The 228401-nt window shown below is 43.5% G+C and overlaps 2 protein-coding genes across 6 annotated transcripts; one reads left to right on the plus strand and one right to left on the minus strand.

The window, feature by feature from the left end:
• The first annotated feature begins 12412 nt into the window (after nucleotides 1-12412).
• LOC127573325 (testis-expressed protein 47-like) lies at nucleotides 12413-31630 on the plus strand. Its single transcript, XM_052021401.1, has 6 exons — nucleotides 12413-12463; nucleotides 15566-15689; nucleotides 21036-21139; nucleotides 22169-22230; nucleotides 25059-25260; nucleotides 31427-31630. The coding sequence occupies exons 1-6, from the start codon at nucleotides 12413-12415 to the stop codon at nucleotides 31628-31630; spliced, it is 747 nt and encodes a 248-aa protein (XP_051877361.1).
• Nucleotides 31631-74054: 42424 nt separating this feature from the next.
• On the minus strand, nucleotides 74055-200850 carry arhgap17a (Rho GTPase activating protein 17a). 5 transcript variants are annotated; one of them, XM_052022367.1, is made up of 22 exons: nucleotides 200249-200445; nucleotides 137427-137466; nucleotides 130814-130918; nucleotides 124738-124814; nucleotides 122097-122208; nucleotides 119816-119892; nucleotides 119205-119322; nucleotides 114063-114131; nucleotides 113835-113916; nucleotides 113341-113468; nucleotides 110600-110711; nucleotides 109790-109871; nucleotides 109547-109627; nucleotides 106331-106444; nucleotides 104771-104862; nucleotides 104409-104565; nucleotides 102293-102517; nucleotides 89877-90037; nucleotides 81903-82547; nucleotides 81477-81501; nucleotides 75608-75649; nucleotides 74879-75026 (listed from the first exon to the last, which is right to left on the minus strand). In XM_052022367.1, exons 1-21 carry the CDS (start codon nucleotides 200299-200301, stop codon nucleotides 75628-75630), a joined length of 2577 nt encoding a protein of 858 aa, XP_051878327.1. In that variant the 5' UTR covers nucleotides 200302-200445; the 3' UTR covers nucleotides 74879-75026; nucleotides 75608-75627. The 5 variants fall into 5 exon arrangements, with proteins under 5 accessions (XP_051878326.1, XP_051878325.1, XP_051878329.1 ...); XM_052022366.1 differs by lacking the exon at nucleotides 75608-75649 and having other exon boundaries at nucleotides 74055-75026; XM_052022368.1 differs by lacking the exon at nucleotides 81477-81501 and having other exon boundaries at nucleotides 74928-75026.
• Nucleotides 200851-228401: the final 27551 nt, after the last annotated feature.

Genomic DNA, 228401 nt, shown 5'->3' on the forward strand with positions numbered 1-228401 from the left:
GGCTTGGGTCCCAATAGCTCGCCAATAACCATGACCTGCATGCATGCCGTCAAAACCTTCTACAGCCCAAACACCCAGGGGCCCACTCTGCTGGAGAACAGAGTTGGAATTTTTAAGGGCCATCAGCACCTGCTGAAAGGAATGCCAAGAAGAACTCTTGTACCGGGATGGCCTTGTTCTTGACATGAGTACCCCTTTCTCTATTCACAGCAAACCATCTGGTCCATCCTCACCACCATCCCCGACCAGCCATTTGCCAAGAATACCAAGGACATGGTTGGATAGTACCCCTGACGAAAATTGGCAGAGAAGAACCAATCACAAATTCACAACCACATCTCCTGCATCTGGGATGAGAAGGATGCAGAATGCTTTCTCATTTAGGCATTTGTTCAGTGAGTAATCTGAAACATGGAGGAAGGGGCTGAGGGGACGAGACTGCAGAGAGGAGGGTGAAAGATAAGAGTGAGGTTGAGGGGAGGAGGGTAGAGATGAGGGTGGGGGGGTGACAGAGGGGTTAAGGGGAGGAGAGTGCAGAAATGAGGATAAGGGGATGAGGGAGAGGTTGAGGAGAGGAGGGTGCGGAGAGGAGGGTGAGGGGTGAGAGAGGGGTTGAGGGGAAGAGAGTGTGGAGATGAGGGTGAAGAGAATGTCATAGAGTCATAGAGTTTTACATGGAAACAGACCCTTCAGCCCAACGTGTCCATCTCAACTGTGTTGCCCAGCGAGCTAGTCCCATCTAGCTGCATTTGGCCTAAAGCCCTCCAAACCACTCCTATGCATGTATTTATCTAGATGGCTTTTAAACGTTGCTAATGTGCCTGCCTCAACCACTATTTCTGGCAGCTCATTCCAAATACGCAACAGACTTTGTGTGAAGAAGCTTCCCCTGATATCCTTCTTGAACTCTTGACCTCACAATCTACCTCTTTATGGCCTTGCAACTTATTGTCTGCCTGCACTGTACTTTCTCTGTAACTGTAACACTTTATTCTGCATTTTGTTATTCTTTTACCTTGTACTACCTCAATGCACTGTTGTAATGAAATTATATTGTATGGATGGTATGTAAGACAATTCTTTTACTGTACCTTGGTACATGAGACAATAATAAACCAATTTACCAATTTACCAAATTTCTCGCCTCTGATCTTAAACCTATGCCCTCTCGTTTTTAGCACCTCCTCCTTGGGTAAAAGACAATGGACTTTTGCTCTGTCTATGCCCCTCATGATCTTATATACCTCTATCAGGTCACCCCTCAATCTCCTGTGTTCCAACGAATAAAGTCCTAGTTACGCAACCTCTCCTTGTAACTCAGGCCCCCAAGTCTAGGCAACATCCTCATAAATCTTTTTTGCACTCTTTCTAGTTTAGTAACATCTTTGCTATAAAAGGGTGACCAAATCTGTACACAATACTCCAAGCGAGGCTACTCCTAACACTCCCCTGTCCCTACCAGTCACTGTATAAGTCCTACCCTGGTTTGATCTCCCAAAATGCAATACCTCACATTTATCTGGATTGAAAGCCATTTGCCCACATAACTAGCTGATCAAGATCCCCCTGTATTTTTTTATATAACCTTCTACACTATCTACAACTCCACCTATTTCACTATCATCTGCAAACTAACTAAACATGCCTTGTACATTTACATCCAAATTACTTATATAAATTACAAACAATAAAGGTCCCAGCACTGACCCATGTAGCACACCATAGACATAGGCCCGCAGTCCAAAAAACAACCCTTGACCATCATCCTCTGCTTCATAACACTGAGCTAATTATGAATCCAATCAGCTATCTCCCTCTGGATCCCATGTGATCTAGCCTTCAAGACTAGCCTGCCATGAAGGACCTTGTCAAAGGCCTTGCTGAAGTCCATATAGACAATATATACCACCCTACCCTCATCTGCCCTCTTGGCTACCTCCTCAAAGAACTCCAAGAGATTTGTCAGACAAGACTTCCCATACATGAAGCTGTGCTGATTGTCCTGAACTAGACCCTGTCTCTCCAAATGTTGGTAGATCTTGTCCCTCAGAATCCCCTCCAGCAATTTACCCACCACCGATGTCAGACTCACCGGCCAGTAGTTTCCTGGCTCGTTTTTGCCACCTTTTTTAAACAATGTTACCACATTACCTCACTAAAAGGTATACTTCTTTGGAAACTGTTGAGGGCGATGATCTTTCAGGGGCTAGCAGCAGTAGTCAGATCTCTGGCATTATGACCAGCTTTGAGGCTCAGAGGGTTAAAGGTGCAGTCAGACAGGTCGATAGCAATAGGAGACTCGATAGTGAGGGGGACAGGCAGGAGATTCTGTGGCTGCAGAAGAGATGCCAGGATGGTGTGTTGCTTTCCGGGTGCCAGGGTCAAGGATGTCTCTGAGTGGCTGCAGAGAATACTCGGGGAGGGAAAACAGCAAGAAGTCGTTGTGCATGTTCGTACAAATGACGTGGGTAGAACAAGGGGTGAGGTCCTGTAGAATGAGTATAGGGAGTTAGGTAAGAAGTCTAGAAGCAGGACTTTCAGGGTGGTGATCTCTGGATTAATCGCCGGTGCCACGTGCTAGCAAGGACAGAAATAGAACGACAGGCCTGATGAATTTGTGGCTCAGGAGCTGGGGCAGTGATTCAGCTTCTTGGACTATTAGAATCTCTTCTGGGGTAGGGGTGACCTCTATAAGAGGGATGGGTTGCATTTGAACCAGAGAGGGATAGATATCCTTGCTGGGAAATTTGCTAGTGCTACATGGGAGGGTTTAAATTAGATTGGCAGGGAGGTGGGTCTCTGAGCAGGAGTGTGGTGGAATAAAGCAGTAGCCAGTGAAAGCAAGGGTTTAGTAATCAGGATTGCCAGGGGCACAGTAAAGTTAGGGAAAGGAATACCCAGTTAAACTGCATTTATTTCAATGCACTAGGTTTAACAGGTAAGGTGGACAAACTCAGAGCGGGATGAATGAATCCTTTGATGACTATAAAAAGATTAGGAATACTCTTAAGAGGGAAATCAGGAGGGCAATGAGACATATGAGATGGATCTGGCAGGTGAGGTTAAGGAAAATCCCAAGAAGTTCTACAGCTACATAAAGAGTAAAAGCAACACACAAAATGTTAGAGGTACATAGCAGGTCAGGCAGCATTTATGGAGAGAAATAAAGAGTAAAAGAGTGGCCAGGGAGAGAGTAGGTCCCCTTAGAGATCAGCAGGGCTGCCTATGCCTTGAGCCGCAGGAGATGTGTGGGACTTTTAATAAATATTTCTCCTTGGGGTTCACTGAGGAGAAAATCATGGTTGCGCAAGTGAGAAGGCAAACTAGTGGAGATGTTTTGGAGGACATTCATATTACCAGGGAAGAGGTATTTTCAGCCTTACAGAGCAATAACGTGGATAAATCCCCTGGGCCTGACTGAATACATCCTCGGACTTTGTGGGAGACGAGAGAAGAAATTGCGGAGGCTCTTGCGGAGATTTTTACTTCATTGCTTGCCTCTGGCGAAGTTCCCAAAGACTGGAAGGAGGTTAATGTTGTTCTGCTGTTTAAGAGGGGTAGCAATGCAAGGCAGGGAACTACAGGCCGGTCAGCCTGACATTGGTAGTGGGGAAGTCACTGGAGGAAATTCTGAGGGACAGGACCAACCAGCATTTGTTTAGAGTCTGATTAGGAGGAGTCAGCATGGCTTTGTGCGTGGAAAGTCATGCTTGATGAATCTTTTAGAATTTTTTGAAGAGGTAACCAAAAAGGTGGATGAGGGTAGGGCAATTGATGTTGTCTATTTGGACTTTAGCAAGGCTTTTGATAAGGTCCTGCATAGTAGACTGTTCTGGAAAGTTATGTCCCAGGGAATTCAGAGAAAGCTAGTTAGGTAGATTCAAAATTGGCTCAGAGGTAGAAAGCAGAGGGTGGTGGTTGAAGGTTGTTTCCTGAAATGGGGTCCAGAGACTAGTGGTGTGCCACAGGAGTTGGTGTTGGGACCCTTGTTATTCATTGTTTATATAAATGATTTGGATGTGAATGCACAAGGCTTGATCAGTAAGCTTGCAGATGGTGTTCTTTGGAGGTGTTGTTTATAGTGAAGAAGGTTATCATAGATTACAGGGTGATTTTGATCAGTTAGGGAAGTGGGCTGAGGAGTGGCAAATGGATTTCAATACAGATCAGTGTGAGGTGATGCATTTTGGAAAGTCAAACCAGGGTATGAATGGTAGGGCACTAGGGAGTGTAATGGAACAGAAAGACCTAGGTGTACAAGTTCGTTGATAGCAGTGGCACAGGTAGACGACAGTGACAGGCCGACTAGAGGGAATGCCATATTAGACCTAGTATTAGGTAATGAACCGGGTCAGGTGACAGATCTATCAGTGGGTGAGCATTTGGGGGACAGTGACCACTGCTCCATAACCTTCAGCATTGTCATGGACAGGGACAGGGATAGGAGCAAAGAGGACGGGAAGATATTTAATTGGGGAAAGACGAATTATGAGGCTATAAGGCTAGAACTTGAGAGTGTAAATTGGGGTGACGTTTTTGAAGGGAATATACTATGGAGATGTGTCGATGTTCAGGGATCTCTTGTAGGATGTTAGGGATAAATTTGTCCCAGTGAGGCAGAGAAAGAATGGCAGGGTGAAGGAACCATGGGTGACAAGAGAGGTGGAAAAACTAGTTAGGAAGAAGGAGGCAGCATACATAAGGTGTAAGCAGCAAGGATCAGACAGGGCTCGTGAGGAATATAGGGTAGCAAGGAAGGAACTTAAGAAGGGGCTGAGGAGAGCAAGAAGGGGACATGAAAAGGCTTTGGCGATTAGGGTTAAGGAAAATCCCAAGGCTTTATTCTCCTACATGAAAAGCAGAAGGATGGCTAGAGTAAAGGTAGGTCCGATTAGAAACAAAGGTGGGAAGATGTGCCTGGAAGCTATAGAAGTGGGTGAGGTTCTCAATGAATACTTCTCTTCAGTATTCACCAAAGAGAGGGGTCTTGATGACACTGAGGACAGTGTTGCTAAGGATAATGTTCTAGAGTATGTAGATATCAAGAGAGATGATGTGTTGGAGTTGTTAGAAAATATTAGGACAGATAAGTCCCCAGGGCCTGATGGAATATTCCCCAGGCTGCTTCACGAGGTGAGGGAGAAGATTGCTGAACCGTTGGTTAGGATCTTTGAGTTCTCATTGTCCACGGGAATGGTTCCAGAGGATTGGAGGGTGGCAAATGTTGTCCCCTTATTCAAAAAAGGTAGTAGAGATAGTCCAGGGAATTACAGACCAGTGAGTCTTACATCTGTGGTGGGCAAGCTGTTAGAAAGGATTCTAAGAGATAGGATCTACGGGCATTTAGAGAATCATGGTTTGATCAGGGACAGCCAGCATAGCTTTGTGAAGGGAAGATCTTGTCTCACTAGCCTGATAGGGTTCTTTGAGGAGGTGACCAGGAAGATTGATGAAGGTAGTGCAGTAGATGTGGTCTACATGGATTTTAGTAAGGCGTTTGATAAGGTTCCACAGGTAGGCTTCTTCAGAAGGTCAGAGGCCAAGGGATCCAGTGAGGCTTGGCCATGTGGATTCAGAATTGGCTTGCCTGAAGAAAGCAGAGGGTTGTGGTTGGGGGAGTGCATTCGGATTGGAGGGCTGTGACAAGTGGTGTCCCACAGGGATCGGTTCTGGGACCTCTACTTTTTATGATATTTATTAATGACTTAGATGATAGATGAGGGGGTGGAAGGCTGGGTTAGCAAGTTTGCAGATGACACAAAGATCGGTGGTGTTGTGAATAGTGTGGAGGGCTGTTGAAGCTCACAGAGGGATATTGATAGGATGCAGAGCTGGGCTGACAAGTGGCAGATGGAGTTCAATCTGGAGAAGTGTGAGGTGGTACACTTTGGAAGGACTAACTCCAAGATGGAGTACAAGGTTAATGGCAGGATTCTGGGCAGTGTGGAGGAGCAGAGGGATCTGGGGGTTCATGTCCACAGATAACTGCAAGTTGCCGCATAGGTGGATAGGATAGTTAAGAAAGCTTATGGGATGTTAGCTTTCAGAAGTCATGGGATCGAGTTTAAGAGCTGTGAAGTAATGATGCAGCTTTACAAAACTCTGATTAGACCACACTTAAAGTACTGTGTCCAATTCTGGTTGCCTCATTATAGGAAGGATGTGGAGGTGTTGGAGAGGGTACAGAGGAGATTTACCAGGATGCTGCCTGGATTAGAGAGCATGGATTATGAGGAGAGACTAAAGGAGCTAGGGCTGTTCTCACTGGAGAGAAGGAGGATGAGTGGAGACATGATATCAACAGCCCTCCACACTATCCACAGCACCACCGATCTTTGTGTCATCTGCAAACTTGCTAACCCAGCCTTCCACCCCCTCATCCATCATCTAAGTCATTAATAAATATCACAAAAAGTAGAGGTCCCAGAACCGATCCCTGTGGGACACCACTAGTCTCCGCCCTCCAATCTGAATGCACTCCCTCCACCACAACCCTCTGCTTTCTACAAGTAAGCCAATTTTGAATCCACACAGCCAAGCCTCCCTGGATCCCTTGGCATCTGACCTTCTGAAGAAGCCTACCATGCCAAATGCTTTACTATCCTGATGACTAAATTTGCTCTCATCAGCTACAGTATTGTCCCCTGAGTTCTCATCAACAAATCTATTGCTCAGGGCCCCACCCCCTTACCACTCTAGTTTAAACCTTCCTGAGTTGCACTAAAAAATCTCCCTGAAGGATATTGGCCTCTCTCCAGTTCAGGTGCAACCCATCTCTCTTGTACAGGTCACCCCTACCCCAGAAGGGATCCCAATGATCCAAGAACTTGAATCCTTGCCTCCTGCACCAGCTCCTCAGCCACGTATTCTTCTGAGCTATCCTGAGCTTTCTTTTTATTTCTACCCTCACTAGCACATGGCACTGGAAGTAATCCAGAGATTCTTACCATTGAGGTGTTGCTTTTTGGGTTCTCTCCTGTACTCACTGCACAAGACCTCATCCCTCTTTCTACCTTTGTCATTGGTACCAACATGCACCATGACCTCTGGCTGCTTCCCCTCCCCCTTGAGAATGTTCTGCAGCCATTCCAAAATGTTCTTGGACATCTGAGAGGGATGAAGAAGGAGAGGTTGAGAGGAGGAGGGTGAGGTTGGGTGAGGGGAGGGTTTGCGGAGGCATTGAGGGGAGGAGGCTGAGAGAGGGGCTGAAGGAGGGGATGATGGAGGTGGTGAGGGGATGAAGGGCACGGTGACGGTAGGGCATGATGGATGGAGTGGAGGAGGGGGTGAGGGAAGAGGTGAGAGAGGAATGTGGAAGGGGTTGAGTGAGCGGGTAGGGAGGGATTGAGGAAGATGGGGGAGGGGGTGACGGAAGGTTTGAGAAGAGTGAAGGAGGGGTAAGGTGTGATCAATTTGCTTGTTTTAGTCATTTTTCACCTGCCACTTATTCAGGTGAGTAGGGAATTCAAATGTTCCTTATTGGCAAGTTTCTAGCACAAGCATTGCTTGAGTTAGTTCTGAGAAAAGAAGGACAATGATGTGAATATAATGAATATACTGACATGCAAAAGGTGGAATCCAACAATAGTATGTACTGAACAGAGCAAAATAGGCAGTAAACTATGTGATGAATCAGTGATGGGAATCTTCAAATGTGAACTTATAGAGTGCGAAGAAAAAATACTCCTAGAAGAATGAAACGAATTGAAGCAGTAAATTCTGTGGATAAGTTGAGACACTAAAGGTTAACAAAAACTTAAAACTTTCAGCAGAGTGTACATTGGAACCTTTCATTATGATGACCAGCTGCTGTTCACTTTTGAATGTGACAGTTATAGAACTCTGAAGTCCAGCTCAGTGGCACCGTACACTTCCTCACTCTACACTGGGATTACCCAGGGACAAGGGCAAACCTTACAGTGACTGATACATCTCTCCAAGATTGACAACTGAAATCCATTCGGCAACTGAATGGCTTCAACAGTGTTCACTGCCAGCCATATGACCACCATCTTCGGGCAGAGCGATAAGTTGGCATCTGTGGAGAGGAACTCACTCTACCTGACCCTACATGAACTGCAGCGCTTCCTCAACAAGGTAGACATGCCCAGCACCATGTTTGCTGCCTTTTGTAAGGGTTCCATCAATCAGAGAAGGTTGCTGCCTGAAACAAGGCAAGGGTTTCTGGGATGCTCCAGTGGAAAGGATCAAATGAGGACTGCCCAGTCTGTCATTCATTTCACAATGAGTTGGCAATGGTTCTCTTCAACGTGAAGCTGCCCAGTCAACACGATCAGGAAATGGAGAAACTGCCACAGTAACCAGAATGGCAACCTTAGTCTTTCAGAACATTAATTTGTTTTCATTTTGTTCTTTGCTTCAGAACAAAGCAGAGAAAAACTATAGAATAAGATCAGGGAACATAAGTACATCAACAGGGGAAAGGTCGGCCAAATTATGTCCCAGGGCATTGTGTGATATCTTGAAAGACATACAGGTTAGGAGTTGTGGGTATGCTGTGTTGGCACCGGAAGAGTGACAACACTTGCGGGCTGCCCCCAGAACATTCTCAGTAACGCAAAAAAGATGGATTTCACTGTGTGTTTCAATGTACATGTGACTAATAGATAAACATCTTGACATCTCTGGGCTATTCAACACTCAGGTTAAAAATAGCCAGCACCTCAAAATGTTGCATCACCTAAAACTCCATGGGTGAGATAGCTTTTAATGAAGACTATGGATACTAGGACGTGGCTGACCCTGGAGGCCAGATGACTGACAGAATGTTTTCCAGGGATTTAGTTACACAAAGGGCATGCTGACAGTTCTGGTTGCTCTTTCACAGGCGGGTCACCTGCATGATGAGATTGATAATGGGCTTGCCTTACAGCAGCAGCCCTTGGGGAAGTCCCAGAGATGCATAGTGGAGAGGTAACAAAGGCAGAGGGGAGATTGTGATTCCTACTCCAGAATGGCCACAGGGAACACTTCAAGAATAATTTCAGGAGGAAGGCCTCCTTTGATGTACCTAACAAGGACAGCACAGTGGTGCCGCTAGTAGAGCTGCTGCCTCAAGCTCTAGAGACCCAGGTTCAAATCTGACGTTGGGTGCTGTCTGTGTGGAGTTTGGATGTTCTCCCTGTGATCATGTGTATTTCCTCTGGGTGCTCCAGTTTCCCCCTACATCCTAGAGACATGTGGGTTGGTAGGTTAAATGGCCGCTGTAAATTGCCCCTAGTATGTAGGTGAGTGGTAAAATCTGGGGGAATTACTGAGAATATGGAGAGAATAAAATGAGTTAGGATATGATTTGTGAGAAACTGGGTGGTTGATGGTCAATGTGGACTCGGTGGGCCAAAGGGCCTGTTTCCATGATATATCTCTCTATGATTCTGTAACCATCACTCTATAACAAAAGGACCCCAAAAATTTACTTAGGGATCAATGTGTGCACAGATCACCAGCACACAGATGAAGGGTTCCAGACCTAAATCATTAATAGATTCTCTCTCCACAGATGCTGCTTAACCTATTGAGTGTTTCCAGCATTTTCTGGGTTTTTTTATTGTAGATTTCCAGCATTTGCAGTTTTTGTTTTAATTTTCAGAGGTAAAATACAACACTGGAGCAGTGAGATGCAGGACACAGCTGTTGCTGGAAATCTGAAATAACCTGGAATGCCAGGAATTCTCAGCAGATCGGGCAGCATCTGCAGAGAGAGAACATCTCCGAGGTCAGAGCAAGTGGCTGAGGTACTAAGTGAGTACTTTGTGTCAGTATTTACTGAGAAGAAGAAATTGGAAGATAGTGAAAACAGAGTGGGGCATTCTAATGTGCTGGGACATTTTCAAATTAAGGAGAAGGTGGTGCTGGGTCTTCTGAAAAGCACTAAGGTTAGTAAGTCCCCAGGACCTGATGGCATATTAAGAAAAACAAGTGAGGAGATTGCTGGGACTTTGACAAGGATCTTTGTGTCCTCACTAGCAACAGGCGAGGTCCCAGAGGACTGGAGAGCAGCAAATGTTGTGCCTTTGTTCAAGAAGGGAAATAGGAATATTCCAGGTAATTATAGGCCATTGACAAAGGTGCTCAATGAGGGTAAGGCAGTGGATGCTATCCACGTGGACTTTAGTAAGGCTTTTGATAAGGTCCCTCATGATAGGTTGATTTAGAAGCTAAAGATGAATGGGATCCAGGGTAAATTGCAAGTTTGGATTCAGAACTGGCTTCACCATAGAAGACAGAGAGTAGGGGTGGAAGGCTGTTATTCTGCCTGGAGGTCCGTGACCAGTGGTGTTTCGCAAGGATTGATACTGGGACCTCTGTTGTTTGTGATATGTATCAATGACTTGGATGAAAATGTAGATGTGTGGATTAGCAAGTTTGGGGATGACACCAAGATCGGTGGAGTTGTGGACAGTGTAAAGGACTAACAAAGAATACAGCAGGATATAGATCAGTTACAGATATGGGCAGAGAAGTGACAGATGGAGTTTAATCCGGGTAAGTGTGAGGTGTTGCACTTTGGGAGGTCAAATGAAAGGAGAAATTATACAGTTAATGGTAGCATTGAGGGACAGAGGGATCTTGGGGCCGAAGTCCATAGTTACTACGCAAGTGGATAAGGTGGTAAAGAGGGTGTTTGGAATGCTTGCCTTCATTGGTAGGGGTGTCGAGTATAAGAGAAAAAAAGTCATGCTGCAGCTATATAAACTTTAAATCAGACCACACTTGGAGTATTTTGTGAAGTCCTGGTGGCTCCATTATAGGAAGGATGTGGAGATTGTGGAAAAGGTGCAGAAGAGGTTTACCAGGGAGCTGCCTGGATTAGAGGGTATGAGCTATAAGGACAAGTTGGACAAACATGAGTTGTTCTCCTCAGAGTGTCGAAGGCTGAGGGGAGACCTGACAGAGGTTTTTAAAATTACGAGAGGCATTGATAGGGTAAGCAGTCAGAATCTGTTACCCAGGGTAGCAATGTCAGACACTAGAGGACATGCTTTTAAGGTTAGAGGAAGGAAGTTTTTTACACAGAGAGTGGTAGGTGCCTGGAATGGGTTACCAGGGGTAGTAGTGGAATCAGGCAGCTTGGGGGAGTTTAAGAGGCTTTTAGATAGACACATGAAAATGAATGGAATGGAGGGATATGTGTGATACACAGGAGGTGGACAATTAGTATAAATCAGCATCAAGATCGGCACAACATCGTGGGCTGAATGGCCTGTCCAGTGCCGTACTGTTCCACTTTCTATGTCCTTTGTCCTATCTGAACTAATTTTTTGTGTCCTTGACCTTGCATCAAAACTGGCCGGTTCTGTTTGGAATAGGAAGGACTGGTTATCCAAAGTTGCCGAAGTCAGTGTTGGGTTCTGAGGATGCAATGCACAGAGGCTGTTCCCCAAACCTATGCTGGAACATTTAGGAAGCCAAACACAGAACTGAGAGTGGGAGTGGAATGGAGATTTAACTGGAAGTTGAGGATCACCCTTATCGATTGAACAGCGGTTCTCTGCAAAATGATCACCCAATCTGCATTTACTGTCTCCAGTGATTAGGAGACCACACAGGTGCTTCATCTGGAAAGAGTGCTTAGACCTCTGGATAGTGGGAAGTGCCATGAAAAGGGGTGGCTGAATGTAATGATGTTGCTTCATGCGACAGCATTTATGTCACCTGGATCCCCCAGTCAAGGCATCCTCTCTGTCCCCTCCTCTCCTCACACTCTCTGTGACTGAAACCACATGAAGAGTCATTGACCTGTAAAGTTAACTCTACTTCTCTCTTTACAGATGCTGTCTGACTTGCTGAATGTTTCCAACACTTTCTGTTTTATTACCTCAAAGTGTTGGCATGAAATTCATGCCTGCATAGTTTCAGAAGAGCTATTAGAATTGGCTTAAAGGCTGGGCTAAAATGTTGGGCAGAGAGGAACTTGAGATAATCCATAAACACCCTTGCACTACATTTGCACAACATAAATTTTAGGCTGAGAGTTCTGACAGAAAATCTGACAATGAATTCATGGCTTTCTCTGTGTGTGGAACTTCTCCTACTTGTCCCTCTTCAAATGTTTTGATGTGATTTTAATTTGCAGTTTTCCATTTTAACAGAAATTTATTCTGCACAGATTAGTCTACATCAGTGCATTTGATCCGGAGAGAACAACTCGGAAACAAATTGCAGGTTTGGCAAGTTATTGTGTTAATGCACATTTTATTCCACTACTGATTAGAAGCCATTCCTGACAGTGGTGGGAACATAGATTTCTGGATTGATTAGCAGAGCAAGATCAGGAATTCTTTGAGTGTTCTAGTAAGGGGTGTGCCCAGTTGGGACTTTGGTACCTCAAGAGTTTAAATGTAGGAAGTAAGATGAAGAAGTTAGCAGATGACACTCAAAAAATGACAATATGGTTGAGAGTGAGGAGAGCTTCAGACTGGAGGAGGACATCGCTGGTCTGGTCAGCTGAGCAGAAATGTGGCGACTCAAACTTAATCCAGAAAAGTGTGAGGTGATGTATTTGGGGAAGTGCAATGAGGCAAGGGAATGGACAATGAATAGGAGGATATTGGGTGGTGTGAAGGAACAGAGGAATCTCGGGGATGTAGATTCATGGATTCTCACAGATATCTGGACCAGTGAAGGAAGTAATTAACAAGACATGGCAACATTCAAGTTAGTCATAGGATAGGCCACTCACCCCTCAAACCTGCTCCACCAGCTGCTAAGATCAAGGCTGATCTGTTTGTAACCACAATTCTGCATTCCCCCTACCACAGTAACCTTTCCCTCCCTTGCTTATCCTTGCAGGGATCTATCTACCTCTGCCTTATAAAAATTTAAAGACTGTTTCCACCACCATTTAAAGAGAGTCCCAGGGGCATGTGACCCTGCAAGAGAAAGAAATATTGCTTCATTTCTGTCTTAAATGGGTGACCCCTTATTTTTAAATAGAAGCCCCAGTTCTAGATTTCTCCCAAAAGAGCAAATTTACTCTTCATATCTCCCTTCCAAAACCCCTCAAGATTCTGTGAATTTTATAGAAGGCATACAGAATGCCTTCCATCATGAGCTAAGGCATAGAGTAGTTCTATTACAATGCTTGCTATGAAGCAGCTAGAGTTTGTGACTGCACAAAGAAGATGGAGGGGAAGTTGACGAGAATGTCACCAGGAACGTAATATCCTGGTTATGAGGAAAGATCGGATAGACTGGAGTTATTTTCTTTGGAACCAGGGACGACTGGGGAGCCCCATTTGAAATATATACTTTACAGTGGGGAACTTTAATTATCTCATTGTAAACTGGGATGGTAATCATGTTGGGGATTCAGGTTTGGTAGGGGAACATTCAGGAGATAGTGATCATAACATCAAAAGGTTTAGGTTAACTATGGAAAAGGAGACGGAGCAATCCAAAGTAAAAGTAATTAATTGGAGGAAGGATGACCTCAATGATGAGAGTGGAACTGTCCCAGGGAATTTGCAACCAAAGCAAACCTGTGACAGGACAATGAGGGAAAGGCAGTGGACATTGTCTACATGGACTTTAGCAAGGCCTTTGACAAAGTCTCACATGGGAGGCTGCTCCAGAAGGTTAAGTCACTTGGCATTCAGGATGCAGCAGCCAAATGGATTCAACATTGGCTTAACAGGAGAAGCCAGAGAGTGGTAGTGGATGGTTGTCTCTCTGACTGAAATCCTGTGACTAGTGGTGTGCCACAGGGATTGGTGCTGGGTCCATTCATGTTTATCATATTAATGATTTAGATGATAATGTGATAAACTGGGTCAGCAAATTTGTAGATGACACCAAGACTGGGGGTGTAGTGCACAACGAGGAAGGCTATCAAAGCTTGCAGTTGACCAGCTAGGAAAATGGGCTGAAAAATGGCAGATGGAATTTAATGCAGACAAGTGTGAGGTGTTGCACTTTGGGAGGACAAAACACAGTAGGACTTGCACAATGAATGGCAGGGCTCTGAGGTGTGCGGTAGAACAGAGGGACCTGGGAAGACAGATCCATAGTTCCTTGAAAGTGGAATCAAGAGTAGATAGGGTCACAAACAGAGCTTTTGGCACTTTGGCCTTCATAAATCAGGGCACTGAGTACAGGAGTTGGGATGTTATGTTGAAGAAAAAAACAAGATACTGGAGAAACTCAGCAGGTCAGGCAGCATCTGTGGAGAAAAGCGGATGGTCAACATTTCAGGTCAGGACCCTTCTTCAGGTCCTGCTGAGTTCTTCCAGCATCTTGTTGTTTTTTTCATTTAGATTCCAGCATCTGCAGTCTTTTGTTTCTCTATATTATATTGAAGTTGTACAAGACCTTGGTGAGGTTGGATTTAGAGTATTGTGTGCAGTTCTGGTCACCTACCTACAGGGAAGATATCAAAAAGCTTGAAAGAGTGCAGAGCAAATTTACAAGGATGTTGCTGGGACTTGAGGACCCGAGTTATAAGGAAAGGTTGAATAGGTTAGGACTTTATTCCCTGGAGTGCAGGAGAATGAGGGGAGATCTTATAAAGGTATACAAAATTATGAGGGGTATAGATAGGATGAATGCATACAGGGTTTTTCCCCTAAGGTTGGGTGAGAACAGAACTAGAGGACATAGGTTTAGAGTGAAAAGTAAAGTATATAAGGGAAATCTGAGGGGGAACTTCTTCACTCAGAGGGTGGTGCAAGTGTGGAACAAGCTGCCAGAGGAAGTGGTGGATGCAGGTTCAACTGTAACATTTAAGAGAAGTTTGGATAGATACATGGATGGGAGGGGTTTGGAGGGATATGGTCTGGGTGTAGGTAAATGGGACTTGTCAGAAGATCGGGTCACCATGGACTAGACGGGCTGAAGGGCCTGTTTCTGTGCTGTAGTACTCTATGACTCTGTTTAACCAAAAAATCTTCAAGGAAGAGATGGTTTGAATGTAGCTGAGGTATAATTCCATGGGGAAAACAAAGGACAAACTCCTCAAGGGCTCCCCAGAGAATGAAAGAGATACAGAAAAAGATACAGAGGAAGAGAAGGCTCCTTATGTCAAGTGTCAGGTTGTAAACACCAGTGAGAACCAGGGTGATTACAAAGGGTGATTCACATAGTGTATGAGAAAAGATTCCTGGCACGGTAGTGTAGGTAGGGCGTGACTATAGCGTAGCAGTTAGGGTAAAGCCATTGCAGCGCCAGGGACTTGGGTTTAATTCTGGTGGAAGAAGGCATTAGAAAAGTTGGCTTAATTTAAAGTAGGTAAGTCACCAGGATAGGATAGGAAACATCCTAGATTTTGAGGGAAGGACAGGAGGAAATTGTGGGAGAACCGACCATAATCTTTCAATGTTCTTTGGATATGGGGCTGGTGACAGATGACTGGGGGAGGAGTAAATTTTACTCCCTTGTTCAAAAAAGGGGTAAGGATAACCCCAGAACTACAGACCTGCCAGTTTAACCTCAGCAGTGGGAAATTCAGGACAGGATTAACAGTCACCTACTGAAAATGGATTAATTAAGGCAGGGCCAGCATGGATTTGTTAAGTGCAAATTGTGTTCAACTTATTTGATCGAATAGTTTGATGAGGTAACAGACACAGTTGATGAGGTCAATCCAGTCGACGTATACATGGACTTCCATAAAGCTTTTGATGAAGTGCCAAGTAGCACGGATAAGAAGCTGGCTATGTCACAGACAACAGGTAATGAAACTGGTGGATTGCTCTGGTGGAGAGCTGGAACAAGCATGATAGGCCAAGTAGCCTCCTCATTACTGTAACTGCCCTGTGATTGTATATAAACATTAGGGATCTAGAGAAACTAGGAAGGACATATTTTCTTGGAGAAGGGTTCAAAATCAGGTGGCAGAAATTTAAAGTAATTGGGAGAAGAATGAGAAGGGAGATGAGGATGTTTTTCAGGCGAGAGTACTGGGAGTTTGAACTCACTGTCTGACAGGGAGGTAGTGACAGAAACATTCACTATACTCAGTACGTGCCTGGACCTGCTGGAGCTGGGAGGTGGAATTAGTCTGGGGAGCTCTTTTACAACAACCAAATGGCCGTCTTCTTTGTCATAAATTTTCTTTGACTCTAACTTAGGATAGCATAAGACTACAATTGAATTGGTATTTGCTCCTTGTCTAACCAGGATAGAGCCACTGGTTGGGCCAGTCCTTGGACTGCAACTTTCTCTGGAGCCAAGTGAGAAGATCGTGGCTTCCAGTCCCGGGGCAAGTCCTCCTTGTTACAGTGTGGTTGGTCAATCATCAACAGTGATCAGAGTTATCGAATCACCGAGAGACACAGCACGGAAATAGGCCCACCAAGTCAGTTCCGGCCATCAACCACCTATTTACACTAATCTTACATTAATCCCATTTTATTCGCTCCATGTTCTCATCAACTCCACCCTGATTCTACCACTCACCTACTCAAGGGCCAATTCATGTACCATTCTGTATGCTTTGATTTTTTCTCTGTGACAAAGACCCCTGTACTGCATTATTGTGCTAAAGAACCAACTGCTGGAGGAACTCAGTGGGTCAAGACCCTGCACCTGGACTGAGAAGTGGAGCTAGGAGATGACCAATAGAAAGAAGAGACGGGGAGTGGTGAGGCAGGGCCTGTGGTGATAGGTGGACCGAGGAGTGGTGAAAGATGATGGGCAGATGAACCATGGTGGGGGGGGGGGGGGGGAAGAGAGGCTGAAGGTGGAGACAACTGGGAGGATGATAAGCAGGAACACAAAGGGCTACCAGTGCTACCAGTAAAGGAGGTGTTCATGGGAACTGTTAGGGGAAAGGTGAAGGATAATACTGTATTATGAAGTCTCTTCCAGAAGGTGAACTTGGTCCTGAGCTTCCATTACTGCAATTGGCATCTTGGAGGCTTGTGGCCCTCAAAAAATGTCAGACCATCTGAACACCCCTTCTCCCCTCAGGAGAAATGTTTGCTTCATCTTCTGTTTAAATAATGGCAGGTTCACTTCCATATACGGGCTGTTCCAATGTGCATGGGTGGGAGCCCAGAATCCTGAACACGGGCTGGAATAGTGATGTTTGTAAACCTCCGCCACACTGACGCACTCCCCTCGCAGTCCGCCCAGCTCAGAGTGAATCATACATCATAGAACAGTGATGAAAGTTAATTTCATTATTATTTGATTAAACTCCATTAATTTAAATGCATGAATTGTTTCTATGTTTGTGCATGTGTTTTTTTCAAAGTTACAATTTGTAATCATTTTGAAAAGTAATTTTTTGTTACTTTTATTTTTGAATAGTTCTTAAGTATTTTGAATGTCTGGTAGATGTAGAGCGTCTTCAAGCTGAGTGAGTGGGCAAGAATTTGGCAGATGGAGTATGATGTGGGGTGCACCTAACATAAAAGTAAAGTGTTTGTTAAATGGTGAGAGATTGGGTAGTGCTGATGTTCACAGGGATCTGGGTGTGCTTGTACACAAGTCACTGAGGCCCAACAATGCAAGTGCAGCAAGCGATTAGGAGGGCAAATGTTATGGTGGTCTTTATTACCAGAGGATTTATTAGAGGAGTGAGGAAGTATGATTGCAATTGAGTAAGGCCTCAGTGAGAATGAACCTGGGACTGCATGCATTTGTGGTCTGCTTACCTATGAAAGGGTACACCTGGCCTGGAGAGAGTTCATTGAAGATTCACTCAACTGGTTCCAGGGATGGCAAAAAGGAACATGTTCCAAGGCAGATACCCAGTGATCTTGGGCATGGGCCAGTCAAGTGAAAGTCCACCAATGCAAAGTAATGTAGTAAGATGCACAGATAAAGGTTACAGTGAGGAAATCAGAGGGAGTATATCAACCTGTATAACAGAGAAAGAACGTGGACTATATCAAAGAAATAAAGTGTTTCAATGAAGAGCGTGCGGAGTGTGGAATGGTGTTGAAATGAGGAGGGATGTTTCAAAGCTACTGTCAGGACCGTGGTCTATGTCTGAGTGTGTCATAGTGAAAGGTGCAGAATGTGTTGCTGTGTGTCAGCAAAGAATGGAACAGTATTCAACAAGGGCATGTATAGGCTGGTGAGTCTAAAATCAGTGGTAGGGAAATTACTGGAAAAAGTTCAGAGCAACAGGATTAATCAAAGACAGCCTAGCTTCAAGGGGAGACCTTGTATGAATTCAGTTTGACTGAATTTATTTTGAAAAGGTAACTAAAGTGTGTTAATGAGGCTAGTGCAGTTGATGTGGTTTATTTGGTTTTCAGTAAGGCCCTTGACAAGATTCTACATTGGAAACTGGTCCAAAAGGTTAGAGCCCATAGGATCCAAGGCAATCTGATAAATTGGTTCCAAAACTGGCTTGGTGATAGGAGGTAGCAGATGATGGTGAGGGTTGTTTTAGTGACTGGAGAGTGACCAGTGGTCTACCACAGTGATCTGTGCTGGGACCCTTGCTGTTTGTTGTATTCATTAAGGATTTGTAAATGAATGTAAAATGCAGGTTCTAAGTTTGTCGGTGACATGGAAATTGTTGCTGTTGTTGATAGTGAGGACGATAGTGTTAGATTATAGAATAATATTGATTAGCTGATAAATTGGACAGAGCAAGGATAGATGAAATTTAATTCTAATAAGCATGAAGTGATGCAGTTTGAGAGAACTAATAAGGGTAGGACACATACGGTGAATGGTAGGGCTGTAAGGAATATTAAGGAACAGAGGGACTTTGGTCTTGAGACAACCGCAAGACATACATCAGGCTACTGTTTATTGATTACAGTTTGGCGTTCATCACCATCATTCCCTTAGTAATAATAACCAAGCTTCAAAACCTGGTCCTCTGTGCCTCCCCCTGCAACTGGATCCTCGACTTCCTTATAGGAAGACCACAGTCAGTGTGGATCAGTAATAACATCTCCTCCTCACTGACTATCAACACAGGTGAAAGGATATATGCTAAGCCCACTGTTCTACTCTCTCTACACTCATGACTGTGTGGCTAAGCACAGGTCAAACGCCATCTATAAGTTCACCGATGACACCACTGTTGTTGGTAGAATCTCTGATGGCGACAAGGATTCATACAGGACTGAGATCAGCTGGTTGAGTGGTGTCGCAACAACAACCTCGCACTCAACATCAGCGAGACCAAGGAACTGATTGTGGACTTCAGGAAGGGGAAGTCAGGAGAACACGCAGCAGTCCTCATTGAGGGGTCAACGGTGGAAAGGTTGAGCAGCTTCAAGTTCCTGGGTGTCAACATCTCAAAGGATCTATCCCGGACCAAACACATTGATGCAATCATGAAGAAGGCAAGCCAACAGCTCTACTTTGTTAGGAGTTTGAGGATATTTGGTATATAACCAAAGACTCTTGCAAATTTCTATAGATGTATGGTGGAGAGCATTTTGACTGGTTGCATCACAGCCTGGATGGAGCCTCTAATGCACAGGATTGCAAGAGGCTGCAGAGGGCTGTAGACTCAGCCAGCTCCATCATGGACACAACCCTCCCCACCATCAAGGACATCTCCAATAGGCGGTGCTTCAAGAAGGTGGTATCCATCATTAAGGAACCTCACCATCTGGGACATGCCCTCTTCTCACTACTACCATCAGGGAGGAGGTACAGGAGCCTGAAGACCCACACTCAATGATTCAGGAGCTGCTTCTTCCCCTCTGCCATCAGACTTCGGAATGATCCATGAAGCCATGAACACTACCTCATTACTCTTTTATTCGCACTATTTATGTATTTTTGTAATTTATAGATTTTTAGGTCTTTGCACTGCACTGCTGCCTCAAAACAACAAATTTCATGTCATATGTCGGAGATAATAAACCCGATTCTGATTCTTGGTGTACAAGTCCATGGATTCCTGAAGGTGGCAGCACAGGTAGATAAGATGATAAGATAGACAAGATAAGCATTCAGTGATACTTGCTTTCATTGGCTGGGGTACAGAATATTAAAACCAGGGGAGGTGTGTGTGTTATGATACAATTTTACAAAACACTGTTTAGGCCGCACTTGGGGTACTGTGTACAATTCTGGTCTCCACATGATAGGGAGGATGTGGTTGTATTAAAGAGGTTACAGAGGATACTTACAGGATCTCGCTTGCAATGAAACATTTCAGTTAAGAGGATGGAGTGGATAGGTTAGGTTTGTCTTCCTTAGAACAGAGGAGGCTGAGGGGAGAGCTGATAGAGGTGTATAAAATTATGAGAGGGCGGGCATGGTAGTGTGGTGGTTAGCATAACACTATTACAGCGCCAGCAACCCAGGTTCAATTCCTGCCACTGTCTGTACGTTCTCCCCGTGTCTGCGTGGGTTTCCTCTGGGTGCTCCGGTTTCCTCCCACATTCCAAAAGAAGTACGGGTTAGGAAGTTCTGGGCATGTTATGTTGGCACCAGAAGCGTGGCGACACTTACGGGCTGCCCCAGAACACTCTACGCAAACATGTATTTCGCCGTGTGTGTGTGTGTGTGTGTGTGTGTGTGTGTGTGTGTGTGTGTGTGTATGTGTGTGTGTGTGTGTGTGTGTGTGTGTGTATGTCGATGTACATGTGACTAATAAAGAAATCTTATCTAGGATAGATAGAGAGAAACGTTTCCCCATGGGAGAGGTGTCTGAGACCAGAGGGCATAATGTTAATGTAATGGGTTGGAGATTTAAAGGGAATCTGAGGAAGAATTTTTCCCCAGAGGATGGTTAGAATTTGGGACGCAGCTGGGTGGTGAAGACTCACAACATCTCAGTGTTCAGATGACCACTTTCAAATGCTGACGAAGAAGTTTATGGCTGAGTGGTGAGAGATGGGATTAGTGGCCAGCACAGATACTGTGGGCTAAAGGGCCTGTTCCTGTGCTCTATAAGTCTCTGCAGTACTAAGTAATGTTGCAGTGAGTGTTAGGCCTATCAAAGGGAATTTTCCTGGAAGGTAGGGAGTGTCACACCAGAACATTATGGGAATAAGTGGACAGGAGGGAGATCAGGTGAGTGGATGCCTTTTATCCTTCAGGTTATGAAGTACATTTGATGTCTAACCTGAGTACTTACTGCTCTACAGATTACTATGAGGCATTATTTCACAGATTACACACGCAGTACCAGGAGATGCCTGTAATGGGATTGCTGCTGATGTATTCAAACCACTACATCCACCTGCTTGAGGTAAGTACACCAGGATCAGACAAGGCATGGTCAGTCCTAGCCCAGGACATTCAGAAAACATCTGGGAGCTGGTGTCGAGACTGGGAGAACTGTCTTGTCGACAGGTCAAGACGCTTCCTGACGTAGCCATAGTCAATGAGACTGCCCTGACAGACAATTCACCAGACACCTCAAACACGGTTCCAGGGTACATCCTGAACCACACAAAGGACAGACCTACTAGTGACGTTATGTCATGTTGGAGGGAACACCTCTGGTGTACATGTGGGGGGGAACACCACTGGTGTACATGTGGGGGGAACACCTCTGGTGTACATGTGGGAGGGAACACCACTGGTGTACATGTGGGTGGGTACATGTGGGGGGAAAACCACTGGTGTACATGTGGGGGGGAGCTCCTCTGGTATACATGTGGGGGGAACCCCAGTAGTGTAAATGTGGGGGGAACACTTCTGGTGTACATGTGGGGGGAACACCAGAGGTGTAAATGTGGGGAGGAACACCTCTGTTGTTCATGTGGGGGTAGACACCAGTGGTGTAAATGTGGGGGGGACACGTCTGGTGTACATGTGGGGGGAACCCCAGTAGTGTAAATGTGGGAGGGGAACACCACTGGTGTACATGTGGGGGTTAACACCACTGGTGTGCATGTGGGGGGAACACCACTGGTGTACATGTGGGAGGAACTCCTCTGATGTACATGTGGGAGATTCACATGAGGGTCAATGACACTTTCCTCAATGAGTCCCCCACCCTTAACATCCTGGGGCTCACCATTTACGAGGAAGTCCACTAGACCAGAGTAGGTCAGAGATTGGGTAACCAGCAGTAAGGATGATTTACTTACTAACACCCTAAGGTCTTGCCACCATCCATCAGGCACATGTCAGGGCTGAGATGGATTACTCACCACGTGCCTGGATGTGCAGCTCCAACAAGCTCAAGAAGCTCAAGATAATCAGCTTGATTGGCAGCCCACCCACCTCCCTCTCCATGTACTGACAACTGTCTTTCTCTGGTTACTTCCAGTCTTCCATTGATATGCTTTATTCTATTATCCGGGATCTTGCCAACCCATTGCCTGAAGAAAGGTGAGTGTTCCTTGTCCCCATCTCTTTCTGTGTAATATTGAGTTGAATGAACTGCTGATGAATATTTATATTCAGGTATTGAAACAGCCCTGAGTAACGCCTGGATGTTTCAAATACAACAACTCAAAGCTGGGCTACATGTTTCCCAGCACTCCATTTTGTCCCACCAAACCCCAAACCCCAAGCCCACAATGCTCAATGGAGGGGTCCACTCTCACCAACCCAACTCCCTACCACCCCCTACCACACCCAATCCAATACCCTGCCCCCCGATCCCATGCCTTACCCCAGCTCTAACCACTGCTGTGTCTTAACCATCTCCCCGACCTCCCCTTCTCTGAGCATTCTGTCCCCAGCAGTGGTCTCACCTTCGTGCCCCTCCACCCACACCTCAATGAGATCTGGCCCTAATGTGATGTCAAGCTCTTATTCTGTTATCTCTGCAGGAATCCTTACCCCTCACTGATAATCCTTTCTCCTGTTTCAACACTCCCCTACCACTGGCTACTCCTTCTGGCCTCTTACCCTCATTTTCATTTCCAATTGCCAATGTGACATCAACCACCTAGACTTCTCCACTCCCCTCACCTACTCCAACATCACTCCCTCTAAACACATAGCTCTCTGCTCACTTTCCAATCCCAGCCTTGTCATTAAACCCGCAGACATGGGGACTGCTGTTGTGTTCTGGCAGACTGACCTCTACCTTGCAGACCACAACGACACCTCTTCATACCTTCTTCTGGAAAATGACCTCACTAATGAACACCAGCCACCATCTCCTGGACCATTACAGCTCTCATCACATCAGGGGATCTCCCGTCCACATCCTGATAGTGCCCCAACCCTGCAATGCCCACTTCTGTCTCTTCCCTAAGATCCATAAACAAATCTGCCCTGGTAAATCCATTGTTTCTGCCTGCCCTTGATCATTTCTTTATAACTTGACTCCTCCTGTCTCCCCTTGTCCAGTCCCTGCCCTCCACCATTTCACTAACTTCTCATTTCCCACTGCCTCACCTTCACCATGGGACAAGATAGGTCACCAGTCCCGATACACCTCCATCCCCCATCAAGAAGGCCATCCATTTCTTTCTTAAACAAAGACGCAAACAACTCCTCTCCCTGCCCCCACCAACGCCCTCATCCACTTGGCAGAACCTCAACAATTTCACTTACGATTCCTCACACTTTCTTCAGACCAAAGAGGTAGGCATGGACATTCTCATGGGCCCTCTCTATGCCTGCCTATTTGTTTCCTACATGGAGTAGTCCTTGTTCCAAGCCTATTCCAGCAAAATTCCCCACCCCCACTAACTCTTTCTTTGCTACATCTACGACTGCATTGGTGCTGCCTTCTGCACATGTGTAGAACTCATCAATTTCATCATTTTCACAGCCAGCTTCCTCCCCCTCCTCAAATTCACCTTGACCATCTCTGACACTTCTCTCTCTTTTCTGGATCTCTCTGTCTTCACCTCAGGAGACAGACCTGCCACTGACATCTTCTGTAAGCCCACTGACTCCTCCTCCTACCCTGCTTCCTGTAAGGACACTATCCATTTCCCTCATTTTCTCCATTTCCACCACATCTGTTCCCAGGATGAAGCCTTCTGCTATCGAGCTTCTGAAATGTCCTTCGTCTGTAAAAGTGTAGCTTCCCCTCTACCATAGTTGATGGACCCCTCACATGTACTTCCTCCATTTCCCACATGTCAGCTCTGATCCCTCCCCAGACAGCACAGAGATGGAGTTCCTTGGACCTTACTTTTCACTCCATCAGCCTCCATATACAGCATATCATCCTTCGCCGTTTCCATCAGCTCCAACTCAACCCCACCACCAGTCACAACCTCCCCCTACACACACCCTCCCCCCCCCAATTTTCTGCTTTCCACAGGGACTGCTCTGTCCGTGACTCCCTGGTCTGCTCATCCCTTCCCACCCACCCTTCCCTGTCTCTTGGCACTTTCTGCTGCAACCATAGGAGGTGTAACACCTGCCCCTTCACCTCCTCCCTCGTCACTATCCAGGGACCTAAACAGTCCCTCCAGGTGAGGCAGAGATTCACCTGCACCTCTTCCAACCTGGTCTACTGCATTCGGTGCTCACAGTGTGGCCTGCTCTACATCAGTGAGACCCAGCGCAGACTAGGCGACTTGTTGACAGAGCACCTGTGCTCTGTCCCCAACAGACATCTCGAGCTTCCAGTTACATGTCATTTTATCTGTCCTCCCCACTCCCACATTGACCTATCTATCCTCGGCCTTCTCCGTTTCTAGGTAGAGGCAAAATACAAATTGGAAAAGCAACGTCTCATATTCTGCAGTTTCTGATATCGTTTCTCCAGTTCTCACCTCCCCCGTCACTCAGACAGCATGCTGAGGCTCCTCACTCTGAGTTTCCTGTCACTCTGTAATGCCCTGAGCTTGGGGCCCTTACTTCCACCCTCAGCATTCTTTCCAGAGAATGGCAAGAACCCACAGACCAAGAAGAATGGTTCAGAAGGAGAGTGACTCTCCCGTCGATCTACTTTGGATGGGTTCTGAATCCAAACATACAACCCTCTGTTACACACAATCCTGTCACACACAATCCCTGTTACACATAGACCCACTCCCTGCCACACACAGGCCGACCCTGTCACACAGAGACCCCTGGGTTTAACACTGCTCCTGCCCTGAGCTCCATTACAGCAAGTGTTGATTTGGATAGATGACCCGATCTGTGGGATGACTTTGGGCATGGTTGCCTTTGGCCTTCCAGCCTTAAGCTGATATATATTATTGCTGTTCATCTGAAGGGACCTCCTCCTTTTCTACCTGTAGGCTGGCTCAGTCAGACATCAAGATCCTTGTACTGTCTCACAACATCCCAGACCGCCTGTATCGCCAGTGGCTGCAGCGACCAATAAACATGCCTGTCACATTGATGATGGATACTTCTGAGATGGAACCGGTGGAGAAGCTGGTCCCTGAGTGCCTGGCTCTTCTGCTAAAGCTTGGAAATTTTATCCTGCAAAATCCAAAGGTCAGTTTCAATCCAGCGTCCTGATACTGAATTAGTCCCATTGTCCAAAGGATGGCTCTATTCTTGTGAAATTACAGCCATCTCCACTGGAAGTCCACTCTTAAACCTTCTATTGATCAATACACAAGGAGCAGGGATTGTACTTGTGGGTCACTGACTGCGGACACTGCCATTCTCCATATGGGGGAAACACTGCATAGAAGTAGACCTCATGTACAGAGTACTACCTTGTCATATACAACAGCCAACCAGGTTCCAGGACTGGGAATGGTACTGTTGCATTATCTCTCTCACGTACCAATAAATTCACCCAAGTGGAATCAGGAACAGCAATCACAGAGTCACAGAGTATTACAGCATGGAAACAGGCCCCCGAGAGCAGGGGATAGACTCAGGAGATGAGGGGAGGGCACTAGTGGTCCACACAGAAGGGAACGTGATCTTATTGGCATAGAAGGAGGTTGTTCAGTCCATGAAATCCATGCTGGACCTGTGTACAGCAGTCCAATCAATCCCAGTGCCTTACAGCCCAGCAACAATTCTCTCTTGACCTTGTTTCCACCACCTTTACCGCAGCGAACTCCAGAATACTGCATACATTCTCCGTGTATCTTTTTCCTCTCACGTTGAATTCTTGCCCCATGGTCCTTGGTCCCTCTGTTCTTCAAAACAATCTCTCTCTAGTTACCCCCAAAAGAATGTGGGAGTCACAAAATGCAGCAGGAAAAACTCGCATTCATTTGCCTAGATTCTTCACACTTTTTTCCATGCTCTTTTGTCTATATTCTCACCCTCCAACTGCTCCCATTTACTCATTTACCAGGTAACCTTATTTATAACTTATCTCCGTGGTCACCCCAGTGTTACTCTATCAGAGACATTCCTGTCCTTCACTTCTTTACTAGGCTTTGATGAAGGGTCTTTTACCTGAAATATTAACTCTGTTTCTCTTCCCATAGATCTACCTGACCTGCTGAGTATTTCCAGTATCTGAGCTGTTTTGATATTCATGGTCTCCTTCTGTGTCATATAAGAAATTCAAATCCAGGCTGATTTGCTTAAGAGGTCCATTTTCCTCCAGGCGACTACTAATCCTGTGCCAGGTCAAAGTTTCTAAACTGACCCATCTGTAGATCTGGGCTTATCCTTACCCATTTTTTGAACAACAGTCACATCCCTTCAATAATCTGTCACCACCCCCATATCCAAAGAACATTGAAAGATTATGGTCGGTTCTCCTGCCATTTCCTCCTGTCCTTCCCTCAAAATCTAGGATGTTTTCTACCCGATCCTGGTGACTTACCTACTTTAAGTTAAGCCAACTTTTCTAATACCTCCCCCCTTCCCGCCCCCATGCATCAGTACTTAATGTATTGAGTGTCTCAATTCTCTCCTTCACAATTACTTTGGAAGCCCCCTCTTCCCTGGGGAAGACAGACACAAAGTTCTCATTTAGTACCTTACACTACCTTCAGCATCTATGTGCAAGTTCCCATTTTTGTCTTTAACCATCCCCACTCCTCCTCTATGTTCACCTTTTACTGTGCATATTTGCACGGTTGTGGATTCCCATTTATTTATGTTGGCAGGGAATCTTTTCTCATACACTGTGCATCTCTCCTTTGTAATCAGCCTAGTTCTCACTGGTGTTTACAACTTGACATTTGTCACAAGCAGCTTCTCTTGCTTTATCTTCCTCTGTATCTCTTTCATTCTCCAGGGAGCCCTGATATGTTTGTCCTTCATTTGCTACTCATTGGATGTGCCTCAGCTGCACTCAAACCATCTCTTCCTTGAAGATTATTTGGTTAAATATTGTTCTGTTATAGTTTTGATTTGGTTGTAATTCCCTGGGCCAGATCCACTCTCGTCCATTCAGATCATTCTTCCTCCAATTCATTACTTTTACTTTGGATTGCTCCATCTCCTTTTCTATAGTTAATCTAAACCTTCTGATGTTATGATCATGATCTCCTGAATGTTCCCCTACCAAAACCTAGTGCACTTGTCCCATCTCGTTGGTGCTGGATGTCTTAAAAGGTATGAAGCTAGACAAATCTCCAGGGGACCAGCCTAACCATGTACATCCAAGAACACTATAGAAGGCTAGAAAAGAAATTGCAAGAGCCCTGGCTGAGATATTTGCATCAACGTTAGCCATGGGTAAGGTACCAGTAAACTGGAGGGTAGTGAATGTTGTGCCTTTATTTAAGAAGGGGGCAAAGAAAAAGCTGGGAATATAGACCAATAAGTCTAACAACTGTGGTAGGTAAGTTACCTGAGAGAGTTCTGAGGGATAAGACATATGTATATCTGGAAAGACAGGGGTTTATTAGGGATAGTCAATATAGCTTTGTGTATGAATGTACGAGCTTGATTGAGTTTTTTGATGATGTGACCAAAAAGTCAATGAGGGCAGGGCGGTAGACATGGTTTATATGGACTTCAGTAAGGCCTTTGATAAGGTTCAACATGGGAGGCTGCTCTGGAAGGTCAGATTGCATGGGATCCAGGGAGAGATGGTTAATTGGATACACACTTGGCTTGATATAAAGTGCAGAGGGTGATGGTGGAAGATTGTTTCTCGGACTGGAGGCCCGTGACTCAGGGGTCCATTGTTGTTTGTCATCTATATCAATGATTTGGATAAGAATATACAAAACATGGTTAGTAAGTTTGCAGATGACACTAAAACATGTTGTGTAGTGGACAATGAAGAAGGTTATCAAAAATTACAGAGAGATCTTGATCAACTGAGTAAGTGAGCCACGGAATGACAAATAGAGTTTAATTCAGATAAGTGCGACTTTCACAGTAAACGGCAAGGCCCTGGGGAGTGTTACAGAACAGAGGGACCTTGGAATGCAAGTACATGGTTCCCTGAAAGTGGAGTGACAGGTAGACAGGGTGTTGAAGAAGGCTTTTGGCACACTTGTCTTCATCTGTCAGGGCACTGAATATAAAAGTTGGGAGGTCATGGTGCACTTGTACAGGACATTGGTAAGGCTGCACTTGGAGTATTGTGTTCAGTTTTGGTTGCCCTGCTATAGGAAGGATGTTATTAAACTGGAAAGTGTGCAGAAAAAATTTACAAGGATGTTGTCAGGACTTGAGGGACTAAGTTATAGGAAGAGGTTGGACAGGCTAAGACTTTATTCCTTGGAGCGTAGGAGACCTAGAGGTGATCTTATAGAGGTGTATAAAATCATGATGTTCATAGATAGGGTGAATGCACTCAGTCTTTTTCCCAGGGTTGGGGAATCAAAAAGTCATTGGTTTAAGGTGAGAGGGGAAAGGTTTAATAGGAACTTGAAAGGTCACTTTTTTACATAGGTGTTGGTGTGTATGTGGAATGAGCTGCCACAGGAAGTGGTTGAGGCAGGTACAAGAACAACTTTCAAAAGACAGTTGGACAGGTACATGGACGGGAAAGGTCTAGAAGGTTATGAGCCAAACACTGGCAAAGGAGACTAGCTTGGATGGGGCATCTCAGTTGACATGGACCAGTTGGGCTGTTCCCATGCTGTATAAATCTGTGACTTATGAACTCATCCCCAGGACCAGGTCCAGCAATGGCTCCTTCCTCACCAACTGCTCTGGAAAATTATCCTGGACACATTTTAGAAACTCTTCATCTCTCTGCTCCCAACGTTTACATCTTGGTTTTATACTGGGTTAATTAAAGTCCCCCATTACAGCTAATCTCTGGTGCTTGTAGGTCTCCGCAATCTCCCTGCACATTTGCTGCTGTCTATCTCTCCCACTGGCCGGTGACTTATGGAACACTCCCAGCAGGATAGTGCAGTGGTTTTCAAAATGGGGCTCGTGAACTTTGGGCATGTCACGGATCGCTCGAGAATGGGTCACCAAAAGTGATTTTACTGCTGGCTCAACCCTGTGCAGGAGAGATCGGCCTTCACCATTTCCTTTTGCATTTTCACCTTTAATTTTACTTTATCATTTCCCTTTCTGTGAAGGAGATCCCGTTCTCTCTGAGGGTTGTGACTCCATCCCAGAGGCTGTGGAGGTGGAGTTACTGAAGGCAGAGTCAGGCAGATAGTTGAATGACAAGGGAGTCAAGGGGTATGTGCAGAGTGGGAAAATGATGCCAAGGTTGCACCAGCCAACTCCAACTTCTGTTTCTTGTCTTACCCTAGTGCACAGAATATTTCATGAAATCAGGTGAAATCACTGTAAACCCAGCACCACAATGGGTTCATGCACTAAAACAGGACCTGGTTGTCTTGAACAGACCCTCACCCAGTTTACCTCAGCCTGGAATACTGCTGCTCACCAACGACTAATGGGCATCATCCCGTAAAGGCGCCCTCCCCATGACAGTGATGTCAGCCCCTGAGGGGCTCTCGGATTTTCACTGAGGGACATCAAAGTCCCGGTGTGGGGAACAGAAGACCTGTCTGAGCAACCGGAAGATCCTGGTAGTTCAGGAGTGAGAATCATTGTACAATGGAGCAAAATGAAAGGAATTTCATGGTCTCAAAGGACAGGCCAGTGCTATATGGACCTTCAGCCCACCAAGTCCCTGCTGACCATTTACACTAATCCCATTTTATTCTCCCCACTGTCCCATCACCTCCTCCAGGCCTCAGACATCCCTCCCCACCCACACTCAGAGTAAGTTATAGCAGCCAACTAACCTTCCAACCCACACATATTTTAGGGAACTGGAGAATCTGGAGGAAGCCCACATTGTCACAGGGGGAACAGTGTAAACTCCACACATACCTTGGTCAGGATTGAACCAGGGTCTCTGGAACTGTGAGGCAGTGGCTCTACCAGCTGCACCAGTGTACTCATCAGTAAGACTAGGGGTGTCACTAGGGGGGGGATGATGATTTCAATGGAGCACACTTCTGCCTGGGCTCATTGCCCACCTCCCTTCCCCTGAAATTACCTTCACTGAGACCAGAAGTGAACTTGTTTGGTCAGACAGTCCAGGAGTTGAATGGTGAAGTCCTGAGTGGTGGCCCAGATGGTGAACGAGTCCTCACTGAGACCCCCCCTTTGTTTTCCCATATCCCTCTGGCCCCATTACCCCTTCTCTTTCCCCTCCCCTGTCCTCACGACCTGCCCATCACCCACACCTTCCTCCCTTTGGTTCCCTATCTCCTTCCCATTATTCCATGGTCTACTGTCTTCTCCTATCAGATTCCATCTTCTTCAGCCCTTTGCCTCTTCCACCTATCAACTTCCAGCTTCTCACATCAATCCCACTCCCCCCCCATCTACCTACTTTCCCCCTCTCACCTGAATTCACCTATCACCTGCCAGCTCATTCTCCTCCCCCTCCCCCCACCCCTTTTATTCTGGCTTCTGCCTCTGTTCTTTCCAGTCCTGATGAAAGTCTCGGCCCAAAACACCGACTGTTCATTTCCCTCCAAAGATGCTGCCTGACCTGCTGAGTTGTGTGTGTTGCTCCTCACTGAGACAGGTTGCAACTAGTAGTGTCCCGATTGTCTGACGTTAGGGATGCAATTATTCAGGGTGTTTTCACTTAGCTGGTGGATGGAACATACCCAATCCTGGGAATGACACAGAGGCATTACCTTGAAGAGATAGCAACAGATCTGGTGAGTGTGTAGAACTGTGGTAAATGGATTTCATTATGACTAAATACAAAGTCATTCCCTTTTATTGTATAAAGAACAGAACATTGAATTTTGTAAATGGTGAAAATCCAGAAGTAGTTGAGGTCCAGAAGGGGTTGGGGGAAGGCAGGGCAGGAAGTCAAGAAAGCCTAGGACATTGGATGTTCCCTGTGGGGTTTGGGAACATAAGGAACAGGAGAAAGACCAGACTAGGTGGCTCATCGAGCCTGCTCCACCACTTAATAAGTTCATGGCTGATCCAATCTTGGCCTTAACACCACTCCCACACCCTCACTTCTAACCTCTTGACTCCCTGATAGTTCGAGTATCTGTCAATCTCTGCCTTGGGAACCTGATCCACAGCCCTCTGGGAATGAGAACTCCAAAGACACTTGACTCTCTGAGTGAAGATATTCTTCCCCATCACTGTTTCCTTTTATACCTCTTTCTTGTCAGTCCTTTCAACTGAGACATCAATTTCTTTATCATGTTCCTTAAAGTTTATGTAAAAAGCCAGTGTACAGTTAACAATGGCCATTCTCTGCTTCATCATATAGAAGACCATCACCAAACCAAATCTCTCTGTGTCTGATGAAGTCCGCCACTTGATCATCAAGGAGAACACCATCAAGTCTCTTTGTGGCAGCTCTGAGCTCATGACTCCACAGAAGTTCCTCGAGTATTATGAGAAATCTATGCATGTTGTCCTAGATTCAGGTAGAGTTTACCTTGGCCGTGGCTGTGAACTTGGAGATGAATGAAACAGCAGAAAAAGCTCTGCTATCAATTGATGGAAGGCATTGTAGAACAGAACATTTAGAATTGGGGAAGGAGGGGAGAGGATTATTTGATCAATAAATTACCAGTTCATAAAAGATAAACAAAGGGTCAAGGCAGTGAGCCTTGTTAGAAGCCACAGACGGACTATTGAGATAAATAGTCACACAATGCAGTATTAAATGAAATGTCCTTGTTAGCCAGAGCCCTAAGATCAAGGATGACTTACTTGCCCTCTGTGGGTTCTGAGGTGTCTGATACAGTCAATGTGGGAATTACTGACTTGTCCAATTTAGGGGCAGGTGGTCGTTGATTGGCCTGGTAGTCGGATAGTTCATGAGGTGGTGCGCTGCTTACGTAGGGCTGCTGTGTCTTCGATGCATGGCCTTCCCAATCCCACCCTGAACAGTCCTCTTATACTTTGAATGGTCATGTGCCAGAGATTCAGAGGAGTCAGAAAGGATGGTGCAACTCTTCAAGTGAGGGGAGAAGGTTTAAAGAGATGTGTGAGGCAAGTTTTTTTACACAGAGTTGGGGGGTACCTGGAACGTGCTGCCAGGGGAGGTGGTGGAAGCAGATAGGATAATAATGTTTCAGAAGCCTTTAGACAGACACATGAACAGGCAAGAATGGAGGGCTACAGACCATGTGCAGACAGATAAGATTAGTTTGGATTCTTTTGGCTGAGGGGTATGTTCCTGTGCTGCACTATTCTATGCTCTAAGAAAGACTTGAGCAACCCTTTAATCTCTTCCTGTGACAGCGGGGATTGAACATTTTGGGAGTCTGGTATTGGGCCTGTGATTGATGTAGCCTGACCAATGTGTAATCAGGGTCTCAGTGCTGTGGACATTGGCCTGGGAGTGCCACCTCTGTTATAATGTGGGAGTTATGGCAGATTGTGCACAGTAAACTCCCCAAAACAGCAATGTGATAATGACCAGGATTGAGGGTATATGTGGGCTGGGATCCTCTCGATAATTCATTTGTTCTTCTTGGAAATAGTGCATGAGATACTTATGTCCATCTGATAAAGCAGACAGGAGCTCAGTTTAGAATTTTATCCAAATGACAGCCACTCCAACTAATCAACATTCATTCAACACTGGAGCATCAAACGGTGCTCAAATCTCTGGGGTGGGACTTGAACCTGGAACCTGTGATTCACAAGCAAGTGTACTACAGCTAACACTAAATCCTTGTATCTTTTACTGGAGTATGAAAGAGCAAGTAACAAAGCTCAGGTGAACAGTCTTAACTGTTGCAGTGAAAGAAGATGTTCAATGTAAAAGAGATAAACAGTTTCTCTTCTTGAGTTAAATAAAGGTTCCCTGGAACTGAAGCAAGGCAAAGAGACCGTGCAGTGATCTGATAAGACTGAATTTCTCAGGGCCAATAAAGATAGTGTTTATTGATCACAGCTCAGCATTCAACACAATCATCCCCTCAGTATTAATCACCAAGATTCAAAAACTGGGCTGCCGTACCTCCCTTTGCAACTGGATCCTCGACTTCCTTATTGGGAGACTACAGTCAGTGCAGATCGGTAATAACATCTCTTCCTTGCTGACAATCAACACAGGTGCACCTCAAGGATGCGTGCTTAGCCCACTGCTCTACTCTCTCTACACTCATGACTGTGTGTCTAAGCGTGGCTCAAACGCCATAAATTCGTCGATGACTCTATTGTTGTTGGTAGAATCTTCAAGGGGTCCAATATCCTGGTGGGAATGTTTAATATAGCTGTTGGGGAGAGTTTAAACTAATTTGGCAGGGGGAAGGAAACCAGGATGTTAGGATAGAGGAAGAGGTATATAGGAACAAGTCCAAGATAGTGTGCAGTGAAGATGGAAAGAAGGACAGGCAGGTGAAAAGACAGGATAATTTGCTGAACAGTAGAAATACAGCAAAATCGGCAGCAGATACTGGCCTAAATGTACTATATTTAAATGCATGTAGCATTAGAAATAAGGTGGATGACCTAGTGGCACAGCTACAGATTAAAAAATATGACATTGTGGCAATCACTGAGTCATGGCTGTGAGTGGGAACTAAATGTCCAGGGGTACACAGTGTATAGGAAAGATAGGCAGGTAGGCAAAGGGGGTGGTGTGGCCCTGATGGTTAGTAATGATATAAAATCAATAGAGAAGGGACATAGGGTCAGAAGAAGTGGAATCATTATAGGTGGAGCTAAGAAATGGCAAGGGTAAAAGGACAATAATAGCAGTGATATATAGGCCCCCTAACAGCAGCCAGGATGTGGACTATACAGTTAGAAATAGAAAAAGCGTGTCAGAGAGAAAATGTCAAGATAATTATGGGGGATTTTAACATGAAGGTGGATTGGGAAAGCCAGGAAGGCTGTGATCTCAGGAGATCGAGTTTGTAGAATGTCTACGGGATGGCTTTTTGGAGCAACTTGTTGATGAGCCCACCATGGGATCGGCTGTTTTGGATTGGGTGCTGTGTAACGAACTGGAGGTGATTAGGGATCTAAAGGTAAAGGAACCATTGGGAACTAGCAATCACAATATGATTGAGTTCAGTTTCAAATTTGAAAAGGAGAAGCTGATAACTGGTGTATTGATATTTCAGTGGAACAAAGGAAATTACAGTGGCATGAGAGAGGAGCTGGCCCAAATTGATTGGAAAAGTAAGCTAATTGGAGGGACAGCAGAGCAGAAATGGATGGAATTTCTACAAGAAATAAGGAAAATGCAGGACAGATATATTCCGAGAAAAAAGAAGGTTATGAATGGAAAAATGGCACAAATGTGAATAACAAGAGAGGTGCAGGCTAAAATAAAAGCCAAAAGGAGGGCATAAAAGGAAGCAAAAATTAGTGGGAAAACAAAAGACTGGGAAACTTTTAAAAACTTACAGAAAGAAACTAAGAAGGTCATTAGGAAAGAAAAGATGAATTATGAAAGGAAGTTGGCAGATAACATTCAAAAATATAGCAAGAGTTTTTTTAAATATATGAAGAGTAAAAGAGAGACACGGGTTGATATAGGACCAATTGAAAACAGTGTGGGAGAGATTATAATGGATGATAAAGAGATGGCAGAGGAACTAAATGCGTATTTTGCATCAGTCTTCACTGTGGAGGACATCAGCAATATACTGGATAGTCAGGGGTCTCAGGGGATAGAAATGAATTCAGTTAAGATTACTAGAGAGAAGGTTCTCAGGAAGCTAAATGGACTAAAGGCAGATAAGTCTCCCGGACCAGATGAGATGCACCCCCAGGTTCTGAAGGAGGTGGCTGCAGAGATTGCGGAGGCATTGGTGATAATTTTCCGGGAATCAATAGACTCCAGCATGGTTTCAGAGGACTAGAAGGTCTCAAATGTAGTTCCGTTGTATAAGAAGGGTGGGAGGCATCATAAAGGAAATTACAGGCCTATTAGTCTGACATCGATGGTGGGTAAGTTATTGGAATCGATCCTCAAGGATGGGATTGTGGAATACCTAGAGGTGCAAGGCAAGATAGGCCCAAGCCAGCATGGTTTTGTGAAGGGAAGATCCTGCCTGACCAACCATTTGGAGTTTTTTGAAGAAATCTGAGGTAGAGTGGATAAGGGAGAGGCTGTAGATGTTGTGTATTTAGACTTTCAGAAGTCCTTGGACAAGGTGCCACTCAAGAGGCTGATTAATAAGATGAGAGCTCATGGAATTACAGGTAGGATATTAGAATGGGTGGAGCATTGGCTGATAGGCAGAAAGCAAAGGGTGGGAATAAAGGGATCCTGTTCTGGTTGGCTACTGGTTACTAGTGGTGTTCCGCAGGGGTCGGTGTTGGGGCCGCTTCTTTTTTTCTTTGTACATTAATGATTTGGATGATGGAGTAAATGGTTTTGTGACTAAGTTTGCAGACGACACCAAGATAGATGGAGGAGTAGGCAGTATTGAAGAAATAGGAAGGTTGCAGAGAGACTTAGATAGTTTAGGAGAATGGGCAAAGAAATGGCAGATGAGATTCAATGTTGAGAAATGTGCCGTTGTACACTTTGGAAAGAGAAATAAACGGGCAGATTATTATGTAGATGGGGAGATAATACAAAGTACAGAAGTACAAAGGGACTTGGGGGTACTTGTGCAGGATACCCTAAAGGTTAACCACCAGGTTGGATCGACGGTAAAGAAAACGAATGCTGTATTAGTATTCATCTCGAGAGGTATAAAGTATAAAAGAAAAGAAGTGTTGATGAGGCTCTATGGGGCACTGGTGAGGTCTCATTTGGAGTACTGTGCACAGTTTTGGGCCCCTTATCTTAGGAAGGATGTACTGATGTTGGAGAGGGTTCAGAAAAGATTTACAAGGATGATTCCTGGAATGAAAGGGCTTACTTATGATGAGCGTTTGTCGGCTCTTGGACTGTATTCATTGGAGTACAGGAGAATGAGAGGGGACCTCATAAAAACATTTAAAATGTTGAAAGGACTGGACAGAGTAGATATGGTTAGGCTGTTTCCCCTGATGAGTGAGTCCAGGACTAGAGGGCACAATCTTAAAATTAGAGGGTACCAGTTAAAAAAAAGAAATGAGGAGAAATTTCTTTAGCCAGAGGGTGGTGATATTATGGAATTCTTTGCCACATACAGCTGTGGAGGCCCAATCATTGGGGACGTTTAAGGAGGAGATTGATAGGTATCTAATTAGTCAAGGTATCAATGGATATGGGGATAAGGCCAGAAATTGGGGCTAGATAGGAATAGTATTAGTTTAGCTCATGGAGCAGACTCGATGGGCCAAATGGCATACTTCTGCTCCCTTGTCTTGTGATTTTGTGATGGCGATGAGGAAGCTTACAGGAGTGAGATAGATGGGCTGGTTGAGTGGTGTTGCAACAACAACCTCAAACTCAACATCAGCAAGACCAAGGAATTTATTGTGGACTTCAGGAAGGGTGCGGCAGGAGAACATACACCAGTCCTCATTGAGAGGTCAGCAGTGGAAAGGGTGAGCAGCTTCAAGTTCCTGGGTGTGAACATCTTGGAAGATCTATCCCGGACCGAACACTTGATGCAATCACGAAGAAGGCTCGCCAGTGGCTCTATGTCACTAGAAGTTTGAGGAGATTTGGTATGTCATCAAGCGCTCTTACAAATTTCTGTAATGTATGGTGGAAAGCATTCTGACTGGTTGTATGGAGGCTCCAATGCAGCTTCTTGGAATCCTGTGCATTGGAGCCTCCATACCAGGTATAGAGGCTCCAATGCACAGGATTGCAAGAGGCTGCAGAAGGTTGTAGATCAGTCAGCTCCATCACAGGCACAACCCTTCCCATCATCGAGGATGTTGTCAAGAGGTGGTGCCTCAAGAAGGCGGCATCCATCACTAAGGACCCTCACCATCTGGGACATGCTCTCTTCTCGTTACTACCATCGGAGAGGAGGTACAGGAGCCTGAAGACCCACACCCAATGATTTAGGAACAGCTTCTTCCCCTCCGTCATCAGATTTCTGAATGGTCCATGAACCTATGAACTCTACTTTGTTATTCCATTATTCTCATCTTTATTGCACTATTTATTTATTTTTTAGTTTATAGTAGTTTTTATGTCTTTGCACTGTACTGCTGCTGCAAAACAACTTTCATGCCATATGTCAGTGATAATAAATCTGATTCTGATTCTAACTCTGGATATTTAGAATGTGGTGGAGCTTCAACCCCAGGTGGAGGGTCAGGTCAAGGTTGATGGATACCAATAGTATCTGTTCAGCGGATCAGACTGACAGAGATAACTGCACGTAAAAATGTGGTTGCATATTGGGTCAACTCTGGTTTGAACCTTCACTAAGCTCCCAAATGAACGCAGTCAGTTGTTGCCGGGACTGGGTCAATGCAGACCAGACTGAAGAGAAAGGAAACCAAGTTTAAAATGAAAGCAGAGGTTAGGGAGCTGACCCATCATTCAGCAACTGACTCAGGGGACGTGCCGAGTAATTAGATATGAAGAGGGTGCTACAAAGGACTTTAACCACTGCATCCATGTGAATGGTGTAACTGGTCCTTGTTTGGCACTTCAGGAGACCCTCCACAGAGGACAGGGAGCACTCTCCCAGTGACAGGTGATGATCAAGTTCAGTGTAAATCTGGGAGGGCGAGCAGTAGAATCTAACGTAGTGCCACTTATTGAACAGACACAACCGGCTGTTCCTTTGCTGCTAACCCCGTGCCAAGCTGTTTGTGGCTGCAACAACTGAACTCCTCCATTGATCTGACCCAGAGTCAAATCACCCCTCATGCCTCTCCCTCCCCATTCCAATTCCTCTTTGATATTCTCTCCCTACATGCCTCCAATGCTCCATTGTAAATGCATTGTTTGGGGCTTTGATTAAAGCGTGATGTCTGTTTGCTTCCAATGCAGGAGGAAGGGATGGTAATGGTGCCAGGAGCCACAAAGTCACCTTGCATCCACCCTTTAGAAATTCATGAAAATTCTTCTGCTTCAAGGACACACAAATAGGATGCAGAGCTGGGCTGACAAGTGGCAGATGGATAGGATGCAGAGCTGGGCTGACAAGTGGCAGATGGAGTTCAATCCGGAGAAGTGTGAGGTGGTACACTTTGGAAGGACAAACTCCAGGGCAGAGTACAGGGTAAACGGCAAGGTACTTGGCAGTGTGGAGGAGCAGAGGGATCTGGGGGTTCATATTCACAGTTCGTTGAAAGTTGCCTCACAGGTGGAAAGAGCAGTTAAGAAGGCCAATGGGATGTTGGCTTTCATAAATCGTGGGATTGAGTTTAAGAGCCGTGAGGTTATGATGCAGTTTTACAAAACTCTAGTTAGGCCACATTTAGAGTACTGTGTTCAGTTCTGGTCGCCTCATTATAGGAAGGATGTGGAGGCATTGGACAGGGTGCAGAGGAGATTTACCAGGATGCTGCCTGGATTGGAGGGTATTGAATATGAGGAAAGGCTTAAGGTGCTAGGGCTTTATTCACTGGAAAGGAGGAGGATGAGAGGAGACATGATAGAGGTATATAAAATATTGAGAGGAATAGATAGAGTAGACAGTCAGCGCCTCCTTCCCAGGGCACCAATGCTCAAGCCGAGAGGTCATGGCTTTAAGGTTATGGGTGGGAGGTTCAGGGGAGATGTCAGAGGGAGGTTTTTCACCCAGAGGGTGGTTGGTGCATGGAATGCACTGCCTGGGGTGGTGGTGGAGGCAGATACATTGAACAGGTTCAAGAGCTTGTTGGATAGGCATATGGAGGAACGTGAGATAGAGGGATATGTGAGAGGAAGGGGTTAGGTAGTGTGAGGGTGGTCTGATGGACGGCACGACACGGTGGGCTGAAGGGCCTGTTTTGTGCTGTATGGTTCTTTGGTTCTATGGTTTAAACTTCATTATGAGCAGAAAGCCTGAAAATTACAAATGACCTTGGTGACGAAAATGGTTGTTACAGTGAACCTTTGAGTTGAGGCGCCTCTTGCTGGAGATACATGGGTCTGAATTCAGTTCTGACAATAAACAAATGGAGCAAGCTGTAGTATTGTTTAAGTCTGAAGATTATTACATGGTTCAAAGCAAGCAAACTTCCATTGTTTCTATTCATTTTATAAACAAGGGCTGCATGCAGCACTAATGAAGAAATGCAAATCTGGAATCACATACTGGAGCCTGGATTTTATACATCTGCAAATCAATGTAAGGGCAAAGGAGGGATTTATTGTAGCCAACTTTCTAGCTTAAATGTCAACAAATGAAAAACAGTTCGATGCCATCAATTGGATATTTGGGAATTTCAAATATTTGACCTATCAAATATCACCAAAGGGCTGTATTGCAGCAAAGGTTAAACAAAATCTCAGTGAACCTGGACCAGGATATAAGTACCAGCACAAAACAACCGTTTACTTGTTTGTCACTGCTAACCCACATGGCACCAGTTAGACCATTCACATCATGTACAATTGTCAAAGACACATGCAGCACCAGTAATCAGGCATCCATGTGACTGCACCCTATGGTGCCATTCATCTGAATGTCATCCCACCACCTTGTGACCCAGCAGATGACAATATATTGTATGTTGAGATCCCATGTCCAGACGTCCCATCGTTCTGCTGCAATAGATTTGATTGACAATGTGAGCTTTGTTAATTCTTTGTTTTTGATTTCCAGAACTTCTTTGGCCAACTCCTCTCCATCTGTTTCTTGGTGGTTAGCAAATTCCTTTTGGCTCTCTACGTCGATACACAAGTCTCACTGCATCACATGAAACGCCACAGTTAAATACTACTTGTTTTTTTCTTAAATTTATCAGCTTGTTATCAAATAAAAGAACTTCCCTTAAAAATATACATTGTCATGCTTCAGGTTGTGAGTAAGAGTTGAATTCCACTCATAATTGTCCACGTCCACTATCCGTGGGTAGGGAAATTGTTAATTTCACTCTGGTACCTAAGAGCGGTAAGTATCTTGTATTCAGTACCTTATGGCTGGTCCATTATTCCTGGTTCATAGAGAGGTACAGCATAGAAATAGGCACTTCAACCCACCAAGTCTGTGCTGACTATCAACCACCAACTTTTACACTAATCCTACCCTAACCCATTTTATTCTCCCAGATTCCCATCAACTCCCCCCCAGACTCTACCACTAACCCCTGGGGTAATTTACAGCACCCAATTAACCCACCAGCCTGCATGTCTTGGGGATGTGGGAGGATACCCTTGTGGTCACAGGGAGAACATGTAAACTGGTAGACAGTCAGGAAACAGTCCAATATCTGGGATTCCAGCTCAGTAAAGGCAGATGAAAACTGGGGGAAGACCGAATAAAAGCGATCAACCATGTCCCAATCCCCAGGACAAAAAAGGACGTTCTCTCCTTTCTGGGAATGATAGGATATTGCAGGCAGTGGATCCCTGAGTGCCGGGAAAAAGATACAGTGCTGCGGTCGGCAAAATTGCAGACTGAACCGCCTATCGTTGAATGGACACCCGAAAGGGAGATGGCCTTTCATGATTTAAAACAGGCTCTGATCACAGCACCAGCATTGGGGTTGCCTAACTATAACAAGCCTTCTCAATTATACGTAAATGAGTGGAGCGGTTTCGCAACGGGCATCTTGTGCAAGGAGCATGGAGGGGGTAAGAGACCTGTAGCCTATTATCAGCAGCGTTGCCAGCCGTCATAAAAGGAATGCCAGCTTGTCTGCATGTGGTAGCTGCCACTGCTGTAATTGTGGAAAAATCTATCCCTATTGTGCTGGATCACCCATGTACAGTATGTGTGCCACATGCCGTAATATTATTGCTGAACTCAGCCACAACTCTGCACTTTACCACAGCCAGACAAACAGGATATAAAGTGATACTTCTGTCCCGATCTAATTATACCTACAAGCGTTCGCCGGCCATTTACCCAGCTATGTTCGTCCCGCTACCCTCCTCACAGCACGATATGGATGATCACAACTGCCTGCTGGCAGTGGAGACCACTACCACACCCCAGCCCGATCTGAGGAGCGCACCCATCGACAACCCTGATCTAATCCTTTTTCACTGATGGTTCCTCGCACGACCACGTTGATAATTTACTGTTAGCTGGATATGCTGTAGTTACACCATATAAAATAATAGAAGCCTATGCACTCCCAACTGGGACTTGCGCTCAGGCAGCGGAAATCTGTGCGGTTACCCGTGCCTGTATCTTGGCAGCAGGAAAGACCGCCAATATCTATACTGACTCTCGCTATGCCTTTGGGGTGGTCCATGACTTTGGTCAGTTATGGAAAAATAGAGGTTTTATTACTTCCTCTGGGATCCATTAAGCGTACTTCTCTGATTCTGAATTATTAGATGCCATTCAACCTCCCACAGGCTTGACGTCATCAAATGTGATGCTCATACCTCAGCTGATGATAAAGTATCAAAAGGCAACAGATTTACTGACAAGGTAGCTAGGAGCGTTTGCAGCCGAACAAACTCCCATGTTGCAGGCAGCTCGCACCGAATCGGGGGGCAGGGTCCCCCTGAATGTATCAGTAACGAGCAGTTGCAAACAGCCCAAAATCAGGCTACCCAGCAGGAAAAATGTTACTGGCAGGAAAAATGGTTGACCAACTGTTTGGCGTCACCCTGATGGACGGATAGGTCAGGCTCACATGGGCAAAGGACAGATGCATCATGGCGTCACACAACAGTGGGATGTTCCGGGGATAACGGTCACAATAGAAAAGTCGCTCGAACTCATCTTGTTTGTCAACAAAACAATAAAGGAAAAACACCGGCTAAATTTGACCACTTGCCCCAACCTGAGATGCTGTTCAAAAATCTGCAAATACACTTTATGCATATGCCCCCAGAAAAAGGATTTAAGTATATACTTGTCTTAGTAGATATATCCTCCAGATGGGTAGAAGCATACCCCACAAGGAGGGACGACGCCTAGAACTGTGGTAAATGCAATAATGAAGGAAATTATCCCTAGATTTGGAATTCCCTGGAATGAATAGTGATGGGGAACCCATTTTGTAAACAAATTGGTAACAGGACTAACAGAGGTCTTAGGGTTCCAGTGGAAATTACACATCCCCTACCGACCCCAATCGTCAGGAATAGTAGAGCGAGTAAATGGCGAGGTAAAAGCAGCCTTGGAAAAGATTTGCCAACAAAATGGGTTGGGATGGCCTGAGGCGCTACCTCTTGTAATGTATACCTTGCGCAACCGAACGAATAGAAATACTGGGTTGACCCCTCATGAGGTTTTAATGGGAAGGCCTATGACAAAAGGTACAAAACCCCCTTTGACCCCAGAAAAAGTAGCCTTAATCTGGAACGACGAAAAAACATTGAGATATGCTCAAGCCCTGTGCAGGGAAGTAGGTAAGCTACACGAGGGAGTACAACAGGACCAGGCCCCACTGACGGAAGGTAATATGCATCCGTTTAAGCCGGGAGACAAAATATATGTAAAAAATTATGAACAAAAATTCTTTTTCTCCTAGGTGGAAGGGCCCCTACCTCGTGCTGCTAACGACTCGAACAGTTGTCAAAGTGAAAGGGAAGCCTGACTGGATACATGCTATGTGGTGCAAACCACACTACGAGTCAGATGAATGACTGAAGTGGGATCAACCCAGAAAGTTATTACTATATTGGTCCTTTCGCCAGCTACAGTTGCTCCACGGTGCTTGGCTATGAATACGTTTCTGCGAATGGTTTATGCTGACAGAAGTAGTGTGTCTAGCTGTTGGGTATGTATGCTTATACCAATGCATGGAGGGGGAGAAGAGGGTATCCCACTGATCTCTATACCTCTGAACGAGACAGAGATGGAGGCATTCAGTTCAATAATGACCCGCTTCCGCAGCTGGTTCTTTGGCCAAACCTTGAATTTGACAAGTGGTATAGTTAAAATGGGACCATACAGTCCGAGCAGCTTGAGGCCAGATAACGGCACAGCCCATCACCGTTCCTCTGTGGATGGAGGACTCTCCATGAAAGGGTGTTTCGAGGGATGGTGGTTTCCAGAGTATAATTTAAGTAAGAGTAATCCTCCTGTACTGCATGTGATCCCACCATCAGTGAACACGTGCTGGTGTAAGGAGCAGAGGGAAGGAAAAGCAGTAGGGAGAGCAAAGTGCAGGAATCAGAGTACAGAATGGGTACATGGAGAAAGTACAGTGAAGGGAGTCCCCTGGACTTTAAATGGGACCTATTGGATATGTGGTAATAGGGCATATCCCTGGTTGCCATGGAATTGGAAAGGTTGCTGCTACTTGGGGTATGTAGCGCCTCTCATGTATCATGTGATTCAGTTGGGTGAAAAACCAAAATGCCCAAGAGATAGGAGAGTAATTATGGAACTAGAGCGATTTGGGATGATAGCTTTTCCTTGGTATGGAACTGGAAAAGCGGCCAATGAGTTGACCAATATGGTATCTGCACTAGAAAAACTAGCTAACGATACTGCTGAGGGGTTTGAAGAAACACAGCAGGCCTTATCTGCCATAACAGCTGAATTGGTTGCTACTAGGACAGTGGCCCTGAAGAATAGGATGGCCTTAGATTTTATCTTGGCCGAGAGAGGAGGCACTTGCGCCATTGTGGGCCAGGAATGCTGCACCTATGTGCCTGATGAGTCAGAAAACATTACACACCTGACAGATTATATCAAGGATTCAGCAGAGAAAATTAAGAAAATTGGAAAGCAGTTTCACAACTATAATCCCCCTGGTAGTAGCTGGTGGCCCTTTGGAAGTTGGTGGCAGACTCTGACGCAATATGGAATAATCCTGATTATCGTAGTTATCTGCATAGTGGCTGTGCGATTTCTATGTATTCTTTTGCCTTCGGCAGGAAGGAATTGTCAAGGTTAGAAGCCCATGAGAGAGATGATGATAGTTACGATGAGGAGGAATGTTTGAAGACGCGACCGTACCCCATAGGGTATGAACCTCCTTTTTTCAGCAAGAGGAGGAAGAGTGTTGATCCAGAGGATCAACAAGGAGGGATTGTAGAAGAATAAATAGTGTCTTTTGACTATACTGAGGCTGATGCAATATTTGACTTTGTACAAGAGAACTATGTTTGCAGTCAACAGTAAATCTTGGCTTGGAGCCAGAAGGTCTGCAGAAGACTGCTGAAACCAGACTTTGAAATAAAACAGGGTGCAAGGTCAGCCTTGAAAGGTCAGCCTTGAGTGTACTGATAAGGAAAACTGAATGGTGTTGTTCTTTGTCTTATCTTGATCCATGTGATACATTGATTAAGTTCTTAAGTGTGTAACAACTGTAACTGGAATAGTCACGTGATATAGCTGTTGTTTTAACATATAAAATAAGCTTGTAACCTTCTGTATGTTAGTCTGGGTGACAGTGGAGATTGCTGCCCACTCTCCATTGTACCATGTAAAATAAAGCCTTGGAACGAAACTCGGAGTTATCATCTCTTATTGTAGATTAAATTAGAGTTTTTACGACAGTCATCAAGACCAAGGAACTGATTGTGGACTTTAAGGAAGGGGAAGTCAGATGAACTTGCACCAGTCCTCATTGAAGGGTCCATGGTGTAAAGGGTGAGCAGCTTCAAGCTCCTATGCGTCAACATCTTGGAGGATCTGTCCTGGGCCCAGCAAAAAGATGCAACCATGAAGACGGTGAGACAGCATCTCTACTTTCTTAGAAGTTTAAGGAAATTCAGTATGTCGTCAAAGATTCTGTCGAACTTTTACAAATGCACAGTGGAAATCATTCTGACGGGTTGCATCACGGCCTGGTATGGAAATTCCAATGCACAGGAATGCAAGGGGCTACAGAGAGTGGTGGACTCAGCCAGTTTCACCACGGGTACAGCTCTCCCCACCATCGAGGGCTTTTGTATTCACATGGAGAGCTGCCCTAGATTTAAAAGTGACAACATTCATGAAACCTGCTCTTGAAACATGGCAGCACTGGAAAGCTTTGACTAATCATTAGATGAGGGACAGTTTCCTCTGTCTGGACCTTGCTGCTTCAGCTGCTCAACATGCATGTTGTCAGTATTATGACTTCACTGGGCTAACCTCTCACTTGGTGCTGCCATGCATGTTCTGATCTCATTGAACCAGGGTAGGTTCCTTGGATGGAATCTGATGGAATTCTGTTCTGCTGCTAGTCTACCAGACAACCTGGTGGATGGCCTATTTTGAGGCGCTGGATCAGACTGAATCTATCCTACTTATGACTATGGAGGGTACCCTTGGTGTGGGCTTTGTCTCTCCTGGGGATGTGAGGTGATGCTCCTACCAATACTGAGATTGTCAGATGTATCTCCAGTAAGTACATTAGTGAGGACAGGATTACACGTTTCCCTCGTATTTGTTCTCTCACCACCACCAGCAAGCCGAGTTCAACAGTGATGTCCTTAGGACTTGGGCAGTTTGGTCAGTGACACTGCTACTTGGTCACGGACAACAGCGTCTCCAACCCACAGTACATTCCTTGCCCTTCCAGCATTCCTCATCACATTCCTGTACCCCTGTCACATTCAGGTTCTCAGGCCTGGGTTCTACCATCAGTTGGTACTGAGGTTAGCTTGGATAGTCGACAAGCTGTGATTACAGGAGGGGACACCAACACTGTGTGCCTTTTGATCCGTGTATACATGAGAGGATGAGTGATTCATGGATCCATGATGAAATTTGCACCAAGACAACATGCCTTTTGAAATGCCGGAGGTGTTGTGGAGATCAATTCAGCCCACAGCTTAATCTGATGATGGATCCAGCAACTCCAGAGTCAGGCATCCTATCTTTCAAATTACTTTCAGAAGTATTAAAGTTTTACTTGCAATGAACGCCAATCTCTCGTCATTGCACATAATGTTGTGTTCTGACTGGTCCTCAGAGTTTCTACACACCTGCTTGCCACCAGAGGTAGGTGTTCACACAGTTAAAGAGCTACAGATTGCACATGATTAGGGACTGCCTAAAGTAACAAAGTTCCCTTTGACTCATTACTGTACCAGTGCTGGTCTCAAGGTACACAGTACGATCCTTCAACCCCGTGAACTACACAGAACCATGCAGAACCAGTATACATGGTAAATGTACAGAGAAAGTACAGGGTCAGAGGAGTTATCCCAGCTCCCAGGTCAAGCACACTGAGCCCTTTGTACTGATATTTTTATGCCTGTAAATAGAACGGTCCTGCACAGGAACAGACCTTCGGCCCACAATGTCTATGCCGAGCACGATGCCAAATTAAGCACGATCCATATCCCTCCATTCCCTGCATATTCATGTGTCTGTCTAACAGCCTCTTAAGTGTCCCTATTATATCTGCTTCCACCACTGGTCCTGGCAGCCCATTCCAGGCATCCACCCACTCTGTGTAAAAAAACACCTGCCCTTCACATCTCCTTTAAATTTATCCCTCTCACCTTAAATGGATGCCCTCTAGTGTTTGCCATTTCCACCCTCAAAGAACTGTATCTTTTCCAATGACACATGATGACCTCGCTTCGCCAGATGTTCTAACAGTGTTAAAGAGTCTGTGAAACACTGGGGCCCTGTTGTTGAAGCTATTAGAATATCATCGGCGTATTGTATCAGAGTGGATCCTTCAGGGAGCTGGCACTCGTCTAGGTCATTTTTTACAGCAGCTTTCCATATAACCTTGAGGCAGGCAGGTCCAGGTATATTGCAGGTCTTTGTATGTAAAAGCAAAGAGATACTGACTATCTTCATGCAAAGGTATAGAAAAGAAAGCCAAACATAGATCCACTACTGTAAATGTGCTCACGTCTGCCGGGATGGAAGTAAGTATTACTTTGGTATCAGGGACCAATGGAGCTATTGGAACGACGATTTTATTGCTAGCTCACAGATCTTGCACAAACCGCCACTCATTTTCTCGGCCCATCTTGGGAATAGGTAGAATGGGAGTATTGCACGGACTCTATGTCAGAATAAGCACACCCTGTTGCAATAGGGAGTCAATCACAGGAGCGATACCTTTTTACACCTCTGGTGTCGTGCGGTATTATCTAATGCACGGGAGTGGGGCACCTTTCTTAAGGGTCACTTTGTGTTCAGGGGCGGTGCAGACTTTTCCGACGTGATTCTTATGTTGTGCCCATAAGTTCTCAAGTATCCTTGTTAATACCCCTGGGAGGAGAAAAGAATCTTCCCTGGGCGGGTGTTGTCTTTCAAACTTTGTAGGCCAGAGTTGAGGCTCCAGTATCACTCTCCCCTCTTTTTGGTTAAAGAACTCAACCCTCACCTTTTGTCCCAATAGATGTGCTGTAAAACTATACACAGGGAGGGTCTCAGACAACAGTCTGGCTATCATGGTTCCAACTTCCTTGGGCTTTGCTGGGGGTTTAACTGCCACTGTTAAGTGAGGCACTGAATCCTGCACCTGGAACTGATTCTCCTGCTGTGACGTTAGCTGGACTTTAATTCCTAGTCCCTGGGGTCCAAAATACAGACACCTTCCTTCAATCTCTTCTTGTTTTTCTAAGTATGGGCACACCCTCTTTTCATACTCTTAGTCTGAAAGTCTTGCATAGTATGCTGTACAATGAAGGATCTTCTTTTCTTTGCTGGTATCAATAAGATACCGGAGATTATTTAATGAATGGCAATCCCAATGCATGAATAGTGCAACAGTTGCATGAAAATTTGAAAAAGGGCAGAAACCCCTTACTGCCAACGGTATAAAGTGGGCGTCAATGTTTCTTCTTCTAAATTCCCCATTTGCTTCAACATTTGTGGCACTCTAATTTGAGGGAGCACCTTCAGCCGTGCAGTGCAAAAATAGCGCCCAATTTACATAGTGTTTGTCTACCCAAAAGAGGTAGGGGAGCCGTTTTGGATATGATAAACGTATCAGCTAGTTTCTGATTTTCCATTTGTACGGGGGACGGAACAGAAACTGGCTCGGCCATGGAGATACTGGCTTTTCCAATGGTCTCAACTGTTAGATTGCTGGTGGGGATATCCGCGGAAGGGGGAACAGAGGACATAGTGGCGCCAGTATCGATCAGGCAATCCAGGTAACTGTTACCTATCCTTACTGTAGTCATGGGCTCCTCCCTCACATCACTGGACAGCCTGATCAGTGCCGCCTGCACCACCTTTTCTCTGTGGCACCCCTAATCAGATGGATTGGGGTGACTAAATGAGAAGGTTGGGCCATTTTGGTGGACCCTTCTTACACTGGGGTCCCCTCTTCCTCTACCTGGTCGCTGCCAATCCCAGCTTCGCTCGGGAGAACATACAAATCGGCAGTCTCTGGCCCAATGCCCTCTCTCCCCACAATTCCTGCACTGATCCTGTGAATGGTCCCTATACAGGTACTGGCCCTGTCCTCAGCCTCTACCTCCCCTTTTGGAGAGTCCCCCTCTCTTTTGGTAGAACTGTCCTGCCTCTTTTGGCCTACTATCACCCTGAGAGGCGAACAAACCCTCCCCATCTATATTCATCAGAGTGATGACAAGATCCACCCAGCCTTGCTGCTGCCAGGTTAAATTTGCCAATTTAAACGCCTGTGCCTGCTGAGACAACATATAGTTAAGCAATGTCTGTATTGCTAATGGTTCGTTCTCCTCTAGAGGTATTCTTGCGTGTTCTTCCCATTTACTTTTATAAAATGCAATATAATCTGGTACAGACTCCCCTTTCTTTTGCAGGCATCGTGTAACCTCCCCTATATCACTATGTTTTCGGGCTCCCTTTAGGATAGCCTCTTTTCCTCTATTTCCCAACCAATGAGCTAAGGATTCATTTCCTTGGAGCTGTTGTTCATCATCTTGCCTCCAATCCCCATTTTCCCCGGGGGGAACTGCAAACCCATCTTTTAAAGAGGGCCAGGAGGACCCATATGCATATTTTAATAACATCTGCACATCCCTGGGAAGAAGCGAGTAAATGGCGCATATTTGTACCAGCGAATTATGGAAGGCCATCGGTTTCTTTAGAGGGTCAGGTGCCTCGGCAACCATAGCCTGAGCTTCAGTGGGCGTCCAGGGTTTTAACACTGGGATTTCTCCAATCATTATACGGGGCAGTTGTTTTTTAGGTCCTTCAAGATTTTCAGGATCCATGGTGCTATCAGGATCCTCCCCTCTTTTTGCTCTTTCTCTTAGATTATACCTGTCTCCTCCTCTTCTTACTGCTCCTTGCTGGCCTCCAGCTTCTTCTGCTTCCCCCCAAAGTCCTGGCGGACCAGATTGTTGCTGATACGGAAGGGGCTGCCTGTTCAGATCTGGTTGTGGTGGGATAATCCCTGGTGTGGGGTGTGGCAGAGCAGCAGTCATTAATATCAAAATCTCACTATCAGGGCCCGAAGGGGTGCTTGCTGGGGTAGGGAGTCTAGGATAAGAGCCCATTTTTGGTCGCTCCTTTTCGGGTTATTTCTTGGGAGATTGGTGGCGCTTGGTTACTTCAGTTCACTTTTGGAAACATCTTAACATGTAGTCTTTATCCCAGGTGGGGTCCCCAGCCCCGCCTCTTACACTGTCCTCCCAATCGGCAATTAACTTTAAATTAAAGCTCTCCTCATATGGCCATTTACCATGGGACCATCCGTATACGTCACTACTAAATGTTACTGCATACCGATCATCTCCAGTTTCCCTGATAACAGTGTCCGCTGGGGATCTGGGTGGAACAAGCAGATCTCTCGCTTTTTATCTTGATCTTATAATTCTTTTTATTTGCTTATCTACTTTTTACTCACATGCAGTGGCCATCCTCTACCAGTCTACTTTTTACCTTGCAACAAGTTTCTCACCTGGTCGACTGCTTCAGGTTTTCATCTTGGTTTCTGTAATCGTAAGTTATTATACAACAGGAAAATCATCTGCAGCTTAACTCTACCTTATATACAATGAGCGCTCACCGGTGTTGCCTCTTCGCGACTCTCGGAGTTAGGTCTCGTTTCTCTTACTTATCTCTGTTCTATTCTATTTTTGGCACCTTTTTTACTCTTCCCAGTCCTCACTATTTGGCCTCAGCTTCTCCAATACTGGCGTCTTGGCCTTTCGCCTTCCCTCTCTGAGGGAAGGAAGCGTCTTGCTTTCTTGGACTGAGTCACCGGTTGGGTTACTCAGGCTGCCGTATTTGCCTCAGCCTTCCTGGCATCTTGGCTTTCGGATTATCCCCATTTCAGCTAGAACAACCTCCGTTTTCACTCTTTCTTACTTCTAATAATTGTTTGGATCCCGTTTTTAAACTAGGGATCCTGCTGACTATGCCAATCTGTCGTAAAAACTCTAATCTACAATAAGAGACGATAACTCCAAGTTTCGTTCCAAGGCTTTATTTTACATGGTACAATGGAGAGTGGGCAGCAATCTCCACTGTCACCCAGACTAACATACAGAAGGTTACAAGCTTATTTTATACGTTAAAACAACAGCTATATCACATGACTATTCCAGTTACGGTTGTTACACACTTAAGAACTTAATCAATGTATCACATAGATCAAGATAAGACAAAGAACAACACCAACCAGTTCCCCTTATCAGTACGCTCAAGGCTGACCTTCCAAGGCTGACCTCGCACCCTGTTTTATTTCAAAGTCTGGTTTCAGCAGTCTTCTGCAGACCTTCTGGCTCCAAGCCAAGATTTACTGTTGACTGCAAACATAGTTCTCTTATACAAAGTCAAATCTCGCTTCATCTTCAGTATAGTCAAAAGACACCATTTATTCTTCTACAACGATGTTGACCGTGAAATTGTTGTTGCTCATCTCTTGACTCTTACAAAGCTTGTTCTCCATCGACAAAGCACACAGGACCGTAATGGAAAACCATTCACCCAACTGCATCAGTGCAGCTGCGACAAACATCAAGAAATGTGACACATCCAGGAAAGGCAAGCTGCCTGATCAGCAGTCCACCCTCCACCGGAACCTTTCCTTCCTTCCACCAATGGCGGGTTATGCCTGCAGTTACACCACCCACAGGGGACACTACAGCCACTCACAGAGACTCCTTCCAGAACCTCCGACCCCTACCACAAAAGGCAGCAGTTGCACAGGAGCACCATCCACTCCATTTTGCAGAGGGCACATTGATGCCTCTGATAGTGTGGAGGATAGCTAGAGGCAACAGGATGATATTGATGAATGCTAAGATGTGCAGAGCAATGGTAGGTGAAACTTAATCCTGATCAGTGTGACATGATGCACTTTGGGAGGACAAATATCAGTCAAACACACACAATGAATGGTAGGGTCTAAGGGAATATTGAGGGACAGAGGGACATTGGGGTAAAAGTCCAAGGATCCCTGAAGGTGGCAAAACAGGTAGATAAGGTGATGAAAAAGACATGAGGGATAATTTCCTGCATTAGCCAGACATAGAATAAGAGCAGGGATGTTATGGTACAAGTTTATAAAACATTGGTTAGGCCAAAACTGCAACATTGTGTGCAGTTCTGGTCACTAAATACAGGAAGGACGTGATTGCACTGGAGAGGGTGCAGAGCAGATTCATCAGGATGCTTCCTGGGATGGGATATTTCAATTTGAAGAGCAATGAGTTTGTCCTCCCTGGAGCAGGAGCCCGAGGGGTGACCTGCTGGAGGTATATAAAATTATGAGAGTCATAGATTGGTAGATAGTAGGAAACTTGTATCCTTAGCAGAAATATCAAAAAGCAGATGGTCTGGGTTTAAGATGAGGGGTGAGAGATCTAGTGAAATGGCCTCTACCTCACAGAAGCCAAACCCCAGCTCTAAGACACATCCTCATATCTCCCTCTGGACCATGACTCCACCCCTGACCATCAGGCCATTGTCTCCCACATGGTCACGAACTTTATTTCCTCGGGAGATCTTCCCTCTACAGCTTCTGCCTTGTAGTATCCCAGCTTCACACAGCCCACTTCTACATCCTGCCCAAGATCTACAAGCAGAACAGTCCATTGTTTCAGCTGCTCTTGTCCCACTGAACTTATTTTTTCCTGCCTTGACTTTCCATTCGTCCTGGTCCAGTCCCTTCCCACTCACATCTGTTACACTTCAGATCCCTTCCATCAGAAACAGATTCTGGTCCCCTGCACCTACTGGTTCATTTTCACTATGGACATCCTGCATCCACTCCCCCTATATTCAAGATGGTCTGATGCTCTTCGCTTATCCCTTGAACAGAGTCACAACCAGTCGCCTTTGAGCACAACCGTCCTGTGCCTGACTGAACTTATTCTCACATTGAACAACTTCAGAGAATCATAGAATGATACATCACAGAAATAGACTCTTCCTGCCCACTTTGTCCATGCTGACTGTGATGCCTATCTATGCTCATCTAGTTTGACTGCATTAGGCCCGTATCCCTCTACACCTTTCCTATCCAAATACATGTCCAAATGCCTTTTAAATATCTGCTTCTGCCACCTCCTCTGGCAGCTTGTTCTAGGTAACAACCACCCTCTGTAGGAAAAACTACCCCTCAGATCTCCTTTAAATTTCTCCCCTCTCACCTTAAACCTGTGCCCTCTGGTTCTAGACTCCCTTGCCCTGGGCAAAAGACTCCGACTATCTATCCTATCTATGGCCCTCATAATTTTATAAACCTCTATAAGATCATCCCTCAGCTTCCTACATTCCAGTGAGAATAAACCCAGCCTATCCAACCTCTCCTTATAACCACAGCCCTCCATTCGGGCCATGTCCTGGGGAATCTCTTCTGCGCTCTCTCCATTATTACCACATCCTTCCTCTAGTCTGGTGACCAGAACTGTACATGGTACTCTAAGTGAGGTCTAAACAATGTTTTGTACAGCTGCAACATGACATCCCAACAATGCCGAGCCAAGCATAACAAATGCCTTCATTTACCCTGTCCATCTGTGTCGCCATTTTCACTTGCTATTCACTTGCACTCCAAGGTCCCTCTGTACATCAATGTTCCTAATGTCCCTGCCATTTACTCTAGATGTCCTACCAGAACTTGACTTCCCAAAGTGCCTCATTTCACACTTGTCTGGACTAAATTCCATCTGCCACCGCTGTCCCAACTCTCCACTGTATCCATAGACACCTTCTTCGTTATCTATGACTCCACCACTTTTTGTGTTGTCTGCAAATTTCCAAGCCTTCTTTATATATTGAAACAACAGTGGTTCCAGCATCGATCCTTGTGGTACACCACTTGCTACCAGTCAGAAAAACATCCATCCACCACTTCCCTTGGCCTCCTATTGTCAAGCCGATTTTGAGATCAACTTTACCAGTTCACCTTGGATAGAACATAGAAAAGTGCAGCATGGAACAACCCATTCAGCCCATGATGTTGTGCTGATCTTGATGCCAATTTATATTAAGTGTCCTCTTCCTATTTATTAAACTCGTGCCTTAATCTTCTGGACCAGGCTACCAAGTGGGGCCTGTCAAAAGCCTTCCTCAAGATCATGTAAATCATGTCTATGATGTTGCCTTCATCAATTTTCAGATTTGTGAGACATAATCTCCTTACACAAAACCATGTTGACTCCTCCAAATCAGTCCCTGCCTTTCCAAATGAACATAAGTTGCCTTTCCAACAACTTCCCTACCACTGACATAAGGCTCACCGGCTTGTGATTTCCAGGCTTATCCTTACTGGCCTATTTGAACAAAGGGACAACATTAACTATCCTCCAGTTTTCTGGTTCATCACCCATGGCTAATGAAGAGCTTCAGCAATCTCCTCCCTTTCTCCTCGCTTGCTTCCCTCAGCATCTTGGGATTCACCCACCCTCATGAGCTCCACTATTTCTAGCATTTTCTCGTTCTTCTTTCTCCAATGTCCACTTCCTTCTCCCATGTGAATACTGATGAGAAGTATTCATTGAGGACCTTGCTGGTATCCCCTGTCTCCACACATAGATTACCCCCCGGTCCCTGAGGGCACCTACTCATTCTTTAGTTATCCTTTTTCTTCTAAATTACTTATGAAGGGTTGTAGGATTCTCTTTGAGTACACTTGCCGAAGTTTTTTCATGGCCTCTTTTTACCCTCCTAAAAGTTCTCACCTATAAACTTACTCAACCCCCAGTCCAGATGAAGGGCCTCAACCTAAAACATCGACTGCCCATTTCCCTCTATAGACGCTGCCTGACCCTTTGAGTTCCTCCAGCACTTTGTGTGTTCTCATTTTCCATGACCAACTTGAAGCTCACTGAATTATGGTCACTGTTCCAAAGGGTTCCTGCACAGACACTTCTATCACTTGCCCATCCTCGTTCCCTAAGATAAGGTGGAGTACAGCCCCCTCCCTAGTAGGACTTTCTACATACTGCTTCAGAAAACCCTCGGATGAAATTTCCAAATTCCACCCCATCTAAGCTCTGTGCACTAAGGCAATCGCAGTCAACACGCTTTTCCTTCAACTCCACTCACTTTCCGCAGATCAGAGGTGTAACTGTGGGAACTCACAGATCCATCTCTGGATTGGATACATGGAACAGGCTTAACTTCAGTCAGGCCATTTCCCTGTTACAGGGTTTCGACCCGAATTGTCGACAATTCCTTTCCTCCCACAGATGCTGTTCGACCTGCTGAGTTCTTCAAGCAGATTGTTTGTTGCTCCAGATTCCAGCATCTGCAGTCTCTCATATCTCTGTTTCCCATAACATTGAGACTTTTTTTGCACTTGTAGAGAACTCAAATATTTCCCCACTTTTTCTGCCAATTTCCATTGTTCTCTCACTCTCACATGGTCCACCGCTGACTTTGTTCTGCCTCTCTCTCAAGTGATGGGTTAGTAACAAATATTCATTATAATCTTGCAGACTCCCACAACTATATAGACTACACCTCCTCCCACCTGCTTCCCACGGGACTCCATTCCATTCTCCCAGTTTTTCCAACTCCCTCTTATCCATTCTGATGAAAAGACTTTCCACACCAGTGCTTCTGAGCTGCCTACCTTTTCTCTCAGCCTTTTGTTTCCCTCCACAATAATTGACAAAGGTCTCAGCTGTGTCTGCTCTATTTCACACGTGCTCTCAATTCCTCTCTTCCCAGTCACAGAAGGATGGGATTTTCTCTGTACTCACCTTCCACCAGCTTATCCTCCGTAAGTTCTATCACCTTCACTGATACCCCACCTCCAGACACATCGTTTTCTCCCCATTGCTCTGTGACGCTTTCGTCCCTCTCCCTTCTCCACCAGCCACTCTCCTTCTCACAGGACCGACCCATGCAACTGCAGGAAACGCAACATTTGCCCTTTCACCTCCTCCTTTCCCACAGTCAAGAGACACAAACAGTTTTGCGGGTAAAGCAGCAATTCACTTGCACTTCTTCCAATCTAGTGTACTGATTCAGTGCTTCCCATGTGGTGTCTTCTACACTGGACAAAACAGACACAGACTGGGTCTGACAACACAGTCTGAGAACACCTCTATTCAGTCCATATGTGTCACACTGACTTTCCAGATCCTGTCACTTTAATTCTCCATCTCACTCTGACCTCTTTGTCTTTGTCCCAACAAAGCCCAACGCACTGATGCATAGTAGCAGCAGTTTGTACCATCTACAGGATGCACTGCAGCAACCCATCATCATAAACATAAACATAACATAAGAACATAAGAAATAGGAGCAGGAGTAGGACATTTGGCCCATCGAGCCTGCTCCGCCATTCAATAAGATCAAGGCTGATCTGGCCATGGACTCAGATCGACCTACCTGCCTTAATTCCCCTACTATGCAAAAATCTATCTAACTGTATCTTAATCTAATCAGGTAGCCTCTACTGACTCAAGACTCTTTAAACAGCACCTTCCAAACCCATGACCTCTACCAGCTAGAAGGACAAGGGCAGCATGGGGACACCACCCCCCCCCCCCCCCCCCCAGAAGCTTTCCTTCAAGCCACACACCACCCTAACTTGGAAGTTTATCGCTATTCCTCCACTGTTGCTGGGTCAGAATCCTGGAACTCCCTCCCTAACAGCATTGTGGGTATACTCACACCTCGAGGACTGCAGCGGTTCAAGAAGGCCACCGCCTTCTCAAGGGCAACTCAGGATGGGCAATTAAATTCTGGCTCAGCCTGTGAAGCCCACACCCCTTAAAATGAATATATAAAAAGATTCATCTTCTGTCTCAGCACATTGCATCTCTTGGGACTTGATACAGTTTCAGATAAACAGCCTTCCTGTTCCTATCAGAATTGACCAGTCCTGGTGTGAGTTCATCCACCTGCAATGTGAACTCAGGTTTTCCTTCTCCATTGACGTTGCCTAATTTATCTCATTTCAGATTTCCTGCAACTGGTGACTTTTGTATCACTTAGTTCCAGCATTGTAGTTTGTTACCCTCCCTACTGCCCTTGTTCATCTCCCCCTACTTACACCTCTACCAGACACACCAGCTATGATTAACAAGTGTTCTCCACTCTCTCCTAGATGGCATATGTGTTACCCACCCAACCATGCTCTCCACCCTATCACAGACATCCCTTCCATATCTCCCCCTCTCTTACTTCTCCAGTTCTGATGAAAAGACTTCTCTCCCCACAGGTACCACCTGACCTTCTGAGTATTTCCAGCATTTTCTCCTTTTGAATTCCGATATCCAACATTTGCAGCCTTTTGCTTTTAAAAAAAAAGGATAAACTTGCCCCAGAGGAAGTGCAGTGAAGATTCACTGGTCTTGTGGTGGAGGGTCTCTAACATGAGGAGAGATCAGGTGTGTTAGGCCTGTAGTCTCTGCAGTTTAGAACAATGAGAAGTGACCTTATTGAAACACTGAGGAACCTGGATGTAGGAATCAGTCTCGAGATGGGAGGACTGAGAACTGTTGTGAGGAGAAATTTCTTCCCTTGGAGTGTGGTGAATCCAAGGGTTGTGGGGGCTAAGTCACTGAGTTCATTGCAAACAGAGATGGATGGGTTTCTGGATATTGGAGGACTTGAGGAGTGTGGGGATAGGGCACGTCAACCATGTGCCCTAGTGGAGCAGTTCTGGGGTTGAATGTCCTTCACCTGCTTCCAGTTACATGGTTATGCTATGATATTATTGAGATTCCAGGGCAGGGCATAAAACAGAAACACAAGAAGAGGAAGTTGGTATTGTTGCAGGTGGTGGAGCTGGACCTGAGTCAGTAACTTCACTGGCACCATAAACTGCAGACCGGGACTCACAGGAGGACAATGAAAACCTTGAAGGGACATTTTAATCCAGCACCAAAGGTCTGAAACCAGGGACCTAAGGAAATGATGTCAGGCTGAAAAGGTGCCAAGCCTGACCTCCATCAACCTGTTGGGGAATTGTATGGTGTGTGGGTTAGCAAATGAGAGAACTCAGGTGAAACCATTTGATTTGTTGGACAATGCTCAAGGGTACATGTAGAAAAGCCACCGGTATAGAGTCATTGAGAGATACAGAAGATACAGCATGGAAACAGCCCCTTTGGCCCACCGAGTCCATGCTAACATCTACTAACCACTTACACTAGTCCTGTACTACTCCCATTTTATTCTACATTCCAGTCAACTCCTCCCTGAGTCTACCCTTCACTTACACACTAGGGGCAATTAACCTACCGACCCTCACGTCTTTGAGATGTGGGAGGAAGCCGGAGCACCCTGGGGAAACCCACACAGTCACAGGGAGAATGTGCAAACTCCACACAGACAGCACCCGACAGTCAGGATTGAACCCGGGTCTCTTACGCTATGAGACAGCAGCTCTACCAGCTGTGCCACTGTGCCTTGGGGATGTGTGAAGAGTGATCCCGAGGCACGAGTGGGGAACGCACCGACAGAAATGGTAATGTCGGCAGTGTCTTCCTCATGTCATCACATGGATGCAGGTGGCAAGAGGTTTGCCAAGGATGTTGTGGGATCACTCGGTCTCTGAATGTCCATTCTATAACGTCCACAGGATGAATCGTGGTCTGAGGTCCGAGGTACAAGTGTGTGAAGAAAACAACTGCTACTAAGGTGGATCCCCTGCGTGGTTTTGACACAAGGAATGAAGTACAGACAGCCCAGCTCAAACACCATACACAGCAGGACTGGTTAACGGGGAGGTGGAGAAGTGGGTTTAAACAGTATCTGTGGCTCACCCAGGGAAGGTTAGGTCCACACCTGTAAGGTCACCTTGCTGTTTAATGATGCGGCGATAGACATGAGCACTGATTCTGTAATGTCACTCCATAGACTGTGGGTTACCTGAAGCCCAGTGTAACCATGGACCAGAAGCAAGTCTGGCATCCACTGCACAGAGTCACTCAGCTGGATGACACAAGAGAGACTACAGATGCTGGAAATCTGGAGCAACTCAGTTGGACGAACTGCACTTGTGGAGGATCGTACCAGCGGGCAGTGCAGAGATCTGGAAACCACTCACCTCAGGCTCACTGGCCCTGCCACAACTGGTGGGTCAGCTGGGGTTGGGAGGTACTGAGGATTCTCCAACTCACAGACACCACAGACCAGGGTCACAGGCTGTAGCTCAGACAAGAGAGTCCTGGGAAACATTAGCACGATATCTCTGATACAACTAGCTGGGACAGTGAGAGAAGGTATAACCCAGAATGAGAATGCAGTGAATACAGGGAGATCTCTCCATGAGGACAGGCCTGGTGTGGGTAGCAATGCATTGGTACCATTGCAGATGGTACATTATTTAATCTGAGGAGGATTGGGAATCTTGGACTGGAAGGAGAGATAAACAAAGGTGAGACCTCCCTGGTTGAAGTTCTGAATCTGGAGCCAGCGGGAGACAGTCCATTATGGGTAGTCCAGGTCAATGGCATCATCTGGGCAGTGAGTTGGCCTTCTCAGAACACTGAGACAATTCACTGACCTCAACAGGAGGAGGTTCAGAGGAAGAGTCTGCAATGTGTTTACACAGTACAAGAGAACCATTTCATAGAAATTTCAAGACAAGAATTCACAGACAAGGGGAGAGGCAGAAGGCTCACCACGTGCACTGTGGTGAGGAGATAAAGACTGAATCTGACACTGGTGGAGAGGATGAGACCACGGGAGTTCTGATGAAGGGCTCTCTGTTGTCAAGTCTTGTATTTACAGAATTGCTGAATGGTCTGAATCAAATGCGGAATGAGTTGGACACTTTAAGAGGGAACTGCATTCCAGTGTGGAGTTCAACAGATCTGCACATCCCTTACAGCAGGTCACAACAGCTGTGGACTTGCTGATGTCAGCCGAGGACAGTGCAGCCAAAGTGCGGCAAAAAGACTGACAACTGCTAGGGCAGAGGTGAAAGCCTTTGGCATGATCCAGGAAGGGAGAATCATAGGAGGGGACGTTGTGACTTTATAAGGGATGGTAGGAAAGTGGAAAGGTCCAGGTCGACAGTAAATCATAGTGGAAGTCAGGGTACAAGGCAGTGTGAAAGCAGGGGAACAATAATGGGGAGCCTTAAATGGTGACTAAAGTAGACTGTTGTATCTGAGTTCACAGTATCTGGGAACAGATCAAATGCAGCACAGAACTCCAACCTCCACAGTTGTTAATGAGGCTTATTATCTCTGCATTAACTTTTATTTAGACCTCCTGTTGTATACAGCTGATACCAGGAAGATGGTGTTCAAGAATATATAATGCAACATTTTCATTATGACAAAGACAATTATGTTGAAGCAAAAAAAGTAGTTTGGTGTTGGTATTGGTTTATTATTGTCACTTGTACCAAAGCAATTGAAGAACAGGATGTGAGAATGGATGTGTATGAGATCTGCCTGGAGATATAATCCTATGCCTGGAATGAGTATTGCAGAGAAGGCAAATTACAGATTGCAGGAAAAAATTCAATCAACAGAGAGAACAAGTAATTGAGTGAATTAATAGTTAGCTGAATTTACAACTGAAAGTTGATGCAAATAAGTAACTGTTGTATAATTTGATGTACGTGAACAGTTTTGGATTTTTTGGGTCTAATACATTTTTAAAGGGGAAGAGGAAGGTGCACAGAAGTGTACCTTTAAGACTTGAGTGTATGCTGTGGTCTGACCTTTGACGCACGACTTTACCAGACATTGCCGTAAGCTCAGAGTTACTGCCTTCACTGTATCAATGCTTTACCTCTGCCATTTAACTTCAGCAAGCAGCGATACCAGAGAGCCTACAAACAACATCATGCATACATTTCTGAAAGTGGATGTTGATGAAAGCATGTTTCACGAAGCATAAGATCTGGTGTCGACGCATTGAAGTACAACAGCGAGGAGGTCACATTGGCACCGGCTCAGCCACAACTGGAGTTTGCACTCAGGTCTGGTTGCTGTACTTTAGGAAGGACCTGAAGATACTAAAGAGGGTTCAGGGAAGGTTCACCAGAATGGTTCCAGTGATGAGGAATTTCAGCTGTAGCATTAGACTGGAGAAGTTGGGGAGTTCTCCTTGGAGCAACTAACTTTGTGAGGGGCCTGAATAGAGAGGTATAAGATCACGTCTGGTTTAGACAGGGTAAAGAAATGGAAGCTGCTCTATGAGTGGATGGTTCAAAGACCAAGATTCAGAGATTTGAAACTCTGGCAAAAGATTGTAGGGGCAATGTGAGAACAAGTTTTTGTTCTGAGGTGATGGAAACATGCACTATTGGAACCTTCACACGGACCTGTAACTGAGAGAGAGTAATTTGTTGGGCTGTGGGAAAGAGCCGGGAGTTTGGGCTGAAGGTTTGTCAGGAGCTGGCAGTCTCGATGTACCAATTGTCCTTTATGCTGTAACAATTTGATAATTCTATTCAATATTTTACCTTTTCAAGTAACTACCTGCTTCAACAATGTTTTTGCAGCGGTGAATCCAATATTCTACACACCCTTTGTATGAAGACATTTTTCTAAATTCCCCTTGATAATTTTCTGTGATTATCTCACATGTGGGTTATTTTGTTTTAATGCTTTAGCAGGAGGACTCAGTTATGCTTCTATTTTGGGACTGTTTAGTGATACCATCTATTTTAGTCAGTGAGATGTACCGTTACTGAGAGGAAGTGGTCTGCAGAACATAATAAGATAACACAGCTGAGAGGGGCTGTGTGTGACCAACTCTGCAACCCAGAACTGGAGCAACAACCTGCTGGAGGAGCTCAGCAGGTCGAGCAGCATCTACAGGGGGAAAGGAATTGTCGATGTTTTGGTTGAAACACTGCATCAGGACTAAGAGTGGAGATGCAAGGTAAAGAGGAGGGGGGGTGGGGGAGAGGGAGACAGGAGCCAGGAGGTGATTGGTGGACTGAGGAGGGGGAAGGATAATGTGCAGATGGAGCCAGGTTGGGGAGGGAAGGGGTGAAGTTGGGAGACAGGCGGGTGGGTGATAGGTGGAAGCAAGCAAAAAAAGGAAGTTGGAGCCAGGTGGGGGAGGGAAGGTTGAGGATGGACACAGCTGGGAAGGAGAGGACCAGTCCATCCTTGGCCTTCACCACTGCAAGTGGAGTTTAATCCGGGCAAGTGTGAGATGTTGCACTTTGGGAGATCAAATGTAGGGGGACAGCACACAGTTAATGGCAGAACCCTTTGGAGCATTAATGTATAGAAGGGTCTTGGGGTACAAGTCCATAGCTCCCTGAAAGTGGGAACACAAGTAGACAGGGTGGTAAAGAAGGTGTACGGCATGTTTGCCTTCACTGGTTGGGGCATTGAGTATGGTAGTCAGGTTCAGCTCTATAAAACTTTGGTTAGGCCACACTAGGAGTATTGTGTGCAGTTCTGGTCACCCAATTATAGGAAGAATGTGGAGGCTTTGGAAAGGGTGCAGAAGAGGTACACCAGGATGCTGCTTGGATTGGAGATTATTAGTTATAAGGAGAGATTGTTTTCACTGGAGAAGTGGAGGCTGAGGGGAGAGCTGATAGAAGATTATAAAATTATGAGAGGCATGGATAATGTAGGTAGTCAGAGTATTTTTTCCAGGGTAGAAATGTCAGACACTAGAGGACATGAATTTAAGGTGAGAGGGGGAAAGTTTAAAGAAGAGTTGCAGGACAAGTATTTTACACAGAGCATGGTTGGTGCCTGGAAAGGGCTGCTGGGTTGGTAGTGGAAGCAGATACAACATATAGGAGACATTTAGACAGGCACGTGAATGTGCAGGGAATGGAGGGAATGGAGACCATGCAGATAGTTTTAGTTTAACCTGGCATCAGGGTTAGTACAGACATCGTGGGCCAAAGGGCCTGTTCCTGTTCCACCACTACCCACACATTTCACCCACTGGATCCCCTCCCCCATCTTGTTCCAGCTGTCATTCACCTCTCCCCTAATGTGTCCCCTTATCCCCTCCTTTACTTATCTGAATCCAGCACTGGCAGCCCTTCGCGTTCCTGCTTATCTCCCTCCAGCAGCTGTCTCCACCTTCACCCTCCCCCCCCTTGCTCCAGCTGCACCTTTCTCCAGTCTGCTTCCATCTATCACCCACCTGCCTCTGTCTCCCAGCTCCACCCTCCCCCTCCTCTACCTGGCACAACCTGCCCGTCATCCCTCACCCCTCCTCAGCCCACCAATTGTCTTCAGTTCCTGTTTCACCACTCATCCCCTCCTCTTTATACTGGCCATCTTGCCTCTCCACTCAAGTCCTGTTGCAGGGTTCCGACCTGAAACATTGAAAATCCCTTCCCCCCCCACCCCTCCACAGGTGCTGCTCAAGCCGCTCAGTTCATCCAGCAGATCGTTTGTGCCCCCGGATCTGAATGTCCAGGATGGATAGCAGGAACCCCTGAGGATAACCTCAATACAATACTGTCGGACAATGGCTGAGTTTGAAGAGCTCGTTAGGAGTGATTACAAATTAGGGGCTGTGTTTAGTTACAAGGACTGTTAATAAGATGGAAGGAGGAATTTGATACAGTTAAGGTGCAGGTTAATTAGCAGCTGTAAATTATGCTGCAGTGTAGGAAAGCAGCAAAAGGATCAAAGGGCAGTTGACAGGCATGTGGGAAAGTATAAATTACAGGGCCACAGGATAATAATGGGATGGAAATAGGAGAAGGGATGCTCTGCTGGAAGTTAGCATGGACTTCATGGGCCAAATGGCCTTCTTGTAATAAGTAGACTGTCAGTTCTGCACTGAGGAGTTGCTTCCAAAGCTAAGTGTAGAGTTCTTCAGCAACATCACGTCATGCACATCATCCTGTTTAAAGGGAAGGTTTTGTAGCTCTGCTCAGCACAGTGGCCGGAGCAGCGTCCCCAACCTCAGTTCTACAAACAGTAAGTACAAGAAGTAAGTTATGATCATCAGATAAGTAATTTGAACTTATCAGAGGGAAAGGCAAGGCTGAAGCAACTGCGCCTGAAATATACAACAACAGCAAAAAAACCATCTCCAAATAATTAATAAAGCTGAGTTTCACCAGGAGAGAAAATAAAACAAAATGTACAACATTCTGCTGAAGTTTTCATTGCACCTTTTGTGCAAAAGGCAAAGAGAGGAAGTTATCAAAGGATCCCACAACTAATGTGCCTGGGTATGGAAACCAGGAGTGGATCAACATTTAAATAATGTATGGATTTGAATTAATGACAAGGGTTAAGTAAGATTTTCCGTAATCCCAGAAAATATTGAAAGTACCTGAGAGATTGGCAGCATCAGTAGAGAGATCGAGAGTGAGATATCCTTTCGGATCAAGGACCAGAACCAGGAAAGGTTAGAAATCAAACAGGTTTTAAGATGCCGAGGAGTGGAGAGAACAAAGGGAATGTCTGTGATAGGATGGAGACCAGGTGAATCGGAATGACACAAGTGGTGGTGGTGCTGGTTGAGAGAGGGTGGGGGAGGTTTGTTACTCACAGCTGATCTGTGTGGAGGAGATAAACAAAAACAACAGAGAGGGAAGAAAGACAAGGTTGGAACCATGAGCAACAGCACACTGCAGTTTCTGGTAACGTTCAGTTCTGATGTAAGGTCATCACCCTGTAACACCACTGGTGTTTCTCCTTCCACTGATGCTGCCTGACCTCCAGAGTATCTCCAGTATTCTCCTTCTCTCAGTGAAGGCAGAAGTTAATGATGAGATTCGTGTAGCGGTAGTATTCCAACACTGGGAACTTCATCTGCTCCAGAAGCTTTGTTCCTATCCAAAAGACCAATGACCTTTTCAACTTAGTGCCAGACTGCAGCAGTGCACCGTGGGATGGAACTGGGGTCACATACATCAAAGACAGGGTTCTGGTTGAGGAGTTGTTCAAGGTACTCCTTCCAACGGGTGCTGTCTGCCTCTCTGTCCTTGATAAACTCGCCTTGGTCTTTGGCTTTCAGTGAAGTGTTTGGACCACAGGTAGTCCTGACAGTGTTGAAGAATCCACATGTGCCATGGTTACCAGCACATTGCTGGATTGCCTGTGTTCCGTCAACCCTCCAGTAGTTCATTGGTTTGACAGTTTTCTGTTGGATCGCACCCTGTGGATCTGTTTATTTCCCGAGTCCCATTTCTCTGACAGTCCACAACTTGTTCTCCCTCACATGCCAACAACTCCATGATTCTTTCACCATTAACCTACATCAGGAGCAGCTTACAGTAGCCAATTAACCTGGTAGCCCATCTCTAGGACATGGGAGGACACAGGGGTAGCCACGGAAACCCAAGTAGTCATGGGGGGAGTGTGCAAACCATTAGTGAAGCAGTCATGGGTCTGTTCACAGGCGCTGATTATGGTGGACGTCAGGGTAAACAAGAGTCTGTTTGGTATTCATGGGTCCAGGTTTCAGAACACTCGCTACTCAAAGTACTTAGTATTCACAGCTACATAATGGCATATTAACAGTTAATATTCTCAAAGGGGACATGTGGATCATTTGTTGTTCAATATGCTCCCCTTCCCTTCTGCTTGGGGCAATAACACAGGATACACAACTACTGGTCATTGTGGCCAACCATCCAGCCACAGGGTACTCAGATTCAGGAGAGCATGGTTTCACATCACTAATCCCGCAGAACAGTGGAAGGGTGCAGTGAATATTGAGGGGGCTCTCAGCGGGCAACCACCGTGATTTGGGGTAACCATGCCATAGTTATATCTTTCAACGCTGAAGCTGATCTTGGCAGCACAGATTTTACAGAGTTATAGAGTTACACAGCACCGAAACAAGACATTCAGCCCAACTCATCCGTGATGACCAAGTTGCCTTCCTGAGCTGGTATCATTTGCCTGCATTTGGCCCATGTCCCTTTCCTTTTCCTATTCAAGGTAGAAAAAGAGAAGAGGTCCTGAAGGAGGAATACAAGGCATTGGGGAGAAGGTTGAGAAGTAGGACCTCAAGGGTAGTAATCTCAGGATTACTACCTGTGCCACGTGTCAATGATAGGAAGAATAGAAAGCTCTGGCAGATGAATGCGTGGCTGAGTGACTGGTGTAGGGGGCAGGGCTTCAGATTTTTGGATAATTGGGACCTTTTATGGGGGAGGCATGACCTATTCGCTAAGGATGGGTTGCACCTAAACTCCAAAGGTTCCAATATTTTGGCGGGAATGTTTGATTTAGTTGTAGGGGAGGGTTTAAACTGATCTGGCAGGGGGATGGAAACCAGGATGTTAGGTTACAAGATGCTAAGGTAAAGGAGGGAGTTTATAGAAACAAGTCCAATGAGGATGGCAAGAAGGACAAGCAGGTGAGAAGTCAGGATAATTTGCTGAATAATAGAAGTACAACAAGTCAGGATGTTAGGATACAGAATGTTAGGATAGGGGATGAAGTATATAGGAACATGTCTAAGATAGTATGTAGTGAAGATGGTAAGAAGGATAGACAGGTGGAAAGCCAGGATAATCTGCTGAACAATAGAAGTACAACAAAATTAATAGCAGATACCGGACTAAACGTACTATATTTAAATGCACGTAGCATTAGGAATAAAGTAGATGACCTAGTGGCACAACTACAGGTTAATAAATACGACATTGTGGCAATCACTGAGTCATGGCTTTATGATGGATGTGATTGGGAACTGAATGTCCAGGGGTACACAGTGTATAGGAAGGATAGGCGGGTAGGCAGAGGGGGAGGTGTGGCCATGATGGTTAGTAGTGATATAAAATCAATAGAAAGGAAGGATATTGGGTCAGAGGAGGTGGAATCCTTGTGGGTGGAGCTAAGGAATAGCAAGGGTAAAAGGACAATAGTAGCAGTCATATATAGGCCCCCTAATAGCAGTCAGCAAGTGGACGATAAGTTGCAGTTTGAGATAGAAAAAGCATGCCAGAGTGACAATTTGAAGATAATTATGGGGGATTTTAACATGAAGGTGGACTGGGAAATCCAGAATGGCGGTAGTACTCAGGAGAGGGAGTTTGTGGAATGTCTAAGGGACGTTTTTCTAGAGCAACTTGTTGATGAGCCCACCAGGGGATCGGCTGTTTTGGATTGGGTGCTGTGTAATGAACCGGAGGTGATTAGGGAACTAAAAGTAAAGGAACCACTGGGAACCAGTGATCACAATATGATTCAGTTTCAAGTTTGAGAAGGAGAAACTGATAACTGGTGTATCGATATTTCAGTGGAACAAAGGCAATTACAATGGTATGAGAGAGGAGTTGGCCCTAATTGATTGGAAGAGTAAACTGGCTGGAGGGACGACAGAGGAGAAATGGAAGGAATTTCTACAGGAAATAAGGAAATTGCAGGATAGATATATTCCAAGAAAAAAGGTTTTAAATGGAAAAAAGGCACAAATGTGGATAACGAGAGAGGTGAAGGCTAAAATAAAAGCAAAAGGGGCAGCGTACAAAGAAGTAAAAATTAGTGGGAAAACAGAAGACTGGGAAGCTTTTAAAAACCTGCAGAGAGAAATTAAGAAGGTCATTAGGAAAGAAAAGATGAATTATGAAAGGAAGTTGGTGGATAACATTCAAAAGGATACTAAGAGTTTTTTTTAAATACATAAGGTGTAAAAGAGAGACACGGGTTGATATAGGACCAATTGATAATGGTGCAGGAGCTATTATAATGGACGAAAGAGAGATGGCAGAGGAATTGAATGAATATTTTGCATCGGTCTTCACCGTGGAGGACATCAGCAATGTGCCGGTTAGTCAGGAGTCTCACAAAATGGAATTGAGTTCAGTTAAGATTACTAGGGAGAAGGTGCTAGGAAAACTAAATGGACTAAAGACTGATAAGTCTCCCGGACCGGATGAGGTGCATCCCCGGGTTCTGAAGGAGGTGGCTTTAGAGATAGCGGAGGCATTGGAGATAATTTTCCAGAAATCGATAGATTCCGGCATGGTTCTGGAGGACTGAAGGGTCACAAATGTGGTTCCGTTGTATAAGAAAGGTGGGAGGCAGCATAAAGGAAATTACAGACCTATTAGTATGACGTCAGTGGTGGGAAAGTTATTGGAATCTATCCTCAAAGACGGGGTTACGGAATACCTAGAGGCGCAAGGCAGGATAGGTCCTAGCCAACATGGTTTTGTGAAGGGAAGATCCTGCCTGACCAACCTATTGGAGTTTTTTGAAGAAATCACAGGTAAGGTGGATAAGGGAGAGGCGGTAGATGTTGTGTATTTAGACTTTCAAAAGGCCTTTGATAAGGTGCCTCACAACAGACTGATTAATAAGATGAGAGGTCATGGAATTACGGGTAGGATAACAGAATGGGTGGAGCATTGGCTGGTTGACAGGAAGCAAAGAGTGGAAATAAAAGGATCTCGTTCTGGTTGGTTACCGGTTACTAGTGGTGTGCCGCAGGGGTCGGTGTTGGGACCGCTCCTTTTTACCTTGTACATTAACGATTTGGATGATGGAATAAATGGTTTCATGGCTAAGTTTGCGGATGACACCAAGATAGGGGGAGGAGTAGGGAGTATTGAAGAGATGGGAAGGTTGCAGAGGGACCTAGACAGTTTAGGAGAATGGGCAAGGAAATGGCAGATGAGATTCAATGTAGGGAAATGTGCAGTTGTACACTTTGGAAGCAGAAATAAGCGGGCAGATTATTATCTAGGAGGAGAGAAAATCCAAAGCACGGAAGTACAAAGGGACTTGGGGGTACTCGTGCAGGATACCTTAAAGGTTAACCACCAGGTCGGATCGGTGGTAAAGAAAGCGAATGCTATGTTGGCATTCATTTCGAGAGGTATAGTGTATAAAAGTACGGAAGTGTTGATGAGGCTCTACGGGGCACTAGTGAGGCCTCATTTGGAATATTGTGCGCAGTTTTGGGCCCCAAATCTTAGGAAGGATGTGTTGACGTTGGAGAGGGTTCAGAGGAGATTTACGAGGATGATTCCAGGAATGAAAGGGCTTACGTATGAGGAGCGTTTGTCGGCTCTTGGACTGTACTCACTGGAGTACAGAAGAATGAGAGGGGACCTCATAGCGACATTTAAAATATTGATAGGAAAGGACAGAGTAAATGTGGCTAGGCTGTTTCCCTTGGTGGGTGAGTCCAGGACCAGAGGGCACAATCTTAGAATTAGAGGGTACAGTTTCAAAACAGAGATGAGGAAAAATTTCTTTAGCCAGAGGGTGGTGAATTTGTGGAACTCCTTGCCACGTACAGCAGTGGAGGCCAGATCAGTGGGGGCATTCAAGGAGGAGATAGATAGATATCTAAATAGTCAGGATATCAAGGGATATGGGGATAAGGCTGGTAATTGGGATTAGAATAGTTTTTTTTCTTCTTCTTCCCACATTCCCCATTTCTCATTTCTATTTCCCTTTCCTTGGAGCAGACTTGATGGGCCGAATGGCCTGCTTCTGCTCCCTTGTCTTGTGATCTTGTGACCTTCTAAATGTCTTTTAAACATTGCAGTTATACCCGCCTCTAACACTCTCTCTGGCAGCTCGTTCCACATACCCACCACCCTCTGTGTGAAAACCTTGCCCCTCAGGTGCCCTTTAAATCTTTCCCCTCTTACCTTAAATCTACGCCCTCTAGTGTTAGAACCCCATATCCTGGGAAAAAAGACTTCCGAATTATATTATGGAATGAGCCACACAAAACCAGAATTAGTAGAAGGAAGTTGTTTTGTGTGGGAGGCCCATGCAAAGCTAGTCTGAGGCACCTCTGTCTCGGAGATCCCGCAGAATGTGTGACCTGAGTGTACACAGTAAACTCATCTCTATTTTATGTTTGCTTCATGACGACACTCAAGTTGGGATCATAACCAACAGGTCCACAACACAGCTAATCTCAGTGAAGTCCCATATCAAACATAGAGCAGTACAACACAGGAACAGGCCCTTCAGCCCACCATGTCTGCAATGAACATGATGCCAATCCAAACTAATCCCATCTACCTACACTTGATCCTTAACCCTCCATTTTCTGCCTGTTCATGTGTCTGTCTAAGTGCCTCTTAAATACCAATATCATATCTGTTTCCACCATTTCCTCAGCAGTGCATTCCAGGCACCACCACTCTCTATGCAATAATCCTGTCTCATAAATCTCCCCTCAATTTTCCCCCTCTCACCTTAAAGCTATGTTCTCTAGTATTTGACATTTCCAGCCTGGGATGAAGACTCTTATCTACCCTATTTTGAGGCTTTTAATCTCAATCCTTCTCATGGCAACATTGCACCTCACCTCCAATACACTTCCCGCAGAAATTATTCAATCAGCAGTGACCACACTCCAAAACCAAGGTCACCCCAACTTCTGTAATCGAATGGCAGTGTGCAGACAATGCATGCATTACACACACGAGAAGGCCAAGTTCCAAGAGTCATTAACTCAACCGTACCAGGAAGCTGGGGCTTAAACTCAACATCTGCTGGGAGAAAGGGATAGCATCCTTACAAGAGACAGGGTGGGAAGAGGTGTCACCTAGGTACTCTCAGTCCTGATGCAGGGTATTGACTGAAACACTGACAGTTCCTCTCCCTCCACAGATGCTGCTTGACCCGCTGAGTTCCTCCAGCAATTTGTTTTTTGCTCCAGTTCCCAGCATCTGCAGTCTTATGTCTCCTGAGCTGGAGGTAAATCATGTTCAGCAGAATCATCAAGTGAACGAGCTGTCCTTGCTTCCTCCTGAGGTCCTTGCTATCACAGGACAAAGTGTCCACATGGTATCAACAGTAGAGAGAACTCAATACAGCAGAGGCCATTGGATCAGATAACATCCCAACCTCAGTACTGAGGAACCAGCACTGGCAGCACCTTTTGCCAAAATGTTCAGTACAATTACGACAGTGGCATCTATCTAACCACGTGGAAAATTGTCCAATTTAGTCCTTCTCTCAAAACATTGTACAAATTATTCTGGCTAACTACTGGCCAATCAGCAACACGATGGACGGAAACACTGAAAATGCCATGAAACAACACCTACTCACCAATAATCTGCCTCCAAACTTAGTTATCATTGCAATGTTGATCCAGTCATCACACAAAAGTGGCAAGTTCCAAAGGTGCAGTGAGAATGATTGCCCTTGACATCGAGAAAGCATTTAACTGCTGCATCAAGGAGCCCTGGTAGAATTGAAGTTAATGGGCATCATGGAGAAAGTACTCCAATGGTTGGAGTCATACCATGCACAAAGATGGGTGGAGGACAATCTTCACCACAGGGCAGGGACTGAGGCTTAACCATCCTCAGCTACTTCAATAATCTCCCTTCTATCATAGGTCAGAAGCTGGGATGTTTACTGATGATGGCACAATGTTCAATTCCATTTGCAACTGTGAAGTAAATGCAGCAGCCCATGCCTATATGCACCGCGATTGTCTGAGGCTACAGCAGGATACAAGTCACCTGGAAAGTTGGGTGGATCACTGGCAGGAATTAAATCACAACAAGTGGGAGGTGATGCATTCTGGGAAGTCAAATGGGAGCAGGACAGATATAGTAGCCACTAAGGATATATTGACCTAGGAGTCCAAGTCCGTAGTTCCCTGAAATGGCAACACAGTCAATAGGGTGGTGAAGAAGGGATATGGCATAATTGCCTTCATAGGTCAGGGCATAGAATACAAGAGTTGGTGCATTACGCTGCAAATTCACAAAGCACTGGTCAGGCACACTTGTGTATGCATTTCTGGTCGCCACACTGCAGAAAGGATGTGGTATGTTGAAGTGATTGAGCTGAAGCAGCAGTTCACAAGGACTGTCAGACTCCCTGGTTGGTGTGAAGTAGTAAAAGGGCAGGCTTTGCATCTCTTGTATTTACGTGGAAAAGTGTCACAAGAATGGGAGTGGCTGGTGGTGAAGGAAGAGTGGCCACTGTGACATAGCTAAGGAATGCTGAAAGGGGAGGGGAGATCTATGTGATGATGGAATCTTGGTGAAGGTGGCAGAAATTGTGAAGGATGGTCTATTGAATGTGAGACTGGTGGGGAGGAAGGTAAGGACCAGGGGACCTCATCCTTTCTATGCCCAGAAAAGGGAAGGGGGGTGGGTGAGAGCAGAGGTGCAAGAACAGATTGAAAATGGTGTCGACAGCTCCATCAACTCTATAGTAGAGGACTCGTAATGGATGTTTGCAGCTTGCCAATCCCCAAGTTGGACGTGGAGAGATCCAGAAAGGGAGAGCAAGGGATGGAGCACGCGAAGGTGAGAACAGGGTGGAAACTGGTAACAAAGTAATGAAATGTTCAAGTTGTGTATGAATACAGGAAGCAGCATCAATGCAGTTGTCAATCTATCAGTAAAAAGAAGTTGAGGGAAGGTGCCTTGGTTGGACTGAAAGATTATTCCTTGAATCAAAAAGATCACTTGAGAGCTCAAAGCTACACAAGCTACACAGACAAATCTCCACATTACAGAAAATTTGCCCTTACAGAATTCACAAATCATTGCCCAAAAATTTGAGACACAGAATAAAATTTATTCTCAGCACAACAAAGTGCTGGAGGAACTCAGCGGGTCAAGCAGCATCTATGGGGGGTGGAGTGGGGGAAGGAAATGGACAGTCAACATTTCAAGTTGAGACCCCTCACCTGGGACTCAAAGTTTGCTCTCACGGAATGTGTGGGGAAAAAAATAAACAAAACTTTTTTTTCCCCAACTTGCATTCTTTGGTGCATTACGTGGATGATGCAGTTTCATGCTATATCATAATATGGACCATTTTCTAGGAACGCAAACTCCGCCCCCCGCCCCCCACCCACCCCAGTAACATAAGGGTCACCTGTACCTTTGATCTGGAGAAAGTGGGAGCAGATGATGTTCAACGTGAGAACATGTTCAGCCAGGTGAATGAGTGTGTCGGTGGAGGGGAACTGGTCAGGCCTCCACTCCTGGAAGAAGCAGAGGGCCCTCAGAGCCTCCTGATGTGGGATGTGGGATGGAGGTGCAGAGAGGCCCTACATCTCTAGTGGATCTTGAGCAGGAGGTAAAAGTGGGCAGAGCGAGGCTGGGGCACAAGTACGGAAGTGAAGTAGGAAGATCTCACAAGGGAACGAGGTCTATTACTGTGTGAGAGACAATGGCCTGATGTTGTGGTGCAGCTGTGATCCACATGGAGGTATGGAGATGTGCCCAAGGGCTGATGTTTGACCTCTGCGAGATAGAGGTCACTTCATCAGACCACACCAGCACCTCCCTGGTCAGTGGGTTTGATGACGATACAGGGGTTGGTCCACAGTGAACAGGATGCTGCAAGTTCAGAAAGTGGTGGTGGAGTGGTATACAGTAAGATGTGGAGACTTCCACTGGTGCAAGCTGTACACTACATTACTAGCAAAATAAAGAAAGCAGCAAGCTTAGGAGGGTGATGATGGATATGAGGGAAAGTCCCTAATCAGCCTCACCTCCCGACTGAGCAGAGGCAAGTCACGTCATCACAGGCTGTAAAGAACTCTCTCTGTTAGACACTTCCTGAAGGAGTTGGCAAATTTATGGTGCTTAACTTTCTCCAATCCTTCCCACCAACATGGTACACCAGGATTGGTGGGGAGCCCAGATCACTCAAAAAATCCCCTCATGTGTACACTGCTGGTCCACCTGCATGAATAGCTGAACCCTGATCCAATTATTGAAACAGTTTACTACTACATCTCTATTTTATGATACTTTGCACAGGAGCCAGATCTCCACACTGTCAGTAGAGATGTACAGATCACTGTGTCAGATCTTCCAAGGTCACAGTTTATCTCTGCAGTGGTCCATTGACCGGGCATTATTCCTCCTGGAGACTATCATTACCACCTCCTGCTTAGCCTTTCTTATGGTGAGCCTGGGGGTGGGGATTGCCTAGTGTACCACCCTCCCTCCTGGTATATTGACCAGGCCTTGCATTTTCCTTTATGAGAACGATGTCTCTTCCCTGTAAGCCAGTCTCCTCCACTACAGCCATAATGTACATTGTTGGTGTGTGACTGTCACAGGGAAAGAGGCTTAAAGGGCCGAGGCTCTCCAGACTGCTGTGCGGACAAGCATCAGGGCCTGTGCAGAATTTAATAAGGCCTTTCTGATAATTGTGCAGGCCAGCACTGCTACCTCACAGCTCCAGCGACCCGAGTTCAATCCTGACCTTCAGGGATGTGTGTGGAGTTTGCATTTCTCTGTGATGTGTGGGGCTCCTCCCACATCCCAGAGACATGGGGGTTAAGTAGGTTGATTGGCTGCTTTAGATTACCCTGAATGTAGGTGGGTGGTAGAATCTGGAGGGGGATGGGAGGTGCTTGATGGGGATGCTAGCGGAAGAGAATGGGACTATTGAGGATGGGTGCTTGACAGTCAGCATGGATTGGTGGGCTGGAGGTCCTGTTTATGTTGTAGGACTCCATGACTGTTTAACATTCATTTCTAGGTATAAGGCTGTTTTGATGCTTTGCTGGGTTTAGTGTGAAGCACCATGTTTAAATGCACCAAAAATGGGTGCAATTCATTGTCAAGGCAAATCCATTTTCAATATTTTTTTGAGAAACTCAAAACTTCATACTTCCAATGATGTTTGGAATCTATAAATCAAAGTTGGGCATCAATTACTCACCATGACTCCATTTACCTGCATCCTCTGTTTTGTTCTGATTTTTAGGTACCTGTAAGTTCAGCCATGGCCGTTCAATGAATTTGTCAGTTTAATAAAACATGCCATGAACATTGAGTCCATGTCCACAGGCAACTTGCCTAGTGGCTGATTTTATTTCTTTTTTAATACACGAATGTCACTTGCGTGCATTTTCCAGAATGCATTTATGCTTATAATTCAAAACAAATTTTCAAACTGATGAAAATAGTATTGCTTAATTATTTGTTCAATTTTAATCAGTTATAAAATTGCCTTGTATGCAAAACAAGACTTTTAAGGCAGGAAGTGCACTTTTGTTAAACAGAAGGAAAAAAGCTTCAAGGTGAACACCAACCTAGTATAGTTGGTTTAAGCATTAATCATACCAACAATCTGCATTAAGGATAAATACAAATGTACAGATTGAGCAGACTAAATCTCAGCACAGTACCATTCTCATGTATGTGTCAAACTCAACACAATAATAATCTTGTACAAAATCTGGACACTGCTTAAGGTACAATTTAAAAAAAGAAAATAAGACCACTGCAAGTTTCCATCAAGAAACTTGAAGAAAATTGCACAAGGCACTGTTAATACGACTGCAACCTATGAGTGGCTATTAATCCACAGTCAAATTCCCACAGGGCCATTACTTTTCATGCAACCTCAGTTTCCGGCAAGGAGAGAATGTCTGTCAGAACCGTCTCCTGAATACCAAGGTATTCGAGTAGTACAGGAACCGTAGTAGTGGTATTGATGAGCCCTTTAAATCAGATTCCATGCAATACAAGCACGTCTAGTTGACAATAACCGAGTTTACTTTGCTGGGTATTGCATTTTGGAGGTGCAGCAACTTAGGACAGCAGCAGAATCAAGCCTTGAAGAATACAGTTTAGTGGTGCAAATGGTGCAAGTGTGGCGACCTTTCACAAAGCAGTGCTCTCTGAGTCATTATCAACGTCCTGCTGTTCACACTTCCTTATTTCCACGTTTCCTGCTGCAGATGTCAACTCAACAGGTGGTTTAGAGTGTTTCCAGTCCTGCTCTTTCACAGTTGAATCGGAATCTAGCAGCAAACACAAAGTATTAGTGAGTTTTTATGAAACACTATGTACATAAGGTGTCAGAGGATAATTTCTTCCTGTAATCTGATTATCTGATGCCTCCACCACCACAGCAGAGGTGAAGACTGTAAAGATAGGCATCAACAACTGATTTAGAAAACTGCATTTCCAGCCTAATACCTCGTGGATGATACGTCAGCAGTCTTCTACGACCTGTACTGCAGAATCTCTTGCCCTTCTGTAAGTGCAGCTCTGTACTCTCCTAGTGCACAGCTCATGACTCTAACAGAAACTTCAGAAAAGCGAGGTTCACCATACAAGTACCTCATATGGTGTACCTCACTGCAGATGGCTGCAATCATTTGTGCATAGAACAGCAAGATTGTCCGTAATGACTTATAATGTAATGACTTCAATGTATGTTTAAGCATATTTACTGATGTTCAGGGAAATGTTCTATACTCATGCATTAGTAGTGCAGGCAAGCAGTGTGATGCAGAGTTAGTATTGGCTGGAAAACATGCATTAAATCACCACTGCGGATTAGCAGGATTAATTGGCCAATCAGTTGCCTAAGTCTTACCATAACTTTCCCAATTCTGCTCATACTTTGCTGGTCAGACATCTGCATTTTTTAATAGAACAGTTTACAATTAGAAACCATATGTTGAAAAGGTTTTTCACATTGGTGGACAGTCTGTGCAGTGGCAAAAGTGTAACACCAGTGCATATCATACCCACCATATGCTTAAAGGCTCTGTACCAGCTATAGGGCTGCCAGTTCCATTACACAGAGTTCATCTGCTGGGACATGAACCTGCTTTCTACTGTTGAAGGGTTGGAATGGCCCACCAGTTTACAAGGTATAACTATGTGCATTTTTAACTTTTTATCTCAGTAGCACAGGTCTTTGAATTGTTTATCTCAGGCTCTACATTACAACACCACAACTATATCACCATACTCATTACCCAATTAAGGTAATTTAAAATTGACCAATACCATCTGAAAGTCAGATGCAAAGTTAGCATTCATGTCAAGTCAGTTTATTTAATTCTCATAACATTTAAAATACAACTGCTTTTCCTGTTAAATGCACAAAGTGCTCCATCACCCCATCAGAACAATGACTGGGTGACTAATTAGAGCTTCATTGGGCAAGAGACTGTGAGAATCTCATTTATCATAACTCCTAACTTTTTTTGAGAAAAAAACATTCTTTGTGGAAAAATGCAAACATATATAATTCCTAGGATTTTATTTGCTTCAAGGTATGGTTTTATTTTTGGCCCCAGAAGGCACACATTTGCTAAGTAATCATTTTGCCTAATTGACTGACCCAAATTCAGAAAAAAGGCAAAAGATGGGAATTAGCAATTTTAATCCCAAAAGAGAACATGGAACTGTACAGCACAGGAACAGGCCCTTTGGCCCACCATGTCTGCACCAGTCAACAATTTGGTTTTAGTTTTATAAATTTTTAAATTTTATTTACAGCGTGGTAGCAGGCCCTTCCGGCCCAACGAGTCCGCGCCGCCCATTTTAAACCCATATTAACCTACTCGTACGTCTTTGGAATGTGGGAGGAAACAGGAGCACCCGGAGGAAACCCACGCAGACACGGGGAGAACATACAAACTCCTCACAGACAGCGACGGGAATCGAACCCCAATCGCTGGTGCTGTAATAGCGTCGTGCTAACCGCTACGCTACCGTGCCGCCCCTAAACGTTACATTCCCCATTCCAAAACGTTTCTTTTACTAAACGTTTCTTCCCCATTCATTTACTTTTTCTATTTGGTAGTTTTACTTACTTTTACCTGTGTAATATTGCATTTCTATTATAATCTATTTAATTACTTTCTTTACTGAGCTGTGCACATCCTACAATGAGGTAACAGGACCTGCAGCAACACCTGAATGCATTGCTTGAAGCTGGGTTTCACTGAATTGTGGCATTACACACATTAGAAACACAAACAGTTTGGTTCCTGCTGCGATTTAGTTTCTAAATAAGCTCCTCACTGCAGGATAAATTTACCCAATACATTTGTATCTTGCTAAAAAATTATTGTACTTGGTGCAGAAGTTAATGTGCCAAATACAGAACTAACTCTCAGAGTTGATGCATTGAAGAGGAATGCCAGTGGGAATCTGTTGACCAAGTCATACTTAGAAGGTCTCTTAGTTACTGGACAATGCCAGAGCTTTGAGACATTTGTAATTCTTTGATCTATTATCCTCTCTCACTGGATAATTAATCTAACCAAATATTAGGATTTTAAAAAAAATTTGACGAAAGCATTTCTAAAGTCAAACAGCAAATCTAACAGCATCTGGGTACAGAGACGCGAGGAAACCTATTCAGTTGTGACTAAAACTCACACAGCACATACGCAAGGTCACATAACCGAGAAAGCAAAGGAAGTGCTCAATTATTCTAGGTCAGGAGTGTGGGGTGCCAATTAACATTAGAACATGCTCTAAAATTCTCATGCAACCTGGAAATATATTGAACATTGCCATAACTACAAACAGCATAAAATGCACTGCAACTATACTCAAGCCGTTATTACTGTCCATTCCATCAATAATTCAGACAAGCATTGCTCTGGTTAAGGCAGGGAAGGAATTAACCTAGATGAATTCAATGCATGAATATAGACACAATGCATATAAATTCTGGTGGAAGCAGCTGAGATTTCATGTTCACTTTGAACTGGAATTCACCACCATTATACCACCCTACAACGAAGACATTTCAAAAGAAGTTCTTTGGCTTTTAGAGCAAAGTGCTGAAGTTATTGAGTGCTGTGTGGATGTTGAGGATGAGTAATGGGGAGATTTTGCATTAAATATTTCTTCAATACAGCCTTGCTGTTAATTTCCTTATCATTCTGGATTTCATTTGCAGAAAAATTTGCCTTCCTGTCACTCAATTAGTTGGATAATCAGGTAGAACTTGTTAACTGAAATTACCATCAAATAAGTCAGAACTTGCAGAACCTGAAAATATAAGTCTGTGGTCTCTACTGAAGTGTAGCATGCTTTAGGCAGTGCACAGTGCTCACTGAGTGCAGTGTGCTGAGTAAAGGACTTGGGCAATTGAATGAGGGGGAAAGAATCTCGTGAAAGGAAATTAGAAAATTAAGAAGAAAGTGTTTCTGCGGGACAACAAAACAAAAATACAAGTTCTCCCCAGGTTACGACGGGGTTCTGTAACCTGCACAGTTTGCAAGTCGGAAATGCAGCCTCCTGGCAATGTATTTACATAAAACACAGGCCAACCAATGGCAACGTTCAGTTAACCCAGGCCATTCACATGTTGCTGTGAACCAAGTTCCAACCATGCAGAAGACGCCTGCAGCCCCTCAGCAGCCAGAAAATCCATCCCGCCGGTCTCCCAAATATCCATCCTGCCGGTCTCCCAAATGCTCCCAAAGTCGGGTGTTTGTAAACTGGGGAGGAGCTGTTGTGATAATCAGAGTACATTTGGTGGCGGGGGGGGGGGGGGGGGGGGGGGGGGGGGGAGGGGAGGCGGGGCTGCAACAATCAAACATGGAAGTATACTTCCAATTATAGTTAGAGGAGGAAGAATGGCTAAAAGAGTAAACTGAAGATTTTCTTTATCTGAGTGCACGTAGCATTATCAGATTAATACATGGTAAAAATAAAAATAAACTGGTATACTTGTTTTGGAGCAGCTAGTATGGAGTCATGGTTGCAAAGTAATGAAGGTTGAGGATTAAATATTCCACAACAGCTTTCAGGAGATGACAAAATTGAAAATTTTCTAGTTAATAAAGGGGAACCTGTAGCTGTAGTACATTGAGATTTCCAAAAGACATTTGTCAAGGGCCACGTAAGAGGCTGCTGCATGGCATTGGATGAAATGTGTTAGCACTGATTAAAAACTGCCACATCACAGAGGTGGAATAAAAGAGTCCTTTCCAGGCTGGAGGGATGCAACTAGTGGAGACCGCAGGGATATGCTCCTGGTCCTTGATTGTTTACTGTACACATTAATGACCTGGAGGATGGAACAAAAAGTAAGATTTCCAAGTTTGCTGATTATACAAAAATAGGTGGAAGAGTATGTTGCAATTCTACAATGGGATATGGATACACTGAGTGAGTCGGCAAAAGGCTGGTAAATGGAGTTTAATGTAGGGAAGTCTGAGGTCATGCGCTTTGGTAAGGAAAATCAAAAGGCAGATTATCTAAATGGCAAGAAAGAGTTCAGAGGTATTCTAGTGCATGAAACACAAAAAGTTAGCTGGTAGGTCCAACAAGTAGTTAAAAAGGCAAACAGCATGTTGGCCTTCAGTACAAAGGGGCTGGAGTTTAAAAATGGAGGTTTTGTTGCAATGGTACAGGGTGTTGGTGAGCCCTCACCTGGAGTACTGTGTACAGTTTTGGTCTCCTTACCTACAAACAAAGAGTAACTAAACACACACAGCACAGGAAAAGGCCCCATGACGTCTGTGCCATCAATTGGAAGCAGTTCAAAAGGAGTTCACCCAGCTAATTCCTGGGATGAGAGGGTTGTTCTACCAAGAGAGACTAAATAGTTTAGATCTGTATTCCTTGAAGTTCAAAAGAATGAGGGGTGACCTTAAATCCTAAGGGAGCTTGAAAGGGTAGATGTTGGGATATTTTCACTCCTGGGAGAATCATGAACTACAAGGTAAGGGCCAATCATTTAAAACTGAGATGCAGAGAAATCTCTTCTCACAGAGGGTGGTAAATCTCTGGTATTCTCTGTTCCAGTGGGTGGTGGAAGCTGGATCATTGGAAGTATTTAAAGTGGAGGTAGATAAATATTTGATAGATCAAGGGTATGGAGAATTGGCACAGGAGAGGAGTTGAGGCCATCCTAGATCAGCCATGATCATATTAAATGATGGGGCAGGCTTGAAGGGTCTGATGGCCTACTCCTGCTCCTGTTTTCACATCATATGCCTTTCCTCTACGAAAGATATTTGTCACCCCTCCTATTTTCTCCTCACATGGCAGTGTATTTCCTCATGCTTTGGAACATTCTCTGTATGAAAATCACAGTACAAATGAAAGGTGTTTCCTTTCCCTTTACACTGTAAGCATTGCTAAAGGAGCATTCCCCAGTCAGTACTGCCACATTGTCCATGTAGCTACTCTTCAGTTACAGGGTTTTAATGACTGACCCTTCTGAAGCAACATCCAAATTGCTAACATGACCTGCAGGATGAACAGTGGTGCAGTAGTTAGAGCTGTTGCCTTACAGCTAGGGCAGCACAGTGTTACAGCTAGTAAAGCCACTGCCTCACAGTGCCAGTGACCCTGGTTCAATCGTGACCTCGGGTGCTGTCTGCGTGGAGCTTGCTTGTTCTCCCTGTGAATGTGTGGTTCTCCCCTGGATGCTGTGGTTTCCTCCCATATCCCAAAGATGTGCTATTAGGTTAAGCATACACTGTTAATTGTTCCGAGTGTATATGAGAGGCTGGAAAGTTGAAAGGGGAACAAGACATCTGGGAATATCCTGAGAGCTAGCATAGAGACCATATGCTGAATGGTCTCCTACATTATATGAAAACATTACACTCTCAAGAAAAAAAACCCTTACAAACTATGGGAACATGGACTGGAAGTAAATGTGAGATTTTCTAGGCTCACGTATTTAACCAATTCTAATACCGAGTTGACTGGCAGTTTGGGACTTGGTATGGGGTAGAAAAAGAGATGTGTTAGTTATGATAACACAGGACCATAAGAAACACTATCATAAAATTCCAGGAACCATGAATCATTTCTCATTCACTTAACCTTCTGCTAACTGATGCTCCAAAGGGATGAAAAATCTTCAGACTGCCAGATTAAAACGTAATGCTTTTTTTTAATGCAGGCTCTAATGTTTTGGGGTAAATAACAGTGAAATATGGGCTGCATGCCGTTGGATGCCATTGCACATGTCTGGGCAACCTTTGCAAATTTCAGCATATTCAGAGTAAATTCAAGTCCACCAGCTTTCTGTTAAATTTCTATCTGGGAATGTACACTACACAAAACAACTTCTTGGGCCCACTTTCCTTCTACTCCATGTGGTGGATGGTTTATTCTACTTCAGAGTGTTATTCCTGCATAGTAGTGCTATAAAGTAAATCAGAATTAAACACAGTCATTGTTGCCAAGACTCACTAAAGTAAGCTTTTCACTGCTCATCTCATGAGAAGTTTTCTAAAGGAAGTGACAGTACCAAAATGGAGATTTAAAGATCACGCTGCAGTTACATCTACAAGGATTCTCAAACCCTTAACACTTCATCTCCAAGTGCTGAGCTTTACATTGTACAGATGCAGCAAAAAGTCAGGTGCTAACTTTAGCATAGTATCAAAAGCAGTCACAACTTTACAAGCAATGCTGAGCGAGCAGCAGCAAGACTAACTGCTAGCATAAAAGTGCTGAAATCTACCAACCTCACTGCAGAATCTTCTGCCAAACCTGTGGAGGCATTTGCCAGTTAAAGGAATTAGTCACAAAATAATTGTTAATGTCAACCCCATCATATCTGGGAAAGAACTTTCACGAAGAACAGACGCTTGAAATGATTATAAAACAATCTGAGTACCCATTTTGATTTTTGAATATAAAAATCTCTTTAATTGTCAGAAAATTCTCTTCAGGGACAGTTACTCTCAGCCATCCACCCTTCCCCCTCCTCTGAAAGAATATGAACAATTACATCCTTCACATCCACTGGAGATTGAAAGATCACCTTGCAGTTACATCTACAAGGATTCTCAAACCCTTAACACCTCCCTCTGGCTTGAACTCTAGCCCCTTCCCATTTCTGTGTATAAAACAGACATAGTGTAAACTTCTGGCTATTTAAGAACACTCACCAGTAACTATTTTTGAAGCTGTAGCAGCGGTGTTAGAAAATGCATGCTCTGCAGGAGTAGAAGAACTTGTTGCACCCGCTGTTACTGGTGGCTGTGGAGGTGGCGGAACATTGGGACGATTTCTCGGTTTTGGTACTGGCCGTGCCCTTGGTAAAGTGGCAAATTGAGTAAGAGAAGGTTGGGACTGCAGGTCCTGGTTTGCTGGGAAGCCCTGGGCATGTGTAAAGTGCTGAGTTAGCTGGAAGCCCGCACCATGTGTCCCTAATGGAGGTGTGCTCGGGGGAGTTGGTGTGCCTGGGGGGCTATTGGAGGGCTGATCTGCTGCTTGCTCAGAAGACAACTTACAAGGATATGGATTGATAGGTTGTGCTGGAGGTTGAGGAGGGGGGTGATTTGGAGCCTGAATAACCATTTGGTTACTAGAATGTCTACGAGACTGAATTGCAGACTGGGAAGAGGACTGGCTGTGGGATTGCACAGGACTCTGGTTTCCAGGTTGACCTGGAGATGTACTGGCAACTTGGCTGGGCTGTTTTGGTGAATGTGAAGAGGCTTGGTTAACAGGTGGGCTTGCTCCATGACCCACAGGCTGTCCAGGAGGTGGATTTGAAGGCTTTGGAGGAGCAGGTGCAGGCTTTTTTGTTGCTTAAAAGGAAGAAAACAAATGTGGTTAGTTAGAACATAGGTGTCACGAGATCATTAACTAATTCCTATACAGGAGGCCATTCACCAGAAACACCCCTGGGTTTCTCAGTCTTGCACCCCCCTTAACATTTTCCCATTCACTTTGTATTCACTTCATTGTTCTTACCAAAAGACATTTTTTTTGTTTAATTTTATCTGCTGTGTTCCATTCCATAACCGGTTTTTGTCCTCAATGTTCCATTGCTATTTTCGTCACTGTTCACTGCACTTCCATGTTCTACGTCATATGCATAACTTAGTTTGTTTCCTGTTTCCCTGTGTCCAAATCATTAATTGAAAAACAGTAGTGCTTTGAGCACAGAACCCTGGAGAAGATGACCGTTGCATTCCTCTTTGCAGTCTGCAAAACATCCATTCGCCCCAGCAGATTTTATGTTAAAAGATATTTGGACAGGTACATGAACAGGAAAGGTTCAGAGGGTTTTGGGCCAAATGCAGGCAATTTGGCATGGACAAGTTCAGCCAAAGGGCCTGTTTCTGTGCTGTGTAACTCTATGACTCTATCATACTCCTGGCTCCTTTTGTCCCAAAGCATTGAGTTTTGCTGAAAAGCCTAATGTGTGCTTTTTGACAATTGATCCGACCAAGAAATTGGTTGAGTGGCAGTATTCAAAAATACAAATCTGATGAAAGATCATCGGCATGAAATGTTAATTCTGTTGTCTCTCTACAGATGCTGACCAACCTGCTGAGTATTTACAGCATTCTACACAGGTTCTCAAACTGGCAGCAGGTGGCTGGTTGTGTCCTGCGCTGGGTTTCAAATATCCACCGTATTTATAGATGACTTGGAACTGCAGTTTTCTGTCCCATCCTCTGAGATTTCCAATGAGAAAGCTGGCTATCACTGAGAATAGTCACCCCATTGTATGAAGGATGTGGAGGCTATGGAGAGGGCGCAGGTGAGGTTCGCCAAGATGCTTCCTGGATTAGAGGACATGTGCTACAAGGAGAGGTTGGACAAACTTGGGTTGTTTTCTCTGGAGCAGTGGAGGCTAAGGGGAGACCTGATAGAAGTTTATAAAATTGGCTGCAGAAAATTCTTGAGTGAGAGGGCGAACAGCCAGAGGCTGTTGTACATGTTGGTACAAATGACATAGGTAGAACAAGGGATGAGGTTCTGTAGAATGCGTACAGGGAGTTAATAAGTTCAGAAGCAAAACTGAGTATAGTGATCTCCAGATTACTCCTGGTGCCACGCGCCAGTGAGGTCAGAAATAGAAAGATAGGCCAGATGAATTTGTGGCTGAGGAGCTGGTGCAGAGGTCAGGGATTCAGGTTCTTGGACCATTGGGATCTCTTCTGGGGTAGAGGTGACCTGCACAAGAGGGACAGGATGCATGTGAACCAGAGAGGGACCAATATCCTTGCAGGGAAATTTGCTGGTACTACACGGGGGGGTTGAACCAGATTGGCAGGGGGTGGGACTCTGAGCAGAAGCAAGTCATGGGATAAAGCAGTAGCCAGCGCAAGCAAGTTTAGTAAAGGCAGGGAAAGGAATACCCAGTTAAACTGCATTTATTTAAATGCATGAGGTCTAACAGGTAAGGTAGACGAACTCACAGCGTGGATTGGCTCTGAGGACTGGGATGTTATAGCCATAACAGAAACATGGCTGAGAGAAGGGCAGGACTGGCAGCTCAATTTTCCAGGATACAGACGCTACAGGTGTGACAGAGGTACAGGTAAGCAGGGAAGGGGTGTTGCCATTTTGACAAGGGAGCACATAACAGCAGTACTTTGAGATGAAATTCTTGGGGGATCGTCCAGTGAAGCCAAATGGGTAGAACTTAGAAATAAGAAGGGGATGGTCACTCTAGTGGGGCTGTATTATAGACCCCCCCAATTGTCAGTGGGAACTTGAGGAGCAGGTGGGTAGAGAAATTGCTCATAGTTGTAAAAATAATAGGGTAGTATTAGTGGGAGATTTTAATTTTCCCCATGTTAACTGGGCCACCCAGAGTGTTAAGGGCCTGGACAGGGTGGAATTTGTGAAACACGTCCAGGAAAGTTTCCTGAGTCAATATATAGAGGACCCTACATGGGAGGGTGCAATACTGGGCCTTCTCTTAGGGAACGAGGTAAGGCAGGTAAACTGAACTGGCAGTCAGGGAGCACTTTGGCTCTAGTGACCACAATTCTATTAGTTTTAAGACAGTGATGGAAAAGGATAGGACAGGTCCACAGGTTAGGGGTCCTAAACTGGAGCAGGGCTAATTTTGGGGCAATTGGGCAGGACCTAGCAGAGGTCGATTGGATGAGCCTGTTTGAAGGGAAAGGAATGAATAGCAAGTGGGAGGCTTTTAAGAGAGTGATATCAAGAGTCCACAAGAAGCACGTTCCTGTTAGGGTGAAGAGTAAACCTGGCAAGTTTAGGGAACCTTGGCTGACGAGGGATATTGAGGCTCTGGTCAAGAAAAAGGAAGCATACATAGTGTTTAGGAGGTGAGGGATGAGTGAATCCCTTGATAACTATAAAAAGATTAAGAATATTCTTAAGAGCGAAATAAGGAAAGCAAAGAGAGAGTATGAGATGGATCTGGCAGGTAAGATTAAGGAAAATCCCAAGAGGTTCCATAGCTATATTAAGGGTGAAAAGGGTGGCTAAGGAGAGAGTAGGTCCCCTGAGAGATCAGCAGAGACTGTGTCTTGAACTACAGGAGATGGGTGGGATTTTTAATCAATATTTCTCCCCGGCATTTAACTGAGAAAATCATGGTTGCTCAAGAGATAAGGGAAACTACTGGAGATGTTTTGGAGAACATTCATATTACCAGGGAGGAGGTATTTGCAGCCTTACAGTGCATTAAGGTGGATAAATCCCCTGGACCTGACCGAATACATCCTCGGACTTTGTGGGACACTAGAAAAGAAAATGCAGGGCCCTCATGGAGATTTTTTCTTCATCATTAGCCACTGGTGAAGTTCCTGAACACCGAAAGGTGGCTAATATCGTTCCATTGTTTAAGAGGGGTAGCAAGGACAAGCCAGGGAACTATAGGCCATTCAGCCTGACATCAGTAGTGGGGAAGTTACTGGAGGGAATTCAGAGGGACAGGACCTACCAGCATTTGGATAGACAGAGTCTGATTAGGAGTCAGCATGGCTTTGTGCATGCTTAGAGTTTTTTTTGAAGAGGTAACATGGCCTCACTGGTTGATGTGGATGTTTTCTATTTGGACTTTAGCAAGGCCTTTGACAAGGTCCAGCATGGTGGGCTGGTCTGGAATGTTAGGTCCCATGGAATCCAGGGAGAGCTAGTTAGGTGAATTCAAAATTGGCTCAGAGGTAGGAAGTAGATGGCGGTGGTTGAAGGTTGCTTCTCTGAATGGAGGCTGGTGACTAGTGGTGTGCTGCAGGGGTCAGTGTTGGGACCCTTGTTATTCATTATTGATACAAATGATTTGGATGTGAATGCACAAGGCTTGATCAGTAAGTTTGTGGATGACACAAAATTAGGAGGTGTTGTTGATAGTGAAGAAGGTTATTGTAGATTACAGGGGGATTTTGATCAGTTAGGAAAGTGGGCTGAAGTGGCAAATGGATTTCAATACAGATATGAGATGACGCATTTTGGAAAGTTAAATCAGCGTAGGACTTATACTATGAATGGTAGGGCATTAGGGAGTGTAATGGAACAAAAGGTCCCAGGAGTACAAGTGCACAGTTCGTTGAAAGTGGTGTCACAGGTAGACAGCGTGGTGAAAAAGGCACTTAGCATGCTGGCCTTCATTGGTCAGGGCATTGAGTATAGGAGTTGGGACATTATGTTGCAGTTGTACAAGTCATTGGTGAGGCCGCATTTGGAGTACTGTGTACAGTTTTGGTCACCCTGTTATGGGAAAGACTTGGTTAAACTGGGAAGAGTGCAGAAAAGATTTATGAGAATGCTGCCAGGACGAGAGGGCCTGAGTTATAGGGAAAGTTGGCCAGGTTAGGTCTTTATTCCTTGGAGTGCTGGAAAATGAGGGAAGATCTTATAGAGGTTTACAAAATCATAAGGTGCACAGATAAGGTGGATGGTAGCAGTCTTTTCCCGAGAGTAGTGGAGTCCCAAACTAGGGGACATAGATTTAGGGTGAGAGGGGAAAGATTTAAAAGGGACCTGAGGGACAACTTTTTCATGCAGAGGGTGGTGGGTATATGGAATGAGCTGCCAGAGCAAGTGACTGAGGCAGGTACAAATGTATCATTTAAGAAGCACTTGGATAGGTACACGCAAGGGCAGGGCTTAATGGGATATGGGCCAAATGCAGGAAATTGGGACTAGATGGGTGGGCACCATGATCAGCATGGACTCATTGGGCCGAAGGGCCTGTATCCATGTTGTATTACTTTATGACTCTATTACGAGGAGGCATAGACAGCCCGTATCTTTTTACCAGGGTCGAAATATCTAAAGTGCATGCATTTAAGGTTGGAGGGGGAAAGTTCAAAGGAGATGTGCGGGACAAGTCTTTTTATTACCCGGAGAGTGGTGGGTGCCTGGAATGCACTGCCAGGGGTGATTGTGCAGACAGATACAACAGAGGTGTTTAAGAGGTTCTTAGATAGACACATGAATATGCAGAAAATGAAGGGATATGGACCATGTGCAGGCAGAAGGGATTGGTTGTCATTAGCTTAACTAGTTTTGCACAACATCATGGGGGTGGAGGGGGGAGGACTTGTTCCTCTACTGTACTGTTCTATGTTCTAGTAACAGTATTGGATGCATTAACTTGCAGAGATAGATTAACTGAATAAGCAAAAGTTTGGCAAATGAACTTTAACCAAGCACATCCAATCTGGCTAAGAATACTGGAAGAGTACTTTAGAACTGGTGAAAGACCGGACCGAAAGATTTGGGAACTCAGTTATATAGATCAATAAATTGTCATAGATACATACAAATTATCGCCAAAGGCAGTTAATGGAATGTTGGTCTTTATATCTGGAGCACTAGAGTATGAGATGATGAAAATTACACTGCCGTCCCTGGCCAGGCCACACATGGAGAACCAGCTACACTTACTGAGGATATACTTGCACTGAGGGGAGTGCAGCATGGATTTACCATACTGATAATGTGACTCCAAAGTTAAATTACAGGAGAAACTACTGGAGCTAGGGTTGCATTTCCTGAAATTTAGATGATTTAGGATCAAATTGATTGATCTTTTCAAAAAAAATTAAGGGGAACTAATAGGGTCAATAGAACAAAACTATTTCCATTGAATGGAATATAGAGGATGAGAAAACAATCTTAAAATTAGAGTTAGGCTTTTCAGGACTGAAGTTAGGAAACACTTCTACATACAGGGGAATGTTTCAGGTTCAAGATCTTTCATCAATTCAATCATCAATCTAAAATGCTCTCTCTAAAGGTGCTACCCGGAACACTAGAACATTACAAAATAGCAGGAGTCGGCCACTTGGCCCCTCAAGTCTACCTACCATTCACTGTGATCGTGGCTGATCTATGTTCGACTCAACTCCTCTTCTGTGCCAGTTCCCCAGAACCCTCGATCTTTCTATCTATTTATATTTACCTCTCTCTGCCTTGAAATACATCTAAAGATCTCATCTCCACCTTTGTGGCAGAGAACACAGATTCACCACTCTGTAACTCAGTTCACCAGCATGCATCTCAGTTTTAAATAACTGGAATCATTGAAATGGACAGCAGAGAAGCTGGCCCTCTTGGCCCACCTCGTCCATGCCAACCATGATGCCCTCTAACCTAATTCCATTTACCTGCAATTGGTCCGTATCCCTCACACCTTTCCTATCCAAGTACCTGTCCAAATGCCCTTTAAACATTGTAATTGTATGCACCTTTATTGGCTTCCCTGGCAGCTCATTCCAGATATCTATGACCTCTGTATGGAAAAACTTTTCCATTAGATCTCCTTTACATTTCTCCCCCTCACCTTTAACTTGTGCCCTCTAGTTCCAGACCCTGCTACCTTAAGGAAAAGATTCTATCTATCTATGCTCCTCTAATTTTTTTTCTTTTCAATCTTTTTATTAATTTTCAAATTAGTACAAATTAATATATATAACATTAACAATTATATATATGGTGCAAAGAGATCAGGATAACAATCATAACAGTTAATATATATAATCACAAGGAGTAAATAAAAAAGTAATCTAGACCTCCCGCTCTCTTATTAAGTGAACATAATACAAAAGGAAAATTGAAAAGATTTAATATGAGAAAAGAATGCCCAAATCAAAAACATTAATTAATAAACCAAAAGAAACCAAAAACTTCAAAATAAAACTGGACTGATATTTCTTCAATTAAAAAAAACATTATGTCGTTAACTCCGCTCCTCTGTATTCAAAGGTTATTGAAAGGGATCTGAAAAAGGTCAGCTTATATCATATGGAAATATTGAATAAATGGACTCCAAACTTCCTCAAATTTAAGCGAAGGATCAACAGTACCACTCCTAATTTTTTCTAAGTTTAAACATGCTATAGTTTGAGAGAACCACTGAAAAGTGGTAGGAGGTATTGGATCCTTCCATTTGAACAAAATGGATCGCTTGGCCATCAATGTAACATATGCCCCTCTAATTTTTATAAACCTCTATAAGGTCACCCCTCAGCCTCCTACTTTCCAGTAAGAATAAACCCAGCTCATCTTGCAACTGTGTCCCTTCACCAGATATTCTCCCACGAGGGAAAACACAATATCTATCCTGTTTAGCCCCCTTAGAATCGCATATGTTTGAATAAAGTCACCTCTTATTCTTCTAACCTCCAAGGAATACACCTAAGTTGTCTAGCCTCTCTGTCGTGCTGCCCGACTTGCTGAGCACTTAGCGCATTTTCTGTTTATATTTCACATTTCCAGCATCTGCACTATTTTGCTTTTGGGTAGATATTACACTGACTGGCAAATAATACTTCATTTACTGGCCAATCAGGTGTAGTATTTGAAAATCTCCAGGTTCTCTGGGACCAGCCTATATCTGAAGAGGACTGGAAGACTGTGGTCAATATTTTCTCAATCTCTACTCTTACTTCCCACAGTTATCTTGCAGTGGGTGGCATCTCCTTTAAATTACCACCAGTCTTTCTAGTACCTCTCATTTATCTAGTATTGATCACCTTCAGCATCTGGGTGCTGTTGTGGAAAATATTCCACTCTGCAACAGTGATGTCCTTTAATAACAACTTCCACATTTCCCCAACTCACAAATAGGATATGCTCCTACCCATGTAATTCTGGATGCCACTCAACTATCAAAACTAAACTCTGTGGAGAGAACTCACCTCTTCTGATTACGTGTGGGCTTGGACCAGTTGCAACTGGCCCTGCAGCAGCAGTGAGCTGACCAAGTCCTGTGCCAGTTGGTTGTGATGGACTTTGTATAACACTAGCACCATTCCTCGAAGATGGCAAGGTGGTTGCAGGGTCTTTGGGCTTTGAAAGGCTGAAAGATGTGAGAAGTCTTCATAAGATTGGGTCAGGAACTAAATAGATTTCACAAAGAGCACACTTCATCCAGACAGTTGTACAGTTTACATCTCCAGATACCAATCAAGATGGTAGAGACATAGTGGACCCCACAAATGTTTGGGCCAAAAATTATGTTGGTATTTTGTGAGGGTGGGGAAAAAAGATCAAAACAAGTTAGCATCAGAAACAGTCCTGAGATTACTCATTAGATTATGTGCCACTTAACAAATGACATCCTCTCTGCAAGGTAGTGATTCCCTCAAATCCTTTCCTACTTATCACCAACATGCAGTAACACATATTCTACCTCTACAACAAGCCCTGCCATACAAGTTCCTTGCTACAATACATGGGGCAACATTGAGTGAAACCAGAAGAAAAAGATTAGAATCAGAGTCCATACTGACCATTAAGCACCCATTTAACCCAATTCCAACATTAATAGCTCTGACCTTATTTTGAACTCCTGCTATTGCTAGAGCACTCTCTCTTTGACATCCATATCCTTCAGCATATTTAGTAACACTGGTAAAGCCACTCCCTGTAAATCTGCACCAAGAACTTGAACAGGGTATAGCATGCAGAGCTCAGTGGGAACAGCAGGCAAACCAAGCCACGTACAACTCCAAAATATGGTGGGCTTGCAGAATGAAACATGAGGGCTTGGCTTGGACTCTTCAGGAACACACATCACACCAAATGCACATGCATTAAGCCATGGGAGATTTGATTCAGCTGTTAGCAGGGAGATTTACAGCTTTAAAACAGGATAGTTTAGATGAGGAATCAATCATGTGGCTACTATAACTACATTGCTGACAATTTCACATTCAGATGACTTCTTTTAACTGTTTAAAAAGTTCCTATAGATTTCCTGCATGCAACACAAAAAAAAAAGGTAAATTCCTGTAACTGCATGAACTAGGTCTCCAGTAACCAGCAATTCGTTAGAAAACACGTCCTTATGCTGGAACACGAGGACTTTAAACTGAAACACTACCTCAACAATTCTGTTGCTCAACTCTGGTTTGAGTGTGGGGTAATTGTGCATCAGCCAAATATTTGTAAGTGCAACACAAATAAAAACTTCTGAAATGCTGACACAAATGCTTTTAAAGGCACAGGTCCTGAACCTGCTATGGGCACACACTGAACAATCGGTGCAAGGGGATCAGGAAATGGCAGTAGGTCTTTGTGTGCCAGACTCTGCCTCAAAGAAATAGCCTCAACAATTCCATTTGGGAATGCTGTAGCTGCTCCCAGAGTTTAACATTTCCTTAGTCTAAGGATTAGTAGGTGTTGGCATCTGCTGGGCTCAATGCATCCTCCCATAATATAATGGCAGTTAGACACTATTAAGGCAAGAGGTCACATTGAGGCTTACAGAAATGCCCCAGACTGAGCTCATGTTTAAGGCACTCCACTGATAAGAGTTCTGGCTGAAATGAAATTAGTCCTTGAGAAAGGAGTCAATTTCATATGTGCCTAGAAATTCTGATCAGACCTAACAGGTATACTCACCTGGGTTGTCTGGTACTGCTTTTTTCTCCCTATCCTAAAACAGATGCCCACATGCCAATACTGGTGTAAGTGCCAACCATGTTGGTCTTCAATTGGTCAGGTAGTTGGGTCAGCAGCAGCGATACAATGGTGAAGTGGCATTTTTTAGGGGATGGTACCTATAATATTGTGGCTTATTGATAAATAACAACAAACTCCAGGTTCTTATTCTTTGCCCAACAATTTCTCAACTTAGTGTCCTCTCCCAGTGGACTGAGACCAAGCAAAGCCGATACTGATCGTGGTTTTTAACCAGAGAGCAATTCTTTTCTGCTTCAACTCTATTACATCACTGTCATGTACAACAGATTAGTTGCAACAACTCTACAAAATAATTTCCTATATAAACTAGCCATTACCTACATAATTCTTTGGATTGATCATTAACTTCAGAACCCTTGATTAGATTTCAGATAACCAGCATCATAAAGAACCTGATCAGAATGTATTACAGGATGGTTACTTTGGGATCTTCAATCATGTTCACTTCACACTATTCATGACTCTTGCAAATAACAAGAATTCACAAGGAGAGACCCAAGAATTTCTTTCTAAGAATACTGCTTCTGATGTTACCAAATAATCTCAATGAATGGAGCAGAATTTAGTGATGAACATAAATATTTGACTCTATTTAAAAAATGAGCCTACAAATTCTAAACTGTTTATTTTTTTGTTACCACATAACTGAAAACCAATTTTACCCAGACAATAATGGTCAACCCCAAGTTGATCTCATTATTCCACCCCTCTGCTGGCCTTGATCTGTTAAGGCAACCCCTCCCGAGCTACTTACCACGTCCCAACTATCTGTTCACAACTGCCAGCCTTCTCTGCTCACTCAACCTGAGACCTAGGTAGCACATCTTCCAATGTACAAATGTGTATTCCATGTTCAGTAGCAAGACTTGACACGGCTGAAATCTGCAGCAATGGGCCCATTCAGGGATGCCAGAGTTTCTAATATCGGATGTTGCCTCAGAGATCAGTTCTCTGCAATGGAGGGTGGAGTGCTCATGTGTACAGGAAGACTGGGAGAACATGTCTCTAAAATGCTCTGTACAATTTAACTACAGGGTTCCCTTAAATGGGGTTTCCAAAGACAACTTAGTAACAGGATAGGCAATTTGCTTCACATACCCAAAATTCACGACAGCAGGTGGGTAGGAAGAAAGGATGGAGAAAAGATGTGGGGATAGCTTTACTTCTCAGCCTTGAGGTAAGAGGATAAATCTGGCTAGCTGCAGGAAGTGCTGCAAAGGCATTTACCTCAGGGATTCAGAACATCTTATTTTTTTTTAAATACATTTTGGGATCTCGGCACTGCTGACACAGCCAGCATTTACTGCCCACCCCTTATTGTCCTTGAGAAGGTGGTGGTGAGCCACCTTCTTGAACCACTGCAGTCTTTCTGGTGTTGTGCTCCTACAATGCTGTTGGGAAGGAGTTCCTGGATTTAGACCCAGCAATGGTGAAGGTATGGTGATACATTTGGGAGATACTGACATGGAAAGTCCTAAATACTTGCAGTGAACGGCAGCTACGTGTGCAAGAAGTGTCTCCTGCTGCAGCAACTTGATCTGGAGCAGCGGCTGCAGCCACTGTGATACTTTTGAGGGCTGAGTAGGCAGAGGGGCCATGGGTGACCACCTGACACACCCAGGGATGCAGGAAGGTAGTGCAGTCACTGAATGGCTATGGACCATCCCAAAAGGTCCTGCTCCATATCAATACTAACAACATGGGTAGAAAGAGAGCTGCAGTCCCTGCAGGCATACTTTAGGGAGCTGGGCACAAGGATAAAAAGGAGGACTTCAAAAATTGTAATCTTAGGGGATGGGAACCTCAAAGCAAAGTCAGGAAGGAGAGTGAGAGAAAGAAAGCAGGAAGGGAAAATTATGAAAGTAGGTACTGAAATAAATAGATGTTAAAATCAAAGTCTAGCAGCAAAGGGGGTTGAATGACAGAAAAAGGTTAAAATGATAACATTGAAGTCAGTTTACCTTAATGATCACAGCAGTAGAATGTTGGGATCTAAATGCCATTACAGAAACATAGATGGAGGATGACCAAAGCTGGGCACTAAATATTCCAGGGTTGGAACATTTAGGAAGGACAGGCAAAAATTAAAGCACTATTAATAAGGAAGATCAGTGCAGTGGTGAGAAAGGATTGTGGCTTGACAAATTATGATATAGAACTGGAATCGATTTGGGTTGGACTAAGAAATAGCAAATGGCAGAAAACATCAATAGGTGCAATTTATAGGTGGCCAAACAATAGTTGTTATATTGGGAGCATCATTAATATTTATTTATTTCACTCTCAGCACAATACAGGCCCTTCGGCCCACAATGTTGTGCCGACCTTTAAACCTCGCCTAAGACTATCTAACCCCTTCATCCCACAAATTCCTCCGTATGCTTATTTAGTAATCTCTTGAATCTGACCAATGTACCTGCCTCCACCACCACTCCAGGCAGCGCATTCCATGTCCCAACCACTCTCTGGGTAAAAAATCTCCCTCTGACATCTCCCTTGAACTTCCCACCCATTACTTTAAAGCCATGCCCTCTTGTATTGATCATTAGTGCCCTGGGAAAGAGGCGCTGGCTGTCCACACTATCCATTCCTTCTAATATTTTGTATACCTCTATCATGTCTCCTCTCATCCTCCTTCTCTCCAAAGAGTAAAGCCCTAGCTCCCTTAGTCTCTCCTCATAATGCAGTCTCTAAACCAGGCAGCATCCTGGTAAATCTCCTCTGCACCCTTTCCAATGCTTCCACATCCTTCCTATAATGAGGCGACCAGAATTGAGCACCGTACTCCAAGTGTGGTCTAACCAGAGTTTTGTAGAGCTGCATCATTACTTCGCGTATCTTAAACTTGATCCCACGACTTATGCTAACATCCCATAAGTTTTATTAACTACCCTATCCACCTGTGAGGCAACTTTCAGGGATCTGTGGATATGAACCCCCAGATCCCTCTGCTCCTCCACACTATCCAGAATCCTGCCATTAACTTTGTACTCCGCCTTGGAGTTTGTCCTTCCATAGTGTACCACCTCACACTTCTCCGGATTGAACTCCATCTGCCACTTCTCAGCCCAGCTCTGCATCCTATCAATATCCCTCTGCAACCTTCGACAGTCCTCCACACTATCCACAACACCACCAACCTTTGTGTTGTCTGCAAACTTGCCAACCCACCTTTCTACCCCCTCATCCAAGTCACTAATAAAAATCACGAAAAGCAGAGGTCCCAGAACCGATCCTTGTGGGACACCACTAGTCACAGCCCTCCAATCTGAATGCACTCGCTCCACCACAACCCTCTGCTTTCTACAGGCAAGCCATTTCTGAATCCACACGGCCAAGCCTCCCTGGATCCCATGCCCTCTGACCTTCTGAAGAAGCCTACCATGTGGAAACTCGTCAAATGCCTTACGAAAAGCCACGTAGACCACATCTACTGCACTACCCTCATCAATCTGCCTGGTCACCTCCTCAAAGAACGCCAGCAGGCTTGTGAGACATGATCTGCCCTTCACGAATCCAGGCTGGCCCTGATCAGACCATGATTCTCCAAATGCCCATAGATCCTATCTCTAAGAATCCTTTCCAACAGCTTGCCCACCACAGATGTAAGGCTCACTGGTCTGTAATTCCCTGGACTATCCCTACTACCTTTTTTGAATAAGGGGACAATATTTGCCACCCTCCAATCCTTCGGTACCATTCCCGTGGACAACGAGGAATCAAAGATCCTAGCTAATGGTTCAGCAATCTCCTCCCTCGCCTCGCGGAATATTCTGTCAGGGCCCAGGGACTTATCTGTCCTAATATTTTCTAACAGCTCCAAAACATCCTCCCTCTTGATATCTACATGCTCTGGAACATTAACCTTATCAACACTGTCCTCAGCATCATCAAGGCCCCTCTCCTTGGTGAATACTGAAGAGAAGTATTCATTGAGAACCTCACCCACTTCCACAGCTTCCAGACACATTTTCCCACCTTTGTCTCTAATCGGTCCTACCTTTACTCTCATCATCCTTCTGCTCTTCACATAAGTGAAAAAAGCCTTAGGATTTTCCTTAACCCTACTCGCCAAGGCCTTTTCATGTCCCCTTCTTGCTCTCCTCCGCCCCTTCTTAAGTTTCTTCCCTGCTACCCTATATTCCTCAAGAGACCCATCTGATCCTTGCTTCCTAAACCTTATGGTATGCTGCCTTCTTCGTCCTAACTAGTTGTTCCACCTCTCGTCACCCATGGTCCCTTCACCCTGCCATTCCTTCTCTGGCTCACCAGGACAAATTTATCCCTAACATCCTGCAAGAGATCCCTGAACAACGACCACGTCTCCATAGTACATTTCCCTTCAAAAATGTCATTCCAATTCAGGAAATTAGAGGTGTGTGTCACAGTTTTATGCAGTAATCATGTGAGACTTTAACCTACATATACACTAGACGATCAAATTTACCACGATGAGGAAGAAGAATTCATGGAGCATGCTTTTCTAGATCAATATATTGAGTAACAACTGGGGAAAGGGTACTTTGGATCACATTTTATGCAATGAGAAGGGGTTGTTTGACAAGCTCTGGGAGATCCTGACCATAATAGAATTTTACATTTGGCTTGAAAGTGATGTCATTCAATGTGAAACTATGAAGGTATGACAGGAGAGCTTACTGTGGCTGATAGGGAGCATACATTGAGAGGTGTGACAGTAGACACCAATGGTTAGCATCTAAAAGAAAAAAATCCACAAGCTGCAAGAAAAATATACTTTAAGGCACAAAAACCCAAAACGAAAAGGCAGTCGTCTGTGGATGAGTTGAGAAATTAAAGATGGAATGAAATCAAGAAGCTTATAAAGCTGCCAGAAGCAGCAGTGGGCCTGAGGATTGGGAGCATGTTAGAACTCAGCAAAGGTGGATCAAGAATTTTTTTTAATAAAGGAAGGGAAGATGGAACGAAAATAGACTGGTGAGATGCATAAAAACAAGAGCATAATGCAAGATCTTTTATAGGCAAGTTAAAAGAAATAGAACTGGCAAAGGCAAATGTGGGTCCCTCACAGAGAGTGAGGGGAAAATTTATAACGGGGAATAAGGAAATAGCAGAGAAATTAAACAATTACTTGGCGTATAATGAAAGACACATAAAACTTGGTGGATATTTAAGACAATTAAGGGTCCACTGAGAATGTGGAACTGAAAGAAATAAATATTGTAAATAAGCAGTACAAGAGAACTTGGTGCGTTTGAAGGCTGATAATTCCCATGGATTTGATAATCTACTTCCCAGATTATTGTAAAATGTGGTTCTAGATATTGTGGAAACCCTAGTTATCTTCCAAGATTCTATAAATTCTGGAATTGTTCCGTGGATTGCAGGGTTGCATATGTGATGCCATGATTTAATAAAGAGGGAAACAGAAAACAGGAAACTACCAACCTGTTCAGTTAACAACAGTGATAGGGAAAATGTTGGAATCGAAAACAAAGACTGCAATAACAGAATACTTTAAAAGAAATTTTAGGGTTGTGCAATGGTAATATGGTTTTGTTCAGGTAAGTCATGTTTGGTTAATGCACTGGAGTTCTTTGAGGATGTGACTAGTAGAATAAGGAGGAATCCATGGATGTGATACTTCTGAATTTTCAGAGTTTTGATAAGACCCCTCACACAGGAGGTTGGTCATCAAGGAGGATTGGAGGTAATGCACTGACATGGATTGAGAATTGTTATTAAACAGATGTGACTGAACAGATGGCTCTCAGGTTGGCAGCCTGTGAATAGTAGGGTGCCGTTAGGATTGGTGTTTGGGCCTCAATCATTCTCTGTATCAGCAATTTGGCTGAGGAGATGAAATGTCATATTTCCAAGTTTGTTGTCAACACTAAAGAAGACAGGATGTAAATACAGAGGATATAGAAGCTACAGGGGAACATGGACAAGCTAAGTCAGTGGGTGAGAATATGCCAAATCCTGTTGCACAATGTGGAAAAAATGTGCAAAGCTGAATATTTGTTAAATGGTGAGAGATTGGGTAGCATTGATGGTCAAAGGGACCAGGGTGTGCTTACACACAAGTCACTGAAGGCCAACATGCAGATGCAGCAAGTTATGGGAAGGTATGTTGGCCATTATTACAAAAGGGTTTCATTACAGGAGTAAGGAACTGAAATTGTATAATGTCTTGATGAGACATTGAGTACTGTTCATAGCTTTGGTCTCCTTACCTCAGAAAGGAAGTACCTGCCATAGAGGAAATAATTCAACACACTGATTTCAGGAATGACAGGTTTGTTGTACGAGGAGATTGCACAGATTGGACTGTCCATGCAATCTCATATTGACATGGAATTGAAATTCATAGAATGAAACAGCATGGTAACAGGACCATTGGCCCAAATTGTCCATGCCAAGATGCCTATCTATGCTAATCCCATTTGCCTGCATTTGGCCCATATTCCTCTAAACATGTCCTATCCAAGTACCTGTCCAAATGTCTTTTGAATGTTGTAATTGTATCCACCTCTACCACTTCCTCTGGCAGCTTCTTCCATATACCCACCATCCTCTGTGTGAAAAACCTGCCCTTCAAGCCCCTTTAATCCTTTCCCCTCATCATAAGCCTATGCCCTCTAGTTTATGACTCCCTTACCCTGGGAAAAAGATTGTGACCATCTACTTTATCAATGCCCCTCAATTTTATGAACCCATCATTTAAGTAACCCATCAGCCTCCAACACTCCAGGGTATTCTTTATAGAGTTCAAAAGGAGAGGGAATCAAAACAGAGCTTATAAAATTCTTAAAGGGCCTGACAGGCTGGATGGAGGGAGGATATTTGCCGTCTAGTACAAAGAGCACAGAATGAAAATAAGATGCTGTCCATTTAGGATTGAGATGAAGACTGCTATTTCTGGCAGCTTTATAAACTTCTTGATTTCGTACTATCTTTAATTTTTCAAGTCATCCTCAGATTTCCTTTTGGGTTTTTGTGCCCTAAAGAAATAAATTTTTCTTGCAACTTGTGCATTCTTTTAGATGTTAAGCATTGGTGTCAACTGTCACACCTTTCTATGTATTCTCCCTATCAGCCACAGCCAACTCTCCTGTCATACCTTCATAGTTTCGCATTGAATAATATCACTTCCAAGCCACATGTAAAATCCTATTTTGGTCAGGATTTCCCAGAGCTCATCAATCAACCACTTCTCATTGCACAGAATGAGATCCAAAATACCTTTTTCCCCAGTTGGTTACTCAGCATATTGATCTAGAAAAGTATCTTGTATATATTCAATGAATTCATCTTCCTCCTTATTACAGTAAGTTTGATTGCCTAGTGTACATGTAGGTTAAAGTCTATCTTAACTCAGAGGGTGGTGAACCATTGGGATTCTCTGCCATGGCCGGCTATGGAAGCTCAGTGGTTCTGTTCATTCAAAGCAGTGAACTGATAGATTTCGGGGCATTAAGGGAATCAAGGGATATGTGGATGAAGTAGGAAAATGACCTTGAGGTGGAAGATCAGCCATGATATTGATGAATGATGGAGCAGACTCAGAAGGCCACATGCTCTTTTTTCTTATGTTATTTCCAGATTGGGATGATGTAGGACTTGAGGGGAACCTGCAGGTAGTACTGCTCCCATGTGCTTGCTGCCTTTGTTCTACTGTGCAGGAGAGGTGGTGGGTTTATGAGGTGCTGTTGGAGTACCCTGGCCGAGTAACTGCATTTTATAGATGGTGCACACACTGCAGCCACTGTGCACCAGTGGTGGACGTTAAGGGTGGTGAACGCGGTGCCAATCAGGTTGGCATCTTTGCCATGGATAGTGTCGAGCTTCTTGAGTGCTGTTGGAGCTGCATTCACCCAGGCAAGTGGGCAATGTTCTATCACACTTGTGCCTTGTAGATGACAAAAAGACCTTGGGGTGCCAAGGAATGCCAAGCCACTACAGTTGAACATCCAAACTCTGACCTGCTCTTGTAGATGTGGTATTTATATGAATGGTCCAACTGAGTTTCTGGTTAATGGTGACCCCAGGATATCGATGGTGGACGACTCAGTGATGGTAACATCATTGAATGATGGTTATTCTCTCTCTGGTGAGAGATAGTAATTGTCTGGCATTTTCTGTGGCATGAACGTCACATGTTGTCTAGACCTTGCTGCATGCTGGCAGCGGCTGCTTCATTTGGTAAGTTGCCGCCAATGGAATTCAACAATCCATCATTAACAAACGCCCTCACTTCTGACCCTATGACAAAGGTCAATAATGAGGCAGCCATTGAGAGTTGAGCCCAACTCACTGCTCTGCGGAACTCCTGCAGTGAAGTTCCAGGACTGGGATGATTACATGCCTTCTTACAATTTCAGATGCCAGGGGTCTCCTAGGCCTGAGATACCTGACTGTCAGTGTTTAAAAATAGAATGAGCATTGAAATAAAGGCAGTAACCTCATTATCACATAAAACTTCCCACTGATGGCCTGAATATCTTCCACTGCTAGTCAGTTAGTTACAGTCACTGTTGTTTTTTGCGGTTTAACCCCTGAAAGGTTCCAATCCAAGTTAAGATTTAGTGCTTATCTGCAAACAAAAATTTAATAAACTGCAGTCCAGGTAAAGTCCAAAATGGTTTACACTGGATTCTACGTCACAAGTTAATCGTATAATTTTTCAATCTATCTAAACCCCAGACCTTTCATCAGGAATGAGGTTGATTCACCTCATTCCATCTCATATGCTTGCCAGGTGTCAAGTCTAGAATTCAACAATCACTCATAGATCAGATTAAACTTAGAGTAAGCAAAAACCAGAATATTACACTGTCATAAATTTCCAGGTAAAGGTACATTACCAGGTAAACAAAAGCAGAATAGACTTAATAGACAACAAGCCACCTATTGCTATGATTTGAACAAAGTGTACAAAGCAGATGTTGAAGGAATGTAATTAAACTTTATGACGTTAGATGTGACAAACAGATAAAGTAATTTCCTGTTTATCTAAAATTAGGACTTGGGAATTGAAACCAAAGATAGTGAAAGTACATTTAAAACAGATCAGACAAGGAGCAGAGAGAAACAAGAGACTACAGATGTTGGAATCGGGAGCAAAAGATAAACTGATGGAGAAACTCAGTGGGTCAAGCAGCATCTGTGGAGATAAAAGCAATGTGTCGATGTTTTGGGGGTCAAAACCTTACATCGGACTGGGGAGAGAAGAGGAAAGGTGGCCAGTACAGTACACCTGTGTTATGGAGCGGCTGTGTTCCTAGAAAACTGTCCATATCACGACTTTCCATAATGCAAGGCCTTGACAAAAATTTGCAAGATTTGTTTCTTTTGCATTTTGTGTTTATTTAATTTTTCCCTCAAATTTGTAAGAACAAATTTTTATTCTGTATCTTAATTTTTTGGGTAGTCATTTGTGAATTCTGAGAGGGTGAATTTCCATTACCCAGAATGCCATAACACGGGGGTACACTGAACATGTTAGCACTTTTGAAATGTCCTCCTTTTCCCAGGAACATGGCTTCCCTTCTGCTGTAGCTGATGGAGCTCTCATACCCATTTCCTCAATTTCTCCCATATCAGCTCTCAACACCATCTCTCCCCCCACCCCACCGCCCAATACACCTATCAGATAGAGTTCCTATGGTCTTCAACTTTCACCCCACTTGCCTGCACATCTGGCATATCATCCTTCGCCACTTCTGCCAATCACATCTTCCCCCTACCCTCCCCTTCTACTGCCTGCAGTGACCACTCTCTGTGTAACTCCCTGATTCACTCATCTTCCCACCCAACACTCCCTGTGGCCTCCTTTACATTGGCATGATCTAGCACAGAATAGGTGATCATTTGTTGGGCACCTGAGCTCTGTCCCAACAGCCACCTTGAGCTTCTGACTGCATGCCATTTCAACTCCCCATCCCATTCCCACGCCAGCCTGTCTGTCCTTGGCCTTCTCCATTGCCACAGTGAGGCCAAATACAAACTAGAAGAACAACTCATATTCCACCTGGATAATCTACAACTAAATAGTATGAACATCAAATTTTTTCCAGTTTCAGGTACCCACACCTCCTGTGTTCCTTACCATGCCAACCAGGTCTCTGTCCACCTTTTCCATCCCATCCGCACCCCCCCCCCCCCCCCCCCCCACCAAGATGTCTTTGTTCAAATAATAATAAATATTTGAAATAATCCGCTAGATATGATATTGGAGGCAAAAAGACCAGTGCCATTCAAAACAGTGAGGATCTATGGCATGAATGGGAGAGCCTTCTATGCACAGTCTTTTCTGATTAAGGTTAAAGCATTATTGGGTTTTAGCTGCAATTACATGTAGACAGTTCACTCACCAGCTACAACATGCAACATGGATCATTGTCAAGAGCAACAAAGTACATACAAATTGGGTGATCCATGCAATCCTTCAAGGCTATTTTACATGTTCCTTCAGAAATAATGTTTATTCTGTTGTTTCTGCTGTGGGCAAGGATTCATCCTCAATTCTGCCAAAATATCTATATGCCTGACCTTCAATGGGAATCGTCTATTGAAGAGAGTGATTTGAAGGTTCCAGATTTTCCCGTATCTGCAGTACAACTCTTTGCAGGTTGCAGTTTCTTACCTGTTTTCATCAGCTTCCTGAGGGTGAGGCTCTGTCACACTAGCAGCAGGAGGTAGCACAGCGGCTGGGCAAGGGTCAAGGCCCAAGCCTGATTGCTGCTGCTCGCTGATAGGTATAGCCTCGATGGGAGGGGGAGGCGGCTGGACAGTTGGGGATGTGTGCTTCCTAGTCAGAGTGCCAGATCTGCGAGGATTCAACTGAGGCTCAATAACCTTTACACCAAGGCTACAGAGAGAACAGAAAATGAACACAGTCCATGCAAATCACACATAACATACATATGTAACATACACATGTAAACTATAAACAAAGAGCATCACAATCAAGTGCAAAACAGGGGAAGAATGCACAACAAAAGGAAAGCTGGAGCTTACACAGACGCATAAATGCACGAAAGCTTTTAGTCATGACCTCAAGGTACACAAGTTAATCCATGCAGTCCACAGACTAGATGCTTTGATTTGAGCATGACAACTTCAAACATAGCACAAGCATAAGGAGGGAGTGGAGAATTACCAGGGCTTTAAATAAGTTACACTTGCAGACTGTCCTTTCTAACCAGGATGAATTCAATACATCACGAGCTAAGGAAACATGTTATACTGTACATTAAATACTGAAAGGGTTCATTCCCTTGGAAGCATTCTACATGCCCTCTGCACATCATTTCCAAGCACAGTCATTCAAATAGTGGCCTGCTGTCTGCATGTCTAAGGTCTGGCGGACTACTAATTTCAACAACAAATTGTATTTACTATTAGCCACAGAGCAGGGAGACATTTTGTAAAACATTTAAAAATGGGGAAAACTCAAATTTTAATACCTTGATACCTTCCTTATGCTGCAAAGAGGCGAGTTGTTTTTAGTAGGTGAGGAGCACGTAAAGAGAACAATTATTAATTATATGCTTTCAAACAACTTTATTCAATCATGTTGGTGAAATCACTCAAAAATTGATCATAGAACATTCAGTTGAAACAATTCTCCAGTTTCATCTGATGGGAGTCACTAGACTATGCACAGAGTACATGCAGTGGTACCTTAATGAGTAATTTATACAAATAAAACAGTGATGGTGGCCAAAGTCTTCACAAACCTTCTGCAAATTGCAGAGGGCATTTATTTCCATATCAGTACTCAATAGCAGTGCCTACCTTTCTCACAACTCAGTGAAGGCTGTGACACAAAGAAAGCCACTCATCAACATACAGTATCTGCCAATATAGACTGTATTTAGTCCAAGCAGTCATATCACATTGAATAATATTTACAGAAATCAGAACTTCCTGATTTATTGCTTAATTTCCTGTATAAACAACAGAAAAACACTGCATGTAAACAGGCATGTATCTTCTCTATAATTTCAATGCGAATCATTGGTAATGCTTTATCAAAGTGTTTATATACATTGCTGATGGGCAAACACATCCATTGGAGAGTGGTGAAAAATCCTTTTGAAATAACTTATGCCGCTCCTGTAAACAGTATGCAGAGCTAGTAAATTTTTTTTGGCATAAAAATGTACATAAATAACAGCTTCCCTGGTTCTGTTCAATGTCTGTAGGATTCTATCAACTTAGTGTGTTGTGTAGTTGAAACAATCGTATCAAAAAGCAAGTCAAGTTGTTCTGAGAATAAGTATAGCTTTTTTTTAACTGCAGCCCGAGCTGAACAGGGGATGCTACAGTCTGCGGACAGCCACATTTCATTGCCTCAGATGCTGCTATATGTGCATCCTACGTGCATTGAAAGCCCATAAATATGCACCAAATGATGGTCACAATGGTCATCCTTACCCTCGAGGTTAGAGTCCAACCCAATAGAGATTTCAACACAAAGTCCAGTCCAGGACTGACTGCTGCATTAATGAAGATGCTCTTTCAGAACACTAAATCAAGACCTTGTAGTCTGCGGAAGAGAACTGAAGAATGCCATGGCACTATTCGGAGAAAAGCTGGAGATGCCCTTTGTGCATCAAGGTAGCTTTATTAATTTGATTTTTATACAAAGTTACACAAATTGGCTGCTGTATTAAAATTACTGGTGCTTCAAATAAAAACATTATAAAGCCATTACATATTTCTACATAAACTCTTGCTCTTTCACATGAACATACCTGTCTTTTTTCGATAGATCTTCAACAGCTGCCACACTGACAGGCCTCTTTCTCTCCAGTGTGCTACTGTCAGAGTCACTACCAAACACAGGCACATTATTAAGGTGATTGGAAGGAGTCATTGGTGTAAACATGCCTGACACATTGAAATCCAACTCTGTTACAAACAAGAACAAAATAATGATTATTATTTTCCTAGGAATTTAGCACAAAGACTTCCATGCAAAGCAATGCAATCACCAATGCAATTGTGTCAGAATAAATTAATGTGATAGCAAAGATACAAACTGTGAATAGCTAAGCAGCAAAATGGAGTGCCACAAGTTACATTACTGATAACTCCAATGCCAAGCTGTACTTACCATCTGGGAAGAACCAGTCAGCATGCTGAATAATTGGCTCAATGATCGTAACCATATGGACAGAGGTCGCTGCAGCTAGGTCTGCAAGCATCCTTAAAGGTAAGAAAATGTACAATTTAACAGATGTTCTTAATCATATAATTTATTCACGATGCCTACCCAAAACTGGAAATTGCCACAAATCTGACAGTCAGAATCTTTTCCCCATGGTAGAAATGTCAAATACCAGAGCACAAGCTCTTAAGGTTAGAGGAGGGGGAGTTTAAAGGCGATGTGAGAGGCAAGTTTCTTTTACACAGAGTGGTAGGTTCCTGGAATAGGTTACCAGGGATAGTAGTGGAAGCAGGCAGTTTGGAGGAGTTTAAGAGGCTTTTAGATTGACACATGAATATGAAGGGAATGGAGGGATATGGATGATATACAGGAGGAGGACATTTAGTATAAATTGGCATCAAGAAAGCCACAACATCATGGGACGAATGGCTTGTCCAGTGCTGTACTGTTCTACGTTCTATTTCCACAACAAATTTTAAGAAATGTGAAATTCTGTTGGGGGTGCAAACCAGAAATTCAGAAATATACATACACTGAGTGGGATTTGCAGTTTTCTCAAAATATTATATTTACTTTTTCTGCAGATTCAAAACTTAAGCATTAAAACTTCAACCAGCTTCAACAAATTGCATCTTAATGAAGGAGTTGCACTATCAATATTGAGTTGTGCCAATGCAGCATTGCCAATTTAAGCAAAGTAAATTAAAAGAAAAGAAGCCAGAAGGGTTGCTGAATGTCTGCCATGCCTGACCTCAGGTGTGCAAATTTCCAATCTATGCCCACACAAGTACTGTGTTTAGAAACCTACTCGCATTTCTGATACAATATAACAGCAGGAAGGTCCTTACCCAGTGGGTATCAGGTCTGTACAGATTACTTGAAGGCACTGATCATACTGTTTTTTCCTTAAGTGATAAAAGATACAGCAGATATTCCCCTGATAAGATGGTCAAGACAAAATGCAGCTAAGCACATAGACTCAAAAATTCACAGGTCAGACCCCCGACTTGTGTTATGCAAGTTAATCTCAGTTGAAGTGGGAAGAACAATCCTAAATTTCAACTTCATTCTCTTTAAGACTTTTAATAAAGAGTTCAATCTAGCTACTTTTCAGTGCTTTTTGATGGTCATGTATGTGTCCAGATGAGATCAAGATCTGATCTGGCCACATCCAAACCCTCTCTAGGCTCACACATCAAGAATGGTCTTTTGGGCAAATCAGCAATCTATGCCCATGGAAAGAATCGTTGTAGGGTCCTGGACCTCAAACATTAACTGTCCCTCTTTCCACAGATGCTGCCTGACCTGAGTGTTTCCAGCATTCTCTGTTATTATTTCAGGAACAAAGTGAGCTTGATCAACATAGCCATGGATGTCTGTAATCTTGTTTCTCAGGATTCCACAAGTTTCATTCTAAAGTCTTCTAAGGAAACTGGTTTTATTTTTGGCTACATTAGCACAACAAATTCAGTTAGCACCCTACTATAAAAGCAGCAACACACTTACCCTTCATTCTTAGCCCACAACAGGTTAGGTCCCAGCACAATTGCAATGTTGCTGGGAGTCATTTTGTTCATCTCACTATATTGTGCAAGTTTTGAGAGAAATTTTATAAGATACCTGTTCAAAGATAACAACTTCAGTTACAATTCTGGAAACATTTTGCAGTGAATGTTAAAATTTGCAAACTTAAGCACTCTCTTCAACTCATTTATATCACAACATTTTTTTTACGTTTTGCAAAGGAGGGTCCTGACTCCTCTTTCATTTCCTTACATTTACTGATCATCACTATAATAACCAGGTTGGGTCTCCTAAAGATGACAGTGTTCAACCAGCAGCTGCTATAGAACCCAATGGAGAGCCCTCATCTCCCAAACCAAACCTTGCTCCAAGATGGGCAGTTTCCAGAGGGAATCCCCTACTGCCTCAACCTGCACAATAGGGTGCGCAGAGCATCTCATGCACTTTATCCATGCGAGGCCCTTCCCAGAACTGCACAGAATATGCAGGCAATTCACACACAGAGGATACACTATCAACAGGATAACCTCAAGCACAGTACAATGTCCTCAATCAAGCCATCCAGGTACTTCACGAGAGACTCAAACAGAAGGAATAATTAACCAGCTCTTTCTCTGGATGAGTATAACTGATCAACTTTTGCAGTGTAACTGAAGTTCAAGCTATTTATTTTACTGGACAATTGAATCTGGGATTGATGCCCAGACCCTCCTGTGGCGATCACTTTACCCTTATTTCAACAGGAATTGCACTGTACAACTAACCTCAATTTCAATGGAAATAACAGAGTCGCTGAGTCAAACAGCATCGAAATAGGCCCTTTGGCCTGAGTCCACGCCAAATATCACCATCCATCGACACTAATCCTAGTTTATTCTCCTCACATTCCCATTAACTCCCTCCAGATTCTCCAACTCACCAAGACACCAGAGGCAATTTACAGTGAACATTAAACTATAAACGTGATGAGGGCAAGTTCCTTCGCCACTTCTTCAATTCAGTTTAAGTGAAGCTGATTGTTAAATATGTGGCATAATGGAGAGTGGTAGTCATTTCTCTTCCCAAGAAGACCCTTGTGAACATATCTAGTTTGCACAATAATATAGTTTTTATACCCACAAGCTGCCACAGTGGGACTTAAGAGAAAAAGAGGTGAAAATACACACCTTTATATTAGTGCCCTCCAATTTCACAACCCCAGTTTCAGAGCACCTTCAAGCCAAAGTAGTACTGCTGAACATTTTGTAATGAGGAGACCCACCATCCCTAGGTTACCAAGCCACTCTGTTACCATTTGACTTTTATCCCTGCTATTTATGAGATCTGACCTCAGAATTATACTATTGAGGGAAACAGTATCGTGAAGAATTATGCCCAGAAATTCAATCCAAAGACAAAATCCATTTTTCCAGAAATGAAATTATCACTGCAGACATTCAAAAGGACATTCCCTGGCTCAAAGTGTGATTCTGGTGTCAGACACACACACACAGGATGATGAAATGTCCCCATGCAATGTACCTATTCCTGTGGGGAAACTTGGACTAAGCTGTCTCAAGATTGACCATCGTCAGTGACAACTCAGCCAACACACAGCAGGCTGGATTGGGTCCCTTATAAACTGAGTTACTTATTTTCCTTTCACCCTCTGATCACTCCCCCACCACCACCACCACCCATCCTCATCCTCAACCTCCAAGCCCCTCCATCGAGGATCTTTGGGCACTCTTGAAGCCCCCTTCAAGAGTCCCCAAGGTCCCTGATCTCCAGTCACCAAGTCCCTCCACTCACCCTCACTGACCCTAGGCACTAATCTTTTCAGACACCACCCCACCCTCCAACCACACAACAGACCCCTGATCAGACTAGGCTTCCAGCCCTGACCACACCACAGTCATTGCAGTTTCCTGACCTCCTTTGCTCCTAAACCCAGGCACAAACCAATCCAGAGGGTTAAAAACAACCACACCAAAAGTGTAGACAGTGGTGCCAGTTGGACTTTCCACATTTAACAATAGTTGATGGTATTTGACATTCTCTGAGAATATCAAGAAAACATAATTGCAGGAGTGAATCTAGTCTAACATGAGACAAGGGACAATAGCCCACAGTAACACTGTTTCACCTTCACGGTACAGCAACCATAAATTGACAAGTTAACTCACTTTACTAAGTCTCAAGGTCTGAGGCTTAATTAATTAGGAAGTGGCCATCTGGCTAGAATGAAAGAAGAAACAATGGGTCTACTCTAGGACATCTGCAATGGCATCCAAGGCCCCCAGCAGGCAGATGAGCTGGCAGGTTCTATGGTAATAAGCAATTACTAGAGGCCCTGGTTAAGAAGCAAAATACCCATGTGGTGAGATGTGGTCATGAGACCCTCATGGGGAGTGAGGTCCTTACATGAACTGTAAGGAGCAATCAGTCCCTCATGCCCTGTACCTGATTGGCTCAGTACTTGTAACTAGGATGCTGCACAATTGAAGTTGAAAGTGGAAGTGATAGCATTCAACTATGATGGGACAAAGATTGCTGCAATGGACAGGACTATTAATGTGCTACTGTCTCACTGAAGAACAAAAGGAGCAGGAGGGATATAGGTTTTGGAAATGGGATTCAACTCCTTCCTGAATCCTGATACAAAATGAGAACCTGGAAATCACAGAGCGACTTGCAAGGAGAGACTCAGAATTTGCAATTCAGAGAACAAAGGGAAGCCACAGGTCTGACCCAGGTAGAATACGATGCAAGCTGTGAATGCTTGCATGTTTTTCTTTGCAATTTAACGTCTGAATAAAGTACAACCTTCACCAGTTGTCAGTTGTGGAACTCTAATACAAATCAGTACCCCAATTGGTTTAAGCTATTCCACTATCAATCTTTCTTGACTCCCCTCCACCAAATTCCAAGGCCTACAGCCTCCTCTCCCCACTAAACCTGACCTCAAATATGAAAACATGCAACAGACGCTCAGTTTCACCCGAGGCCAGTGAAATTTGCAGGGGCTGGAGGTTGTGATGGGGACGTGAAGCTTCAGCAGTCAGTGCTGCCATGATGCAACGTCAGTCTAGCACAGGTATTTGGGTGAAGCAGTATTTTTTTTTTACAGGAATGACTAATTTTTCTCATTGTTGACAATATTCATCTTAAATCCGGTACCATCTTCACTAATTCTATTTTGTGATTGAGAAAATATACCTGAAGTTGGAACTGTGGGACTTTGGCATTTTGCTGCAGGTTAACCAGAGGGCTTGCAGTTTCTTGTCTGGTTCTGGCACACTGCGACATGATAGAATCAAAGTTAGTGAGTGTTCATTGAAAAATTGTCAGTTTAGCAGTCTGTAGGGGTCCACCATTTTAACCATGTCCACACTTTATGTTCCAAAAACATCGTACAAAACACAAGCGTAACACAGTGCAGAATGAGTTGTTAGCTCTCACCTCGCGGCCTGAACCCACTCATCGTAAAGCTGGAATGTCATTAAAGGCTCTGGAAGTTCTCTCAGATATGATTTTAAGGCACCTGAAGGCAAAGAGACACCAAGACTATTAGTAACTAACAATCTATCAGGTGCATTACCTAAACAAGCATCTTTTCCTGTTTAGAAGATGCTTCTCCATATTCACAATGCATACTATAATTAATAATGGCAGTCAACATAAAGTGGCTCAGATAATAAATTGTAAACGGAATTATCACTGTTCCAATGCTACCCTATATCTAGAGTTTGATTTATGGTGCCACCAACTATCATTGTATCTGTCATGTAAATATCAAGTGAATATTGTCAGAACACTGTTCAAAGCAGACTGCTGTCTGAGGGTACACCATTCCAAACATTCCACTTTCTAATTTGTCACTTAGATTGACCTCCCAATTAATGGGAGTTCTTAAAAGCTAAGGAACACTCTCACTAATGTTAACTCTTCCAAATTATTGCAATTATTCTCATCATTAATATCCAGAGTCTAACACTGTTGAAATGTGTGAACATATAAAATGTAATGAAAATTAAATAACTGTAGCTGCTGGAAACCTGAAATTAAAACAGAAAATGCTGGAAACACTCAGCAAGTCAGACAGCAACTCTGGAGAAACAGCTAACGTCTCAGGTGGAAGACTCTGGCTGCTAAGTGCAAACCATTCATTTCATCTCCAAAAATACATCTTTGAGAACCACAACATTTTTCAGATGTATAAGCTGATTAATTTACTTCCAAAATGTTTTGGCCTTTATGTTGTGTACCCACCTGCAACAGCATGTGGGTCAGAATAGAATTCCTCAAGCTGGGAAGTAGAGCAATCCAGTGCGGCTTTTAGCTTTTTTAGTTTGGAGGCTCCAGCAGCAATCCGGAAAAGGCCCTGCATTAGAACAAGGGATTGTTATTGCACACAAAAAAACTCAAGCTCTTTATAGACTGTACCAAAGTGTGATCACAGTAATAACTAATAACCAGTAGCTGATTATAAAGGTGAAACATATAGCAGAAAGATAGCAGGTATCTCTGGCTCTACTTTTCTCTTCTGGTGAGGATTATTGGTAGGAGGAATGAGGAACAGAGGGCCTTATTCCAACTGTCAGTTCATGGCTACGGATGCTGCCATTGGGAGAAGAAGTTCTGCATAAACTTATAGCTGCACCTTAAACCTGACATGTACCAGGATTAACAATAGTCCTTTCATTGAGGTATCACCTATCATGTTCTCCTGTGCTTTTGAAAGGCACAAGGTACCAAAATATCAGATTTATTCAGAAAGATAAGTTGTTATTTAAAGAAAATACAGAAATTACTAAATCAAGATTTTATTTTTGAAATCCACTTCTTTAACAGCCTTCAAATGAAAATGAGTCATAGAACAGGACTCATTCTAGGGGAAAAGAATTTGGGTGCAGACTGCCACAGGATCACTGCCAACTACATGATTTGGAATAATCATTTATAAATGATTGGATTTGGAAGAAAAACATAAACAACACAGAAGGATCATGGAAGGTTGGGAAAGCCGGTTTGTGAATACAAAATGGCTTTTAATCTGGATACATTCTGTCCCTGGTACAGCACAGAGGGAGAGGTCTGAAGAAACGGGAGCAGGACAGACAATCCAGCTCACTGTGGCAAGGTTCTGATTTTTCAGACATGTAATATAACCAATGTATGGCCTTACTTCTGAGAAATGGTGTATTTTGATGATAGAATTTGCGGATCTGTTGAACAGGTTGGGGAGAGAGAAGAAATATGGATAATTGCCTGAGAAACTGGAGAATAATAGTATTAGGCTTTCAGGATGGACAAACATCCAGTGATGTAGTCCAATGCCCTCTAATCTCCAAATTACTTCAGATTCAACAAATGAGATAGAACTGAAGCACTGTTTGTGAAAGCTGTAGTGTCTACCTGGACTCGTGGGAAGATGCTACCATTCTCTACAAAGACTAACGTGAAAAACTTTTGCTTGACTAGTAATTAGACCCAGATTATTAAAAGAAAATGTTTTTGTTTTAATGATCTGGGTCTTCTTTGTGTCCTAGACTGAATGCCACTTGATCAGTAAATGAAAGTATTGCAAGTGTATTCAAACAATTCTTTAAGCAATAGCGTGCTTCAGCATTATAGTGCTTAATTGTAACAAATGACTGAAAGGGAAATAGAAACAATTTCTTGCTAGTATTGACTACAGTTTGAGTTCTGAAAGCAGGATCATTAGATCATCAGAGAGCAAGTGTGGATTAGTTATCACTGTGCTCTACACCTTTGATTGATGTACAGTTGTATAACGTCAGTATAGATTCTACATTCAGATAAGTTCACCTTCAGGCAGCAGCTAAGCAATTACAAAATGAAAAAGGACAGAACCACACTTGTTTCCAAAGAGCACAGGAAAGGAAAAAAAATCAAAAAAACTGCACATGCTGGAAATCTGAAATAAAAGCAGAAAATGGTAGACACACTCAGCAGGTCAGGCAGCATGGTGCAGAGATACAGTTATTGTTTCAGGCCCAAGACCCTCCCATCAGAACTGAGGAAAGTTCATTTTAAGCTGCTGAGAGAGTTGGGGAAAGATGGAAAGGTCAGAGATATTTCCCTTTGCCAGGTGAGACTGGGGTGCCATGGTGTTAAGCTGCTGGTGAAGCCATCTGGTTGATAGGTTAATGAGGAGAGTTGGAGAGAGAAAACATGTAAAATCATGTGAAATGCAGGTCAGAACTGTGGGGAATGCCTGGCAGATTACTGACACTGCCTGTCATGCAAGCAAAAATGTACTAAAATCCATTATTTCCCCCTCTCTTCTGACCTCTTTCATCTTCTATTTGCATCTTCTCCAGACAGATCAGCAGCAATTAACAATCAACCTTCCTCATCCCCTCTCGGCCTTTTGTCATCCATTCTCTCCTGGTGTCCAGCCTATCACAGACATCTCCTTTATTCTCTCCATGTTTTTATGCAACTTAAAACAAGTTGGAATTCTAAGTTCTGATGAAAAGGTTATTGAAATGTTAACTTTGTTTCTCTCCACAGATGCTGCCTGACCCGAGCATTTTCAGCACTTTTTGTTTTGATTACAGATTTCCAGCAGCTACAGTTTTTTTGATTTTCAATGAAAATGTCATCGTTGGGGGAAGGGGGAGAAAATCTATGCCTACTTGCTTCTGGAAAGGTTTCTATTTGCTCAAACGATGCAAGGTTCCATGCATGTAAACAGCATGATTTGCAATATTGTGCATATGTACATCAACAGAACAAGATTTCAGAAGATTTTATATCACAGTGTACGAACCTGTGCCATGGCTGAAAACTCTCAAAGTGATACTGCTCACCTGCATCTGCTGGTGTAAGACACTGCTGGATGGCTAGGGGTGAACTGTTCAGAAGAGCAGTAGGATGGATGATAAGAGAGAAAGATGGAGCGAGAGATGGCAAATTTCTAAGCATGAAAATGAGAAATTTGATTAATGATGCATGTGGGTACGTTCTAATCAATCAGCACTCACCTCCTCTTTCATACCAGTTTCTAATAGCATCATTACACAAGCCTCAATTGGGAGAGCTATCTCACGACCACTACGCTTGAGGTGTTCTTCCAGTGCAGTTCCAAATGCAGGCTTCTCAGTCCATGTATCTGGCAGAAATTAAAGAGAGGTAAATTAACCAATCAACAAATCAAGGCATTCATCTCCATAAATATCTGTTTGCTGTAATGATTCACTGATGTTTAACTTGGTCGCTAATTTTTAAAATATTTGTTAAGTATGCAGATTACTTGAATAAATAACTTATACAAAGCATTTTCAATGGACTGTTCAAAGCCTATCAACGTCTGCCAGTGTTTCAGTTAATCCACCATTAAATCAAAATGGAAAACATTATAAATCAGCAAAAAAAAAGCTCAGATGGAAAACGCAGCTAAGAAAATTATAAAATAGGTACTTATCCAAAGAATTGAAGAACAAAAAAAACAAGCTGATGAAATGCTGCTATACTGCACCTTGCTGAGTCTGGATCGTTGGGAGGACTCTGTCTAAGACTGCTAGTGATTTTCTATGGTAATCTGCTTGTGCTTCTAGTAACTGAGAACAAAAACCACATTGTCAACAAAAATTGCATTAGCTTCAGTGCTTACAGAAGTAGTAACCTCAAGTCTATCAAATGTAACTCTATCTTAACAAAAAAGTAAAGAATTTAATACTTGTAATGAGTCGGTGCCAATGCTTACCGTTACAAAATATCTTGCATAATCACCTTCTTTAGAAATAAAGTTGTACATATCAGCTGCAAGTTGATCCTGTGGACAGAGAGACTTCTTTATTGCATTCAAATCACAGCTTCCAAGACAAAATAGAACAATAGAAAGGAAAATAGATTAGCAACACTAAACCACCGGTTGATGAAATACAAAGTTAGAATATTGAGGTTAGCCTGACTGTTGCAAAGTTAACTGCTTTACATTTGAGAACAATTGTCTGTAATACTCAAACAAAAATCAATACACTGAGCCCACTTGCCCTTTTTTGCTAGATTTTTACAACTGCCCTCACTGCTGTGCCACCAGATAAGGGGTGCAAGGGTTTTAAAACCTCAAACCCAAATGGAACTTGTCTTGAACATTTCTGTTTTGATGAGGATGGAGTTGAGGTAGACAAGCCGCTCCCAGCAGGTGAGCTATTTAAATCCCTCATTTTGTCGACATTTCAGGTTGTCCTCAGATCAGCTGGGTTTTCTGCATGTTAAATTGAGCAATTAAGGAAGAAATGACAACTGGCACAGACAAAAGTTGATTGGCTTTCCAGCACCTTGAACGAGGAGGAGTTTGAGCACTCCCAGTGACTCTGCGACTGGATTCCTCTACATCCTCCATTATTACCATCTTCATCCATACCCTATGTGTCCAGCCCTTCCTCTGACCAGTCTCCAATCTCTCTGCAATCACCCCTGGCTCTGCAAGCTATCCTTTATGAACCCTACCCCAGCAGGACAACTTTACCTGTTTCCTCGACTGCAACATTTCCTGTTAGATAGCCTATCAGGCTTGCATCTGGTTGACATCCTATACAAAACCTGCATAAAACTGGAGTCTAAACTGGTTTTCTTCCTCATTTCCCAACCAGAAAGCTCCACCCATCTACCCACACACTCCAACAGCCTCTACTTGGAAAGCCCACCTCAGTAATTCTTGGACATTTGTCTCTGATACTCCTATCAGGTTAAAGATTTCTCAGGCTCAGGCAGAATCCATTTGCTCCCAACAATAGCTAAAGGGAAGTTGGCTCAGACATGAAAGGAGCATACGAGTGAGCTGGCAGCTTTGGAAACTGCATTAAAAAGTCTGATGTTGGACAGGCAGGAGCTAACATTTAAAGAAACAATAATCTGCAAAAAAAAACAACTTTAAGGCACAGAAACCCAACAGGAAAAGTGGTTCCTCCATGGCTGGCAGGAGAGATTGAAGAAGGTAGTAAATCAAACTAAATGGCTTACAAAATTGCGAGATAGCAATAGGCCTGATGATTAGGAGCTCAGTAAAGGAGGACCAAGAAATTGATAAAGAGAGGGAAGGTAGAATGAGAGTAAACTGGCAAGAAACAAAGACAAATTGCAAGAGGTTTTATACAAAAAGGAAAAGGCTAGCAGGCAGGGACAGAAGAATTTATGATACAAAATAAGGAAACGGCAAAGAAATTAAAATACTTTGTGTATGTCCACAAGATGTCTCCCAGAAATAGAGAAAGGTCTGGCAGGAATGAGGAACTGAAGGAATCACTACTAATACAAGTACCAGAGAAATAGTCAGCACAGTGCTGCTGCCTCAGTTATCTGGGTTTGATCCCAACCTCCGATGCTGTCTGTGTAGAGTTTGCACATTCTTTATGTGATCATGTGGGTCTCCCACAGGTGCTTCAGTTTCCTGTCACCTGCCAAAGACGTGCTGGTCAACAAGCTAACTGACTGCTTGAAATTACCCCTCGTGTAGGTGGGTGGCAGGAGAACTGTTGAGAGTTGACAAGAGCGCAAGGGGAAAAAAATGGCATTAGTGTGGGATGACACTGTATTGGTGGGCTGAAGGGTCTGTTTCTGTGCTCTGTACCTTCAAGTTGGTGAAACTAGAAACCGATAAAGGAACCAATAGATGTATTTTAATTTTCTAAAGGGTTTCAATAAGGTGCCACACAGGAAGTTGGTAAACATGGTTAGAGCACATCGAATTAGAGGATTAATTAACAGACAGAAAGCAAAATGTGGGAATAAGCAGGTGCTCCCAGGTTGGCAGACCATGACTAGTGGGTTAATGCAGGCACTGGACCCCAGTTAGTCACAATCTATATCAATAAGTTGGCCGAGGAGACCAAGGTGGGCTTCAAGGGGATATAGACAAGCTAAGTGAATGAGTGGGCCTCAAGGTGATATCTTTGGTGAACCTTTGGAATTCTCTATTCAGGAAGGCTGTGAAGGATCAGTCACTGTTTGCATTGAAAACTGAGGTTTCTGGATATTAGGGGAACAAAGAGAGAGGGAAAAGTACAGGAAATGGAGCCAAGTAGAGTAGAACTGACAAGCAGGCTCAAAGGGATGGATGGCCAACTCTTATGTTCTCATGTCTCACCCAATATCCAGTCCTTTCTTGAATCAAACTCATTTTATTACAAACATTGATGAAGATATTATTTTGGGAAGCATTTAACTTCACTCTAAACATTTTTAAAAGCTCAGCAAGCTCACTAAATTCCTCAGACCTTTCTCATAATGTGTGGCATCTACTGAAGAACTTTGGGGAGAAAAGGGATTATTTCTAAAAGATACTTCATGAACACTTGGACCTTTAAGATGTAACTGCAACATATAGACTGGTACAAAGACAATCCATTTGGTTAAGACTTTCACAAGGCAGTGACAGTAACTGAATTGAATTCCACTTGCTCATCACTGTCCTTAGTGAATCACAATGGCCAAATCTCTTGAACATTCTCACTAATCTCTGAAGTGGTGACAGGGCACTTAAGGGAGAAATAAATAGGACTGGCCAGGGTCCACTTTGATTTATGAAAGAAAAATTGTGTTTCTTTACACAAAAAAAAAGAATCTTGGCATTTTGCTTGTAAATGGCAGGCAGATAAAGGTGGACTACTTGATGTACTGTGTTTGGACTTTCAGAATGCTTTTAATAAGGTGCCACAGTTGAGATTTTTAAACAACATTAGAATGCGCAGTTTTTGAGGTAAAATACTGGTGTGCACTGCTGGAGAGACAGTGGTGGAAGCAGAGTATCTAACAGCATTTAGGAGGTGTCTAGATGAGCACTTGAAATTGCCTGAGAATTGAAGACTATGAGCCAAGTGCTGGAAGATGGAATTAATACAGATGGGTGTCAATTGGTTGGTGTGGACATGGTGGGCCGAATGGCCTGTTTCTATGCTGTATACAATTCTGTGACTCTAAATTACCCAGAGTCTCACTCTGCCTCATTTGTACAACTATTTTCAGTCTTAATGGTACATACCTCATTCTTCCGATGCAACTGGTAGCAGATGTCACACCTTTATATCTGACCTTTAACTTCCACATAATGCACAACTTTCTACTGATTTTACAATTGCAGCCAAAATTCCATGTTCTTTGCAAGTTGTTGTCGGGCTCCACAACTAATAGTACTTTTAAGAGGCATCATCTCTTTCCTGGTATTTTTGGACTCTGGACTTGGGTTTCAAGTAAACTTAGAACTTGTCTGAACCAAACTGTATCTGAACTTGGTACTTAAAGCTAGCAAGATGTGGGTTGAATGAAGCAATGAAGCTGCTGACACGGTCTAGATTTCCATATTCACAAATAATATTGTAGGTGAAGCATGAAAGATGCCACAGGGACCACAAGTCAGAAGACAAAGGAGAAAATAGGAGAGCCAGGGGAAAAAAGTATGCAATTATTTCACCATCCAAATTTGTAACCTCTAGATGTATATCACATTGTTATATTATAGTTGATCAATGAACATCTGAACACTGCAATCCATTATAATACTTAGAGCATTTGTAAAAGCAGAACTTATGGGGGAAGATCATTCATAGTATTCTTCCTCATTCTAGCTATTATACATCTCCAGCAGTTGCTCAGGGCAGTGGCCTAGGCTCAACTACCTTCAGCTACGCCACCAGGGACCTTTCTTCCATCACAAGGTCAGAAGTGCTCATGTTCACTTTGTCTTTGTTTCTTTTATTTGCACAGCAGTCTTGCTTCTTTTGCAGTTCCCCCCCCCCCCCACTCCATGGTATAATTTTATGTATAATTTATATTCCTTGTTGCTGTCTAAACCTGTGATGCTGTTGCAATTTTTTCATTGCATTTTTCTTGTGCACATGACAATAAACTTGACTTGACTGTCCAATGTTTAATTCCATCCACAATGATCCAGAAAATGAAGCAATGCATGACTACACACAGAAAGCAAAATTCACACGAGTAGAAAGTTAACATTTGTGGCACATGGCTGCCGGGCAATGACCAATGACAAGATAATCTGGGGACCTATCTTTGATGTTCAACATTCTGTGGAATCACCACTGACTGGATGCATCAGATAAACACCACAGATACTACAGCAGTTTAGCAGTGGGGATCCATGATGATTGCTCATTTTCTGATCCCCCAAAGCCTTCCTACTATCTACAAGATACATCATGAGTATGATAGAATAATTATTGCTTGATTGAATGTAGCTCCAGCACTATTCCAGAACATAGCAACCAGCTTCACGGTACCCAATCTACCAGCCTCAACATTCAGATTAAGCTGCAGTTACTCATCAAGTCTATTTCTCAAACCTGCGACCTCTACCACCGTGATACAGGCAACAGGTGCATAGGAGCACCATCACTTGTAGGTTCCATTTGAAGCCATACACTATCTTGGATTAAAAGTGTATTGTTGTTACTTTGTAGTTACTGAGTCCCTATCCAACAGCACTGTGAGAGTACCTGTATCAGAAGGCGTAAGTACTCCATTTTAAAGTGGTGGTTCACCGTTGTCTTCTCAAAGTATTAGGCAACAAATGCTGACCAGTAAGGCCCAAATCTCAGAAATGTATAAAATAAAATGCCCTCAAATACTTCTTGATAATCATCACCGACTCCCTAAGAATATGCAAGAAAGAAAAGATCACGCAATAACCAAGTTTTTTCTGTAATGGAAGTAACTTAAAACCTTGGAACTGGGTTGTTAATCAGAAAGAACTAAATAGATTGGATGTGAGCATCAAATAATCAAAGGTAAGCAGTTACATCCAAAGCCAAACAGGACTTGGACAGCAGGCAGTGATTATCCAAATGCACACTTTGGTTTCCACATTTAGACTGCCACACAAACCTACCTTGCATAGTTCCACTTTATTTCCAGCTTCATCCATTTCTTCTCTGAGGGAGTCAACCTTTGCTGCTACTGCCTGGAAATTAGCTCCTGAAAATGCGGTTTTGTGTGCTTGATTATACCTGAAATAAACCAGGCCATGCATTTAAATTCCAAATCGTTGACTTCAAGTTCCAACCCAAACCTGGCCCCATATTGAGCAAGTCACAACAGTTCTTTTGCTAAATTCAAACCACTACATGCCTTTCTTCATCCCTGGATGCAAACTTATATCCAGATCCCTAAAGCCCAAATAAAATTATCCTGACCACACTTTGGAACCAATTGAAACAGTGTCATTAAAACTAAGTTTCTCAGCATTTACAAATCCCCTCAAAGATCATCTTTCATTGAAATAAACCTCCTTTTGGTTTGAATAATAATATATTAACAGTGATATTGAGCTTAAGTTAATAATGGACATATTCACTAATGTCAAAGATGAAAACACACACCGCACCTGGCTACTTGCACATTTCAGGATCTGGGTTCACCAAAAATTTTACTCCTGTTCATAGATATGGAAGTGATATGGAAGTTGTATTTTCTTCCAAATACAACTCTAAAAACTCTCACCGCATTTTTGCTGAGTCCCAGTCCAGTACTAGTTTAGCCAACTGTTTCCTCTGCTTTTGAATGTTGGGAATCTCCATCTTTAAAAAGATTTAAAGAGTAGTATTAAAAACAGATAATTGCAATAAGCCAGGCTTCTGATACAACTCCAGATCATGTTTGACTTTGACCTGCTATAAGCAGCTGAAGAATATAGGTGGCTCTTGATCTGAAAGTTTAGGGTTCAAGTGTCAAGGCAGCACATGGATACAACCCAAGAGCTGCAGCATCACTCACAGGTCATAGAGCAATACAACATGGATACCGGATCTTCCGCCCAACAGGTCCATGTCGACTATGGTGCCATATCCCTCCAAGCCCTGCCCCTACACGTACCCATCCAAGTGTTTCTTAAATTGTACTTGCCTCAACCACTTCCTCTGGCAGCTCGTTCTACATACTCACCTCCCTCTATGTGAAAAGGTTGCCCGAGGTCTTTTTTAAATCATTCCCCTCTCACCTTAAACCTTTCCCCCCTAGTTTTGGACTTCCCTATCTTGGGGAAAAGATTATTACCATCCACCTTATCTATGTCTCTCATAATTTTAAATATTTCTATAAGGTCACCCCTCATTCTTCTACATTCCAAGAAGTAAAGATCTACACTGGCCCACCTCTCCCTATAACTCAGGCCTTCTGGTCCTGGCAACATCCTCGTAAATCTTTTCTGCACTCTTTCCAGTTTAACCATGTCTTTTCTCATAGTAGCGTAACCAAAACTGTACACAGTACTCCAACTGTGGCCTCACCAATGGCTTGTACAACTGCCACATAATGTCCCAACTCCTATACTCAATGTCCTGACTGATGAAGGCCAGCATGCTAAATGTCTTTTTCACCACCTTGTCTACCTGTTACGCCGCTTTCAACGTACTATGCACTTGTACTCCAAGGTGCCTCTGTTCCATTACACTCCCTAGTGCCCTACCATTCATTGCATAAGTCCTATGCTGGTTTGACTTTCCAATATGCAGCACTTCACACTAATTTGTATTGAAATCCACTTGCCACTCCTTGGCCCACTTCCCTAACTGATCAAGATCCCCTTGTAATCCATGATAACCTTCTTCACTATCACCACCTCCGAATTTCGTGTCATCTGCAAACCTCGAGCATCAGCATCCAAATCATTTATATAACAAATAACAAGGGTCCCAACACCAATCCTGCAGTACACCACCAGTCATGGGCCTCCATTCCAAGAAATAACCTTCAGCCAGTACCCTCTGCTTCCTACCTCCGAGCCAATTTTGAATCCACCTAACTAGCTCTTCTTGGATTCCGTGGTACCTAACCTTCCAGACCAGTCTACCATACAGGAACTTGTCGAAGGCCTTGCTAAAGTCCAAATAGACAACATCCACTGCCCTACACTCATCTATCCTTTTGTTTACCTCTTCAAAAACCTCTGAAAGATTCATCAAGCACGACTATCCACGCACAAAGCCATGCTAATCAGACTTCATCTATCCAACTGCTGGTAGATCTTGTCTCTCAAAATTCCTGAGTAACTTCCCACTACTGATGTCAGGCCGACCGGCCTGTAGTTTCCTGGCTTGTTCTTGCTGACCCTCTTAAATAACAGAATGACATTAGCCACCTTTCAGTCTTTGGGAACTTCACCAGTGGCTAAATATGAAGCAAATATCTCCACAAGGGCCTCCGCAATTTCTTCTCTAGCCTCCCACAAAGTCTGAGGATGCACTTGATCAGGACCTGGGGATTTATACACCTTAATGCACTGTAAGGCTGCAAATAACTCCTCCCTAGTAATATGAATGTTCTCCAAAACATCTCCGTTTGTTTCCTTTATCTCTTGAGCAACCATTAAAAATCCCACCCATCTCCCATGGCTCAAGACATAGGTGGCCCTGCTGATCTCTAAGGGAACTTACTCTCTCCCTGGCCACCCTTCTACTCTTTATATAGCTATAGAACCTCTTGGGATTTTCCTTAACCTTACCTGCCAGATCCAACTCATACCTTTTCTTTGCCCTCCTGACTTCCCTCAAGTGTATTCTTAATCCTTCTACAGTCATCAAGGGATTCACTTTTCCCTAACCTCCTAAACCCAGTGTATGCTTCCTTCCATTTCCTGTCCAGAGCCACAATATCTCTCTCTATAAAAGTTACAAGAATATTCTGAAGCTGAGTGACTCACAAAGAGAAAACTGGAACTAAACTTTAACACTTCTACAGTGCAAAGGAGAGAAAAAGGGCAACACACAGTCATGTCCTCACTCACCTCTGATAAGTTGCTGAATGGATCAAGGATATCTTTCTCAATTTGTGACTCAAAACAGGCAAGTTCATGTGCCAGTTTATTCTCTGCTTCACTGCATGTTTCCAGCAATTTCCTGAAACCAAGCACATTTATAAATGATTGCAAAGTATTACTGTGGAACCCCATTAGAAAAGGCTCAGTTGCTAGGTTCACTTTCTTCTTACTCTTTCTCCTTTCAGTGAGAAAGCTCCAGCTTTTTGGTGTTGGGAAGTAAAAGGAATGAGGGTTGGGTTGTAATGAGGCAAGTACGAAAGAAGTATGAGCTTATGATTTCTGCAGATTCCAAACAAGAAATTATTGAAGCAGAAAGGAGAAGTGGAATGAGAAAGGAAGGCCCAATTTTTTTGCTGTACTACCAGTGACAAGTTTACTTATGACTGTTCAGCTGACAGGCAAGATCATCACTTCAATAGAACACTAATGCATTTGTTTTTCTCCAGCCTATTAATGTTGCCCACAATAATGCAACGTCTTTTTGCCATACAAGTGTAACAATTCAGTGTAGTCGGGTTTTGTGAATGTTCTGGTCAAATGGCTCTAAGTGCATGAGAACTTGGATGCAAAGTGGGGAAGGGGAGATAAAGCATATAAATACAGGAGTTTATTACTGATTGAGAGAGCTTTTGTTATTTGGGTGATGAGGTGTAGTGAAATGAGCACTGGTGCAGTTGGTAGGATTTAATATTTGAACATGACCTCATTCACTATTCACAGCTCGATTATCACATTCCTCTCTGTATGGCATCAATATTCTCGGAGCAACACTCTTAGCTGAGTTCCACCACTACCAGTTCCTGCTGCCCCACTGAGGATGAAAGATGTCTCTCTTTTCCTCCCATCCATCAAGACCCTCAATATCAGACTCTCTCATGCAATCAACCATTCCTTGAAGTGTCACAGATCACTTTTCTATTGCAGCTCCCTCTCAGAGCTGTCACTGTCTTTGACACTAACCACTTGTTTCAGCTGTGAGCCTGATGCACATATGATCTATGAAAATTCAAGCTACCTCATAAAATTGAAACAACAAGTAGCACAGTTTAATGTGCCTGCAACCCAATGAATGGACCTTGGATAACTGTGCGACATGATCCCCTCCATTTATCATCGAGACCCCCAGAGATAAATCAGCTGTTTAAGCACCAACATAACTGATTCCTTGCAAATTAATTCCATTGATGAGTATCACTGGTAACAAGAGATCCTTGCTTGCATTAAGGCAAACAATACCAGTTGTCTACTGTTCTAATTCTCTGGCAATGCCATTCTGACCTCTCCTCCTCTGGCCTCCTCCACTGCTCCAACAGTATAAACTTGAAGAACACCCCAGCTTCCAGCCGTGCACATTCAGGACACAATGAATTTAACAGGTTCAAATAATCAGCTATTTCAGTCATGCAACAGATACTGGAAAACTGAAATAGAAAATACTAGAAAGGATCAGCAGGTCAGGTAATATCTGTGGACTCTGTTTCTCTTCACCAATGCTGCCTGGCCTGCTGAGTATCTCCAACATTTTACGTTTATTCATTTTATCCCTTTTTTGCTGATTTCCAAAATATTACTGATCTTCCGGCCTGTCAGCAATCCTCAAAATATATACATTTTCTTTCAATTTGATTATCACTGAACTTTGAAACACAGATTCATCATCCTCAATCAACTCTTTTTTGAGCATTATGAAATTTCTTAAATATCTGCCACTGCTCATTGTAGTATCTTTCTTGCAAGCCGCTGGCAATTTTTGATTTATACTCTGCCCTGCTCTCCACTAGTGATTTCTTTCTTTTGTTATGTCTCATCTCCACCCAAACTGATTCTACAACTTGATCTTCTGAGCCAAAATTACTTTCACTGCACTGTTCATAAAGGATGAGATCAGAGCTATCCCACCTCCTTTTCCTTTCTGCCTATCATGCCAACTCAATTAGTGGGAAATAAAATAGCCCTGTAGGCAGTATGGATCTGATAGACTTAAAAGGCCTCCTTCAAAGCTGTAAGGATATATGGAAATATCAAGAACACAAGGAAAACAGGCTTGTCTGCAAGTCCCAGCTTGATCAAATTATCTGTCACTATACGGCTGCCAGTACCTGTAGAGAGATATTCTGTCACTTGTCAGCACTGTCAGGAAGAAAAAGTGTCTTTTTTGAAAAAAAAAGACATCCCACCCAAATCCATGAGATCAGTCCAGTCAGTGTATGAAACACTCGTGTAATGGCAGAGACCACAGACTCCACAGTACTTAAAGCAAAGGGGATAAAGAACACTGATACCATTTCAAACTCTGTACGCAAGAGATATCATAGAACATCAAAAAATGCTGAATACACAGGTTACATATTACTTCAAGGTTAAAGGCAGGTTCTTTTTTTTAAATGGGATTTGGTTTGAGTCTGTGTAGGTAGTCTTCATCAAAACCCTGAAATATGTATCTGTGTTTCAGACACCATGTATCATGTTGTTTTTCCAGCAACATGCCTCGTTTTGTATTTTCTGCTGTTGTGATCTTCTTCTTTATTTGAATTCAAGAACTTAGGTTTGTTGTGTCAAAAATAAACGATTGTAAGAAAATCAATACAATTATACAAATAATACTTACGTAATGAGTGAGTCATCCCCCAAGCAGGAGAGTCCTTCTTGCATGCTTTGAGAGAGGGCCATCAGTGGTAACTTTTTCTGTTAATGTTAAAAAAAATCTATTAACATATGCAATAAAAATAAAATTAATTGCGTTTACTGTGACAGCATAATTTTGGTAAATATCTGCTGGTTCACACATTCACTCTTTATAGTCAATGAAACAAAATCAAGAATTTTGGACTGAATACCAGAATATTTAGAATTCTGTATTTAATTTTGTGATTACAAGATGATTTTATGGGCCTTTATATATTTCACTGTCCAGCTTCAAATCTTCAAAAGGGATTTACAAAATGATTTACGTTAGAGATTATTTGCATTTTAACAGCTCATGTCCATGAAGCACATTACTGTATTGTCATGTAACTGTAGATACTAACTCAGCATGGCGAGGGTCATTCATCATGTAACTGCACTCAATTAGTTTATTCAGCAAGCTGAATGCCCATATAACTGTACTGAGTTTCTAAAGTCATTCATCTTCAAGAGTTCACTATCCTCCTAACCTTTGATACACTTTCCCTCTGCAAATTCACTTAACCCACCATCATAACTACTCCCCTGGCTTTGCTATAGGATGTTATCTCTATTTTCATTACCTAACTCACACGCAAAGTCACCCGATCTGATTCTTATCCGAAACATTCCCTTACAAGACCATTTCATTCCATAGCTGGAAAGACTCCCAAATCATGTTTACATTCACAAATGGCTAGCTCCTGGTCTTCCAACTGCTATTCATTTCTTCTGCTATCAAATTCCTCAATTACACCCTCACTTCCACCTCTGACATCTGTTCCCAACACGGCCCTCAATGTTTTCCACCCCAATCATTCCCCTTCGTATTGCACCTAACCTCCCCCATTTTGCCAAGAGATGTATGTGTGAAATTATATTCTGCACAATTGATTTAGCATTCATCGTCAGATCTGGCCATACCACATCATGTATTATCTGGCCTTTCTCTCTCCTGCTAAAACTGCTTACTATTTCAGGATTATTCTGGTATGACATGTTCCTTCCTCTCCGTTGCCTGCAAGCTTGGGTTACTTTGTCCTCTCCTTGAACTTGCATATTTCTACTGTTTTTCTCTGTTCCCTTATATCTGCTCCAAGATCACCTTGCTTGTGGGATCTAACTACTATTTCCAAGAAAGTGACCATCAAACTTTTACTTTGAACAGTCCCCTATCCTGAGGCACTTTTAAGGTTGCTGCCTCCTGAAAACCTTTCCTTGAACCTATTTCCTCCCCAAAGTTATCAAATGGCTCAATCTTATCTGAAGTTCAAGTTTCTGCCCACAATTCAGCACAGAAAAAACCTTGAGAGATGATATCTGTGTTTGGCTGCACTGCTTCACCCTCTCACATTCTTCCTTGCTTGCTTAAGTCATCCTCTTGCTATGCCTTTTCTCTATTGTCCAGTTGGGAGAGGATAGCATCACCATAGCCAGAAACTGTCGCCTTTTCTTCTCATTCTGTAGCATATACATTAAATTTCTCATAGATCTGGCTACTTCCATTTTTCATCTACACCTTGCCCCTCAGTAAATCATACAACAATACATCATGTTAGGCAGGTATGCCAATGACATTGGCTCTACCTCACCCTTGCTCTCTCGACTCTTTCCACTGCTACCACGTTGTCAGACTGGTTGTCTGGCATCCAGCTATGGATGAGACCTCATTTTCTTTAGTTAGAATAACCCGTTTTCAGGTCGTTTCGGTGGACCTTGGAGCAGCTAAGTTTTTTTTCTCTCTAATCGGGAATAGCGGGGCGAGACTGCACAGGCACGTGACGTAAGTGGTTAGCACGTGGGCTGTTTAAAAAGCAAACCGCCATATCCAGCAGGCAGCATCGGAGCAGGCAGCAGAGTGGCTTTGGCTCAAAGGGCTTAGGCGGTAACAGGGTGAGGCAAGGTAGGTGACTTGAGGACAGGAAGTAGAATGAGTGCGGTTTTCTGTACTCGGTGTCAGATGTGGGAGGTCCTGGAGTCTCCCAGCCTCCAGGACGACCACATCTGCACCAGGTGTGTCAAGCTGCAGCTCCTAAGGGACCACGTTAGGGAACTGGATATGCAGCTCGATGACCTTCGTATGGTCAGAGAGAATGAGGAGGTGATAGAAAGGAGTTATAGGCAGGTGGTCACACCAGCGTGACAGGAGTCAGGCAAGTGAGTCACAGTCAGGAGGGGAGAGGGGAATAGTCAGGTACTAGAGAGTACACCTGTGGCTGTACCCCTTGACAATAAGTACTTCTGCTGTTGGAGAAGACAGCCTACTTGGGGGAAGCAACAGTGGCAGTGCCTCTGGCACAGAGTCCGGCCCTGTGGCTCAGAAGGGTAGGGAAGGAGAGAGGAGGGCAATAGTGATAGGGGACTCTATAGTTAGGGGGGCAGACAGGCAATTCTGTGGACGCAGGAAGGAAACTCGGATGGTAGTTTGCCTCCCAGGTGCCAGGATCCGGGATGTTTCAGATCGCGTCCAAGATATCCTGCAGAGGGAGGGAGAACAGCCAGAGGTCGTGGTACATATTGGTACCAATGACATAGGTAGGAAAAGGGATGAGGTCCTGAAAAAAGACTATAGGGAGTTAGGAAGGAAGTTGAAAAGCAGGACCACAAACGTAGTAATTTCAGGATTACTGCCTGTGCCACGCGACAGTGAGTATAGGAATAGAATGAGGTGGAGGTTAAATGCGTGGCTGAGGGATTGGAGTGAGGGGCAGGGATTCAGATTTCTGGATCATTAGGGCCTCTTTTGGGGCAGGTATTACCTGTACAAAAAGGACGGGTTACATTTGAATCCCAGGGGGACCAATATCCTGCAGGGAGGTTTGCTAAGGCTACTGGGGAGAGTTTAAACTAGAACTGTTGGGGGGTGGGATCCAAACTGGAGAGACTGGGGAAGAGGTTTTTGGCTCTCAAATAGAGAAAGCTTGTAGTCAGTACAAGAGGAAGGATAGGCAGGTGATAGAGAAGGGACGTGCTCAGACACAAGGTTTGAGATGTGTCTATTTTAACACAAGGAGTATAGTGAACAAGGTGGACGAGCTTAGAGCTTGGATAAATACTTGGAGCTATGATGTGGTGGCCATTACAGAGACTTGGATGGCTCAGGGACAGGAATGGTTACTTCAAGTACCGGGTTTTAGGTGTTTCAGAAAGGACAGGGAGGGAGGCAAAAGAGTTGGGGGAGTGGCACTGTTGATCAGAGATGGTGTTACGGCTGCAGAAAAGGTGGACGTCATGGAGGGACTGTCTACGGAACCTCTGTGGGTGGAGGTTAGGAACAGGATGGGGTCAATAACTTTACTGGGTGTTTTTTTTATATATAGGCTGCTGAATAGTAACAGGGATATCGAGCAGCAGATAGGGAAACAGATCCCAGAAAGGTGTGACAATAACAGAGTTGTTGTGATGGGAGATTTTAATTTCCCAAATATTGATTGGCATCTCCATACAGTGAGGGGTTTAGATGGGGTGGAGTTTGTTAAGTGTGTTCAGGAAGGATTCTTGACACAATATGTAGATAAGCCTATAAGAGAAGAGGCTGCGCTTGATTTGGTATTGGGAAATTAACCTGGTCAGGTGTCAGACCTCTCAGTGGGAGAGCATTTTGGAGATAGAATTATGATCACTCTCTCCTTTACGACAGCATTGGAGAGGGATCGGAACAGACAGACTAGAAAGGCGTTTAGTTGGAGTAAAGGGAACTATGAGGCTCTCAGGCAGGAAATTGGAAGCTTAAATCGAGAACAAATGTTCTCAGGGAAAAGTACAGAAGAAATGTGGTAAATATTCAGGGGATATTTGTGTGGAGTTCTGCATAGGTATGTTCCAATGAGACAGGGAAGTTATGATAGGATACAAGAACTATGGTGTACAAAGTCAAAAGAAAAAGAAAAGATTACAAAAGGTTCAGAGAGCTGGGTAATGTTAGAGATCTGGAAGAGTATAAGGCTAACAGGAAGGAGCTTAAGAAGGAAATTAGGAGAGCCAAAAGGCGCCATGAGAAGGCCTTGGTGGGCAGGATCAAGGAAAACCCCAAGGTATTCTACAAGTATGTGAAGAGTAAGAGGATAAGACGTGAAAGAATAGGACCTATCAAGTGTAACAGTGGGAAAGTGTGTATGGATCCAGAGGAAATAGCAGAGGTACTTAATGAATACTTCATGAATACTTTACTTCAGTATTCACTATGGAAAAGGATCTTAGTGATTGTGGTGATAACTTGCAGCAGACTGAAAAGCTTGAGCATATGGATATTAAGAAAGAGGAGGTGCTGGAGCTTTTGGAGAGCATCAAGTTGGATAAGTCGCCAGGACCAGATGAGACGTACCCCAGGCTGCTGTGGGAGGCGAGGGAGGAGATTGTGGAGCCTTTGGCGATGATCTTTGCATCATCAATGGAGACGGGAGAGGTTCCAGAGGATTGGAGGGTTGTGGATGTTGTTCCCTTATTCAAAAAAGGGAGTAGAGATAGCCCAGGAAATTATAGACCAGTGAGTCTTACTTCAGTGGTTGTAAGCTGATGGAGAAGATCCTGAGAGGCAGGATTTATGAACATTAGGAATAGTCAGCATGGCTTTGTCAAGGGCAGGTCCTGCCTTACGAGCCTGGTTGAATTTTTTGAGGATGTGACTAAACACATTGATAAAGGGAGAGCAGTAGATGTAGTGTATATGGATTTCAGCAAGGTGTTTGATAAGGTACCCCATGCAAGGCTTATTGAGAAAGTAAGGAGGCATGAGATCCAAGGGGACATTGCATTCTGGATCCAGAACTGGCTGGCCCACAGAAGGCAATGAGTGGTTGTTGAAGGGTCGTATTCTGAGTGGAGGTCGGTGACCAGTGGTGTACCTCAGGGATCTGTTCTGGGACCCTTACTCTTTGTAATTTTTATAAGCGACCTGGATGAGGAAGTGGAGGGATGGGTTAGTAAGTTTGCGGATGACACAAAAGGTTGGGGGTGTTGTGGATAGTCTGGAGGGCTGTCAGAGGTTACAGCGGGACATTGATAGGATGCAAAGCTGGGCTGAGAAGTGGCAGATGCAGTTCAACCCAGATAAGTGTGAGGTGGTTCATTTTGGTAGGTCAAATATGATGGCAGAGAATAGTATTAATGGTAGGACTCTAGGCAGTGGGGAGGATCAGAGGGATCTTGGGGTCCGAGTCCATAGGACGCTCAAAGCAGCTGCAGAGGTTGACTCTGTGGTTAAGAAGGCATATGGTGTATTGTCCTTCATCAACCATGGAATTGAATTTAGGAGCCGAGAGGTAATGCTGCAGTTATATAGGACCCTGGTCAGACCCCACTTGGAATACTGTGCTCAGTTCTGGTCACCTCACTACAGGAAGGATATGGAAGGGTGCAGAGGAGATTTACAAGGATGCTGCCTGGATTGCAGAGCATGCCTTATGAAAGCAGGTTGAGGGAACTCGGCCTTTTCTCCTTGGAGCGACGGAGGATGAGGGGGCACCTGATAGAGGTATGATGAGAGGCATTGATCGGGTAGATAGTCAGAGGCTTTTCCCCAGGGCTGAAATGGTTGCCACAACAGGACATAGGTTTACGGTGTTGGGGAGTAGGTATAGGGGAGATGTCAGGGGTAAGTTTTTTTTTTACTCAGAGAGTGGTCAGTGCGTGGAATGGGCTACCGGCAACGGTGGTGGAGGCAGATACAATAGTGTCTTTTAAGAGACTTTTGGATAGGTACATGGAGCTGAGAAAAATAGAGGGTTATAGGTCTCTAAGGTAGGGACATGTTCGGCACAGCTTTGTGGGCTGGCCTGAATTGTGCTGTAGGTTTTCTATGTTTTCTATGTTTCTAATATTATCTTCCACCCTCATTTATTCAGTAAGCCAAGATATAACTTAGGGTTCCCATTTACTGGAGATTATAAATAAATTATTCTTGAACAGAGAATTTACACAAACTCATATGTTTATATCATCTTCAACAATAGTTAAAAAAGTTAATTGGGCCAATATACCAGTAGGAACTTCCCTTTGTTATGCATGACACTATTACTTACACATCGTTTGTCCACATCTGTGCCCTGTTGAACTTGCAAACAGGCAGCCAGTCTTTTATGAATATTATGGGAAATAATCCTGATTATATCCATGCGCTTCTCAATCTACACCAGAAACAAGGAGGATGAATCACATTTTAATCTCCCTTATTCTTTTCCATTTTTTAATTTAACACAAAATACAGAAATTATTGATGAGTATGTTTTCTTTTCTAAATCTATAAATTCATAATAATTATAATACTGTTGAATACAGGATTAAATATAAAAGAGTCATACCGGTATGAATCTGATTGGTAGCATCAATAGACCACCTCCTGCAAATGAAACATCAAGTGCACTTTGCTTTTCCAAATAAAATAGACAAAGCTTGCCTCAAGATACTTAAATGTGTTTTAATAGCATGTATTGAAGAGTGCAATTTGAAAGATTTGTGAACAAGCACCAATGGTTTGTTGATGGATTCTGGCTCCATTCGAGGCTTACTCAGTTAATCCTGGATGACACTGCAGTAAAACACCAGGAGACTCTACCACACTGTCAGATGTGCTGCCATTCAGATATAGTATTAAACTGAGATTCCGTTTAGTGATTCCTTGGCATTATTTCAAGAGCAGGGAAGTCATCCCAGTATTTCTTCTATCAACACCATGAAATAAAGTTATCATACTGCTATCTGTGGGAGCAAGCTGTTTGCAAATTACAACAGTGACTATACTTCAAAAACATTTCATTGTCTGCCAAGTGTCTAGTACAGTCTAGTACATCTGATGATGTGAAAGGCACTTTATAAATGGAAACTATTTCCACTCGTAAACAATGACAATTGATTCACTACATGTCAGTCTGCCATCACCATATTGTTCACTTCTTTAAAGTCCAGTGATATTTCCCTTTCCCCACCTGCTCTTCCATTCGTATCCAGCAAGCTGTAGTATGCATCTAAATTTCCAGGCATGAATCTTAGCAGGGTGAGTGAGAACAAAATAATCAAGGATACGAAGATATGTTCAGTTTTCTGAATGGTCTGAGGGGAAAAACATGCTTATTGTATTAGTTCAGTGTGAAATCTTCGTATTAATGCCCAGTGGAAACACTGTTTTGTAACCAAGGTAAAAGCAGGAATTGAAGGCCATTGCTTCTGTGGACGGGTGCCTCTCCAGTTGATGAATTCATGGACAAATGTATGCCGGCTGCTGCCTAACACTGTTTTTCAGGCTTATGAGAAAGAGACGAGTTCTGGTCAGATTTGCAGAATTCAATCATGCAGTACAGAAACAGGCCCTTTAAGCCCACCACATCCATGCCAACCCTTTAGCCCATCCACACTAATCACATTTGCCCACATTAGGATCATGTCCTTCTATGCCTAGTCTAATAAGTATCTGTCTAAATGCCTCTTAAACATAGTAATTACATCTGATTCCATCACCTCCTCTGGCAGCGAGTTCCAGGCATCAACCACTCTACATGCAAAACATCCCCCTTTAAAACTCCTTCCTCTCACCTTAAATTTATGCCCTCGTTTTTGATATCTCCATCATGGGGGAAAAAGACATTGACGATTTACCCAGTCAATGCCTCTCGTAATGTTATATCATTCTGTCAGGTCACCCCTCAGCCTCCTTCACTCCGGGAAAGACAAGCTTAGCCTATCCAGTCTCTTCCCATATCTAAAGTCCTCCAATCTAGGCAGCATCCTAGTGAATCCCCTCCGCACTCTCTCCAGTGCAATCACATCCTTCCTAATAGTACGGTGACCAGAACTGCACACAATATTCCAAGTGCGGCCTAACCAGTGTTCTGTAAAGTTGCAACTCATATTCTATGACCCGAGCTATGAAGGTAAACACGCCATATGCCTCCTTCACCACCTTATTGACTTGTGTTGCCACTTTCAGGGAACCATGGACTTGGACCCCCTAAGTCTTAACCACGATAAACATTAATGGCACATGCACTTTCCCTTGAAATTGGAATTAAGAAATATGACTTAAATCCTGTTTCAGTGCAGTGCTTCAGTATTAGTTTGCATGAACTGAGTGTTAACAAATAAAACTGTTCTTAATCAAATGTTAGGGTGAATCCTTGACTAACCCCCACCCGAATATCCTTCACCCTGCCAACTCCACCATCTACCTATCCACAAATTCACACACGATTGGTTTCAGCTCCCTTCAGCTATGCTGGGGAATGGGAACAGATTCTGTCAGAGTTGGTGTTCAGTTGTGTGACGAATGCTTCACTGTCCTACTAACAACATAGATTTTTTTTAAACCACCGAGAAATTCAAGTGTAGAGAAAGATAAGGTGCCACATGAAAGCTTACCACACAAGCTGAGCTCATGGTATTGGGAATAAATGGGTCATTTTCAGCTTGGCAAGCTCTAACTAGCAAGATGCCACACTGTCAAAGGTCCTCAATCTACACGAGATAAAGGGACTGAATGTACTGTTGCCGCACATTCTGACAATAAAGCTACGAGGACAGAGCCTGCAAGAAGATAGACAGGTGAAGCAAATGGACACAAACTTGGCAGATGGAGTATAACGTGGAGAAATGTGAGATTATTCATTTTGGTAGGGAGAAATGGAAAAGCAAATTATTTGAATGAAACAAGACTGCAGAAATTCTATGCAGAGGAATCTGGGCAGCTATGTGAAGCACAAAAGTGGCATGCAGACACAGCAAGTAATTATGAAGGGAAGTAGAAAGCTGTTTTTTTTATATTTTTGCAGTGGGGATGGAGACCTGCTGCAAGTGTACAGGCCGTAGCAGATCTAGAGTACTGTGTAGAGTTTTGGTCTCGAGGGACATAGTTGCATTGGATGCAGGTCAGAGAGGGTTCAGCGGATTGATTCCTAAAATGAAGGCGTTGACGTGAGGAAAGGCTGTTGCTGTGCTTGAGGTGATCTTACACAGAAAGTGACAGTGCTCAGAGGACCATTCCTCTCAGGAGGGAATCCAGAACTAGGAGCAACAGTTACAGAATATGATATTGCCTATTTAAGAGAAAGATGAGAAAGAACCAATGAGGAGCCACAAGTGCAAAGCTACCAATCACAGGATTATGACTAAAAGCCTTTAAATTAGAATCCTGCCTGAACTTCTCCAAAGATCACTAATGTTTAAAATTCTCTGCCTCAGAAAGTGATGCAAGACTTAATTGGACTCCAGGGGAGGCAAATGTGATAGGTAACAGTGGAACATGAAGCTAAGCCTGAACAGATCAACCACGTCTTTACTGAATGGCAGAGCAGGTTCAAGAAGCCACACGTCTTAAATCTGCTCCTACTGCTTATGTTCTTAACTGGTACATGACATGTGCAACACATAGACTCTTTTAGGCAGAGCACCATGGAATGCAGTCATCATTGGTCCTCTGCAGCTGCACCAGAAATATCCTGTCAGATATTACCTTTGGATACCAGGTTAGAGGGCTCCATGGCCACAGGCCCAATTAGGCCAGGGTGCATCAGAACTGCATGGGTGCAAGAGCGCATGTATGCATGATGCATGTGTGGGCAATGGGCAGGGTGGAGAAGAAGGGGGAGTGGTTAGAACACTGGCAAGTTGATGAAACATTCAGGATGCCATGTCAAGGGAGAATCAGGAACCTGACACTGTTGACAGGAAAGACTGCAGAATTGGAGGTTAGGGGTGGAGATTTGGAGGGTGGTAAGCTCATGTAGCACTGGAGAGTTGAAGGGTGGTTACTTATCCAAGTCATCCTGGTCCAGTGCTGTGCTGGAATGACCACATTGTCCCAATAGTGCCCAGCAACACACATCCCAAGAGATCCAAGTTCATTTGCAACTCTCAAAAGGAGCATTGCATGATGGACAACATCACCACATGCACCACAAAGGACCAAATCGCAGCAGGGCACAAGGACGATTCCAGTCTGGAAGTGCTCAGCTCAGTTTCTAGACTCACAAAGGGTTCTTTATATCTATATTTTTAATAATGGTGATCCAGTAAAACCTAGGAGTGGGTAGGCCCAGAAATATCACTTTACTGCAATAGGTTAGAACATAATGCATGCAAGCACGAGGTGTGAACATCTCACTTCTCCAATTACACATTGGTCACGGAAACATCTCCAGGCAGGGATCCAGGAACAAATTTGATAAGGATTCTAATGGAAGTTACAGAACAATGGACAGATTTTGTATTCCGATATGTGCGAAGTACAAACCGCATTTTGGAAAGAGGCAGTATTCTCACAAACTATGATTATAATTGTGTATAACTTTTTGAAAAGTTGTTCAAGTATAAACATTCGTGATAGTGGTTGCTTGGAAACTGGTTGCTAAAAATGTTTCCCACACAGTTTCTGATGGGTTCTGGGAAAATTTCTGTTAAGATCTTGGGTTATAGAAAAAGTCAAGCAACTTGTTTCATTCATGTTACAACTGTACTAAAGTAGTACTTGGTATGCGCTGCAAAAGCATAGCTGGAAAGGAAGGTCAGAACCTTTACCAATCTCCCCAATGACAGGTTGCTCTGAATTTTGCACCAATCCTCCTTTCAGTGAGTTATCATGAAATTTCCAGAGGATCTCCTTAGAACATGTGGTAACAGAGGAAATCTGTGTAAACAATCAGGATCAGAGGCAAGTATTAACCTCACCCATACTCTTTCCTCATTTTTAAAAAAAATTTACTGGGATTAATGTTTGAATCCTGCTAATCAATTATGCATACTACCAAAGCATGTTTAAGAAATTGAATCTGTGAAAATGCTTCAATTTTTATGCTGATCAATTTGATACTTTAAAGAAATTCAAAGTACACAACAGTTCTCAGTGAGAAACCAACAAAATATTTACAATACCAAAAACATGTGATCCCTGGCATATTTCCAGGAAATTTATCTGAACTATACTTTAGCATGGGCTGATTGATGAGTGACAAACAGACTGCAAATATTTTGTGTAAATGACTGAGGAAATGCTGAGAGCCTAGAGTTTGAATCTAAGTACTCATGATTTTGAAAGGTATTGTGGATAAGTAATAGAAATGACTTCCACTGGACAGTAGATTGCATTAAATGGCATGTGATCACAACATGGAAGTCAAGAAAATATGAGAAAAACAAGGCAGCAAATGTTTAAAGGCACCTGGAAGGAGCGAGAAGGCACAAGTGAGTGAGTGCAAGAGAGAAAGGGAGAGAGAAAATGAGATCTGTGCACAAGCTGAAACACGGGCATTTCACTGTCAGTCTTCATTCAATGAATTTAAAGCAATTATCTTTATAAGAAATGGGTTTGGTTTTGCAGGGGAAACACTCCATGTCTGTGCTTCCTCTTTAAGTCATCTAATGAAAATCAAGTGACTGATGAACTAAGCAGTTATCTTATAAACAGATACCAGCAGTTGACAGGCCAATTACAGCACAGATCTGGCCGAAAGCTGCAATGGGGAAAGAAATCACATCACTCTCCCCTCATGAGGTTTGAGAGAGGATAGTTATATTTTAACCTTGCTACATGGTTCATGAACTGATCTGCAGCCTTGCTACATTCTGTATTTTGGAAAGTTTTTTTGGAATTCTCTAGTAGGAATATTAAAGATGTAAACTTATTTTAAAGAAAAATAATTCATTTACAAAGTTGAGAATAGTTTTCAAAAACAGCCATCTCTTTTAGTTACAAAAAATACAGCACCTAGTTTATTAGAAATCCAAGATACTGGAAAATGCCTCTAAACAAAATGACCAATTTTCTGGGAACATGCCCCAGATCAGGAAATAGCTCTTTTACTTCTGATATTCACATTTCTTTTCAGGATTGATGTACTTTTGCAAAATTAAATGAATACCAATCATGAATTTTCATTAAGATATAAAGATCTTGGAATAACTATTTGCTTTCATATGCTGCAGAATCATTTTGGAGTTGTTAGCTTTTCAGAGGATGTAGCTATCATTTCCAAGAAATGTTTAGCTTGAGGTGTGCAGGAACCATGCCATCACTGGTGCACAGGTGCCAAGCAAACTGTAGCAACCTTCCTGTATTTAGTGCTTGTTTTACCCTTTAAATTCCAAGATCTTCAGGTGATGCATTACATACACAGAGAGCAGCTTTCCAGCTGGGATGCAAATTTCCTGTACCTTTCAAGTGGAGCCAAGGCAGAGCTTAGGTTCAATAAATCTGGCTAACAACGGACAGCCTCAAAGAGGCCAATGACACCATCCCATCACCATTTAATGCCTCTCAATTGCCCTCACTCAGTTAGTCGGAATGATCAATCTGAATTGAAGACAAGACCCGGAAAATGATACAACTCGTCCCATTACATTTGGCTGCTGTTGGCAGAAAGAAGATTTTCAGTTGCTGAACTGAAAAATCGCATGTACTGCACCCAGAACTTGTTTTAGTTTGGGAATCCAGATCTCAGTCCATGACAAAAGGTGTCATGCCCAATCTTAAATTAAAATATCATGACCTTCATTACAATATTTTTTTTTACATACAAAAGAAACTTATTGAACGAATGTCCTTGAACAGGATGCTGGGTCTTTCCTTGAATACAGGAAAATTTACACATTATTCACAAAAAGTGCATTCAGAGCCCTTGCCCCCAATAAAATCAAAAGAAGAGCCTTTACCTGCAGCAGGTCATCGCTAAGCACCTCTGTCTTCTCAGCTCTGAAATACAAAATACCAATGATTAAAATCACATCTGAACTTGCAGGAAGAGTAGAAAGCCTAGTTATGTGTTCTACAACCTATCAAGCTCTTCTTGTTCATGTTCACTGAGCAAACTCTTCCTCTTAAAGTCTACTTATATGCATCTCTAACACACTTTCATCAACATCATCAACTCCCTTCATGCATTAGTCCTAAACATTTAAATCAATTAAATGCTCAACACCACAAAATATTTTACAATACAAACTATTTGGAGTAAATTTTCTCTCATTCAGTACTGGACGTCACACAACAAGCATGATAATTCTGAGATAGCAGAGGGATAAGAGGCTGCAGTTGGAAGTCATCAACGTACAACTAGAGACTAACAAAAAGGCCATGGGTCAGTATATTGATGAGAAAATGGAGGGAGCCAAGAGCAAGTCCTTGGGCAACACCTGATGTCTTGTCACGACACATCACGATGAATTCCACTTGTCACTGCTCTGCCCACCTTACTAACAATATTGTTTGGGACAGGTTTAGAGAGGTAATGAGTGATAGACATATTCTAGCATGATCCAGAATCTCCAGTAATTTATGAAAATTCTTGAGGGGTTCCCAGAGTATTGAGGAAAATTTCAGAGTTGTGTGCACGGTAGTGTAGCGGTGCGCATAACACTAGTACAGCGCATGCGACCCAGGTTCAATTCCGGCCACTGTCTGTAAGGAGTTTGTACGTTCTCCCAGTGTCTGCATGGGTTTCCTCCAGATGCTCCGGTTTCCTCCAGGTGCTCCGGTTTCCTTCCACATTCCAAAGATGTACAGGTTTGGAAGTTGTGGGCATGCTATGTTGGTGCCAGAAGCATGGTGACACTTGCGGGCTACCCCCAGAACACTCTACGCAAACGATATATTTCACTGTGTGTTTCGATGTACATGTGACTAATAAAGATATCAAATTGAATCAAATTTGGGTCTGCACAAGCAAATCCTCAGGCCTTTCAGGTCACAAGCTCCAATTGGTGCATGCACACCACACAGTAGGACTTACAGATGTGACAAATGAAGCTTGTGATCTGAGGTATGTCTCCCTGGAAAAATTACAGTTTATAGAATTGAAGATAAACATGAGAAAGATGGCAGAGGGAAGCCCGACAGAAAATTTAACAAGGTAGATTAGAAAAAGGGAAGTGGCAGTGACATTGACAAAGCCAGCTTCATTCGCTGTTGGAAATTAGCATGGATGTGACAGGTGGTGGTGGTTAGGAAGAGGTGAATACAAATATTGTTCAGTTATCCAGATTCTTAATGACATCTAACTAGGATTGGAGCAAGCCCACAGCTGAACATCAACTTTAACAAGCCTTGTAGTGCAGTACTCCAAAATGGCGCCAAAGTATAGCAACTTGTTGCAAGCTGCTCTCTGCAGATCCACTCATTACTTATATTATAATCATTACATTTTATTCTGCATTCTGTTTTTTTTTACCTTGTACTACCTCAATGCACTGTGTAATGAATTGATCTGTATGAACTGTATGCAAGAGAAGTTTTGCACTGCACCTCAGTACGTGATGATAATAATAATAAACCAATTCTACAGTTAACAGGGATAAAATTTAAGGGTGAATGCAAATGTCTCACACACTGCTTCAAAAGCATTCTTTATTCTCATACACATTTGGATGGAGATTCATGTAAATAATGGTACATGGCTCATTTCACCCATTTTTGTTCCCCTTTCCTGTCACAGAGACCTGTTCAGTTGCTTAAAATCATTCCACAGGTCATCCTGACGTAGTGTTCAAAAACATGAGAGGATCTATTGTCCCCAACTCGACCATTCTTTGGGAATTCTCCCAATTTACACACACACACACAAATAGTGAAGTTACTGAGGCTGGAAGAACGTTTCAGAAGGAAATCTTATGGTTGTTGAGTTCACACCCAACGTTTGACTTCAAACAGTATTTTAATAATTCCTCAGTGGCCAATTATTGGTTTAAAACAGGGACCATGAGACATGAAAAATAGTTCGCAGGAAATGCTCTGCTCAACTTCCTTGCCACATTAATACAGCAACCACAGATATAAATTAGGAAGGCTGAGCTCACCATCAGTGACAAGTTGCATTGGTATATATAATCTCCCTGTTCATAATTCCAGTATTTAGCTAATTGGCTTAAATATCCATTACTCATTCTAGTTATTTCAACTTTGTCCAAGTATGAAGTATAACCTTACTTTAAATGCAAGAACAAGAGAACTATGTGGGAATGGAACACAAGAGTGAAGAAACTTGCTAAATTGTTCAGGGCTTAAGTGATACCGCACATACTACAGCTTTCAGTTTTAATCTCCTTATTTAAGGCAGGATACACTTACATCAGAGACAAGGATTATGGGTTCCTGGAATGAGCAGTTGTCTTATTAAGAAAGATGAGAGAGGATCTATTGTCCCCAACTCAGCCATCCTTTGAGAATACTACCAACCTAGCACAAAAATGAATAGCGTAGCGGTTAGCGTGACGCTATTACAGCGCCAGCGATCGGGGTTCGATTCCTGTCGCTGTCTGTAAGGAGTTTCTACATTCTCCCGTGTCTGCGTGGGTTTCCTCTGGGTGCTCCGGTTTCCTCCCACATTCCAAAGACGTACAGGTAGCTTAATATGGGTTTAAGATGGGCAACGTGGACTTGTTGGGCCGGAAGGGCCTATTACCACGGTGTAAATAAAATTTTTTTAAAAAGTTACTGAGGCAGGAAGAATGTTAGAATCATAGAACAGTACAGCACAATACAGGCTCTGCGGCCCACCATGTTGTGCCAACCTAAGACTACCTAAACCACGCCTAAGACTATCTAACTCCTTCCTCCCACATATCCCCCTATTTCAAATTCCTCCATATGCTTATCTAACAATCTCTTGAATTTGACCAACTACCTGCCTCCACCACTACCCAAGGCAGCACATTCCATGCCCCAATCACTCTCTGGGTAAAAACCTCCTTCTGATAGCTCCCTTGAACTTCCCACCCTTTACTTTATAAGCCATGCCCTCTTGTATTGAGCATTGGTGCCCTGGGAAAGAGGTGCTGGCTGTCTACTCTATCTATTCCTCTTATATTTTGTATACCTCTATCATGTCTCCCCTCATTCTCCTTCTCTCCAAGAGTAAAGCCCTAGCTCCCTTAGTCTCTCCTCATAATCCATACTCTCTACAACCAGGCAGCATCCTGGTAAATCTCCTCTGCACCCTTTCCAAACGCTTCCACATCCTTCCTATAATGAGGCGACCAGAAGTGGACACAGTACCCCAAGAGTGGTCTAACCAAAGTTTTGTAGAGCTGCATCATTACCTCTCGCGGCTCGTAGACTCGATCCCACGACTTATGAAAGCTAACATCCCATAAGCTTCCTTACTACCCTGTCCACCTGTGAGGCAGCTTCAGTGATCTGTGGATATGAACCCCTAGATTCCTCTGCTCCTCCACACTACCCAGAATCCTACCATTAACCTTGTATTCCGCCTTGGAGTTTGTCCTTCCTCACCACCTCACACTTCTCCGGATTGAACTTCATCTGCCACTTCTCAGCCCAGCTCTACATCCTATCAATATCTCTCTGCAGTCTTTGACAGTCTTCCACACTATCCACAACACCACCGACCTTTGCGTCATCTGCAAACTTGTTACCCACCCTTCTCCCCCTCATCCAAGTCATTAATAAATATTACGAGAAGTAGAGGTCCCAGAACCGATCCCTGTGGGACACCACTAGTCACAGCCCTCCAATCCGAATGCACCCCCTTCACCACAACCCTCCCTTTCTACAGGCAAGCCAATTTTGAATCCACACAGCCAAGCTTCCCTGGATCCCATGCCCTCTGACCTTCTGAAGAAGCCTACCATGTGGAACCTTGTCAAACACCTTACTAAAATCCATGTAGACCGTATCTACTGCACTACCTTTTCAATCTGCCTAGTCACCTCCTCAAAGAACCCTATCAGGCTTGTGAGACATGATCTTCCCTTCACAAAGCCATGCTGGCTGTCCCTAATCAGTCCATGATTCTCTAAATGCCCATAGATCCCATCTCTTAGAATCCTTTCCAACAGCTTGTCCACCACAGATGTAAGGTTCACTGGTCTGTAATTCCCTGGACTATCCCTACTACCTTTTTTGAATAAGGGGACAACATTTGTCACCCTCCAATGCTCTGGTACCATTCCCATGGACAACAAGGACTCAAAGATCCTAGCTAATGGTTCAGCAATCTCCTCCCATGCCTCACGGAGCAGCCTGGGGAATATTCTGTCAGGTTTCGGGGACTTATCTGTCCTAATATTTTCTAACAGCTCCAACACATCCTCTCTCTTGATATCTACATGCTCCAGAACATTAACCTTACCAACACTGTCCTCAGTGTCAAGGCCCCTCTCCTTGGTGAATACTGAAAAGAAGTATTCATTGAGAACCTCACACACTTCCACAGCTTCAGGCACAGCTTCCCACCTTTGTCTCTAATCGGTCCTACCTTTACTCTTGTCATCCTTCTGCTCTTCACATAAGTGAAAAAGCCTTGGGATTCTCCTTAACCCTACTCGCCAAAGCCTTTTCATGTCTCCTTCTTGCTCTCCTCAGCCCCTTCTTAAGTTCCTTCCTTGCTACCCTATATTCCTCATGAGCCCTATCTGATCCTTGCTGCCTACACCTTATGTATGCTGCCTTCTTCGTCCTAACTAGTTGTTCCACCTCACTTGTCACCCATGGTTCCTTCACCCTGCTATTCTTTCTCTGCCTCACTGGGACAAATTTATCCCTAACATCCTGCAAAGAGATCCCTGAACAATGACCACATCCCCATAGTACATTTCCCTTCAAAAATGTCATCCCAATTTACTCTCGCAAGTACTAGCCTGATAGCTCAATAATATGCCCTTCCCCAATTAAATATCGTTGCTGTCCTCTCTGCTCCTATCCTTGTCCATGACAATGCTAAAGGTTAAGGAGCAGTGATCACTGTCCCCCAAATGCTCACCCACTGAGAGATCTGTCACCTGACCCGTTCATTACTTAATACTAGATCTAATATGGCATTCCCTCTAGTCAGCCTGTCAACATACTGTGACAGGAATCCATCCTGGACACACTTAACAAACTCTACTCCGTCTAAACCTTTGGTACTAAGCAGGTGCCAATCAATATTTGGGAAGTTGAAGTCTCCCATGATAACAACCCTGTTATTCTTGCACCTTTCCAAAATCTGCTTCCCAATCTGCTCCTCAGAATCCCTGCTGCTACCTGGGGGCCTCTAGAATACTCCCAGTAGAGTAACTGCTCCTTTCTTGTTCCTAACTTCCACCCATACTGACTCTAGAAAGGATCCTTCTACATTATCCACCCTTCCTGCAGCTGTAATAGTATCCCTGACCAGTAACGCCACCCCTCCTCCTCTTCTCCCCTCCCCCCCCCATCCCTTTAAAACACTGAAATCCAGGAATATTCAATATCCATTCCTGCCCTGGTGACAGCCAAGTCTCTGCAAGAGCCACAATATCATAGTTCCATCTACGTATCCAAGCTCTCAGTTCATCACCCTTATTCCTGATACTTCTTGCATTTAAGTAAATGCACTTTAGCCCATCCACCTTTCTACTTTTATACGCTATACTCTGCTCCTCCTTCCTCAAAGCCTATCTCCATGTTAGATCTGACTTTTTCCACATCCACTTCTTCCTCTGACCTACCCCTCTGGTTCCCATCCCCCTCGCAAACTAGTTTAAATCCTCCTGAACCACCCCAGCAAACCTGCCTGCAAGGATAGTGGTCCCCCACGAGTGCAGGTGTAACCCATCCACTCTGTACTGGTCCTACATTCCGCAGAAGAGATCCCAATGATCCAAAAATCTAAATCTTTGCCCCCTGCACCAACTCCTCAGCGACACATTCATCTGCCATCTCCTCCTATTCTTACCTTCACTATCACGTAGCACTGGCAGCAATCCTGAGATTGCTACCCTTGAGGTCCTGTTCTTCAGCCTTCTGCCTCGCTCCCTAAACTCACTTTTCAGGACCTCATCCCTCTTCCTACCTACGTTGTTGGTACCAACATCTACCACGACTTCTGGCTGTTCTCCCTCCCGCTCAAGAATACTGTGGACCACATCAGAGACATCCCAGACACTGGCACCTGGGAGGCAACATACCATATCCGGGATTCATGCTCACTTCCACAGAACCTTCGATCTGTTTCCCTGACTATCGAGTCCCCTATCACTACTGCCCTCCTCTTCTCCTCCCTTTCCTTCTGAGCAGCAGGACCAGTCCCAATGCCAGAGACCTGCCTACGGCCGCTTGATCCGTAAGTCATCCCCATCACAGCATCCAAAGCGGAAAACCTGTTACTGAGGGGAACAGCCTCCAGGGTCCTCTGCACTATCTGCCTGTTCCTTTTCTTTTTCTCTCCCCTGACAGTCACCTATCTGCTTCCTGGACCCTAGAAGTACCTGCTCTAAGGAGGGGGTGACTGTCTCCCGATGCACAGCATCTACATAACCGTCTCCCTCCCTGATACTTTACAGTGTTTGAAGCTATGACTCCAGCTCATCAATTCTAAGCCAAAGTTCCTCCAGCACTTACTGCAGAAATGGTCACCGTGCACCCCTGCAGGGTCCACTAGCTCCCACATTATGCAGCTGCAGCACATCACCATGTCCTCCATCTGAAATATTCTTTCCCTACCTAGTTTTATTCTACTTAAGATTTATAACAATAACAGTTAAACCTCACCTTTATTTACCAGCTACTCACCCGCCTCACCCCGTTACCACCTAAGCCCGTTGAGCCAAAGCCAATGTTACAGAATGGATCCATACAATATGAAGTTTAAAAGAATGAGAAACAATTTATTGAAACAAACAACTTGCAGGGGGCTTGACATGGGAATTTTAGTGAATGTGTTTCCCCTGGTACGGCAAGTCCAGAACTTGAGGGCATAATTTCAAGGGGTTGCCACTTAAATCTTTAGTTGACTCTAAAGATCAGAGCAGCCATAATCTTAAATGGTGGAACAGTCTTCAGTGGCCATGTGGCCAACAACTGTTCAACAACTGTTCCCAATTAAACTTTATCCCCGAAAAAGTCAAATCAAATGGAAAACATGTAAAGCATTTTCAATTTTAATGATTTGAAGTCTTGATGGAAATAATAGCACAGAATTTAACAGCCAAATCCTTGTACATCAGCAGCTCCAGTCAAGAAGATGCAATGTGTAATGGTCAGAATTTAATAAGATATTATAAACGATTTTTGAACAAACTTGGTCAGTACAAGTTCACAGCAGTCTTGAACAAGCCATTTGACCTGGAAACCAATCTGTTTAATTCTACAGATGTCAGGCATTTTAAAAAGGATCTTCTGCACCTGACCCAGATCATCAATTAGAATTGTTCCACATATACTGCAAGTATTCAGACTAACCCAACAACAACCTACATTTTCTGTTTTTGTTTCACACTCCCAAGCCAGCAGGTGCAGTTTTTTGTTCCAATATCACATTCTATAGTCTTCCAAACATCAAACTGTGATGCCTCTCATTGAAGGTACACTGAAGATGAAATTGCCACAGGTTGTTTTCTCTAATTTCCATTTTTTCAAGGATCAGTTGCTAGAATAGCTTTCTTTATATGATGCAGTCCCTTGGGATTATGAATGACTTGCTTTCACTTCAGTTCTGTGGGTTCTGAGCTAAATGATAGGACCAATGTGGGACTCATACTCTTCCCTTTAAAAAAATTCCACATCTCAATCAAAATGGCGTTATGCTATAACAGATATTAGCTTCAAAAGTCACTTTTTAATTTTGTATCATCTAAGAAATATAACTGCACTAAGTACATCAAGTCATGGGTTGAAGTACCAAATGCAGCAAAGGCTCTGGGACCAGACAACATCACAGTGGTGGCACTGAAGTGAACTCCAGAACTAGCTGTACTTCTAGCCAAGCTGTTCCAGTACATTTACAACACTGGCATCTACCCAACAATGGTGGAATTGTCCAGGCATGTCTTATTCACAAAAACAAGACAAATGCAACTTAATTACTGCCCAATCAATTCTCCATCATTACTAGTGATGGAAGCTGTCGTCAACAGTGCTATCAAACAACACTTACTCACCTATAATCTGCTCACTGGTGCCCAGCTTGGGTTTCACCGCAACTGCTCCAGACCTCATCATATGGGCCAAAGAGCTGAATTCCAAAAGTGAGGTGAGAGTGACTGCCCTTGACATCAAGGTAACACTTGACCAAACTCGATTTCAAGTAGTCTTGGTAAAATTGAAGTCAATGGCCAGTAAAGGGAAAACTCTCCTGAAGTCGGATCATGCCCCACACAAAGGAGGATGACTGCGGTTTTTGGAGGTCAATCATCCCAGCCCCAGGACATCACTGCGCAAGTTCCTCAGGTGATGTCCTAAGCCCAAACACCTACAGCTGCCTCATTAATGACTTTCCATTCATTATAGGTCAGAAGTGGGGATGTTCGTACAAATGTCAGTAAAGTTCAATTCCATTCACAACTCCTCAGCCAATGAAGCAGTATGAAGCATGCAGCATGAATCAGACAACACTTTGGCAAGGGTTGATAATATTCAGTCTCCAAGAGCATGTCTGACCACCTACTCTTGATATTCAATGGCATTACCTTTTCCATGTACCAATCATCAGTAGCCTGGGGGGTCACTATTGACTAAGAACTCAACTGGACCAACCACATAAATACCTTGACTGCAAGAGAAGGTCAAAGGCTGGGTATCCTGTTGAGACCGACTTGATCTCTTCATACCCCAGAGCCTTTCCACTATCTGCAAAGCACAAGTCAGGAGTTTGACAGAATACTCTCGATTTGCCTGGATGACAGCAGTGCCAACAATTCCAAAAGATCTTGACATCATTCAGGACAAAGCAGCCCACTTGATTTGTACCCCATCCACCAGCCGAAACATTCATACCCCATCCACCACCCGAAACATTCATTCCCACCACCATTCTGTAGCTGCAGTATATACCACCCACAAAATGTACTGTAGTTACTTGTCCAGGCTGCTCCTACATAATCTGCCTGTGACCTTTGCAGATGATACCACGATTGTAAGCCGTATCTCAAACAGCGACGATTTGGAGTACAGGAAGGAGATAGAGAGCTTAGTGGAATGGTGTCATGACAACAACCTTTCCCTCAATGTCAACAAAAGAGCTGGTCATTGACCTCAGGAAAAGGGGCGGTGTACATGCACCTGTCTACATCAATGGTGCTGAGGTCGAGAGGGTTGAGAGCTTCAAGTTCCTGGGAGTGAACATCACCAACAGCCTGTCCTGGACAAATTACTTGGATGCCACGGCCATGAAAGCTCACCAGCGCATCTACTTCCTCAGGAGGCTAAAGAAATTTGGTTTATCCCCTTTGACACTCACCAACTTTTACCAATGCACCATAGAAAGCACCCTATCTCGATGTATTAGGGCTTGGTACGACAACTGCTCTGCCCAGGACCGCAAGAAGCTGCAGAGAGTTGTGGACACAGCCCAGCGCATCACGGACACCAGCCCCCCCTCCTTGGACTCTGTCTTTACCTCTCATTGTCTTGGTGAAGCAGCCAGCATAATCAAAGACCCCACCTACCCACGACATTCTTTCTTCTCTCCTCTTCCATCGGGTAGAAGATACAGCAGCCTGAGGGCACGTACCACCAGACTTAAGGACAGCTTCTACCCCACTGTGATAAGACTATTGAACGGTTCCCTTATACAATGAGATGGACTATAACCTCACAATCTACCTTGTTGTGACCTTGCACCTTATTGCAATGCATTCTCTGTAGCTGTGACACTTTACTCTGTACTGTTATTGTTTTTACCTGTACTACATCAATGCACTCTGTACTAACTCAATGTAACTGCACTGTGAAATGAATTGACCTGTACGATCAGTTTGTAAGACAAGCTTTTCACTGTACCTCGATACAAGTGACAATAATAAACCAATACCAATATTAAGAATGACAAAGACAGCAGGTGTGTGTGAACACTATCACCTGCAGGACAAGTCACACACTACCCTGACACTTGAAATGCATATCACTGGTCCTTCAAAATCCTGGAGCTCCCTCTCCAATAGCACAGTGAGAGCACTTTCACCAAAAAGATTGCAGCAATTCAAGACAGCAGCTTAGCACCATCTTCAAGGGCAATTAAGGATGGGCAATAAATACCAGCCTTGCAAGTGAAGCCCAGATCCCAAACATGAACTTAAAAAGATTTAGATAGCACCTGAAATGCTAGGTTAGGACAAAGCTTTTTGTCATGCCCTCTGCCTCAATCAAATCTGGAAAAGACCCTACAACTGTACCATGATTACAATGCACTTGTTCACAACTGCGTGTCGGCACTCTGATCTCTTGTCCTAAAGCTGCAGCGAAGTCAGGAAGTGCTGCTATCATTTTCACTCCCACATTACATCACAAGTTGTCAGTAAACATTGATGGAACAAGGTCAATTAAATAACTGGGCATTGCCACAATCAATCCTTGCCTTTACAGATCCCTTTTGGAGATTTTTGGTACCAGACCACAAAGTTTCCAAACTGAACATTGCACTGAGAAAGAGGGATGCAGAACACCAGTCTCTCATGGTACTGAAGTGGAAGCTGAAAGCTGGCCAACAGCACAATGGTTATTAACAGAACCAGTTCACATTTATTGATTTTTTGGGATCTGAACATCCCTGCCTTGAACCGAATGGCTGGCTAGGACAGACCAGGTAAGGGCAACAGATCTCCTTGACTGAAAGGCATTAAGTTTTACAATGATCTGAAAAAACCCAGATTATTAACCAAAAGCAAATTCCACAGCTGCCATGGTGAAATTTGAACTCTGGTCTCTAGACAACAGTCAAGCCTCTGGATCATATCAACGGACCATCACCACTATTCAAGGAAGGAGAGAGCGCGAAAGCAGGAAATTATACATCAGTTGGTTAACATCTACTGTTGGGAAAGTGTTGGAATCCATTATTGAGGAGATCATTTATAAACTGTTCTTGACAACCTTGCTACAAGGGTTTGGAGATAATATAACGTCATGTAAAGGAGACTGGCTAACTAACAGAAAACAGTCAGTATTAATGTATCATTTTCATAAGAACATAAGAAATAGGAGGAGTCGGCCGTATGGCCCATCGAGCCTGCTCTGCTGTTCAATAAGATCATGGCTGATCTGGCCGTGGACTCAAATCCAACTACCTGCCTTTTCCCCATAACCCTTAATTGCCCTAATATGCAAAAATCTATCTAACTGTGTTTTCGATATATTTAATGAGGTAGCCTCTACTGCTTCCCTGGGTGGAGAATTCAACACATTCACTACTCTGAGAAAAGCAGTTTCTCCTCATCTCCGTCCTAATTCAATCACACTATGATCATTCTTTCCAAGAGGATCCCTAATTTTACCTGTCTCATTGCATCAAGATAGCATTTTCTTTTGCTGTTCAAAAGAGCTATCACGGATGCATTCTATGAAGGCCCCCCCAAGACTGCCTCAATCAACTTGATTTGCCCAATCTATGTGGAAGTTTAAGTCCCCCATGACGACTGTCCAATTTTCCATTCTTACGTGCATCAAATATTTCTTGGTTTATTGCCTGTGCCAATGTAATGTTATTATTCGGTGGCCTATAGATTGTTTTCCCTTTACTATTCCTAATCTCTACCCAGATGGACTCAATATTCTGCTCCTTAGATTTTATATCATTTCTCACTATCGCCCTGATCTCATTCTTAATTAAGTGCACTACCCCACCTCCCTTAACTTCCTGCCTATCTTTCCGTATTACCTAATACCCTCGCATATTTAATTCCCACTCATCTTTACCCTGCAACCGTGTTTCTGTAATGGTCATACCCCTCTGTACTGATTTGTGCCACAAGTTCACTGACCTTGTTTTGAATAAGATAAAGTGTCCTTACACTCATTGTCCTTTTAGAATCTAGTAACCTGTGTAATTGGTATTTGACTCTTCTGATTCTCAATGAGTAAACAAAGGAGTCCCACAAGGATCAGTACCTGTCCGGAAACTATTTAGAATCAATATTAATTACTTGGAAAAAGGAACTGAATGTACTGTAACCAAATTTGTTGTTGATACAAAATGGGGTGGAGGGGGTTAAGCAAGTTGTGAGGAGAATAATAAAGAGCCTGCAAAAAGATTTGGATAGGGTTAATGAATGGGCAAGTTGGCAGACGGAGTATAACATGGGAAAATGTGAATTATTCACTTTGGAAGGAAAAATGAAAAAGCTAGAGATCCCACTACATGAGGCACTTAGCAGAGCAGTAAAGTCTTAAAAAAGAACACAAAAGTGGCAAAGCATTTATATACAAATAACCACTGCCCAAAAACAAGGATCAGAAATAAACCAAGCTCCTCTGGCAACATAACTGCCAAGAAAGTGCAGCAGCACTCTTGTGGCTATTTTGAGGAGGAAGGGGTGGGATGGAAAAGGTAGAGATGAGAAAATTATCTTGGTTGAAGAAACAGATTAAAAATACTGCCCAAGACCTTTCTTCTTTGGTTCAATACATGTTCTGATTTGACTGGTGCTGGATAAATGTCACCTTTATTATTTCATTTCTACGCTTGTGTTGATATGTTTTTTCAGCATCTTAGATGCTTGACAGGTTCTTAAAAGTGCAGTTTATCCAGAAAAATGTCTCAGTCTGCTATGCCTTCACATAAGTTGTCTTAAATAATGGAGTTAACTGTGTTAGCATGCAGGTACAGCAAGTAATTAGGAATGCTAATGCCTTTATTGCAAGGGATGTGGAGTATAAACACGGGGAAATGTTGATGCAACTTTACATGGTGCTGATGAGAAAACACCTGGAGTATTGTGTACAGATCTGGTCCCTGTATTTAAAGAAAGATAAAATTGCATTGGATTCAGTGCAGTGATGATTTACTAGGGTGATTCTTGTGAAGAAAGCATTGAGCAGATTAGGCCTATGCCTAATGGAGTTAAGAGTGAGTGACCTTACTGAAATTCTAATTCAGAAGGGCATTGACAGTGTGGATGCTGAGAGGATGTAGCCTCTAGTGCAAACTTTCTTTCCTCTTTCACCTGGAATGTACCGCAGTATCCATGGTGTCATGGAACTAAGTTTGTGACTCCTCCTATCCTTAGTGTTGCCCCATTATATGTGTACTTCATTCAAGGTGGATTTTGCAAATCTACCTTTATGGAAAATTAAGAGTGATCATCTTACAGTAGTAAGAGCACACTATCCTCTTGTTATCTTTAAAATGCTACAGGTATCCCATATATGCTCCTTTGAAAAGATTTCTTCTGTGAACATACTTCAGTTCTGCTTGATGAAGCATGAACTAGAATGACTAATGAAGTCATACTACTAAACTAGCCCAACAGGTTCAACATCGACTGCAAATGTAAACAGTTTGAGCATCCAATCTGCAAGGACAATGCAGGATAGAGATAAATAACTTTGCAAATAAGACACACGAGTTCAGGGAGATGAGCAGTTAGTGACATCAATCTGGAGTTTAAAACACTAACTAATGTTGCAGGTTTGGTCAATACTCTGGGTCTGACTCTGGGAGGCCATTTTAAATTTCCACCATAGAGCATATCACAAGTTCAACTTTGTAAACTTTTATCTCTCCCCTCCCCCCCCCCACAGTTTTCTTGTATGGTGGGATAACATAAAATAATATTTAGCCCAGAGGGGACAGTAACAAGAGAACCAGTGTCTGAAGGAGTTGAAGGTCAGAGACACAACAGCGCTGAGACATTTCCCCAAAAGATGTCAAAGACCATCTTTAAATCAACCATTACTATTTTCCCCCAAATGCAATGTTCCAATTATAAAACATAAATAGATAAAAGTCTCCAACAATTATTTTAAATAAACTATTTCACAGGATCCTTTATTATCAAATGCAGGTCGCCTTAAGTTATGCTCTTGGCTCAAGTCTTGCAGGGCTTTCAAGAGTCCACACCATGTTTGAGATTGTTCACATGATATCTGAAGGCACAATACTAAGTCGTTAAGCAAGACGACCCATTTAAGGCATAAGACAGCAATGATTTATTTTAAATCCAAACTTGATATGGGCAGGGTTTCTTCCTCAGGGTTGAACAATGGCTTCCTAAATGAAGCAATATCATAACTGCACTTTTAAACATAACTTGGTTTCTAATGAGGCATAGGCACCAAGATAAAACAAATCTTTAGAATTATTAGCTTTATGCCTCAGGATGCTTAAGCAATGCAGCTGCAAATATTTGTGTCATATTAAACCATAGATTGTTTGGGTGTAAGTTGTCAGAGGATCTCAATGAAAAAGCACACAGCAAATCCGAGGAATGGCAATGCATTTATATACAAGTGCTGGGAAAGTGTCGCAGCATCCCTGTGGCTATATTGTGGAGGAAGGGGTGGGATGGAAAAGGTAGGGATGAGAAAATGATCTTGGCAGAAGAAACAGATTGGAAATAGAGTCCAATGACCTATTTTCTTTAGTCCAATACATCTTCTCATTTGATTAAGTGTTGGATAAATGTCACCTTTATTATTTCATTGCTACGCTTGTGTTAGTATTTTTTTCAGCATCTTCGATGCTTGACACGTTCTTAAAAGTGCAGTTTATCCAGAAAAATGTCTCACTCTGTTATGCCTTCACACACGTCATCTTTTAAATAATGGAGTTGGGCTGGTTAACCCAATAAAATGAACCTGAGGATTGTGCTCAAGGTGTTCAAGCCCCACCAAGAGACCTGATATTCCAAGCGACTGCATCAAAGAAAGCTTTTATCACGTTAAAAGGCAGGTATTTTGTGATTCAAGAATTTATGTGAATCACCTTAAAACTGAATTAGTGCTGCTGTTCTTTAAGCAATGGTTATACATGCTGGAGGACCTGTTGACACAAGGGAAACTGCAGATGCTGGAAATCTGGAGCAACAAACACAAAATGTTGGAGGAACTCGGCGGGTCAGGCAGCATCCATGGAGGGAAGTGAACAGTCGACGTTTCGGGCTGAGACCCTTCATCAGGACTGGAAAGAAACAGGGCAGGGCAGAAGCCAGAATAAAAGGGTGGGGAGAGGGGGAGGAGCATGAGCTTGTGGATGATTGGTGAATTCAGGTTTTGGGGGCGGGGGGGTGGTGGGGGTGGGAAGAAGAGAGTGAGAATGAACAAGATGGAACAACATAGGCTGAACAAGGTGGAATCTGATAGGAGAGGACAGTAGACCAAGGAATCAAGGTAGGGAACCAGAGGGGAGGAAGGTGTGGGTCATAGGCAGGTCGTGAGGGCAGGGGAGGGGAAAAAGAAGGGGTAAAGGGGCCAGAGGGGTAAGGGAAAACCAAAGTTGGGGGAGGGGGGAATGGAGGGAGTGGTTACTAGAAGGTAGAGGAATCGAGGTTGATGCCATCAGATGGTAGTAAGGGCCAACACTGAGCAAGTGGCTCCAGAACACAGTGGCAGTGTAATAAGAGGTGCATAACAGGAAGCAGCAGGAATGAACTGAAGGAGAATAAACATGTCTGCAAGTTCAAACTCATGTGGAGAAGACAATGATGGGCATTAAGGGACAGGAAAAAAATCAGAATGATAGTGACGAGTGGGGTTGGAAATATCAGTGACGAGGATACATGATTACCTTGCCATCTCTTTTCCCAATTTCTTCTCCCTCAATATTAACTGCAGGCTGCACAACATGTTAACAAGCACTCAGCTTCTGCCTCTGCCATCACCCCAACCAGCCTTTGCTCCTTTTTCATTTCAGATAATGAAGAACACAAACCTCCTCAGTTTGACAAGGAGGGGGAAGGCAATGAAGATGACATTATGTTGCAGAATCATCCACCAGTTCAAACAGTATCTTAGGGGGAGAGGATGGAAAAGAGACTTCCAAAAAATGTGATTCACCAAGAACATCAGAGGCAGAGCAGGCAGAATGCATAGCATAGGTTCCAGATCACAAGAAGACAATCTTGCACAAGTTTTGCCAAGAAGAAATTACATCGGCCAGGCTAAAGTAGTTCCTGGGTGTCAGCATTTCAGAAGATCTGTCCTGGGCCGAACACATTGATACAATCACGAAGAAGGCACACCAGCAGCTCAACTTCATTAGGAGTTTGAGGAGACTGGGTATGTCACCAAATTCTCTTACAAGTTTCTACAGATGTACGGTAGAGAGCATTTTGACTGGTTGCTTCACAGCCTGGTATGGAGGCTCCAATGCACAGGATCATAAGAAGCTGCAGAGGATTGTAGACTCAGCCAACTCCATCACGGGCACAACCCTCCCCACTATCGAAGACATCTTCAAGAGGTGCTGCCTCAAGAAGGTGGGATCCATCACTAAAGACCCTCTCCATCCGGGGCATGCCCTCTTCTTGTTACTATCATCAGGGAGGTGGTCCAGGAGCCTGAAGACCTACACTCAACAACTCAGAAACAGCTTCTTCCCCTCTGCCATCAGATTTCAGAACAGTCCATGTTCATTACCTCATTATTCCTTTTTTGTTTGCACTATTTATTTTGTAACATAGAAATTTTGTCTTTGCATTGTACTGCTGCTGCAAAACAACAAATTTCACATCATAAGAGTGATGATAAATTGGATTCTAATAGGTGCATGCAACTGGTGCGCTGTCGGTGAACTAGAATACCTGCCAGCAAACCTTAGCAATATTTTAAATCAGAATTGCAATTGTAGCTTAAACAGCTTCCCTCAAAGGTTTGAGCACTACAATAGAAAATCAGATTGCTGCCTTGCCAACAGACACTGCTGCTGTCAGTGTTCAGGATATCAATGTATCACAGATGCCCACTGAAAAGATGCAGTGGCTGCTGCCCCCTGTCAAGATTCATATTCTTCATCATGTCTTCATTACTTTTTCTATATGGCCTATCCCAGCATTCTGCACTGGTCACCATTACTAGTGTTGGTACAGGTTCCTTCCCACATTATGAATGCCCAACTTATGGACACACTGTTGGAATGTTACAATTCTGCAGGTATCATTAAGGATCATGGAATACAAGGCAGGGCCATTATGGAGGAAACAGCAGAATCATAAACTGGCTAAGGCATCTCCTCAGGCTTACAAGCTATAAAAATATTCAAAAGATTATGATATCCATAAACATTCAACTAACTTTAAAAATGAATCATACTATTAAAAAATTAAACCTTTAAAATTAGTAATTAAAACACTGAAAAGTAATTAAATACATTTAAGTTAAACTACTTGATACTTCCTGACTTCCCTTGAAGCAGTTTCCTCTCTATAGAAGCAAATAAAGTTGTTTGCTTGACCACGTACAGGTTCAGTGTGCAGGATTTCCCAGCATGACCCTGGTAAGCGGTAGGAAATTGGCATTTCTATAAATGGCAACGCCAAAGACCTCTCTAGAAGTTTGAGACATCTGTATTTGTGTAAGTGGAGCATAGAAATGTAGATATTAATCTGTCTCTCTGCAAAAATATGCAATGTCCATGCATTTATTGTGACTCAATCATCCCCAGGTTGAGCAGTCATATTCAGGCACTGTTGAAGGGAACCCTGGCTTGATATCATGTCAAATGGTGCTGGGTGAGAGTCATAACTTCCAGCATTGCTTGTCTGCAGCTACTGCTCTGGGTTGTATCCTCTTAATGTCTTCTGTTAAATGGCTTGAGTTATTTAATCCTGTGTGTCAGTATCAGTTCACTGGTCCCTATTAGAATGAAGCTGCTGTTATCATATCCCACGCTGTATCGTGGGAGTTGAAGTCTCTGATAATAAATTGCATGCAAATTAAGTACTGATGCTGATTTGTATAAAGATGTCATTGTGACATTCAAGGCAAATTCTGATGGTTTGATTTTATTCCTGCTTGCACTGTTGTGTAATTGCTCGATTTACAAGTTAGATCTTGCAAACCAGCACTGACGTACTGCCTATGTCTTATTTTAGTCAGCAGTCAGATGGGAATTATTAGGTTCTAATACTATTCCTGTGATATTACTGTCAGAATCTCATGAGTGCACAAGCACCATTAATTGAAAGGGTCAACAATGCTATTTCTGATAAGAGCCCATGTATTTCTTGAATAGACAAGATGTTTGGAGCTCAAAGTACCACCATTCCAGCTATGACACCCTACCACTCCACCAGTGGAACTGCTGTTCGTCAGCCAGCAAGGCGAGACTGCTGCAGTCCAAGCTGAGATGGTGCAGCCAAAAACCCAGAGCAGCTCAAGGTTATCCTGCAGTTTCAGTTTCAAGTCAGCAACCATCTACCCACACTACAACCACTGAGGAAGAATTTTATATAAGTGCTAGAACTGTGCAAGACACACAGAAGGCAGGCACAATAGAAGATTGACTGCATTCATTTTATATGCACTGTATGATCTAATCAGCAATCTACATACACACTGCAACATGATAGACTAGATGTCATGGTCTAACAGGAGAACAAGTGATGAGCTACAATCAGATGGGTGGCTGCCAGGAGGGGAAGGCAGGTACTGGAGTCCCTTGTGGCAATTCCCCTAACAAAACCACTTTGGATTCTGTCTAAGGGGAAAGCAACAGCAGCCAAATCAGAGGTACCACAACTGGCTCTGTTGTACAGCAGGGAAGGATGAAGTAGTGATAGGGGACTCGATAGCTGGGGAGACAGATGGCATTTCTATAGCCGCAAACAAGACTCCAGGTTGGTGTGTTGCCTCCCTGGTGCCAGAGTTAGGATGTCTTGGAGCAGGTGAAGAACATTCTGAAAGGGTAGGGCGAGCAGCCAGTAGTTGTGATCTATGTTGATACTAATTATATAGGTAAGAGGAGAGATGGGGTCCTGCAAAGAGAACTTATGTTGTTAGTACTCCCTGTGCCATGTGCTAGTGAGTATAGACATAGAAAGACAGGACAGATGAACATGTGGCTAAACAGCAGGCTTCAGGTCTTTGGATGACTGGGAACTCTTCTGGGGCAGAGGTGACCTGTACAAGGACGGATTGCACCTGAACTGGAGGGAGACCAATATCCTTACAGGAGGTTTGCTCGTGCTGGAGGGCAAACCAACTCTGACAAGTGGGAGGTGTTTCAAAGCAAGATAGTAAGAGTTCAAAATCAGCGTGGCCCTGTAAGGGCAAGAGGCAAAAACGGTGAGTTTGGGGAATCTTGGTTAACAATATTGAATATTGAAGGTTTTATCAGGAAAAGGGAGGTCAGGTATACGAAAATGTTATCAATCACTTGAGGTTTATAGGGGATTCAGGACAAAGTTTAGAAAGAAATTAAGAAGGCAAAAGCTATGGGGGGGGGTGGAAATGTCAAAGGTAAATTTTTTTTACACAGAGAATGGTGAGTGCGTGGAATGCACTGCCAGCAGAGGTTGTGGGGGCAGATATATTAAGGACATTTAACAGACTCTAAGATCGGCATATGAATGATAGAAAAATGGAGGGCTATGTGGGAAGATCTTGGAGCTGGATCAAATGTCAGCACAACATCATGGGCCAAAGGGCCTGTACTGTGCTGTAATGTTCTATGTTTTGAGTGGGATCCTAAATGAATACTTCTCATCATTATTCATCAGGGAGAAGGATGTGGAGATGGAGAGTTAAGTGAGGAGTACACTGATGTTCTCAAGCATGTCTGTTTCAGGAAGGAGGATGCGTTACAGATATTGGAACACATTAGGGTGGATAAATCCCCAGATCCTGATGGATCCATGCCAGGGTGCTAAGGGAAGCACGGAAGGAGATTGGTGGGGCTCAAACAGAGAATTGTACATCATTGTTGGCCTTGGGTGACATTCCCAAAGACTAGAGGATAGCTAATGTTATCCTTTTGTTCAAAAAGGGCAGTAGAGATAAACTAGGGATCTACAGGCTGATGAGTCTTACATTGGTGGTAAGGAAGTTGTTAAAAAAATTTGAGGGACTGGATTTATGCTAGCTTGGAAAGGAAGGGACTAATTAAGAGAAGTCGGCATGGTTTTGTGCAAAGGAGATCATGGCTCACAAACCTGAGGTTTTTTTTTTGAGGAGGTGACTGAGAAAATTGATGAAGGCAGAGTGATGGATATCTGCAACTCTCTGTTTTTTCTCTTCCTCCTTTCTTAAAGAGTGGGGTTACATTTGCCACACCCCACGCTGCAGGAACTGCTCTAGTGTCTGAAAAATTTCAGAAGGCGATTAGTAATGCATTCACTATTCCAGGGTAAGTTTTTTTCTACTAAGGGATGTAGATTATCAGGTCCTGGCAACTTAACAGCATTTAAACTCATTAATTTCTCTAGCACTATTTCTTAAGTAATACTGATTATCTTCAGTTCCTCCCTCTCAAAACACTTTGACTCCCTCGCATATCTGGGAGATTGTGGTTCTGTTTTCATAATGAAGAAAGAGTATGTGTTTTATTATTCTGTAACTTCTTTGTTACCTGCATTTGTCTTCATAAACTTTCTTTTTTCACAAATTTGTAAAGCTTCTCCGATCAGTTTTTATGTGCCTTTCAAGTTTACTCTCATCCTCCATTTTCCCCCTTTTCATCAGATCCTCCTCGGCTGAATTTTAAACTGCTCTCAATGCTCAAGCCTGCTGCTTTTTCTGGAGATTTTGTGTGCCTTTTTCATGCATCTTATATGATCCCTAATTTCCTTCATAAGCCACAGGTTAGCCCTTTGTCCTGACTTATTTCTGTGTCAGACAGGAATGAATAGTTGTTATAATACATGTATACATTCTTTAACTGTTATCCATTGCCTGTTCACCATCAACTCATTTCACAAAGTCCTCCAATCTACCATGGCTAATCTGTGCCTCAAACCCTCATAGCTTCATTTGTTCACACTGAGGACTTAGCTTTTGATATAGATTACTACAGATCGTCCCCAGATTACCAACTCCTGACTTATGTAAGTAAGAACAAGCATTTGGGAGACCTGCAGCATGAATTTTACCGGCTGCTGCAGGGCTTCAGGCATCTTCTGCTTGGTTCACAACAATATGTGAATGGTTAAGTTAAACACCCTGGCTTAACTACAGATTGCCCTTGATTCAACCTTAGTATATTATTTAAATATATTGCCAGATGGCCACATTTCCGACTTGCAAAATGTTCAGTTTACAAACAGTTCTCAGGAACGGAACCCTGTCATAACTTAGGGAGGATCTGTACTTCACTCCAGTTTAATGAAGAATTCTATTATGTTGAGATCACCCTTCCCTAAAGGTCACACATGACAGGATTGTTAGAGTCATAAAGTAACAGAGCACAGTAACAGGCCCTTTGGGTCACCATGGGATGCAGAGGATGGGGTTCATCCCAAGCAGTTGCATAACACAAGACTTGTTATGAAAATATTGACTTAATATACTTACATACTTCTGATTTGTTTAATGAACAAAGTATATTCCAAAATAAAACATGCCATGAAATTAAATTTAATACCACCACAAAAAACACATGACCACGAAAGCTGCTGGATCACTGTAATAGCGCTTCAAGAGAATTGGTCATCAGGAGCACCTCTCATCTTGCTGTCAGGAAACAAACTCAAACATGAGAGAACAGAAAAAGCAGGAGTAGGCCATTGCCATTCAATATGACACAGCTGATCTTTGGTCTTGATGACACTTGAACGCACAAACCCATATTCCTTGACTCCCTTCATGTGTGAAGATCTATTGATCATGATCTTGAATATAGTCAGTGACAGTCTCCATAGCCATAGCAACATAAAAATGACCCATTTACTCCTATCATTTTCTGTCCATGAAAAACTGTTAGTTCACACCAGTATATTACCTTCAATTTTGTGTTCCAATTTTGTTTAATAACCTCTTGTGTAGTGCCTTATCTAAGGCCTGGAAGTCCATATATATCAATTTCATTGCTTAGCCCTTACTATTCTGTTGGTTATAAACAGAAAGGGATAGGGAGGGGACGATGTGACTGCTGGTGAGATTGCACAACTGCTGGCAGAAATGACCAAGGATGATGTGCTGGATTTGGAGGTTGGTAGGGTGAAAGGTAAGGACCAAGGGAACTCTTTGTCCCCTTTCTGTTTTGCTTCAGATTCCAGCATCTGCAGTCCCTCGTGTCACCATTAAAGAGATGGTGGCATTGTGGTAGTGTGCTAATACAATGGAGCTAAACTCAGATTAAAACTTCAGAGAGTACCACCAAAATGAAAGAGAATCAAAGAAACCTTCAGAACAAAAGAAGCACAAATCTTATCACTGCACTTAAACATAAATTATTCTGAAGAAACATATGTTGGCTATTACAGATAGTGATTGATAAGATGAACAAGTTAGCAGGACGATAAGCTCTCCAAAATTTCTGTATTGTAACCATCCAGACAAGTATCTGCCCGTTCATTATGAGCTGAGCACATGTATTTGGAAAACATGCCAATTTCCAGCTAAAATGAAACCTATGTTTATTCTTCCAATTTCACTTTACTGTACAACTTTCACAGGATCACCCAGGGTCAAGCAAAACATGCCAGAAGACAAAATAATATTTTATTCCTGAACATGGAGTCCATCAAAGTGTTGTAAACAACCAGTTCCTTGTCATCAAAACTTGTTTTTTAAGTGTTATGTATTGGCTCCTTGAGCTAAAAACATCTGCGCACAACACAACTCTTTCACTGTAAGTGTAACATTTCATTCTGCTTTCTGTTTTTGTTTTCCCTTGTACTACCTCAATGCACTGTTGTAATGAGATGATCTGTATGGATGGTATGCAAAACCAAGTTTATCACTATCTTGGTACATGTGACAATAATAAACCAATTTACCACAGAAAGCAACATTAGACTGATGTGTTTGCCCATTACAATGAGAAGGTCCTTCATGCCTGTTCCACAGGTCAGCAAGATCATGACTGATTTTTAACCTTACTGCTACTTTCCTGTACCAACCTCATATTCCTTTATTCGCTTAGTATCTAAAAATCCATTGTTCTCTATTGTTAATATATTCAATGAATAAAATGCCACAGCCCTTTCAGGTAGAGAATTCCAAAGATTAACGACCCTATATGAAGAAATTTCTTAATCTCAGTCCTAAGCAACCATATTTATATAAATGACTTTCAAAGGCCGAGGCATTGAGTATAAGAGTTGGGACATCATGATGCAGCTGCACAAAACATTGGTTAAGCTGCATATAAATTGCGTACAGTTCTGGTTCTGTAATGTGTTAAATTCTGTACACTACTAGATGGATGTGGCAACTATTGCTATAGAGAGTGCCGAAGAGGCTCAGAGGATGTTGCCTGGAATGGAGGGCTTCAGTTATAATTGCGATTCAATATGCTGGCCATATGCTCAATGTAGGAGTCTTATTGAAGTTTAAAAGATTACGAGCAACATAGTTAGTGTAGATAGTCTGAGTCTTTTCCCCAGGGTAGGGAAGTACAAAACTAAAATGAGAAAGGAGAAATTTAAAGGAGATCTAAAGGATAACTTTTTCCACAGAGGGTAGTGGTTACATGGAATGAGCTGCCAGAGGAGATGGTAATGGCAGATACAACTAGAATGTCTAAAAGGCATTTGGAGTGTACTTGGACAGGAAAGGAATAGAGGGATACAGGCCTAATGCAGGCAAATGGGATTAGTGTAGAAAGATATCACTGTCAGCATGGATGAGTTGGCCTGAAGGGCTATTTCCTGTGCTATACAGTTCTATGACCAAACCCCTTAATTTGACACAGTGACTCCTGGTTCTAGACACCCAAGCCAAGGGAAGCATTAATGCTGCATGTACCTTGCCAGAACCCTTAAAAATTTTGTATGTTTCAATGAGATCACCTCAAGACAGTCTAGTCTGCTTCATCTTCTCTCATACAACAAACCTATCATGCCAGGAATTAATCTGGCCAGCTTTTGCTGCACTCCTATCAGAAGTATACCCTGCCTAACAAAAACAGAAAATGCTAGAAAAACTCAACAGGTGAGGCAGCATCTGTGCAAAGTGATCTGGTTCAGGTCTGTGACTCCTTCCTTAAGGCCAAGCCTGTACCAATATTCCAGGTGCAGTGTCATCAGGGCTCGATGTAACTGGAGCAAGATGTTTCTTACAATAAGGTTTACCTACTTAATTATTTGCTGAACCTGCACAGCATTAATTTTCAGTGATAAACAAGTACTAACATCTTTCAATCTCCCACTATTTAAAAAAAATACTCCACCTTTCCATTATTTGTTTCTGCCAAAATGGATGACCTCACATTTTTCCACATTAAATCCACATTATAGTCCTAAAGATGATAAACAGGATAAGGGTGTCAAACAGAACAAAAGGAGTTTATGATTGATGCAGGTTACACTGGGGAAAATTTGAAACAAACAACTTCAGTTTGGATTCAAACAATTCAAATCAACCAAAGTTAAGGCACAAATTTTAACCTCTACCGGGTTCCTTCATCATCAGGTTTCATCATCTAAATATATCAAAACAAACATCTGCATTACATTGTGTTTGCAACTATACCTCACCTCACAGGATTTTCACTGTCAAAACCTGTATTTCCAAAAAGCAGCAAAAAAAAATTCACTCATAACACAAAAGAACAGTTTAAGAGTGGAAAATATTACTGCTCTTAAACACAGATCTTATAGTTTTAAAGACTAGTTCAGTTACTCTTTTACAAAACTCAAAATTGTGTTTTTCTAGCTCCCCTCCAAAAGATTTTCAGCAATATTTCAGCATTCTATTCCACAGTTATTGGAGTATAGAATCCTGGCTTCCTAGCTTTGGCAGCAGCACTGACTGTAAAAGAAATACAACCAATGATAACATAATGCTCCACTGCACACAGATACCAGGCAACTTTAGAACTTTATTTCAACAGTTGAGCAATAGAACAAGCTTTGAAATATTTTGGATGTTTATCTGCTTTGAAGCACTGAGGACAGCTGGAAGGGAAATGTTTTAATTGTGTCTGTATACTGCAGAGGAAGGGGGAAAATCCAGAACCCTTTTGCTCACAATTCACAACTTCTGCTTGAAAGTGAATGCGTGCAAAACTGAGATAAGGGCAGTGAAACTCTGTTGCTCTCCATAATCATGAATCTAGACTCACATTGCTGGACATTTTCCAAGCAGTCTGTGGGCAGTGAGATTAATCTTTCAGGTGTACAAATGGATTCTCGTCCTGAAATGTGAAGCTTCCGTTCCTCCACAAAACTATCTTTATGCTCAGTATTTAGAGTTACTCTACAATTAATGTAATTACTGTTCTTCAAAAACTAATTAGAATTATTGCTCAATATACACAATAATATAATGGGGCAATATTTGTAATCAATGAACAGAAAGACCAATGTTCCTTATGGAACAGTGGCACAGCACAAATCAGCTGTTTCAGGAGCGGCAGTGGGGAGAAGCAAAATGGCAAAGTTGGTCACTCAAATCTTGCTGGGAGGAACCCATAAGATGCAACAGTGCAAGTGGCAGAATAGTGGTTAAATTACTAGAGTAACATCTTGCCTTTTGGTCTGGAGAAATGAGCTTGAATTCCCACGTGGAAATTAAATTCAAGTAACTAAATAGATCCAAAGTCAAAAGCTGATATCAGTAATGCATTGTCATTATTTCTGCCTGGTTCACTAATGTCTACAGGAAAGGAAATTTGCCATCTTTACCTGTTCTAACCATATGTGGCCCCAGACCCACAGCACTTAATTGCTCAGTTCAAGGATAATTTGGGATGATAACAAATACTCCTGTAGCCAACAATGCCCATAATCACAACTACAAATAAATAAGCTGTCCTGCTGGACTAATTAGGGCTCTTAATGAGAAACATCAGAGCCCAAATTATGACTTTATTTAGAGGAGGAAATGGGGTAGTGTCATAATTGACTGTTATCAATTAAAGCTAAGTAAAAAAATGCTGGCCATTTGCAAAAGTAAACAGATTTTTTAATTTTTCTTAACGTTATCACAAATGCTGAAGATTCATGATAAGAAACAGCAAATGGGAAAGAAATAACCAAGAAAATGTATAAAACAAATTCTTCTCATTCAACTTTTCCTTTACAAAAGCATTGACTGCAACGTTGCGATGGGTGTATTCACCAATTCTGAGGCGTTATTCTATTGTGGTTATTGCAAACACTCCTAGAATGTTGCATTGTCAAAACCACTGAATTCCTTTATCTTTGTTCCTTCATCTTGCAGAATTATCATACATGTTGACGGACTAGGTGAAGCTGGGAGTTTACAGGACCATGAACAAATCATCGGAAAGTGGACATCATCACACTTACCAGAGTTGATGCCATATGCAACTGAAATGACTGAGGCACTACTGTTGGTCAAGTCACTTCTGAAATCTCAGTACCATAAAGATGAATTTTACTGTTTTTCTCAAGAAGATTCCACTTAGAAGCCACATTTTGATGCAATAAAAATAATGCCTAAATACAATACATTTTACGTAATTATCGCTTCAGCTTAAATACCTTAATTCATCTAGTAAACTTTGCTGGATAGTGTCAAATGCTTTATCAGACATACAGTACAAGTAGAAATATAATTCACCGGAGGTGAATGGTCAGCCTGAAATTCCTCATATGATGAACTGTCCACCATCTAAATTGATTTTACTTTAACATATTTGTTTTCATCATCATATGACTACTCCTTATAATATTACCCAATGTACACAGATTATACTTGCACTGCTGGCAGTAATCATAGCTGTCAGTGCAGTACTCAGCTGATAAAATGGTTCAATATTTTAAGTATATTTGGAAAACTTAAGCCAATTCTCAGAAGCAACTCTGCAAGATTTGGCTCATCTTGCTCCAGACTTGTGCACTAGTCCGGATTTCACAGTTAACAATGATCAAATGTTCCTTGCACTGACCTCAACAAAAATTGCACATCAACATTCAGCAGTCTGCCCAGCATCAAGCTGCTCAAAACATGGATGGGTCAATTATCCACAACGGGCCCTTCAACATGGTTGAATCACTCAGCTATACAAGCAACATCATGCCAGTCTGTCATGGCTGGTCTCACCCACAAAATCAGACAAAAGTCTGACAATAGGCCAAAACACTCCCCAATACTTGGCAGAACTGTTTGGACTTTAAACACCAAGAAACATCCTAAAGCATATAAATACTTAAAACAAAACTAAAATACCAAGCTATTAGCCTTAGTGAACAATGAGAACGTAATTTTAAATTAAAACTGGCTACCCTGTTCTTTTCCATTTAAATCAATGTGAAAGATGTGGTGCAAAATTGTAGGCATCTCTGCAAGTAATGGGCAATGAGACCTGGTTCCCATTACCTCACTGAACTCCATGTCAATGTTATCTGCAGAGAAATAAATAAGTCTGCAAGCTATGAGGAAAGAATGGGAGAATGAGAGTTGCACATAGCTGGAAAGGACTCAATGGGGTAAATGGCTCCTTCTGTGCTGTAACTATTCCATGATTCAGTGAAAGCAACTTCTGGATTTTCCTGTTAAATCCAGCATGTACAGAAAGCCTAATGTTGTACATGCTGGATTTTCCTGTTAAATCCAGCATGTACAAAAAGCCTAATGTCGTACTCACATTCATGGAGTAATAAGATACTCTGGTACTTAAGAGGCTATTACTATCACGTTTATAAATTTACTGCATGCTTACTATCAGCAGTATGTGGCTATACCATGAATGTTATCAAGATCTGAGAATTAAGTCATGGTCCGAAACACAAGTCTGGCCAGCTAGTAGTTCCGTGGACAACTATCAGTTTGCTGCTGTGTGTACTGGACTGCTGTGCCTGTGCACTGTGCTGCTCTCACTCCACCTCTGGACTTGCACACACTGGCTGTCAGATGGCCATCTGAAGAGTCTGTGGGCACTGCGCAAAGTCTACTCTCTGCTGCCAGACTGGCACTTACTGTCTAGAGTTCAGGTTGCTACATTATAGGAAGGATGTGATTGTGCTGGAGAGGATGCAGAGGAGATTCACCAGCATGCAGCCTGGATTGAAGTATTTCAGTTGCAATGGGAGATTGGATAAACTGTGTTTGTTTTTCCTGGAGCAGAGGACAAGGGGTGACCTGGTGAGGTATATAAAATTATGAGGGGGGATAGATAGTAAAATTCTTTTCCCATGAGGGCATCAGTTTAAAGCAAGGGGTAGGAGGTTTATAGGGGATCTGAGTGGGAGTTTTTTTCTCCCTCCCACAAAGGGTGGTGAAAGTCTGGAATGTGCTGCCTGAAGAGGCAGTGAAAGCCGATACTCTCACAAAATTTAAGCAGCATCTAGACAAGTATTTGAGAAGGCTACAGACCTAATGTGGGTAAATGGCATTCATGTAGAGGTACAATGGGCAGAAATGACATGGTGGACCAAAATGCCTGTTTGTGTGCTACATGACACCATAATAATGACAAAGTCTATTGACGTCTGCTTTGAATACAATCAATGACTGAGTCACCACAACTGCCTGAGATAAATAATTCCAAAGATTCACTGCCCTCCAAAGGGAAAGAATTACTTATTTCGCTCTTAAGTAGCCCACCCCTTATTTTGAGACCGTGACCCTGGTCCGAGACTCCTTTTCCAGGTGAAGCATTCTCCCCACATCTACCGTGTTAACAGATAGATGTGAGAGGTTTCCGCTTGTAGTATTTTATGTCTCAATGAGTTCACACCTCTTACTCTTATAAACTAGAGAACAGAATCCTAGCCTGCTCAATGTCTGTTATATATCAGTTACGAACTTAAACATTAGTCAGTCAACAGTTCTGTTTGTGTACTTAATTATGTATTGCACCTACTTTTCCCACCATAAATATACTGTACAACTATGGATTCTCTATCAGATTATTCTGGTATTACAGCATTTGGCACAGTGTGTCAAAGGCATTAACCAAGATGGGAATACTCTCTGTTCTCAGCAACTGAAAATTCATAATGTATTGTTCGATTTGTTGCCATTGTGTACTTCCTGCTTCCAGCTATTCCCGGTCTTTGTTATGACAACATAACAGAAACTTAAAGTAATACCAGTTAAACAATGGCCCAGAGACACTGGGGAATGATTTGTCATTATGCCTAGGCTAGATAATAGTCCTAATTGCACAAAACATGTATGCCAACTAAAACATTTCAGGTGCTAGCAGGATTGCTTCATAATATCAGTAATTTTTGAACTTATTTCAAAATTACAATTATTTTGTGCTGCCTGCTTCCATTTATTTTTTTTTAAATACCTGCAGTTCTTTTTAGCTCCAGTGAAATACAATTCCATCAAGCACAATAGAATGCTCATCTGAATAAATAAAACTGATACAACCTTCAGTCAGCCTACGAAATAAGGTACCACACATGCACGTAAACAGCAATCAGACAGAACAGAAACATTTTGTGAGATTAATCGGCAGGTAGTTCTATATTACTGCTACAGTGCTGGGAGGGCAGAACTCAAAATAAAAGGCACACAGCACTTGAAGCACTATTCTGTACAAATGAATTTTACAAGCGCCAACGCTGCAGATTTGTTAGCAGCTATTCCATGCCATACTAAAGGGTCATTTTGAAAGATGGAGGCCACAGTCAGTGTGGATCGGTGGTAGCATCTCCTCCACACTGACAATCAACACATGCTCATCTCAAGGATGCATGCGTAGCCCACTGCTCTACTCTCTCTACACTCATGACTGTGTGACTAGACACAACTCAAATGCCATCTACAAATTCGCCGATGACACCACCATTGTTGGTAGAATCTCATATGGCAATGAGGAGGCGTACAGAAGTGAGGTAGATCAGCTGGTTGAGTGCTGTTGCAATGACAACCTCGCACTCAATGTCAGCAAGACCAAGGAATTGATTGTGGACTTCAGGAAGGGGAAGTCGGGAGAACACACCCCAGTCTTCATTGAGGGGTCAGTGGTGGAAAGGTTGAACAGCTTCAAGTTCCTGGGCATCAACATCTCAGAGGATCTATCTCAGGCCCAACACATTGATGCAATCAGGAAGAAGGCATGCCAGTGGCTCTACTTCATTAGGAGTTTGAGGAGATTTGGTATGTCATCAAAGACTCTTGCAAATTTCCATACATGTACAGTGGAGAGCATTCTGACTGGTTGCATCACCGTCTGACATGGAGGCTCCAATGCGCAGGATTGCAAGAGGCTGCAGAGGGTTGTAGACTCAGCCAGCTCCATCATGGACACAACTCTCCCCACCATTGAGGACATCTTCAAGAGGTGGTGCCTCAATAAGGCGGCATCCATCATTAAGGACCCTCACCACCCGGGACATGCCCTCTTTACATTACTGCCATTGGGAGGAAGTAGAGGAGCCTGAAGAGCCACACTGAGTGTTTCAGGAACAGCTTCTTCCCCTCTGCCATCAGATTTCTGAATGGTCCGTGAATACTACCTCATTATTCCTCTTTTGCACTATTTATTTATTTTTGTAACACAGTAATTTTTATGCCTTTATGTCTTGCGCTGTACTGCTGCCACAAAACAACAAATTTCATGACATATGCCAGTAGTGATAATAAACCTGATTCTGAATTTCATGACTGAATGCATGGACAAACATTTTATGACCATGAGATGGAAACCTGGGTTCCGAGTAGTATTCTGGAGCCACCATTTCAGTTTGTACATCACAATGCAGAGCAAACATGTATGCATGATAATCCATGGATCAGAAGCTTTTTCCAGACATCAGGAGGAGACTATACAGCCCCCCACATCAGAACAACTCAGGTTCTCAAAGCTATTATATAGAAAGAGTTTGAAATATCTACCCAATAAATTGTCATTATAAGTGCTTTTTAGACTCAAGGCTATAGGCCAATTTTCCCCAACTGTTAAGGAGTCATAAGTAGTATGTCTTGTCACTGAACATTCTTCCTGGGGAGTCAGGTTGGTCTGATTGTGGATGCCACCCGTTTCTGATGATTTGAAGATTTGACAAAGACCAAATCCCTCGAACAAAATGATTCAAAAAGAGAGCTGATGCATGAACAGTTCTGTTTTCTGAATTTGCCATCAACGGACAAAGCATGCCAGTGAAAAGTTAAATGTGTTGGGCCTGAACATTGATTCAGATCAGCACCTTGTGTCAATTAATATGCACACATCTCTAGCACAATGACAGAATGGTTTCAGCCCAATCAGCCACCAAAGAGAGAAAGAGAGTGAAAGAAAGAAAAAATAAACTGCAGATGCTGGAAATCTGATGTTATGCTAATCTTGATGTCAATTTATACTACATGTGCTCCTCCTGTTTATGATCCATATCCCTCCATATTCGTGTCTATCTAAAAGCCTCTTAAACTCCACTGAACTGCCTGATTCCACTATCCCTGGTAACTCATTCTAGGCACCTACCACTTTGTGTAAAATACTTGCCCCTCACATTGCCTTTAAACTCCACCTCCCCCCCCAACCTTAAAAGCATGACCTCTGGTGTTTGACATTTCTATGTTGGGGAAAAGATTCTGACCGTCTACGCTATCCATGCTGCTCATAATTTTAAAAACCTGTGTCGGGTCTCCTCTCAGTCTCTGACTCTTGAGGGAGAACAACCCAAGTTTGTCCATCCTTTCCTTAGTTATGTTTTGGAAACATTTAATGTTCTGGGTCAGAGACCCTTATCAGAACTGGTAACTAAAGAAAGTGGTTTAAATTGCAGAAAAGATGACAGGATGGATAGAAAGGACAAAGAAAATATCTGTGAAAGGGCAAGGCTGGGTCTAAAGGGTTAATGAAGGCACTTAAATAGTGCTTTTGTCTGTGCAATGTGTTGCTGATAGGTCAAGCTGAGCAAGTCCCACAGAAAGAGCACCATTGTTATGATGATCAACTAGGAAATCCATTGAAAGGGGGACTTCACATTGCTTTCAACTGTGGAGAGGTCAGGTGATTTATACTTGTTCTTGCCAAAGATATCCGCCTGCCACCAACAACATACTGGAAAAACACATCTACAGCCTTTAGGGAGGGACTATTTGCCCAACATGAAAAAACATCCAAACTGGACAGATTCCAGAATTCGTTCATTATATTGATGGCGAAAGCTTTTCCCTAAAAAAAACATTCCACCAATGTGATGGCTCTATTCCAGAGGAACTTCAATCTTTTTATTGGTCTATTGCTTTAGTCTGGACTGCAAAAGAATTGTGTCAGTGTACCAATTGAATACTAATTTGCTGAATGCTACCAAATCATTACGTAGGATTAAGAGAGTCAGTTTTAACAATATAAATTCCAGAATATCAGCCACACCGATTTACACTACATCTGGTAAGATAAACAGATCAGGGTTTGAAGGCATTTTCATATCTTTCCTCGATTTTGAGAAGTGCCTGGCATGTACCAATCCTGTCCTTGTAGACCTGAATTAGGACTTGGTCTCTGACCATGTCCACAGGAGGGCTGAATGAATGTGTATGCATTCAAGGCCCACAGCTTCTTGTAATGTTTCAGAAGTGAATGAACTTCACATATTTTTAGGCAGAATAGTGTCAGGATTGTATTATTTTTTTCACCTCACTCAATGCCAATCAATGATTCCATCATTAACCAGGTGACAACAGGATCAAGGACCAGACATTTAAAGCAGCTTTCAATATGCAGAGCATTTAAACCATTATCTTACCTAAACAACAACAATGCTACTGCTTCACCACTCGTGCATTTTAAGCTATAGCAAAACACTAGAAAGATACCACCAGAAGTATCTCTGCAAAATCATCTAAATTCACCAGAAAGATAAACAAACCAAAGTCAGGCCAACATCCTCAGCATCGAGGTTCTAGTTATATTCAGTCACAGAATCAGAGTCATACAGCATGGGGACAGGCCCTTCAGCCCACCACATTCACGCCAACCACTGCACCGATTTGTACTAATCCCATTTACACCCACATTAGGTTCGCAGCCTTCTATGCCTGAGCAATTCAAGTGCTTGTCTAGATGCTGCTGAAATGCTGAGAGAGTAATACGGTTGGATATATTAGGCAGGCCATGTCACTTGCATGGCCAACACCAGGCTCCTAAAACAGACTCTCTAACTCAAGATCCAGCATGGGAAGAAATTACCAGGTGGACGAAGGACAAGATTCAAGAATGTATTCAAAGTCTTTATGAAAAGGTCCCCACTGACTCCTGGCCCACGACTGCTCAAAGTGGAGAAGGAAGATTCAGGGAGGTATTGATGATCGAGTCTGTGCATCAGGAGCACACAGAGGCCCTGAGTAAGTGGCAGAAGAAGCCAATCTCAAGAACTATCCAGCTGCTCGCACCATCTGGGACCTCACACACCATCTGTGGGAGAACTTGCTGTTTCCACTTGGCCTCATCAGCCACTCCAGAACCTACAAAGTTGGAGTGGAAGTCATCCTCGATCAGAAGGGACTGCCAAAGGAGGAATACCCCAATGACAACGAAACAACGGATCAACTCTTGCTACTGAAAATGTACAGTATTATTAGTTATTAATAAAAAGCAGTAAAACTCTAAAGAGTTACCACACCTTCCAAAAGATAAACAAGGATTTACAAAAAGCATCCTTGTAAAAAGATTTACAAGGATGCTGCCTGGAATGCAGAGCATGCCTTATAAAAGCATGTTGAGGGAACTCGGCCTTTTCTCCTTGGAGCGACAGAGGATGAGGGGGGACCTGATAGAGCTATATAAGATGATGAGAGGCATTGATCGGGTGGATAGTCAGAGGCTTTTCCCCAGGTCTGAAATGGTAGGTTTAAGGTGCTGGGGAGTAGGTATAGAGGAGATGTCAGGGGTAAGTTTTTTTACTCAGACAGTGGTGAGTGTGTGGAATGGGCTGCCGGTAACGGTGGTGCAGGCAGATACGATAAGGTCTTTTAAGAGACTGTTGGATAGGTACATGGAGATGAGAAAAATAGAGGGCCATGGGTAAGCCTAGAAATTTCTAGGGTAGGGACATGTTCAACACAGCTTTGTGGGCCGAAGGGCCTGAATTGTGCTGTAGGTTTTTCTATGTTTCTATACATGGTCTGAAATGCTCTCCAAGGCAAAATGTAATATATAACCAGCTCCTTAAAAAAAATTCCAAGTTTCCAACTGCGCATTGGATAAACTGTTATGCTGCACTTTAACCAAACTCTAATCATTAATCTTCAATAAGGAATAAAGTGAGTTCTGGTGTTGAAGGAGAGTGAATGATCATAACTGTACGATCTTTCTCTAAAATTCACTTTTATATATAATTCTCTTTTCTTGGGATAAGTGAATTATCATAACTGTAGCAGCTTGCTTCCATTATTGATATACATCCCTTGAACATTCATAACTTCCAACATTGTATGCACTATTTATGATTGCTATTGACAAACACAGTTAAAATATTTTCTACAACATAGTCATCAAACCTCATAAGCAATCATACCTTACTGGCTCCTGGGCATTCCAAGATGCATCTCAAAATACATCCAAGTTAATCTATTGCACTTATCAATATTTCAGTAGTTCGTTCGCTCTGGGGCCCAAAAATTGTTTGGTGCCTGGAAAAGTGCATTAACTCAGCCTGTGTAGAGGCGAACAAATGCTTTGTTCAAAAGGTCTATTGTCGCAACTCCTAACACATGAAGGAAATGTCTCTGGTCCACGTTGAATGATTGGAGAAAAATTTACATTAAGTCATTGGAGAGGGGAGAGTTCCAAATACTTGCTGGGGAAAGGGTCAGGCTTACAATTGAGAGGGAGTTTTGGAATGGGGGTGCTGAAGTTAAGAGGGCCTACCTGTTCCCAGTGCAAGACTCGAAAGCTCTTAATAAACTAAAGTCTTGCATACAGTGAGGAAGCTCACTTCTGCATGAATGCCAGGTGCCATCTACTGGAGTACATCACTGTCATGGATGACCCAGAAGGAAATGGTGAACTTCATGGACCTCACAAAGAGTTATCCATTTTCCTTTACAATCACTGGTAAGGTGAAATATGTTCATCTGTGCTACAAATAAATTTGGGAGGCCTATTAGTAGAACCAGCATTTCGGATAGCACACAGTTGATTTTTTTTAAGCTTAGAAGTGGTTTCCAGCTTCATTCAGAATAAAAATTCTCCAAATTAAACCTGAGTTGTGAAACTCAAGTGATTTGTGAACAAAACTGCAAACTGCAAATTCAATTCTATAATTCTGAATGACACAGATTTGCATAAATGCAAACAGGACTTTGACATGCTGACAGTTTTCTTGAGATAATCACAGGCTGTAATTGGACAATTATGATCCAAGGTTTCACAATGCACCTCAATGCAAATTACCCTAAACCTATCATGCATAACTCATGTTATCCCAACATACAAACTGAAATTAAGGGACAGGTATACAGCAGCACCACTATTAAAAATTGATGTTCTCTTGTATCTCAGCAAAGAAACAGAACACTTCAAAAATGATTGTCCAAAATACAATTTGCAAACTGAACAAAAACTTCTACGTCTTTGCAGTTGATTTACTTCTCTTGACATAATGGTCATTAAATTACAGAATGAAAGTGATAAAACTAGAGGAAGCTCTTGTTGCCATTTTGAAAGAAAGCTGTAACTTAAAAATACAACTAGATGCCTTGAAGAGCTATCAGTGAGCTAAGAAATCCAACTCCTTAGAACGGCACATTACATTTATTTCTGCACATATTAAATTTATCATTCTGCTTGTGCCACTTAATTTTTATAAGTCCTGCATATTAGGTATCAAAATGCTTATCAATATTGAAGAAAACCCATCAAAATTTCCTTCATGAGAAATATATTAGAAAGAAGGGAAGGGAATAAGCTCAAGTTTCCCATCTGATTTGCTTTTAAGATATTGAAGCAGACTTTCAAACAAAAAAAATCATAAAATGGAAGGATTTTGTTTAAAGCTAGAAGTGAAAAAGGAGCACCATCTTCTAAGTAAAGCAACAGAATTGCCTTGAAAGGCAACTACATGGCTTCCTGCTCAGTAGCTTCACTGGTTAAAGCTGTGTCTTATTAATAAGCCATAACTAGTAAAAAGCTCAAATTGCACAACTGACAATAATATGACTAAAATGTACACTATTCAATTGCATCTATGCAATGCATAAGAGATAAAGAGAAAAAATGCTGAAAATACACAAGTCAGGCAGCATCTATACAAAAAAAAACTAACAGTTTTAAGACTAGAAACAAAAGTTGTCTGAAGGAGTAAATGCAAATAACAGAATCATTATCCGAAACTGCTGAACTCAATGTTGAGTCCAGAAGGCTACAACATGGCTTCTCTCTTCACTGTTACTCCTTAGCCAAAATATTTCCAGCATCCAAAGTATTTTGTTTTTGTGTACTAATTTGGTTTAAAGCACAGATCCAAAATACTTGTCTACAGTTTAAGAATCCAAGAATATATGAAACAGAAATAGGAATTGGTCATAACCCTTGAGTGTATTCTGCCACTAAATAAAAATCATGGCCTATCCAGTACCCTTTCCACATCTCCATTTTCTCAAATTCCAAAATCTATCAACCTCAGCCTTGAATATAGTTTTAAATGGCAAGCCTTCATCCTTAGTTAATGCTTTTTTATTTTAGACTCTCCAGCTAGAAGAAAGTCTCCCAGCATCTACACTTTTTATCTCCTTCAGAACACTGCACATCTCAATGTGATCCCATCTCATCCTTCTAAACTTCAAGGCAGTATCACCAAGCTTACACAGATCACCCCATTTGAGCAAACCCTTCATTCCAGTAATCAATCTAGTGCATCTATGCCTCACGGATTCCAGCTACATCTTTTCTTTAGGCATGGAGATCAAAATTGCGCAGTACTCCAAATGAGGTTTTGCCAGAACACACGATAATCTCAGCAAGATTCTCTACTTTTGTATTCCATCTACAGTAAAGACCAACATACTATTTGCCTTCCTAAACAGCTGCTCTACCTGTATCACATGAACCATCACTCAAAGATCCCTCTGTACACCAAAGTAGTTTCTCGCTATTTAAAAAGCCATTTTGTTTTTTCTATCCATATTGAATCATATACAAGGAGGCCCTTTACCCCATTGTCCGTGCTAGCCAAAAATGGAGCTCTGGTTACTTTCACTTCCCCGATCTTGGTCTGTGGCCTTATAGTTTACAGCTTATCCGGTTATCTTTAAAGGGCTTCTTGCCTTCACATGCCTTGCAGGTCACTATTCATGGGCTGGAAAAATCATTCCTTAACTGCCTGACTTTTTCTACCAATTAACTTAAAACTATTTCCCTAGTTATTGGCCATCCTGCCAAGAGGAACATGCCCTTCTTGTTCAGGCCGCACTTCCACCCTCGGTCTCCTTTGTTTCACCAGCCTAGTCAGTCTCTTCTCGACATCCTAGCAAATCTTCTCTGTACCCTCTCTATTGTCATCAAATGGTACCATGTATGCGGTGCTCCAGCTGTGACCCAACTAGTCTTTTATGCAGTTCTAGCATGAATTTCACATACATTTTATTCTATGCATCAGCCAACAAACTTTAGCATTCTTTCTTAACTACCTTATCCATCTGTCCCACCACATTCAGGGACCCATGGATGTGCAGTTCAAGATTCCTCTTGGTATACTCATTTATCATCTATTTCCCAGGCCTTGCTGCTCTCTCCAAATCCATTACCTCATAGTCCTCTGGACCAAATTCCATTTGCCACTTCCGTACCCACCTAACTAGTTCACTGATACCTTCCTACAGCTTAGGACTTTGCTCCTGTCTATCAGCCTATTTGGGCAAGATTGCTCCGCTTTATATAGAACACAAATGAGCTGACTGCTTTGCTGTTCAGTCAGCAAGGGTGACCCCGAGTTTCCAACCTCCTGTCATTTTAATTCTCTATTCCATTCTTGTTCTGCTCTCTCATTCATTGGTCCCAAATTGCTTCAAAGATGTCCAATGCAAGCTCTGATCAGCACCTCATCTGCTGTCTGGGAACGTTGCAGCCCCCAGGGTTGAATATTGAATTTATTAATTTCAGGTAACCACTCTCTTCTCTTTCCCTTTCCATAGATGTGGCTGTACCTTCTATTTGTCTTTTCCCCCGCTTTTCTCTCAAAGACATTCCCTCTGCTTTTTTCAGCACTTCCATCTCTCTGCAACTTGAAACACACTTGTTTCCTCACTTTTCCCATTCTGATAAGGGGTGCTTAATGTCACATGCTTCCCTCGCCATGGATGCTAATTAACCTACTGAGTGCTTCCAACATTTTTAGCTTTTGTTTTGGATTCCCAGATTCTGCAGCTTCCTGGTCCAACACCTCTAAGGATCCTGGAACCAGTCATTTTTGGAGACACAAGAGATTCTGCAGATGCTGGAATCTGAAGCAACACACACAAAATGCTGGAGGAACTCAGCAGTTCAGGCAGCATCTACAGAGGGAAATAAACAGTCGATGTTTTGGGCCGAGACCCTTCATCAGGACCGGAAGAGGGCAGAAGCCAGAATCAGGAGGTCGGGGGAGGAGCACAGGCGACAGTTGAGTCCAGGTAAGGGGGGGGGGGGGGGGGGGGGGGCCCAGAGCGAGAGAGAAGAGAGAAAATAGGTGGGTGGGGGAGGAAGGATAAAAGGGAGTGATGCAAGAAGCCGAGAGGTGAGAGGTAGAAGAGGCAAAAGGCTGAAGGAGGAAGAATCTAGTAGGAGAGGACAGTCGAATAAAGGGAAGGAAGTGGGGAATAGATGGGCAGGTCATGAGGGCGGGAGGAGGGGAAAGAGAAGGGGTAAGGCGGCCACAGGAATGAGGGAAAACAAAGGGGGGGGGGGAGAGGGAAAATAAAAAGGGGGAGGAAGAGGGGAGAGGTTACCAGAAGTTACAGAAATCTATATTGAGGCCATCAGGTTGGAGACTACCAAGGCGGAATACAAGGTGTTGCTACTTCAACCTGTGTCTGGCCTCAATGTGGCAGTAGAGGAGGCCGCGGATGGACAGTCATTTTTGGAACCATTTCTACCTCTTGTTAGTTTGAAGTCCTGTCAACAGCACATGCTATCTTATCTACCAGAACAACGCTCACTGTTCAGTTTAAGCAGAGCCCAATCTTAAGAGCTCTCTTTTTGCCTACAATTGTTACCATTACCCCAGAAATTAAATCCACTTCTGACCATTTCCTTCACCGTCATTGGGTGAAAATCCTCAAACTCCCTCCCTATTAGCATTGTGGGTATACCCACACCTCAAGGACTGCAGCATTCAACAAGGCAGTTCTCCACCACTTTCTCATGGGCAACTAGGGATGGGCAATTAAATGCTGGCTCAGCCTGAGAAGCCCATATCCCTAGAATGAATAAAAATATGAACTCTGACCCATTTAAATATATGCCAATTTAAACACGGCTTAGATAACAATCTTGAGATTATTACCTTTAAGGTTCTACATTTTCTAATTTGGTACCTCCCTAGCTAACGAACGTCTAAATAGAACAGCATTCCTAATGTTACTCTTGTTGTTGATTCCCAAATTCCTACCCCCATTTACTCGGAAGGAGATGTGGCCCTCGTACCTTCCGCCTATCTGTTGCTCAAATTTAATCTCTAACTTGAAGGATAAATGCCTCCTGAAACAAAACTCTTACTCTGCCCCATGTTCAAATTCCAGCTCAACAACTCTGTCTTGAAGTTCAAGATGCAGCACTTGCGGCTGATGTAGTTGCTGGGGACTACACAAACTTCCAGATCCTGCCCTGCCATGCCTGTCAAATCTTTCTTAATATATTCAGTTTGTTTAAGTTTCTATTTCCTTTAAATATCACTCTGTACCAGTCACAAAAAAAAAACTACAGCTAGTTCAGACTAGGGAACAGAGTGAAATGGGAACAGGATGCAGACTGGACAAGTAGCAGCAGCGTCTGCGAGACACACATTGCACAATACTTGTCTTGATTTGTGGAAATTGCCAAATCTGATGGTCGGAAATTATATTCAACAACACACACACAGCCACATTTACATGCAGGTCTTTAGAAACTCAATTCCAAATTCTTGCGAAAACCAATTACTGCAGATTTTAAAAAAATCCATCACTCGGCATTAATTTGGCTTATTGTCTTACATTAGTTTTAGCAACACCAAGCTATTTTTAATTGTGATAATGGCTGCACTTGCTTTTTCCCATCATTAGGAGACTGTTACATCTACTTTTTTGAGATATGTAGAATAAGTGTAATAGTTTCAAAAAATATTTGTGGCAACATGCTGCATATTCCTGGCCTCGAAAAGATCAGCTACCAACAACGTTGCGTTTAATCACCTTGGAGGAGTCAGCTATATATTTCTCACAGTAATCAATGATTTGGAAATGGATTTATGCTATTTCTCAATTCAGTCCACATAACCGGTCTCTCTTATGAACTCTTATATGACTTCACAAACCTTTCTGTACTCAGCAGTAAAGCCAATTCCAACACTTCAAGCTGTCCAATTATGCATTGGTCAAACAGAAGCCTTAACAATCAATATCGCTAACTTGTTTAAAAGTTAGAGATGATTTACACAGCGTCTTCAGATTATAAATCAGAAGTGGGAATGGTAACTATTTTCCCCTTTTCCTCACTCAGACCATTATGATCAACTGTTCATTTATTCAGCGTCCATTACAGAGAAATAGCTTTCTGGTGTTAGAACCCCCGCCACACAAAAGTTATGGGATTTCACAATTCCACAAACTTGTTTAGGTAAGGGAAGAGAATTATTTGGCACACTGTATGTTAACTGCAGTAGGAGTTTGTAAAAACAGATATAAGATGTATAACATTTGTAGCAACACACACAAAAAATGCTGGAGGAACTCAGCAGGTCAGGTAGCATCTATGGAGAGAAATAAACAGTCGACGTTTCAGGTCGAGACCCTTCATCAGGACTTATGAAGCCTGACCCGCTGAGCTCCTCCAGTACATTTTGTGTGTGTTGCTCATAACACAGAAGTGATAATCTTTTGAAATAGTGGAATTCACATTTCAATGAGAACTAGAAATCACAACTTACAAGTTAACAGAATGTCCCTGCACACTGTCCATAATCAATAAATCCCATTCCTGTCACTTCCCTCAGGTCTTTATGACAGAAATGATAAAACACAAGATACAAAAGCCAGTTTCCATTCTTCAGCAAAGAAAAATGGAAGGTTGTGGGCTGTGGAGGAGGGAAGGGTTAGATTGATCAGGGAGTAGGTGTTTATACAGGTTGGCCGGTTTGAGGCGGTCCGCCATGAAGACTTCTTCCTTGCCCCCAGTGTCTAAAATAAAGGCGGACCCGTTATTTCTGACAACCCAGAACGGCTCCTTGCATGGTCATTGCAACGGTGCCCGTGGTGTGCCCCTGCAAACGAAAACGAACTTACAGTCTCGTAGTTCCTTGGGCACACAGGATGGGGACTGACCATGTCACGAACTGGGAATCGGTGCCAAGCTGCCGAGCCTCTCGCGCAGTCTTAGGACTGCTGTGGGTTGTTCCTCTTGCCCCCGAAGGGCGGGTATGAACTCCCCTGGGACGATCAGGGGCGCACTGTACACGAGTTCAGCTGATGAAGCGTGGAGATCCTCCTTGGGGCAGTTGGTATGCCGAGCAGGACCCAAGGAAGTTCGTCGACCCAGCTAGGACCTTTCAGGCGGGCTGATTTCAGATGGCGGTGGAAACGTTCTACCAACCTGTTTGACTGAGGGTGGTAGGCCGTGGTGGTGTGCAGCTGCGTTCCTAGCATGTTTGCTAGTGCAGGCCATAGGCTGGAGGTAAACTGGGCACCTCTGTCTGAAGTGATGTGGGCTGGAACACCAAAGCACGAGACCCAAGTTGTGAGCAGCGCCCGGGCACAGGAATCGGTCATGATGTCTGAAAGAGGGGTTGCCTCTGGCCACCTCGTGAACCGGTCCACGACGGTAAGGAGGTACCGCACTCCTCTTGAAAAGGCAGGGGACCAACGAGGTCGACATGAATGTGGTCGAACCTTCTACGGGTAGGCTTGAACTGCTGTGGTGGGACCTTGTTGTGTCGTTGGATTTTTGATGTCTGGCAGTGCCGACAAGTCTTGGCCCACTCACTGACCTGTCTGCACAGGCCGTGCCAGACGAACTTGCTGGCGACTAGTCGGACAGTCAATCTGATGGATGGGTGCGCCAACCCATGTACCGAGTTGAAAGCGCGTTTCCGCCAGGCTGCAGGAACTATAGGGCAGGGCTGACCTGTTGCGACGTTGCACAGGAGGGTCCATTGACCTGGGTCAACTACGAAATCTTGGAGCTGCAGGCCTGAGATTGTGGTTCTGCAGCTGGGCAGCTTATCGTCAGCTTGCTGTGCGTCAGCCAGGGCCGCATAGCCTACACCCAAGAACAAGCTGTGGATGGTCGGTCTGGAGAGCGCATCAGCAACGACATTGTCCTTTCCAGTGACATGTTGGATATCCGTTGTGAACTCGGAAATGTAGGACAAATGTCGCTGCTGGCGGGCTGACCAGGGATCGGAGACCTTAGAGAAGGCGAAAGACAATGGCTTGTGGTCAGTGAAAGGCCTGCCTTCTAAAAAGTACCGGAAATGCCTGATCGCCAGGTACAGTGCTAGTAGTTCTCGATCAAAGGCACTGTATTTAAGTTCGGGTGGCCTAAGGTGCCTGCTGAAAAATGCCAAGGGTTGCCAACGGCCTTCAATTAGTTGTTCCAGTACCCCACCGACCACGGTGTTAGATACGTCCACCGTGAGGGCGGTTGGGACGTCTGTCCTGGGGTGTACCAGCATCGTGGCATCTGCTAGGGCTTCTTTGGCCTTAACGAAGGCAGCCGCAGCCTCGTTGTTCCAGGCGATGTCCTTGCCCTTGCCAGACATCAGCGAGAACAAAGGGCGCATGATACAGGCTGCTGCAGGGATGAAATGATGGTAAAAGTTGACCATCCCAATGAACTCCTGCAGGCCTTTGACCATGTTGGGACAGGCAGAATGGCGGATAGCGTCTACCTTGGCGGGTAGGGGCGTTGCTCCCTCGCTGGTGATTCTGTGGCCGAGAAAATCGATAGAGTCAAGGCCGAATTGGCACTTGGATGGGTTGATAGTGAGTCAGAAGTCACTGAGGCGGGAGTACAGTTGGCGGAGGTGGGAAAGGTGTTCTTGGCGGTTACGGCTGGTGATCAGAATGTCATCTAAATAAACGAACATGAAGTCCATCAGCCGCTGGAAAGTCTGCGCAGCATTCTTAAGGCCGAACGGCATTCGAAGAGGCCAAACGGAGTGATACGCACAGTCTTGGGGACATCGTCAGGGTGGACCGGGATTTGGTGGTATCCCCGGACGAGGTCCACCTTGGAGAAAATGTGGACTCCGTGTAGGTTTGCCGCGAAGTCCTGGATGTGAGGGATGGGGTAGTGGTCTGGGGTGGTGGCGTCATTCAGCCTGCGGTAGTCGCTGCAGGGCCTCCACCCACCGGTGGCTTTGGGGACCATGTGCAGGGGGGAGGCCCAGAGGCTGTCTGACCTGCGAAAGATCTCCAGCTCCTCCATGTGGCGGAACTCCTCCTTCGCCAGGCGGAGCTTGTCTGGAGGTAGTCATCGTGCTCGGGCATGAAGGGATGGCCCTGTCGTAGTGATGTGGTGCCACACCCCATGTTTGAGCATCAAATTCGTGAACTGAAGTGCCAGAACTGATGGGAACTCAGCTAGGAGCTTGGTGAACTCGTTGCTGGATAGGGAAACGGAGTCCAGGCACGGGGCTGGTAGGCTGGCTTCTCCCAGAGACTAAGTTTGGAAGGTTCTGGAGTGCACTAGCCATTTCCCTCGTAGGTCGACTAACAGGTTGTGGGCCCGGAGGAAGGTGGCTCCCAAGAGTGGCTGGGCGACGGCAGCAAGGGTAAAGTTCCAGGTAAAACGGCTGTCGTCGAATTGTAATTGGATTGTATGGGTACCGAAAATTTGTATTGTTGTGCCGTTTGCGGCTTTGAGGGCGGGTCCCTGTTGCCCGCTGTGAGTGTCGTGGCCAGTCGGAGGTAAAACACTGACCTCTGCTCCAGTATCGACAAGGAAACGATGTCCGGACTGCTTGTCCCAAATGAATAGGAGGCTGTGTTGGTGGCCAGCCGCTGTAGCCATCAGCGACGACTGGCCCTGGCGTTTCCCTGAAACTTGCAGGGTGGGCGGCATCGACAGGCCTCCGCGCCCCACCTCTGATGGTAGAAACACAGCTGGTCGTCAGTGTTGTCGCTCAGCTGCTGGGACTGGTTTAGGTAGGCGTTGGGCACGTGGTCTCAATTTGGCCCTTCTTGTGTTTGGCCCTCCACAGGACATCTGCCCGGGTGGCTACCTCACGTGGGTTGCTGAAGTCGGTGTCGGCCAACAGCAGGTGAATGTCGTCGGGCAGCTGTTCGAGGAAGGCCTGCTCGAACATCAGCAGGGCTTGTGTCCCTCAGCCAACGCCAGCATCTCGTTCATCAGGGCCAATGGAGATCTGTCCCCCAGGCTGTCGAAATGAAGCAAGCAGGCTGCGTGCTCACGACGGGAGAGGCTGAAGGTCCGAATGAGAAGGGCCTTGAAAGCTGGGTACTTATCTTCCTCTAGAGGAGACTGGATGAAGTCTCTGACCTGGGCGGCTGTCTCCTGGTCCAGGGAGCGGACCACATGGTAGTACCGTGTGGAGTTGGAGATGATCTGCCGCGGTTGGAACTGGGCTTCGGGCTGGTCGAACCACACGTGGGGCCGAAGCATCCAAAAGGTGGGCAGCTTGAATGCCACTGCGTTGTCGGTCATTGTGTGGGTCCAAAATCCGTTTGGACCGTCGGGGTCACCAATGTAGCAGCTGCTACCGCGATGTGAGAATAAAGACACGAGTCTGCAAGCTGTAGAACAAGACTGATTTACTTACCCACCTTGCGCAGGCCTTTTAAGCGGCGCGGTTCCCGCCCTCCGAAAACAGAAATGACTTATGCACTATGTCAAAACTTCTCACGCGCGCGGGTTCTCCCCGTCACTCGGGGAAGACGAAGGCCCAGCGCCATCTTGGGCCTCGCTGCTCCGACGACGCACGCCCCGACCACCGAGCCAGTTCGTTTGCGCAGACGGTGAGCCGCCACAATCTAACATTATCCTGTTGAAGGATTTTCAGGGAGAGACCTCAGTCAGGTCAGAAGTCAGCTGGGGGAAGCAGAAGCCAGGGACCAATGTTCTTTACCAATGAAAGTTAACATTCAATAATCAAGCTAGCATTCTTTTTAAATTTCATCTTGCTGTCTGCAGCCTGCAATGGTGCCCTTAAGGTCTGCAAAGCCATGTATCCATTGTGGGCTCTCAGACCAATCCCAGTGTGGATCTCAAAAAGGTGTTTGGCAAATCTGCTAATGCAAACTGAAACTTGCTTCAGGCATGGCTACAGGGTGCCAGTGTTTCTGGCCTTCATAAATATGGCAGGTATTGCACCTTAGCTCATGGAGACTTCAGAACCCATTTTATACTCTCAAAAAATTTATTAATGCACAGCTCAAACACCATCTATAAATTCCCAGACGACACCACTGTTGTTAGCAGAATCCATGAACACTACTTGTTTATTCCTTTCTTTTCCCTATTCATTTTGTAATTTATAGTAATTCTATGTCTTTGCACTTTGCTCTTGCCGCAAAACAACAAATTTCATGGCATACAAATCAGTGATAATAAACCTAATTCTGATTCAACTCCAGCCAAGTTTCACAACTCACATTTATCCATTAACCATTTCCATCTCCAATTCTTGCTTCAGCTACACTGTCAATTAAGGTCCTGACATTGCTCCCATATCTTTCCAAACACTTTCTGGTTTTCTGAATTTTTCGCAACATAAAGTCCATTAAAACACCCCTTTTGTATATTATACAATTCTAGGGACCTTTTCAACTACAACTCTACCTCACAGACCTACATCAGCCTGACCCCAATCTGTTACTTACAAATTCCTTCATAGTTTTGGCTCAACCTAGCTTTGCAATTCGCTGAATGTCCCAACTTCCACCTCTACTGTGGTTGACAGTGACCACCATCGCCTCCCCACAATAGTGAAAGAACCATGAAACTCTTCCCTACCTGCATCTCCTCCCGCTTTCTAAAGATTCCTAAAAAAAAAGGTCAGCTTGTATTGGTTCCTCTAAAGGAGGTTAGATCCAATGTTGCAGGGAGCAAATTGGAACAAATTTCAGCTCACTCTGACTCAACTCCAGCTCAGAAGGTTATGGGTTTGACCCTTCCAAACACAAGCACAAAAATCTATCCGATGCTTCAGCATTGAAGGAGTGCTGCACTACTGAGACACACTCTGATTACATGTTAAACCCAAGCTGGGTCTGCTCCCTCAAGTGGATGTAAAGATCTCGTGACACAAGAGCAATTACTTCCAACATCAGAATCTTTTCCCCCAGGGTAGAGATGTCAAACACCAGAGGACATGCTTTTAAGGTTGGGGGGTGGGGGGGGGGGGGGGGGGGGGGGGGGGGGTGGGGGGGAGTTTAAATGCGACGTGAGGGGCAATTTTTTTTTACGCAGTGTGGTAGGTGCCCAGAATGGGTCACCAGGGGTAGTCATGGAAGCAAGTAGTTTGGTGGAGTTTAAGAGGCTTTTAGATAGACACATGAATATGAAAGGAATGGAGGAATATAGATGATACACAGCAAGAGGACATTTAGTATAAATTAGCAACAAGATCCGTACAACATCGTGAGCTAAATGGCCCGTCCAGTGCTGTACTATTTTACGTTCTATGTTCCATGGACATGGGGTTTCTCCAGGTATTCTGGTTCCTCCCGCATTCCAAAGACATACGGATTAGTAGGTTATTTGGCCAATGTAAATTGCTCCTAATATGTTGGTGAGAATTAGAATCTGAGGGAATGGGCTTGTTTAATGAGCTAATAGAGACTCAGTGGGCTGAAATGGCCTCCTTCTATGTTGTAAGGAAATATAGAAATGAAAGCTGATGGTGTTATTGCCATAACAAATGGAATGTCTGATGGTGACATATAGTCCAAAAACAAAGACTTCAACATATTCACATTATTTTTGAATGTGAAACATCATCCTTTCAATTCTAAAGATGGAACTAGTCTTGAACCCACTTGGGTGTAGCAAGAATGTAGATCTGTTGAGTCAAATGCTCAAGAATATCTGTAGATTTTATACATTTCTATGAACGATAAAACTGAAACCGCTTAATTAGTATAATAATCTGCTTCTTTGGTAGTCCCCTTGGAATTGAGGATAACTTGCATTCTGTGGTTCTGATGAGGCCATTGTGGGAACCGCAATCTCTCTCATGGATGGGACAGGAGGTGCCTGATGGGAAAGACCAACAAGTAACTTGTGAGGTACTATGGTCCATCCGACCTTCATATTGCTCTTCTGCGTGCTCCTGACACATGAACTCAAGGTTCTCAGTGCCATCCCGTGTGAACATAGGACAGTACAGCACAGGAACATCCATCAAATTAGTTTAAATTAGATTAAATTAGTAATCAAATGCCAAATTAAATTAGTAATCAAATGCCAAACTAAACTAATCCCTTCTGCCTAAACAATGTCCATATCCCTCCATTTCCTGCACATTCATGTGCCTAAGAGCCTCTCAAATGCCTCTATCGTATTTGCCTCCTCCACCACCACCCCTGGCAGCACATTCCAGGCACCCACTATGCTGTGTGAAGAAACTTGCCCTGCACACCTCCTTCAAACTTATCCCCTCTCAACTTAAATGCATGCACTCTGGTATTAGACATTTCAACCCTGGGAAAAAGATACCAGCTGTCAATCTATGCCTCTCATAATCTTATAAACCTGGTGAGCGAGCGGAATCAGCCAAGGAGTTCTGAACAGATAAGTTTTTTTTTCCTAACGGTTCGGGGATAGTGGGGACTAACTGCACAGGCGCGTGACGTCAGTCGGTAGCGCGTGAACAGATTAAAAAGAGAAGGAAAGTCTTCGGCGTTTTTGATCGGGAGCGAGAGGCGAGCGAGCAGAATCAGCCAAGGAGTTCCGAACAGATAAGTTTTTCTTCCTAACGGTTCGGGATAATGTGCAGGCACGTGACGTCAGTCAGTAGCGCGCAAAACAGTTTAAAAAGAAGACTGCCATATTCAGAGGGCAGCGTTCGGAGCAGGAAATGGAGTGAGAAGGAGCAGAGTGATTGGGCTTTGGCTCAACGGGCTTAGGTGTAAAGGGGCAAGGCAGGTGAGTAGCTGGTAGGTAAAGGTAAGGTTTACCTGTTACCTGTTATTGTTATAAATTTTAAGTAGGATAAAACTAGGCAGGGAAAGAATTAGTTCAGATGGAGGACATGGTGGTATGCTGCAGCTGCTTGATGTGGGAGCTCGTGGACCCCGCTGGGGTGCATGATGACCACTTGTGCAGTAAGTGCTGGAGAATGGAGAAAACTTCAGCTCAGAATTGATGAGTTGGGAGTCACAGCTTCAAACACTGCAAAGCATCAGGGAGGGAGAGAGTTACGTAGATACTGTGCATAGGGAGACAGGTACTTCTAGGGTCCAGGAAGCAGATAGAAGGGTGACTGTCATGGGGAGAGAAAAGTAAAAGAAAACGAACAGGCAGATAGTAAGAAGACCCCCGGAGGTTGTTCCCCTCAGTAACAGGTATTCCACTTTGGAAGCTGTTGAAGGGGATGACCTACAGGGATCAAGCAGCAGTAGCCAGGTCTCTGGCACAGGCACTGGGACTGCTCCTGCTGCTCAGAAGGAAAGGGAGGAGATGAGCAGGGCAATAGTGATAGGGGACTCAATAGTCAGAGAAACAGATAGGAGGTTCTGTGGAAGTGAGCATGAATCGCGAATGGTATGTTGCCTCCCACGTGCCAGGGTCCGGGATATCTCTGAACGGGTACACAGTACTCTTGAGCTGGAGGGAGAACAGCCATAACTCGTGGGACATGTTGGTACCAACGACTTAGGTTGGAAGAGGGATGAGGTCCTGAAAAGTGAGTTTAGGGAGCGAAGCGGAAGGCTGAAGAACAGGACCTCAAGGGTAGCAGTCACATGTTTGCTGCCAGTGAAAAGCGATAGTGAAGGTAAGAATAGGAGGAGGTGGCAGATGAATGCGTGGCTGAGGAGTTTGGGGCAGGGGGCAAAGATTTAGATTTTGGATCATTGGGATCTCTTCTGCGGAATGTGGGACCAGTACAGAGTGGATGGGTTACACCTGAACTCGAGGGGGACCAATATCCTTGCAGGCAGGTTTGCTGGGGTGGTTCAGGAGGATTTAAACTAGTTTGCGAGGGGGATGGGAACCAGAGGGGTAGGTCAGAGGAAGAAATGGATGTGGAAAAGTCAGATCTAATGTGTAGAGAGGCTTTGAGGAAGGAGAAGCAGGGTATAAGGTATAAAAGTAGAAAGGTGGATGGGCTAAAGTGCATTTACTTAAATGCAAGAAATATCAGGAATAAGGGTGATGAACTGAGAGCTTGGTTAAGTACATGGGACTATGATATTGTGGCTCTTGCAGAGACTTGGCTGTCACCAGGGCAGGAATGGATATTGAATATTCCTGGATTTCAGTGTTTTAAAAGGGATGCGGGCGGGGGGGGGAGGGGAGAAGAGGAGGAGGGGTGGCGGTTACTGGTCAGGGATACTGTTACAGCTGCAGAAAGGGTGGATAATGTAGAAGGATCCTCTCTAGAGTCAGTATGGGTGGAGGTTAGGAACAAGAAAGGAGCAGTTACTCTAATGGGAATATTCTATAGGTCACTCCCCCAGGTAGGAAGCAGGGATACTGAAGAGCAGATTGGGAGGCAGATTTTGGAAAGGTGCAAGAAAGGGTTGTTATCATGGGAGACTTCAACTTCCCAAATATTGATTGGCACCTGCTTAGTACCAAAGGTTTAGACGGAGCAGAGTTTGTTAAGTGTGTCCAGGACGGATTCCTGTCACAGTATATTGACAGGCCGACTAGAGGGAATGCCATATTAGATCAAGTATTAGATAATGAACTGGGTCAGGTGACAGATCTCTCGGTGGGTGAGCATTTGGGGGACAGTGACCACTGCTCCCTAACCTTCAGCATTGTCATGGACAGGGATAGGAGCAAAGAGGACAGGAAGATATTTAATTGGGGAAGGGTAAATTATGAGGCTATAAGGCTAGAACTTGGGAGTGTAAATTGGGATGACATTTTTGAAGGGAAATGTACTATAGAGATGTGGTCTTTGTTCAGGGATCTCTTGTAGGATGTGAGGGATAAACTTGTCCTGGTGAGGCAGAGAAAGAACCATGGGGGACAAGAGGTGGAACAACTAGTTAGGAGGAAGAAGGCAGCATACATAAGGTGTAGGCAGCAAGGATCAGACAGGGCTCATGAGGAATATAGGGTAGCAAGGAAGGAACTTAAGAAGGGGCGGAGGAGAGCAAGAAGGGGACATGAAAAGGCTTTGGCGAGTAGGGTTAAGAAGAATCCCAAGGCTTTTTTCATGTACGTGAAGAGCAGAAGGATGACAAGAGTAAAGGTAGGACCGATTAGAGACGAAGGTGGGAAGATGTGCCTGGAAGCTGTGGAAGTGGGTGAGGTTCTCAATGAATACTTCTCTTCAGTATTCACCAAAGAGAGGGGCCTTGATGACGCTGAGGACAGTGTTGCTAAGGATAATGTTCGAGAGCATGTAGATATCAAGAGGGAGGATGTGTTGGAGCTGTTGGAAAATATTAGGACAGATAAGTCCCCAGGCTGCTCCACGAGGCGAGGGAGGAGATTGCTGAACCATTGGCTAGGATCTTTGAGTCCTCGTTGTCCACGGGAATGATACCGGAGGATTGGAGGGTGGCAAATGTTGTCCCCTTATTCAAAAAAGGTAGTAGGGATAATCCAGAGAATAACAGACCAGTGAGCGTTACGTCTGTGGTGGGCAAGCTGTTAGAAGGATTCTTAAAGATAGGATTTTATGAGCATTTAGCGAATCATGGACTGATTAGGGACAGCCAACATGGGCTTTGTGAAGGGAAGATCATGTCTCACAAGCCTGATAGGGCTCTTTGAAGTGACCAAACGCATTGATGAGGGTAGCGCAGTAGATGTGGTCTATATGGATTTTAGTAAGGCATTTGACAAGGTTCCACATGGTAGGCTTCTTCAGAAGGTGAGAGGGCATGGGATCCAGGGAGGCTTGGCCGTGTGGATTTAGAATTGGCTTGCCTGTAGAAAGCAGAGGATTGTGGTGGAGCGTGTGCATTCAGATTAGAGGGCTGTGACTGGTGGTGCCCCACAAGGATCGGTCTGGGACCTCTTATTTTTCATGATATTTATTAATGACTTGGATGAGGGGGTAGAAGAGTGGGTTAGCAAGTTTGCAGATGACACAAAGGTCGCTGGTGTTGTGGATAGTGTAGAGGACTGTCAAAGATTGCAGAGGGATATTGATAGGATGCAGAGCTGGGCTGAGAAGTGGCAGATGGAGTTCAATCCAGAAGAAGTTGTGAGGTGGTACACTTCAGAGGGACAAACTCCAAGGTGGAGTACAAGGTTAATGGCAAGATTCTGGATAGTGTAGAGGAGCAGAGGGATCTAGGGGTTCATATCCACAGATCACTGAAAGTTGCATCACAGGTGGATAGGGTAGTTAAGAAAGCTTATGGGATGTTAGCTTTCATAAGCCGTGGGATCGAGTTTAAGAGCCACGAGGTAACAATGTAGCTCTACAAAACTCTGGTTAGACCACACTTGGAGTGGTGTGTCCAGTTCCGGTCGCCTCATTATAGGAAGGATGTGGAAGCGTTGGAAAGGGTACAGAGGAGATTTACCAGGATGCTGCCTGGTTTGGAGAGTATGGATTGAGGTATACAAAATATTAAGAGGAATAGATAGACAGCCAGCGCCTCTTTCCCAGGGCACCAATGCTCAATACAAAAAGGGCAATGGCTTTAAAGTAAAGGGTGGGAAGTTCAAGGGAGATATCAGAGGGAGGTTTTTCACCCAGAGAGTGGTTGGGGCATGGAATGCGCTGCCTGGGGTGGTGGTGGAGGCAGGTACATTGGTCGAGTTCAAGAGATTGTTAGATAAGTATATGGAGGAACTAAACATAGGGGATGAGGGAGCAAGGGGCTCAATAGTATTATGGCGTGGTTTAAAGGTCGGCCACAACATAGTGGGCTAAAGGGCCTGTATTGTTCTGTGATTCTATGGTTCTATCAGTCTCCCCTCAGCGTCCACAGCTCCAGAGAAAACAACCTAAGTTTGTCCAACATCTCCTTATAGCACATGCCCTGTAATCCAGGCAGCATCCTGGTAAACCTCTTCTGCACCCTCTCCAAAGCCTCCATATCCTTCCTGTAATGGGGCAACCAGAATTGAATGCAATACTCCAGATGCAGCCTGACTACACAGTTTTATAAAGCTGCAACATGATTTCTCGACTCTTGAACTCAATTCCTCGACTAATAAATGCAAGCATGCCACACACCTTCTTTACCACCCTATCAATCTGTGGTAGGCACTTCCAGGGAGCTATGGACTTGGACCATAAGATCCCCCTGCACATCAACACTGTTAAGGATCTTGCCATTAACAGTGTACTTGTCCCCTTTACATTTGATCTCCCAAAGTGCAACACTTCACATTTGACCGGGTTAAACTCCATCTGCCATCTCTCCGCCCATATCTGCAACTGATCTATATCCCGCTGTATTCTTTGGCCATCTTCTACACTATCCACAACACCAATCTGCAAACTTACTAACCCACCCATTTACGTTTTCATCCAAGTCATCTATATATGTCACAAACAGCAGAGGTCCCAGTGCAGATCCCTGCAGAACACCACTAGTCACAGACCTCCAGCCAGAATAAGCCCATCGACCACTACCTTCTATGGGCAAGCCAATTCTGAATCCAAATGGCCAAGTCACCGTGGATCCCATGCATCTTAAGCTTCTGGATGAGCCTACCATGAGGGACCTTGTCAAACACTTTACTAAAATCCACATAGACAACATCCAGTGCTCTTCCTTCAATCGATCACCTTTGTCACCTCCTCAAAAAAACTTGCCCCTCACAAAGCCATGCTGACTGTTCCTAATTAAGCCATGGTTTTCCAAATGATCATAAATCCTATCAAGAATCCTCTCCAGTAACTTCCCTACCACTGACGTGAGACTCAATATTCTATAGTTTCCAGGATTATCCCCCATTTCCCTTCTTGAAACAATGGAACAACATTAGCAATACGCTAGTCCTCCAGGACCTCGCCTGTGGCTAGGCAGGACATGAAGATATTGGTCAAGGCCCCAGCAATCTCATCTCTTGCTTCTCTCAATAACCTGTGGTATATCCCATCAGGCCCTGGGGACTTATCCACCTTAATGGTCTTTAAGAGATCCAACACTTCCTCCTTCTTTATCTCAAAATGTCCCAGCATGCTCCACACTGATTTCTATCCTTCACATCCTTCTCCTTGGTAAATACTGATGCAAAGTACTCATTTAGGACTTCTCCCACATCCTCTGCGTCCAAGCATATGTTCCCTCCTTTATCCTTGAGTGGTTCTACCTGCTCGCTAGTCATCCTCTTGCTCTTGATGTATGTATAGAATGCCTTGCGATTCCCGTCAATCCTACTTGCTAAGGACTTTACATGGCCCCTCCTGGCTCTCCTAATTCCTTTCTTGAGTTCTTTTCTGGCTTCTTTATAATTCTCAAGGGCTCTGTTTGATTTTAGTTTCCTAAGCCTTACTTTTATTTCTTGACTAAATTCACCACCTCTTGTCATGCAAGGTTCCCTTACCTTGCCATCCTCGTCCTTCCTTTTCACTGAAACATACCTGCCCTGTACTCTATGCAGTTGGTCTTTAAACACCCTCCACGTGTCAGATGTGGACTTGCCTAAAAAACAGCTGTTTCCCAACTAACTCTTCCTAGTTCCTGCCTAATACTCATTGAATACGCCCAGCTCCAATTTAATACTCTCCTGCAAGGTCCACGAGTGGGGAAACTCCATCTTTCTAAGGAAGCTTTGAGCAGTATGATGACCAATACAACTCACATTAAAGCAGTTTCCTGATTACAGCACAAAAAAGAACACATTATAAAAGAGTACTATCGTTAAATATCAGATAACAATGTGAAGCCTTCCCACAGACTGCTTTCATTTCCAAGTTCATTGTTGCTGAGCATGAAGACCAGTTATAGGACATGGTAGTCCCACAAGCCCACAGAAAAATCTCACAGAACGTTATTACAAGCCTTGGGTACAATGAGTTTAACGGTCTTCTAGAAGAAATAAACATAGCTAAAATCACCAATCTTCCTCAGGTGCCAGGAATTCCATTTTCTTATTACAGACAGTACCAAAACTGGCAGCATGGTTAGCTGAAGAAAGATATATTCAACCCAGAAAAATGTATAAATGTATTTAGAGCAAATAAGGCAAGCTAACACACACTAAATGATTGACTACTGAGAAATGTGGAGGGACAGAGAGGGGTGTGCAGCTCAAAGTCCACCCCCCCCCCCCCCACCCCAGGGTGGAAAGCTGGGTAGTACAAGGGGGAGTTGTCAGAAAGCATACTTGATACTTGCCTTCTTTGGGAAAGGCACAGAAAACAACAGGGAGGTCATGCAGGAACTGTTTAAAAAAATTTTAGTTAGGCCACAGACAGAATCCTGGATACAGCTTCAGTTACTGTAGTATAGGAAGGTCATGATAGTCCTAGAGAGCATGCAGAATAGATTTGTAAGAATGTCACCAGGACTGGAGAGTACTGAACATAGGCAGAGACCTTAGGCTGAGAGTGTCCTTCTGTGGAACAAGAGACACTGGTGGGAAACTTTATGAAAGTCTAGACAGGATTAAGGGAAAGGATTACTTCCCTCTGGAGGAAGGTCAACTGCAGAGTGACATAAAATTAAGGCCAACTGGTAGAAGGGTTAGAGGAGAATTGAGGAAGTATTTTTTTTCACCCAAAGAGACAGGAGTCTTCAACTTTCTGCCTGACAGAGTAGAAGTACAGGCAAAAGCTAAGTGGCAATAGCTTAAGGGCTACAGATCAGATTTAACAACAACACAAGGAGGACAACAACCATTGGTTAAAGTAACGTACTACGACACAGGTGGATGCCATTTGGCCTTTCAGATCCGTGCTGGCTCCCAGCAAAGCAATCCCAACTGTCCTATTCATGCTTTTATTTCCCTATAACCCTACAATATATTCCCTTTCTCTCTCTCCGCATGTCCATTCACTCCCTTTGATCCTTTTTGTCATTTAACCACACTAGGAGTAATTTACAGCAAACTAATTAACCTATCAGCTCATTTTTTGGGATGCTTGAGACAATCAGAGCACAGGTTCAGAGAGAGAATGCACTAACTTCACGTGGTCTGCATGTTCTCCTCGTGAACGTGTGGCTTTCCCCCAGTTTCCATCATGTCCCAAAGATGTGCAGGTTGGTAGGTTATACGGCTACTGTAAATTACCCTAAATGTGCGTGCTATTTATTCAGGCAGTACTCACCTGATTTGGGGAATGGGAATAGGAGGGAAATACCACCACTCTACAGGGTTGAGCAGCAAGCCACAAAGCCTTCTGATTTTCTTAGCAGAAATTCATGCACATACCATTTTTGTTTCATATCATAACCACCACAACATATACTCTGTTAATTAGTAATAGAATACCAGCAACCCATGGAATCTTACATGGAAAAATCCGGAATATAGAAATAGTAGCATTGCTGAGTGCTTTAAGACACAGTAGTAGTTTTAATCCCACAGTTAATAGAATACAGAAAAAGAATTTACAGTTTTTTAAATTAAAATTGGTTATTTTTATATAAATTGTTCCAGACCTTGCATTTAAGTCCCAAACTTGCTGGTCACTCTTTGCCAGCATTTTCTCCACTGTACAATAACAAAGAACTCCTCATGGACTTAGACTGAGCACACCCATAGTGATAATGTGGACAAGCTATTCAAATATTGACTGGGATAGAACAACATAAGCAGCAAAGTGTTAAGTTTCTGAAGTGCGTTTAGGAGAACTTTCTGATCAGTACATTTCTACCCCAAAGAGAAGGCAGCATTGCTGGACTTGTGAATGTGGCATGATGCAGGGTCAGTGGAACACAAGGATCAGTGGGAGAATGCTGAGGAAACAGTGATCATAATACAAGTTTAGAATAACTATGAAATAGGATAGAATAGGTAAAAAAAAAGTCAATTGGATGAGAACAGATCTGGCCTGGGACAACTAGAATGAAAGTTTGGTAGGCAAAATTTGAATTTAACCTTTCCAGTGGAGACTACAATCTACATACATTTCCATGTGGAAGAAAAGGAGGAAAATGAAAGCCATAGCTCCACATTGACCAAAAGAGTAGAATAGGGAAGAAGCGGAGAGCAAATGACAGAAATGCCAAGTTGTCAACACAAACGAGAACTAGGCTGATCACAATATTCAAAGGGGAAATAAAAAAGAGAAACAAGAGAGGTAAAAAGTACATGAGAAAAGACTGGCACCAAACAGGAAATCCAAAAATAACTTATGTGCATGACAACAGGAGACATGGTGCTGATCAGAGACCAAAATGGAAATTACTCCTGCATGGAGGGGGGCAGAGCAGAGGTACTAAATGAATGCTATGCATTGATCTATGCCAAGGAGAATGTTGCTGCGCCTCAGCAAAGGGAGTGCAGTGATATTCAGCATGGCTTAAAATTGATGAAAGTTGAGAAAGGCTAGCTGCATGTAAATCCCCTGGTCTGAATGGGATGCTTCCTGGGTTACTGAGGAAACTAAATTGTAGAGACACTGGCCATAATCTTCCAAATATCAATAGATTTGGAGCGGTGCCTCACATTGCACCCTCGCTCAAAAAACTGAATGTGAGAATAATGTGAGAAACCATGGTGTTGGGAAGTTCTCAAAACAATAATCAGGGACAGTAGTCACTTGCACAGATGTGACCATGATTAGAAAAAACATTCACTCACCGCACACTCACTCCTGACCAGACATGGTCCACAGTAAATTTTACTGCACTAGTTCTACAGAACAATCCAGCAAGTCCTACTCCTCTGCCTTCTCCACGTGGCCATACAAATTCTTTAAGAAACTTATCCAGCTCCCTTTTGAATGATTTCACTATAAATTTGCAATGCCCAATAAAGTGCCCAACTCCTACCAGCAAATGCTCATGGGTATCAGGTTTGTCTCTAATAATTCCATGGTTGAAGAGCAACACTAACATCTGCCACTCAAATTCAACCATTTATATTTGATTTGTAAAATGGTTATACAAATCAAACCTATCATTTAATGATTTGGAGCTTTTGTAGGACACATCCTTTCTCATTTTCTCACAAGCAGACTCAAAGTCTCCATGGGCAAAAGGTGTCCTGATAATTACTAAAGCAGTTTTGGTAGTTTCCTCTGTGATACAATTCCGATCCTTCCTGAATCTTGTGGAATTTGTTTTGCTGGACAGAAAGCTGTCATCCAAAATCTGAATTTTTTTGTTTGCACAGTTGTTCCGCAAATTCATTAAAACTGGAAAATTCATTTGTTCAAGTCGAACTGCTTTGGCACCACAACTTCCTGCAACAAATAAACTAAATTCAATCCTATATTTCCAACAAAGTATTTTTCCATTCAAGCCGCTGAAGCTTATTGTGAAAAAGTTTTGCATTTCGTTTTCTTCACTGTATCCTTATTGCCTTTGCCATCTTGATCTCCAGATGCTCCCTCCTTCTCATATGTTCTGCATCCTGAACCTAACCAATTTTGTACACTATCCCTTTTTATCCCATATTCCCTAATTTTTTTTAAGTATGCCAAATTCATCAAACACCCTTTCAAAGCCAAGATAAATCAACCACCCTTTCTACCAGCACATCAAAAAACTTATTAGTCAAACATGAATTGCTCTCCACAAATCCTTCATCAATCCATGCTTATTCAAGTGCCTGTTAATTTTCTCATGGATTACTGCTTCTGCAAGATGCCCTATCATAAATAATAAGCACACTAGCCTGGAAGTTCCAGGTTCACGCTCCTCTTTTCAGAGAAGATAATACCTGGTCAAAAAAAACAAGTGGTAATTTAAAATAAATTTATGTTAATGGCATTGTATTTGGTTCATAACATTAATTTTGTAAATTTCAGGCTTTAAGAAAAAGTGGTGACTGAGAAGGGAGATGAAGTTGGGTGCAGTGGATGAAGGTTTTCTACCCACAAATACCAAAGATACAGCATTGGGTAGCACAGTGGCACAGCTGCCCCACAGCAACCACACAGGTTCAATCCTGACTTTCAGTGCTGCCTTTCTGGAGTTTGGGCATGTGGGTTTCCCCCAGGTGTTCTGGTTTCCTCCCACATTCCAAAGACATGTGGATTGGTAGGTTAATTGACCACTGCAAATTGCCCCCAGTGTGTAGGTGAGGGTAGAATCTAGGGGGGAGTTGATGGGAACCTGAAGAAAATAAAATGGCATTAGTGTAAGTGGGTGCTTGATGGTTGGTATGGTCTGAGCTGAAGTTTCCATACACGTCAATGATTGGATTTTATAAAAAAGGACAAATGCATTTTCATTCCATCTTGAATCTAAAATGCATGTCATTCATACATTTAAAAACTATCAACTCTCACATTGAAAAACAAAGTGCTGTAAATACTTAGTAAAATAAGTACCTGTGCTGAGATAAACAAAGCCAGTGCCCCCATGTTAATAATCTTTCAAATTCTCTGCCTTTTTTTTTGTGTTTTTAACTTACTGCATTTTGTCTAAACACTTTTCAATAGCATTCCAAAATACCAAACACAGATTTCTTGCACAACCAGCTCAACTGGAAATATCCAAAAGAAGAAAGAAAACTAACTTGCATATCTCTCTCCTTCCCAGTTCTGACAAAGGGTTGCAAACACAAAATATTAACTGTTTCTCATTTGTATGGAGCACCTGCCATTATGTATGTAATTACTAACACTGGTTATGATGACCCCATAAGAACGTAAGGAATAGGAGCAGCAGTAGATCATCTGGCCATCTAGCCTGCTCTGCCATTCAATAAGATCATGGCTGATTTGGCCGTGGACTAACTGCGTTTTCCCAATAACCTTTAATACCCCAACTACGCAAAAATCTATCTTACTGGGTCTTAAATACATTTAATGGTAACCTCTACTGCCTCCTTGGGCAGAGAATTCCACCGATTCACTACCCTCTGGGAAAACCAGTTCCCCTTCATCTCCATCCTCAATCTACTCCCCTGAATCTTGAGGCTATGTTCCCTCGTTCTGGTCTTACCTACTAGTGGAAAGAACTTTCCTACCCCTATCTTAACTATCCTTTTCATAATTTTATATGTTTCTATAAGATTCCCTCTCATTCTTCTGAATTCCAGCGCATATAGTCCCAGGCGACTCAATCTCTCCTCATAGTCTAACCCCCTTATCTCTGGAATCAACCTGGTGAATCTCCTCTGCACCGGCTCCAAAGCCAGTGTATCTTTTCTCAAGTAAGGAGACCAGAACTTCACGCAGTACTCCAGATGCAGCATCACCAGTACCCTGTACAGTTGCAGCATAACCTCCCTGCTCTTAAATTCAGTCCCTCAAGCAATGAAGGCCATGACAAAATAATGACAACCAGAACACTATCTGATCTCCAATCACCAAGTCTTGAACAAACCCACAATTGGATTCAATCCACATGTCAAACCGTGAGACTAAACTAAGTATAACTGATCTGAAACCACAGCACAGTGAACAGACCTTCTGTCAATGAGTTCAGCTTCCTTCACAGGTGGCTGTTGCTAAACAGTGTCACTGCAGATATAGCTTCTCAAAATAGATCCAACATAATCTCAAATTAATTTAATGACATTTTCAAATCTTCTTCTTGGCATGGTGAAGGATAATTTACTTCCATTCCACTTAGGTGGGTTCTGAACTGGCTGATGAGGCCAATGTGATACTGCGACCCAAAAGGCAGTGAATGGGTGGTATGCAAGGTGGTGCCATGCCTGTTGAGCGTACACACACTCCTTCCAAAGGATCTCATGATTCCTAGTGGTTCTCCTTGATTGGCCAAAGACCGGGTACTCCACAAGTCAGTGGGGACGTTACATTTTACCTGTGAACATCTCTGAGGCACTTCCTCCACCTTCCAGCAACGCCTTGCTGTGCCCAACCTCAGAGTCCAGTGGCAGCCTTAGGGATCCTTTGCTCAGCTGGTCAGAAGATGTACTGACCTTGGTCACTTGCTCTATCAGTGGATTTGGAGGATTTTGTGGACTCAGCATTGGCAGTACCTCTTCAACATTATTTTTTAATTCACCATCACACCCATTCATTTTGTTAAAATTTATAATTAAACTTTAATCAAACTTCTTTTCCCCCAGCATAATAATGTCATGTCAGAACCTGAGACATTTAAACTTTAACCTGAAATTCATCTCCTAAAGACAATGGTACACTTGAATTCACAGTTCTGAAAATTAAATGTTCAGATCATTAACTGCCTTCTCTATTCAGACATGCTGTGTATTGGAGCTTTCAGCTTTTTAAAAAAAAAATTCCAAATTATTTTCCTTTTAAAAAGTCAGCATCTTTCATATCCTTTTCAGAATGTTCCCAAATCAGCTTATGGCCAACTCAATATTGTGCAGTCACTGTTGTAATGCAAGAAATCCAGCTGCCAATGAAGCAACAGCAAACTCCCATAAGCAGCTTTGTTCAAAACAAAGTGTTGATTGTGGGAAAAATATTGGTCAGATGTTCCCCATATCCTAGTAAAAGAAGTTGCGAGCATCAGTAAAGTGACTGTATGTAGACAAGTAAACAGGCACCACGAAATCCACCCTTAATCTACAAGGAAAAGTCTTTTTTTTCATTTATGGTAATGTTTACTTTTAAACTGATACCAATGTGGTACTCAACTCAATAGCCAGTGGAAAGAGATGATCTAGCAACTCTGTCCTGAATTACCAATTTGAGCATCTGGCTGTCTCTCTGAAAGAGACTGGAACAGACTGTGGGGAAAACGTAATGGGTGGCACAGTGATGCAGCAGGCAATGCTGCTACCGCACAACTCCAGTGACCCAGGGTCACTCATGGCCTTGGATGCTGACTACATGGAGTTAGCACATTCTTCCTCTGACCACATAGGTTTCCCTCAGATGCTCTTATTTTCCCTCACATCCCACAGACGTGTAGACGTAGGTTAATTGGCAAATGTAAATTTCTCCTACCTCCTACATACACTAGTAATATTGATGTGGGCAGGGGAGTGATGGTGTTAAGTTAATATGTGTGAGAGAATAGGCGACAGGAAAATAAGTGGGGGAATGCTATTGCTGTATGCTGGCATAGACTAATGGACTGAATGGCCTTCCTCTACGTTGCAAGTGTTGCAAGGAACAATGAGAAATGAGGAAGCGCAAAAGGAATCAATGGAAGTCCACCAATCCACACTGGCACTGGAGATGAGTCACAATTAAAATAAGCGGCACAGTAGCGTAGCGGTTAGCGCGACGCTATTACAGTGCCAGCGATCGGGGTTCAATTCCCATCGCTGTCTGTAAGGAGTTTGTACATTCTCTCGTGTCTGCGTGGGTTTCCTCCGGGTGCTCCGGTTTCCTCCCACATTCGAAAGACGTACGGGTAGGTTAATTTGGGGGTTTAAAATGGGCGGCGCGGACTCATTGGGCCGAAAGGGCCTGTTACCATGCTGTAAATAAAATTTAAAAAAATTTTAAAATGGTGCACAATCGTTGAACACTGAATTTTTCAACTCCCAATCATTCCAACATCCACAAATTCATTAAGACAGATATTCACACTTTCCCACACTGTGTGGCACAATAAGTGAGCAATTACACACAAGTTTAGCCATTTTCCATGTTACAAGCTTGTAATACTACAGGATTCTATCCGACCAGACCTGAATTTATGTATCTGACAGGCTTTCTGTAACATGTTGTCATTATCTAAGGTCTTAAATAGCCGACAGACCACCTTGACAAGGAGAACAGCACCAAGAACCAAACAAGAAAGAAACAGCTGCTTCACAATTTGCATTCAAAGTACCTGTCGATATAGTAATGGCAAAACACTTCTGTCACCACCTCCCTGCTTTACATATAATCACAACATAAATGTAGTTTAAAAGTAGATAAGCACTATCCGTGAAACCCATAACCACTGCTCAATTCAAGCACTCCTATACTCCATAAGGGAACTTTGAGCTTCTGAGATAAGAATGAAGAGATGGTACGCAGTCGCCTGGTAGAAGCAGGCAAACTTCACCTTACTGAGGGTCAGCGGGCGAGAGAGATGGGGGACCCCAGGGAGAAACTGAGCGGGCAGAGACAAGGTACTCCAGGGAACGATGGTTTGGGGGGGGGGGGGGGGGGCAAGGGAAGAAACAGGCAACCCCAGGGAATTGGAAGGTGAGGGGAGGCAGAAACAGGGGGCTGTCATCCAGCCCTCAGAGGGTACCTGCTCACTACCCCTCCCCCCCCCCACCCCCCCAACCCCCAATGACTTCCTGGAGACAGGCAGCCGGGTGGGGTGGGGAGAGGAGGGAGAGGGGAGAGGAGGGAGAGGGGAGGGAGGGTGGAGGAGAGGGGGAGAGGAGGGGAGGAGAGGGGGAGAGGAGGGGAGAGGAGAGGAGGGGAGGGGAGGGGAGGGGAGGGGAGGGGGGGGTGGGGGGATACCCCAGCCACAATACTACCACCTCCCCCCCTCCACTCCCGATCCCACTCCACCCTACCCCACCCACCTGCCCACGGTCTGGTTGGCCAGCTGCCGCATCCGATTGAACTGCTTCTTCATGATGCCTCCTGCCCGAAGCCCCCGCAGCGGCGCCGAACGCAAATTCAGTGAGAGGCCGTGCCTCGGCCCTGGGCCGCCGTACACACCATGGCCCAGGGACCCCTGTCCCCACACACCACCCGCCGATCGACCGCTCCTGCACCCACAGACCCCCCGCTCTCTGCCCGGGCCTGTGCTCACAAAACTCGACCGCCCCTCGCCGCGGCGGAAGTGATTGCGCGCAGCACTTCCGGTCCGGGCGCGGGCAGGGGAAGGCGCCTGATTCTGGTCCCGTCCCTGAGCTCCGCTCCCTGCGACTGCCGCTTGCTCGGCCCCTGGGAGGAGTCCCAAGGGTCGGGGGTACCCAGACTCGCTGGCACTGCCATTCCCGGGAGAGCTGATGGTTAACCCCCCCCCCCCGGCCCGCACACCTTGGCATCGCTCAGCGGGCCGGAGGCCAGACGGGTGGGGCTTCATTCGGTGAAGCGGCTTCACTTTCCTTCATTGACCGGGATTAGGGATGTTTGGGGTAAAGTGAGGGAATTAAAGTGGCGGGGGACAAATTGGGAATGGGTAGAATGGGCGGGGAGTGGAAGGGGATGAATTTGGTGGGGGATACAGTTGGGGGTAAAGTAGTTGGGGATAAATTGAGGGTAGGGATAAAATGGGTGAGGGTAAATTGGGGGTGATAAGTAGGGCGTGGGGGTAAAATGATGGGGATAAAAGTGGGTGGGGGATAAAAGTGGGGAAGATTGGGTTTGGGAGGTTAAGGGCAGGAGTAGAGTGGAGGGGATAAAGTGGGTGCGGAGGTAGTGTGGAAGGTAAGTTGGGTGGGGGATAAAATGGACAGATGTAGAGTGGCTGTTGGGGGGGGGTGGTGAAGTGGGTCGGGATAAAATGGAGAGGGTTAAAGTGGAGGGGAATAGAGTGAGGGGTAAGTGGAGGAGGATAGAATGGGCAGGGGGTACAGGGGAGGGGATAGAGTGGGTAGGGGTAAAGTTGGGGTGAAGTAGAGGGTGGGGTAAAGGGGAGGGAGGTGGGTGGGGTAAAGGGGAAGTCGGGTGACAGAAAGGGGAGGAAGGAGGAGGAGGGGTGGGGTAAAGGGGAGTGAGGGGTGGGAAGTGGGGAGGGTGGGAGAGAGTAGAGGAGGAAAAGGGTGGAGGGAGTGCATTAGAGGGAGACTTTAATTTCCCTAGTATTGACTGGACTTCCCAGAGTTTTAAAGTTCTGGACAGCATAGAATTTGTGAAACGTGTCCAGGACAGCTTCCTGAGTTAATATAGAGAAGGCCCGACTCAGGAGGGTGCAATGCTGGACCTTCTCTTCGGGAACAAGGTAGGACAGGTAACTGAAGTGGCAGTCAGGGAGCACTTTGGCTCTAGTGACCATAATTTTAGTAGTTTTAAGATAGTGTTAGAAAAGGATAGGACAGGTCCACAGGTTAGAGTCTTAAACTGGAGCAGGGCTAATTTTGGGGGAATTAGGCAGGATCTAGCAGAGGTCGATTGGGTGAGCCTGTTTGAAGGGAAAGGAACAAGTAGCAAGTGGGAGGCTTTTAAGAGAGTGATATTAAGAGTCCAGGAGCAACATGTTCCTGTTAGGGTGAAGGGTAAAGCTTGCAAGTTTAGGGAACCTAGGCTGACGAGCTCTGTTCAAGAAAAGGAAGTATGCATTGGATTTAGGAAGTCGGGGAAAAGTGAATCCCTTGATGACTATAAAAAGATTAAGAATGATATTGGAGCATGGGTAAGTACGTGGAACTATGATGTGGTAGCCATTACAGAGGCTTGGCTGTCACAAGGGCAGGAATGGCTGCCGGATATTCCAGGCTTTATATGTTTCAAAAGGGACAGAGGTAAAAGGTGGGGAGTGGCTTTGCTGATCAGGGACAGTGTAACAGCTGTAGAAAGGGAGGATGTCCTGGAAGGATCGTTTACTGAGTCAGTGTGAGTGGAAGTCAGAAAACAGGAAGGGAGCGATCACTCTATTGGGAGTATTCTACAGATCACCCAATAGCAGCAGAGACACTAAGAAGCAGATCAGGAGGCAGATTTTGGAGAGGTGCAAAAATAACAGGGTTGTTGTTATGGGTGATTTCAACGTTCCTAATATTGATTGGCACCTCCTTAGTGTAAAGGGGATAGACGGGGCAGAGTTTGTTAGGTGTGTCCAGGAAGGATTCCTGACACAGCATGTGGATAGGTGACTAGAGGAGAGCTGGTACTAGGCAATGAGCCTGATCAGGTTTCAGATCTCTCGGTGGGAGAGCATTTTGGAGACAGTGACCATAACTCCTTGACCTTTACCATAGCCTTGGAGAGGAATAGGAGTAGACAATATGGAAAAGTATTTAATTGGGGGAGGGGGAATTATGATGCTATTAGGCAGGAACTTGTGAGCGTAAATTGAGAAGTGCACAGCGGAAATGTGGAGGTTGTTTAGGAAATACTTGAATGGGGTTCTGGATAGGTTTGTCCCATTGAGGCAGGGTAAGGATGCAGGATATCTTGTCAAGAGGAAGAAAGAAGCTTACCTCGGGTTTGGAAAGCATGGATCAGACAGGGCTCTGGAGGATTACAAGGTAGCCAGGAGGGAGCTTAAGAATGGAATTAGGAGAGCTAGGAGAGGGCGTGAGAAGTCCTTGGTGAGTAGGATCAAGGAAAACCCCAAGGCATTTTACACGTATGTGAAGGAGGATGTCTAGAGTGAGGGTAGGACCGATCAGGGATAAAAGAGGAAATGTGCCTGGAGTCAGAAGAGGTAGGTGAGGTCCTAATGAATATTTTACTTCAGTAGTCCCAGTGAGAGAGAGCTTGACTTTTGTGAGGATGGTGTACGACAGGCTGATACGTTAGGGCACGTCGACATGAGAGACAAAAAGGATGTGCTGGAACTATTGAAAGACATTAGGATAGATGAGTCACCGGGGCTGGACGGGATATATCCAAAGTTATTATGGGAACCGAGGGAAGTGATTGCTGCGCCTTTGGTGACGATCTTTGTATCCTCACTGGCCACAGGAGTAGTGCCAGATGATTGGAGGGTGGCGAATGTTGTTCCTTTGTTTAAGAAAGGGAGTAGGGATAACCCTGGGAATTACAGACCAGTGAGTCTTACTTCAGTGGTGGGCAAATTACTGGAGAAGATTCTTAGAGACAGGATTTATGGGAATTTGGAGAAGCATAGGCTGATTGGGGACAGTCAGCATGGCTTTGTGCCTCATGAGCCTGATTGAATTCTTTGAGGATGTGACAAAGCACATTGATGAAGGTAGAAAAGTGGCTGTAGTGTACATGGAGTTTAGTAAAGCGTTGATAAGGCTCCTCATGGAAGGCTTATTCAGAAAGTCAGGAGGCATGGGATCCAGGGAAACTTGGCTGTGTGGATTCAGAAGACAGAGGGTGGTGGTAGATGGAGTGTATTCTGCCTGGAGGTCGGTGACCAGTGGTGTTCCACGGGGATCTGTTCTGGGAGCCCTCCTCTTTGTGATTTTTATAAATGACTTGAATGAGGATGTGGAAGGTTGGGTTAGTAAGTTTGCAGATGACGTGAAGGTTGGTGGTGGTGTGGATATTGTAGAAGGTTGCTGTAGATTACAACAGGACATTGATAGGATGCAGACCTGGGCTGAGAAGTGGCAGATGGAGTTCAACCTGGAAAAGTGTGAAGTGATGCACTTTGGAAGATAGAATTTGAAGGCAGAATACAAGGTTAATGGCAGGACTCTTAGCAGTGTGGAGGAACAGAGGGATCTTGGGGTCCACATCCATAGATCCCTCAAGGTTGCTAAGAAGACGTATGGTGTGTTGGCCTTCATTAGTCTGGGTATTAAGTTCAAGAGCGTGAGGTAATGTTGCAGTTCTATAGAACTCTGGTTAGACTACACTTGGAATATTGTGTTCAGTTCTGGTGGCCTCATTATAGGAAGGATGTGGAAGCTTTAGAGAGGGTGCAGAGGAGATTAACCAGGATGCTGCCTGGATTGGAAAGTGTGTCTCATGAGGATAGGTTGAGTGAGCTAGGGCTTTTCTCTTTGGAGAGAAGGATGATAAGAGGTGACTTAATAGAGGTGTATTGATAAGGGGCATAGATTGAGTGGAGAGTCAGAGACTTTCTCCCAGGGTGAAGATGGCTAACACAAGGCATAATTTTAAGGTGTTTGAAGGAAGGTACGTATAAGGGGGATGTCAGGGGTAAGTTTTTTTTCCACACAGAGAGTGGTGGGTGCATGGAACACACTGCCTGCAAAGGTTGTGGGGGCAGATACATTTAGGGACATTTAAGAGACGCTTAGATGGCCACATTTAAGAGACTCTTAGATAGCCACATGAATGATAGAAAAATGGGGGGGGCAATGTGAGAGGGAATGGTTAGATAGATATTAGAGCAGGATATTGGCACAACATCGTGGGCCGAAGGGCCCGTACTGTGCTGTAATGTTCTATGTTCTATTATACTCTTAAGAGGGAAATCAGGAGGGCAAAGAGGGGTATGAGATGGATCTACCAGGTAAGGTTAAGGAAAATCCAGGGAGAAAGTTGGTTGCCTTAGAGATCAGCAGAGCCGCCTATATCTTGATCTGCAGGAGATGGGTGGACTTTGAACAAATATTTCTTCTTGGTGTTTACTGAGGAGAAAATCATGGTTGCTCAAGAGATAAAGGAAATTAGTGGAGATGTTTTGGAGAACATTCATATTATCAGGGAGGAGGTATTTGCAGGCTTACAGATAAATCCTGGGGCTTGACCTAGTGCATCCTAGGACTTTGTGGGAGGCTGGAGGAGAAATTGTGAAGGCCCTTGTGGAGAGTTTTGCTTCATTGCAAGGGCAAGCCAATGAACTACAGGCCAGTCAGCCTGATGTCAGTAGTCGAGAAGTTACTGGAGGGAATTCTGAGGGACAGAATATGACAGCTTGTGGTAAGACAGAGTCTGATTAGGAGGAGTCAGCATGGCTTTGTGCGTGGAAAGTTGTGCTTAACTAACCTTTTAGAGTTTTTTTGAAGAGGTAGCCAAAAAGGTAGGTGAGTGTAGGACTTTAGCAAGGCCTTCGACAAGGTCCCACATGGTAGGCTGGTCTGGAAAGTTTGGCCCCATGACATCCAGGGAGAGCTAGTGAGGTGGATTCAAAATTGGCTCAGAGGTAGGGAGCAGAAGGTGGTGGTTGAAGGTTGTTTCTCAGAATGGAGTCGTGACTAGTGGTGAGGCGCAGGGATCGGTGTTGGGCCCCTTGTTATCCCTTGCGAATGCACAAGGCTTGATCAGTAAGTTTGTGGATGACGTGAAATTAGGAGGTGTTGTTGATGGTGAATAAGGTTATGGTAGATTACAGGGGGATCTTGGTCAGTTAGGGAAGTGGGCCGAGGAGTCGCAAATGGATTTCAATACATATCAGTGTGAGGTGATGTATTTTGGAAGTTAACCCAGCATATGCTATGAATGGCAGGGCACAAGGGAGTGCAATGGAACAGGGACCAAGGAGTACAAGTGCATAGTTCATTGAAAGTGGCGTCACATGTCGACAAGGTGGTTAAAAAGGTGTTAAGCATGCTGGCTTTCATCAGTCAGGGCATTGAGTATAGGAGTTGGCACATTATGTTGCTTTTGTATAAGTTGTTGGTGAGACCGCACTTGAAGTACTGTGTACAGCTTTGGTCACCCTGTTACAGGAAAGATGAGGTTAAACTGTGAAGAGTGCAGGAAAGATTTTACAAGGATGTTGCCAGGGCTAGAGGGCCTGAGTTATCGGGAGAGGTTGGCCAGGCTAGGTCTTTATTCCTTGGAACGTAGAATGAGGGTTGATCTTACTGAAGTTATAAAATCATGAGGGGCATTGATAAGGTGGATGGTAGCAGCCTTTTCTCCAGGGTAGTGGAGTCCAAAACCAGGTGGCATAGATTTAGGGTAAGAGGCAGAAGATTTAAAAGGGACCTGAGGGGCAACTTTTTCACACAGAGGGAGGTGAGTATATAGAACGAGCTGCCAGAGGAAGTGGTTGAGGCAGGTACAATAGTATCGTTTAAGAAGCACTTGGATAGGTGCTTCTTAAAGCACATGCAGGGGCGGGGCTTGGAGGATATGGTCTGAACGCAGGAAATTGGAAAAAGATAGGTGGGCACCGTGGTTGGCATGGACACGTTGCGCCGAATGGCTTGTATCTGTGCAATATTGCTTGATTCCAAAGGGGATGGGGAGTATGGAGGGCAGCAGACAAGAGGGAGGCAGAGCGTGGAAGGGTGTAATGGGGAGGAAGGGGTTGGTGGGGAGGGGGTAAAGGGGAGGGAGGGTTGGAGAAGAGGGGTTGAAGGGGAGGGAGGGTCAGAAGGGAGGGGGTGAAGTGGACGGAGGGAGGAGTCGGAGGGGGTGAAGGGGAGAGGGGGAGGTGGGGGAGGGAGGGTCAGGGGAGAGGGGTTGGAGGAGAGGGAGGGGCACAAAGGGGAGGTTAATGGGCAGGAGGGTGAGGGGGGATAAAGGGGAGAGAGCAATATAAAGGGGAGGGGGTGGTGATGGGAGGAGGTAAAGGAAAGGATCTGGAGGGTAGGGAGGGGGTTTAAATGGAGGGAGGGGCTTTCAGGGGAGGGTGTGGTGAGTAAATAGAGTGGAGGGGAGGGGGGCAAGGGTCGTGGATGGAGGGACACGGGGTGTGAGGAGAGGGAGTTGGAGAGGTGGGTGTGGAGGGAAGGGTAGGGGTCAGGTGTAAAGGGGGAGGAGGATTTATAGGGTAATGAGGTGGGTAAATGGGAGGGATGTGGAGGGGAGGGAGGTTTATAAAGGGGTTGTGGGGTAGAGAGAGTGTAAGGGGAGGGATGTTAAAGGGAAGTGAAGATAAGGGAAGGGAGGGGCTGAAGGGGGTAAAGGGGAGTGAGAAGCTGGAGATTGGGAGGGGGTAAAGGGGTGGGGGAGGGTTTGGATGGGGTAAAGAAGTTAAAGGTGCATAAAGGGCAGGGGGGGGAGGGAGGAGCCAAGAAGGTAAATGGGAGGGAGGGGTAAAGGGGAGGTGGGGGAGCGGGTAAATGGGAAGGGGATAAGGGGAGGGAAGGGGGTATATGTTGCTCATCTGGTACTGTCAAAGTCCCCAGCATGCTGGATTATTGAAGTTTTACTGTATCTGCCAATTTCGTGATTATGGCAAAACAACACGTGACCAAAAACATCCATCTTCATTCATCCAGCTAGCTTCAGAAAATAAACACTTCATATTGCTTCATTCTCAATTTCCTTTAATTGTCCACCAAAAGTTCCCTTATCTTTGAGGATCATTCCTAATCCAGTTTATCTCTTCCCATGATGATCTTAAATACAGCAATAATTCCTCAAAAACATCTTTCTGTTTAAATATACTCCTTATATTTGGTCTTTCCTTGGACTGTTCCCAGTCAGATTATCAAATTTGTTGTCCTTCTCTGCCACTACCAGAACTGGGATGTCCCATGGGTCCAGTGCCACAACTGTATGTTGTACCAAAGTAATGATGGACCAGTGTGCTAGCCAAATGTCACAGTCTTGGTGAAGGATTATGAAGTATGAGCACCCTCATGTCACAAGGCTGCGAGTTCATCCTAGCTTCAGATTTGAGCTAAAAATCTAAACTGATTGTTCAGAATATAAACAGAAATTAAAGTTAAACCTTAATTCATATCTTTCTGTTTAAGTAGACTTAAATGATCCATTCTTCTTTTTCAAATGAAGAGTAGGGGGTTCTGGTAATATCCAGACAAACAATAACCAAAATGAGACTTGTCCCATTTATATTTCCTTTTCTTGGGCACATCTCGGCCTAAAAATAAAGGAACTGCATGTAAGAAAATAATGTGTGGTTTGTGAAGCACATTGGAATATTCTATGACCATGAGGAGAATGTCACTGTTATAAATTCCATCCTCCCTGGATCTGCTGAACGATGCTTGCAAATATCCTTTATGCTCTTCTGCAATATCTGGATGTGATAAAGATGTTCAACAGAATTAGGGAACCTTACCTGAAAAGAAAAGTCTGCCAAATGTATCAGCTGCATGTACTCACGCTGTATGCCCAGTAACAACCAGCAGCTGAACTCCCTCATTTGTTAACCTCACCCAATGATGCCAGCATTACATTCCATTCTCCCCAGGCTGCAGCAGATTCCAAAAGATCATTTAGAAGGGATAGAAGACAACATTTCACCTCTGCACATTCACCATTTTATGTACCTCTGTTCCCTCACTTCAGTCTACAAGAGCACCAAATGCATGCAAATATTTGGAGCTCACTTGAAAAACAAATTAAACTGCAGGAAACCAGGAATTATGCCAGTAGTTGCACAGCTTTAGGAATATGCTATATTTCAAAGGGTATTGAGCTGTCCTCACATACCTGGGGGTTAATATAATCCATGAGCACCAAATAAAAATAAAAAAGGCAGGTGTTAAAATTATTCACTATAGTTTTGTTGGATTTCTTGAAAAATGAGAGAAGGGTGTTAGGATAGCCACGGACTTGTGCTTATTATTTAAATTGGTTTATTATTGTACCATGTAGCAAGATACAGTGAAAAACTTTGTTTTGCATGCCATCCATACAGATCATTTCATTACAACAGTGCATTGAGGTAGTACGGGGAAAACAATAACAGGATGCAGAGTAAAGTGTTACAGTTACAGAGAAAGTGCAGTGCAGGTAGACAATCAAGTGCAAGGCCATAACAAGGTAGATTGTGAGGTCAAGAGTCTATCTTATGGTACTAGGGGACCATTTAATAGTCTTATAATATTGAGCCTGGTGGTATGTGCTTTCAGGCTTTTGTATCTTCTGCCCGATGGGAGGGGGGAGAAGTAAGTATTCCAGGGTGGATGGGGTCTTTGATTATGTTGGCTGCTTTACTGAGGCAGTGAGGGGTGTAGACGGAGTACATGGAGGAGAGGCTGGTTTCTGTGATGTGCTGAGCTGTGTCCACAACTCTGCAGTTTTTTGCGGTCTCAGGCAAAGCAGTTGCCATACCAAGCTGTGATGCATCTGGATAGGATGCTTTCTATGGTACATCGATAAAAATTGGTGAGGGTCAAAGGGGACATGCCAAATTTCTTTAGCCTCCTGAGGAAGTAGAGGCACTGGTGAGCTTTCTTGGGTGTGGCATCTACATGGTTGGACCAGGACTCCAAGGAACTTGAAGCTTTCAACCCTCTGAACCTCAGCACCATGGATTAAACAGGAGCATGTGCACTGCACCCCTTCCTGAAGTAAATGACCAGCTCTTTTGTTTTGCTGACATTGAAGGAAAGGTTGTTGTCATGACACCATGCCACTAGGCTCTCAATCTCTTTCCTGTGTTATTTGAGATTCAGCCCTATACGGTGGTGTCACATGCAAACTTGTAGCTGTAGTTAGAGCAGAATCTGGCCACGCAGTCATTAGTGTATGGGGAGTAGAGTAGGAGGCTGAGGACGCAGCCTTCTGGGGCACCAGTGCTGAGGATAATCATGGGGGAGGTGTTGCCGCCTATCCTTACCAATTGCGGTCAGTTGGTCAGGGAGTCAAGGATCCAGTTGCAAAGGGATGTGTTGAATCCCAGGTCTAGGGAGATGAGTTTGCTTGGAATTACAGTGTTGGAGGTGGACCTGTAGTCAATAATCACTAGTCTAACGTAGGTGTCTTTACTGTCCAGATGCTCCAGAGATGAGTATAGGGCCAGCGAGGTGGCATCTGCCGTGACATATTTATTAAGAAAGATTTACAGATTTTGCTTTTAATTGTTGGCAGAAGATTGGAATTTCAAATAAATATTTGGGAAAATGTGATTTCTATACTGAAGATCTGATTGTAAATTAGAGAATTCTACATGAATCTGGTTTGAACACTCTGTTATTGTACAGTCCTCAACAGTTGCCTTTCCTGCCATCTACTGGCAGTTAATGTTATTACTTAGAATTACAAAAACCTGCATAGAAGTTCAGAACAAAAGCTTCTCTTATTCTAAAACAGTTACTATTGGCAATGGACACCAGAGACTGCAGATGTTGGAATCTGGAGTGAAAAAAAAAACTGCTGGGGGAACTCAGCAGGTCACACAGCATCTATGGAGGCAGAGGGATGGTTGAGACCCTGTGTCAGGACTGAGAGTGTAGGGGGGAGATAGAGGGGAGGGAGGGGTGAGGCAGGAGCTGGCAGGCGATAGGTGGAACCAGGTGAGGAGGGGGATGATGGGTAGATGGAGCCGGGTGGGGGCAGGAGAAGGGTGGAATTGGGAGACGGGCTGGGAGGTGATAGGCAGAGACAAATAAGGAGAGGGGAAAACAAGGTGCAAATGGAGCCAGCTGTGGAGAGGAGAGGGTGGAGGTGGGGACAAGAAGCTGGAAGGTGATGTGGAAACGAGGTTGCAGATGCTAGAAACTGATAAGTAAGGAAGGTGATGTGGTACCAGATAAGGGAGGACATCATCTCCCTCAAATTACATTCAGCTCTGGATCTTCTTGACAATAAGAATGCATATGTCAGGATGTTATTCATTGACTACAGGTCAGCCTCCAATACCATAATACCTAATAAGCTCATCTCTAAGCTCTTGGACTTGGAGCCCCCATCTGCAACTGGCTTCTAGACTTCCCGACCAGCAGACCTCAGTTGGTTAGAATTGGTCATATCCTTTCATCCACCCTGACCCGCGACATTGGTGCTCCCCAGGGTTGCATACTCAGTGCCCTGGTCTACTTCCTGTATACCCATGACCGTGTGGCCGGATACAGTGCCAACTCAATCTTTAAGTTCGCCAATGATACCAATGTTATTGGCCAGATCAACAAGAATTATGAGATGGTGTACAAGGAAGAGATTGTGAACCTTGTGTCATGGTGTCAGAACAACAACCTAGCCCTTAATGTCAGCAAGACGTTAAGAGCTGGTTGTGGGGTGGGGGGGGGGGGGGGGGCGGGGGGGGTGGGTGGTGGTGAATACAACCTATTCCTCATCAAGAGAGCTGCTGTAGAGCTGGTTGACAGCTTCAAGTTCCTGGGCATCATTATCACTGTACCTTAGTACATGAGACAATAATAGAGAACATAGAAAAACTACAGCACAATTCAGGCCCTTCGGCCCACAAAGCTGTGCCGAACATGTCCCTACCCTAGAAATTACTAGGCTTACCCAGAGCCCTCTATTTTATTCAGCTCCATGTACCTATCTAACAGTCTCTTGCAAGACCCTATCATATCCGCCTCCACCACCGTTTCCGGCAGCCCATTCCACACACTCACCACTCTCTGAGTAAAAAACTTACCCCTGACATTTCCTCTATATCTACTCCCCAGCACCTTAAACCTATGTCCTCTTGTGGCCGCCATTTCAGCCCTGGGGAAAAGCCCCTGACTATCTACCCGATCAATACCCCTCATCATACACCTCTATCAGGTCCCCCCTCATCCTCCGTCTCTCCAAGGAGAAAAGGCTGAGTTCCCTCAGCCTGCTTTCATAAGGCATGCTCCGCATCCCAGGCAGAATCCTTGTAAATCTCTCTTGTTGTGAGAAATCCACATGGCTGTCACGTGACAGTAACGACAATGACCCCCGCTGACCGGAGGACAGCGTTGTTCCTCTGATTGGAAGTGATACTACTGTCAATCAAGGTGCGGCTCCACCCACCCCTCAGGTGTGAGAGTACCTTTTGCTTCTGAACTTGCCTGACCAGCATCCTTTGTCTCTGAACCTGCCTGACCATTGGCTGTGGCAGGAACCTTTGTCTTGGACTCCCACACCATTGGCTCATTTAAATCACAACAGTGAGGCTCCACCCAGCCTCCTAGCACCATAAAAAGGGCTGCATCCCCTAGCCCTTCCTCTTTTGACGACCCCAAGAGTAGTGAGACAACGCTGCAGAGATCATTGGTAAGAATGCATCACCACATGGTCAGGGAGTGTTTCACTCAGACTCATGGAGCATTAAGGGCCAATGCTAGTGTGGGACAGGCATTGAAGTGTTATATCCTGAAGTTGTACATTGTTATTGTGTGCTTGTTTGTATCAGTGTGTGTGTGTGTGTGTGAGTGTATTTTACCCCAGTTGCAATCCCCTCTCGTGTTCACGGTATCCTGCGTGTGAGTGAGTGTGTGTCTGTTCCCATCCATTCTGTCCCACGTTTGCCTTGTGATTAAACTAGTTTTGGTCTACAAAGCTCATGTCCAGAGTCCTTGATCCTTAAGACAGAGAAGAACGTTTTCACACAACACCTCTGTACCCTCTCTATGACTTCCACATCTTTCCTGTAGTGAGGCGACCAGAACTGAGCACAATACTCCAAGTGGGGTCTGACCAGGGACCTATATAGCTGCAACAATACCTCTCGGCTCCTAAATTCAATTCCCCGATTGATGAAGGACAATACACCATATGCCTTCTTAACCAAAGAGTCAACCTGCACAGCCGCTTTGAGCATCCTATGGACTCGGACCCCAAGATCCCTCTGATCCTCCACACTGCCAAGAGTCCTACCATTAATACTATATTCCGCCAACATATTTGACCTACCAAAATGAACCACTTCACACTTATCTGGGTTGAACTGCATCTGCCACTTCTCAGCCCAAGTCTGCATCCTATCTATGTCCCTCTGTAATCTCTGGCAGCCCTCCAAACTATCCACAACACCCCCAATCTTCGTGTCATCCGCAAACTTACTAACCCACCCCTCCACTTCCTCATTCCAGGTCGTTTATAAAAATCACAGAGTAAGGGTCCCAGTCCAGATGCCTGAGGTACACCACTGGCCACCGACCTCCACTCAGAATACGACCCTTCAACAACCACTCTTTGTCTTCTGTGGGCCAGCCAGTTCTGGATCCACACTGCAATGTCTCCTTGGATCCCATGTCTCCTCACCTTCTCCATAAGCCTTGCATGGGTTACCTTAACAAACGCCTTGCTGAAATCCATATACACTACATCTACTGCTCTCCCTCCATTGATGTGCTTAGTCACATCCTCAAAAGATTCAATCAGGCCTGTAAGGCAGGACCTGCCCTTGACAAAGCCATGCTGACTATTCTTAATCATATTATACCTCTCCAAATGTTCATAAATCCTGCCTCTCAGGATCTTCTCCATCAGCTTACCAACCACTGAGGTAAGACTCACCGGTCTATAAATCCCTGGGCTATCCCTACTCCCCTTCTTGAATAAGGGAACAACATCCACAACCCTCCAATCTTCCAGAATATCTCCATTGACGACGCGAAGATCATCATCAGAGGTTCTGCAATCTCCTCCCTCGCCTCCCACAGCAACCTGGGGTACATCTCATCCGGTCCCGGTGACTTATCTAACTTGATGCTTTCCAAAAGTTTCAGCACCACCTCTTTTCTAATATCTACATCCTCAAGCTTTTCAGGCTGCTGCATGTCCCCACTACAATCCCCTAGATCCTTTTCTGTAGTGAATACTGATGTAAAGTATTCATTAAGTACCTCCGCTATTTCTTCCGGATCCATACACACTTTCCCACTGCTGCACTTGATAGGCCCTATCCTTTCGCATCTCATCTTCTTACTCTTCACATACTTGTAGAACGCCTTGGGGTTTTCCTTAATCCTGCTTGCCAAGGCCCTCTCATGTCCCCTTCTTAAGTTCCTTCCTTTTAGCCTTGTACTCTTCCAGATCCCTAACATTACCTAGCTCTCTGTACCTTCTGTATGCTTTTCCTTTTGACTAGATTTATTATAGCCTTCGTACACCACGATTCCTGTATCCTCTCGTGACTCCTCTGTCTCATCGGAACATGTCTGTGCAGAACTCCACACAAATACCCCCTGAATATTTGCCACATATCTTCCATACTTTTCCCAGAGAACATCTGTTCCCAATTTAAACTTACAATTTCCTGCCTGAGAGCCTCATGATTCCCTTTACTCCAAGTAAATGCCTTTCTAGTCTGTTCCTATCTGTCTCCAGTGCTAACGTAAAGGAGAGAGAATTATGATCACTATCACCAAAATGTTCACCCACTGAGAGATCTGACACCTGACCAGGTTCATTACCCAATATCAAATAAAGCACAGCCTCTCCTCTTGTAGGTCTATCTACATACTGTGTCAAGAACCCTTCCTGAACACAGCTAACAAACTCCACCCCATCTAAACCCCTCACTGTCTGGAGATGCCAATCGATGTTTGGGAAATTAAAATCCCCCATCACAACAACTCTGTTATTCTCACACCTTTCTAGGATCTGCCTCCCTATCTGCTCCTCAATAACCCTGTCACTATTGGGCGGCCTATAAAAACAGCACCCAGCACCGTTATCGACCCCTTCCTGTTCCTAACCTCCACCCACAGACTCCATAGACAATCCCGCCACAACGTCCATCTTTTCCGCAGCCGTGACACTATGTCTGATCAACAGTGCCACTCCCCCACCTCTCTTGCCTCCCTCCCTGTCCTTCCTGAAACATCTAAAACCTGGCACCAATTTACCTCACCTGGTCCCTCAATGTTGATGTGGTGATCTCTTCTGTGATTTCTTAGGTGTCTGAGAAGATTCAGCTTGTCCACAAGGATTCTCTTGAATTTCTACAGATACACTATAGGAAGTATCCTAATAAGTTGCATCTCAGCCTGGTATAGCAACTGTTCTGCTCTTGATCAACTGAACCAGCAGAGAGTGGTAAACCAGCAGAGAGTGGTAAACCAGCAGAGAGTGGTAAACACAGCCCAGTCCATGACAGGCTTATAACTTCATACTATCTAGTCCATTTTCACAGTGTATTACTTCAGGAGGGCTCTTGGTATTGTCAAGGATGCCTGCCACCCTTGTCATTCTACTGCTCTTCTACCTTCTAGATACAGGAGCTTGAAAGCCTGGCTGACCAGACTTAAGAACAGCTTCTTCCCCACTGCTATCAGACATCTGAACCAATCACCTCTTTCACACCCCCTTCCCAGTGGTACTGCCACATTCTTGGACTCTTAACTCTGCTTCTCTCCTTTATTGCATTATTCTCAAGTCAAGTAAATCAAGTTTATTGTCATGTGCACAAGTACGGTAAGGTACAATACAACGAAAAACTCACAGCAGCATCACAGGCATGTAGGTACAAACAACACACAGAATATAAATTATACAAGACAGTGAAGACAGGGAGAAAAAACTACAAAAACAAGACCTTAGTACAAAAAAAAGAGACACAATCAGAGACAAGTCCATGATAGTGCAAGAGGTGGTTCTTGGTGTTCCATTGCCGAGGTAGGGTTAGGGTTATGCAGGTCAGTTCAAGAACCTGATGCTTGTAGGAAAGTAGCTGTTCCTGAACCTGTTGGTATGGGACTTAAGGCTTCTGTACCTCCTGCCCAACAGTAGCAACGAGCAGAGGGTATGACCCAGATAGTGGGGATCCTTGACAATAGATGCCACCTTCTTGAGGCAGTGCCTTCTGTAGATGCTGTCAGTGATGAGGAGGACTGTGGCTGTGATGGACTGGGCTGTGTCCACTACTCTCTGTAGCCTCTTGTGTTCCTGTGCATTGGAATTGTCGCACTAGGCCATGATGCAACCAGTCAGGATACTTTCAACAGTGCATCTTTAGCATTGTCACTTTAGCATTTCTCTTTGCATTACTTGAGATTGCACTACAATCTTTGCACTTCTGATGTTTTGCGCTCATCACTGTATTTATCGTATTTATTATTACCATGTATACTGTTTACTCTGTGAGCTTCATGCGAGCAATGTATTTCATTGCACCCTGGTGTATATGACAACAAACAAATCTGAATCTGATGGGCAGATGCAACCACTTGGGGGTGGGGATAAACCCAGTAGGTAAAATGTGTGGGTGATCAGCAGATGAAAGCAGGTGGGGATGTAGAACAAAGCTAAGTAATGTGGGACTATGGGTGATGGGGGGGGGGGGGGTGGTGAGAGAACCTGGGTGGATCAGAGAAGAGAGAAAGGAACACAAGAACCTGAAATTGAAAAATTCAATGTTCACACCATTATGTTGTAGACTACCCAAGTGGAACATGAGGTGCTGTTATGAGGGAGATTGAAATGTGTGGCTCTGAGGGCAGAGTTTACAGGAGACCAATCATCAGTGCAGTGGGAGATTGGACCTGCTGATCCCGGGGTGGAGTTTTCAGCCCCTTCCTCACCTGGCTCCACACATTTCCGTGCAGTCTCCCCCATCTCTGGAGTTTATAGCAGACTAGTCCTCACTGCAGAGGGAGATTGGTACCTCCGGTCCCTCTGGGGAGTTAATCCAACTTAATCCTCACTTCTGAGGGAGATTGAAACATCAGGTCCCAGGGTGGGGTTTACGCCAGTCCTGACTCAGTACTAAGTGCTGGGAGCTGCAAGATGAGATACTATTCCTTGAATTTACATTGGGCTTAATTGGGAAAGTTTATAAAGTCAAAAACAGAGAAGCCAAAATGGGACTGGAATTAAAGTGATAGACAACTGGAAACAAGGGTCACTCTTGCAACATGGTCACCAAACTGTGTTTGCTCTCTCCAATGTAGAGGAGAACACATTGTGAACACTGAATGCAGCACACTAAATTGGAAAAAGTGTGACTGAATCAGTGCTTCACTTGGAAGGACTGTTTTGGTTGTTGGATGGTGGGAAGGGACAAGATGAAAGGGCAGGTATTACGTCTGTGGTTGTGAGGGGAAGTATTATGACAAGGTAGGTATGGAAGAGGAAATGAGATCGTGGAGGGAATGGTTCCTTTGGAATGCTGAAGGTGAGGGGAAGATGTGTCTGGTGGTGGAATCTCATTGAAGGTGAATGAAATAATGGAAGAAAATCCATTGAGGGAGTCTGTTGGTGGTGCTCAATGGACTAAGTCATAACTTGGCTTTGGTCCAGGCACTTTTCAATCTATTGTTTACCACCCTTTAATAAGTCTTTTACAATATTGGCACAAGTTTAATCTTGATTTTTAACTCTTAAAATGACCACCAGATCTAAAGCATCTGCTAATGGTAAAGGTATTGGAGACCAACCTACTTTGGAAGCTATTTCTAATCTGGATAGAAAGTTCGATCAGAGCTTTGCCGAATTGAAGTCTATTTTAAAAGACTTTGAAGACAAACAAAATACTCTTTTCCAGGACAATGCCAAACAAATGCAATTAATTGTTGAACTCGACCAAGCTGTTAAAGAGAGAGATGCCAAACTTCATTCACTTGAAAAAGCCTTAATTATGACCAAGCAAAACCTGGAAAAGCAACTACAGAGGATCATCGACCTGGAAGGACACAGCAGAAGGAAAAATTTAAGGATCATCAATTTTCCAGAGAACACCGAGACTGGTAACCCTACGGAATTCTTTTCTAATCTTTTGGTCGATGTTTTTGGTCCCGAAATGTTCCCTGTTCAGCCCATTCTGGATAGGGCTCACAGAGCATTAAGATCTAAACCTGCTCCGGATCAAAAACCTCGGCCAGTAATACTGAGATTCCATTATGTCAGCGTCAAGGAGCTCCTGATTCGTACCGCTCGTAGACGTGGAATGATACAATTTAAACAATGGAAGTTTCGAATAGTTGAAGATTACACCCCAGAAGTTGTGAAAGAAAGGCTGACCTACAACCAATTATGGCTCGTCTCTATCAAAGCAACTATCATCCTGCATTATTATTCCCAGCAAGGTTGAGAATTTCATTACCTGATAAATCTCGCAAATGGTTTAAATCCATTCAAGAGGCCGAGAATTTTCTTTTGAATTAGCTTTTAATTTTAGAAGCTAAGAAATACGGAAGAGACAGTGTTTTTACTTTGATTTACTACCTACTTGTTTTATTATCTAATTAATTTTTAGATTTAAACCTTTCTTTTTTCTTCTTTTAATATTTTTAATGTTTTGTTTTAATAACAATTAAGAATTTAACAAAATGACTGATCATTTGCTTTCTTTTCGAAATAATTATTAAACCGTATTTTTTAATTGTCAGTTGTTAACACCCTTTAGCTCTGTTTCAATCTCACAACTATGTTATGAGTTCGATATCTCTGTTTGTATTATGTTGTTCATTTTTAGACAAAACATGGGTGGTTTATATATTTTTTCAATTTGGACTACTGCCACCAATAGAACTGGGGTTAGTTCAATTAGAGGGTAGCTTTCTGGCTGCCCATTGGCCAGTTTCTGGGCTGTTGGGGGAGGGGGTGGGGTTGCTTTTATGTTTTTTTTCTTCTGGGCTAAACTACAAATTTTTCTAAATTGTCGTCACATCTGTTTCCTCTTTGAATATTTTTTTTACTTCTTCCTGTTGGTAAGACTCAGAAATACCCTTTACATACCATATGTTTTTTAATCTGTTAAAATGGATAAGACTATTAATTTTATTTCATGGAATGTTAACGGCTTAAATAATCCACTTAAACGCAAGAAGATTTTTAAAGTTTTTCATAGATTAAATGCTCAGATTATTTTTGTTCAGGTGACTCACATCAGGAAGAAAGATAATCAACGTTTTTTTAGATTTTGGAGGGGTCAACAGTTCTATTCAAATTCACAAGCAAAGGTGAAAGGAGTTTCTATTTTTATAGACTCCTCAATTTCATTTGTCCATTATGAGACAATATCAGACCCAAATGGTAGATTTTTATTAATTACTGGTCTGCTTCATAATAAAAAAGTTGTTATGGTTAATCTTTATGCACCCAATGTATATCACCCTGAATTTTTTAAACACCTGTTTGCATTTTTTCCTAATTTAAGTGAATACATTGTGATTATGGGTGGAGATTTTAATTGCTGTCTAAACCCTTCGATGGATAGATCTGTGTCGAATCCTGCACTTCCAAACAAATCCGCTGTTTTTATTAATTCCTTTTTAGTTGAATCCGGAATTTTAGATGTTTGGAGATTTCTACACCCATATGATAAAGAATTTTCATTCTTTTCTCATGTTTACCATAATTACTCGAGGATTGATTATTTTTTTATTGATGCTAGATTAGCTCCACTTACTATGGACTGTAAGTACGATGCAATTGCCATTTCTGATCATGCACCATTGACTTTATCAATTAAACTATGAGACGCATCCTTTGATGTCAGACAATGGCAATTTAATCCTTCTCTATTACAAGACTCAGATTTTGTCCAATTTATTAAAGAACAGCTTTCATTTTTCTTTTTAACTAATTTTACTGAAGAAATTTCCAGTGGGATAATATGGGATACTTTTAAAGCATATACCTGTGGTCAAATTATTTCATATTTTGCTGGTTTGAAAAAACGAACTAATAATGAAATACATATATTGGTTGACAAGATAAAAGAAATCGGTAAAAAATATTCTGTTACTCCTAATCTGGAGCTTTTTAAAAAGAGAACAGAACTCCAACTACAACATAGTTTATTATTAACATCTTCATTTGAAAATCTACTACTTAAAAACAAAAGTCAATTTTATATACATGGTGACAAATCCAGTAAATTATTGGCCAACCAGTTGAAAGCTACTTTATCTAAATGTCAGATTAATAAAATCCTTAAACCAGATGGTACCTACACGATAGATCATGTTCAAATCAACAAATCCTTTCAAGAATTTTATTCTTCTTTATACCAATCAGAATCCCCTGAGGATCCTACTTTAATGTATGAATTTTTAAGAGATCTGAGGATTCGCCAACTATCTTTAAATGAATGTTCTACATTAGATGCTCCCATTTCAGAGGAAGAAATAAAGAAAGTAATATTTTCAATGAACTCCGGTAAAGCACCCAGCCCTGACGGATATACCGCTGAATTTTTTAAATCCTTTTCTGATATTCTTGTTCCCTGGTTAGCCAAAATTTTTTAAGATGCCCTATCAGTGGGTAAACTACCACAATCTTTCTATGAAGCAAGTATTTCTTTAATTCTTAAAAAGGATAAAGATCCCACTGATTGTGCATCTTATAGACCTATTTCTTTATTAAATGTAGATACAAAAATATTTTCCAAAATATTGGCCTTTGGACTGGAAAAGGTTCTCCCACACATTATCTCTGAAGACCAGACAGAATTTATTCAGAATCGTTATTTACATTTTAATATCAGGAGATTAATGAATATTATATATACTTCTTCATCCCAAATCCCAGAATGTGTTGTTTCACTAGATGCTGAAAAGGTGTTTGACAGAGTCAAATGGGAATATCTATTCACTACACTTCAAAAATTTAATTTTAGCCCTAAATTTATATCTGCGATTAAAATGATTTATTATACACCTATGGCTTCAATACTTACTAATAATCAAAGATCTCCTTTGTTTAGGCTTTTTCGAGGTACTAGACAAGGTTGCCCGTTAAGCCCTTTACTATTTGATATTGCTTTAGAACCCTTGGCTATTGCACTCCGGGATTCTTCAAATGTATGTGGCATTACTCACAGACAGAAGATTCATAAGATATCTCTCTACGCAGATGACCTGTTACTTTATATTTCTAATCCGGATGAATCTATCCCTGCAGTACTATCACTACTAGATCAGTTTAGTGTTTTTTCTGGCTATAGATTAAATCTTAATAAGAGCGAACTTTTTCCAATGAATATGCAAACCCCAATTTATAGCCAATTACCTTTTAGATTGGTAACTGACTATGTATTTAGGTGTTAAAATTACCAAGAAACATAAGGACTTATTTAAAGCTAATCTATTGCCTTTAATTGACCATGTTAAACAATTATTTACTAAGTGGTCTCCACTGTCTTTATCATTGGTAGGCTGAATTAATGCGATTAGGATGAATATTTTACCAAAATTTTTATATTTATTTCAAGCGATCCCAACTTTTGTCCCGAAATCTTTTTTTGACACTATTGATTCTAAAATTCTTTCATATATTTGGCAGAATAAAAACCCAAGGTTAAGTAAGAAATATTTACAAAAACTAAAAAAGGATGGTGGTATGGCCTTGCCTAACTTTAGATTATATTATTGGGCAATTAATATCAGATATTTAATTTTTTGGATACAAGATTCAGATGTAATTCAATGCCCCAAATGGGTATACCTTGAGCACCAATCAGTACTTGAATTTTCATTAGTTTCTATTTCAGGAGCTTCACTCCCTTTTGCACTTACCAAATTAAGTAAACGTATGACTAACCCAATTGTTAAACATACAATACGAATATGGTTTCAATTTCGTAAATTTTTTGGATTGAATAAATTTAACTTGTCAAGTCCCATTCAATCTAATTTTTTCTTTCATCCATCCAGAGTTGACTCAGCTTTTTCCATATGGAAAAGGAAGGGAATAGTATGTTTTCGCGATCTATTCGTTGATAACTGTTTTTCATCTTTTGAACAATTGTCTAACAAATATAATTTGCCTAGATCACACTTTTTTCGATATTTGCAGATTAGAAATTTTTTAAAAGCTACTATACCCTCTTTTCCGACAACTTACAAAATTGAAACTACGGAAAAAATTTTAGGTCTTAATCCTTATTGATAGCAATAATCTATGATTTATTTATGAAAATACATCCAGAATCATTGGACAAAATTAAGAATGAATGGGAAAGCGAACTCCAGACATCTTTACCTACAGAGACTTGGAAGAAAATTCTTCATTTAGTTAATACATCTTCAATGTGTGCCAGACACTCATTGATACAGTTTAAGGTAGTTCACAGGAGCCATATGCCAAAAGATAAGCTAGCTCGTTTTTATAACCACATAAATCCTATATCTGATAGATGTAAATCAAAGGTGGCTTCTTTGACACATATGTTTTGGTCCTGTCCTCTTTTTGAAAAATATTGGAAAGACATCTTTAACATTATTTCAAACGTATTGAATATTGATTTACAACCTCACTCTATCACTGCAATTTTTGGATTACCAAGGATAGAATCTGGCCATTTATCTGCTTCCGCTAACTGTATGATTGCTTTTGTTACATCAATGGCCAAATGATCCATTTTGCTTAAATGGAAGGATCCAATACTCCCTACAACTTTTCAATGGTTCTCTCAAACTATATCATGTTTAAAATTGGAAAAAATTGGGAGTGGTACTGTTGATCCTTCGCTTAAATTTGAAGATATTTGGAGTCCATTTATTCAATATTTTCACATGATGTAGATCCCCTTTCAATAACTTCCTAACTTAGAGGAACGGAGCTGACGGCATAATATTGCTCCGTTTCTACTGAGAAATTTTAGCCCAGTTTTTTTTTTCCTTTTTTTGTTTTTTTTTTTGCAATTTTTCTGTTTAGTTTAGCTTATATTGTTTATAATTTTTCTTATTGATTTGGGGTTTTTTTCTTTCTTTTTTCAATTTATATAATAAATCTTTTTCTTTCCTTTCTTTTATATTATATTCATTTACTAAGAGATCGTTGGATCTACAGTTTTTTTATATTTTATTGTTCTTTATGATTATATATGCCATGATTGTTATCCTGATCTCTTTGTATTACATGTATAAATATTGATGCTATATATCAATCTGTATTAATTTGAAAACTAATAAAAAGATTGAACAAGAAAGAAAATCCATTGAACTGGAAATTGTTGGGATGGAAGGAATGGAACCGTATCCTTCCTGTGGCTGGGAAGAGAAGGGGCAAGAGAAGATGTGTGGGAAATAGAGATGCAATTAAGATGTATGTCAGCTATGGCAGAATGAAGGCCATGGTTAAGGACAAAGGCATCTCAGAATAAACAAAATGGACAGAGAAACTGTGAAAACGGGACAGAGCCTTTAAAAGAAGCAGGTGGGAGGCGGCATAGTCAAGATAGCTGTGTGGAAGTCTATGGCTTGTATATTGGTCACTTTCTATTCCCTGAGATGATGGGTAGAAAAATAAGGAAAGGGAAGAGTCAGCTGTGGACCATGTGAAAGTGAAACCAAGTTGGAAACTGGCTACAAACGTAATGTCATACTGTTAATTTTGAGCTCTGTGTGAGGTCAGAAAATAGCACAAGTGCAGGATAAAGGTACTGGAAAAAGGTGATCTGAGTAGGACTGAAGCAAGGACTATTCTCCAATCTCATGAAGAGGCAGACATAGCTTGGGCCCAAGCAAGTTCCCATAGCTTTGTGGATAAGGACTAGTTGGGACTCTGGTTTTGAAAGAAGCAAAGGGTCCTTAGGCCACCCTGGTGTGGGATGGAGGTGTAGAGGGACTGGTGTGCATGGCGAAGATGAGAAGGTTGGGACCAGGAAACTGTCAAAATGGGGAAACTGAAATAAAAATAGAAAATCCTGCCATGCACTGTGGGGAGAGAAACAAGCTGATGGTTCAGGTCAGTCAGAACTCTGTTATGAAAATCATTGATCTGAAATGTTAAATTTGTTTATCTCTACAGATTTCCAGCACCTGCCATATTTTGCTTTTGCATTGTTTACTTCTGTCTCTGGGTTGAATGAGACTGCACTAATGTAAAGAGAAAGGTATACTACATTTCTATGTATTTCCAGAAGTTGTTCAATGGCAATGAAATCCTTTGGATATGTGGACTCTGTTGCAGGAGATGTCATGGAATTATACAGCATGGAAACAGGCCCTTCGGCCCCACTCGTCCAAGCCGGCCAAGTTGCCTACCTGAGCTAGTCACATTTGCCTGCGTTGGCCCATATCTAAACCTTTCCTATCTATGTTCCTGTCTAAATGCCTCTACCACTTCCTCTGGCAGCTCATTCCATATACCCACCACTCTCTGTGTGAAAAGTTGCCCCTGGGTCTCCTTTAAATCTTTCCCCTCTCACCTGTCATGGAGGGAGTGAATCACAAAGACTAATTTTGCTGGAGGATTGTGACAAGTAGAACAAGGATGAACCAGTGGATATGGTCATAGACTCATACAGCACAGAAACAGGCCCTTCTGCCCATGCTGACCATCAAGTACCTATCTATACTAATCCCTTACTAATTGGTTCAGAGCCTTCTATGTACATTTAGACAAATGGTGCGTTTAGGTTTTCATCAGACCTTTGATAAGCACAGCACAGGAAGCTGGAGCACACAGAACTGGAGGTGAAAAGACCATAAGACATAGGAGCAGAATTAGGCCACTTGGCCCATTAAATCTGCTCCGCCATTCGATCATGGCTGATTTATTTTTCCCTCTCAACCTCATTCTCCTGCCTTCTCCCCATAACCTTTGATGCCCTTACTAATCAAGAACCTATCAACCTCTGCTTTAAATATATCCAACGACTTGGCCTCCACAGCCATCTGTGGCAATGAATTCCACAGATTCACCACCCTCTGGCTAAATAAATAAATCCTCATTTCTGTTCTAAAGGGACGTCCTTCTATTCTGAGGCTATGCCCTCTGGTCCTAGACTGTCCCACAACTGGAAACATCCTCTCCACGTCCACTCTATCCAGGCCTTTCAATATTCAGTAGGTTTCCTTCTAAACCTCCTAATCCTTCCAAACTCCAGTGAGTACAGGCCCAGAGCCATCAAACGCTCCTCATATATTAGCCCTTTTATTCCCAGGATCATTCCTGTAAACCTCCTCTGGACCCTCTGCAATGCCAGCATATCTTTCCTCAGATCTGGGGCCCAAAACTGCTCACAATACTCCAGAAGTGGTCTGACCAATGCCTTATAAAGCCTCAGCATGATATCCTTGCTTTTATGTACTAGTCCTCTTGAAACGAATGCTAACATTGCATTTGACTTTCTTACTACCGACTCGACCTGCAATTTAACCTTTAGGGAATCCCGCACTAGGACTCCTTTGTACCTCCAATTTCTAAATTTGCTCCCCGTTTAGAAGATAGTCTATGCCTTTATTCCTTCTACCAAAGTGCATGACCATACACTTCCATTTGCAACACTGTATTCCATTTGCAACTTCTTTGCCCATTCTCCCAACCTGTCCGAGTCCTTCTGCAGACTCCCTGTATCTTCAACACTACTTGCCCCTCCACCTATCTTTGTATCATCTGCAAACTTGGCCACAAAGCCATCAATTCCATCATCCAGATCATTAACATATAACGTGAAAAGTAGCAGACCCAACACTGACCCCAGTGGAACACCACTAGTCACCAGCAGCCAGCCAGAAAAGGCCCCCTTTATTCCCACTCTTTGCCTTCTGCCAGTCAGCCAATCTTCTATCCATGCTAGTACTTTTCCTGTAACACCACGGGCTCCTATCTTGTTTAACAGCCTCATGTGCGGCACCTTGTCAAAGACCTTCTGAAAATCCAAGTAAATAACATCCATTGACTCTCCTTTGTCTATTTTGCCTGTTACGTCCTCAAAAAATTCCAACAGATTGTCAGGCAAGATGTCCCCTTAAGGAAATCACGCTGACTTCGGCCTTTTTTATCATGTGCTTCCAAGTACCCAAAACCTCGTCCTTAATAATGGACTTTAACATCTTACAAACCACGAAGTCAGGCTAATTGGTCTATAATTTCCTGTCTTTTGCCTCCCAACCTTCTTAAAGTGACATTTGAGATTTTCCAGTCCTCCAGAATCATTCCCGAATCTAGTGATTCTTTAAAGATCACAATGCCTCCACAATCTCTTCAGCTACCTCTTTCAGAACCCTGGGGTGTAGTCCATCCGGTCCAGGTGACATCTACCTTCAGACCTTTCAGCTTCCCAAGCACCTTCTCCTTTGTAATAGTGACTGCATTCACTTCTGCCCCCTGACTCTCTCAAATTTATGGCATGTGGCTAGTGTCTTCCACCAAGAAGACTGACAGAAAATATTTATTCAGTTCGTCTGCCATATCTTTGTTCCCCAATAATACCTCTCCAGCATCAGTTGAGCCGTCCAATGTTCACTGTAGCCTTTTTTTTCTTTTTATATATCTGGAAAAACTGGTATCTTCTTTTATATTATTGGCTAGCTTACCTTCATATTTCATCTTTTCTCCCCTTACTGCTTATTTCGCTGCCTTCTGTTGGTTTTTAAAAGATTCCCAATCCTCTAGCTTCCCACTAATTTTTGCAAAATTGTATGCCTCTCTTATGCTGTTTTTGACTTCCCTTGTCAGCCACAGTTGCCTCATCCTCCCTTTAGAATGCTTCTTCTTCTTTAGGATGAACTGATCCTGCACCTTCCAAATTACTCCCAGAAACTCCTGCCGTTGCTGCTCTACTGTCATCCCTGCTGGGGTCCCCTTCCAATCGACTTTGGCCAGCTCCTCTCTCCTGCCTCTGTAGTTACCAAACTGGCATGATATGCTAGTATGGATTGAGAATTAAGTAACAGATAGAACACAAAGAGTGGGAACATGCAGGTCTTTCTCAGGTTGGCAGGCTGTGACCAATGGAGTATCAGGGATTGGTGCTTGGGCTCTCGGTATTCACAATCTATGTCAATGATTTGGTTGAAGAGGCAAATGTCACATTTCCAAGTTTGTTGACGATACCAAACTAGGCAGGATTGTGAGTACGGAGGAACATGTAAAGAGGCTTCAAGGAGATATGGACGTTGAGTCATAGGGTGAGAAAATGTCAAACACTGGCTATTTGTTAAATGGTGAGAGATTGCACAATGTTCATAGAGACCCAGGTGTGTGTGTACACAAATCACTGAAGGCCAACATGTCAGCACAACAAGCAATTAAGTGGACAAATGATACAATAGCCTTTATTACAACAGGGTTAGATTACAGGACTAAAGAAGTCTCACTCCAATTGTATAGTTATAGAGGGATACAGCAAGGAAACAGACCCCACTCACCCAGGTCATTCTCTCTTCTCTCCTCTTCCATCAGTTAGAAGATACAGGAGCCTGGGGAAACACACCATCAGGCTTAAGGACACTGTGATAAGACTATTGAACGGTTCCCTTATACGATGAGATGGACTCTGACTTCACCTTATTGTTGTGACCTTGCACCTTATTGTCTACCTGCACTGCACTTTCTCTGTAGCTGTGACACTTTACTCTACTGTTATTGTTTTTACCTGTACTACCTCAATGCACTCTGTATTAACTCAATGTAACTGCACTGTGTAATGAATTGACCCATACGATCGGTATGCAAGACAAGTTTTTCACTGTACCTCAGTACAAGTGACAATAATAAACCAATACCAATACCCTTTAGCCCGACATGTCTGTATTGGTGCATCCATATAGGATGCTCTCTATGGTGCATGGATAAGAGTTGGTGAGTGTCAAAGGGGACATACCGAATTTCTTTCCTGAGGAAGTAGAGGTGCTGGTGAGCTTTCTCGGCTGTGGCATCTACGTGATTTGACCAGGATAGGCTATTGGTGATGTTCACTCCCAGGAACTTGAAGCTCTCAACCCTCTTGACCTTAGCACCAATGATATAGACAGGTACATGTACGCCACCCCCTTTCCTGAAGTCAATGACCAGCTCTTTTGTTTTGTTGACATTGAGGGAAAGGTTGTTGTCATGACACCATGCCACTAAGCTCTCTCTCTCCTTCCTGTACTCCGACTCATCGTTGTTTGAGATACGGCCTACAACATTTGCAAACTTGTAGATGGAGTTAAAGCAGAATCTGGCCACGCAGTCATGAGTATATAGGGAGTAGAGGGCTGAGGATGCAGCCTTCTAGGGCACCAGTGTTGAGAATAATCGTGCTGGAGGTATCGCTGTGCTCACTGATTGCAGTCTGTTGGTCAGAAAGTCAAGGATGCAGTTACAGAGGGAGGTGTTGGGTCCTAGGTCTCAGAGTTTGGTGACGAATTTGCTTGGGATTGTAGTTTTGAAGGCAGAGCTGTAGACAATAAACAATCGTCTAACGTAGGTGTCTTTACTGTCCAGATGCTCCAGAGCTGAGTGTAGGGCCAGGCAGATGGCGTCCGCTGTAGGCCAGTTTCGGCGATAGCTGAATTGCTGTTGGTATTGCAGGTATTGACTATCAGGTAGCTATTCATACTAATCCCATTTACCAACACTTGGTCCACAACATACTATTCCTCGGCGATTCAAGTGCTCGTCAGAAGACTTAAACGTTGTGAGAGTCCCTGCCTCCACCACCCCCTCAGGCAGTGAGTTCCAGATTCCAAACCTCTAGGTGAAAAAGTTCTTCCTCAGATCCCCTCTAATTCCTCACACTATGCCCTCTGGTTCTAGAGACCCCTGCCATGGGGAAGGATTCTCACACCACCCACCCTACCCATGCCCCTGATAACTCTGCATACCTCACCCGGCTCTCCCCCGCCCCCTCCACTCTTTCCAAGAACACAGAGACGGCTC

Source organism: Pristis pectinata, chromosome 8 (assembly GCF_009764475.1).
Source record: "Pristis pectinata isolate sPriPec2 chromosome 8, sPriPec2.1.pri, whole genome shotgun sequence".
In the NCBI taxonomy this organism is placed as follows: Eukaryota; Metazoa; Chordata; class Chondrichthyes; order Rhinopristiformes; family Pristidae; genus Pristis; species Pristis pectinata.

Coding starts and splice junctions, on each gene's coding strand:
- LOC127573325 (XM_052021401.1), top strand. CDS start 12,413: ATGGTTGAGAGTGAGGAGAGCTTCAGACTGGAGGAGGACATCGCTGGT. Junction 15,690..21,035: donor GGCTATGTCACAGACAACAG/GTAATGAAACTG, acceptor ACTGCTCTACAG/ATTACTATGAGGCATTATTT. Junction 22,231..25,058: donor AACCCATTGCCTGAAGAAAG/GTGAGTGTTCCT, acceptor TTCTACCTGTAG/GCTGGCTCAGTCAGACATCA.
- arhgap17a (XM_052022365.1), bottom strand. CDS start 200,757: ATGAAGCCCCACCCGTCTGGCCTCCGGCCCGCTGAGCGATGCCAAGGT. Junction 124,815..130,813: donor CAGATGTGGACAAACGATGT/GTAAGTAATAGT, acceptor TAACATTAACAG/AAAAAGTTACCACTGATGGC. Junction 114,132..119,204: donor ATAAAGTGGAACTATGCAAG/GTAGGTTTGTGT, acceptor CTCTGTCCACAG/GATCAACTTGCAGCTGATAT.